The sequence below is a fragment of the Hypomesus nipponensis genome, chromosome 14 (assembly GCF_054491055.1).
Source record: "Hypomesus nipponensis isolate SF chromosome 14, ASM5449105v1, whole genome shotgun sequence".
Lineage (NCBI taxonomy): Eukaryota > Metazoa > Chordata > Actinopteri > Osmeriformes > Osmeridae > Hypomesus > Hypomesus nipponensis.
The window spans coordinates 14,429,511-14,671,544 of record NC_140374.1 but is presented as its reverse complement, the minus strand read 5'-3'; the positions used below and the strand labels follow the sequence as shown (position 1 = coordinate 14,671,544).

General features: G+C 43.7%; 13 protein-coding genes across 16 annotated transcripts; 7 read left to right on the top strand and 6 right to left on the bottom strand.

Annotated features, from left to right (window-relative positions):
- Positions 1 to 596: 596 nt before the first annotated feature.
- Positions 597 to 94,542, bottom strand: cadps2 (Ca++-dependent secretion activator 2). Its single transcript, XM_084672306.1, is given in 30 exon segments — positions 597 to 1,725; positions 2,497 to 2,601; positions 6,267 to 6,374; positions 10,877 to 10,909; positions 11,060 to 11,143; positions 11,574 to 11,648; positions 13,507 to 13,521; positions 14,773 to 14,920; positions 15,246 to 15,401; positions 18,268 to 18,387; positions 18,754 to 18,895; positions 22,031 to 22,187; positions 26,858 to 26,958; positions 27,207 to 27,330; positions 27,682 to 27,745; positions 28,643 to 28,744; positions 32,828 to 33,015; positions 37,501 to 37,637; positions 42,677 to 42,886; positions 43,154 to 43,262; positions 43,536 to 43,602; positions 50,666 to 50,805; positions 51,981 to 52,092; positions 55,025 to 55,068; positions 55,070 to 55,144; positions 55,602 to 55,832; positions 56,279 to 56,359; positions 63,484 to 63,816; positions 75,007 to 75,120; positions 94,099 to 94,542. Coding segments are annotated over 30 exon segments (3,852 nt in total). The 5' UTR covers positions 94,405 to 94,542; the 3' UTR covers positions 597 to 1,554.
- A 1,202-nt stretch (positions 94,543 to 95,744) lies between these two features.
- slc13a1 (solute carrier family 13 member 1) lies at positions 95,745 to 105,380 on the bottom strand. 2 transcript variants are annotated; one of them, XM_084672241.1, is made up of 15 exons: positions 103,830 to 105,380; positions 103,107 to 103,235; positions 102,770 to 102,906; positions 101,756 to 101,943; positions 101,572 to 101,608; positions 101,398 to 101,461; positions 100,933 to 101,078; positions 100,587 to 100,706; positions 100,052 to 100,150; positions 99,629 to 99,730; positions 99,093 to 99,187; positions 98,591 to 98,685; positions 97,727 to 97,888; positions 96,830 to 96,967; positions 95,745 to 96,652 (listed from the first exon to the last, which is right to left on the bottom strand). In XM_084672241.1, exons 1-15 carry the CDS (start codon positions 103,938 to 103,940, stop codon positions 96,509 to 96,511), a joined length of 1,767 nt encoding a protein of 588 aa, XP_084528367.1. In that variant the 5' UTR covers positions 103,941 to 105,380; the 3' UTR covers positions 95,745 to 96,508. The 2 variants fall into 2 exon arrangements, with proteins under 2 accessions (XP_084528367.1, XP_084528368.1); XM_084672242.1 differs by having other exon boundaries at positions 101,398 to 101,458.
- A 188-nt stretch (positions 105,381 to 105,568) lies between these two features.
- iqub (IQ motif and ubiquitin domain containing) lies at positions 105,569 to 114,349 on the bottom strand. The gene is made up of 12 exons (XM_084672240.1): positions 113,942 to 114,349; positions 113,709 to 113,843; positions 113,320 to 113,487; positions 112,758 to 112,933; positions 111,734 to 111,889; positions 111,110 to 111,320; positions 110,561 to 110,736; positions 110,053 to 110,223; positions 109,221 to 109,397; positions 108,753 to 109,004; positions 108,382 to 108,567; positions 105,569 to 107,088 (listed from the first exon to the last, which is right to left on the bottom strand). Exons 1-12 carry the CDS (start codon positions 114,333 to 114,335, stop codon positions 106,894 to 106,896), a joined length of 2,397 nt encoding a protein of 798 aa, XP_084528366.1. The 5' UTR covers positions 114,336 to 114,349; the 3' UTR covers positions 105,569 to 106,893.
- Positions 114,350 to 115,661: 1,312 nt separating this feature from the next.
- On the top strand, positions 115,662 to 120,462 carry LOC146258748 (ankyrin repeat and SOCS box protein 15-like). The gene is made up of 10 exons (XM_084672354.1): positions 115,662 to 115,686; positions 115,818 to 115,923; positions 116,058 to 116,110; positions 116,470 to 116,601; positions 116,915 to 117,079; positions 117,493 to 117,738; positions 118,438 to 118,609; positions 118,762 to 119,287; positions 119,508 to 119,661; positions 119,745 to 120,462. The coding sequence occupies exons 2-10, from the start codon at positions 115,823 to 115,825 to the stop codon at positions 119,918 to 119,920; spliced, it is 1,725 nt and encodes a 574-aa protein (XP_084528480.1). The 5' UTR covers positions 115,662 to 115,686; positions 115,818 to 115,822; the 3' UTR covers positions 119,921 to 120,462.
- A 184-nt stretch (positions 120,463 to 120,646) lies between these two features.
- Positions 120,647 to 125,961, top strand: asb15a (ankyrin repeat and SOCS box containing 15a). The gene is made up of 10 exons (XM_084672560.1): positions 120,647 to 120,785; positions 120,926 to 121,031; positions 121,148 to 121,185; positions 121,664 to 121,795; positions 122,107 to 122,265; positions 123,748 to 123,993; positions 124,133 to 124,304; positions 124,691 to 125,225; positions 125,511 to 125,664; positions 125,762 to 125,961. Exons 2-10 carry the CDS (start codon positions 120,928 to 120,930, stop codon positions 125,935 to 125,937), a joined length of 1,716 nt encoding a protein of 571 aa, XP_084528686.1. The 5' UTR covers positions 120,647 to 120,785; positions 120,926 to 120,927; the 3' UTR covers positions 125,938 to 125,961.
- Positions 125,962 to 127,986: 2,025 nt separating this feature from the next.
- On the top strand, positions 127,987 to 131,272 carry lmod2a (leiomodin 2 (cardiac) a). The gene is made up of 3 exons (XM_084672561.1): positions 127,987 to 128,337; positions 128,641 to 129,945; positions 130,892 to 131,272. The coding sequence occupies exons 1-3, from the start codon at positions 128,065 to 128,067 to the stop codon at positions 130,907 to 130,909; spliced, it is 1,596 nt and encodes a 531-aa protein (XP_084528687.1). The 5' UTR covers positions 127,987 to 128,064; the 3' UTR covers positions 130,910 to 131,272.
- A 1,572-nt stretch (positions 131,273 to 132,844) lies between these two features.
- Positions 132,845 to 146,515, bottom strand: wasla (WASP like actin nucleation promoting factor a). The gene is given in 14 exon segments (XM_084672786.1): positions 132,845 to 134,483; positions 134,693 to 134,801; positions 135,261 to 135,677; positions 135,679 to 135,720; positions 135,722 to 135,787; positions 135,790 to 135,833; positions 137,617 to 137,770; positions 138,827 to 138,869; positions 139,469 to 139,742; positions 142,257 to 142,280; positions 143,486 to 143,582; positions 143,812 to 143,898; positions 144,049 to 144,183; positions 145,866 to 146,515. Coding segments are annotated over 14 exon segments (1,656 nt in total). The 5' UTR covers positions 145,968 to 146,515; the 3' UTR covers positions 132,845 to 134,421.
- Positions 146,516 to 153,616: 7,101 nt separating this feature from the next.
- hyal6 (hyaluronoglucosaminidase 6) lies at positions 153,617 to 156,542 on the top strand. The gene is made up of 3 exons (XM_084672416.1): positions 153,617 to 154,549; positions 155,300 to 155,389; positions 156,069 to 156,542. Exons 1-3 carry the CDS (start codon positions 153,617 to 153,619, stop codon positions 156,540 to 156,542), a joined length of 1,497 nt encoding a protein of 498 aa, XP_084528542.1.
- A 7,503-nt stretch (positions 156,543 to 164,045) lies between these two features.
- hyal4 (hyaluronidase 4) lies at positions 164,046 to 174,723 on the top strand. The gene is made up of 4 exons (XM_084673027.1): positions 164,046 to 164,240; positions 168,704 to 169,702; positions 170,508 to 170,597; positions 171,612 to 174,723. The coding sequence occupies exons 2-4, from the start codon at positions 168,743 to 168,745 to the stop codon at positions 172,143 to 172,145; spliced, it is 1,584 nt and encodes a 527-aa protein (XP_084529153.1). The 5' UTR covers positions 164,046 to 164,240; positions 168,704 to 168,742; the 3' UTR covers positions 172,146 to 174,723.
- Positions 174,724 to 176,608: 1,885 nt separating this feature from the next.
- Positions 176,609 to 178,906, top strand: LOC146258742 (hyaluronidase PH-20-like). Its single transcript, XM_084671832.1, has 3 exons — positions 176,609 to 177,550; positions 177,837 to 177,926; positions 178,429 to 178,906. The coding sequence occupies exons 1-3, from the start codon at positions 176,609 to 176,611 to the stop codon at positions 178,756 to 178,758; spliced, it is 1,362 nt and encodes a 453-aa protein (XP_084527958.1). The 3' UTR covers positions 178,759 to 178,906.
- Positions 178,907 to 179,740: 834 nt separating this feature from the next.
- On the top strand, positions 179,741 to 182,981 carry LOC146258741 (hyaluronidase-5-like). The gene is made up of 3 exons (XM_084672261.1): positions 179,741 to 180,897; positions 181,046 to 181,135; positions 181,268 to 182,981. The coding sequence occupies exons 1-3, from the start codon at positions 179,956 to 179,958 to the stop codon at positions 181,682 to 181,684; spliced, it is 1,449 nt and encodes a 482-aa protein (XP_084528387.1). The 5' UTR covers positions 179,741 to 179,955; the 3' UTR covers positions 181,685 to 182,981.
- A 13,229-nt stretch (positions 182,982 to 196,210) lies between these two features.
- On the bottom strand, positions 196,211 to 202,943 carry gpr37a (G protein-coupled receptor 37a). The gene is made up of 2 exons (XM_084672062.1): positions 201,561 to 202,943; positions 196,211 to 197,599 (listed from the first exon to the last, which is right to left on the bottom strand). Exons 1-2 carry the CDS (start codon positions 202,584 to 202,586, stop codon positions 196,763 to 196,765), a joined length of 1,863 nt encoding a protein of 620 aa, XP_084528188.1. The 5' UTR covers positions 202,587 to 202,943; the 3' UTR covers positions 196,211 to 196,762.
- A 3,175-nt stretch (positions 202,944 to 206,118) lies between these two features.
- pot1 (protection of telomeres 1 homolog) lies at positions 206,119 to 234,691 on the bottom strand. 3 transcript variants are annotated; one of them, XM_084672061.1, is made up of 21 exons: positions 234,533 to 234,650; positions 230,593 to 230,672; positions 228,983 to 229,116; positions 228,508 to 228,580; positions 227,785 to 227,885; positions 225,931 to 226,038; positions 225,568 to 225,639; positions 224,725 to 224,851; positions 221,373 to 221,503; positions 220,678 to 220,971; positions 219,421 to 219,576; positions 211,728 to 211,912; positions 211,024 to 211,115; positions 210,854 to 210,880; positions 210,512 to 210,668; positions 210,044 to 210,252; positions 209,468 to 209,603; positions 209,268 to 209,350; positions 207,811 to 207,905; positions 207,381 to 207,486; positions 206,119 to 206,510 (listed from the first exon to the last, which is right to left on the bottom strand). In XM_084672061.1, the coding sequence occupies exons 3-21, from the start codon at positions 229,100 to 229,102 to the stop codon at positions 206,398 to 206,400; spliced, it is 2,385 nt and encodes a 794-aa protein (XP_084528187.1). In that variant the 5' UTR covers positions 229,103 to 229,116; positions 230,593 to 230,672; positions 234,533 to 234,650; the 3' UTR covers positions 206,119 to 206,397. The 3 variants fall into 3 exon arrangements, with proteins under 3 accessions (XP_084528187.1, XP_084528186.1, XP_084528185.1); XM_084672060.1 differs by having other exon boundaries at positions 230,505 to 230,672; positions 234,533 to 234,649; XM_084672059.1 differs by lacking the exon at positions 230,593 to 230,672 and having other exon boundaries at positions 234,533 to 234,691.
- Positions 234,692 to 242,034: the final 7,343 nt, after the last annotated feature.

The following is a 242,034-nucleotide window of genomic DNA, read 5'->3' as shown; positions in this document are numbered from 1 at the left end:
GGCCTACTACAAGGCTCAATTTTGGTTCAAGGGCTTTAAATCTGATTCTTGTTACGGTCAGACATTTTCCGGTGTGCTCAATCGAAGATAATCTGGGTGGATAATTAAACAGGAAAACAAAAGCCTACGTGACACAGATTCACAGGACTAAGGAGATGCCTGATGTTCAATTCTTAGAGTTTTATGTATTTCTTTTAGAAGACACTGCTTAGTCCTCTACTTTGAGTCTCAATAAATCCTTAATTATTTTAGCATGTGAATGCGCCATTAAGGCTTGGCCTACCTCACGACTCACACAGACCACGGCCACGCTGCCTCAGTATTGGAATGTGTGACCTACAATAATATATTTCCATTCCAGTGAAAAAACATTTAAATGATATACAATTTCACGGACTATTTAATGTATCAAACGCTATAAGATTACTACACTGAAAAATAATTGAAAAGAAAACAATTGACCAACCAAATGCAACAAGGCTACTATAAAAAGTCGAACGTGAGGCTATAATGACATACATGTTTTAAGGGACACCATGGAATAGGGTTTTTAAACAAGAAACAACTTGAATCAAAATGCTTTAAAAACACTTTAATTTTCACAATTAAGACACACCTGAACAAAAACAGGTGCACGGAAAGACAATATAAATATATCTCATATGTTATATTTTAACCAATTCGTTTTTGCCTTTAAACTTCACTGACACAAATTAATTTAAGTATACCATATTTAAAACGCCAACTCAGATTATAAATATGATGCACAAGGGCTTAGTAGCCTATTGAACACAACTTTGAATTACTGGGAATTCTTGTGAACACTAACAAACTCAAGCATACATACACTACAATTAAATTACAATATAGAACTTTGAGCCTATATGCATCCTCACAAGGACATCATTGTTTGTTCTCGGTACATCAAGCCAGGATTTGTGAATTGAAACAATCTTTCAGAGATTATGAAGGACAATCCTATTACATTTTCACCTGTAATAAATTGATTTCTCTCTTATGACTCCCAAATTTATGAATGTACCCATATGAAGATGTCATATTTATTTTCTTGGTCTACATCACCATTGAAATAAAATACAATCTAATAAACAATATTGATGACCCATGGATACAGCAGAAGGCGATTATAGGCGACCACTGAGCTACACTGTACAAAGTGATATTATGTCAGCAAGGCTAGGAAGGTGTACCCACAGGGGTGGCTGATGACTCAGAGGAAAGCATGACAATAATTTGAATGTTCCTCATCGTTAGTGTGTGTGTGCATTTTCTCTACTTCCTCCTGCCCACATTTTCTATCCGCCTGTTACGCACACAAACATCTACACAAATGCAGCTGTAAACACAAATGTTAGTGCGTGTGAACACAAGTGTGTGTATCTGTGTGGACACACACACACACACGTTCTCCATCCCTTCCAACACACACAAGCATTTCCCATCCCTTCCAACTCAAAGAACACAAAAAGAGCCCAGGCCTGCCATCCTTTCTATCTCGAGGTGTGAGAGTGGGTGCGGTATGATGAAGAGCCCTCAGCCCTCTTCCTCGTCGCTGTCCCTCATGGTGATGCCCTGGAGGCCGTCTCCAGCCTTCACCACCACCGTGGCCTCCTCCACCGTCAGGCGGCTGTACACGTTCTCGTAGCTCTTGTTGTTGAGCGTGCCGTCCAGAACCCCTTGGAGACGGAAGTCCCGGTATGTCTTCTGTCGGGACAAAGCAGGAGACAAAAGCAGTGGATTAACACACGGGGAATAGGACCGTGCGTGAACGGAGGGGTGACGGGAGAAGAGCCGTCCCCTTTCATGGTCCACACAAAGGCGAGGGACGGGGGCTCAAGGCCATCAAGCTGCGCTGCGATTGGGCAGCTAAAACTGCGGTGCAAGCTGCAGTTCGTCAGCTCTGTGTGACTGAGCAGATCTTGGAATTTCTGAGGTTTGGGCATTTTTTGTTGTTGCCGTTTTTATTAAAAACTGAAAACAGTCCACAACCATTTTTTTCTGACCAAAATTTTTTGTGACGTACGCTACATTTATATATATGGAATCTACTTATTATTTACAGTCTGCTATTGTTTTTTATGAAACACCTATCTTCACTAGAGGCTTCTGACCTGCATTAGAGCCACTGCCAGTTTGTGAAAGACATGGCTGCCATTTCAAATGATAGTATTCTCTGTTCACTGGAATTAATTCATGATTTGTAATAATAATCTCTAGAAAGAAGCGTTCCATATTTGTTTTTAAATCAAGAGTATTTGACACGCCAAGTATCATACATTAAGAGCAGCTGACCTAAAAAACACAATTTTCATATCAGTCACTACAAATAGGTAGTAAAGCTTGTTGACCAGAGTCCTTGTCTACAATAAATTTTCAGACGAGACCACTTAACTTCTAAGCTCAATTTCCAGACCATGTGGTCCACCCTGGCTGCACATTCACACTTCTCGAACCACCTGTCAAAGCCTGTGTTACCTTGACGATCTTGATGAGTGTTTTCAACTGGTACATGTGGAGCTGCAGGTCTAGTCTGTCTGTAAGCCACACACAGACAGCCTTCATGGAGCTTGTGTACCATTGCTGTGAACACACATTGACAACAGACAGAATGACCAGTCAAACAGCAGGTATCCATCACACTGAAACTCGAGTTACAGTTAAAATAACACATTTGTGTCTATACTTGAATTAAAGGACTGGTTTGCATTTGTATACAACACAGTACCAAGATTGCCTGTTTGAGCACACAGCTACCTCACAAAAACAGGAAGGGTTTAATGTTAACAGACTTATACAATCTATGCGTACACATTTGTTGGGGTGATAGTGACCACATTTTAACACCTACAATGCTTATAAAAAAATTGAATGACAATGGCCACATTCAACGAAAACTGCCCTGCCATGACCCCCCCACACACACAAATGAACATGTTTCAATCAGCGATGTGTCAGATTCAAAAACATTTTCAATGCCCTGAAACTTTGAATGAAGTAATTCAAGTATATGGTAAGTATATAAATATAATTGACATAACACTCAAAGGTTTTGTTCCAAGACTTGACTATCAGAATCGGACACTTCGGTGGGAAAATGCTTCAATAAAAAGTGTCTTTTATTAGTTTCTTTCATAAATACTTTTATGACTTTCTTTAATTTTCAGGGACAGTTACCTTTGTGTAGAAAAGAAGGAACTTTTCCAATTGCTAGGTTCTACAACACCCTCTCAAAACACAACACAAGGTTAAAATATGTGGTTTTAACCTTGCAGGATTCATGTAAAGCCATTAGAAACTAAAATAAGCTAATTACAATCAACTGAAAGCTGGAAAGCTTTTTTACTTTCAATTCATTGTGTGTGAAATATCTTTTCCACTTTATAAAAGCTTTCTAGAATCAGTCATAGCACCAGCAAGTAAGAAGGATTTGTTGTTTGTCTTCAATATATATTATTATTATATATTATCTTAAAAAACTATATTATAAATGATTGACGGCAGAGATGGCTAATTTGTAATGAATAAACCATGATTATTGACAATTAACAAGGCTTTTATGACTGACATGTGGAGTGGAATATATAGTCTTAACCTTTAATGAACTGATGTTATTTTAACAGAGGAGCATTTTGCAGCATCAAATGGTATGGTGATATGGGAATATGGCAGGTGTGGTGTACAAACTTCAGTTTGATGTGTTTGTATGATTTGTTGTTGAATTGTTGAAAGGGACATGGAAGTGTTACTGAATGTTTGGAAAAAATCCACTAAATATAAAATCAAAACCAAATACCATTTGATATCTCTTCATAAAATTGGAAAATGTACAAGTTGAAATTAACCCATGGATGGACTCAGAGCACACTAAGTATTGACTGAAAAAAAATAGTGTTTGCATGTCTGATTCAAGTTTAACTTGTGAATTTGTATAATTACATTAAGTACTGTGCTTCACACAACATCCTTTACTGTTCAGCCAACACTGAAGGACGGATATTGAAGAACTGCAATGTTCCTGTTTCCATCAATCTCCTCTCAAGTGAGTACACCTGTCACTCTACTCAAGTGACAAACCATGACCAGTCCTAAGTGAGTGGTACTGCATCAGACAACCTGTCTGGGAGGATAATTTCAGCTCCCTGTTCAAGAGATTCCAACTCATTTCACTTAGTATATATCTGGCTTCTGGTTCCACAAAAATAAACATTAATACCGGACTACAGGAGCATATTTTTGTGATAATAAGCTCAACGGCAAACTTAACGAAGCGAGCGTGGAAATTGAAAATGGAGAAGCTCTCTAATTGAGCCAATTAGAGAACGAGGAGGGAAAACAGATGGAAGGAAAAGGGAAAGTGTGTGTAGGTGTGGGTCTGTGTGTGTGTGTGTGTGTACGCCGGGAAAGTGGGGGGCGTTAAATAGACAAGTGAAGACGGGGAGTCGCCGGGTGGGGGCGGGAGGTTGAAGTGTTTGTTGTCATTAGTCATCCAGGAATATTGTTTACGTGGCGACCGAGTGGAGCCGCATATTTATGGCTGTTTTTTTGACGACGTGGTGGTAATGACACCCTTAAGTGTCATAGGGCTGACTTGGTTAGCTCGGTTATCCTGGTCTATAAGGCCCCCACCCACGTAAAGGGTCCATCACTGGTCTTAATTAGGGCAATTTGGCCTCTAATGTGAGGAAGGTGGGACCGGAGGAGTTCAGGCTAACCCTCTCGATTAGTGTGTCTTGTCTACCAGGTTGTTGTCCCCGTAGCGCACACATGCACATCCATCTACACATGTGCATGAAAGCATGTATCTGCTAACTAGAACACATTTATGTTTATGTTTTAAGTTTATGTTTATAACCACAGAGAGAGAAAGATGCATACTGTACATTTGTATTGACTTCAATTGACAAGCATGCACATACAAACACACACACACACAACACAACACTATCACGTGGTAAGCTGTGTCAACAGATCAATATATATAGATGCTATAATAATAATCAAACATACACCCCCCACCTCTCCTAGTTAGTGCAGAGGAGTTAATGCACATGCACTGAGAATCTCAGTCAATAATACACACGACTGTGTGTGTTAATGTGTGTGTGGTGACATGAAGAGACCTCATGGCTATCTCTCCCTCTTGGCGCATGACTGTTTGTGTGTGAGGACCATTAGGACGAAGCCTTACCACAACTCATCCCCCCCCCCACCCGCTCCCGCCCCCCCCCCTGCACCAACCTGGACTGATGGCTGACAACACAGCATCACTCCAATCTACTCTTTCACCTCCTGTTTAGCAACCTGATACCGCGAGGAACAAACAATGGGCTGGGTGGGATGATGGGAGTCAATTTATGTGCATCGTGTTCGTGTGTGTGTGTATGGACTGACTCAGGCGGCGGTGTTATTTTGTTTAAAATGTCTCTCGCTGGGACTTTGCATCTCTCCCGTAATGCCTTTGCAAGCTTGCGTACGGGGGGGAGGGGGGCTCAGGATGGAGGGGTCGGGCGCTGGGGGAGGGAGCGGAGGAGCGCGGACCTCATGGAGAGTCACGTCACAAGTCTGCGTGGTAAACTGGTAAACTGGTCCACTGACACTCTAGGGGGTGAAACTAATCACAATGGGTTCGAGAAGGGGTTCTTTGGCAGTGCGAGAGAGTTTGTCACTCCCTGGTTCATTCACCCAAGTTCCCCATCACAGTTTGCGGGGTGCAGTGTGGTGGGATTAAATAAGAAGGGACAGAGAGGAGAAACAGAAAGACAGATAGAGAGAATTGAGACGGAGCGAGCTTGTAATGTATTGAAGGGAAGATGAGATGGAACGAGGAAGGGGGTCATCTTTGACAGAAAGAGAGGCTGGGCGGAGGGAGGAAAGAGAGAGAGGGAGGAAGGAGAGAGAGAGATATATTAGATCAGAGGTAAAAGCACTCGAATACCCAGAGAGAAGAGCATGCGGGAGGAAAACAAGACAGAAAACACACATGGGGGTAAAATGAAAATAAACCAGTGGGAGAGTTGGAGCAGATAGTGAGATAAAAGAGAGAGGTGTGAGGAGAACTACTAGTAGTGCGTCAACATTTCTGCCCAAACTTTCAGGTTTGATCGAAAGAAACAAACAATGGACAACATTGTAGCCGAGAACGCCATTGAAGTCTACCCACAAAACACACAACGCCTATGCATGCACCTGTGTACGCCCCTTCAGCATACTTGTGCACACAGAGGTGTGGGTCAAAGGGAACTCACGTCAAACACTTTCTCTGTGTACATCTCCTCGTTTACACGGTCTCGAAGGATGTCCTGGTTCTGACGCACAAAGGTGATGTAGGTATCGGCCAGGTCCATCCCTGGCTTCTGCAGGGGCAGGATGGAAGAACATTGAGATGCTGTAAGACAACTCTGTAGAACGATAGCAGAAACCTTGGTTGTTGCTGTTCAGACAGTAAGAATAGTCATTTCCAACTTTATAATTGCATTTGGAAATGTCACAAGGTCATTATTGTGCCGACTCAGATTAGATGCAACAATAATGATTGGCTTGCTTTACATAATCCTGCTTAGTACATGGCTGCAAAAAAAACCCAAAACAATAATCTGATACAAAATATTGTTTGCGTCCGCCAAAATTATTGTCCATTAAATACAGGACTGCGTCCATAGCAACAGCTATTATTAAAGTATATCATTCATAGCAGCGAAATGCCATTCAGATAAAACAGACTGTAGACATTTTGTAACTAACCAATCAGAATCATGTATTAAAAAAGGTTTGTGTGCATTTATGTAGTAAACTGGCCTTAGATTAGGCAACGTATACAAAGTCAGTGCCAGTGAAATGGCAGTCTGGATAAGGACTATTTCTTGTCCGAGTGCAAGGCCACTAATCTATACTGTTCCTTTGGTTCTCCTAATTCAAACCTTCAACTCCTACCATCTATTCAAAACACCAGGCTCCAAGGAATTCAAAGGTACTTGAATAAGAGGTCCATTCAAACGGCAAATTCCAAAGCCAGTATGCTAACAAGCTCATTCTCTTGAATCTTCAGCTAGATAGAAAAAAAAAAGAAAATAAATCTTGTCCCTTTTTCTCCCCGTCGGAATAACAAGCTGTAGAGCTGCTACCAGTAGAACGTTTAGAGCATGTCAAAGCAATCACTTTTCTGGGGGGGGAAAGAGGCCAGGGGCAGAGAAGAGGGTTAGCTCCTCTCCCATTCACACCCCCCCATGTTAGGAGGAGATTACTACTGTAATGCTTATTGTAATTGCTTTGACATCTTTCACACCCGCGTCTCTGTGGCCCAGATCGCCTCCAGGGCTTGTTGTCGGTACAGCGCTGCGGAGCCCGCCACACACATTCCCTGTGGAGGAGAGACGCACGCATGGATGGGGGGGAAACCTGTGCCGAGGGACCCTCAGCCCTGTTTATCCAGGCACGGTGGAGATGACTGCGATTGCTAAATTGTCAGTGTGACAACCAAAGCGGCAGGTGGGAAGCTGACCTCCCCCACAGACCCCCCGCCCCCCAAAAGACCCCCCCCCCCTCCACTGGGCTGATGGGCCTGGTGTGGTCATGGTAAGGTGAGAGCATGTAAACAGGTCGCTCCTTCTTCCTGGTTGGTGCCATTGTGAAGCTGCCTCAGGTGTGGAGAGGGTGAACTGGTCCTGGTGGGAGGTGAACTGGGGAGGTGAGAGGCATCTTAATCTAACAGCTTCTATGTGTGTACAGAACAATGTCTGTCAAAAGGTCAAAAATTCACTTGAAGGATGCATGCTGATGTTGGATTTTACCAACTGGAAACTTTTGTGAAGGTTAAAAAAATTGACCTTGAAGGGACTTTTTTTTCATTGTCAAGATTAACTGCAAATACACAAAGATTTCAACAATAAGGTTGAAAAGTTTAAGTAATTTGCTTAAATCAAGGAATACTTTAATTTCATTCTGAATGAATGGAAATAAAAGGAAACAGTTTTTTGATGTACTGTTCTAAAGAATTACCTCAGTAATGTACTGATCATATTTTATACTAAATTTAGTTAACAGCTATTAGAATAGCTGACATCCTAAAAGTCCATATAAAGCTTTATATAATCTTTAAAATAATTTCTTAGTCCCAGATAAATATTGGTGGTATGTACACTTCAACAGAAGCTTAAACACAACCTCATCTCAATGCAATTCCTGTGCACACTCTGATTCCCTTCTGATAAGGTGTGAAAAATGTGAGTTCAAATTTAGCTTCAGTGACTTTAGATCGGGTTTAGATTCAAATGAGTGAAAAAGGTTGCAATCAAAGCAAATGGAATTGTATTTGGATCTACAGTAGAAACTGGTGATGGTGGTGGTGGGGGGCATGTTGTATGCATGTTTGTATCTCGGGAGAGTTAGGTGTAGGTTGTAGTCCGTACGGGGCCTAGTGTAGATGTGTGCTTGTATCTGAGGAGGTAGGGGTGACGTGGGGGGTTAAGGGGGTTAAGATGTGGTGTCAGAAGGGATAGGGTCTGATCATTGACAGCACTGTCAGGATGCCCCATTCCAATGGAAGCCGACGGGAAATCTAACACTTCCTGCGTCAGTGCTGATTGGCAGTTGTGGATCTGACGGGGAAGGGGCTTTGTGTGTGTGTGAGCGTGACAGTGAGTGAATGTCGGGATATCACTCTCCCCATTGTGTCCCGAGGCGTCCATTCCTCCCTTTAGCCCGAGAGACGGGGCTTTCACTCACCTCTCTCTCTACCTCCTCCCTCATCCCTCCCTTGTTACCACCCTCCTCCTCATGCCCCCTCCAGGGACGAGGTGACAAAGGCAGCGTGACAGACAAGCGCAGCGACATACTTGGGATGTCGTGGGCAGGGCTCCGGCGCAGCGTGCAGGATTGCTACTTCGCACGGTAAACACAGTCTGGTCACGCTCCTTTCTTTTCAAACGGTTGCAATGGTTCATTTCCCTCCCATTCCATTTCCCGACCCCCCACCCCCTGAACCCTGTGTGGGCTAACGTCGGACCGTCTGTCCACAGCACACAGTGCCGTGAGCGTGACAGATTAAAACTGTATTTACAAGTGGGAGTGTAGGGGCACGGCACAGACACAGGGTGTGGGAAGAGACCTAAGAGCGCGAGGGCCAAGGGGCTGGCTGAATGCGAGGCGTACAGTAGGGGGGGATGCCCAGTGTTAATGACTGCTTAACCTGAAGGGGATAAGTGCTGGGAGGAGGGGAAGCTCGAAAAAGGAAAACCAAGGGACAAATGCTTGATAATTACACAGCACTGCTGGCCCTCATTTCCTGCCCCGGATCCGTTTCCCCCAGGTGCAGTTTGGTAGGTGTTTGTGTGTGTGTGCGCGAGCATGTGTGTTGTTGGTGCATCTAGCACACTTTTCCTGTACACTGCGTGTGTAAATTGTTTACAGTATGCACATGTTCATGTGTACAGGTTGAACATGTTTTTGTGCGTGGATATTCACAGTAGGCATACGTGACTTTGCTATGCCTCCAGTGTTTTTAGTCAGTCTGCAGTCTGCCAGTCCGTCTCCGTTCGTGTGCATATGTCTGGCTGTGTGTGTCTCGGGCGTGTGAATGTGTGTGTGCTATCAGAGGTGTTTTTCTGATCTATGTGAGTATGTTTCGAGTGTGTCTGATCCTGGCGCGTGTGTGTATTTGTCTGGTGTGTGTTTCTGGTTTCTGTGTGCGTGTTTCTAGCAAGTGTGCGTGTGTGTCTGGGATGCGTGTGTGTGTCGTGTTGCTTCGAGTGTGTGAGAACCACAAGGGCACCCTGCCAACACCCAGGCTCTTGAACGGCAGCCCTCACAAAGAAGGGAGGGAGAGATCCTCAACTTTCGTGACAAGGTCTTTGAAGCGCTTCCTGCTAAAGGCCACAGCTTCACCGACCAGCTCACTCCCCCCACGTCTTTATCCCACCTGTAAGAGGGGCTTAGACGATTTCGGTTCCCGTCGCACAAAAGCACAAGGTGGAGGTTACATTATAATTTCAGGTGAAGAAGAGGGGAGGGCGGGAAAGGGGGGGTGGAGGAGTGGGTGGGGGAGGGGAGGAGGAGCAGTACTCTGATATTCAGGCCACAGTCTGGTGAAGGAGGGACTGGAAGGATGGGAAGGTGAGACGAGGACAAACAAGGTTAGAGGTGTGAGGGGTTGTGTAGTTTCAGGGTGGAGCTGCTATGTCCAACACTCTTATCTTAAAATGAAGTACATATCCCATTCCCCTAAATAACAAGTAATCCTGTATATCTGTATCTGGCCTCCATGCCTAGGTTAGGGCCAGTAGGCAGAAGGATAAAAAAAAGTGCTTGTATGTGATTGTTACCCTGGGCTACTGCTCCTCCTCGTCAACAATACACGACTACTTCAGTCATGCCAGAGAGTCTGACCGCTCCACTATATAAGGTCTATATACTGAGATGGAAAAGCACTATGTTGCCGATCATCTTGAGCAATTAACTTAACTTCTTTCCGATGATTTTATTATCTTTTTATAGTCAAAGTAGAGTCTCTGGCCACTGTCATGTGCATTTCTCTCATGAGGCTCTCTGTGAGCTGATGAACAGCAGCCTACTGCCTACCCACACCTCTGGGAATCTGAAAAAAAGTTCAAGTAATTGGCCTCTGCGTTCTTGAGACACTGCACTTGATAACGGGGAAGCTTTGGATCCAAATGTGATATTTCTTCCATTTTTACCCACATTTAACATTGACATCTGATAACGAGCCACACAAATGCGACCTAGATTGAGAGCAACTCTACTGCAAATGAATAGGTTACTTGAATATAAACAAACTCAGAATTTATTTGTATTTATATATTTATGCTTTTTTCAGAACTGGAAAAAACACACTCATACTCACAGGGACATCCACATACTTGGCAGCTGCTTTCACCTTCGAGTGCGGGGAAAAAACCCAGAAGAAGCAAGCAACAGTTCAACTATGCAGATCTGGTTTCAACAAAATGCCACATTGCTTTTATCATCTGTGAATGGACTGTCTCAGCCTTCTCCTGTCAGCAACAAAAAAAGTAAGGCTACTTACCGTGAAAGAGAGGATTGAAGAAAAGAATGTCCCTTCGTCGTATCTCGAGAGCTTGGCGAGAACGCTATCCAAAACCGCGGCAAACTGCCAAAGGAACAGAAAGTCAGAATAGTTAGTATTCCATTTGTAAAAGAGGATGGGCTTCATGTCTTAGGAGCCTTTGTGTAGCCTTTTTCAATGTTTTGGTCATGTTCTATATTTGTATTTTATTTTATTGTTACAATCAAAAAACATTAAAAGGGCCATTGTCTGTGTGTGCTCCATGCTTGCTGCACCAAAACAAAAGCAAACCTACAAATAAAGACAGGTGTGACTGGGTAGGCTCGTCGATCAGAAATAAATAATATTATATGATAGCAACGTTGCAATCTAACAATAAAAATCTAATAAAACAACAACCACACAAACAGAGAAACAGCTGAATTGGCATCTCAGTTTGCTGTTCGAGGCGCCCATGTGAGAAACATTCCACCTGAATGTTTCACTGGCCTTGACTAGATTGAGTACGACTCACCTTTGATACGAGAGAGGAAATCATTTCTTTAAAAGCATCATCGATCAGAACATCTACTTTGGAGTGGTACTGTTGCTGAGGACAGGGATGAGGAGAAGAGAACAAGCATTTTAGAAACTGATGGGAAGGGGGGAAAGGGAGTTCACTGTAACATAAATTAAACTCACACACACACACTCCTCTTTGAGGCAAAGGCAAGGCCAAATCTACACACCCAGTCTGAACATCAAGTCCCAGCCCCCCCCCCCCCCCCCCGACACTAACCCTTCCCAACACACACACAGACAAACTCTCAATGGAGTTATCCTCCCCTTCCAAAAACGCTTAGGAGATTTAAAAAAAATCTTCCCATGTAAGGCTGAGTTAAGCAGCTAATAGGGCCATTATGTGGCTGAATTGCATTCCCGATCGCGTCGGACGGCGATGGAATTTGAAGGATACTTTTTGTGCTTGCCCACAATCAGAGCAGCCTTGTGCTTTCTGCAAAGCACCGGCCCAGCTGCGAGCACCAAAGGCTCACACTAGATTCAATTAATCCGCCATTTCATGTCTCACCCCTAATATTCATGGCACTTTTTTCCTTGAAAAAACACAGCACAGCCGAAAAGGAGAGAGGTGTATGAAAGGAGAGATAGAGAGAGTGTGAGTGAGAGAGAGAGGGAGAGACTGAGTGAGTGAGGAAGAGGTAGAGGGAGCTTCTATTCGCTGTGCTGAAAGGCAGTCTTTGACGCTTGCACAGCAGCAGGGGAGTTCATCTCTGGGTGACAATGCCCTTTCACGCCGTGTCTAAAGAACAGCCAAATTAAAAATTTCAATCAACAAAGCCTGCAGATCGGTGACAAATTAAGGGTCTAGGGAGGTCACCGTTGCCAGTCTTATTTTTTATTTTTTTTCACATTCCTCTCTCTCCTGTTCCCCAAAAATGGCAGTTCCACTAACTGAAATTTTAAACTAAATCTTAAGGGCTTTTTTTTCATTACTTCAATTAAAATGACCTTTTGCTGTTTTTTTTTGACAGAGGAACATTTTTGAAGTTTTATCCACACTTACAGGAGATTAAATTATGTGGTCTTTGCCAAAACTCAAAAGAACAATTCATCTCTTTAAAAATATTCATTTGGTTGGTAGCCATTAAAAGCCACTTTAGTACCGCCCCCCCCCCCCCACCACCCAGCCAAAGGCCCTCGCTCATGTTGTGAAATTCAACCCACACCCTCACTCCCCACCCTCATCTTTTATACTGCCACTGATGACATCAAAAAAACAACAAATTACCTTTTTTTATAATTCTCCTTAGAATTTCATTAAAACACATAGAAGACTCCAGGGCAAAACTAACAGCTAAATCACTGAACAGGCCACGACTGAACGACTCCCTACGTCTCATTGCTACAGCTTCTGAACCCCCAGGACTGAACCAAACCAGAAGGAATCTCAGATAGTTCATCCATCTATTCTATAGTGTGTGAGAATGGGGGATATTATGACATGTTAAGAAACAGTCTTCAGGACAAGAGGAAACTGCTAACCCAATGATTTAGTTTAGTCTATATCCACTGTCATGACTCCAACCCCCACAAAGTTGTGAATATAATATGTTGATTTTGTCTCCGATAAAATATCTGGGCACTTTTTATTTTCAGGCTTTTAATGTACATTTTAATTTACTATTAATATAGAGAAGATTCAAGGTGTGAATTCAATTTCTCGGTGAAACCATTACAATATCACTTTCAAGGTTAGAAAGCTGGTGATTTATAAATGATGATAAACTATATTTAATACTTTTCTCATATTTAATATAATTGACTTTGTGAACATATATGTACCTGATTTTGATAATGACGTGCTAGCAGGCAAAGACAAACGCATCATTATGAATAAAAGAGCAAGGATATACAAATGTTGTGGGAGAGGAGATAGAGGCACTTACCCATTGTTTATCACTCTTGGATTCAAACAATGAAGGAGTAAACATGGAAATGAGGCAAAAAGAATGAGGTGAAAAAAACAGGCAAAATCAACATCTTACATTCAATTGCATTCAGGCAATAAGGGTACGTTTGAAACATATGCAACATCACTTACAGATTTATCTCAGCACTTCAACCTATTTGACACAAGATGCACACAGTAGACCATTCCTTAACATTTCTCATGCACTGGAAAATGGGGATATGATTTCAACTTGCAATGAATCCAAATCTTGCAAGTGGGAAAAACTTAGCATGATCATTGTGTTCCATAAGCTTACAATAAATATATACAAGAAAAACGACAAAATGTTAATGCTTAATGTGACCTCATTAATGGCAATGTGGCCATTTAGATAAATTATTTTCTTACTTCATTTCTGCAAATTTGTAGACTTACTAGAATATCCTATTTGTTATTGTTGATTTGCTAAAGAGTTTAATTAATATTGTTTATATTCAAATATGATTTAAAATACATAATCTGTTGGATGACGATATTGCATTCAAGCAAGAATATTTCGAAGAGGTAAAACCCAGTCACAAGAAACAATGATACATAATGGGGCCCCTCCCTAAGTTTATGTCCAGCATGTGTTTAAGTATGTTTGCATTTATTTAGGTATGTGTGTGTGTGTGTGTGTGTATGTAGGTACTATTTAGGTACTATTTGTGTGTGTGTGTGTGGTCTGTGTGTGTGTTCCTTGTGTGAAATTATGAGTCACCACTCCTTGGAGACGGATGGAGAGTTGAGCTGAAGGTCAAGAAGACAGTGAGCTTAGCACTCTGTATGACATTCTGTATAAAAAGATGTTGGGTGGTGAAGGGCTTGCTTTTGGTACATTGGAGAAAGGCATTCTACGGCCGCCTATTCATGCCACTGCAGCCTCCTTTTCCACCACTGCTTTTTGTTTAATTAATAAGAGATATGGAACAACTCATATAGATTGTAAGGTAGCTTGTGGCACAATAAGTGGTAAATTGCATGGAGAATAGAATGGAGATAGAATTCGTATAAAGGAGAAGGGCATGGAGAGGAGACAATGTTTTGTTGCCAGCAGTCCAGACATTCCGATATTTACTGAGGAAAATTATTGTTTAGGTTTTATGAAAAGTGACTGAGTTTGTATCCAACCCTGAGGTGACCGGAGGATTTCCCCCAAACCTCGCCCGAATTTTTAGTTCTCCTCACACAACATGAAGAGGTGGTTGACCACGGGTCCTACCTCTTGACTTGAGTCCAGCACACAGAGCTTAGAGCACTGCTTCTTGGCGTCCATGAGCACATTGAACATGGTGCACACAGAGAGGGAGACCCGGAAGTCAGTCGATTTACTGGCCTTCTGCATCCTGGAGTCAAACGCAGCTTTTGTTCTAAGGATAATGCAAAATAAAAATTAGCAACATTCACATTTTTGACCTTCATGTCTTCACTTGCTGTGAGCCGCTCCAGACTGCAGCTCACACATGAAACAACAAAGACCTACACAAGGTCAAGAGTGCGCTCTAAAGACGAGCAGCAAACAACGTAATCTGTAATGGAGCGGTGTGTAAAGGCACACAGTCGTCAGAAAATCAAAAAATCGAATCAAGAAACAAACGTGTAGTGAAAAAAGAACACTAACACAAGGTTCAAAGCCTGTTGAGTGGAGAGCCCTGGAGTGAAGCAGCATGCACCCTGGGTCGCGACCTTACTCACCTTTTGACGCATGCCTCCATCATGTCGCTGGCCATGAGCTTCAGTCTCTGCTCCAGGTGTTTGGCAAACTCAAGCTCGGGCCAGTGCAGGTCCACGACAAACATCTGAAGGGCGTCCAGCTTCCAGAACAAGTCTTCTGAAGTGGCCGAGCCATTGCTAAAGAGGTGAAAACACTCCATGAATAAAAGCACACGATGAATGTCCACGTCATGTGTTTTTGTGAGGAAATGCTGAGAGAGAAAATAAAAAAGACAAGTCATTTTATTTGAAGAAAACAGGGATATCTTGATCAGATACTGAGCCAAACACGTTCATGTCTCGGATGCATGGCTTTCATTTCTTCTGACACCAACATCTAGTGTGGCATTCAATGAAAAGGATTGAGCACACTGTGGATATGCATCACTAAGGTTCTTCAGAATGACATTTTTTTATAGATTTTCTTGACTTCTGTCATGGTCACCCTGTGTACAGTATACCGCTTCTGATATTGAGGTTCTTCATGCGTTTGTATCCCAAGCTTCGTGACTTTGCAATCACATATCTACACTAGTGTACACAAACTCTCACATTTTCATATGCATGGCTGACAGGCACCTGACACACACACACACAGCCTTTCCTCTGCTCAAACTCATTCACAGCTTCCTGAAAGAGACTGCTGTTGCACACTTTACACGGATGTAAAACAAACCCGTAACACTCGTGGTATAGTGGGGTCTCAGTGTGGCATTACCGAGACACGAGTGGGCCAGCTGCAGCGACACGCTGCTCAGTGCCAGACAGTGTCACGTTCTACAGTTCCAGACAGTACACCCCATCAGTCTGGGCAGAGAGAATACAGTCCAGTTCCTTTCCCAGCAGTCGCAGCAGACTCAGAGCATCCAGTCCAGACAGATGGAACTTCATGGTCGCCGTCTCCCCGACGTCTCACCCAGGTTACATAGCAACACATGGCAACCAGCGCTATCACTAGCATCAAGTGTACAGCAACCAGAGTGAGAAGAGAGGAGGCGGGAGGTGGAGGTAAAAAAAGCACACTCGCTCCCTCCCTTTGCCTTTAAAAGACTGTTACCTTCACAAGTGGAGCATGTGAGTAAATCATTTGGGCAGAGTCTGTGGTGCAATTAAGCGCCTGGCAGAGAACCCCCCCCCCCCTCTTCCCTCCCCCCCTCCCCCCTCATGTCTAATTAGGAGCGCTCCTCTATGAGCCTGCCTCCCCCGGGGGAATGGGACGATCCCACACGCCCGTCTGTGCTCGTTAACAATGTGCCAATTTCTTTCTCTTTTTTTCTTCACAAGCAAGTGAGCGAGCGAGACAACCTAAGGAATATGCATCCTAAGGGAGGGGGGAAGGAGCGGAGGGGTGTGGGTGTTGAGCGGTGAGAGGCTTTCTCAGAACAGAATCAGCTACCCACACCAACGCCCCCCTCTCTCCCCCTTGCCTCCCCACCCAACAGGCCCCTGAGAACAGTCTCCACGACTGCTACAGTTTCGCCCGTGACCTCACCTCAGAGGCACACATGGTGACATTTTCAAGTCTTATTTCCCAAAAGTATTAGTTGGGGGATGACTAATAAATTGGTTGTGCTTTGAAAATGTGCAACGATCGTGTGACGGTTTAGTTTTCCCTATCAACATTTACATCTTGACAACACTCACACATATCTACAAACAAAAATAAAGGAACTTGACTTGACAATCAATTGTTATGTTAGCAGGCGGGTGAATGTGTTGCTCAATTTGTTTGAGTTGAAGAGAGTAACTGATTGTTGAAAGCAACTTCAGTAGATTAATAAAGACAAACACACTACTGAGTCTGTTTACAAGCAATAGTAAAACACTTTTGCCTACTCACAAAAAATTGGGTAAATTAATTCCTTGCACGCTGAAATCAAATAAAGAAAGATACTGTACAATTCTAACATTTAGTTCTAAATCCATTCTCATCAATAGATAAATAAATTAAACATGTCATGCATTCTATCACGTGGCATAACTGGAATGTATCTCATATTGTGTGTAGAGTCTCTATCACTTGATAAATGTATATTGATGTGTACATTATACAACAGCAGATACTCCACAGTTTGATTACAACATTCACAACCATGCCAAATAAACAACACACATGCTGTACTGTAGCATGAAAAGCTGGTAAAGCAAACTGTAATTTGTCATGTTGCTTATTTAAAGTCCAATAAACCACACTTGGCTCTGAAACAACTTAGGTGCATTGTCTGTGCATTGTACCGCCAGGATCTTTCCTAAATTGGCTTTGATTCAGGAGTTCTGTCAGGTGTGAAAACACATAGCATAGCATGTTGAGTAAAAGCATGTGACTTAGCGATGCATGCAAGTAGATGTTATTACCAGCATATAGCTCCTGCTTAAGACAAACAGTCATGAATAGGAAGCAGCAGGAGAAATGTACAGTTAAAACATGACCACAAGCACGTATTAATAGCCTCCCCTCACTTCTCCAACACACACACCTATACATCCATGTCTGTCTTCCCTGAGCAGTCTAACTGAGGAGATATCAAAGAAAAAGAAGAATCTTTTTACAGGACAGGTTTTGAATACTTAAAATGTTCAAAAGATGGTCAAAAGCATTCACAGTGACTAGACATGTATACATCGATACATGTATTTTGTACATGTAAAACACTAATATAATGTGATAATGATATCACACAATGATTTGGAAACTCTGAAGTACAGTGACCATTTAGAATTTGACAACAGTGGCAGGAAACCAAATTTGACGTTTAAGATCCACTTCAGGAAAAACCTCAACGCTTCCTTGAAATGATATTGTGCTTGAGGAACATTGAATAGAAACTAGTCAGCTGTCTAAGGTCTTTGCACCCCTATACCTAAAACTCTCCCTATAGAGCATTATGTACCACACTGGCAGCGCTAGGCGATGAGGAACCACACGTGCAAACACCACACACACACAAGTACGAGACGTTTCATGCCACAGTCAGACCCCGAGCGTGCGCCCACCCATACACACGTGCTGTCGCACAGCGGACCCATCCAGGCTGGCGCAGAGAAGCTGGGCATTGGCGGCAGGTTGAGGGGAAGGTTGGGGACTTTGGGCAGAGGCACGCTTGGTAGGTTGTTGGTAATTGTCCTGTCAGGGAGAAGTTTAGACCAAAATGTCCATGTGTTGGGGGGGAGGAGGGGGGGAGAAAAACGATTCTGTTGTCCTATTCTCACTTTTGGATTTATCACATTTCATGACTTTCAGTGAAAGTGAACAATAATTAAATGCATCTACAAGACAGAACCTCCAGTATGCATACCGGAGACTATGCATATCCACGACTGGTCATGATGTTGGTATTTTGTAAACAATCATACAATGTCAGTCTTTATTTTTCACACTTGTGGTGAGAGAAAAAAGAGAGAAAGAAACAGTGGGAAAGAAATGAGAAAGAGAGAGAAAGAAAGAAGAAAAATAAGAGCGTGAAAGAGACAAAAGAGAGGGCAGCCTTACTTGACAGACTGCCAGGTTTCCTGCTCGAAGCCTCGGTGGATGGACTGGGCGATGGAGGACTCCATCAGGTCGATGTAGCGCACCACCAGGGGCGTGAACAGTTCCTGCAGGTGCTTGTGGAACGCCCCGTCACACAGGTAAGCTAGGAACAGCAATGGAGGGAGGCACCAAGACATCGGTGTTCAAGGATTAAACATTTGAGGTTTGCACGCTTCCTCGTCATGGTCGTTCAGTAAGTCGTACTGTATACGTTTTAGTTGGTGGCAAGCATGCGGCACTCAGAGAAATACACCATTGACAGGGACACGTCACAAACTGCAAAATGTTTATGAAACGGGAGTCATATTTGGTTCCAGTTGTTTTTCCGATCAACTTTAGTTAGCTGAAACAGAACCTAGATTGATAAGGTGCGTCAACCACATACCATATGTTACAATCATTTAGCCACAAACCTTCTGCCAAGAACAGAAGAGACTTAAGTCATCAAAATGACAAGTGTCTCCACAAGTCACTTGTCATCCGCAGCAGTAACATATGCGCTCTCCCTTCTGCATGTACCGTATTCATATTCTACAAATCAATGAGATCGATGCCCAACCTGCTGTGTTTAAAGAAGGAAAAAAAAGGGGATGGACGGCCACAGGTGTGAGGGAGTCGTGTTGAACAGGTGAGCAGGTGGAGGGATCAGAGTATCAGAGGGATTCACCAGATGGGGTATGGAAGACTAAAAAAAGACTCTTTTGAGAATGAGCTACCGTTGTGATTCTCTTGTCTGTGTGGACCCTATTGATTCCTGAAAAGGAAGCTGATGTGAGGGCATTTCAGTTTGGTTGAAGACATCTAGGAACGAGGACAGAGAGGGAGGCGGAGAGAACAGGGAGAAAACACACACCCGATGGGCAAATGATGGATGGAATGACATTTGCAGATACCGTACAGCAGTGATGTAGACATACTGAGGGAGTAGGAGAGCGAGGGAGACAGAAGAAAGAGAAAGAAAGACAATGCCCTGGTGGGTCTCTCAGGGCTTCATTAGCTGCAATTCTCCTTCGCTCCTTCATGATTAACACTAGCCTTTTCATCCTCTCAAGAGACCTTCCCTCAAAACCAACTCCGTTCACACAACGTATGCAGGCGTTGAAGTGAGCATTTAAATAATCCTGACTACACCAGGCTAATAAAACCTGGTGTGATTTAAATAAAATACGTTAGAAAACAAACATGGAATTACAAAAAAAGAAATCCAGGCTTAATGATTGAGAGTTTAAACAGAAACTTCAATACCATATTTTGTAATTACGTTTTATTTTATATTGATATGCTTGAATTGTGTTTACTTCAGTAGTGTTGTTTCCTGAGTATAATATGAGTTACTCATCAATTTAAGTTTAACTATAATGTAAATGTTTTTTCCAACTTAATTACATAATTGGGGTTTCAATTATAAAAAAATAAATAATTTCTGTGTCTGACATTTTCATAATATTCTCATTAGATTTCCTCCTTAGACTAATTTGACAGTTGGAATAATTACATAATTATGAAAAAAGAGTGAGGACAGAAAAATATATTTGCCAATGGTAATCACACACATAATAACTTAAATTTTTTCGTGTTTGACAATTATACCTTTTTGACTGTGTGTCTTGAGATCTGTTTGTATGGTCGATGGATGACTCATTTGCACAGTGTGATGGAAACTTCTGATTTAGCCCCCTCACAGCTGTTAGAGGACAAAGCCCCACAATTAAGAGGTTAGAATAAATACAATTTGGGGTAGAGAGATAAAAAAAAATGAGTTTAGTTTGATGGACATTAAAAAGACAAACGTTGCAAATGTGACCATTAGAGCCTGTTGCATGCTAAATTAAGCAAGATATTCAGTTGTGGTTTACACTGAATATCTTTTGGTCATTACAGTTCCAGATTATAGCCACATTTCCTGTTTTCCTTGTATGCGGGCTTACTGACTTCACATTTCCCATCTCAAAACAATATTTTAGGAAAACATTTAAAAAGAAAAAAAAGAAAAAAAATGGAAAAAAGTAAGACAGCTGTGCGAAATTAATTCCAGTTTGAACAAAATGAGAGAAAACTCATCGAGTCAGGCATCTTAAACCATGCTTATGTCCTCCCATCTGGATGAGATGGCTTCTCACATTAGCCAGGATGACAGGTGGACGAGTTAGCTGGATGAAGGTGCCTTGCAATGATCCCTCTGACAGGTAAACATGCCGCGGTCACCCACCCCTCGGCTTCCCTCTCCTGGCACATGTTAGTTAAGGTGTGGCTGTCGCCTAAACGAGCCATCATTAACCTCCTCTCGTTTCTATGACATCGTTGGTGTTATTTAGTGCTCTAAATGGCGTGAACATTTGCTGGGAAATGTGAGAGGTGTTTTTCTGCAGATAGATTGGGGCTGTGAAGTGGTGTGCCCTGTGCTTTAAATAGGGACGGACAAACCGAAGGGTCAAGGATGGACAAATGGGGGATTTAACAAAGCAGGCAGTGGGAGGTAGATCTGGGTATAACAGCAAGGGTTAGTCACATCACGCTTACTTTCCTTAACTGAGTTTTAGAGGAAGCTGACAACCCATACATTGACATATGACTAGGGGGCAATTATGTAGTAGTTTTATCAGATTAAAGACACCAGAAATGCATGGCGTGAAAGCATGTTTTTATGATTGTTGACACCATAGATCAAATGTTAATTTTAACATTTTGAGTTTCATATTATATCCATGCAGTGGTATCTTCCTCTAGTTCCAGAAAGTCTGAATCTCAGTATTGAAGTGGCCAACTGAGTCCAAACCTTGTAGAACTCTAGAGCAGGGGTCTCCAACCCTGTTCCTGGAGAGCTATCTGCCTGTTGGTATCAGCTCCAAATACACTTATTTGGCCTGATTCAACATGAGCTTCCTGATCAACCAGCTCATTATTAGTATCAGGTGTGCTAGATTATTGTTGGAGGGAAAGCCTACAGGCAGGTAGGTCTCCAGGAACAGGGCTGGAGACCCCTCTGCTCTACAGTACATACAAGCCTAGAGGTTTGCTTGGACTGAAACTAGATCGCGTGTGAGACACATGGAAGTTACACTGATTCGGTAGACGGCCAGGATTAGGAAAGGAATTCAGAGTTAAGTGCTTTTATCGCTGCTATCAGGTGTACTCTATTGTGTTACCATCATTTTTACTTCTTCAAAAACTGTGCACACATAGTTTAACTGAACACTGAATAACCTTTGGTATGAACATTGTGAATTGAAACACTTACGGTCAGTTCGCAGGAAGTTGTTAAGTAGCTGAAACAGGGGGAAGCTATCCCATGAGTCAACGGGCTGCACCTGCAGGGCGCCGTCCATGTCCACGGTGTAGAGAGACAAGAAGGTCTCCGCATGCTCCGCCATCATCTCCGGCCACCACGAGAACGCCTGACAACAGATTGATAAAAGGTTACAAAAAGAATGGCATTAAGGAGAGGAAAAATGAGGACTATAAAAGAAAGAAAATAGTAAAGAAAAATATTTTTATAAACCATGAATGGCACAAAAGAAAAAGGCACACACGCACAAAAAAAGAATCTTAGCCATATCCATCATTTCATGTTTTCATAATCTCATAACATAATGCAGCATGCGAAAAGCCAGAGGAGGATGTGATAAATGACAGAGAGGAGGGCGAGAGTGGTGAGATCGAATGAAGAGGATCGTGAAAAGGCAAAGAGCATCGCCTGTGTAAGTCAAAGCAATAATAAAAAAATGCAATCAACAGACATCACACCAAATGTGCGATGACGAAGATGAAAAGGAAGACCTTGAGAGCACAAAAGGGTAAGATGCTAACAGCGGGGGATGTGGGGAGCATCAAAGCTACCTCACAAATGTGTCGACCAAGACCTATTTGTATGCTTATTCACTATGCACATTCTTTAGCAATTACGTTTCCAAGGTGATGTTATACAAAGCTGTCAACGCCATAATAAGCTATTATAGTTTGTTGTGTGATGAAGATTAATTTGAGACCATCATTTCGATTTTAATAAATTCAAAAGAAGTTCAAGCAATTGCCCAATACAAACCATGTGTAGGCTATTATGTTTACACATAGGCCTATGTAGTTTCAGGTGTATATGAATCAGTATTGTGAAAATGTCGATATCTTCTTGACACTGACAGTATGACTGTTTGGACGTCTGCCTGTCATGTTTCAGCTTTGATATAGTATCATCAACCGACTTGATTTCAAACTTCATAAAATGAGCAAATAGGCAAATAGCGCATTCGATGAAAACCCTTTCAGTGAATGTTTTGCCGATTGCTAAATATGCTGATGGTTTGGACCAGAACCATTAAAGAAGAACTTTGTTCACCTTTCCTTTGTTCTGCCAGAATCTTCAGACTCAAAGGTGAACGCCCCATGAAGAACGGGGACAACAAGGAATATGACAAATAAAGTATGGCCGAGAATACAGTTGTGTGTCGTGTGTGTTATAGTTAAATGTGTGTAGAAAAGAATATTAAATGCATTCATGCTGTAACGCAGAACTTTAAAAGTAATATTTATGTACCACAGTTCTGCCTGTCCTTGAGGGCCTCTCTCATCAGCCTTTTCAACCACTTCTTTTCAAAACGCGATTCCCATAAACACCATTAAAAGGGCCTCCGTACCACATGCCTCACAACCCACCTCTATCTCTCCGTCTCACACACAAAGGCACAGAGGCACACACACATACCTTGGTTCAGACCGTCAGGCATCCGCACATTGTTGGAATTTACTTCACAAAAGAATGTTTCAAATACGAGCAGTTGCAACACGGTGAGAAAGAGAAGCAGAATGCATGTAAATGGAAAGGGACAATATGGAGGAGGAGAAGCTGTGCGGTGGCAAGGCTGAACGGCCACTTTTGCTTGTTTTCGTGCAATGACAAAAGTTGACATTGGACTTTACCTTGATCTCTTGTTACTTCTGCTACACTGAACAAGGAAATGCAATGTAACAACAGATGATGCACAAGGCATCATTGTACAAAAAACATGAAGGTTGCTGTGCTTCTTGTCGAGGTGTTGTTACATTGATTAAAAAGAAATATTGCTAACTGGAGCAGTTAGTTATTTATTACGGTTGAACTCCTCCATATGAGTTTATGACCAATCAAAACCATTAAAGGGGTGAGTGACTGGGTTTTTGGGGTTTCACACTGTTCCTTATAGGTCTCCGAATAGGATATGTAACATTGGTTGGGCTGAAAATGGCCCGGGTGCTGTTCTATGCCTGTTAATGCTTCCGGTGAATTGTCCCGGGAAAAAAGGTTTTCTCTCCTTTTATGGTATGCTCATGAATATATAGATGAGCTGCGTGCTGATTTGTTGGTTTACAACGAGTGAAGCTGCGGAGCAAAGACTTTACACGGCCAACAGCACTGAAACAATAAGATGGAGACTTAAAACTTACAAATAACAACAATAAGATGGAGAGATAAAAACTTACAAATAAATCTGTTGTGTCCACACAACACTGTTTTCAACAGATTGACTAGATAACATTCAAAATTATTACGTTAGTTGTTTCCACTTCTGTTGTTGAAGCAAACAGGATCGATTTAGGTGGATAACGTTAGCACTAGCTTAGAAACTATCGTGATTCAACTCTGCTTCAGTTAGCTCTAGCTATCTTGCTAAAAAATAGATCTGGACAAACATGCGTCTTGAATTGTGGATTTACATGACAACATGACTTATTTATTTGAATTAAACAGTCAGGAACATGAAATAACGTTAGCCCCATTGCCAATAAACTAAATCATCACACCTTCTACCAATGCTAGATACAGGCAGGATACGTTAGCATTGCTAATAACTGTTAGCGACAACATCATACTACAGCTTGCGGTTGTGATGAACATAAGGTCGGAACAACACCTCTTTTCATCAATAGCGTCATAGCAAATCCTGCTTTTCATTGTCCCTAGTTTTCAAAATTGTCCTCGGTGAAATGGTTTAAGCAAATGTGAAATTGAGGGTCAAACTGCACAGGGATCTTCTCATAGACAAAAATCACAGCCCGTCAAGTGTTTGGTTCCTTAGGAAGACTCTTAAGTGTCAGCATTCCCTGCACAGCCTGGAACACTGCATTTACCACAATAGTTCATCCAATTTCAATATGCTAGAAAAAAGTTCTTCTTTGTAATTCTGTGAAGTACACAGAGCAGCGCGCAGCTAATTTTGGGGCGTGACCAAGGTACAGACCAGAGCCAAAAAAGGTGGAGCCACCGAACCGACAGTCAGTTTGGTGGCTTTTTCAAAATCTACCGTTTTACAGCTACATTTTTTAATTGTGAGATTTGCATAGGAACAGGTGTCAATGGACTTTGAGGTTCACTGTATGTCCATTTTACCCACTGAACTGTCGTTTTTCAACTGTGACAAGGTACATATGGTTCTGCAATCAATAACCCCTTTAAGATGAGACAACAACAAAACCTAAACCTTTCTACCTATTTTTTTATGTTTTGGTTCTCCTGATGATTGGTGGTCCTGCATGAGCATGGCCAGTTTATAGATAATGTTCCGAGAATAAAAATTGCTAGAGGAATGAGTCTCTCGGTGGTAGATGTTGGGAGTTCATAATACATTCAACTTGATTTGTCAACTTAGTCTAGGACTTGATCCCAGAAGTTTGTTCTACCACGTGTCTTTAATACGTATGGGCCAGAACATGTACAAAATGTACAAACACAGAACACAAACCCACAACTCACACATTACAAACACAATAACACAATGACAGCTTGAAACAAGTTAGCAAAGTGCATTTAAAAAGATGATAAAACAAAAGCATGAGAAACACAGCTGGAGTTATGAAAAAAAAAATATATATATATCTTTCATGAGACATACCTCTCTTCCCTTTCCATGTTTGGCAAGAAAAAGAGAAAGTGAAAGAAAGAGGGGGAAATGCAAAGTAAGAGCATCTTTAAACACATATTCTTTAAATGAGTAATCACATTTATGCACAGAATAGAAACACGGCCAGTAATCACGAAATGTGAGGCAATTTGTCAAAGCTCTGCTTTTGACAGTGCGTGGGACCAAGTCTATCCTTCAACTGAACACCTCAAGGCCAAGTTTCATCTACAAAAGTAGGAGCTCATCTCATTTGCCATCTTGACAGCCACATTTGATAGCCGGGTATAAAAAGCTCCTGGTCGCTGAGAAACAGATGTCTGAAGCCAGGCTGCCACTTAAGTATTTCAAATTGGGATTGGCGGCCATCACAACACCTATGATTGATCAGTTTACACTCCAGCATGAGAGCGTATGGACTGTGGGCGTTGTTTTCAGCCATGCTCACCAGAGTTACCACCACGTTATGACAGCCTTGGCACTTGACGTGTTATTAGCAACTATAGCACACAGCTGCCAGGAGACATAGATAGAAATGGACAGCGTCGCAATAAGTGATCACAAGCCTTAATGAAATGATCAAGTGATGCCTTCTGGAATGTCTCGTGGGATTATGTTTGAAGGTCTGACATCCCACTGGTTTTGGATCCCCTTTTTATAAGTAAACAGATAAAGAGAGAACTCTGCATGACCTGCTGCGAAACGGTCGTTTAAAGTTAGGACCTGTGATAGCATCAAACAATAGTGTTGGATGCTCAAACTGATCGGATCACTTGTAAAACCTGAGGTGAGAAAACTACTGTAAGTGTCGTATTTGTAGTTTTAGATTAAACAACATTTCATTTTTAAAAGCACAGATTATTTTATCCTCTCAATCTTGAGGTCTGAGCTTTTTTCAACTGCTTATACAGATTTAGAGGTTAATGAGCTCCAATCTTTACGTAAACATTGTTTCTCAACTTGAGGCCCAAGTCCTCAGAAGGGGCGTCAAGTGATTTGCAGGGGTGGGGGGCAAAAACATTTAAGAGAAATTCAGATTATAATGGAGGTGTGTGGGTGTAAAATTCTTCACAATTGTTCAAAGATGGCCTGATGGATTGAGGTAGTCTTCAACTTTCAGTTCCACACATTGTACGCTGGAAAATATTAGATCTCAGCATAATGGAGTTTAAAGAGTTATATTTGACGATCACTACCTCTGAGTGGTGCTCATCATTCTGCTGGAGGACCTCTATACACAGCTCTCCCAGGCGAATCATGTCCTCCAATCTCTTCTGTGGTGTGGTCTGATTGTCAGCTGTGACATCACGAAAGGAAACCGTTGCATAAAAAAAAAAAAAAATGCATTTAGCAGACGCTAATTCAAAGCAATGTCTAAAATCTTTTATACAGAAAGTAGTGCTGCAGAGTCACACAGGAACCATGAAAAATTCATGTTTGGCAGATCACAGCTTTTTTTTACACACCTGTTAACGACTAAAACACAGCAGAGGCTTCTACAGTTCTACAGTGTTGTTGATAATATTTTGTACTTTTTGTACAAACCCTCAATCTGTGCGTATTCGGTGAGCTGAGAGTAGTTGATCAGCGCTGCCTTCTCCAGACATTTTTGAACCATTTTCCTAATCTCTTCTGGAGGGACAGGTGTGGTGATATCCTTCATCAAAACCTGAAATGAATTGAACTATGAGTGAAGTACTGTGTTTCATGACATTGTATTTATTTACAAGACACTTTCATCCAAAACATCAAATTCACAAACTTGATACTTAAACAATAAACTTTCTTCTCCCAATTTTCCACATATCCTGTATCTTTTAAGAAACCAACAAGGACTCTGTACTTTCAAACAGACAACTGTTTATTATTAAAATATATTTTAAAAATTGCTTTCTGTTTTCATAATGTCATGTCTGTACTTTTGAACACATGTCAGATGGAGGGGTGCACACGACTTGAGTTAACAGAGGCTGAATGGTTGGAGTCTTGCGTGGAGGGAACTCTTTCCCACAACACATACCCTTTCTAGCAGGGAGAGTGTGGCTTTGAGTGCTCCATCTGGTCGCCCAAACGGAAAACAGTACCTGCACACACAAAAGAAAGCGAACAAGGCATCGGCAACAATTATTTCCATGAAAGGGAATGGAAACCATGCATACACGCTAACCAGTGACAATACTATAGCCAGTAATTTTCGGTCTTTACCGCATACAGTAATGTCACAACTACATTAAAGCCAATTACTTTTTCTAAAATACTGTAACTGCCATAACCGAATTGGACATAACTCCATTCACAGCTATAAAGACTTAATGTGTTAGCCCAGTGGACAGCTGAGCTATAGAGCAATCTTGACTACCAGATAAAGAGCATATCACCCCCCCCCCCCTAACCCCCCTCGCCAGGACTTCACAAACAACTTCTGCATCCTAAAGCAGACTTGAGGTAGTCATTATTAATCCTAAACAAACTTTGCACTCCCCTTTCCCTGTCTGATGTACATTAGCATAATCTGAACATTGTCTAGGGTATTGTTTACTACCATTAGCATCGTGTTGAGGGGTGTTGCTATTGCTAATGACTCCTGCTGGTTTCAACAGTCCCCCACCCACCTTCCCAACCACCCACTCTTATCAACTCTTGGGCCCAGATGGAGGGCCCTTCACAGGCATGGAGTGCTTTGAAGTGCCACAGCTCAACAAATTCAATGGCACAGGTCTATTGACTGAACCGTCATTCAAGGTCTAGGTCTGGGTCTTCGGCCCTGACAATACAATACAAGGTAGTCACACATGGCAGTGTTAGTGAATGCTAACTAGCAGATGCAAGCAGAACTGATTCCAGACTTCAGATTCCTGAATTTTCACTTCAGGTGACATTTGTTCCATGAGGCTTTGCAAATGACCAAGTAATTTGACCCGTAAAACAAATCCCTCACACCATAATTTCACACTGTGATTTTAAGAGAAAGTAGTTGGCACCTAAAATGAACGATCTGGTCCTCCAAAAGACTCAGGAGTCGGTCTCTGATATTGTCAAACTGCTCTTTCTCCTCTTCGGTGACAGTGCCCATCCCATCCGGCCTAGGAGACAAAACATAAATGTTTAGTCGTTGCAAAGCTTTCATTTCGTTCTAGACACCTTTTGAATGGGCAACAGCAAAGAGAAAACGCAATCACTACACAGCCTTGACTCCGGGTTTTCTCCCCCCTTTTTTTGCAGCTGAAAGAGAGCGCTCTCAAAACGGCACTCGCATTTGCCGGGAGGAGTAAGCGTGGAGGTTGCCTGTGTTAATGAGTTGTTCTTATAAAAGCCTACACTCTGAGCCTTTGACCGGGATGCCTCTGGAAAGAGTGAACCGACTGGAATTGGAAAACTCATGACTTGTCATTTCAAAAGAACCAATAGAGGCAATAAGGGAACTTCAGTTCAGGTGCAAAGTGTTTACTTGACTGTGGCACGTAAAGTGTAGGTCTTTCTCTTGAGTTGGCGTGACTACCTGTGAATACGATTTGCTGATTTATTTAAGTTATTAAGAGTAATCTCAGCCAAATTAAATCAAAACATTTTTTTGCCTGAACATGAATGTAGAATACCTACAAAACAATTAGTTGACGTGGAGGACTCCATAAAAAGATTCTTAAGAAACTGGGTGAGAATAGAATCTTATAGTGCACTGTGTCTGAACATCAGGGCTTCCCATCAACTTCTATTCATCCAGTTACTAAAAGGGCCTTTTTTTGTGATGAAAAGCAGCCTTTTCTTTACAACAGAACTTGTAAGCACAACTTGTAAACCCCGTTGTTCCTCCAATCTGTCAATTCATTATCCCTCTTCTCCCTCCAGCCCCACTCCTTTGACGAGCACCAGTTAATTCCAAAGGAACACAAAAAGCATAGTGCTGGCGAGGGTTGGGGCGGGGGTGTGCTCACTCAAGTGAGGGGAGGAATAGCCTTCTTTCATGTTATGATAAAGAGAAGGGGAGTGGATTTCTTATTTTGTTCCACCCTTGTGCTAAAGCCCTCAAACGTCCAGATGAAGACCTGAGTGTCGGAGGGCGAGCTATGTCCTGGTTGAAGGCCCCTGCTGAAGCTATTCAAATATCCCTCAGTGTTGTCCTGCGAGTTTACAATATCCCCATAAATGACTGGTTAGCTGTCCTCTCACAACACATTTGAAAACCCTAAAGAAACATACATATGCATTCTTCTGAGAATGAAACGTGTCAGAAGACGGTTGCAACCCTTCTTGGTCCATGACTGACAAAAACGGCAAGGGAAACACGTGTGAATATGGTCCAATCCAAACAGGTTGGTGGCTTGGCTGCAGTGGCCCCTTCTTCCACTGCTATCTAATCTAATAAGACTTTCAGTCACGCTTCGGCGAATACGTCGGAGTCGGTAGCGACACGACAGAAGCATTACTGCAGCTAAATGAAGCGGGAGTGTGTGTCTCTGTGTGTGTGTGTGTGTGTAAGAGAGTGTGTGGGGTGAGGAGGAGGGGGGAGGGTATACATTGAGTTGCGAGGAGGGGTTAACTGGCTCCGGAAGGGCCTGCAGGTTTACTGTACCCCCCCCCCCCCCCCCCCCCCCCCCCCCCCCCCCCCTGCATGCACAGGTCGCGTTCCAGGTCATGACTAGATACATGAAGAACCTCTTCTGGGTAAACAGCTTTTGACAAGCGCCTCACATGGGAGGTGAGACTGGAGAGTTACGTGGAGCAGGGCAATGGGTGTGTGTCAAGTCCCTTTATCAGCAAGGGGACGAGACCCACGGATGACTGAAATGTGACAGAAGCTGGGATGGGTAGCATCTCTCGTTTTATGGAGGAGTTGAGGAGGGGGGTCATTCAGTTGGGTGGAGTGACAGGGTGTGAGAAGTAAATGTTTCTGTCACATCTTGTGCCAGTGTTCGTCGGACAGCGGAGAGATGGGCCGGGATAGGGAGTGACAGGTGATAGGGAGGAAAAGGGGGGGGGGGGGGATTGATGCGTCCCTCGTCGCTCTCCAACCAGCTGGTAGCTGCTGGTAGAGCTGGAGGCTGCCCTAACCTCGCTCCAGCAGCAAACACACCTGTCCCTACGCAGACAGGACACTCGCCTGCATGGACGGCCGAGGGGAGGGAAGCTCACTGACTCAAGAGTTTCTTTATCTGTCAATCAAAGTCAATCCGCGACTGACTTGCCTGACTGCGTTGCATGTCGCAAACAATTCCTCTCACCGTACACAAGCATGTTTGTGTAAAAAACAGTTGACAATATTTTGTGCTGATGCTGGATTATCTAACTGATAAGTTTAACATTTTTATGAAATTTATGTTATACAAAAAGATAACTCCCTGTTTAGTGAGAGCAGTAAAAAAAAAAATCCAGTTCTCTTTGCACCAAGATGCTTCTGAATAACAAAGTACAACTACAAACCACTTTGATGCTGTATTTGCTTATTTAAAGTATTGAATTTTCCTGTGCTATTAATTTAAACTGTATAATTGAACCTCAAATGCAGCTATTTGAATCAACTTGATTCAATTCTTAAATCATCAATGCCCATGTTCCTGCAAAGCTCCATCCTGTTCAGCTTAGCCACATCTTAATACTACTAGTCCCACTGTCCCTCCTAAGTAAGCGCTATCCGAAACCACTCCTCCCACCGACAATTTCTTGGGCTGCACTGAATAGGCATCAATTATTCAAATGAGAGCTCCAACTGACAAAAAGCTAGTTCCCACAATATCCACCGCTTAAATGTGGTGATTAGTTAGAGAGGCTAATCATTACTGCCTCTAATTGACTAAATGACTCAACAAAGGGAGAAAGCACAGATATTAGCATTTATCTCAAGGGAAGTCAAGCAAGGGGGTGATTTAAAATAAGTGGAAAACTAATAGATGTAATAAAACAGTTTGGGAAAAATGCTGTTCAGTCAAGACGACATATTACCATGGTATATATAGCGGATGTAAAAAAAAAACATTTTAACCGTGAAAATTGTGCTTTTGAGAAGAGTAACCAGCACTAGGTGTGAACACTTGTATAATCCACCAATCATAATGAAGGATTTGTTTATTACTTTCTATTTTAACATTTCATTCAAAGCATGTTACTGCACTCAACATGTACTGTAATTTACAACTTCGAATGGCAAATGTTTGAAGGAGTTCATTTTGTTTAAATAATAGCATGAATAGGACTAGCCAGACTGCTCTCCCTGCTTACCATACATAATTATAAGGTAAGACTTATAATTGGACATACATTGGACATAAAACTGTTTGAAATATGAAACACCAGAAGAGACTCAAAAAATGGTGTGAGGGGACAATTAGAAGATAACATTCTTATCAAATTGCAATGCAATGCAAAAAAACAAATAGATGAATACAAAAAATGCAACGGAGTATGCAATTATTTTCTAATCATATTACACTTCATAAGTTAATCGCTGACTGCTAATTTGTCTATTGAGCTGTGGCACACGTTTTCCTTCTGTCGCGGCTACAGAGGCTGAGCATGGTCATCGCAAGGAGGATCTGGGACAGAGTTACAAACCACAAGCTCTGCATTCTGATTGAGTTCCTTCAGCTTGATCAGTCATTTCCCCACTTTCATAGTACTTCATAGCCTTTTTCTTTTTTTCTTCAAGTCAGGTAAAATGAAATCCTTGCCCTTTAAAGGAAAGTTCTGATGATTTGAGTGGAAATAGTTTCTAAGGGTGCACAATGTTACAGCAAAATACAGTGTAAACAACAACTTATTGGATGGCTTCTGCATTCACATAAACATATTCACACAGTATCTAATTAACTCAAAACGGCTCTCAAGGGCATCTCAACCATCGTAACAAAAGTGATTAGAAAGGTTAATTTAATGAATAGAAGAATGGATGAGTGGTTCTGCTTGTTAGCTGTAAAACAAAACAACAAAAAAAAGAAACAAAACGAAAAAAACAACAACTGTCGGCTGTCATTTCGCCACATACTAAAAGATAAGTTCCTCAATTGGAAGGGATCAGAAGGAATTTCAAGGATAGCCTGAAAATAAAACAACACTTTACTACAACTTATTTTGAGTTAGGTTTAGTAAAAGTGTAAGCCTGAAATCCGGTCAGCGTGGGAAATGAATTGACTGAGCATTCTCATTTCTTTTTGAGCGTTCATATCTTTATTTACCTGTTTCCATGGACGTGGGAGGCACAGAAGGCGTAGCTGTAGTGAAGAAGGGTGGGGTCGACCAGAGAGTTGTTCTCTGAGTACTCCATCAGGTCCCTCAGGTAGCTGAGGTGACGATGGCACCCTCTCACCCCGTAACGAGAGCAGTACTCGTCCAGGACAAACACCTGTCCTGGGCTGAACCAGCCCTGCATACACAGGAGGGAGATGAAAAAATATAAAAAACTTTTTAAAAATTGGGGGGTCATTTTCAGTTTTATTGGGAAAGACAGTTAGAAGTCAACAGGAAGTGTAGGGGAGAGAGGGAATAACATGCAGAAATGTCCAGAGCTGGAATGGAACCTGGGGTCTCATTTATAAAACTGTGCGTAGGATTCTTACTAAAAGTGTACGTATGCCCAAAAGCCTAAAATGGCGTACGCACACAAAAATTCAGATTTATCAAACCGTGCGTACGCACACCTGTACGCAACGTTCCCTTTATAAATCACAGATTACCCACAAGTGTGCGTACGTGAATCAGCATTGTACCCCGCCCTGAACACGCCCATTTTTAACCATAAATAGTCAATGCAAAGCACCTCATGAGTGCTAATCTAGTATCTCATCATGACCCTGGCATACGATTGTTCTTTACAGTAATCATAGCGCATGACAATTTCTCAGACACTGTTAGCCTATTGGTGGAGCCCAAAAATGTGGAGGCCGGTAGATGGTACCGGGTAAAAAAAGGTTGAAAAACTGTGCGAGTGGCGTCAACTGTGGCAGTGATACTGCGAGTCAAGATACAATTTGAAAACAAAAGCGTTTTGTTATGAACAGTAATCTATTAAAGTCTGGACTGATAACGAGGACGTAGAGTGTAGCGATTGCACGGTAGCTTAACGACTGTATTTCCAGTTTTTGACATATGAGGATATTTGCACAGTAGGCCTATTAAATAAATGTATTTAGTTAGGCTATACACTGTGTTCTGCAGTTATCTAAAGGTAGGCTATGTGATGTCATTCTGTATTCCATGCAGTCGGGGAATCTCCCCCTCCTGAACTCTCGTAGTGGACAATCTGATGGTGAGGAAGCGCTGAATTTTTATTTAAAATTTGAGTTGGATTGTACGAGGTGTTTATGGAACAAGAATCACTCAGTACAAGCGCAACACTGCTGTATGTAATCTTCATGATAATCATGAAATTGAATGAAAAAAACGTGTGTGAGGAAAACAAAATGAATGAAGGACCTCCCTCAGAGGACTCATCCAGCCTCCAATACACGCAAGAAAACTACCACTCAGTCAAACTTCCAGGTCATTTCACTGCTTGTTCTGTCTTCAGAAGGTGATTAGAAACACCAGGTCAGTTAGTTTGTGGAGAAGAAAAATGTAAGCACTGTTAGATTTTCAATGCAGAGGCCAGTGAAGACTCTAAATAAATCAAGAATTTTATCAAATGGATTGCAAGTTAAACTGCACAATGCTAAATAACTGACAACCTAAATGCAGAACCACAACTCAACACAGCGGAAGCCACTGCCTTGACTCCAATAGTACTGTAAATATAGCATTCTTCACAGCTTGGGCAGTGGCCTCAGCAATAAACTGTGAAAAAGAAAATCAAGCCAAACTACTTCCAACAATTAAACAAAGCAGTCCAAGGTTAACCACCGACAATTAATTCCCTGGAAAGAGTCACCCGTGAAGGAAAAGGTGCAGAGTGATCTGAAGTCGGGGGAACACTCATTAGTTCAGTCATCCTGCACATAATAACTAAATTAGCCATGAATCTTACAAACCTAATTAAGACGCCTCTTAGAAGGAATATTAACAAATTAGCACCTCCACTGAGTCGTCGTCCATGACTACGCCGCAGTACCCTTTGGCTCGGTAACCTCACTGGGTAGCAGCAGCTGACCTGTGAGCCACCGTGACCAAAAAACTAGTTTAACCGCCAAAATTGGTCTTATGTCCTTTTGCCCCCGTATTGTACTTAAATATTTTTTTAATTTATTTTCGAGACAGAGAATGATGGAAACAGTGGCAACAGTGTATATTTAAGAGCTCACCAGCATGTTTTTTTTCTTCTGTTAGTGCTATAAAACCCAATTGAGTTCCCTCCATAAGAAAGTAGTCTGAGATTTCAAACCTCACAACAGCTGCCCACCCTCAGGCTCCTTGGGCTTTCAATACAAAGGACTCTACAAGGTAAGCGAGCTGGATATGACCTGATCGACAGGGCTAAAATGACCTTCCAGCTTTCTTTCTCACTCTCCTCCCCCCTCCTTATAAGGTTTTCCCTCTCAGTCACCCTCTCCTCATCAATTCAGAGTCCTCTGCCTCTCCATTTTGGATCTATTAATATCACACTACAAAAGAATATACCATAGCGCCCTGCCGACTGCCTTGATGTGACAAGATGTTCCTCAGTGACAAACAGATGGCCGACTCACATCTTGGCGCTGACCGCTAAATTAGCAATTAACGAGCAGACTGCCGTGTTAGAAACGAGGGTGGGGTGTGTGTGTGTGTGTGTGGGGGGTTCTTCTGGGCCAGCCTGGGTTAAATCTATGTCACAGCTCTTCTAAACGTGGCCCCTGTGACTCCCTCACGGAACGAGACAGTCAATGATTAACGGCATGTCACATTTTGGAGACAAATAAAGTGGAGAAAGAGAAGGGATGTTGGCTTGGTATTTTGCAGACGTTGAATTAAAACTCTTCTTTTTGGTAATGTTACCTGTCAGAATGCCCTACAACACAAAATAGCTCTTTGTGGTGAATTCACACCAACAAATGCAGCACATGTAACCCACCCAGTAACTGAAAACTGTATTTTTATTTTTTATTTTATTCTCATTAAAATGAAGTCCTAAGCAATACCCTTGACCAATATGACCAGATTTACAATCTGTTGGCAACAGGGGACTCAGAAAAGTTGGAAGCTTTTCACACCCAGTAAAACATTTCTGACCATTTATCTTAAGATCTTCATTACATTTATTGTATGTATATGTATTCATTTACAATCAACTGTTTCATGTTGACTGGCGGAGAAGCAGAGAAGTGGTGCTGCTAATTCATAGGACTTTACGTGCACAGTGAAGGCAAAGCGAGGAGTTCTGTTGAGTTGTGTGGGGGAGGTGTGTGTGTGTATAAGTTCATGTGCGTCTCAGCAGCAATTACATTAGTGCATGATGGGTTATTAGAGACACTCATTTGATGATACTTTCATTCACGTTAGGTGTTAGAATGTGGACAACATTATGCACACAAAGAGGTGGTTGTGTGAATGCACTGAGCAAAGGAGGGGGCACAGCAGGTAAAAACTAGCCTACCCACTCCCCCTGTTCACACACACATTATGTGGCATACAGTGACACAAGCGTAAATGATTCCAACATTCTCCTTTTTTTCTCTCAAATTATTTCTTCACTTCTGTAAATAGGAGGCTGTGTATGATGTGCACGCACATATACAGCCAAACTGGGTCACAAAGTCAGTCTTCTGTAGCAAAAAAAATCAAGAAAGTGCTAAATATTGGTCTTCAGATAATGTCCAGTTCAGTGGTCAGTCTTAAGAATCCCACAACCCTTCACTTTCTGGTTCACCAATTCTTTTGGGGAGTGTGGCGTGTGTGTGTGAGTGAGTAAGTGTGTGTGTGTGTGGGGGGGGGTAATCCTAACACACCCTTCCAGACTTTTTAGTAGTCCGCGTGGTCGAAGCCCCCTCAGTTGTCGCTTGATTCTACTCAAGTCGAGAAACACACTGTAACTGTAAGGTTGCATGCTGCCAAACACACTTGCATGACCAAAAGTCCCAACCAACCCATGTGTCAAACGAGCAGAATCCGTGTGGCCCACACCTCAACATATGTCCATGTTCCAAGGCATTGTCATTCTGAAAGGATATGAAGCGGGGCATCTCTACAGTGGAAGACAAAGGCCTTCGATATTTACAAAGACCCAGAACCAGAGGAGCCTGGGAAGGGAGTGACTGCTGGGGCTGCTTGCTGTGACTGAGTGACGGAAGGCTGAACAACTTGGTGGAAGGAAGGAAGCCCAGGTGTCACGGCGGCTGCTCCTAGCTTTGTTAGTTTGTTTTGAATGAGAACACCACCGGTGGGCCATATGCTGCCTGTTTCTCATCAGGTAGGGTTGTAGCAATCTGCTCTCAGGCATTTTTCAGGAATTCTTTCTCAGGGAGTTCAATCTGCATCACGTTTACCCCACTGTATAATGCTTTAAAGCCTTTGTTTGTATTACAACTTCAGTTCAATGACAACTTCTGTATTTCCCTGGTCTTTGAGAGTTCAACCCCCCCCCCCCCCCCCCCACACACACACAAACACATGCCCCCGTCCTCCCCTCAACAGCCACAGCAGTCATTTGTGAGGGTTGAGCTCCTGTTTGGACAGTATTGATTAGGACCGTTTATCCCTCCTCGTGGAGGGTGAGATCCCCTGAGGGCAGGGGCCCCGTGTGAGGGAGACCACGGCTCTCTGAGCCTATAGGTGGGCATGGAGGCTCTAACCCAGCCATGGGAGAGCAGGGGCTGTTATTTGCCCTCTGTCAAGCTTCTGGGTGTCAGAGTCTTCTGCTTTGTTGTACGTATATCAAGCAAAATATATAGTGTTCGTTTGTCTGTCTGTCTGCCTGTCTCTTTGTCTGCCTCTCCGTTCTTACCAGGCAGGAGAAGGAGTCGTTCATGCGGTGCTGTAGGGTGTGTTTCTGCAGCATGGTGAACAGGGCAGCATGGTCGAACCGACAAGGCACAGCCGAAATTAACTCCTCCACTCCCTGTCTCTGGGTACGATCAAGACCTGGGGAGAGAGAGAGAGAGAAGGAAGGAGAGAGAGAGAAAGAATGAGATAGAGGGAAAGAAAGAGAGATTTAGAAGGAAAGAGAGGGATAAGAAAGGAGAGGGAGAAGGAAGGAGAGATACAGAAGGAAAGAGAGGGAAGGATGGAGTGAGGTAGGAGGAGAAAGAAGGAAAGAGAGACAGAGAAAGGGAGGGAAAGAAAAAGAGAGGTTAGTCTCTCAAAGTAAACTATTTAGAATCAAAAAGCAAATGACGCACTCATCAAGGACTGAAGAGCAAAAACAATTGATAGATCAAACGTTTGACTTGAAATACGTTTCACACTAGTTGCTGAAGGCAAGATTGGAGAGTGAGGAAAAACCGTCAGAACAAGTAAGTGATTCTCTCTCTTTGTTATTCACTGAAACACAGACATAACTTCTGTTAAAGTTGGGCTCACTAAATGATGGCACATCTCCGCAGAGACAATCCACTCCTGAGCACAACTGTTACCGTGAAACAGGCTTGCGATGGATGAGAGGAACATTTCCATTGACTCGCATTGGCACAGTGGGTTTTCTATGCTTTGGCTAATAGTTCCCACCTCTGTTGGCTTGAGATACTCTGTGAAATCCAGTTTCCCCATTTCAGCTCTAAATACAAGAAACTGACAGCAACACTATCAACGCGCGAGAGCATGCGAGGACAAACACTGACATAATAATCCATCGGATTGGAACTCATTGACACTAGCCTTACTATTGGCAGAGGAAATAGACGTTTTACTTGGACTACGATGAGTCGTGACAAATTGCAGAGCGCGGGTCTTGGCCTTTGGATGAAAACAGCATTAGGGGAGCCTTTTAACGGCTTTGAGTGTGTGCTGCTACATTGACATGGCCACCGCGTGTGTCCTAGATATTTGTCGGTTAAATATTTTTCTATGTCTCAGAGGGCCAGCGAATGTGAAAAGAACACCGGAGCGCACACACCGACACACACGTTCTACAGTATGTTCACACATACACTCCCCTACAACACAAACCCACACACAGAACACATCGTCCAGAAACGGCAAACTGTAATGAGGCCAGAGGGCCAGGTCAGACAGCTAAAAGAGGGAAAAAAAAGACGTCAAAGAGAAGAGAAAGAGTGAAAGAGATGGCAGACTTGCCAACAATCGCCTTGTAGGTTTGTTCCCAAGTTCATTTACAGTCCTTTCAAAGAGGACTGTTAATGGCTGGCGTTGAGCCCCCCAACCCCCTCCCCAGCCACCAAACACACACACAAAAAAAGCCTAACACTGCTCTCCTTTTCCCCGTATTGTAGAAATACATTTAGGGATGGGATGTTTCTTAGCCTGACATGTGGACACACAAAAGACCAAGGACCTGAGCGAAAGGCCGGCGTTCCCCCCGCGCCTCCGACGCCCGCAGCGACCCTCCCAAGACACGCATTAGTGATTGCTTTTTATTAACGCCGCCATTTTGGTCTCGCCACTACCACTTTTTGTGGCGCGCGCCCACTCTATACGGACAGAGAAAAGCACGCTGGCATCGCCCCGGCGGCACTTCCAGAGACATCCGTGTTCCCTCCTCCTCTCCCCCCCCCCCGCCCTCCTTCCCTCCATCGCTTTTGTCATCAAAAAGGCAGCAGAAGTGCAATCCCCACAATCAACTCGGAATCGACGCTCACTCCGTTCTTTCATTCGTTCCATCGCCTTTTCTGTCTCTCTTGCCCTTTGGCACCCCTGGCCCCGTTTGCTTAAAAAAGATATACAAAAAAAAATCCCGAAGTAGGTCATTTTGCATTCGTTAGGCCAAACACAGGGCCGTTCCTAATGTAATTTGCAGACGTTGGCACACGAAGAAAAGGGGTGAAGGAGCTGACTGCAAAGAAAACGAGACAAAGGGATATAGATTAAAGCAGATAATAAGAGAGGGATGGGTGTGAGTATTGATTGAGGGGCAGCAGGAGGAGGCGAGACGTTAACTTATCCAGTCATTCTGAGAAATCGTATTGATCCACGTCATCTTTAACTTCCAGCTATTATCTGTATGAGACGGCGGGGAGGGGAGGGGGGTGGGGTGTTGAAAGGAAGTGTGTGAGCGTGTACATGTGTGTTTGTTTGAGTTACTGAATGTGGAGTTTTGGTGATGGGTGTGTGCGTGTCTGTGTGTGTGTGCAGCTACAGGGGTTTAATCAGGCAAAGAAGTATGTCTGTGCGAGAGAGAGTGGATGGTGACTGTTGTTGTCTGTAACTGTGTGTGTGTGTGTGTGTGTGTGTATTTGTATGGGTGTGGATGAGTTGGGGAGGTTAGTTCATAGTTACTACATAAATCCTATTGAGATTCTTCCCATGCGTTATAGAATCGAGCACATCTATGGTGTGTGTTTGTGCTAGTGTTTGTGTGGACAGGAACACATGTTTTGGAGCTTTTTACCGTCAGCACTTGCTGCTGGCCTACTCTATCAAACCTTATTGAATGTTTAAAAATAGTTTACATTCCAACTTTGTAAGGCAGGGAGGAAAGCTATGTAGGCTGGGTGTGTGCTTGGGGGTGGTGTGTGTGTATGGAGGGGGGGGGGGGGGGTAGGTGAATTGGAGGGAAGGGTGGCACTCAATCTCTCCGGCTTCCATGACCGGTGTCACAGCTGCAGTCACATCCATGAGACAGGCCCCCCCGGTGAGGTGGCGGGTAGATTATGACAGGTTATTGACGCGGGCGGAGAGACACGGTGCTCCGCTGTCTCAGGTAGCCGGTGCCGAGCGATTTGATTTGCTCCTTTCGAGCGGGCGCAGACGTGGCGAGGTGAGACGAAATGAGGGCGGACAAGGGATATCCGTGTCCCGACTCGACAACGATTCCTGTTAAAAGATACAGACGCGCGAGCGTGTCCAGCGCATGAACAGCTGAAACTAGACTGAAGAAACTTCCCGAGTTTAAAACGGAAAGACAGGCATGGTCGGAAAAAAAAACGCGTGTACACACAAACCACGAGCAGGCACACCAACAGAGACAATCACCCCCACCCCCCATACACACACAAAGGATCAAGACTCTCAGAGTGCTAGGGTTGATCTGAGTAAACATGAATCTAAGGTGATGAGACAGATTGGACGTCTCCTCTGGAGTTTGAACCCCAACGTCAGACTGGCCCCACCTGCTTCTTCACAAACAAGACCAACAAAGACTTTGACAGAAATCCAACCGGCAAGTCATTTTGATACGTCAAACCAAACGGAGAAGGGGAAAGTGCCCTGACAGAAAGACCTTTCCTGTGATTTAAAATTGGGAACCAGAAGTATCCTTAAGCCATCCCCAGGTCTAAACCGAATCTTAAATTCAAGAAGTCGTCTGAGATGAGGGAATATCAGTTGATGACAAGAGAATATGCCATCGGAGGACACAACGCGGCAAACGGCCTCCTGTTTGCTTTATGTAGACTGACATGAGATGTTGATGAGTGTGAAGGTGAGGCTCTAACTGCAACGTGTGGGTTTGTAACAGAGCAAATCACCAATAGTAACAGTCATATGACCTATAGCATTTGTCCTAAGCTCTGTGCATTTTTATGACAGTTATCCAATTATCTAACGTATCCTTTTGAAAAATGATTGTCTATATCAATTGAAACAACAATTAGAGAAAAACAATCAGAAGCTCAACGTAATTAATACTGTCCTTAATGTGCATTAAGAAGATCTATCTTTTCTTCCGGTTCATATTTAATCAATAGGAGGCTGAGATGATGTCCTGTCCTCTTTGTGTTTTGAAGGCACGTCCTAACACGGGTGAAAAGGTGTCGCATCACACATGCCAGTGAGTGAGTGATTGCTGTGAATGGCCCGAACCATGTTTGTCAAAGTCAACGTTTTAGACCGTTCAACTACAGAACCCAAAGAGCAGATTTTGAATGCAGCAGTGTTGCTAGTATAGCGGGTCTGGCATTTCTCAATGGACTTAACGCCTTGAAGCTAAACTGGCCTTCACCAAACACCCACTTGGCAAAGGGTCTATGTGGTGTGTGGGTTGTGTGCGATTCAGAGAGGGAAAGAGAGACAAGAAGAGAGACAAAAAATATATATAAAAGACTTGAGCACATTGCCGTGTAAGGTAATTGGGTACATAAGAGTAAATTATGAACCTTGCTTCGCCCTGCGATTTTCCCTTCAGATTTAAGTGCTAGACTTGAGCCACCTGACAATATTAGAAGAGAAGCACACGCAAGAAAAATGAATATTAACAGCTATTTAAATCCATTCAGTCCATTTATTCCTCCCATTTCCATCAAATTCAAATAGTTCCCCCGTTCTAATAAACCGCTCTTTCAGTTCCATCACAATAAGTAGCCATTACAAGGGACTCATATAGTCCAACAATACTGTCCCCTTCATCAAATCCCTATTCACAGTATATATAACAAAAAAACATTAATGGGGTATAGTGGCTTTCAAATCACTCAGTACAATACAATCTATGCCAAATGGGAATGCACGTATTGCATGTTGACACATATGTACAAACAGACACAGCCGTGTGCACACATGCATACTTTTCTATTTGGACTGATGGGGTAAAAGTGTGTGTTTCCACACACACACACAGCAAGCCAACAAGCACACACTAACCTGTCTCATTAGTCCCCCACTGTCCAGAGAGCTGCGTACAGCAGCGGAATTACAGCAAATCAATGGTGTTCTCTTTCCACTGCTTTCAACAGAAATGCACTTCCCCATGTGTATATGTATTGTGTGAAAATATATACAGTATGCCTTCTCACTTCTATTTTTCCTAAACCCATTGTGCTTTTTGTTGTCAAGCTGGGACAAGCATGATTTTGTACAATAACACTGCAACACTATGACTCATATCCTTATTTGTTAGTGAAATACTACAAATCGCCTTTACGTGTCCCACAGCATTAATACATATGCTTCACACAGTACCGACTCAACTCACAACAAACACAATTTCCACGTGTCATACTTGCAATCTATGGAGCACTTTTATAAAAAACAAACAAACAAGTGAGCAAAACCAATCTGAAGAGACCTACTGAGCAGTGAGACAGGGGCGTCTGCCTGTGGGTTTCCTCCTCTGCAGTTCTGTCTCTGGTTCTGAGTGGGAGGCACGGGCTTGTATGATTGGCCCGTGGCCCGGTACATGGCTTGCACCCACAGCACCCGGTCTTGCTCGTCATCGCTGGCGAACGACACTAGATCGCCCTCCTTGACGGCGCTGAAGAACAGCCGACCTCCTTGCAGACCTGGGGGTCGGGTGGATGGATAGACGGCATGTTTACATGGTGTGGTACAGCATGAAGCAGTGTATGTTGCTAAAGTAACATAAAATAATGCAATTCATATGTTTTGGAGTTACTGATGTGTGTATGCGTGTGTTTAACTGTTTGTGGTACATACATTTAGTTGGGTATTTGCTAGATGGGAACATGTATGTGTGTGTGTGTCACATTAGCCTGCTTCTTATATTGTAGTGTTTCTCATTATGTGTGTTCAACTGTAAGTAGGCCTACCTGGCTGGGGGTCAGAGTAGTCCACAGTGTAACCCTCCAACTGCATCAGTTCATGAGGCTCGGACTTCTTCTCTCTGTAGCTGCACATGGCAAAGGTGTACTGGCTCACCTGCAGGGGTTTACAAAGGTACATGCAGTTTGTTAGGTACTGGCAAAAAGATCATTAGTTCATCTTTTTGTACATGCAATCCCCCAAGTAAGAAACATACTTTTCAAAAAATATTCATGATCTTAAGAAAGTTAGGCCTACATGCTCTGAATGCAGTCAACCACCTAAATGTCCTGCAACCTTTGTGTATTCCAAAAAACCTCATTTGAACTTTTGGTCATAACTATATACACACACGAACTTGGCACCCCGTAGTTTACTGCAACATTTTACCTGGACAAGAACAAAATATCTTCTTTTCCAACGTTTCCACACCCGCTGGCCCAACACGTACAGATACCTGAAATTGAGAAAGATTATTAATCTTAAATTATAGTACCCTTATTCACAGATGTGTGGCTTGACTATACATTGAAAAATATAGCTTAACTGTACTGTAGATTAATTCCCCTAAAATATCGATAAAATATCTTTCAAGTAGTGCTACAACACTGATGAGTTGGGGGATTTTTGTCAATGTGTTGGCCAATAATTAGGAGGACCATATGACTATAGTCAAGTTACATTGAAGTTGCTTGAATTCGGCAATTAAAGGCCGACTATATTTTAGTAGGCATGTCACTGTAGTTATTTGGGCCAACTTGCTTGAATTAAAAATATATGAACACAGGAATGATAACAAATCCAATTGTGTAAAATATGTTGCATTGGCCACACGTTTTATGTTGCTAACTCTCCTTAGCCTATAGGCCCACGCAACTAAAGATACTTCACTTCATTTTTGAGTCGAAACGAAACGAAATTGTTCTCGACGCAAAAATTTAAACGATGTAACCAATTGTCCATGACCTTCACACAGAGTCCAACGAAGTCAATAGACTCTGAAGAACGTGAAAGCCCGTCGCGTGAGCGTCTTCGACTGCACATCTGGGCCTTTCTCAGGAGTTGTGTTAACACGCGGGACAATAAATTATTTTCCAAACCTTTCAAGACACGTATCCCTTAGCTGACCACTCAAAGTAATTTCGTTTGCCACCACTATTACAAAAAAGCTGTTTACACAAACCAAAAAAACTTTTTAAACGACATTAACCTTAATCATCTATAAAGTAAAATAAGTAACCCAGTTGCATTACAGAACCTTTTAACAAGACAGGGCTACGAATATTTTGAGTATTAGCTCATCCAAAGAGGTAATTACAGATAAAAATGTGATGATTGTAAATTATCCTACACTAATATGTCTTATTGTCAAATGGTAGTCATTAATCTGCGGAAGACACGCAACTCCAGTTATGAAATAGCCATTGAATACACTTTAGAGTTTTTGGATTTGGCGAAGGATTAAATCAGGTCAGCTAAAATACATTTGAACAAATACAACCTCCTCGTGGAACTTACTCAATATCTCAAACTACGAAAAGCACTACATTAAATACGTTAAATATATCGGCATTTAAATTGGATGGAAAGGGAAGGAAAAATTATAATGGAAAAATAAACAGTGACCCTGTGTGGTAATATTTGTTAACTACACTATTTATTTACACTCGATGGTCTTGTTCGTCCTCGTTTTGTAAATTTTTGGACGGTCAAGAATTCAGCCAGACAGGGCTACTAAATGCAAAAAAAAGAGAAGATATTCCGACATGAGACGCACTTGTGAAATTGTAGCGCAATAGTCACACAAACTGGATTCCGGACACCCGGATTCCAAATTCGAATCCCTACACAATCTCTAACACTTTCACACCCAACCCCCGCCACACCCCACCCCACCCCACCCCTCCCCACCCCCACCCCCACCCCCACAAACACACACACACAATTATCTTCAGTCCATTATTGTTACTCAGGGCCATGGCTGGCCTTCAGCCCCCTTAAGAGGGCTCTTAACACCAGGAGTTGGATAGAGAGACATGGACAAAACCACCATAGAGAGAGCTGGGTAAAAGTAGTACATTGAGCTGACATAAGGATCCCCCCAGAGAGAATGGGAGAGAGAGAGATACAGATGGACAGAGCTAGAGTGTATGTGTGGGGGGGGATATGTGACACAGAGAGAGAGGATCCAGGATATTCAGAAGCGAAGATTCATATTTCTCGCCAAAGAGAACACGAGTACTAGACTGAGGAGAGAAAGGATTGTTTAGAATAAGAAAAAAGAGAAGGTGAAAACAATTGAAAAACGTAGACAAATGTTTTCAAATGTGTCAAATAGATGGGAGTCAGATGGCTGAGCGGTGAGGGAGTCGGGCTAGTAAAAACAGAAGGTTGTTGGATCGATTCCCCGCCGTGCCAAATGACGTTGTGTCCTTGGGCAAGGCACTTCACCCTACTTGCCTCAGGGGGAATGTCCCTGTACTTACTGTAAGTCGCTCTGGATAAGAGCGTCTGCTAAATGACTTAATGTAAATGTAATGTAATGTCCCCAAAATAACAATCATAGTCAAGTGTTACAAGTTGTTGGTATGCCACAACTGACCCAGTTGCATAAAGCCCAATGTTTGGCCCAATGATTCTAAATGAGCACCTTGCATGTTTATTGTTCTAAAATCCCTCAAAAAGGCACTTGAGTGAAGTCTGAACTAGGGCTTAAAGCACAGTCCTCAAGCAAGAACGCCAAAATGGCAGGACTTTGCTTAACCTTGATAAATCCTAACACATGCTTCAACAGTATCTTGGAATCCATTAGCTTTACAACCGCTCCCACCATCTACTGACTAAAGAACACAACTCGCTATGAAGCATTATTATGAGTACATGCCGTGGCAACAGGTGAAACACGCCCACCTATTTCAGAGCGTTTTGTAAAGAAATGGCTGTTGATGCCGTATAGTGGCACCCTCTTGTAGAGAGTAGGGATACCGAAAGGGTAGACAGGAGATGTGGAGGGATATAGACGCAAGGGGGGGGGGGTGATGATGAGCCAGAAAAAACAACCGGGTCGTTGTTTCCCTGACAAATCTCTTGTTGACTGAGTGGAAGATGGAGTGATAGATGGAGTGATAGATGGAGTGAGTGATGGAGTTAGAGGACTGTCTACTCAAGCTGCTTTCCTGTGTGGTCCATCTCTCAGTGGTGTTTCTCTCTCTCTCACACACACACACACACACACACACACACACACACACACACACATACACAAATCTCGTTCCCGCCCCCATTACCCCCTCCCTTCCCTGGTTGACTCCTTCACCTTCTTCCTACTTGGCAGACTCTTCCTTCCAATCTTCCTCTTCTCTCTAAACCCTCTTCCCTGGACCCCTGCGTCCCCGTCCCCCCCCCAACGTCCCCCCAACCCAGTCATGTCTGCCCCCTTCTCTGTCTCCATCTCTGCCCATCTTTTTTTTCCCCTGTTTTCTCTCACACACATACACAAAGAAGACATGCTCCCTCTCTCTCCCTCCCTCTCCTCTCTCCTCTCTTGGGGGTTGGCAGATTGCAGTCTCCCAGTCTTGGGGAAGGCTGAGAGTGAGCTCAGAGAGACTCGGGTGTCTCCTCTCCGGCATCCAGGCTCCCCATCAACAGATGGCTGCTTTTAATGGGGAGCGCTCAACCTGAAAATCTAACCTCCCCAGTCTCAGTCTCTGTCTCTCGGTCTCCCTCGCCTTCTTGACACAAAAGGGTTGGGAGAACTCAGGTGTGCTTGCCTTTCTGGTGTGTGCATGCGTGTGTATTTGTGTGGGCATTTTGTGTGTTGTTAGCTACGTGTGAGAACATCTGTCTGCGGTCCTCGACAGTGTATGCCATGTACTGCAAAATATGTGGAATCAAAGCAGGGAGTGCATGTTCATGAGTATAGGTGTCATTCTGTGTGCGTGTCTGTGTGCGTGCATGTGTGTGAGAGAGAGAGTTGCAGGCTGTGTTCTCCATCTATGTGCGGTGTGTTTGTGGGCCGTGTGTGTGTGTGTGTGTGTGTGCCCCTAAGTTGGACCCTGGCACTCAAGGGGGGTCAGCTGAGACTGTAATTACCATCTGAAGAGGCACTAGCCAATTAGGAGGAGCCACTTTGCACCCACACACACACACACACACCAAAGACACAGTGCACATACACACACAAACAGCAAAGACATAGTGCTCACACACACACCCACACCAAAGACAGTACACACACACTAACACTTCAGCCAGGACTCGGGGGTGGGGGAGGTGGGCTCTTCACCAATTAGCAGAACGGGAAACTGTGATCCCAACCCTCCTCCTCTCCAGGCCTCCCCCTCAGGAGTGTGGTCAACGTCCCTGCTGACATTTCCCATGCTGACCCGTCTCAGACGACTGGACACGTCCTGCTTCGTTAACATTTTGCCCGTGTGGCATTTCTGGCTGTAGTGTGAACACCTATTACAGTGGGCCCTGCATACCGTAACGTGGGGACTGAGAGCAACAATCTCGCACTGTCCCTGCAACACTTGATAAGCACCGACCATATGGGCGGGGGAGGGTGAGGTTGGAACACATCCAAGTGACTGGGAGCTCATCCAGCTATGTCAGCTCATGCCTCTACGGGTTGATTCTATAAACCACTGCACGACTGATGTAGCATTATTGCTAATTGTTCCCAAGGCATGGAACAGGTGTTCATAGCGTTACAGCAGACAAAAGTGAAGGTCAAACTGGAGGACATTGACAGCAGGCAGAAATGCTGAAAGGTACTCCACTATAGTAGGTATATTGGCGTCAAGGTCCCACTCGGCATCTGGCAACCTGAGGCCCCCCTGGTCGCGAGGCCCAGGGCTGCCTCTAAAGCCCATTGCCTTAATCCGGCCCTGACTCAAGGATATTCTATAATATATAGAAATGGCGTAGAACGGAGTATTACAAGTATAACAAGTGTATGGAAGTTGGAACTTAAAGCTCTTCCTGTTGTTAGTAAAATACTCGTATCAAACAGAAGATACTAGATATCAAACAAGATGTCATCACATCCCACGAATGCATTCAACTTCACCGTTTATCTCTTCTAATAACCAATTATTTGTTTGTAAACATTCGGGATGCGCGCGCAATGTGGCTGCAGAAAACCGGGAAAGGATAGCATTTTAAATGGCAAAAGGACCACACGGATAATACAAATAGTTAGATTTAAAAAGACCAAAAAGTCGAGGACGACAGCCTTTAAGAGAGAAAGCAATTACCCATTGATCTGTCGCATCAGAATTTTGATTTGGGTCACGAAAGTCTTGCAATTTGAGTGAGAATGTCGCCCGCTAGACCGCATAGTCGAGCGGCAATCACGTCATGTCACAAAGTTAATAATTTTACAGTTTTACAGTCAATTCTACATCTAAAAAGTTGAGCAGGGCAGCTTTCAAAAGATATGGGAATGATGCTTTTAGCCAGCTGGTCCGATTATTTTTCTGATTTGTTTAACCTGGCAATCTTGAGTGAGACTGCATCCCCGTTACACTGTTTTGATGTAAGCCTAAAGTCAGACTCGCTCACTGGCAGTGTGCACAATGTTGTATTTCACTCAATATACACCAGAAACCTCAGGGAGGACTGCCTAATGTCGATACGAGCCTGATGAAGATAGCCAGCTTCTCGGATTTCTTTAACCGAGCCTGTTTCATTCGTCATTTGCCTGAGAAAGCGACCTCCGTTAGCCAGGCTAGTTTTGCCCGATCACTTGGTCAGGCTATTTAAGGGTATCGGGGTCAAGTAACTTTTGTGCATAGACAAGTGAAACGTAAATGTATTTGTCCAAAAAGTTAATATCAATCCCTGCAATCCAGTGGCCAGAGATATATGATGACCTGGTCGACACTCCAAGTGAAATAGACCGGGGAGAAGTTCTTCTTTTGCAACCGACATGCGCAGTTGAGCCTGCTTGACAGTTGTGACGTAGGGTGATAATTGGTCTATCCTCTCCGTTTGAATACAACGTCTGTTTTCTACTGGTGTGAAGATCCGCGTAGCGCTAAAGCTAACACTCTGCTGCCCCCTTCTGGCACAAAGACAGACTCTCAAAATGTGATCGCAACAAGGACCTAAAACTGCAGGATGTACGTACAAACAGCACATACAACAGGTGCTGAATATTACACAGGCTCTAAACCATTTCATCTAAACAGACACTAGATTGATGCGACATGACTACACATGTTTCATGACAGTCGGTTTCTATCCTCCTACTCCTCTGTTCCTACGGTCTCCTCCTCATCTTCTCTGCTCTCATTCCCAACGGCCAGTAGAGGGCACTGCGCGCCTTTAGATTGGCCTCCCTTTCATGGGCTCCGTGTGTAAGGGTAGTCAGTATGTGCTTACTTCTCCAGATCACTAACTACTTAGTAGAGAGAAGAGTAACGTGTAGAGCAGAGTTGCACTTCATCTGTCCCCTGGAGGAGATCCTTAGGCAGCAGTGGTAGATAAGAACACATTTTGTAATGACATCTTCAACATAAATCCACAACATGCATTATACGGTACCTCACGCTAGACCTTTCACCTGATAAATCATTGATAAATCAATGTGATTGACCTGAATGAATTGAATGTTATGTCAACCTTTCTCTGTTTCATTTCCTGCTCATCTCTCCTTCCTGTGGGACTCTTGGTTACGGCACACACACACCTCTGTGGCTGCATGTGATACTGCCTGTGGCCCTGACCTGAACTGGGCGCAGGTCATCTCACAATCATGGCTAACCGCCCCAGTCTCCGTCACGTCACCCCTACAGGGGCCACCTCGCGATGGTTGTGTCAAAGGTCGCCACGGGCAGCCATAAAACGGGAGCTACTGTGACAGTGTGCCATCATTATGCAGCGTCATCACACTGTGGAGACTCTGCAGGAGATGGATAACCCTCCATGTTATCTCATTTCGGAAGTGTTCCTCTTAAACCCCAGGGATTGTTCCTGGTTGATGTTATTCCGTCCCACCGTCCCCCACACATACGCCTTGTATGGACTCTTAAGGTGATCGATAACCTGTAGTTGCTAAGCAGGGGGTGTTTCTGGGTAGTGTCGTTTGTCCTGTCGAAGCTAAACGGTGAGTGTTTCTGGGTAGTGCCGTTTGTCCTGTAGAAGCTAAACGGTGAGTGTTTCTGGGTAATGCTGTTTGTCCTGTCGAAGCTAAACGGTGAGTGTTTCTGCGTAGTGTCGTTTGTCCTGTAGAAGCTAAACGGTGAGTGTTTCTGGGTAGTGTTTTGGCTGCTTGCAATGTTTGGGACTATCTCGTTGTTATGTTCAGTGACCTATGCTCTTTTGTAAAGCTCTCTCTTGGAAGTCGCTTTGGATAAAAGCGTCTGCTAAATGAATAAATGTAATGTAAATGTAAATGTAATGTAGTGCCGTTTGTCCTGTCGAAGCTAAACGGTGAGTGTTTCTGGGTAGTGTCGTTTGTCCTGTCGAAGCTAAACGGTGAGTGTTTCTGGGTAGTGTAGTTCTGTGGTTCTCACCCGCTGTGCTTCATATTGGGGGGCTTGTCCATGCGGACGGCCAGCTTGATCTTCAGCTCAGCGTCCTGGCTGTTCTTGGGCACCACCATCCGGTGGAGCTCTGCCTGCTTGGGCCCGTTGGTGGTGGGGTTCAGGATCACCTGGGGGACACAGGAAAAGATGGAGAGGGAGGGGGGACCGATGAAGCGGGGAGAGACCGACGTGGAGGGGGGAGAGATGGAAAGGAACAGGCAAGAAGAGAGATGGAGAGGAGAAGAGATATTAAGCTGGGAACAGTGGGCAAGGATTGCATGTAAACACATATCGACACAGAGTCACACACTAACGTACTCCACACACACAGTGGAGTCAGTCAGTTAGTGCAGCTTGCCATTGGCAGACAGTCATTGTGTCATATTTCCTGCATGACTGTGATGAGACCAGACAGATGAAGGACACCAGAGACAATAGGTGTCTGGAAGATGACAGGACAAGACATGTCATCTTCTGATTCCACGTCAGTCTGTCTGCAGGACTCAATGCGATGGAAGGTAGATCAACTGAACGCACAACAAAACAGAGCTGAGGGTTCTTTCAAATGTAGATGAACAACAATGAACATTTTGAGGGGAAAATGTGACATGGGGAAAAAAGGGTGAGTGGAAAGGGATTGTGTTGGTATCGGTAGTGTGCGTGCGTGTATATATTTATGTGTGACGGTGTAAGTGTAATGTCTGTATTTATATAGGGCGTGTGTGTATGGTATGTGTGTGGTTGTGTCTGAGCAAGAGGCGATGACTAAAACAGATCCAGATTCATCTGTACTGCATCGCACTAACAAGCAAGAGTGATCTGGAGCAGCTCATTGTTTTGTCCATCTCAAAGGGGAGTCCCCATCTGTTGCTTAGTGAGAGGGAGAGAGATAACGAAGGAGAGGACAGGAGGGAGAATGGGAGGGGGGGGAGAGTGAGAGAGATAAAGACAGACACACGGAGAGAGAGAGAAGGAAAGAAAAAGAGAGCAGAGAGAACGCGAGATGAAAGATAGTAGGCTATAATGATGTGGGGAATGATGGAGAGAGAGAGTGCAATAGAGAGCTGTGAGGTAGCCGCCTCATCTATGGTTTCTGTCCATAGCTGTTGATAGCAGGCCCCTCTGGGCATGTCAGAGCTTGTATACATCAACCTGGTTCCGTATCAGAGGCTGGCAGATCCCAGCGAACGTACCATGCAAACATCCATCGCTGCTGTTAGTATCACGGCTATTAGCGGTGAGTGTGATGTGTCGATGTTTGACAATGGTACTTCGATCCATGACGGACCCTAATGGCTCTCACCCTTCCCAGCTCCTTGTCCTCCAGGGCCAGGACGCCCGTGCTCTCTGTGAAAAGCTTCACCTTGACCACAGGAAGCGGGTGCGTCGTTGTAAAGTCCCCCTGCGTTCCCCACCTGCAAGACACGAGGTTCCCCTGTGACACAGTTCCATTCCATAATGTGCTGACGAGCAACACTACCCTGCTAGCAATGTGCCGCTCTTAAAGCAGCGTGTGTGTGTGGGTGTAACATCCAGCCTTCTCTAAGAACCCAGACTCTCCCCCCCTGAAGAAGCACTGTGTCGTGCCAGTACAACATGGCTGTTCTGATTACTACTCCCACCTCTACTATAGTTCATTACCAGTACTAGACTGACACTATATGGACTGTAGCTATTTGGTGCTCAACGCTGAAAGTAAGAGAAGAAGGTGTCATGTCATTAATGAGGACGTCCTCACTAAAAGCCTTAGTCTCTGTCCTGCTATTTCAATGAGGTGTGGGTAGCTTGCAATGCTAATTTATGTGTGTATGGCCTGCAATGCTAACGAGTCTGTGTTTGTGTGGCCTACAATGCTCAGGATGCTTCATCTGCTCTGAGAGGTGAGGAGGCAGATTTGACTCTTTTGATTCCTGTTTCAGGGGTGGGTTATAACAGACAGTTGTAATAATTGTACATTCCTCGTTTTGTGATGACACCCACTCTTACCCAGGTCAATCGGAACGTACCCAATGACATTTTCTCTGTTTCCAAGGCTACCTCTGAAGCAATTTCTTTGCTACTTCTCAGACACAGAACCGAAACATATTTTACTGAAGGAGAGACAAATGTATTCATTGTTTCAGTTTATCGTCTGTTGTCCAAGTAATAAGATGTCATCAGACACTTATGCTGTCTGCCAAGAATAATTACAGAAATAAGTTTTTTTAAGACAAGTTCATCAATGAGCACATCAATGTCCCTGACTAATATTTGTTTTTCTTGCTGAAAGGTCTTTACTACAGAAAAATTGAGAAGAATTGAACAGTCTTTTGCTATCCAAAGGTACTGATGTCCAATTTGATGAGATCTGAGAGCAACAGTATCATTGAAACTGACATTGGCTGGCCATTCACGTTAATTTGACTAATTATGCCATTTAGCAGAAGCCAATATGATAACGTGATATCATACTGTATGGGTGCAGGGATGCCCTGTCAAACGCAGTAGAGGGCTAGTGGTTTTGTTTTATGACCAGTACTGAACCTTTAAAGACACCATATCCTGGTCCCTGATCTCATTTGTAGCATTGTAGAACGCAATGAGAGGTAATAAAGAACACAGTGTGTGGGTGTGTGTGCATGCGTGTGTGTATGAGAAAGGGCAGTCTTATTACTGTTCAAGCCCCTGTCAACACTACAGTCACAGAAGTCTGGCTGTGAAACCAGCCAGACAAGCAGTCTACACTTACAAGGGCTGTAATCCAACCCAGCAAATTGTACACGGAAGCCATTTTAATATTCTACGAGTCAATGGGAGAATCTCAGCCTTGGCTGGCAGACAGCTAAACAAAGACTAAAGTCAGATGTCTCTCTTAAGTGGTTCTCTTGCAGAAGAGAATTGGACTCGCCGGAAGTCTCAAGTCTTTTCCGCTCAGGTCTGGGAGGAAAGGATGAGAAATGTACTTCTGAATGAGGTCAGAAATCTAAACTGTCCCTCGAGCCAGACACCCCAGCTAAAGAGCAGCACATCTGAGTTCATTCTCTGATGACAGTGCTCTTTGGGGAGGATTGGACTCAACTCTGATTACTGGAATACAGCACATCAACAAAACTTGAGCTAAAAGAACTCATTATATCCATGATTTGTGGACAACTTCAACGAGGTCGGATGCATGAATGTGAATACATGCTAACAAGCATCGGCTTATAATATCTCTCATCCATATATTTTCTTTAGTTTGACATGGCTTCGGCAACAATGATCATTCATTCATGCCAAGAAAGCATCTCCGAAATTGATTGAATGAACAATCCTCTGTTGCCTGGTCATACTAAGTGTGATGTTGCTACTTGCGAACGGCCGGTAACAGATTCAACACAACTTTGTCGTCACCCGTGCAAAGTACGAGCACAGAGCCAATGAAACACATGGTGAAATTGCTGCTTTCTCAGACTGGGAGACTCCTTGTCCATAAAGCCAGTCTAGAATGTAATACAGTAAAACTAAATGACATACTTTTTGAGTATGTATGCCTGTGAGTTTACGGTTTTATTATTGGGGATACACATGATGGAAGTCTTGCTGTGTTCCTCAAAGATGCCCAAGAATCCTCATTCATATTATACAACATTACACTGTGCTGTCATAGCTTACGTTCACAACATTACTTAACGCTAAAGAAAGGGTGGGGTGGAGGTTATTGTGGGTAAGAGAATTATAAGTGCTATCCTTAGCCAGCTCTACTGTAAAATGTGTCCTATACTATAGGCCAACATTTGTTTCAGCCCTATGTCTTCAAGTAAAGCATAGCTGGCATTTCAAAGCTACATGTGGGTAGTGTGTTTTGGCATCGATAGGTGTGGTAGTGTGGGCTATCGTAGGCACTTATTCGTACTTGAAAGAGCTGCCATGACGAGACGGAAAATAATCCAATTGGGGCTGAAGGTGGGTGTGCTTTCACTGCTACACACACATTAACTTGTCTTTATTAAGTGCAAAATAGCTGTGGGTATAGCTCTGTCTGTCACTTTGATTAGAGTTTGATGCTGTGCATCTCCTGCCCCATCCCCCCGACATGTCCTACACTAGCTTGAAGGTCTGGTCATAAAGTGTTTATATTTTTCTTGTAATAAGCTCATGAGAATTAATTTTCTCCAGTTCAGGCAAATTATGTTCTTTCCTCAGCTTGCCTTGTAAGAGCGTTCTTCAGAGTATCTGTCTAATGTCTAACCCTAACCCTTCTTGTCACCGTTCCCCAAATGTTCAAAATCGATAAAAGTCTAGAGAAACAATCGCAAAAGTGATCCATAGCTACAGCATGGCAAAGGCCCGGACGCAGCAGTGTGATGGTTGAGAGGCTGTGCTCACTGTGGTCTGGAGGCTTCGGCCTGGTCGGTCTGCAGCTTCTCCCCCCTCCACCTCCATGGTGCAGTACACGATCCTGTTGGGGGCTACGGACTTCAGTCCCTGTACCTCCACAATCACAACCTGTTTCCAGCAACGGGAGAAGTACAAGGTTAGATATACACACACATGCATGATCTCTGCTTTCCTATAAGAGAGGACAGGACCAGGTGCTGAGGAGTCACAGTGTGGCACTGAGAGGCAGGCGTCATCATGGAACCTAAACCCGGAGCAGCATGATGAAATGAGACTGACAGAGTATGGCAGATCCGCTCAGATATGCTCAGCCCCAGAACCTTCTTCGGTAGAAAAAACATATTGCTTTATTTACAGTTCAGATAAGTGAGAGATGTTACCGTCTGGCCTAAAGGCATTCACACAAACAAACACACACGCCCTCTCAACACACATGTACACAACTCCCTCCCAACATATGCATACACACACAGACCCTCCCTCCCCAATATGCCCACACACACACCCTCTTTCAACAAGCAAACACAAACAGACAAACAAACCCCCTCCCAACAGACACACACACCTCGAGGGTAAAGGAGAGGACCACGTCTGACTTGGACAGTATGTCTCCCTCGTCCATGTCCAGGAAGGAGCTGTTCAAGGAGGAGCGTTTGAGCTTCTGCTTAAAGTCGGGGCCTCCCTTTGACACGGGCAGGCTCTCCAGGTTGGCCATGAGGAGGTTGACGGACGAGCGCAGCTCCTCGATGTACATGGCCTCCATGTCTTTGGACACAAACTTGGGGTATCGACGCTCCTGGAGGGCAAGAGTTGAAACAAACTGTAATGGTGCAATGGAATGTGTGTGTATGTATATATATATCTAACAAGTCACGTTATCGATGTTTCCAAATTATGGAATGTCAAATATATATATATATATATATATATATGTTTGACATTATGTGCACAGATACATTTGCATTTAGTCATATAGCAGACACTTATCCAGAGCGACTTACAGTAAGTACAGGGACATTTCCCCGAGGCAGGGTGAAGTGCCTTGCCCAAGGGGGCAACTCACTTCAATTCCCCCTAAAGGGGCAACATCATTTTGAACGACCAGGAATCAAACCGGCAACCTTATGATTAATTGCCCGATTCCCTAACCGCTCAGCCATATGATTCCCTATATTTGACATGTGATGTGTAGATTTCTAATCAGGACGCTGTGAAGGTAAAGGGTGAGTGAGCAGCCGTTACCCGGGCGACCTTCTCGGCCAGCTGCAGCCTCCCGTCCAGCTCCCTGCGGATCTGCGCCGCCTGCTCGTCCACGTTGTCCAGCTGAAACGACAAACAGGAAGTAGAGCGCTCATCAGTCCCGCCCCAGAGGGCCTGGGAGAGAGAGTGCAGAGTGGAGAGTCCCCGGAGCAAGATTTTAAAAGACGAGGACGCGCACAGCTCCAATCATGCAATCAGAGTCGAGAATGGGCAGCATAATTCAACCAATCAAGAGGCAACTACAGAAACATACAGATATAGGAGGCCGTCTGCCGACCTATGGAAAGACAAAAAGAGCCTTTAATCTTTGTTCAAGACCAGCTGGTAGAAATGAAGCAGCCAATCAAGATCGAATAAAATGAATACACAATGAGAAAGAGCCCTGTAGAACTGGCCTTCAATCCAAAGACAATCTGCTGGCAAAATATTTGTATGTAAATTGCATTTGCTCTATATTTTAGCAAATAGTAAAAAATACTTATTATTATACTTGATTATTTTGGTGATTAGTTTACTATGTGTCTGTGATGAAGCCGTGGCTATTCTGTAGCTGTTGACTCAACAGCGCTAGGCAATCTCTCAAGACATTAACTTGTCCTCCTTAGCCTGGAGTTTTTTTTTTTTTTTCTCCATCGCAACTACAACCAAAAAGGTTTCCAAATTCAGTTGCACAATAGATCAAAATGTCAACATGTTCACCCAATTAAAATCCCCGTCTGAAGACACAACACTTGGTATGACTTGTGGGTGGGACCAGACTAAAGGACTCCCAAGCAAGACTGTGTGAGGTCTGAATGCCAGGCCATGCTTGAACAACATGTGGACGCAAGGAGTAAGTCTGTTCATCACAGTTAAGGACATTACTGTGCCTATGTGATTTAAAGGCTATGTAAATACTTAGCATCTGAAAGCAGGCTAGCTGATGATCCCTTGTTCTCCCCCCAAAGGTGCTATTAAAGCACTGCAGAAACACTCCTTTAATCATGCATCTGATATTGTCTTGGATAGTGAGCAGAAGGGAAAAATGCTAAATAAAATATATATTGATATTGGATGATGGCAGGTGAAATAAACTACTTACAGTAGGCTAATAATCCTTTCTCGATAAAAAAGTTTTTGAAAACAACATCTTGATGTGCAAATGCTGCAATCATTAGAAAATATCTAAATAAGTATCAATTTTTTTGGTCATTCGGATTTATTCAGGCGTCATAAGACAGACAATTCATCATACTAATTGGTTAATTTAACAGCGTTTATTAGCATAACATTTTGGAAACAGGAGCTAAACAACAACTGGGCTTGTGTATCAACACAACATAAATAATGATTCATTAGGAAATGCAAAATGTGTGGTTTTGTTTGCCACTAGTGACATGCAATTTGGGATTGGAAAAGGATTCTCTGTTTGTATGAGATGATGAACAAACACCGGCTGAATAATGTGTTTACATGGATGTTTATCCTAGCCCTGTAAACCCTGTACCACAAACACACACACACACACATACACACACATGAATGAGTGCACACAGCCACACAAACACAAAGCCATAAAATCACTCAAATAGTTCCTCATTATTTATACAAGAATAGCGTCTATAAACTATGACCACTGTCAGAAACCCTTATCTTGAAATACATTAACATAAAAGATAGAAAATACATTTTTATGGAACTGATTGCATTATTTAACTGTGCACATAAGCCTCTAGTGGCAGTGATGTGGAGTGTATATTTTTTACAATATGAATTCATCATAAGAGATGTGTAAACTTTGTGTGTGTGGTGTGGGCGCGCGGGTGCAACCCCATAGTTCTGTCTTATAAATGTAAAATTGTTTGCATGATTAATATATTAAACCACAACTAATATTTGCCGCAATGATTCAATGCTGTCATAAGACAAATAGTGTTGTGTTCATAGGGAAAATAGAATAAATGATGTCCATTGGTAATGCAGGAAAAACAAAAATAAACATGAGCAAAAGTGAATTACAACCGTAATACAACCACGCCCAGAGCTGTAAAGGATTAAATAACAGCTCACTGCATAGCTCTGGGCTTTGCTCAAAGCCAGTTTTAGAGTTCACAACCAGCAAGTTGATGACTAACAGACGCCATATAGAACACAGAATTGAGTTTAACACTGAGGTGAGACAACAGTAAAATGGTTTCTTAATGGGCTTGTCTTCCAATGAAATACAGAAAGTGTAACATCGTATTGTGGGTCTGTTTTGTTGAGAGGGAACAGAACCCTGTTCCTCATGGAATCAGCTTTATATTATCATATGGTACAACACACTTCTTCATCGTATTTATCATCAGTGCGATCGCTTCATCAATAGTTTGTTGTTGTTGCTAGTTTGCTGTATGCAATTTCTTTCATTTTTAAATGAACTTTTTATGCTACAGAGCTCAACAACAAAACAAGACTAGCAGCATTGACAACCATCAGCACAGAGAAGGGAGGTTTGGGTCTAATGGTGTTTGGTGTTTAATTGGTGTTTTGACAGTTGTAAGTAATTGTTGGTCAAGTTCAAGAACAGAAGTTGTTCCTATAGCAACAAAGTATTCCCACTGACAAAGCATTCTTACAACTTGGATGGAGTTTAGACTTGATTAATCCCAAGAAACCATATACTGTTGCTCGTACAAAATGTCTTTAATGCAGAACCATCTAAACGAGTATAAATATGGAATCAAAATGTGACAGGGCTAACTTTAGTATCTTATCTCTTTTTTCAGAGTCTGTCATTTTGTTATCTGCGTAAAGAGGGTTCCACTTGTCTCTTTGGTTTTGGTCGGCTCCCATCAGAGCTCTCTCGTCACTGACGCTTGTCTTAAAACTTTGTTCCATCTAACTCTGAACAGAAACGCAGACATTTTCTGCACTGCAAGCAAACGAGTACATCATACTGTGTACAGACACCTTCATTGCACGGCATCGTATCCATCACAGAAGCATCACTAAACAAGACTTGTTGTGGGGCAATGTGTGATAACGATAGAGTGTAAACAGAGAAAAAGACACCACAGGGACTGTAGGAACTGCTTTTCACAGGCTATAGCTGAGCTATATTGCATTATGTTCAATTGAAGGAGCCCTGATTCAAATGAATGGGTTTGTTACCAACCTCTGTGGATGCCTGATAACAACCATTGATTTAAATCAGGTGTGCTGGAGCAGAAAAACATCTAAAACATACGGGAGAGTGCACCCTGAGGACCAGGATTGAACACCCCTGGTTTAGACGCTCATAATTTGGACTTTAAAGGGTCCTTGAAAAGTTTTCTTTTCAAGTTTAGAGAACACAAACTGTAAGTTATGGTAATATCTTCAGTGAGTTACTTGCAACGCTTGTGGAGTGTGTGCAGTACAACACTCTCACACACAGGAACATCAACACAACAGTAGCCTATTTGCTGGGTCTATATGACTTTTTAAATGTATGTTTTCTCTCCTTAACATGGTCTAGGCAACCATTTCTTTGAAGACAAGGCATATGACAGTTCTAGATCAAAGCTACCAGAGAAGAGTTAGGAGAGAAGAGCTCAAGATGCTGACACAGTAGTCTACAACAATGTTGGCAACATAACCAAGCACAGCCACATACTGTACAACCCTCAACATAAAAGCCCTGACTGATTTTACTCTAGTCTGACTTACAGTACATATTATTTGCAACTACCATGTCCCCTAATTGACAAAACATGTGTTAGGTTGTTGTTCATGGACCGTTTAAAAATCTGCAAAAATAATGACGAGTTTTGATCAATTAAGGAGTTATATTCGTCTAAGAAAATAGATATTCCCATGTGGACGGTCACTGCTGACATTCTGTTTGATGGTGGACCCAGGCACACATCCTGAACACACGTAGCTGCACCAATCCTGTTCCTGGAGATGGAATCATGATTCATGCTAATCCAATCCTTGGTAGGGTCTGTCAATTCCATCTCAAACAGTGCTTTGTGAACTCTGAACTGAAATCTCAAGGCGGATAAGTCTGTGTTACTTGGTTGAGGGGGTGGGGGCGCTTTGATGAGGGTAAGGCGCTGGGAGATTACTCTGGGTTTGATTACTTCTGCTTGCTGTGTCTGTCTGGGCAGATTCCCCGTATCTGGGTGAGGGAGGGATGTAGATAGGGTGAGGTGGGGATGAGGTACCAAAGGTATACTCTGTATAGAAAAACCACAGATATAGAGAAAGACTGAAAAAACACAGAAAAGGAAAACTGGACAAAAAAAAGTGTTTCAAAAGAAAGACATGAAAAATGTACACAGAGAGAAAAAGCTAGAGAGAGCGAGAGCGAGAGAGAATAAGAAAGAGAGAGAATGAGATGGAGAGAGAGAGAGGGATATTTTGAGAGCTCAATATAAAAGGAGAGCCGACTGCTCAGGGCTAACTGAGGTGATGCATGGAATTGTGGGGGTTGCTGCTAATTTATTAGCCTCTCTTGTCGGCACACCTGTTCACCAGCCTCCGTTCACCACTGAGTAGCGGCGCTAACGAGAGACGACAGGGGCAGACGCGCCACTCGCGCAACAGGATGTGATCATTAGAGGAGAGGAGGGGGTCGAGTTGAGGAGGGGGAGTTCATGGGGCGGGGCTGGAGAAAAGGGTGTGGGGTTGTGTGTGTGTGTGTGGGGGGGTGGTTGTGTGTGTGTGGGGGGGGGGGGCTGACAAGCCGTCTATGCATCATCACACACAAACCACTCGTCTGCCATCTCTCTGTCTGGGGGTTGACACCTTTAGAGAGCAGCTGCACTTCTCCACCTGCTCACCGGGGTCACCTCATCCCTCCCTTCTCTGCCCTTCTACCCTTCCCACGCCCTCTCTTCTGCCACTTTCTCTTTCAACGTTATCGTTTCTCACACCATCTTCATCTTATCCCTCACTTATCTGTTCAGCAATATTCCCCCCCATTTTCAATGTTTCATTTCAAAGGGTATTATCTTTCCCCTTGCTCCATCTCTCTGCACACCGACTTTATACCCCTCATCGATTGATGGATGGAAGGTTAGATGGACAGACGGATCCTAAATGTGTGAATTAATGAGTGGCTGCTATTCTGATTTAATTGTCATTTATTTTTCCAGAAACTTTACAAATTGTATTAATCCCCAACATGCCAACCCAGATCACATTGTTGTCTGTAATAAATGTATAACAGCTCACATCGCTCACTATCGACTTCCACACATTGATGTAGGGTCGCCCAATAAATAGCTAAAATACCTAATCAATACATCTCTACGCAGAGCATGGAGTGAGAATAAAGCTTCCTTCCCTTAACCCCTGACCCGAAGTCATTAGCAATTCCCCTTCACACACACACACACACACACACACGGGGCTTCAGCTACAGATCCCTTTAACTCACACCTACAGAATAAGGGACACACACATCTTTCCAAGTGACACAACCTTTATGAAACCCTTTAAACATGAGGAATAAATCACGTCTGATTTTGTCTTACCCTTTATTTTGCTCTCTTTCCCTCTCTCCATATCTACCTCTGTTAGATATAGCTCTCTCTCCCTCTCTTCCTCTTTCTCTGACACTGGGTGACAGATACGGTAGATGGACCAATCTCCAAATATTTAAAGTACAAAACGTAATCCATTAAAGAAAGGACCATAAAAGTTCAGTAGTATTGAACTTTTTGGAACCTTTCGACTCTGATGACACATTAAGATCTAAGTCCTGACCATGAAACCAGCACATCTAAAAGTTGCTTCGACGATGGACGTCTACTTCCACACCTCAACATCACCTGACCAATTGATCACTGATCTGCTCTTGGCGGAGAATATGTGTCATCTGGCCACACAACGAATACATAAATAAAGATTGTTGGTGAACAACCTCCACCAAGGCCAAAAAGGTTGCTATGGAGACAAGCTTTGGCTGACAGCCGCGTAAATTGGGTTGTCTCCTGCAATTAAACTATTCTTAATATTTGGGAAATCATTGATGTGATATTTGTTTCCAGGCTATGCAAATACCAATGAGGGAAAGAAAAGGCTGGAAATGAGAGATTATATTTTAGATTTGCAGTATACTTGATAGATGTCTTCAAAGTGCATAATTTTCAGTAGTGGAGAGTAGTGTAATGACACCAGTGTATGCCTCATAATTTGCATGAAAATAAACTCAAATTGCCATTTGATTATACAGTGGAGGGTAAGAATAAATATCTCCATCTCCATAAAACAGAGAAGCCATTTCTTTGATTTAGGAGACGACCAAAGTACCGGATCTGACATTTCTACCCTATTTGAGAAATATCACATGAATGTCAATTTTCGTAGTGTGAATAGGATACTGTAGGTATGCCTGTATATGTATTTGACATGCATATTTCAAAGCAGTTAAGAAGCTGACATTTCTAGATGTTGAAGATACTATGTCAGCGGAACACTAAAAATGGAACAGTTTAGTTCAAGACTGAAGAAATACTCATTAAAAACATCTGAGATTGTCAGCGTGTAAATGAGAAACGCAGGGCTTACACAAAAGGAAGGCAGGCAATCTTAAGAAAGGTTTTGGCCACGGCTGACTGGGTCACGGTAAGGGAAAGAATGCTGATTAGACATTTCCCATTAGCACCTGACCTTTAAAATCACACCTTCAACGAGGCCTGTGGTTGGCTTAGGGGCCACCTGAGCACAGATCATTTGAAAGAAAAGGGCAGAGGACTCAAAGAGAAACACAAAGCAGACAGGAAACCACTCCAAACAGGACATTCAATCAAATTGTCAACAACGACAAAAATTTAAATCGAGACTTATCGCCATGTCACCTTTTCAGTCCTCCAGCTGGTAACCCATCAGTGAGAATGAGGACCTGTTAAGCTGATCTGTGCCACTGTGTGGGTGTCTCTGTACATATGTGCCAAGGAGAGTGCATATAGTGTGTTTAATTTGTATATATGCATATTAAATGCATGTGCATGTGTGTGTGTCATTTGTATATGTGTGTAGAGCTTTTGTGCGTGTTTGTTGTGCCTGTACGCGCATGTATGTATTTGTTGTGGGGTGTGTGTTTGTGTTTGTCGTGTCTGCGGGTGTGTCTATATGTGTATTTGTTGCTCTTGTGTGTGTGTATGTATGTTGGTGTACACGTGCCCATACTTTATATGGTGTGTTGTTTTGTTGTGCGTGTGCGAGACACGGCTCACCTGGCAGGCGTTGTAGAGCAGCTGGTGCTCGAACTTCTTGATCCCCAGGATCTGCTGAAACATCTCAAACAGCTGCTCCTTGCTCAGGATCAACTCGGACACGGCGCTGAGGTGCATGCGCTGGGGCTGGCGCCGCAGGTCCTCGTCGCCCCGGGAGATGGCGTCGTACTTGGCGATCCAGGAGCTCAGCACCGTCTCCTTGCTCAGGCCGTCGATCTCGGGCAGGCTGCGCACCCGGCGCTCGATGTTCTTCTTGAAGACTTCGCGGAAGTCGCTGGCCGAGCCGCCGCCGCTCTGCACCATCCGGGACACGCGCTCGCTCTTCAGGAAACCCTGAGGGGGAACCACAAGGTAGAACGGGAAGCCGGTTTAGACCGGTGGTCTTCGATGCCGTTTCTCAGGGCCCACTGTCCTGCGTGTTTTAGTCGCAGGACAGGATCTTGCTCCATCACACCTGATTCAAATGAATGGTCGTCATCAGGCTTGATGACCGTTTATTTGAATCGGCTGTGTTGGAGCGGGGAAACATCTCAGACGTACGGGACATTGGGCCCTGAGGACACAGGATTGAAGACCGGAAGACCACTGAACAAGAAAGTTTGAGCTTAAAGTTGCACATCAGTAGAAGTCCCAGTGTCCTCTGTGGAGTTCTAATGAAATTACTTTTTTTGTGCATTTCTATGCAATTATCTTTTGTAGCTCACTGTAGCCCAATAAAGGAATACATTGCCATAATAAAACTGTAAAGCATATAATAAAAGCCCACAAACTTAAAAGAAAAGATATAAAAAGAATAATATTATTAAAACGACTTGCAAGTAGATTTACAAATATCATAATTAGCATAGATGTGCCTCAGTGGTGCTAAATGCAAACGATGTCTAGTTCAGTTCAACCAGGAGGGAAATTTCCTTTTGTGATCATTTAAAATGGGTTCCTTGTTCCAGAGGAACATGACCTGCTGACTCACTGGGAGTCTGTCTACCCACAAAAGTTACCTTGTGGGCGGAAAAATACAAAACAAATGGCTCCTTGGTTGGTCGTGCCTGCGGCTGGGTCATTGTCCATTTGGAGAAATTTTAAAAGCATCTATGTGATTGGCCAGCCACACATCTGTCTCTGAGGGAGTAAGAGATTGTGTAGCCTACAGATGTTGTATGACTAGTCTGATAGCCGAGCACTTGAAGGACTGGCAGGAAGCACAAATCTCCCAGAGACATTAACACCACCACTTGCGCACTGAAATAATGGAAGGTGCGCCTTCAGCTCACTGTATTTGTACATGGTCTTTGGCGTGGGAGATCAGCCTAAGGAAATTCAACCTGGCTTCCTTCTATCAAGGGCCTTGGTTCCTGACAATACACAGACATTTATCAAAGTACTGCCCCCCCTCTCCCCCGGCCTTTGTTTGAAACCAGAAGCCTTCCGTTTTGTTTATCATGTTAGTATATATTGAGTTTAACTGGACCTTCTGTTTGTTCTGCGTCTGAGACCCAATAATAGAGGGGCACATGTTTACAAGATCTTTAGTTTGTGCAATAAGTTAGAAGTTTATATCATATTCAAATTGAATTGCTAACTTTGTGGTGGCACATCTGTTTACAGCAGTGAGTTCAAGGGTTCACCGGACTAGAGAGTTAGTTATTACTTTTGGTGACCCAAGATCATGAGGAAACTGGTAACACAGACGAACACTGTAAGCATCATATAATGGAATTAAGCTGCATAACTGTAGCCAACTATTATTTGAAAAATATAACTTAATGGTCCATTAACCCAACCGTATTGCTGTCCACACAACATAGATTATTATTTTAGACATCCCACTTCTCCGCTAGATGCTCACTGCCGTTTGAGCTGAAAGGGTCAGCGATCTCATTAGGCCTACTCGGTGAAAAAAACACAGCTGAGGGAAGGAGGCAGGAGCTGGCGGCTGACTGACTGAAGGGCCGGTAGACACACCAACACAAGCAACAGTATCGACTAATGCTTATCAGCGACTTTGATTCCGTTGCAGAGGGACTGGACTGGCGTCTCCAAGTAAAGTGACTCGGCGGAGTGTAAACGTCGCAACAGCTGGAGTGGAAGCACGGAGCCTCGTGGGGAGTAATGGTGCGGAACAAAAGCACTTCAAGTCTGAAAGTCTCTGGAAACGGGGGGAAAAAAGTCAAAACCGACAAAATAAATGTGCTCGAGTTTCCAAAGATGAGTGAGCTCTCGACACTGCAGGGAATAACCCGAGAAGTTCCTCTGATCGGCTGTAAGGAGGACAGATTTTTCCACATGGAAATGAATGATTGAGGCCCAGGATAAACAAGATAAAGGGAGGTGACAGATGTAGGTGTCACAGGCATTGACTAGTAACACAGTGGGGGTGGTCTAGCTTTAACAGCAGTCGGGGGAAAGGTTCTTTGAAACCGAAGGTTAAGGCGGGAGAGAAGCCAAACGGTCCTCTTTGAGAAGATAAATGGAGCAATTAAAACTGGCGGAAGTCATTTGTCGGGTGAAAAAGCCAATAACACACTGTTTTTACAGGAATAAGGAGTTGTTTTTCGAGGGCAAATGCAGAAGCCTTCTGTTCAACTCTCAATTGGCTCAAGGTCAAGATCATTTATTGAGGCAGGTGGGATGTTTGGAATCACTTTGCGACCATTAGCCATTAACCAGCTTGGCTAACTGCTTAGGGATTTGCAATGGGCCACTCCTGTCAACGCAGGATTCTTTCATTGTATTTTCTTTTTAAACTGATAATGGAGCTGTTTGTCTGAGGCGTCTACTATATCTATGTGTGGATAATGTTGAAGTGAACATGTAGCCACCTGTGCCATCTGACTACACATCATACCACATAGCCTACGTATTGCATCTGGAAACCATAAAAATGTCCTCTGTGACCCAAGGATGAGTCAAAAGAACACAAAAAACGACTTGTTACTGTATACTGATGAGACATGGTCATCACAAGTCATTACTTCCATTACCTTGAAAATCAAGTCTACTACAGATAAGTAAAGGATGCACACTGCATGGAAATAACACACACTGACAACTTTAGAATTGACCTTGTTTAGGGTTTCAGTCAACTTGGGCTTATGGAGTTCTGGGTGTGTGAGACTGTGTGTGTGAGACTGTGTGTGAGACTGTGTGTGTGTTTGCATCTTTACGTCAATGAAGCCCATCCCTGTCTTCTAATGAGCCCTGCCCTATAGAACACTCCTTCATCACAGCAGCAGTCTGGTGACCCGAGGAACAGCAGGACATGGCTGGGGAGGAGGGGAGCAGAAGGGAGATGGATCTGGGCCCATTCCAAAAGGTCAGCCCTGACATGGCCCCCCCTGCACAGATAGTCACTCAGTGGGGCACGGGCAACCCCCCCGACCCCCCCCCCCCCAACCGATCAATAAGATGGTTAATGGCTAGCCACTAGCCCCTCTGCTCATGAAGTCTCTTATTAGCTTTCTTTTAGGAGAAATGGGGGGAGGACATCTCACAGGGATACATGAACAGGAGCCATCTTTGATTTCTCTCAACATTGAAATCAGGCACGTCGTCTGTTTTGGAATGAAGGGTCATGTGGCTGCAGTGTAACAATGTCCCGACTTCCATCTCACTGTCAAAAATGTTTGAAAACCTAGTGATCAAACCCTGTAAGACATCTTTGGTGCTTCCAGAAAGTCACATTATAACCCTTCTTCGAAAATTAGAATGCAACACCCATACAGTATAGAGTATTTCCCCCTTCTTTATGCCAGCATTTTGTCTGCTGCTACAAATGTCACCCATTATTACTAATGAATCAGCTCACCTCAGAGGAAGCTTCCCAAGGAAGCTTCCCCCTGCTGTTCTCCTTAATTGGGGGGTTTAAAATCCTGATTCAATTATTTATAATCAACGGTGCCCCCACTCCTACTCCACACTGAAGAGATTCATGCGATGGGAGCATCTCTCACTCTTTGGTCTGATCATTGCTGCCAATATCAGATCAACTGAGAAAGATGAGAGTTGATCTGGCGGGTAGAAATGATGCTTTGGCGACGTCAGAATTTTCCCATCCCGTGTTTTAAAACCGACTATTCATGTGAGTCCTTGGAATATTAGGTTTCTATGACTGCAGATTCTTGCACTAGGATTTTCTACAGTAATACATGTGTACACGTATACATAACGCTGTTAAAACATATTCGCGAAGGATGCGTTTCTTAACCCCTGGGCTGGCCTGAACTGTGTATCATTTTGAAACAGAACATCTCAGAGATTGATTCGTTCCTCTTTGATATTCAGAGAATATATGATTCCACAGTGTGTCTATGGTCTAATATATACCTTCAATATAGACGCTCATGCATAAAACATCCCCGATATTGAAGTTTGCGCTCAAGTCATATTAAAACATTTCCATCTTGCTGCCCTTCTCTCTCCAGCTCAAATGGATCCTCTTTGTCTTTACGATGTCAGTGGAAACCGAAATACAGTTAGAGGCCCAAGCAGACTCGCACCCATAGTTTGTCCATCCACACCCGCACACGCACACTCAATGGTCTCCTTGTGCGTCACCTGCGTTAAACTGTTTTGTACGTTTTTTTTGTATTGCGTTTTAGTATTTGTAACTTGTTTTTATATTATACATCTCCCATTTCCTCTTCTTGCCTAATGCATTGCTGCAATTTCCCCTTGGGAACCAATAAAACATGTACTTCTACCCTACAACCAAGAGAAAGAGATAAAGAAGAGGAGGAGAGGGGGTTATCAAATAGAAGCCCATATCAGAGAGGCCTGAGCTGAACAAGTCGTTTTACTTACAGCTCTCCCCGCTTTCAAAGCCATAGCCCAAAGCTTTGCTGCTCAAGTGGGCAGACTAACATTAATCCCGCTGTTGACCTCTGGGCAATAAACCACCCCCTAAAAGACCAGAACAGAAGTGAGGATGCAAGAAAAATATGACAAGTGGGGCAGTGATTTGGGTCTATGAGACATTAATTACGAATAGTACTTGCCAGTACTTGCTGGCTGAACAGTTAAAATCTACAAAAACAAAATTGTGAACAAGGAGTCGAAGAAAGAAAAAAAACATGATGGGATGATGTTTTACTGATGCAATCCCATACTAGTAATCTATAGCCAGCATCCCTTTGATTGCTCGCCGTGAGACAGAAGCAATGACATTGCTCCATGACGCAAGACTGGGGAGAGAGGAGGGGGAAATGAGTCAGGTTTGTCATCTCTTCATCTCGGAATGTGTCTGTAGGATGTTTGCTGCGTGTGGTTCCATGCGCCATAATACTGCCACTCCAGCGTTCTGGAACATTAATGACTCCAGTGTTTCTGCTGTCTGCTTCCTTCTGGGGCCCTGCCTAGACAGATACAGTAGATTCCTAGGAGAGGATTTCCTCTGGAACGCCCCAGGCCAGATTAACGGAAATCCATTGAAGCTCAGATCACACACACACACAGAGCGAGAGCGAGAGCGAGAGAGAGAGAGAGTGTGTTCTGGAAGGAAGCGTTTGTTGAACTAAGCCAATAAGCAAAATTAACATTTAATAGCGATCAATTGGATGTGGGTGTGTGCATTTGAAACCGTGCTCTCTTCTGTGTTTCCCAGAAGGCAGCCAAAAGTTCGATCTGCAACTGGATTAATTTATACAGCAGTCATCCGTCTCCCCTCTCACTATCTTTACTTCAAACGGTTCCAAGAAAAAAATAATAATGATTTACAGAAAATAGGTGTGCAACAAAGGAGATGTTTACTGTGGCACACACTGTCACCATGCTCACCTGACCTCACATTAATGGTTAAGCGGTCTTGGGAAAACATCAAGGACTGAGGGAATCAAATTAAATAAATAAATGAAAAAGGTCAGGTGTGGAACGAGTGCTCCTCGGGAACACAATGAAACAGTCGTAGGCCGAGTCCAAACCTGCGGGACACTGACTCTAATGGTTCCCTAATTAACGTTGCTGCTCTGTGGAGACTGAAGGCACGGAGTCCGATTGGGTCTGACAGACACAGGTCTTTGTGACGAGACAGCCCACCACCTTTTCTCCAGTAAATTCTAAATAAAGAAATGTGAATGCCTGGAGGTGACTAACAATGTTCCTGTGGCGGAAATAGCTTCTGACGTTTCTGTTTTCTTTTGAGCAGCACATTATGTTTTTTGTTTTTTCAATCCCTAATCAAATGCTTTAAAAAATGTGTTTGTATGCGCTTATTTGCTGGATTTTCTTTGACTACAGGTTGAAACTTGGAGCTCAATACTCTAAAGACAGTGGAGATGGTTGTGGACTTCCCCACTCACGCCCATCACCCTGTGCAACTCCCCAGTCAACACTGTGGCTTCCTGGGCACTATACTCTGAGGACCTCAAGTGGGAACTGAACATCAGCTCCTTCAACAAGAAAGCACAACAGAAGATGTACTTCCTGTGGCAGCTGAAGAGGTTCAACCTGCCAAAGACAATGATGGTGAACTTCTACAAAGCCAAATGAGTTAGTTCTCACATTTTTATATATTTAAGGACCACTTTTTAAAGATTTTTACGATTCTTATATGTTTACTGTGTGCACCTGCCCACCACAGTATATTCCTTGTTGTGTAAACTACTTAGCGATAAAACTTTATTCTGATTTAAAGTTATAGTGTGTTGACCAATTGTGCAGGAAGTTTGCCCAATACCAGAGTACATTCTGGAGACTTATGTACTCCGTTCTATTTCAGTATTTAGACAATTTTGGGTGAAACGCAGAAGTGAAAATAGCGATTGCCTTCAACAAAACTATTGTCCAAAGCCTCTGGGCTTTTCCTGTACATCTCTTCATCAGGTGTCACTGAGACCTTTGACATGATTTAGCCCGGATACATGTCAAAAGATGCACAGCAAGACCCCATGAGTTCTCAAAAACGTCCTCAATAGGGTGCATGGCGGTTACAAAAGATGGAAAATGTCAACTCTGTCATCTTCACATAATGGTGTCATTATCTGACAGGGTGACTTGACATATTCCAGCCCAATAATTGAGGAGAGAGGCTCGAGTCATTGTCCTCAGCCACTCTGACGACGGCCGGGTTGCAAGGTTTGTCTTTCCAGCTATAGGCACAGAAACACACGCAGGCACACACAATATATATATACACACAGGATATATACACACACACACACAGACAGTATTTATACACACAAACCTTTAGAAATAATCTACAATACAGTTTTAAACCTGCAAAAACACTCATTCTGAGCTTGAACAGTACCCTCTGTGCTGCACACTCCCCCTCAGTAAGAGTAAATCCACTTTCATGGCATGTTAGAAGCCTTCGCTCTGAAACCCATATCACAGCAAGCAGCCGCTGAGGAGCTGCAGTACAGCAACATCTCTTCAACTCAGGGACACAGAAAGGCAGGCGAAGAACGAAAGGGAGAGCCCGAGGATGGAAGAGAGAAAGTGAAGGAAGAGAGAAAGAAGAGAGAGAGGGCCTAAGGAAGTACGAGAGAGAGAAAAGGAGAGGGAAAGGTTTTGAGGAAGTGATAGAGAGACAGGATGAGAGAGAGAGAGAGAGAGAGAGAGAGAGAGAGAGAGAGAGAGAGAGAGAGAGAGAGAGAGAGAGAGAGAGAGAGGAAAAGAGAGGGAGGCGAGAGAGAGGAGAGGAGAGGGAGAGAGCCTGAGGACACTGTGAGCAGGGTTCATAATATTTTAGCAGAATTTCACTGGTCAGAACCTGGGTGATGTTATTTGCAAGTTTTAAGCTGGGCTTGTAATTTTGTTCACCCAAACAATAGGTGCTTCTGCCTGAGTGACTGAATGATTAATTTAAAATAATGCTATTTTTTATCTTTCCAAATTGCCATTTCTAATTCATCAAGCTGTATTTGCGGCAGCTGCATGAAGCTTTTCTAATGGCACACGCATGTTTCCTGCTTGGAGCGGGTGGTGTATGAGGAGAGGTGACCAGCTGAAGAGGCCTTGGAGACACTGCAGAGACCTCCACGCAGTTTGGAGTCATGTTGGTATTTTAATCTACACATGTTCTCCTCAGGACCCGTCTTCTATTGTTTCACCTGGCAGTTACACATCTTTAGGTGTTGAAGGTAAGATGTCTGTTACCCACTGGTACAGTACAGTATATGTGCGAATGCGACACACAAGGATATTGTGCGTTGGTTTCTGTCAGGGTAGGGGGTGAGGACACTGAGAAGAGGCTGTGTAGCGAGGGGATCATGCAGAGGCTGCTGGCTACACACCCAGGTACACACACAAGATCCAGAAACACACACATCCAGACACACACACAGATCCAGACACACACACACACAGTGCCTCATTCTCTGACGGAGAGAGCAGAGTGATATGAATCCCCAGCATACTCCAAGCAGTCAGAGTTAGGTCTTAATCAACAACACAAAGCCCGGACGTGCCTGACCCTTCATCAAGTAGACAGTTAACTGCTAAGCGATTAGGCCAGGGGAGAATCACATTTGGCGGCGGCCATATTGTTCAAGAGGATGACATCTCTAGAATGTTGTGGCACAAATGGTGAGGCCGATGAAATGAAGTCAGTGGTAATAACAGGCAAGCCGTAATTGAGTAATTATGAGAAGGGATTTGTAATTTAATCACGATTCCTTCATACAGTGCTAGGAAGCAGTGCTACAAACAGGAGAAGGAGAGAAACATGACTGTGGCTAATTCATATGCGTGTGGTCCTCTAGCATTTAAAAGCAAACCGAAAGACCTAGTTGAAGTCTTCAAACACTGAAACAATGGACCACTGAACATCTAGTTGATAGTATGTACAAGGATCATGCATAACACATTTTTTTTTTAATGCACTGCTTTTTGAGGAACTCTGGAATTACAGTCACAGATGGTCCAGGAACATCATTTCCACGTTCTGAAACACATTTGAGCTTAGAGACATGTTTAATGCTCCTGCAAAATCCTGTTTCGCTGCCTGTCTTTCAAGACCCACTGCTAAACCCAAGTGCTAAATTATAGCCAGGATGCTAATTAGCCACATGGCAGACTGTGGCGGTGATGCAAACCAACTGAATAGCTTAACGACATCAATTACTAAACAGGTTTACACTGGAATTGTAACGGAAATGTACAATGTCAATGACTATCATGGGAAGTTAACAGAACACTACTACCGGGATTGGAGTGTTTGCTTCCGTGATGAGCCGTCTTGTCTTATACAGTACATCATCTATTTCTGGGTTTGCTTCAAAGTTTAGTTGCATGAAAGTTGGGTACATTCTGCACGTTTGTAAGGAATACTGTTGGACCATCCCTGGAACGCCGTGATGTCACCCATCCACGGCTCCCATCTCTACCCTCCCCCTCCCTCCACTTCTCTTTCCCTCCATTTCACTCAGCCCCTACCCATCATCTTTCTCGCCAATTACACACACCTTTCCCTCCTAACATATGATTCCCTCACCTTATCTTGCACTCAATTGTTCCCGTCATTGATTCATACCTAAACCCTACGTTATTCCTACACCGCACAAATGACTGTGAACCATCATTAGCCACCGCAAAAAAAGTCTGAAAGAGCTCTTGAATATGTTTGGTCCAAAAAGTAGGGAAAGTCTAACTGCTTCACATGGGAAGACAATTGTACATGTAGGATGGGCTGGAATCAATGTGTGTGTGGGCAGTGACAAGGATGCGAGTCCGTCTCTCTTGAACAACCTCAAAGACCTTGTATCATCTATTGACTAGCTGACTCTATTGATCAGGCGCAATGACTTGGCCTGACATCCACTATCTATGTTCTGTATGTTCAAGCATGTGCCGGGATTAAGCACAAGCTTAGCACACCGACAACCACACACACACACACACACACACACACACACACACACAGCTCCTTCAACAAATATGGTGCGAGTTAGAGGAGCCCAAGATACACTAAAGAATCCTTGTGCTACTTGGCATATTTGCATATCCCCAAGCCCCACGGGCAAACTAGCAGCCTAACATATTGGTTGGCCACAATTACACCTCCTCCAGCTGCTCTCGTCTCCCACTAGGGTTGCCGTGACTGCCACTGATGCTTTCTAAAGACACTTTGGAGGATTGTACATCGAGAACTTGACGAGCTGTCTTCATACACTTTGGGGACGATGTCCGCTGAATAGTAATCTGATGGTCTTTGATCATCGCTACCCTGCCACTCTTCATGCACTGCACCATGCACAAGACTAGGAGGCATTTGACTTCAATGGGATCCTCTCCTATCTATCTGGTGCAATTAAGAGGGCTGAGATGCTGGCCTCCTCTGATAACATCTTCATTGCATAAGGCATGATAGACAGCCCGGCCCTTCAGAGGAGGAGGGGGAGAGAGGCAGGGAGAGAGGTGGAGAGAGACAGAGGGGGAGGAGGAGGGGATGGTGAGACAGCGAAACAAGGGAAAGGATCATGAAAGAGGGGGGGAAAGATGGAGGGATAACAAAAGGGGTAAAATTGAGAGAGACAGCCAGAGACAGACAGACAGACAGACAGACAGACAGACAGACAGACAGATAGACAGACAGAGAGGACCTTAAGAAGCGAGAGCCGAGTAAACGAGTGAGAACAGATTCCTCCGAGAGCTCCACTCTTACTAGGAATAGGCCTTCCACACGCCATTAGCCACAAACTTGCCAATCAACCATGGGGCCCACTCAGATTGTGGAGGAGACAGACCGCAGAGGGGAAGACAGTAGAGTGGGTACATCACCATGAGGCAACAGATAATATTGGGAAAACCTACCACCATGGATTTGCGCTCAAGCCTCAAAGCCCAAGCCATGTGGAACAGTAAAACACAACAAGGGATCAACTCACTCCTCCTCTGGACTACCATTCGCATGCCTAGATAAACACTTTACTTAACAAAAAGATGTTTACCTCCTTCTGCGTACCTTCTTTGCCAATTACAGTCAGTCCTTGCTAAACTCCAGCTGTTCACGTCAATGAGTAGGGATACTCAAGAGGAACGCTCGCAAAGCTGGTGTAGCAACAACATCTGGACGCACACCTCCACCAGAGACAAAAGCTACACCCCCCCCCCCCCCCCCAACCCCCAGACTGGTTTTAGCACTTTGCCACGTGAACCGATAGCTATCGTACAGAGCATCCACAGAGCGCGCTATGAATCAATCACTTTAGCTTGCCTCTGTCATCTGTTGTTAATTAGCAGGACGACGGTTCATGTTTCGATGGAAGCCAGGCAGCTGGAGGCAGGTTGCAGTATGGCCATGGTAGGGGATATTATAATGAGGGACAGTTGCATTACTGTCTATCCTGCTGAAAGCTGGTTGGTTTTTTGGGGGGGGAGTGTCTGTTGTAAGCCCAGATGTTTTAGGAGGAGATAACTCAGGACTGTCGGTGGACAGGGAAGGTTGCAATGTTATTTTAAGGATGGAGGAGGATTGTTGTCTGTGGGGGGGGATTCAGCTGTGTTTTTATTTTATTTTAATTTTTAATTTTTTATGGGGGGATTGAATGAGTACAGGAAGGATAAGGGTGAAAGACAGGGTTTTACCTCGTGGTAGCTTCGCACTGCGTTGCAGAAAGCCTCGTCCGCCACGATCTGTGTGTCGCCATTGAGGAAGGACTGGAAACGCTCCTTCACCGCCTGCAGCTGCTGCTTATTTAACTGGGGGGGAAGAGAAGGAGAGAAAGGAGTGAACAATGAGTAGGGAGAAAGGAGAAAAGAGAAAGTAGAAAAAGAAGGTGAAAACGGGTGAAGTGGAGGGGGATGACAAGGATGAGGACAGTTTGGAGAGAGAGAGAGAGAGAGAGAGAGAGGTAGTTGAGACAATGGAGAGGATAAGAGATTGTGATGCCAGGAGAGATATGGGGAAGTTATGGACGAGGTGAGGGAGAGGAGACGGGACGATGGTGTGAGAGAGAGAAAAAAAGGGGTGAAATACAATTATGGAGAAGAGCGAAAGGGTATGAATGGCAGATTGAAAAGAAAGTGATGTGGAAGGACGTCAGAAGAGAAAAGACAAGATGGGAGAGAGAGGGATGTACTGTGAGATTCAAATGAACCACAAACATAAAACCTGTGGACCGTCACACCTGTGATTACAGTGTAGGCAGGTGATACTATTTTCATCACGATCACAACACTTCTCATTCGATTTAAACATGGATGAACAGCAGGTGCTGGCACAATTAGTGAATAGATTGGGCTTCACTGTACACAATAGATAGCTTCACTGTACGGTTCAAAACACTTCAAAGTCAAAGGCAAGGTGAACAACAAAGTATTGAAAACGAACAGGCAAAAGTACTGTAAGAAGTTGGTGTCTTTTTGACAAGTTAAATTATGTCGAAGTATGGGTGTCGTATTAACATTTAAAATCACTGTTTAAGATATTTGAGAGATGTTAAAGACAATTGAAAATGATATTACTTATAACTATATTGAACTCACTGGTTATGTACATACAATGTCATAGGCCAGCATGAAATGGTATGTTAAAAACTCTATAAAGCTTATAAATAAAACCAAATGTGCAGTACAGTGCTGAGGAAATTAAACTTGTGATAGTAAATGAATCTACTGGAAGCATGTGGTTGTGCCAACCTTTCCTGTATTACAAATGGATACAGTGAAGAGAACCCATTTTGGAAAAATAACTTCCATTAACTTTGGAGCATATTTTTTGTTGTCCCATCTATACAGTCATCCTTGACTTTCCTCAGGGCTCATTACAGAACTGTAGTGAATACCCTGTGCTAAAATACTTCACAAAGGCCTTAAGTGCTGTAAGTGCAGCTGAATAGAATACAATAATTGGGTTCAGTCCATCAGAATGTTATTCAGGCAACATGGGGTTGCCTGACAACCAATTCAACAAGATTAAATTACAAAACATATACTTAAAAAACAGCACTGTGCTAAGAGAACCATATTCGTCCAAAAAAAGCACATTCTGAACAGATTCTTCATTCAATTTTCCTAAATGTCACCAAAGCTTGTCATTTCAGTCCATTGACTATTAAATTATTTGCATTTCTCGAGCTGGAGGTACCGCTGAAAACATAGGGCGCTGCTTCCCCCCTGCTAACAGTTTGAGTTTTTGAAAGACGGAAAGCCCAAAAGCCTTCTCATCTTGTTTGCGTATGTATGAAGGTAGGAGTCCCTACTGGACAAATGACAAATATTTTCTCCGCCATTGAATGTAACACTGTCAGGTACACTTTGCATACTTTTACTGCAGTCTACAGACATAACACGGACATTACTTATCTTCAGGGCTGAATTGTATGTTGAGTGCAGTAAAACAACAGTGAACAAAGCCAGGCTCTTCTAATCTCAACACTGTCTCTCAATTGTTTGGATTCTCAACTGTCAATGTGGCGTAGGCTTTTTCTATGCATCCAATGGACATCATTCCTTAAGTCTTATCGTGTGACTTTTTCATTGAATGAACGGTTTGTTCATTTTTTTTTAATGGAATACCCGGTTAAAAGTGGAAATGTTTACAATCATAATAGCAAGCAATTGTGAACAATCGTGAAACTTCAAAAAGCTTTTTTTTTTTTTCTTTTTTTTTTACGTTTCAAAAACTCAGACTTTCTTACTTGATACATACTAGTATTATAGCTTGGAACCTTTTCATCACATGTGCAAGAGTACGTGTCCTTAATCACAATAAGGGCACAGGTAGACCACCTGTTTGTTTACCGTGATGTTGTAGGGCTCTACACAACATCCACAAGTGCCACCGTGTAATTATTATCCCCTTGAAGATGCCATTATCTGCATTCTAAACAGTCGTCTCATCGATCAAGAGCATTGATTGGCTAAGGCCATCAGCCATGTAGGCTCATTGGTATTCACTCACTGGTTCTCATGAAAATGTATCAGGACCCAAACATCAGAGTCGCATAAATAGAGCTGAAAGTGAGAGTGCGAGCTTCCACACCAGGCCTCCATTTTTTGCCAAAGTCAGCTCACGTCAGGGTGGAGCAGACTGGTCGTCGGGGACTTGTGATGATGGATCACCCGGGAAGGCCTCAAGCGACGAGGACCAGCAAAACTAGCTGGAGGGTCTGTATGTGGGAGAGATGGAGGAACTAGGTGAAGGGTTTCACATGAATTAAGGAATGGTTGAGTGAGTGAGTGAGTGAGTGAGTGAGTGAGTGTTCCGCATGCTGTGTGTGTGTGTTGACTCTCTGGCTCTGATTCCAGTTATGTCCTCAGTGGCAGTGACGGGTTCTTCAGGACAATTAAGAGCCAGTTTGGACACCAGCATTCCCTTCAATCCATGATGATACGGTGGATCAATAGAGTCAGATGGGTGCATGTGTGTGTTCCTGTATTGTGTTTCACACTAGAGCAATTTCACTCTCCATGCTCAAAGGCCAGAAATGACAGGCATGTGTGCGAGAGACAAAAAGACACACCCAGACACACACCCACCCAGACACACACCAAGGGTCATCTTCCCAGTGCCTACCTGGGAAATAAGACACATGGGTAATACTTGTCGTGCATCGAGATGCTAATCCATGCTTGTCAGACCTGTCAGAACCATGTCTGGCCACCCAGCCAGCTCCATCGATTCTCCTCTTGTTATCCCTGACTTGGGATTATTTATAGGCGTGTCTGCAGATGGCCAGTGTCACAGCACTTGTGCTGTAGCCAACAGCTGGAAGGTACAGAGACATCACAGTGTGACACCTTAATGTCAGTCATTAACTCACACCACTGACGACTGCAGTCGCTGGGAACGCTCAGGATCACAACTGACTCTCAGGAACACGTTAGATCCAAACGTAAGTTGTAGAAAAGGGCAACGTTTCGAGTAAATCGAGGGAGCAAATTGCCTGTTGACGCATTTACATTTGTCATTTAGGGAGACGCCTTCATCCAAAGAGACTTCTGACAGGTACAACAGCAAGCAAGCCCATTCTACATGCCACAAATCCTCTTCACAAAGCCTTCTATACTACCAAGTTACATTTACATTGTATTCATTAACCAGGCCATTTCATACAACAAAGACATTTGGTAGCAGATGACCCGCGTGGGGCTGGTTTGGGATGTAGACTAAAACTATGTGTCCATTTGTGCACAGAACTGCATAGTTTTAGCATAAATACATATAGGCAACACACGGTATAGTGTGTGTGTGTGTGTGTGTGTGTGTGTGTGTGTGTGTGTGTGTGTGTGTGTGTGTGTGTGTGTATGTATGTGTGTAATATTAACTACTTACTAACCGAGAGTGAGGTCATGCCGGGAAATATCAAACTGAGGCTGGAACGTAAAGCCGAGGTTTGATATTTCCCGGCATGACCGAACGGTCAAGGATAGTAAGTAGTTTATTATATGGCATTTTTAGCTTCTTTTCATTTTGTAAACGAAAATAAATAGTACCTCTAGGCTAATTGTAGCTAGCTCTCAAGTCTTCTCACGCTGTGTTTCATGTGTTGCCTAGCAACTCATTACTTTTGATAGAAAGCGGACAACATGGTTTTGCTAAAATGGCTTTAATTTCAACACAAAATAACGACACAAGTGATTAAAAGAGTGACCAGGGGGCAGCGTCTGGCATGACTACCCATTAGCCAATCAGAAAGCTCGTACCGTCGTTGCCATATAATAAATATATTGGATGTTTGATTCAGGTGGGTTGTGAGGTGGTTGAGGAGATTTGCTCCATCCTCCAAAATGAACTCTTCACAAGAGTGACTTATGCTAACTGAAGCCAACGCAGATTATCCGTTATGCCTGAGTTAGTCAGAAACTTCTACTCTCAACTGCACTCACAGTACAACAGTACAACACAGACTGTTAAAAATCATATCTAGTGCAGACGGACAGGAAGCCAAGGTTCCTGGCCTGGTACAACATGACCTTTCCCGCAATCACTGATGACAAACGCCAAGTGCACACATGTTAAACATATTCTGTTGACGGGCAGACACTTTTTTTTTTCTCACACACACGTCCATTTTACGGCGTCCATAAAATGTGTCGATGCCCATTTGGAAGTGTGTGCGTTTGTGCATGCTTGTTTGTGTGTGTAAAAAAGTGTCAACCAGTCTACAGAACAAGTTTAACGTGTGTGCTTGCTTGTGAGTCTGTGTGTGTGGGTGAAGGCGAGCACCCCTGCGCGCATGTGCATGTGTGCATCCTGCTGCATGACTGGATCATCAGCACATCTGAGAATGTGATAAGTAGGCGGGGTGTTGGCCTGCCAGCTGCTGCGTCGCACTGTGGCCTTCATCCTTCTGGTCCCCCTCACCCCTCCCCCCTCCTCTCTTCCCCTTCATTAAGCGTCTCTCCCACTGCACAGCATGGCCGCGCCAGCTCCGGGTGGGAGGACCTGCCGGGGCGCCATGACTTTCTAATTGAGTAATTGTGTGTGTGTGTGTGTGTGTGTGTGTGTCGTCTGGTAGAGTTCCTGTAACTAGTTGATGGAGAAGAGAACTTCCAGGGGGGGGCTAGCAAGGACACAGACCTGTGAGCCGGGAGGGGGGGGGGGGGGGGGGCTGGCCGGCTGTGCAGAAACACCTGTAGGAGTGTGTGTGTGTGAGGGACTCGATTTCGAGGACAGGGTACTGTAGGGTTCGGCAGTTGCATCGCTCAGGACCCGTGCGTAGTCGGTGTGAAGTTGTTTGGATGAGCGGTTCGAGAGGCATAAACAGGTTCGCTGCAATGTTCAGCTGCACTAAACGTCAGCCGTGGATCTTACAGCAAACAAGGTTGGTTTGCCAACAACAAGCACTATACTAGTCCACAGAAAACGCGCTTAAACGATTTCAGGGGGGAGGCACACGCACATCCCCCCCCCCCCCCCCCCCGTCTGCCAAGGTGTGTTCACTGCGCCACAACTGAGAGTATGACATCTCCCTGGATCGTCATGGCAACATCCGTTCCACCGCATGGCGTGTGTCAGCTTCTTTGGATTGGAGCGCCGTCTCTCAGGAGTGACGCATCTTTCCTCAATATGGGAGCCATCACACTCACTCAGACACACATGCCGGCAAGCACGCTCACTCACGTACACATCACTTGCACGCATACACACATGCATAAACATAAGTACACACAAGGGCACGCACACTCACTCACTCATGTATACACACACACACACAGCGTAGCCTCCATAGAGAATACATCAGCTGTAGTCACTAGTTTGGGTGAGAGTTAAAGCAGGGCTAGCTAGCACTATTTACACACACACACACACAAACTGCAAATCTAAAATAAAGCTACACATCCACACACTTATAAACATCATGCAAACACCCCACAGCATTTGCTCTGGAGCCACTCTGATCAGACAATAAAGAAAAATTCTGTGACGTCAACAACAGCGAAATGTCCCTTTAACTGCAACCATACACAACCAGTCACTCTTGGAAGTCAACCTTACCGGAACATGAACTGCCATGACCACGATATGTGATGACATCACAACGCTGAGACACGAGTTTACAACAACACACCCTTTAGTCAAATATGCCTTTCTGCCTACTTTACAAACAGACCATGCCACTCAGTGGAGAGGACTTTAGGCAAACTGAAGGGAAGAGAACACTGTATGATACTTCAATACGATACTTCATGTAGAATGGATGGGAGTTAAGGTATTTAGAAGTGAAAACCATGGAATCCATGATTGAAACATCTTTGTCCACTTAGAATTGAAAGAGCAAGAACATAAGATTCCTGTAAATATTGATCCTGTTCACAGTGTCTACCAATGACAGGTGTTATGAGAGAAGAATGTGTACTTTGCTCTAAGTAGTTATGGTTGTTATGGTCTCCATGTGTATGGTTACTAGCAGGGCAGCCTATACCCCACTATGTTTACTAGCAGGGCAGCCTATACCCCACTATGTTTACTAGCAGGGCAGCCTATAACCCACTATGTTTACTAGCAGGGCAGCCTATAACCCACTATGTTTACTAGCAGGGCAGCCTATAACCCACTATGTTTACTAGCAGGGCAGCCTATACCCCACTATGTTTACTAGCAGGGCAGCCTATAACCCACTATGTTTACTAGCAGGGCAGCCTATAACCCACTAGGTTTACTAGCAGGGCAGCGTACCCCTATAGCAGTGCACCTAGTGGCTACCGTTGCAGAACAGGATATACCACATAGCCTGCAGTCTAGTCCCACAGCGTGCACAACCAAGCTATGATGGCTTGGGATTTTCCATTTAAATGTACATAGAATGCTTACTATTATGTTAACTGAACACCAGAGACCTGTGTCTGTATGCGTGTGCGTGTGTCTAGACACGTGCATGTATGACAGTGTGTGTGTGTCTAGACACGTGCATGTATGCTAGTGGTGTGAAGGCCTAGTGTCTGCCTGCCATTCACATGTGGAGGAGCTTTGTCAAAAAGCCTCAAGGGCAGAATGACTCCAGTGTGATACGCTCGATACGTCCGCCACGGCTTTCTGACTTGGTTAAGCGTGCTTCCTTTGTTGCCGTTTTCCTTCTGACTTCACCAACTTTGTTAACTGCTATTTGTGGGCAAAATATGATTTAGTGATGAAAAGATTTTGGATTTTACTGTCTAGGGTTGAGGCCAACAAAGAAGGGTTATTTATATTTTAAATCTATGGTACAGTTCCCTTTCAGCGAGTACTTTATTTTAATTTTATTGAACTTTGTGTACTTTATCATTGTATTTTCCTCAACTACATGCTTGACAAGCATGACAGGTAATGTGATTAAATTTATGATTTATTTGACTGAATGGAATACATCTTCAGCTTTTGTTTTCTGAGATCATCCTATGTTGTGCCTAACTACAGCACGGCCTTTAAAGAAGCTCAATTTTACATCACAAAAACTTCCAATCACAAAAGAGACAAAACTGCAACGCTAGCATCGTAGAGAAATATTGAAAAAGGACCTACATTGAAAACGACTCGTTTAATACAGAGAGCGAATACGTGAGTGAAGGGGTATGAACGTTCAGTATGATGCAGACCACACTTCCCCAGCTCTTTCCTGCCATTGTTTGACTCTGCCCTCCCTCTCACACTCAATTCCTCAGGGTCCAAAACACCTAAGCTTCTTGTATTTCAGCATTGTGTAACGTATGCAGGAATGATATCTAAGCAGCCCTAGGTAATAAGATTTAAGTTTAGTGACATAACCTGCCAAATGCCAAACAGTTTCTCCCACTTGCTGTTCATCACTCTCACTATGACATGTCCATGCACATGGTCCTCCTGAGTCAGACCTGACAGTTTCATTTGCTAACAGCCCTGAGTAAACGTGACGTGACGTGTGTGTGTACACAATATATATATATATATATATATATATATATATATATATATATATATATATAAATAAATAAGAGTGAGACATGGAAACTGAAGGGAAGCGAGGAGAGGAGAAAAACATTGATTGGGGAAAAAGGTGTCAAAAGGAGAGTGAAACAAATGGCAAAATCTGAAATCCTGAGGAAAAAACACTAGGCTATAGGAGGATATTACATTTGTATATTCAATGTCAAGTAAGATGTAGGGGCATGGAGATGAAGGGGAATGAGGACAGTAAAAGAGATGCAGGGGGAAGTCGTGTCTGAGGGAAGATTGAAAGGCAGGTGAAAAGATCTTTGGGAGGTGGGGAGGGCTTCTCCTTTTCAGGACCGTTGAAGGATGAGGGGAAATGAAGCAGAAGAACATGGCCTCTGAGCCACAGCAGGCGATGGAGGGAGGGAGGAGGGGAGAGGAGGGAGGAAGGAGAGAAGAGGCAGAGAAAGAAGAGGAGTAGAGACACTTGAGGCAGACAGAGACGAGAGGCGAAACTGCAACACCATTAAGCCTCTCACAAAGTCCAATTCATCAAACTGGGTCACATGTGCACAATAGCAGTTGGAAATTGGTGTAGAAAGTGTGTGAAAAATAGGTTTAAAATGATTCTTGTTCTTTTCTCACGCAAAGGGTTTAAGAGGATGGCCTTATGCCAGAATTATTTTGGTAAATAGTTTGAAGATGCACACCGACTAGAAACCTTATTGAAGAACCAGGCCTCCCTTCTGCCAGGCATGCTGTCTATTCCACTGGTATAACAGTTTATGAATTCATGTACACTATTATTATTCGTAACAACACTGGATTTGTAAAACAATAATAGTTAGACTGACTAGTCAGACTGAAGCATCCTAAATCCTGGTGAGTGAATTAGGATAGCCCCCTGCTATACCAGAAAAATGATCTGCATTACCCACACCAAGCCCACACCAGAACAACATTTCATGGCTAATTTTGACTACTTAAACTTGAAATAGTTCAGGTACCTTTTGTATAAAAAACTTTTGATGGGCATTTACGCAAATCAAAACAATGTTCTGGAGCGTCAAAAAAATTCAGCAAGAGAAGCAGGGAATGAAGACTGAAAAACGAAATAAAAAATTAGCAGGAGAGGAGAGATGGGTAGGAAGGGAGATCAGACTCGAGATTGGAAAGAGAGGACTGGAGATTGAAAAGAGAGGATACACAGAGAAGGAGAGTGTGTGAAGGCAAAAGAGAGAGAGAGAGGGGGAGACAGAGATTGCGTCTGTGATACAAGTAGCTAGGGGTAAAAATAGCACCCAGGGCGCACTGGGTGGGCCAGTCTGTAGAGGCCATTTGAATCAATTGATCGCCAGCACGGCGGCAGAGTAAAGTCCCTTATTACATTACAGAATCAGTAGGGGCTCCTGGGCACAATGATTTAATTTAGACCTATTCACAATCTTTCATCATCAAAACGCACCTTTCATTACTGGTGCTACATTCCGGCAAACGACCAGCTCTATTCTGACAGAACTTTCATGGATTGTCTGTCACAACAGTCAGCCATTTGTCAAAACTACTTAGTAACTTGTTAAAAAACGTGAGCACGTGTTTTTAGAGTGAGCAAAGGGAGATGAAAAGCTATCATCTGTTTCACTGCATCATTCCTAAGTGACACATTCTGTAACTTAGGAATGATGCAACGGAATGATGTTTAACATCATTCCACTAGAAGTTTCAGGTTTATTTATATACATTGGATTTCTTGGTCTGGTTCCTCTCGACAACTTCCTAACGGAAAATTCAAAATCCTATAATGAATTGATCCGAATCCTATGTGAGCTGAACATTTTCTTCAGCAATATAATAAATAAAAATTAACCCCCACCATCCATTTCAGCCTGTATGAAATTGTATACGAGTTATATGTTCAAGAGTCCCCACCCATCATGTATCCTCAAAAAGAAGTGGGCCGTATCCATTTTGCTCGAGTAGTGTGGGTTGTAAGTGAGGAGGGTTAGTGAGGGGCAGGTAGGCGTGTGTTTGAGATCTCGCCCCTTTCTGAAGCACTTCACCCCTGGACTGCAATTACCTTGAGTGGCGGAAGATAACAGCACCCTGGAGAGTTTGGTGTTGGCAACAGGGGCGAGGGGGTGGGGCTGGGTGGGATATGAAGATCAAACAACATATTACCACACCTGTAGAAACCAATCTCTCGCTTTCTCGGGCGAGAGAAACAAGGGACTGGGAAATGAGAGAGTCGAAAGACAGAAAGGGAGGAAAAGAATGCAAACAAAGAGTTAGAGGGATAGAAAGTAGAAAATAAGGATGGGAAGAAAAAGCTGTTGGAGACACTACCTAACAAGCCTCATTCCAGCACAGGCTGAGAAGTGCATCACTTTCTGTAGAACTGACAGATGTCGATGAATCAGGTAGCTTTACACACCCTTTTTGGTAACTGCTTAATTTTTCCAAACCGCGAAACAACAGCTTCAGCCTGATTTGAGCCTCATTTCTGCAGCGAAAACAGGCCATACTGAAAGTAGGAACAGTCAGAAGTCAGAGATGCTTGCAAGAAAAGAAAATACAAGATAGGATATACTTTAGAAAAGAAAAAAAAATTATATTGTTCTTTGGCTTGAGCTCCATGGAGCTGATATACATATGCAACCATGTTAAATCACATGACATGATTCAGCAACTTCTGCCGACAATTAAAGCGAAGAAGACTGGGAACAATACCATTTGAATGTCACATAACGCTAAATTAATTAATGTAATGTCAAATGTAACCATCATTTACAGTGAGAGAGCATAAAGGAGAAGATACAGGCAAACAAGGTCAATTGAAAGTAACTGCTTTTCAAAACACAGATGAAAACATACAAGGACAAGAGCTTGGCCCTAAATTGCTTGTCAAACGCTGCCTCACAGTAGGCAAGCAATCCTGCCAGTTCACCCAGAAAGGACATCCATGTACAGACAGACGAGTAGTTGGTCGTTCCCTCAGCAAGGGCAGGAAAGCCCAGGGATGTCGTCTCTCAGAATAACACACCAGCCAATCAAGCTCTTGAGCCTCAATGGTGTACATGCAAACACACCACGTCTGGGTGCACACGAGACTCAACAAAGAATTCATCTAGAAAAACAGGCCATCGCGGTTGATGGTGCTTTCGCGGCATTGTCCTGTGCTTGTCACAGTGTCGGAAGCTGGAAGACACAGAGATCGGAAGTGATTCAAGAGAATTGAACACCTACAGTCTGACCGCTCTGCATCAAAGCAGCTGTCCAGACCTACTAGAACATGGCCATCTCGCATGCTTGGGACCGAGCCCAAGCATGTCCTTCGTCAAAGGGAATATTCAGTCCAGATGTGCTAACTGCTGATCTGCCGGGGGGGGATCAAAGGGATTCTGGAGTGAGGCTGTCTGAGCTGGCTGCAGCGGGAAGCCTGATGAGTAAGTCTTGGCAGACCAACCGTCTTAACCTCCTAATAGCTGACGGAAGACGAGATATGCCTCAGAGTTCCTGGACGTGCCACAGCGACGTGCGATCCTCCTTGGAGGGTGTCAAACAATCATGTCTGCTTCGCTCGGTCCTGCTCTCACACAGGAGGGTCTGGATGTTCACGGTTAGGTTGCCAAACCAAGCGAGAGCAAGAGCCAAAAGACTCGCTGAAAAGCCAATGGGAAGAAGGTACATCTAGTCAATGGCATTAACAAAGTCTGGTCAAAAAGCTGACCGTGGAAGTGTAGAAGCCCGTCAAACTTTGGACTGTGATACTTCTCACCACGACTCCCCCCCCTCAGCGCTCCCCGTACCAGTAAATCTAGAGGCTGCTGCGTGATCAGCCAATCGGCGGATGACACATTTCTTCAAGTTTCCTACTTTGTTATAATAATACAGATATAACTACGATTTTCAAACGGATATCATTTGCATCACTTTTTTTGTTACAAATTTCCTTATTCTGGGTATATACATGCCAGATCAAATGGTGAAATAACTCATTAACTAAGATACAGCAGCAGTAGTCACCAGACTGGTAGATATAAATATCAACAGAAGCCTCATCTGGAGCTGGCCTTTGGGTCGTATGAAATGTAACCATCAGTGGTAGCTGGGATTCATGGGGGGGGGGGGATCCAAACATGTCTTTTCTTTGGGTGCATGTCTAATTAAAAATCCCAACGCAAACAGGCTCTGCTTTCCCCCGCAGTGACAGAGAGTGCCTCTTGCTGCAGAGGCATGCTGCGGACGGCACTGGGTCGGTGTGGAGCCACCGCCCTCGCAGTCTCATTGTACACACGTAGAGAACACACACAGCTGCGGGACAATGGAGCCGCGACATTCCAGAACATCCCCGAGCATCAGCCTTAATGAGGAAGGGGACGGGTGGCGTCTGCCCCCTCGACACCTCCGATAAAGAAGTGTGTGTGTGTGTGAGCGTGCGACTCTTTATCAGCGTTAGGCAGAAGATGCTGAGGGGAGGGGAGGGAAACCGAGGGGATGATTTTCTGCTCGAGTCCCCCGCTAGCCTCAGCGTACCCAGCTCTCCTTCTCTCAAGCTCCTGCTGTCATCGTGACAGTCCACCAACCATGTCTCTCTTTGGTAGGACAGACACAGTGGAAGGAATCGGATCTGAAAATAAGTCTGCCCTGAAGCTACATCTACTGTTGTAGCAAAGGGAAGACATCCTAAGTAATATATATATATATATATTTTTTTTTTTTTAAACAGGGTGGATATTTCCCTTACTTAACATTTTTCTTAGTTTGACCAAGTCACACTAAAATAAAGAGGAACATCCTTCGTACTTGAACACCTCCCAAAATAGTTTGAGTAACATATATTATTCTGGGTTTATACAAAAGGTTTGAGACTGTGGACAACTAAGCTAAAGGGCATTCAATACAAATGCAAGGCCAGCAAAAAAAATACATAAAGGCAAGATTTGGTCTTCCAGCCCCTGAGCATCAACTATCATGAGCTGAGCTGGGAGAGGAAAAGGCCACAGCAGCAGTGTACACAGATCATATCTACATGTAACAGAACAATGCAGGATATAGACCTGATCAATAGACAGAGTCCCAATTAAAAACCTGCCGTAGATGGTTGGCAGGTGCCAGTCTGTCTCTGCGGCAGAGAAAATACAATCACAACTGACTTCAGCTTGAAGGACGAGGCATGAAAGACAAACTGATTGCTTATACAAAGTGTCATTTTCAATTTCACAGATGGAGATCTCCAGAAGTTGTGTGCATTGTATTTGCTCAATCAATAACCCACGAGGAAATGATCCCAATGATCCCACATGTGCGTGCATGACGTGAGTGTGCGCACAGCTTTTTTTTCTTCCGAATCTTTTTGTCAGCCACAGTTTTATGCATAAAACATGAGTGCTACTTATACTTATTTCACGGCAATATTCCATGGTTCTACATCTAGTACTACATCTGATAATCATTTAGCAACAAGTCCTTTTTCAGTCGGTAACAGCGTCATGTGACCCCACCAGTGAGATTTCTATAGATGTCTACTTTTAAATAAAAGGGATTTTCTCATTCATTCATCTTATTACTGAAAAGATTCACTGCACAGTCCGAGTCTATAGCACGCTTTGCTGAAGGTCAGTAGAATAAATCATCAGCTTTTCTTTCTCCGAAGCATTACCGTCTAACTTCACATGAAAGTAAGGGGAAATGTTTTCTTAGAAATTCGAAATAAGCTGTAATAAAATAAACACACAACGCATACTCATGGCCTCTGTGGATGCAGAACACAAGCGCCTTCCTGATGCTGTGCATGAAGGAGCCCTGGAGACACAGCCCCAAGAGACTTCATTAGCCACCGCACCCACCGACTGGAACTGTCGACTGTTACAGAAACTAGATGAGGACAGGATGCTCAATATTCAATCTGTCAATAGACATTTCAGATAATTATCAGTATCAATCCTCCACGTTCTTGAGGGTGGCAGCAAATTAGCCCTGACCCTTGAGGGCTTGAGGTCATTGTTCACCCCCACCCTCTATACTCTGGAGACCAACCTGTGTGGAAATGCAGAATCCTTTAAATAATCGTGCTTCAGAAGGGAGAGACGGGGCTTTGCATATTTTAAAAAGGTCATAATGTCAGGCCGAGATACAAGAAGCTTTCAAGCAAAAATTGACCTTTCTCACATACACACAGTTTATACAATCATACTGCTGTGCAGTTTCATAGTGTTTAGATGTGTGTAGGAACTGGGTATTAAATACAATTTGGAATTGACATGAAAGTCAATGAACAATGAAGTCGGCCCGTCCTGTATGCCATCGCCTAATATTAACCCATGTAGATGTTTGAACTGAAATGAGAACACTTGTAAATTAATAATACATACGTTTGGTATAGCAATTTGCCAGACACAAAGAACCTTCAGACAGTATAATCCTTAAGAAGGACATAAATAAAAGACAAGGAATATGGAAGGGGAGAGAAGGGGGTTTACTGTGGACAGCAAGCCTGAAAAAGGTGGGTTGTAAGGGCCCGTTTGAAAAATGGCAAGCTGTTTGCTTGTCGGTTGTGGTTAGGGAGGGTGTTCCAGAGGGAGGGTGAGGCAACAGAAAAGGCCCAGGTTTGGAGCTTGGTCCTGGTGTTTTTTTTAGTGCAGTTAGAGCCGCAGGCGTCTGGTAGGGGTGTTCTGGAGGAGGTCGGAGAGGTGAGGATGAAAAATCTGACTGACAACCCTATGTAGTCTGGTTCCTCATTCCAAATTAAACTACGCCCTCAACTTGACTTCTCGTTTCTTCATGTTTGCTAGCCGGGGAGGAAAGGAGGAGGAGGAGGTGGTCACACTGGGCTTTCGGTGCCCTCAGGGCTCTGCTGATGTCCTGTCGCTGGTTTCTCCACACTGCATCTCCTCTTAGCTGTCAAGATAGCCCAGTGGAATCGTCTCTTCACTCCACGACGAGAGAGAGGGCAAGGGGAGGAGTGAGTTACATAACTGCCTGGGAAGACGCACGTCTCAGGGAGAGGGAAATTGACAGGGGAAGGCGAGACGACAAAGAGGACGGAAGACAGCCTCTGGCAACGTTATAAGCTGCCAACTGCACCCACCACCAGTCCACAGGAGATGCGCAGGGAAACTTCTCTTTATGGCAGAAATAGCTTCTTGCATAAGTTTAGAGAGAGGGAAAAAGATGGTTATTTGTTTGAGTAATGACAAAGGGCCAAGGGATTAGACACGTGTATTGAAGAATGCGTGGGTCTTCTGAGAGGCTTTTCCGGGGCGACGGTTTCCCTCCTCTGCTGTCGTGTACAGTAGACTAGTAGATCGTCTCTAAGAAGGGTATGGGGGAGGGATTGCACCTCATTGGTGGAACACGATGGAGGAAGTATACTGATTTACTTATGTACATTTGACTCATTTTAAAAATCCAATTAAAATCTATTGATCATGTCTATTATAAAATGTGTTCGCTGAAATGACAGGACTCGGTCCAGTAAATTTCAACAAGCAGGAAGACCGTTTTGAGTTGGCCTTGTTTCTATCCAACACTGTTATTCAAATTTGTATTTGAAAACTGGCAAACAGAAGCTGAAGTGAAACAGACCAGAGTTCAGAGGTTGTAAACACTATGAATTAGCAGACACTTTGCAGTAAAGGTGACCTTTAATGAAGGTCTCTTTTCATTGATCTGATGCTGTTCCTTGTAGAGTCACCTCCGTTTTCCAGTGCTTTACTGTGAGGCCTGCTTGCCCTTGTGCTCTTGACACGAGCACAGAACAGGCTGCTCCACAGTGTGACAAAACAAGAAGTCTCAACATACTGTGTTATTGGACCAGGTCTCCTTTTGTGAGTCCCATGTAAATGTTCTCCACCGATGTTCAGACTTTGGAAAATGTTTAGGCAGTCGTAGCAGACATCGTTTTATCTGCTGCTTCGGTGAGTCGCATTAATATGAAGTAATTGACGGGTTTGTGTTTTACACATATAAAAGAGACATTGAAAACACTTGACAGTGATGTACTGCAGGGCTCTCGTAGGCACTCGTGTCTTGACCCAACATTGTCATGTGACCTCTTCATGCTCCTCAGCGCTGTACTCCACTTATCAGGAAAGACAACTCTCACAGAACCCTAAGTTGCTTCTTGCATTGGCGTCTCCTAAGAATATCCTCTGTGTAGAACCAGCAACCCTGCATCCTGATCCACTCACATTTCTGAGTGTATTCAGCCGGTGTAGTCTGACTGCACTAGTTGGAGAAATACCCAATTCAGTTGTCCAGCCGGCATCGTAGCCAGCCTGCTATTGAGAGAGAAAAGCTATAGTTGTTTTAGACCGCAACCTCTAGAAGTCTTTTGGCACAAATGGAGTATTTTCACTGCTGAATATAAGAGCAGATGTCCAACTGTACCACTGTGCGATCTGGCTGGTAAATCCAGAATGTTCCTGGACTCTGACCACCAAAATACTGTAGATCTTGGAGGGAGTAAGGCAGGTCTTCAAATGATAGCGGAATATACGAGTGTCTTTACAATGATATAAGTTACTGACTGACTATTTTACAAAAAAATTGTTTTAATAAGACTTAATAGGGGATTGATTACATATCAATAATGGATTGATTGTACTTTTCATATCACATTTACCTAGCACAGACCAAACATAACTTTAGTTAAACCTCTTCAAACATTAACATTCTATTCTAATCTATGTGCACTATTTGTATGCTAAATGAATGAAACGTCAATGTACCAGACTTGGACAGATAATATTTTTTATAACGATAAACTCGAGGGTTGAACTTCAAAGACCATCCAGCTTCAAAGTTCCATCAGCATGGCAACAAGGAAGCTTCATAGTGTAGTACAGTACATACAGCACACGACTTTTGGTTAATAAAGCATACGCTTTTACCAGCTACTTAGTTTAGGAGTTAGCCTTTGATTAAAGGCTTACATCAAACGTCATTATGAGTAAGCACCATGCCCTGGCTGTCCCATTAGGTTGATCAAGGAAGGACAGAAAAGCAGAGGGAATGGATGTGAAGGACTTTGCTTGCTTGGTTGTGGATGTGCTGGCTTCAGTTTCACAAATCATTAAAGTATGTCAACAAGGAAGTCAGGGATGTTGTAAAACAAGTTTTTCGACAATACAGCATGTACTGTGTATTCAACCAGCTGGGATGAAATAAATGACTAAATGTAAATGTGTAAATCCCAACCTGTCATCCTCCAAACCACCTCGCTAACTCCCTCAGCCAAATGTTTAAAGTCAAGTGCCTTTGTGTCTTTAAATTCACAGTCTGTATTTGATCGAGTAACATCAATAACTCAGTAGTTCGCTAGCTAGTGCATCAAAAGCAAGTTGTGTGGAATATGCTTTCATAAACAAACAGTTCAGCAGATGGACGTATAGGTTTTAGAATGCCCTCAGAAGGTGCTGTGCGGCAATCCAAATCCAACAACAAACCTTGGCAAGCCAATAGCATTTAAACGAGTTACAACAAACAGAATCTTCCACCTTTAATCTCCTATCCCATGAACAGTTCAAAAACAAAATCCATGGATTCATTTTCACTTTCTAAGACTTAATTACAGTTCAGGAAGTAATGAGAGATGCTTTGGGGCAGCGGTTCTTAACCCTGTCCTCAGGGAACCCTTGTCCTGCATGTTTGAGATGTTTCTTGGCTCCAACACACCTGATTCAAATGCATGCTTGTTACCAGACTTCTACAGAGCTAATGACCCATTTATTTGAATCAGGTGTTTTGGAGCAGGGAAACATCTAAAACATGCAGGACAAGGTTAAGAAACACTGCTTTAGGAGCCATGGCTGCTTAACAAAGTTGGCAAATGTGTCCTTTAAAAGTTGTATGGTTGACAGATGAACAGTCATTACAGCCTATTGAAGTTTGACTACTGCCACTATGACAGCTGAGCACTCAAAAATAATTATCTTTGGTCGAGTTGGAAAACGGCCCACTGGGTATTACCAACATAATAACCCATACTAACTGAAGTCTGGAGGGAATTTCACTTATCATTAAAAAAAAAATACATTTAAGCATTGAATTTAGTGTGCCTATAAAATAGGCTGCATACACTCTTCGTCACATTTATTTATCAAATAATTTTGTGTTCAGTATCACATTGAAGTAAATGCATCACTAAATACATTGACAATAGTAAGAGGCCAATCAGAATATCAAGACAGCCATTGGCTTTTTTCAATAAACCTTAAGAAGTAATTGCATCACACTAGGCTGTTATGCATGGGTGATTCTATTTTCCTTGTACTTTGAATGCATGCACAGGGCCACAGGCAGGGAAGACTCTGAAGGTTTGCAATCTGAGAACAGTTGCAAAGGGTATGAGGTTGGATGTTTGCATGCTATAAGGAATATACTGTAGGTCTAAAAGTCAATGGTGATGTTGCATACTGTATCACCATGGCAGGAGTTCAAGAACAAGGGAAGGTGCCGTACACAACTGCAAGTCTTGTCAACTAATAGCCTCTGCCAAATTCACTACACATCACAGAATCTACAGCAGAATCTAGCCATAGATATGCTAGTATTTTCATAGAAGCTAACACTTTTGGTTTTGATGATAACACTTTTTCTGATTATTCCAACCCTGAAGGTTCATGCATGCGAGCAGGTGGGGCACTGAGGCTTTCGATTTCCACTAGATTGCAAATCAGCTGGTGTTGGTCAATAAGGGGAGGCTGTTCCTGCCAATGCCTCAGGCTAATTTTGAATTTTGGCTCAGGGTTAACAGACTAAAAAGTCAATCTTGGAAAGACAAAATGTTTTTAGTCTCAGTCTACTTTGATGATGTGAAGAGTCCAAATAAAGGGGTTTGGTGACTTATCATACTAATTCATTCATATTGTCTTTTACATTCCACACACACATACTCCTTTTCCTTTATCTGTTGCCAAGGATTTAGCTCTATTGCTGTAGTAATTTGCCTGTTCACCTAGGGTTATACAGACCATTGTTCAGCACCGAGCAACAGCTGTGCAGTCCAACCTACTCTGATCCTGCTTTGATCTCGAAGCTTGCCGACATACAGGAGATAGAGATGCAGAGGTTTACTAATTGCTCTCTCATCCTGTGGCTTAACCTGGTGAATCCTGATTGGAGTTTGTTTGTATGCTAAACAAACCAGCCATGAAAAAGTAAGCAATTATGTAATTCGATATAGCCTATTGTGATTGGGTTTACACTTGTGGTTGTCACTTATCATGGTTATGTCATATCAAATTAGTTTTAAGTAGCAGGAAGTCACTTTTTTTAAATCAGTAACTAGCTACTTTTATTCCAAACTGTATTTAAAAGGTTAGCCTGCGTTTGCCCTCACTTACCTTCTGTTGTCTGCGTGCCATATCAGTGGGTTGTTTAGCATTGAAAGGGTATGCGATACATCGCAACACAAACACGTAAACCTGCAGCTTAATCTTCCTCTCCGCTTCTTCCTTCTGAAGTCTCTCCCTTTCTTTCTCCAGTTCATCTTGTTCGGGATGACTTTCAGGCTTGGGTTGATCAGTTTGTTGTCGTTTCTTTTGTTTACCTCCTTGCCCAGAGGAAGCACCAGGTGTTTTAGGAAATTCTTTTGGAACTTCAGGGTCCTCATCTCCCCCCGAATCTTCGCTTGAGGACGGATCCAACATCGCTTAGACACAGGTGCAGGTGAACTACTGTTTGTCTAAAATGAAAAGCTCGTGAGAAGACAGCTTGTGTTTGTCGCCACAGCCCTTTAAGTGGCGGTATTCTTCTCTCTTTCCGAGCGGTGACGACGACTTTACAGTGAAATCTCTAGACAGAAATGCGAGGTGAAGGGCGGAGTTTAGAAACGTCGCCTCTCAAAGGCTTTCCGCCTGTGCCTTTTCTGTATCGGAACGGCAGTGCGCGCATTGAGTTCCCATACAGGTGGGCAACCTGTAGTGTAGAATGAACAACAGCAACACGTGGGAGGTGCCCATTTTAACAAGTCGATCTACCATAAGAAAAGAACAAACATTGGAGTAGCAACCCTTCGTTTACGGTTATTGTTTGGAGACTGTCGATCCCGTTGGAAACATATGGTCTACTGAAGTTGATACCAATATCTACAAATGGGAGTAAAACTATAGGCACATTTTAAATATTACAATGCTTAATTCGAAGTTGTATTTAAATATGAAACACTGCATTCTAGTAGGACAAGGGCATATTAAGGGTAGACTGACATGTGTCTTACTTTGTAATGAAGTAAAAAAAAAAATGAATATTACCTTTTGTTAAATGTCTTGACATGAAGATGATTAAAGCTAATTACTCCTGCCTGGTGCCTGTCTGTACCATGGCCAGGCGTTTGTGTCTTGTCAACCTTCATATAAAATTAACAACACTAATTACATTAGTGTTGTCATGGCATAAGTGCTATTGATGACTTAATTATCTTAATGCCATAGCTTTCTGTGTGTGTGTTTCTATGATGTGTGGGTGTATGCTTGTGAATGCTTGCATACGTTTGTGTATTTTTATGGCCACGGCGTTTGTGTGTTTGGGGGGGGGGGGGGGGGATCAAACATTACTTGCACTAAGTATTTGTAATGTGACACCATTAGACTAATTGTACTTCACCTTTGGATGCTGCACAGGTAAACACTTACAGTATTCAGACAATGTAATTAAGTAGTGTGTCATCTTATTGGTATTGTAGATCTAAACAAGATGTGTCCAACTCTGTCCCTAGAGAGCTTCTAAGTGACCAAACAGATTGAATGCATCAACCATCAAATTATTTGAATCAAGTGTGCTGATTGGATTGTGAACCTACAGGAGCTCTCCTGGAGCAGGGTCATTTCTGTAGGGCAAGACCTAATGCTATACTCAAGTAGAACCAGGGACACAGTGACTACAAGATGGAATCTTACATCTCAATGTGCCTCATAAGTCAAAGCTTCTCACAGGGAAGGTCTTTGATTGCTCTTTACCACCAACACATAAAGATCCTCATTCAACAATGTCCCAAAAATATATACATTTAATAATAAATTGTTCACTCAGTTCTTCAGAGTAACATCCAACTTCAACTCCAAAATGTCACTACCTAATATACTTTCAGTCACTTCACTTTTACAATGTACCAACATTTCACTGAAAACCACATCAAAGTACAGTACTTAGAAAATCTTTCCTATATAAATGTGGGTTTACCTGTAGGTAAACAAGCTACCACTGATTTGTAGCATTGTATTTACATTATATAATGATGACTGCTGAGATACAGCAGTCAACCTGAAAGTTTTTCTTTCTTTTTTTCTTCATGTTTTCTCACATTCACTGTAACTGCCACTCTTCAGCTCCTATTGGATGGGGAAAACTGATTGTTTACAAATAAACTGTGACAAAATCAATCCTCTGCACAAGAACAATGTGCTGTATTTGTGGTACAAAACATGATGTTCCAATACAAATACAATGGTGCACGTGTCAATAAACTGCATCATGGTGCAGTGCAATATTGGTTAAACAGTGTCCTCTGGAGTTGATCGATTTGTCCTCAAACGGCATTTTAAAATCTGTGGACCATGATATTGTGCACTTCAGGAGAACAATATTCCCTTGCCTCGACCTGTGCACCATCACCACTATCCGTTAGCCTAGATAGCTAACTAACCAGAACCACGTTGTGTACAGTGTCCCATCTTTGTCCACGCTATTGGTCCTTACTTGACCACTTTTTTTTCCTTCCTGAGGTAATTTCAGCTGTGCTTTTATCCCAAAGAATCACAGGCCAGTGCTGTTGGACGGAGGGAAGACGGGCGCCCAGTCAGGGTAGGTATTGAGTCCAAATAGGGGTACTCCCAAAGTCGTCACAGCCAGTATCACCACAAGGACACCAATTACGTTTGTGCCAAGCCCCGCCTTCACCTAGAATCATCGAATGGAGGGAAAACATGAAGAATACCCTTTAAATGTGTATGATGTATTTACATTAGATTGTTGCTACAAGATGCTTTTAAACCAATGTGATGGGGTGACAGTAGTTATACTAATCAATGTGAAATGACACGTTCCTAAAATGTGCACTGCTCACTTAATACTCACCATGTCAATGGTGCGAACATGGCCATAGCCAAACACGATGGCATTGGATGGGTTAGACACAGGAAGCAGGAAGGAGAAAGACGTGCAGAGGGTTGTGGGTATCAGCATGTAGAGTGGGTTCACTTGGATTGCCTCAGCCTGCAGAACACACACACACACATATTGTGAAAAGAACAACCTGTTTACTGCAAAGTACAGCTCTTTATCTTAATTGCCTCTGGTGGCATATGATAAAATACACAGCATATTTGTTGATGTGGTGATGTATGTTTTTGTTTGTGCAACAACAAAACCCATCCTTTAAGTATACTCCATTTACAATCTACAACCCTTGTTTATGTGCCCATTGCAGTACTGAGTCATTTTCATTGTCAACAATTTATTCACTATGAACACCATGTTCATTTCATATGGCTAATGATGTCTAATAGCCCCCGGTGGCAATGTAAGAACTCCCCTTCAATTGCATGAACAATTGAAATAATAGCATTTTACATATTTTGCCATTTAGCATACCCCAATGTTCTCGTGGAATAATAATAGTTAAAGCAAGGGGCTATGGGGAACAGCAGCATGGAAGCAAATGGTATAGAATCTCAGTTTCACAGAAGGAACCTCAGTCATTGAAAAAATCTCAGCTCTATGTCTATGAAGCTGTAAATCTCTTAACTGTAGCATGTACTGTAGGATATTATTAGGCAAGGTCACCCCTATAGATGCCTTTAATCCATTGAACCCAATTTAGAATTTCAACCAATTATATATTACCAATACAGATTGTGTCCATTAATGATGACTATTATCCACAATAATTACTATTATCATTATTATACATCTTTGTTTTTTGATTTCATTAGTTGATGAGTGAAGCAGAGGGACTGAGGACAGTGAACCCACCAGTGGGCCGAGGATGGGCAGGAAGATGGTGATGGTGGCTGCATTACTGGCCACCTCTGTAATGGAGGTGACGATGACACAGGCGATGGTGACCGTCGCTATGACGGGGAGGTCACCCAGAGGGGTGAGCAGGGTTGCCACCCAGGACGATAGACCGGACACCTTCAGATGGGGCAGAGAAAACACGCGCGCGCTCAGTTGGTTGACGCATAATTAAGTGTGAAATCAATACATTCTTATACTAGCAAACAGCATCTTGAGCTGTACTGCATTCGACGATTCAGATATATGTTTTTCCTGTCTTTCACAGTTTTGAATGGATCCACATAGAGACTGTTCTGCATTCAAACTAATACTGTACTAATCACAGAGAACACAACATGTGCCATGTTACTTAGCAACTCACCAGCAGGATACTAATGACTTAGCCTTAATGAGTAATGAAAAGTGTGGCAGTGTCGGAAAAAGTTTTGTACATTGGCGCATTGAAGTTTCTTTGGCTAATGTACGTCAACAACATGTACATCAGGCTTTTAATAGAATCTGGGGCCCTAACATCTCAGCTACAGTTGGACCTGTAAATCCATTGCCTGCTTTGAAATAGATTTCCACAGAGGTTTGTCAGGGTGTAGGAGAGGTGTCACGTCTAGGGAAGGTGTAGGTATAGTGTAGGGTATAGGGGAAGTTTAAGGTGATGGTGGAGACATTCAATCATTTACCAGACGCTTTTATCCAGAGCGATTAGACAAGGTGTAAAGGTATAATGTGAGGTTTTGGGAAAGGTGTATAATGTAGGGAGTAGGCTCTAAAAGCTTACTAGGGAAAACAACATGATAAAGATGATGAAGGTCTGGTAAACTGTACCTGGGTACCCTCAGCCAAGGCAAAACCTCCACCAACAAGCAGGGCCACCTCCCAAGGCATAACAGCCTGGAACTCCTTCCATGTGATCATGGCCTCTGGATGGAGACAGATACGATTCTGTATTGTGTTGTGTTGCCACAGTCTGTACAGCAACTGTTGTACATACATTCCATGTTGTAAATACATTCCATGTTGTAAATACATTCTAAGACAATATTTAATTACTATGGAGGCCATGGAGCCATCGGAAGCTCTATTAAATGTTCTATATAGTAGTGGCGTGTTCAAGTTTGCTCCTGTACTAGGTATACCTGACATCCTACTAGGATATATTTGTCAAGAAATACAGTTATTTGTCAATTCCCAAAAGAGGGAAGGTATAGCTCTGTGCTCTTGACTGCAGTTCAAGAAATTGCTGGTTCAAATCCCCCCAGACTGTATACTTGAAATCACCTGCTAAATGCATGCATTCATATTATTAGGTTTTTGAAAAGATGGCTACCAAAATTATTGGCGGATGGACCATGTGCTGGGATGACAAACAGGAGAAGGCCGAGCAGCAAGGCAGCGGTTGCATCTGTAGCGTAGCCAGCATGTCTGTGTGAACGCAGAGAAGAAGTCAGTCAGTGGGGGGTCAGATGGCTAAGCAGTTAGGGAATCGGGCTATTAATCAGAGGGTTGCTGGTTTGATTCCCGGCCATGCAAAATTACGTTGTGCCCTTGGGCAAGGCACTTCACCCTACTTGCCTTGGGGAAATGTCCCTGTACTTACTGTAAGTTGCTCTGGATAAGAGCGTCCACTAAATGACTAAATGTAAATGTAATATAAGTTAGAGCAAATGTACAACCTGCTTGATTTTCTTGATTTCCTACCAAACATAGGTAATGCTCCAGGTATTATGATACTAATACTAAAAATAAAACCCTTTTAATGAGGAATCCTGATAACATGTTGTTTTCGTCCAATATCGACTTTAATGTTGTTAATGGGTGTAGATTGCAAAACAATCAGGTGTACCAGTGATGGCAAAAACTCACTCAGGGAAGAGGTCGGCCCAGCCAGGCATGAAGCCAGGCTTCCTGGTGAACCACAGGAGAGCCATCAGCACGAAGATGATCAGGGTCACCACCTCCTGGGGACTGGATGGAGCAGGAGAAGGAGGCACTCAACCATAGACTCAAACATGGGTGTGGGTTTAGGTGCGGACAGTAGGAACCGCAAGAGACCACAGAGTATAAATAATTAGCAGCAGGGCATTTGTAGTGCTGGCATTGGGGGTTATACAATGTTTTCCCCCCACTAATCTTGAAATCAGTCAATCAGTCATGTCTGATTAGGAACGGGGGGGAGAGAGAACACACGTGTAGTGTGTTTGTTTGAATTGTTTGTCTAAATGAATCCATGTATAATTAACACAATCTCAAAAGTCACCAACACTCAAGAAAGAGCGGATGTCTCACCAAACAGGCCCCAGAGAATCATACTCCTCCTGAATGACGCGGGCTGTCTCCTTCTCTCTCTCGGACCGTTGTCCTCCACAGCGCAGCAAAGACCTAAAACTGTGTGTGTGGGTGTGGGTGAGAAAGGAAGAGAGACAGAGATAGACCGAGGTAGAGTGAGAGAGTGAGAAAGAGAGAGTTGACAAACAATAAAGATAGCATTTTGGACATTTGCCTCACTGATTGTGATCAGACAAACAATGTTCAATTTCCGAGCATCCAACACTAATAATTAACTAATCTTCTTCAAAGCACAATGGATAGACATGATGCCTAAACAAGGAGAACGCTGTGGATAATGAATCGCGATGGTGGTAATTACGGTGTAGTAAAACTATAATATATTGTTGTCTGTTAATATTATATTGTTCACTCAAGGAAGTAAAGGCATTGACCTGTAAATAGCTCAATGTTTTTGCTGTACCCTAAGCTATAAATATTGGCTTTAAATATTTCAGATAATTCTCATAAGTGACTTGAGGCAGTGTGCACTCACTCAGAGCCAATGAACAGCCAGTACAGCCATATCCATGACAACAGCAGCATCAGGATACTGATGGGGACACAGAGAAGGAGCCAGTTTCCAAAGTTGATCTGGTCGCAGTCTGGATAAAACCTGAAACAGAACTCCCATTAATAAAAATCCAAGTGCACAATATGGATGATGAATCAATTTAGTGTATCATTTTATTTTAAGTGCATTTTACTTTACAAACTAAATATATCTCTGGTCTTATCCTATATCAATCTTCAGGGCAACAGCGTCTGCACACACACAAACACAAACACACAATTTCGAGCACACATCTGGTTTTGAAGGTACAGTTCAGTTAAAAACTTACTGAGTCATGTACTCTGAGAAGATGAGATTGGGGGAAGTCCCGGGTAAAGTGGCGATCCCGCCCATGCTGGATGAATAGGCAATGCTGATGCACAGAGCCTTGCAGATCATATTATCTTGTTTACTTCCGGGTACCTGAAGGATGACCTTAGGTCATGAAATGAAAGTGTCATAAAACAGTCCTTGAAGTCCCTGTCGGGAACTCTAGAATTCCAAAGCAGAAATTGTTGTATGTAGAATAATATTGTTTATAAAGCATGACAATTGAATACAGGTTTTTTCTAATATTTTTTCTAATATTCTAATAATAAAATCTCCCAACATCATAAATCTCATTATAACAACGGATAATTCCTCACCAATAAATTGTATTTTAATGACAACCAATGCATGGTGATATTGTCCAGTTGGTGCTATGTTGCTTTTAGGTTGTAGTTACTGTTCTGTGGTTGTATTTTCTACTTACAGTTCTGTGTGGGGGGACTTCAGGAATAGTGTACACTTGAGCTTCTGGATCTTGTACTTGGCTACTGTGGACAGACAACATGACAGTGGCATAACATTGCCTTATCACTTAGACTAAGAAGTAACTTAGAACCATCTTTCATCTTAAAGAAGGAAACTGCATTTTTTCCTGTACCTCATAATATCCTCTTTCTCTTTCGGCCCAATCATTTCTAAAAAACAAAATGAATGTATAACATTTAAAGGTACAAAGTACAACCAACACACAGTCACACAATGTCATTATTCCCAAACAAGTATCAAGCACTGCGACACCATGACCCAAAGCCAAGAGACGTCTGTGAGCATGTCAGACCCACCGTCCAGCTGCAGGGCCAGGTTGCTGACGCCCGTAGCAGCTCTGGAGCGCCGTCCATCGGCCTCCTCCTCCGACCTCAGGATCTGTTGGATGACGGCTTCCACAATGGGCATCACCATGGCGACGGCGGAGGTGTTGCTGACCCACATCGAGAGGAAGGCACAGCCGGACATGAAGCCCAGCATAAGCCTGGGAAGGGGAAATGGAAAGGGCAGGATGAGGTCAGTAAGCTGAACACGTTCAAGAAACAACAGTGAGTGGTGAATGGGTAGGGTGGCTTCTTAAATGCCTGAAGTTTGATTTATAAAATTGAATCTGCTTTCCTGTGGTAAAACCATTGTAGAAAATAAAATAATTTCACAGAAAAATGTAGCTGTAAATGTCATTTGCTTCAGCGTAATTAATTTAGGAGAAATTGTATACAGACTTTGCATCACAGTGGTTTATGAAAATCAACATGTGGAACTTTTAGTTGGAAATATTTGGTTGAACTATTGTTTATGTAACAAAGTGTCACAGGTGTCATTGCTTCGCTTATCAGTATATCTTCCTCCATTTCTTGCCTGTACTAGGATTCAAACTGAGGTTCTTTTTCTGAGGAGTGAGTTCAGTCAAGTCAGCTTGTTATATTAGGCTTATCTTCTCTCATAATATTGATCCTTCATTCCATTCTTTGTCTTAAAGATATGGCTAGACATGGCCTTGTCCCTTGCTTATCAGTTTTAGTGACACCTACGAACCAGAGCAGTCAAGTTAACTTTGTCTGTATTGGTTATCACAAAACAAACTGTTGTTTCTACTGCAATAACATAGGAACTAAGAGAATACTTCAAAGTTCACCTGGATTACATCATGTAACCCCCCACACATACTGTACACAAACACAAAAATACACACACAGACAAACACAAACAGACACACACACTGTCTCACATGCTGCACTGACTCGTGCCAATATTTTGTGTATGAGTGATGATTTCAGAAAGGTCACAAAAAGTTTCCAAGGAGACCTTACCATCCAGGGTTGACCCCCACCAGGGTGACCAGCCTGAGAGCTATCCTTCGATGAAGGCCCCATTTCTCTATGGACGTGGCCAGGCAGATTACCCCTATCAACAGGAGGTGGAAGTCTTTGAAGTACACTTTAGCCACCTAACATGGGATAGGGGGGACAAAACAGAAGCATGAGAAAAACTATTAATTGCTCAGTTTGGATATTGCATCAAAAATTACATCCTGAAATGGTGTGTATTTGGAGCGAGAGAGAAAGTGAAAAAAGTGCCTTTTGTGCCAATTGTTTGCAAAAAACGATAATGGGATGTTGTGAGGAGGGGTTCTCGTAAACCATTCACCTCGTTAGACTTCAAGATGCCGAACAGTGGGAAGAGAAGGGCAGGCAGCATGGCTGTGGCCGACAGGGGCAAGGCCTCCGTCAGCCAGTAAATGGCCATCAGCATGAGGACAAACGCACAATCTGCCACCTATAGCAGGGTAGGACAAATAATGATGGATAGATTATACCAAACATCCCAGTGGCTTCAGCTGATAATGTTATCTATGGGTCGTTCACTCCATAGTGATAATGTACAGTAGGTGAAAAACCCAATAATAGAACTAGCGTTGCAAAGAAGTACATTGAAAAGTTGATCACACTGCTACACAATTTATGTACCGTTAAGTCGAAATAGACATTTGATTACGGTGTGTCAGTGTAGGCTTTTGAGGAATGAGGGAAAATTTGTTTAAATCCATAGATTACTTTTTTTCTGCCGGGTCATTTCAGTTAATAATATACTTTCATACACATATATTTTTTTTTTTGACAAACACAGAATACATACACTTTTTTAAAATCTTGAATAGCATATGACAGCGGCAAAATGTTGGATTTGTTTATAAAATAGGGCAAAAATTTGAACCACGTCTGGGTACCAAGCCACAATATTCATACTACACTTTATTAAGCACATTCCAGCATGTGTATTAAAAGGATTGTGACGGTATACCAAACTACTGTTTTGACCGTGTGTGTGTGTGAGGTGTTTGTCTGGTTGTGTGGCGGGGGCTTCTCTCACCTTGGTCCCGATGACTAGAGGGAGAGGGAGTAGGAGCGAGGGCGTCATGAGGATGATGAGGAGACTCCGGTACCTCCACGTCACCTTCAGAACCATCTTTACAGTCTCCATGGTTGATGCTGCTCTCTCTTCGACGACTCCTGGATGGCACTGACAGCTTTTATGGGAAACCTCACCTTTTTGTTATCCAGCCCCCAGCAGCCGGTCGTAAAGTTTATCACGAAGCTTATCGCTTTTATAGTTGATGGTCAGCCCATTGAACATGCACTGAAATGTGCAATATTTAACCAATTTGTGTTTGTGCCGTATCCCAATGTATTTGATTTGTCCAGGCATGTAACCCTTGAGCCTTAGACAGGAGGCACCCTGTATTCAGAGGGAGTGCATGCGTCTGCATAATGGGTTGTTACACAACCTTCTTTATTGATGGAGCATCATTACTTGGATTTCACCTGTGCATTCTTGTGTGGCAACGTCTCATTGACAGACTTCTCTGAACATGTGCTGCATCTCCCCTCCCCTTAATGTTCTATTCAAGTATCAAAGGCCCAGTCAACAACATTTCCAGAACAAGAAGGTTTTCCCTGAATTTTTACATTGTGACATCATGCATTATAATGCTGTTAATCTTGTTGATGACAAATCTGCACAGGTGCTTTAGGTTAGGCCTGTTCCACGAGGCAGTAACGTCTACCAATATGCTTCACTCATCTGGGTTAGGCTTGCTTTAGAATAGGGACGCTGGGTCCATTAATTATGCCTTTACTTCATTTTACCTTGCGTTGCCCTACTGATGTTCTTAGGGTTTTCGATCCGGTGACCATACAGATTAGGCCGTGTTGTAATGTATTACAAAAATATATGAATATTGTCCATGTTCCAGCCAGACACATAGTTTTTCTATACTGTCATTTTGATTAATTGATTTGATTGTAAAGAAATCATAAGAGCAGCATGTTTGGTTTCACATATCTACCTGAGGTAGTAAATAAAAGGTAAACAAATCATTCTCTGTTTCTTCTTCTTGGTATGCATGTCACTCAGACTCCTTCCCATGCACCTAGGACATGGCGAGTGTTCATGTGTCTGCATAATGCAATGTTATTTAACATCTTATTTTATCAAGCAAAATCAACCATTGTAATTCAAATTCAGTCTGGATTTTCTCAGACCCCTTTGAACCTGTTCACACCTATGTCTCATTGACAGACTTCCCTGAACATGGTTGCTTTCTCGGAATGTTGTCCAGACCACATGGCAAAATTGCCTTTGAAATGGATGCCATCAAATTTCCTTATTTCTGGTGCAACTGCAAACAGTATGTGTGACCAATTAACTATGAAAATGTAACCTTTTCACCATTGTTTCCATTTGACGTTGACCCCATTTTTTTGTTATGTATAGATGACTTTCTCGCCTCTATTGTCTCTCAACTCCCATATAGGAGCCTGTGAATAGAGGTCAAGTACATGGACTACAAATCTATAGAACTACAAGAGAAAAGCACTCATCATGGCCATTGATTCTGCATACAAGACTAGAATTAATTCTAAAGTGATAACGAATAGAAAAAAACTAAACACAAATCTAATCAATAAACAACTTTACTGATATCACATTAAGGGTCTTAATCAAAAATATGTGCTCTCCATGTTGTTGTACAATATCTGCAAAATGTTCTAGTTGTATGTGAGAACAAGGCTTTAGCTGAAATTTCAAAGAAGAAACTAAGAAAAGAATAAAAGTGGAAGCAATTAACCTTTTCTGTTACAGCTTTTTGAGAACTCAATTTCTTTGAAACTTGGGTCCCCACAATCCCTCAGCATGCTATGAGGACAGGGAACAACCTTTTGCCCTTTTGCTTAATTGCAACATTTCAGACTTATTCATCGTCCAAATACCGTTATTTATCTTATTTCAGCCACAGTAATTAGAATCCTTTGATCTTTTACATTTCAGCCAAAAAATATTCCTAAAATGATTATTAAGTATAGAGTATTATCTCTGATAATTGAGCAGAGGTGGGTCTTTCAACTGGAACTTTTACATAATGCAGGAGTTTTTACCTCTATTTGTACCTCAATGAACAAAGAAGGTACTTTTTAAGATAAAAGAAAACCAACTTATTATTTCATTCATTCATACTTTAAATGATACTTCTTTTGAGGGATCTTGTAAAATACAAAACATTTACTATGAAATGTTGCTTAGTTAACATTCATGTTTAGAACTAGGACATTACCGACAACTAAACATTCTAAGAAAACCCACAGAGGCAGCAGAATTGCCTGGAAATCTTGTGTTTTTATGTTTTGCATGTTAGAGGCCAGCAGGCTCTTCTCTTCGATGATTAGGCCCATCTGAAGCCTGTCCTTTTAAAGTAGATAGGACAGATGAATCCTCCTAATACATTGTTACCGCTGGCAACAAAGTGTTAAGAGGCCCTTTGACAGACTTTCTTTCAAAAGACACCGTCTGTGAACTTAGAACTCTGTGACACCAGTGGTATTAATAGCAAAGTTCACGCAATAAATATCGCACAATAGTTATTTCTCCATGAAGGTACAGAGGTGGCTAATTATATCATAAATGCAATTGTATTATTCCCTTTATTGGTCTATTGATCGCAAATTGTGTGAGTTTTATTAGAGCTTAAATTGAGCGACATCAAACCTGCTCCGTTGAAAGAAAAGTCTGCATGGTTTTAATGATCCACTACTTAATAACACACTGTTTTGAACAAGTCAAACCCATGGTACAATATAGACGAGTCTCAAGCACACACCTACCAACACACAAACGCAATCTTTCAAATTGTTTAGGGTTTGCAATTTGACTGTTTAACTACTTGTTGCCCGTCATCATAAATTATTATTATTGCAGTTGATCGGCACAACAGTACATTCATGAAGCGACACTACTGTGTTGAAATAATAATAAAATCCCTTACATAACAGTCAAATATGTTATTTAATAGAGGGTGGTCCTGAAAGAAGAGGAGAAGAGAATAAGAGAAGTGAAGGATAGTGGTGAGGGAGATCCCTATAGTTTTAACGCTGCCACCTCAGGTCTGCGAGGTGTTTATCTGAGTCCGAGCCATCACCGTGGCGATGGGCCTGGCCACCAGCAGGTTGCAGTGGGCGGCGGATTGTGAGTCGACATCCTGGAGGTACCGGGCCATGATGGGGATCTGGGAGAAATACTTCTTGGCCAGAGTGTGTTTGTGTTTAACACTGCGAATGAAAACCACTCCGTAGGCCTATGAAGAAGGATCCGCAAGATTAGGACACAAAGAGTTTAGGTTAGCTAAGGGTTAGGGTTAAGGTTAGGTGTGGGACCCCGACAGGACCACAGCTAAGCTGAGACCCCGTGAAGGGTTAAGGTTGGGGTGAGCTGGTAAACAATGCAGAGGTCTGGTCGACTGTATGATCTAGCCGGAAGTACCCATTTTTCCACAATGGTTAGAAGCATCTTTACAGTTACTGGCAAAAGGCCCGGACCTTGAATTTGGACAGGCTTTAGCCCTTATCTTATCATCACTTATATTATTGCGCTTTCTTATAACAATCATAGTACAGTGCATTAATTTAAATGACCTGAAAAAGACACTAAACGGTAGCCTTATCAACTTTTTTCTGATAAGGAAGTTGAACTCCAAGTTATAAGTAAGTTCATATTAACTTAGTTTTTTTTAATTGTGTCTTTTCAAGAGTCCTTGTCCAAGATCCTCAGTTATATCTCTCCATTTGTATTCCTGCCTTCTTTGTATTTACTGTTTTTAATAAAATAATTAACACCCTGTGCAGTTCAGGGTTTATTCCAACTGGAGAAAGCATTCCTTACTCATTCAGTGAAAACATATAATGATTGTAAGATCATTCTTCAAATATTCTATAAATAGTAATGTTAAGCTTAAATAAACTATAAGAGGAATGTATCATGGTTGGACAATTTGCAAAAAAGCTTGTAAACCAATCAATGGCAAAGTATTGATTCAATCTGGTTCAAATAATCAAAAGTTGAACAATGACATATCAGACACATTTAACTTTCTTCTGACATTTTGATTGTTAATCAGTGTGTATTAGTTTGTAGGTTTGTATTTTTCAAACAAGACATTTTAGGATGACACATCTATTAACCATGGGGGCAAACATAGGGGCTAGAGTTTCATGTTACACATTTAACAAAAATAAGCGTACATTCTTTGCAGAACATTAATTAAAAGGTTCTCTGGTATTTACAATGTCATGATCCTGTTCTACATGCTATGGATGAGAATCCAATTGGGCAAAAAAGCCATCTGCTGGAGAGACATAGTATTCCTCAAACATCCACCACCTGGTTTATAACTCTGGAAGCTACGGCAACAACATGCTGCTGGATTGTCCTTGATAAGCACAAAAGCTGTGAGTGTGTGTGTGTTTGTGTGAGAGAGAGTGTAGTCACGTGTGCATTTAATAACTCCTGGTTTTGATCAGTCCCAGGCACAATCATAATAAATCTACAAAAGCAAATGATTTCATGTCCAGAATGGACATGTGTGCAGTACCTGGTCAAGGTTCTCCACTTTCAGGTGCGCTGACGCCTCGTCCTTGGCAAGCAGGACACAGTTCCAGGGACTCCACTCCCACACACGGTCCCACCTCACCATCACCAGGTCGTGGAGGTCACTGCACGCGCTCAGTGCCGACTTGGCGCCCCAGACCACATCCACCAAGTACTGTAGGTCCTGCTCCTGAATCACACAAGGAAATACATTCAAACCACCCCCAGTACCACACACACACACACAAGCGTCATCGTGTGCACATGCAGGCTCGTAAACATGACAAGGGAAGGATAAAAAGCGTTCGATGGATTACTATCTCACACACACACCAGCCCGCCGACACACACACCCACACCCACAGTCCCTCCCACCTGCAGCAGATAGGTGATCTTGGCCGTGTCCCCGCTGGCGAGCGCCTCGGCCTTGCGGAGCCTGTGGAGGATGGTCCTGTAGTGGGAGAAGTCCTCCCGGCGGCGGGCCTCGTTATCCAGCTCCATGCAGCGCCGGCACTGGCCCACGGAGCGGGCGTTGGCCGTCAGGGAGAAGTCGGTGGACAGCAGGTAGCGGCTGCAGCCACCACAGAAGTAGATGTTCTTCTGGAGCTGGGTGGGGTCCTGAGGTACCTGGGGGAAGGAGGGAGGGGAGGGGGGGCAGAAATGGGGCATGGGGGGGTGAGGGTTGGGTACTGACATGTGCAAAACTGTCTCTTTAAAACAGCACTGGATGGCATAGCCGGGATAGTTTCACATTTTCAGTGCCATTTTTGTTTGTGGAAGCCACGTCAGGTACACCACAGGATGCAGCAGGCCAAGGTCAGCCCAGTGCCAGCAGTCGCGTACCTTCAGTATCTTCGCCACCTCAGGGTTAAAGGTTGGGGTTTTGATGTACTGAAGGACGAGGGTGGATATTCTCTTCCTCAAGCCCTCCAAGTTGGTCTCCTTCACCCCCCTCATCAATAGGTCTGCCTCCCTGTCAATCAACTCCACTATGTCCTTGGTCAGCTTACACTCGTGCTCCTGATAATCAAAATGGGGAGGCGGAGCTAAATCAACTATCACAGTAATGTGACTCAGTAATAATAATGATTGTAATTACTATAACGGAATTATATGATAACGTGTTTTAGCAACTGCACAAGATATTTCAAAATATGTGGAAAAGAACATGTTAAAGCACAACACCATGGACTGATTGTGGAAACAAAGTGTCAACAATTTGAGTGGCAGGCCTAGAACTTGAAGCCTTTTGCCCTGCTGTGAGTGAAATGATGTGGTACAGTAAACTACCACTGTGATTTGGTGGCTGATGTAAAAGACTAATAATTGATGTAGTCTCTCTCCCCCTCTCCCTCTCCTCTCCCTCTCCCTCTCCCTCTCTCTCTCTCTCTCTCTCTCTCTCTCTCTCTCTCTCTCTCTCTCTCTCTCTCTCTCTCCTCTCTCTCTCTCTCTCTCCCTCTCCCTCTCCCTCTCCCTCTCTCCCTCTCTCTCTCTCCCTCTCTCTCCCTCTCTCTCCCTCTCTCTCCCTCTCTCTCCCTCTCTCTCCCTCTCTCTCTCTCTCTCTCCCTCTCTCTTTCTCTCAGACATCTCCGTCTCTGAGTCTGTCTCTCCGTATCTCTGACTGACGCTCTTGGTCTCCCAATCAGTCGTTCTCTCTCTGCCCCCTCTGGAGCACCTTGACGGTGTGCTTGAGAGTGAGCAGCACGTCCAGTCTCTCCTCCTGGTTCAGGTAGGTCAGGTTGATGCTGGTGTACAGGTCCCTCAGCTCCTTGGCTCGGATGGTAAACTGGGTGTCCATCTGGGTCATCCTCCCGTCGAACGCCCGCCATCTTTTAGGGGCAGCACACTGACCGGACGGTCAACAGACAATTAACAGACGTCAGTTAACATGGACCTAACACCGTGACATATGGACAGTATGAAGAACTCTTCAGGAGTCTCTTCGGAACATCTTGTTATCTCTGGGTTATCTGGCTCACTGACTCCTGTCGATGACTACTGTAGTCCCTGCTACCTCAACTGTAGAAGGTAGACTATATATTTTATTTATTGCAGGCATTGAAGTAGGTATTACCCATCTTACTGGAAAAACCGCTGTTCATCTCAAAGCAGACTTTGATAAAAACACATAGGCGGACGACCGCCTGACCCCCCCGGAACTACCTAGCAGGATGACCTCTGACCTTGTCCAGGAAGGCCTGAACGGCCTTGTCGTGGTTCTTCTCGCTGGCGGCGATGCGGTGGCGTCCGATGGATGCGATGAGTTGCGTCTCCTTGTCCAGCAGGGCGCACAGCGCGGCCTTCCGCTCTGCTCCCGTCAGCGTGGCATCAATTTCTTCCACCTCCTCACGTCGCCATTCTGGAGGGGGGAGAACATTATTCTGGATGATATCATGGTTGTCTGGTTATAATAGCCTTCAGACCGATGGCACCACCCAATGAAATGCTGTTTGAGCTGTGCTCTTTGGAAATGTGATTATTTGTTGGTCTTACATGTATAGCTTTGGATATTTTAGTGTCTGTTAAATAAATTAAATGCAATGTAAAAGGTCATGTGAAAACCTACAGTACTGTACTGTGCTGAGTGAGTCACCTGTGCACACATGCAAATACTGAGAGTAAACATCACAAACATTCATTCAGTTAGTTGATTAAACCTGATACGGTAACTTGTATATCCACACGCCTACCTTCCTCCTCCACACACACACACACACACACAGTTTCCTCACTTTCCAGCGCGTTGTAGAGCAGTGCGAAGTCCGCCTTGTTCTGGGGGTTCATCCTGCGCCTGTGCTCCCCCCGGACCTGCTCCTCCTTCTCCTCCGTCTTCCTGCGCTCCTCGCGCTCCACCCAGGCCAGCCGCAGCTCCCGGTCCTGACGCAGCATGTCGGTCAGGCGCCAGGCCTGCCAACGCCGCGCGTACGTCTGCAAGGTGATCACCTGACGGGGAGAGGGGGAGGGGCAGAGAGAGAGAGAGAGAGGGAGAGAGAAGTGGGAGACAGACAGAGGTTAGCTTTGTAGTTTTCCCCCCAAAAAGGCAGTAAATCAAACTTCAACAAGACTTACAGAACCTCACACCAAGCAGCACAGATTCATTACATGCTAACTCACGCACACACTCCAAATTTGAAACGGAATCATTCCGAAAAAGAACCACCCCAAAATAGCACGGCACATTCAAAAAAATTGATTCATTCATACAATTACGAACGAAATCAGATGAATGAAGATATACAGTACCAGTCAAAAGTTTTTGAAAAAACTTGAAGGGGAAATTGTGTCCAAACTTTTGACTGGTACAGTATAGTAAACATCTCTATTTCATGCAGACTGAGAAGAGCACACGAACGCACGGCTTGGAGCCTCCTGGCGTGGTACTGGGCTGCCGTGACGTAGGGGCCCGGGGCCACGAGCTTGTCCTCGGCGTTGGAGATGTAGCAGCCGATCTTCGTCATCTGGGTGGAGGTGCTGTTGGAGCACTGCTGTCCCTGGCTCCTCATGGACACAGTCTGATGGGGGAGGGGGCGGGGGGGGGCACACAGTATGACAGCAGCCAAAACGCACCAAAGCTTGGTTTATAGAGTGCTATACAGTACCAGCAACACAAAAGTCATTATAGTCACTCAAACACACACGTACACAAACACGCACACACACAAACGCTAAAGGATGTCAGGCACCCCAAAGCATTCTTAAACATGCAATATACTGCAAGGACTTCATAAGCGCTGCTCAACAAATCATCTCTCAGGAAAATCCACACTTTCGGATTGATCAAACATGTCATTACCATACGCTGCGACCATCTTCCAGTTCAATGTGAGCACAGAAGCCCAATTAGGCAATTCTCGCAATAGTCCAATCAGAAACCGTCACAACACAGACACAATACAAATTGTGTATACCGGTAATTGCAAGGCAAACAACAGGTCACTGGCTTTGTGGCGTAAATATAGACTTGATCTGGAAAGATAACGTCTGCTGACGGTTTAATAAGGTGCTTTTATCCATATGAGTGAGAGGTCAACTCATTACTCCAGGGAAACGATCTCATCACATGAATGCACAGCCACAGAGACAGGGGATCTCATTACACTGCTGCAAAACCGCAGGGTTTGAGTGTGATGGTGTGAGCGTGTGAGCATACATAGGCGGGCCCACGTTTGTTCCACCGTGTGCATAGTCAATTGTAATGTATGTAAGTCCCATACTGGTGTGTGTGTGCGTGTCCATAATGAGCATCCTATGAGTGCGAGTCTTATTGAGTTTCGGCAGCGGTGTGTGTGCGCGAGTCTTCAGAGAAGGCGAGCAAGTGTGTGCGCGTGTTTGTTAGACGTGTGTTGGAGTTGGATTTTTAAGTGGGTGCGTGGGGGCTACCTGTGTGTCCCGACTGAAGGTCTCCACTCCCGTGTCAGGTTTCCTCCTGGCCATGGTCTGCACGGCGGCATGGTGGTACTCAGTACCTGCAGCCTTGTGCCTGTAGCCCCCCAGGAAGGCTGTCCTACGGGTGGCTCTCTCAATTTCCACCACCACATCCTGGTACTCCGTTGTGTCTGGGAGGGGGAGGAGGTGGGGAGGGAGGGAGCAGATGAAAGATCAAAAGAAGACAGGCAGTTGGCCAAGAGGGAAGGGCAGAGAGAAGCTGATAATCGAATTCAGCTGTACATGGATTTATAATATACCGTTTAGATTTGTGGTCTCGTAGGAAATATAATGTCACGCTCATTATAAACACATACAGCACATTTAAGTTATTAATGATTATTAGTTTCTATCTAAGTGCGATTTATTTACGCTATACACAGTACATCATGTATTTTTAATCTGTGTTTACACTGGTGATTCTGAGATTTTAACAAAAATAAGAACATTTAAGACAGACCTGTTCAACCACATCAGGGTATACACACACACCCTACACTGCACTGTATATGCCCACCTGTCTGCACTCTGACAGTGATGACATCAGGCATGTTGTACTCCTGCTGGGGCTTGACTGGGCGGATAGGGTGGTACTCTGGGTCTGTGGAGAACATCTCCAGCTGGATGGTTCCATGAGGCTGGACTCCCAGGTCCATCAGGCTCCTGTGCTCCTTTACTACTCTGCCTAAAAGAGAGGGGGGAGGGACATGTTGATAAATGCCTAGCCACAGTTTGTTTGGCTGTAACATGGTGTGACCATCAAAAATATATCTGGATGGTCAAAACGTGAAATGTGTTGGCATTCTGCTGTTAGTCGTAAATGATGTGCTATTCTTGAAAATGCATGCTCGAAGCGGGCAGGTTTTACAACTAATAGCTGAATGTAGGCTACAACAGACAACTTACCTTCCAGTGAGATCTGAATGACTTCTGAAGGGACTTTCAACTGGTTTGCAAAGTGACGCTTCAGGTCTTTGATGCTGAGTCCAATGGCAAAGGCCATGGTCATCATATTGCCTTCTGGCATCAGCATAACCTTTACTACAATGAATTAGAATCTCAGAATAGTAGTGTAAATGTTTCAAGATACGTTTTTGTTTTATTGTTGCTGTTGACTTGAAACAATACTGAAGTCTTACCCGTAGCTGTATAGTTTCTAACATCAGTGAAAGCATTAGCTTTCTTGTCAATGGCTTCATCTTCGCCACTCTCTTCGGGAACTTGCTCTTGAACTGTGACTTCGGCTGCACTCTCACCAGAGGTTAAAAAAGTGGACGTGCACACCTCTACGACAGGGTGGCTCTGCTCTTTCTCAGTGGCATCGCTGATTTCTCGAGAACCTGCACTCGTATTTGGTTCATTCACTGAGTCTACAGAACCGTTCACTTTTTCTTCCTTTTGAGCGTTTTCCTCTTCGGTTTTGAGACCGGAAGTTTCATTTAATGCCCCTTCGTTATCAATTATTTTGTCATTTTCTTGAGCATGTTGCTCTTCAATTTCAAGTCCTGGCGTTTCATGTTCATGCTCAGACATGATTAACAACCAGTCTAGCTGGTAGTATTCTACAGTAGTTACCTTGACTAGCCTTCCTCGACTGCTTACTTATAATTACTGCTAATTTTGAGCCAACAGGTTGCAGTTGGCTCCTGCAACAATGCAAGAAACAGATCCGGAAGATCAACTATTGAAATGCGTTGGACAAACATGGATAGCAGTTTGGCATCGTTTTGTATTTGTTCATAGCAAGCTAGCTAGCAAACTTTCGCTGTTAACCTTTTTAGCAGCAGCGAAGCAAGTGTTTGGCGCTACCATGGTAACTGATGTAACCTCCCACCTGAATATAAGCCAATAAATGCAGGTGGATGGATCGCATGGTAAATATAAGAAGTTGCTTGATATTTTACCGGAACAGAATCTACAAAAAATAAACATTTCCTTTGGTGTTTATAAGATTGTTTATAAAATTGTAATCAAACTACTTAGACTGCAAAGACACAACTCTGTAGGCTGATGTGAAACAGGGATCCTCATTACACGGTACTTTTAAATCACAAAATAACTAATCCTCCTGACTCGTTCATGACTAGTGCATGACTACATCAGGTAGGATTTGTTACTTTGGAATAATATTGCAAAGCTGTGTGCTTACACGGGTCACGCTGTATAATCAGTGTCAACAGTAGGAGACAGAGGCCCCCTCATGGAGCCATGAAAATGCTGATAGTTATGCATCCTCTGACAGCATTGCAGACATAATCCACAGTGCAGACCTACTGGCAACTGCTAAGCTTTTATTGACTACACTGATTCAAAGAAGTAAAGTAAGCACATGGCAATATATATTATAACGCCTACACACTGTTGTATACACTTTCACTGGCACAAAAGAACAAGCAGATAAATGTGTGTTGGGGGTAGGGGGTCTGATCATTAACAACCCTTGCACAGCACCAGCTTGTAAAAAAAGAGGACACGCCAAACTTTGTATTCCATACTATCATATTTCTCGTAAGAAAAATAGATTTCGATGAGCTATCCATGTCACAATGGGGCTTAATCCATTGCTTGAAACAAAAGCTCAAGGTCTCATGGTGGACTAAGCCAACAAAGAGATGGCTTACAAACACACAATGGCAAAGAAGAATCTCTGGTATTTTTGTAAAAAAAAAAAAAAACAACCATGTGTTTCAAGTCCTCAATTTCAACAATGCTTCTTCATTTTTTGGGAGTAGCAACATTCACAATAGACAGCTATATGTCATTGTTATGCCACAGCTGACATTCCTATAATTTGGCAGTCATGCAGGCAGGTCGAGCCTAAATATAAAAGGCTGTGCCCTGTCTGCCAGTGTGTGAATAGTGTGACTGGACACATACCTCTAAGGTGAGAAGTCAGACAGAATTTATGTGTGATTTTGATTTCGGAGAGAGAAACAACCTCTTGGTTAAGAGGTGTTGTTTTACAGTAATATGGCATTTGTTAACCCTGGGATTTGTTTGTTTTTTTTACTCTAGGAGCTATGGAGTCCTATGAGGATATGAGTGAAGATGAACTGACTAGCTACACTATTCAAATGAGTATACAAGAATCTTGTCAGGATGCCTTAAAATCTGATGTCAGGTAAGGAAAGTAGTAATTGTATGCAACAGATGATGAATAGATGATAGTTCTCACTGTATTTGATGTGTGCCTAAAATCCAGATAAGTTGGAGTATAACTAACCATGTTACGGTGGCTCTATTTACTCCTACAAGCTTAAAGAAAGCAACTGATGAAAATGGGAGAGTTCTCACTGCAATAGAGAAAGGTAAGTTGTGCAGAAAGCCCCTTGTTGTCTACTTCTGGGCTCCCCCAATAGTCACAAGGCAAACAGTTGAGCTGAGGGATTGCCAAGCATCAGTACAATGGCAAAACAGATAGCTAAATTGACACAGAGAGATGAGAGGAATGGAACGTGTGTCTGTGTGTGTGTGTGTGTGTGTGGGGGGGGGTGTTCGTGTGTGAGGCTGGGAGGTTGAGGAGAGAGGAAAAAGTTATGAATCATGACAGATGGTCATCAAAGCTCAATGCCCGTAGAACACTTCAAAGTTACCCTAACTAACAGAGCTGGAAAATAGAGCTGCACCTAAACTTCTGTTTCTGTCTCCTTCCTCCTCATCTCTGCAGGGGACGTTTGTATACTCAAAGAGATGCTGCGCCACTCCTTTGCTTTCAGAGAGCTGGACAGCAGGGGTTGGCTGCCTCTCCACAGGGCTGCGTCACAACCTATACTTGCTGTTCTGGAGACGGTACTGAGAGGTAAGTTTGAAAAATGCTTTCAAAGATTCTAAATATGTGACTTAGTTTCACAACTCCATAAATGCTCTGTATGCTATTTGTTCACGTAATATTACATGGTAGAACGTTCTTGTTGTTGCTAATGGTGTACAACACTGTTCTGCGGAGAATTGGTGACTGATGCCACTTTTGGAAACATTTTAACAACAGTGCCTGGAATTCACCCAAATCTTTTAGTATCAGATTTATAGCTTAGTGCAACAAATGCCACCCATGACGGTAGATCATAAATGAACTTCCAGAATTCTCCCTCTGACCTTCAGATGTTTTTCAGTGGCTTCACATGGGCTGACGCTGGAAGAGAGGACAACATTAGAGGGGGAGACAGCCCTGACTCTGGCAGCCAAAGCCGGCCTGGTGGAGAATGTTAAGACTCTGTTGGAGCATGGAGCTTCTCCACACAACACCAACAGCAAGAATGAGTCACCTCTATTGTTAGGTAATGCCGTTTAACGAGAACTAACAGTCAACTTCTGAACTCTATAAACCATGGTTGTATTCCAGTGGCACAGGTACTAAGTCACACAAAACAACAAATAAAGACAGGTGAAATTAGTTTCCTAAATCTGAATTTAGAAAAACACGTTATTTGCCTCTACAGAACCAAAACCCCAATGTTTGAATACCAACTTTAACTTATCTTTCTTCCACTTTCTGAAGTACAACTCCCCACACTGTGTGAACTTTAAGTCGCAGCCTCAGTGAATTCTTTGCAAATTTTACACAACTGAGAATCTCAAACAAAATCCACCATCAATGAATGACATAAAGGAGAGCACTACTAATGATGATGACTAATGATGACAAATCAAATGTAAATTAATGAAAGGCTTCTTTTTTCATCTGATTAAGCTGTTCGTGCCGGGTCCTACGAAATGGCGTACACGATGATTGCCCGGGGAGCATGGGTAGAGGAGGTGTGTCGGAAGGAGTGGACGGCCATGCACGAGGCAGCGAAGTTGGGCAGCTCTGAGATGATCCTGCTGCTCATTCGACATGGAGGCCGCGCCAACCAGAAGGACTTCCACGGAGTCACGCCGTTATCTGTGGCGGCCGATTGCGGCCACCTTCACATTATAGAGATCCTGCTGCACCATGGTATGTGACAACAGCTTCACGGTCAAATATAATTGCTTAACCCTTGTGTTCTCTTCGGGTCATTCTAAACCAATCAGTCATTGTGACCCACCATCGTGTTGCGACAACTTTACAGCATACAAAACAAAGTGAAGTATTTTCTTTTAACCGTTGGGATGTCTCAGAACCTCCACATTGCGAAGGTTAAAAGAAAATAATTTGTTTTTGTATTGGGTAAAATTGTGTAAACACAACGATGGTTCATTATGAACCTTTGGGTCATGTGACCCGAAGGCAGCACAAGGGTTACGAATTCAGTATCATACCAAATGTGTTTAGTTTACTGAAGTTAAGCTTCTGCAGCGGGGGAATGACTTTAGGAATGCAGGTGCAAGTCCTTAGGTCTTGGGCGAGATACTTTGGCTGAATGAACGTGTTCACTGAATCACATCCCTCCCTGACATATAGCACCACCCGGCTAAAGACATTTTAATGGGATAAATTTTGATGAAAAGTTGAAGTGCAGGGACCCTTGAATAACCTTTCTGATTGAATTACCTATGACCAAGACTGTTATTTCTAACGAGAGATTAATGCAATGTTTAACAGGAGGGATACTCCCTTGACAGCTCATCCAACTGTTGTTATTCTGGTCAAATGAAACGGGTCTGAACTGAAAATAAACTGAACAGGAGCGTGTTTGAATTTGTCTCCCAACAGGAAGTGAAGTCAACTCCCAGGCCATGAACGGGGAAAGTATTCTTACAGATGCAGCTGGATCAGGAAACCCAGACTGTGTTCAACTTCTCTTACAAAACGGTGCTGACCCGAATCTCGCCAGTGGATCCGGACATCTGCCTATTCACAAGGCAGCCTTTCAGGGCCACTATGAGTGGGTGTTGCATGTAGACAACTGCAATCCAATAAACTTGAACCCAGACCTTAGTCCCTCACAATTCTGCTTCATTACATCCAAAGTACCTGACACATCATCACATCATCTGTAGAACTGTTCAACAAGTCTCCTGATTCTCTCGTCCACAGTGTCTTGAACATATTGATACCACTCACCACCAAAAAGGCGTTGAAACAGTCCGGCCAGAGTCCTGTTCACTCTGCGGCCGATGGAGGTCACAGCAAATGTCTGGAGCTCCTCATCGCCCACGACTATGACATCAATGCCAGCATGAACACGCGCAACTCTGAGAACTACACAGATCTGAGAAAAAGCGCGCTGTATTTCGCTGTCTCCAACGGGGACGTGACTAGCACTGAGGTGCTGCTGAACGCCGGTGCCAAGCCTAACCTGGACCCTCTGAACTGCCTTCTGGTGGCAGTGAGAGCAGGGTGGTACCAGATTGTCCAAATGTTGCTTGACAAACGGGCAGACGTCAACTGTTACTTCACGGTGGTCAGTGACACCGTGTTTCCCACTGCCCTGCAGTACTGCCTGAGGGACGAGATGATGATGCGTCTCCTGCTCAACAACGGCTACGACGCAGAGACATGTTTCAGATGTAACCATGACAACCTCTCTGGTACTGTTGGGCCTGACATGGAAAGAATTCCTGTGAGTTGTTCTGATACTTTGTGATGAAAAGATAAGTAACTAATGTCAGAGTTTTCTTAGCAGACATGAGACTAGCTATTCCTTAGTTACTGTAGATGGAATTTCCTTTGGGATCAATAAACGGATTTAAAGGAATGAAACTTGATAAACGATACAGCTAAACCATGTTGCTGCCAGCGAAAATAGAACCCGCTTTGAATGTTACTTTTCCTTTCTACAGTTTTGTGAATTTATGAGCCTTTGTTGCCTGGTGCACCTGGCTGGACGTGTGGTGAGGATTCTATTGGATTATGTCAGTCACGTACCCATCTGTTTAAAGCTCAGACTTATTCTGGAGAAGCAGCAGGAGTGGCCGGAAATATGTGACATTCATGGTGAGTTGTGCAATTATGTGAGAACTTGCATACAATCTCTCTGTACTTGGCTGAGGTAAAATGTTTTTTGGCCTTTCACCCAGGGAACCCTCGACCACTCAAGCACCTGTGCCGACTGCAGATCAGGAGGCTGATGACCCTCAAAAGACTTAATGACCCAGGAATCATGAACTCTGACCTTTTCCCTCCCGGCCTCAGGAACTTTCTTTTGTACAAAGAGCTTGATTTGTATGGCCAAACGGCTGAATTTATGATGTAAAGGGAAAGAGATGACTATTACCTGTCCATAATGCCAGCATGTATGCCATTTGTATTTGCTTGAATTACTGATGTTATATGAATGCATCATAATATCATAATTTTTTATAAGTATGTTCTTTTCATGTGTTTTAGAGTATGGATACATTTGTCCTGTCCCTTTACGTAAATGTTTGGTTTTTAATAAATACATATTTCTGCATGTTTTTTAAAAGCACAAATGGACAGTTCAGATTTTCAATTTGATTTACATATTTGTCAGCCTGTAGCTCTGCCACTTTCATAGATATCAAAGACCATGTGTTTTGTATACGCACCCAAGTCTGGGTAATGAATTATCTTGTGTCATATGACACTATCATCACCTATACAAAACTATACTAAAGTAGTATTGAAAACTGTTTCAAATTTTTACCTCACAAATTATGTGTTTCATTGAGTCTGCCAACACATATATACTCTTACTGAAAACAATTTCCAGCAAACGTTACAAATGCTTGTTAGAAAATAAACATCATAGCTCTCATTTACCACACTAATGGAATAAATACTCTCTGTAAAAATGTCTCTGTAATTACCTTTGTCATTAGAAGATAGATATAGCATACACGATTACACGCTGCTTGAATGTTATGGTATGGTCTGCATGCTAAATACACAGTTATAACCACAGCAGGTGAGAGCTAAAAAAAGCATGTGTATGTGAAGTGTCAGTAGCAGAGGGGTTGTTCAGTTCAGACATGATAATATCCCTACAGTCTGACTGTTCGGTGTAGCTGAGTACAACGTGTGACTTTAACTGACCAATATTACAGAGATTCAAAGCAACAAGTTGGCATCCCTGACATTTTCTGCAAACCAAACAAGTAAGACATGAATGGATTTTTATGTTGAATGCCAAAGCTATTTACATTGTATTGCAAAGTCTACAGTACAATATTTGAAGCGAAGATTTAAGTGGGCCATGCACATCCTCATCATGCTCATACTCTATATTTACTCTAAGAAATGAATCCTACTGATGACATGGATGAAGACCAGCTTCTACACTATTCCATCCAGTTGAGCATTCATGAGTCTTGTCAGAAAGAATATCTTTCAACATTAGAGAGGTAAAGTGGGTGGGACAAAAAAGGTTGCATTGACTCTGGGCACAGCGTCATTTGGCTTACATGATAATGATAATTTACTCTGCACAATGTCATTTGTTTTGATACTTGAATTCAAGCAATGACCATCTGAAGATCTTGAAGGCCATTGAGCAAGGTAAATCCATCATTATAGATCTCATATTACAAGTTGTTTACATACATTGGCCAATGGGTGCCTACATGTAAAGGAAGCACCATCACAGTATGGACTAATTGCCCTATGGGAAAAGCTCTAAACTTAAAAATGTAGTGTATCATACCATATTCTTATTCTTGCATCTTTAAACGTGTTTTAATTTCAAGAATTATATATAATGTCATTTTTTGTCTTAATTGGATGCATTGAAATACACTCATTTTAGAGATTTCACCAAAAATGAAAACATAAAAATGATTACCATTGTGCTCTGTGATAAAAACAATTTCCAAATGGTTCAATTTTGTACCATACATTTTTTACCTATATCAGCCTGATGGCATATCTCAAGAAAGTGAAAAAAGATTATATGTATTATATCATAAGTGACATCTGTGGACCACCCATTCCCCAGTTGGAAAATGTAATCTTATTATTTGGCCCATTTCCATCCCAGGTGATATATTCGCTCTACAGAAGCTATCACAATTCCCAGCTGGCTTTGGAGAAACAGATGACCGAGGCTGGTTCCCTCTCCATAAGGCAGCTGCCCAACCACTGGTCCAGGTGCTGAAGATCGCTTTGTTTGGTGAGAGCACCGAAAACATATGAGATCCATTTCACATGAGGGTTACACATACCTCAAAAACCTACAAACACAGCGCTGAGATGGATGCTAAACTAAACTAGACTTGTATCAAGTGAAGGTTGGGCCTCTGACTGCCAAATGAAACATGACCTATTTGAATTGACCAATGCAAGCCCAAACTAAAAAATTGCATTGTCCCATTTTGGGTGTTAGTATCGTTAGTATATGTTTTGATGTAGGAGAGATACGGGGATATTTCAATTACAAATCTTTTAAAATGTTATCAATCAGTGTAACTTTGCATCTGCCAGCTTCTTGCAGGCTAACCCTGGAGGAGAGGACGATGGAAGGGGAGACGTTGCTAACGCTAGCTGCTAAAGCTGGTCTAGTTGAGAATGTGAAAATGCTTGTAGAACATGGAGCGTGTCCAAACAACACCAACGCCAAGAATGAGACTCCATTAGTACTAGGTGTGTATCAACATAGATATATCTATGTGTATCACAGGTATTTGACCGCTCCATGCGAAGTGAAGACACTATGAAATAATAGCCTATTAGGCCCAGGGTTGGGTAGGTTACTTTTTAAATGTAATCTGTTACAGTTACTAGTTACCCATCCACAATTGCAAGGGCGTAACCACGCATTCTTTGGGGGGGTCGTGTCCCCCACAATATTGAGAAAATATCAATCTGCCCCCCCCAATATGCAGCAGAAAATGTGTAAAATATATGTTCTCCTCTAATGAAGCCTGTCAATGGATCGGTCTCTTGTTATTTCTTATGTATTTCCGTTTGTTAAGAAAAACACAAGTGTGTGAATCCCCCCTCCTAATTGTACACTTGTGATTTAGTTTGAATCCACCTTGCATCGTTCTGCGTTGTCGTGGTTACCTAACACATTTTGGTCAGTCAGTTGAGCGCAAAGAAAGTAATGTTAGTTAACTTGTCGGAGAGGAGGTAAAGTAAAGGAGGATTTGAAGTTACCTAAAAAGCGGAGAAAACTGGACCATCAGCCAAGCATACGCGTATTTTTCAGACAGTAAGCAACTTGATACCGAGCTAAATGTGTAAGCAGATAAAACGAGTAGACTCGTGAATTATGTGGTCACAATGCAGGCAGTCACTGTCTCGGAGGAATTACACTATTCCTTTAGATGTGAATTCAAATGGTCAATGTAGTCCTCGAAACTATGTTCTAAATTTGCGAATTTTTCTATTTAAATATAGAATTGTATAGGCAATGCAAAAATTATGGGGAAGGGTATTCATTTGGACCCCCCTAATGTCTAAACCATGGTTACGCCCTTGCACAATTGTAACGTAACTTTTGGATTACCCAGACTCAGTAATGTAATCTGATTACTTTCCATTACTTTTGGATTACTTTCAAAACCTAGTTTATAACCAGTTGACATTTGTTTACATAACCTGGAACTTCTTTGAACAGAAATTGATGGTTTAAACACCAGGAGAAAAATGCAGTGTGTCGATGCAACATAATGTTTGCGATTGCGTTTGACTTTGTTAGGTGGCCATGATCAAAGTTTTAACAAGCTAGTGTGTCAGTTAAGCAAATGTGAAACGTCAAAGAGAAAATTGCCAATAATAAAACAGCCAATTTAGCAATTTACAAGATACATTTTTCAAAAGAAAATCGACTACTCCCAAATGTAAAAGTATCTAGTAAGTCATTCTATATATTTTTCAAAAGTATCTGTAGTCCGATAAATTTTTTTTGCCAGTAAAGTAATGGGTTAGTTACAATTATTTTTTTATCAGATTACAGTAATCTGATTACTTGTAATCCGTGTAAGTAATTGTGTGGCCTGATGCATAAAAAAGGCTACACTATTTTTGTTAGAAATTAAATATATCAGTCCAAGTATACAGCTTTTTTGGTGAGAATATCCAAATTAGCTGTTCATATTTCATCTAATTTCAACAATGCAGCTGTTAGATCAGGATCATACGAAATGGCTTCTGCGCTAATTACAAGAGGGGCGCGGGTGGAGCAGGTGTGTCAGAAGAAGTGGACGGCCACACATGAGGCTGCCATGGTGGGTTGCACTGAAATTATGGAGCTGCTATTAGACCATGGAGGCCAGGTCACCGAGACAGACCAACACGGAGTTACTCCACTTGGGATCGCAGCAGAGTACGCCCATGCGGAGGTTCTTGGACTCCTCATTAAACATGGTGAGAGACCATTAGCATTTAACAAAAGTCTTACATTTACACGTTTCCGCAAGTAAGCCTACCATTCAGGACATGGGATGCAAATATTATTTTTTGGTCCGAGTATATTGAAAGTTGCATTTTCCCCCCACACATGAAGGGGGCGATGTGAACGCACAGGCCCCCAATGGAGACAGTGTTCTGTACGATGCTGCTGGCTCTGGGAATCCAGACTGTATAGACCTGCTGCTAGAGCATGGAGCCAATCCCAACATCCCCAGTCTATGCTCACAGTTACCTATTCACCGAGCAGCCTATGAAGGGCATTACCTGTGAGTACATACCTAATCATTATTGTCATTAATTAAAGGGACGGTTCAACATTTTAAACATTTAGCATGTTTTCTTTTCCAATTAGCTTCACTGCAGACTGCGTTTTCAAATCCGCCATATGGCTTGAGATCATCTAAACTCAGCAAAAGCAACTCGATAGAAGTCAAGGAGGCCCAATGTGGTAAATGTCAGGGAGATGTTTATTTATATTTTTATGATTTTCCTAAAATGTTGAACTTTGTACTTGTAGGTTCCAGTGTGTAAATAAAGGTATACATTTTTGGGGGCCTTTTAGAGTCTTGGCTGAACATTTGGAAAGGGGGTTTAAAATTGTATTGGATCTAAATAAGATATTTTGTTGAAAACTACACATGTTCTCCATCAGGGCACTCAGAATCCTAATCCCTAAAACTACACGAAGAGCCATTAGGTTGTCAGGACAAAGTCCTGTTCACTCTGCATCAGACGGAGGCCATGTTCAGTGTCTGGAGCTACTGGTTGAAAAGGGTTTTGATGTCAACGCCGTCCTCGAATCTCACATCTCTGAAAACTACGGAGACATGAGAAGAACCGCGTTGTACTTTGCGGTCTCCAATGGAGACGTGACTTGCACCAAAATGCTGCTGAACAAAGGAGCCAGATCCAACCTGGATCCCCTACGCTGTCTCTTGGTGGCTGTCCGAGCCGGGCGGTATGAGATAGCGAAGCTTCTACTGGCCAAAGGGGCAGACGTCAACTGTTACTTCACGGTGGTCAGTGACACCGTGTTTCCCACTGCCCTGCAGTACTGCTTGAGGGACGAGAAGATGATGCGTCTCCTGCTCAACAACGGCTACGACGCAGAGACATGTTTCAGATGTAACCATGAAGACGACCTGGACTACGTAGAGGAGTCTGGGCACAGAGACGAAAAAGTTCCTGTAAGTTCCTGGTAGCCATGGGAGTGTGAGATAATGACGCGATATGCTGTTGATTGACCTTTGGTCTGAAGGCTTCAACAACACTTTTGTTGGCTTGCAGGTGTAATGACACATTGTAATTACTAAAAATAAGATATGATACATTGCAATTACTATAAATAAGAGTCAAACTCCAAAATGGAACAAAAGGTTATCCATCACTTGACCTCATGTCTAACTGCCACTGTTTGACTGACATTTATGACTTTGGTCTCACGTGTCTCTGTTGTCATCTCTGTCATCCAGTTCTGTGATTTCATCAGTGTTTCCTGGCTGGTGCATCTAGCTGGCAGGGCGGTGTGGATCCTTCTAGACTATGTCAGTCTTGTGGCTCTCTGTAGCAGAATGAAACAGATCCTGGCCATGCAAAAAGAGTGGCCTCAGATATGCAACATATTGGGTGAGAAATAAAATGATATATCATGTTTGTTAGCTTTGTTTATAATTTGTTTTAACTTGCTCTAATCTTTTTCTTGGAAAACACCTCTGACCAATAGGGAACCCCCGTTCTTTATCACACCTGTGCCGACTAATCATCAGGAAGCAGATTACCCCAAAGAGACTGGCTGACCCAAACATCATGGCCTCGTCCCCCTTCCCACCGAGACTGAGAGACTACCTCCAGTACAAGGAGCAAGATTTATATGGCAAGATTATCTGTATGGAAAACTGAAAATACAAAACACTGCTGACTAAACAGGCTACTTCATGTTCTTGAGTGCATATTACCTGTCACTTTCCACTAAAATGCAGATCCACCATTGTAAAGAATCACAGAGGTAGAAAGGGGATTTGATAAAATAATGTATGTCATGCTTGACAGGTTGTGATTAGTAACATCTTGTCCTGCTTTTCAAATGATTGTCAATTGTCATGGTCCATATCCATGTTTTAGATGTTAAGGGATATTGAAAGGTCTGTCTAATATATAAACCCTGTTTCAGTCTGGTTAAAGTTCAGGTCAAATGTTGAGGGTGGGGACAACCTTGCATTGAGCTTTTATAAAGTTTATTTTACCACTGAAAGGGACATAACTAGCTACTGTAGATTTGCTCCTAAGACATATAAAACAAAATTGAATCTAAATGAATGTTTTATAATTTAACATTTACATTTAGAAGACGTTCATATCCAGAGCGACAGAGTAAGTACAGGAACATTCCCCCGGGGCAAGTAGGGTGAAGTGTCTTTCCCAAGGACACAACGTCATTTCGCACGGCCGGGAATCAAACCGCCGGCAACCCTCTGATTAATAGCCCGATACCCTAACCGCTTAGCCATCTGACGCCACATGTATTTATTCTGTGTATTGACATTGACACCTAAGCCCTTTTTTCAGATGAGCCCTGTAATAAAACATTTTAAAGCATTTAAAGAAAGTTGTTTTACTGTAATTAAGTCTAAAACATAAGGTTTCTACACACACAAAAAAAGTTTTTTACTGTTAACTGTCCCTTTAACAACTGTTATTCCCATGCTCCTCAATGAAACATGCTGTTAGCCACAAATGGAGTTTAACACTGACTACTACCATGTGAGTGCTTTAAACCTCCACAGCACTTTACTTTAGTGGCTTGACCTGCATTCCTAAAGACAGATAACGAAAGTGGGTCATCTTTATAAAAATAACCTTATGGCCTGCATCAACAACAAACATGCCCTCAGCTGTCAATGGAAGACACCTGACTTCCATCAACAGACTTCCCAAATAAGTTGTGACACTGAATATCAATTATTTGAAAGAAACTGCCTTGAGTCTGATGCACACAAACACATTTTTGTAAAAAACTGTGTCTTAAAATCAAATATTTTATTGAATATGAAACATAAAACTTGTAAAAACCAAAATTTGTTTTCAGATACACAGAATACATGCCAAGACAGTCCACCTGACTTCCACTAGAGAGCAATGTTATCACCGAACAAGACAAAGTTAGTCGAAACCTTTTGGACAACAAAACTTAAATATTGTTAACTTGTCCTGAATCAGCTTTAAAAAAAGCAAAAATATCTTCCCTTATGGTACAACCAATAGAAGGTACCTAGATTCTTAACATGTCCCGTCTCTCAGAGTTGGCATTGCTTGTGTTTGAAGCTTGCTTCAGATCAAACTGGTCAACATGTTTAAAAGAACAACATGGCATGATAAAGCAAAACTGTGATGCTGTTCCTTCTTGCCTTGTCAACACAGCAACAACCACCATAGCGCCATTAGATAATGCTTCAACAACCTTCAAAACATTCACTTATTCTCCTGTTTCTCATTTAGTTTTTATCAATATTGTTTTACTTGTGTAGCACACAAGACACTAAAGTAAGCTGACAATTCTGTACTGGACACATACTAAAGCATCTCTTTCCCACTTGGAAAATAAGTGTTTACAGTACAAAGCAGCATGATAAACCTATGCAGTATGTCCTGACATTATGTAACACTATCAAGCTCCATCTTTGATGTGTCCCTTAGGCTTTGTTGGGCTTATTTCTTGGTGGGCACAAGCTTGCCACAGGTCTCCCAACTGACACTAAGTGGGCTCACATTCCTCCTGTAAACCTCTAATTGACCCCCCCACCCTAAAAAAAGACAAGAACGTCACTGGAAGGCACTTGGTTGCCCCCCAACCTTCACCCCCCCCCCCTCCCTTAAAGGCTTCTCTGGAAGCTAAAGAAGATTAGATGCACAAGAGCGCTTGCTGTCTATTTCCAAACCCCTCAAACTGTATCAGCTCCCTGGTCTCACACTTAAACGACTCCCTTTCAGGCTTCATTAAAGCAGGTGGAAGACTCCAAAAGTCCGACCATGAGTACCTTTGGGTACCACAAGGAGTTGGGAAAATACGAGGAGGTGGATGAAGAAGAGCTGCTGGCCACCTTGACTTCTGAGGAACTCCAGGAACTGGAGAGCGAATTGGCCGACATCGACCCTGACGACAACGTCCCCATTGGGCTGAGGCAGAAAGACCAGACGGCTAAGACTCCAATAGGCACCTTCAGTAGGGTGGCACTACTGAAATACTTTGAGGATGAGACTCTGAAGCTGTTGGATGGGAATTCAGAATCGAGTGCTCAACAGGTGAGTAAGGGTAGACGAGGATGATGTGATAAGGAATTAACAAGAATACATTTGTATACATTTTGTATTATTATAGTTCTTAAATACAAGTTAAGTATATATATATATATATATAGGTGAACAGTACTAACCACATTGGGTAAATAGGGTAAATAGGGCAAAAAGTATTAACAAAATATTGTTAGAGAAACACCAACTCTAAGGATTTTGTGTGGGCACAGAGTTGTTGAGGTATTCCTCATTAGGAGGATCAGTGTCTGTAAAAGTAAGGACACAAGCACATGTTTCACCCTGTGAATGCAGGAAAGCAAGGACGAGGACGAACCATCAGATAAGAGTGAAAGGGAATGTAGAACAGAGAGTGACAGCTACATCACTGGGTCCAAGGACAATGAAGAGAAAAACAAATGCCTAACTGATGGAGGGGGTGGCAAAGACGAGGCAAATGATGAAGAGAAGAAAGACAAGTGCAAAAAGGAGCCTTTTCTAACATTGGACAGATGTGGTACAAATGCCGACGTCCCATCTGGGAATCCAGAGAAAGGACTTTGCAAGAAAGACTTGGGGACCGAAACCACAGACCTCAACCTTAACGCAACCTCAGACAGACTGAGTGGGAACCCCATTGTGATTGACGAAGCCCTGGAACGGATCCTTCACGATGATCCCACCATGACGGAGCTCAACCTCAACAACATCGAAGACATCTCCCAAGAGACCCTGCTGCGCTTTGCGGAAGCCCTGAGCGCCAACACACACGTTCAGATCTTCAGCCTCGCAAACACCCACGCCGACGACCGCGTGGCCTTCGCCATCTCGAAGATGTTGCAAGAAAACCGCTCCATCACCAACCTCAACGTCGAGTCAAACTTTGTATCAGGCCGGGGAATCTTGGCCCTGGTGGCGTCTCTCCAACACAACAGGACCATCGTTGAACTGCGCTTCCACAACCAAAGGCATATCTGCGGGGGCCAGGTGGAGATGGAGATGGTGCAGTTCTTGAGAGACAACACCACTTTGCTGAAGTTGGGTTACCAGTTCGACCTACCCGGCCCAAGGATGACGGCCACCAGCATCCTGACCCGCAACCAGGACAGACAAAGGCAGAGGAGACTGCGACAGCAAAGGGAACAAGGCCTTCCAGAATTACCAGTCACAAAAGAGGGAGTTGCCAAGCCTACAGGCCAAGTGTCCGGTTCCAAACCTAAAAACAGGTCGAACCAGACATTAGATGAGTGCTCTCAAAAACTGACACGTAACCACCAAACCTCAAACAAGGTCCCTCTTCCGCCTCCCCCTCCCCCATCCCCCTCAACTTCTTCAGAGAAGAATAAACCAACCAGGAAGATTGCGGATATGATAAAACAGCACGAAGGTTCGAATGGGGTGAAGGGTCAGCTGGGTTCGAAGAAATCCAAATCCAAAAAGGGCAAAAACGGCTCCAACGAAAAGGAGGGCACCGACATCCTAAAGGAGCTGAGGAATTCCCTAAAGCCTTCCCTGCGGAAGAGGAAAGATGACCCTTGCTGTCCCCTGGCACCCCAGAGGTCTGGCAGGGACGACCTCATGGAGGCCATTCGTGGGAGCAGCATACGATCTCTCAAAAGAGTAAGCATACCATGTGTACGGCTAATTGTGACTGACAAATACATTGAAGGGGCATAACAGGTTTTGTCAACACTTTTTTTGGGAGAACTACAAATAGGCAAACAAAGGCTTAGAGGACAGACAATTAAACTATGTCAGTCTGCACTGTATAAAAAATAAAAATAAAGATTGGTTCTCTTTTAAATTCTTCTCAAACTAATTAAACCTCCTACGTGGAAACATTGCTATCATTGGATCACAGCCCTCACAACCCTGCGAATTCTTCCCACTTAGAGAAGTTATTTATAGATGGACATTTTCACCCCTGGCCGATATGACAAATGGCTTGGAGCATGGATGTGCACGAGAAGGATATCACGGCAACCTAACAAACAAACTGGAGGGTAGATACCCCTGTAGGCAGTCAGCAGTGCAGTTGAAGGGGAGTTACGAAACAAATAGGGCCTCACTAACCTCTATCAGCTCACATAAACATTTCATTTTAAATTACGAAACTTTCATTAGTTACATATATACCACATTAATGTGTGTATATGAGTGTGTGTGTGTGTATAAATCCTTACCCTTTAAAATGTTTTACAAACATCATAAACAAAGATACTATCAGCACAACTGTGAATGAGATGACAGAGGCTAGCAGCAAGAGCTAGCTCTGTACGATGGAAAAACATATGAATAATTGGTCAAGAATGTACTGGTTGGTCTCCCAGCAGATTATATGTGCACTTAAACTGACCTCCATCACAATTATCACTGCTTAAGAACAACTGCTGGTATGCCAGGCTATAGCTCTCACCATGCCAAATGTCTTGCTCTTTCACGTGTTCTCTCTTGAGGTTTCTTAGGCCCAAAATATCCACCTACTCATCCACAGACGATAAGATGGTATCTGTTCTTGTTTAGTTCTCGATCAGTGAATTGAACAATAACATCTTTCTCCCAATAGGTGAATGTCCAAAAGTGACCATCTCTCAAATTGACGGGATCGATGGTACTCTCGGACAAAGCAAAGGATGTTTATCTCAAGACAAGAATCTTCTGCACAATTGTTCACCAACATTAAACTGTATTTATTTTTGTGATATGAGACCTTTGTTACACTTTTTGGCTAAGTATTTGTATTAATCCAACTTACATGATGACTTCTTACTATTCATAACTAAATAATGTAATTTAAAACTAAATATTTAAATGTTATTGACACAATAATATACAAGTAGGATTGTATCTACTGTGCAATTTGTAAATCAACTATGTGGTGTGCAGAGGACCATAAGATATTGGATTGCATATGACTTCTGTATTAAATTGTTTGCTACTTTGATAACCAGACTGCAGTAGGACTGTATGGGAGAGTGGGGTCAAAGCCATGGGGACAGAGCCAGAGAAATGGTCCTTTAACAGACAGTTATCAACACAAAATCACATCTTGAAATGACTGAATTAAAATAAACAATAGTTTAGAATATTGTTGTAACAACAGTTATGTAATGCTTATGACAGCACATGGCTGGGTTAACCCCTTTAATAATCTGTGTTATTATTATCTGCCAGCTTTAAGCAACACCTGGTCCTTGGTGTCAATCGTTATAAAAACAACGGCAAGTACCCTCTTACATTGCAGTATTTGCAACTACAAACTGGCGTAATTGCAGCTCATCGAGGATCCTAAAGATAAACCTCAATTCATACATAGTCAGAGCAGTAATGGCTGGGAACAAAATTACAAAGTGTTAGTACTATCTGTAACCAAATCGCTTCTAATCCAGCATTGTCGCCTTGTGTCTGTCTTGGATAGGATCCTAATTCCTAACTTTGTTTTGCAGCTGTTCAGAGCAACACGCTTCCCACTGGAGAAACTTCCATTAAGTGTCTCTCTAGTGTGAGAGAGTGCCCTTTCAGAGAAATGTCATCCATTATTATTTGTGGAAAATGACGTTTTTATTTTTGCTGAGACTACGATGTAACAGAAAAATACAAGACATATTGTGACAGTAAACGTCATTTATAACACCCTACTGGAGAAGTTATGAAAGAATGGATTGCTATTAGGGTGTCACTCAAAGTAGCACTGCACGGTGTAGTGTAATTATCTATAGATGTGAAAATTATCACCACCCTCTCAAATCTAACTTAACAAAGAACAATTAAGATTTCAATTTGTCCCAGGCATTTTCTTTTCATTTAAAAGAGAGCGTCCTGAATTAAACATTCCGGAACATGAACTGCATTAAAAAAGTTGTGTAGGAGTAAAGCAAACAAATCATGTATTAATAATGATTCAGGCAGCAAGACTTAGTGGGGCCTAGAATAAGAAACGTTTTACACTCATATTGGTCATGGCGGAGATGGTTTTACACGCACCGGCTCTCCGGCAGTAACCAACTGAGAGACTGCCTCGACATCGAGGCAGAGCTCAATACACATTCCCCTATAGGTCGAGGGTACACAGCACCAAAGGTGGAGGCAGGGGTGGTAGAGGGAACAGGAGAAACGCGTTGAACATTCTGTTTCATGTTGTCGGAGTGTGGGTGAGTACCTGCTCTGGCCCTTGCTGTAGGAGTGTCAGGCTGCGTAATGTGACGGTGCTGCTGAATATCGCCTGAGTCTCCAGCACGAACCTGCTTCGCCCCATTATAAGGCCCCTTCAAATAGTTACTCGAGGGAACATCTTCGTGGTTTCATAGGTACCTAGAAGACAGTTCAGCAGCAGCAATTACAATCAACCTTAGCTATGCCCTCAAATAAAATCCCAATAAAAATTCTCTTTACACAAGTAGCATTGGAATAATGTCCAGTAACTTAAACCTAAGTTTTAAACTTAGAAGGGCGGCACACATTATGAAATGTGTATTTTTATAAGAGTGATTGACGGTCTATGTATTTAACACACGACAGGTTCTCTGTAAATATTAACATTTATTTAAGTGTACAATTTAGTATTTTCATTGCTTTTTTTCCAACCCATTTTACAGGTTTGATGTCAGTATCATGGTTCTTTAATGCAGCAATAGCTTCGATGAAGGATGGTAAAAATTCAGACAGACAATTACAGTTAAAATAGCATCCCATTACTCCTGTATATACTGTGTAATGGAAGGCATCTTTGTCCATATTTTGTAGGAGTCAAACCAAAACAGTTCAAGACGATTCTTGCAAATGCCAATTTTGGTTCATTATTTGCCATTTTTTTCAACAGGTGGCATTCACAGACTCATTGCATAAAAGTAATGGTTTGTAATTAAACAGAATAGGGCATTTGTAAATTAGCATCTTAGTAGGAACACTGACTGGAGAGCTGATACCAGGGGTACTCTCACCACTTCTACAGAAGGGGAAGGGGAAAATGTTGGGGGAATTGCAACCAGATATACAAAAGGGAAGAAAAAAAAAAACATGAAACAAAGACAAACCGCACAAAACCCAATTAAGTCCCCATAAGTACTTGTGTGCAAGAATGTGTGTGTGTGTGGGAGTGTGTGTGTTTTGATGAATTACTCTTGATAGTGTTTATTGGGCATCGAGGAAGAGGAGACTCCTGGATCGCTCAAATGGAGTGCCCCCCCTCATTACTCTGACCACTTCAAAGTACTGGATGCAACTGTCCAAGACAGTTGCAAATTAGCATCAATTGCTCAAGTAGCCCAAGATGAGATATGAAGGCCTTCATTTTCCAAGCTTATGGTCAGAACAAAAACAACACAACGCCTAACTATTGTAGTGAATTCAATACTCAATTTGTGCAAAAAAGTAACAGCCTTGAATGCACAACCTTTGAGTACACATAGGGCTTCATCACCTGGAGGGTGGACTACTCATGAAAAAATAACTGCTAGGCTATGATCTCAATAAGAAAATCGAAGGTACACAAAAAAGTAGGGTAAGAAAATAGTGTTATCTTGCATCAACCAACAATTACAACACAATAGGATCCCGTCCACCTGTTAACGTACATTTCCCTTACTTCGCGGACGAGGGAAAAGAGCATTCAAAGTAACACACTAATAAAAATATATCCCATCGAGAATTGCACACAGTTTATCCGGGAATATCACACTACTGGAGGTCACTGTCACAGAGTTGTCTTTGTTGACTGTCTCCTGCATGGCTTGTCAATCAGCCTGCCCCTGCAGTGTCAGGAGAAGAGTTAGTCTGGCTAAGTAGTAATATAATGAACGGTTGTCTAACTTAAGCAGTTATGACCGCTTATAACACCGCCATGTCATGCTTTTAACGGTGTTGAGTGCATTCTATAACAGGAATGGAAGGTGGAGACACTTTACAGGGCATGTGCGACAACTTTCTACCGATTAAATGAATGAGGTATTGCACAGATTAATAAAATGAAAGCAAATAAAGGCAACAATAAATACACAGAGAATTCATACACCATTTACATTACAATTTTAGTCGGGTTTTGGAAGATTTGTTTGAGGGACAGTCTTTGTGACAAACTGTGACAAGGGGCAGGGGCAGCTAGTCATCCCATTCATCATCGTCCTCGAAATCCTCCTCCTCATCATCATCCTCATCTTCATCTAGAGAACGAGAGACATGTTTGAGGTTTAAAAAAAACACAACAAAAAAACATTTGAGGTTAATATTGTATCATCTGGAACACGCAAAACTGAAAACACATCTGCACAGAACGCTACCTCAGCGCTCTTCTTGTTGATGTGTGTCTTTAAGTGAAGGTACGGCAAGATGAACTGTGCAGGTGAGTTGGTGTGGCAGGCGCTAAGCTTACCTGAAGAGTGGATGGCTTTGCTCCTCTTCTGCATCACCTCCATGAGAGCCCCGACAATGCCTGCCGAGGGAGCTGGCGTGCCGGGGCCAGACTCTGGGCTGTCCGGAACCTACGAGACACACCCAAATGCTCAATGAAAGAGTCAAGTGACACAAAGTTCAATGTAACACTGGTTGTGTGACAATGCCATCATTGTATTGTAGGTTTAAACTCTTATGCCAAGAGGTGTAAACAGCAACAACCCCCCCCCCAAAAAAAAAATTACATATATATATAGTTTGGTTCTTCACATCAACTCGAGGGCATCTAGGTGGATCTGTGGTGTTCAGTGATTACATTTACATTTAGCAGATGCTTTTATCCAGAGCAACTTACAGTAACTACAGGGACATTCCCCCTAGGAAAGTAGGGTGAAGTGCCTTGCCCAAGGACACAACGTCATTTTTTCATGGACAGGAATCGAACCGGCAACCTTCTGATTACAAGCCCGATTCCCTAACTGCTCAGCCATCTGACTCATAAATGTGACTCAGTGGGACGACCGTGTGTCCCTGCAGGGTTCACTCACATTCTTGAGCTGGATGCCCTGCCTGATCTGGTCGAGCAGCGCGTTGCGGCCCACGCCCGTGGACGGCGGCTTGTTGTTCTGCTCCACCTTCTTCAGCTGGGCGCCGCCCCGGATCTGGTCCAGCAGGGCCGACTTACCCACCGAGCCCGGCGAGTCCCCGCCTCCCAGGCCGTCCAGCTCTGGAGGGGGCGGGGGGCCCGGAGGGGGGGGCGGGGGTGGTGGGGGAGGAGGGGCTCCGCCGGCAGACGGGGGCGGCTGGGCCGGGGGCGGGGGCGGCGGGGCGTTGGAGGCGTGCGAGGGGGGAGGCGGGGGCGGGGCTTGGTGGTGGTGGTGGCCTCCGTGACCGCCGGCGGCCCGGGACGGGGGAGGGGGCGGAGGAGGTGCGCCCAGGGCGCCTGGTCTGGATGGGGGTGGGGGGAGGGGCGGAGCTCGGGGCGCGGGAAGGAGGAGGGGGTGGGGGGAGCGCCCCGCCCTCCCCGAGACGGGGGTGGAGGTGGTGGGGGTGTGTGGGCTGAGCTGTGAGGGGGGGAGGAGGAGGAGGGGGGCCCCCGCGAGAGGGAGGTGGGGGTGGGGCTAAGGAGACAAAGAGAGTGAGGTCACATTCAAAGTAAAACAATAAAAAATAAATACATGTTTCAAGGTTTCATTTTACTGGCTTGCTGGGAGATTGGCATTCTAATCACCATTAAAACGCTCACTTTGGCACTTTTCACACAAATGAACAATTTCTCTATTTTTAAGGCTCTGAAAAAACGAACAGTTTGGAAAAGGCACACTGATGAGCATCCAAATCACTCCAGCACAGACAGCACACACCCCAGACACGAGTCAGTCAAACTAAAAACAGCACTGTGCAAGCCTTCAATCCATGCAAGAACACTGACTGCTGTTATTCGAGGAGTTGACAGAGCCCAGTGGGGGGCGGGAGGGGGCCATGTGTGTGTGTGGGAGAGGAAGAGACTATCAAACTTACCACGCGGCCGCAATGTGTGCAAAGCGACCACCGAGTTTAAAGCTACTTCACCCAAGTGACGATAAGATTACTGTAGAACACTGCGGCGATTGGTCATGCATAGGTTTCAACCGTGTTAACAGTCAACACCTGGCAGAGACTCAGACCAGACAGTCCAGGGGCCCTGTCTGTCTGGATGAGTGACAGGCACAGGTGAGAGCCACCGCATGACTACGTGCACGCAGTGGGTAGGTGCATGACAATGAGATTGGAGGATGGAGGGGTGGGTGGAGGAGAGGGAGAGGACAGAGAAGGGTAGCAGAGAAAAGGAGAGAAGGGTGGGAGCAGATAGAGAGAGAGAGAGAGACAGACAGAGAGACAGAGAGAGAGACAGAGAGAGAGAGAGAGAGAGAGAGAGAGAGAGAGAGAGAGAGAGAGAGAGAGAGAGAGAGAGAGAGAGAGAGAGAGAGAGAGAGAGAGAGAGAGAGAGAGAGAGAGAGACAGAGAGACAGAGAGACAGAGAGAGAGAGAGAGAGAGAGAGAGAGAGAGAGAGAGAGAGAGAGAGACAGAGACAGAGACAGAGACAGAGAGACAGAGAGACAGAGAGACAGAGAGAGAGAGAGAGAGAGAGAGAGAGAGAGAGAGAGAGGAGACACAGCGATGGAACTGACACACACACGCAGACTGACAGCCTCACAGTCAGATAGTTACCCACCACACCACCTGGGCGGCCCTGGGAAAAACATCACATCATCTCAACACTGGGGCACCACACGTCTAACTGCATAAGGCCTGATGTTTGCTCAGAGTATTTGAAAAGTATTGGAAAGTAAATGAGGTGATCCAACATGATTAATTGTCCTGAAATCAAGTATATCCAAGTATTAGACAGTCTTTACAAATGTCCCTGGTCCACTTTCAATACGTACTGTCAAATTGTGGCCCCTTTGCTACGGAGCTTGTCTCAGTGTAATGTATGTTGCCAACCCTAACTCATGGAAGGGGGGTTAACCCTCTTGTACACTACTTAGCCTTCACACATCTCCAACCCAAATGTTGGGTCTAAGCAGCTACTTGCAAATATGTGGCAAAGCCTTTTCTTTGTACCCCAAAAGAATATTGCTGGAATATTTATATGAAAATGTTTCAGCAGTGTTCATTCCAAAGTGTACGTGTGTACATGTAGCGTGTACAAGTATATACGCGAGTGTTTGTGAATTAAGGTGTGTGTGTGTGTGTGTGTGTGTGTGTGTGTGTGTGTGTGTGTGTGTGTATATATATATATATATATATATGTATATATGTATATATGTATATATGTATATATGTATGTATGTATGTATGTATGTGTGTGTGTGTGTGTGTGTGTGTGTGTGTGTGGCAGTGGTCCCAGGAGAGCTTACCTTGTCTCCTCAGCTCGTTCTTCACAGCCTCCACTCCTCCCTTCTTCTCGATGAAGTCGTAGATGACCTTGGAGGTCTCCTTGTCCTTCAGCTGGGCTTCTGAGATGCCACACATGTCAAACAGGTTCTTCAGCTCTGGGTCCAGGTTGTTCAGCTGGGGGGGGGGGGGGACATTGACGAGAGACACAGTCAGGAAACTCACACAAATCTTTTGGGATTTTAGCTCAAGCAGAGAATAGTTGTGGTTGGAAACCATTGATATCTCAGAAACCAATAGCAGCTGACTATGACAGTATACATTCCAGTGAAATGTACATGCATGTACTCAAATACAATGGTCAATTGAAGTATTGATTGGGGTGCACAACATATTTATTCTTAACCTTTGTAAAATAGGCTGTGCATTCAAAACTTAGTTTTGTCAACGGTAAGAGTTTTAACTCATGTTTGAGACGTAACAGTGCTCTGTTGTAGTGGTGACAGTTTGTCAGCAGAGGCGCCAGTCTGACATCTAGTGGAGGAGGAGCAGGATCACATCTGTGGTTGCATGGACTGGATTACAATCACACTTGCAATGTTACAATAATGACTCATTACTGTTCACTGGCCTTTAAAATATGCAAAGTCATCTTCCGTGTGCAGCTCTGTGTTATAAACTTGGGTGCTCTTTAATCTATTGTCCCCTATCTGCAAACTATTTTGATCCAAAATTTCCCAGTTTCATTTCTAGACTGTTCTGACATGAAGGGTGGAAGAAATAGTGATTGAGATTCATGAACCGTCAAGTAAATATACAATTATGGCCAGGAGAATGGTGCTCAATCAGTCACATTCATTACAGCTGGTGAATTGACCATTTTGTTTTTGTTTTCAAGTGACCGACCAGCATTATTGCTTCAAATTCAGTTTGATGCTCCTAATTTCTGGCCAACATACAGCCTTAAATATATAAAAACAATACCTCCAGTCATTTAAACATGAAAAATAAATAAGTCAAGCTTCTGGAATAATCGTGGGTTGCAGAAGGCCTACATGAAAGCATGGATGCCTGCTAAGTATGCGTTGTGTGTAACAAGAGGCCATTGTGTGGGTCAACCATGCATCAACCACACAAGTCACCATTGTGCAGCAAAAAAGGGCCCCGGTTTGCAGCAGTGTGTGTGTGTGTGTGTGTGTGTGTGTATGTATGTGTCATTGTTGCGGTACTCACATCGAAGCCTGTGTTCGGATCCCATCCCACATGGCCAATGTGTCTGAGGAAGGAGATACACGACAGTGATGAGCGCATCACACGCACACGCCGGCATGTTCCATGTACGTTCACGTGCACACACATGGGCTAGCATGTGCAAGAACTGACCCTCATGAAGACCCACTTGGCATGCATGAGTTCACACACCCATACAATACATGTTCAAACACACACACACACAAACACACACAATTGAAGGATTGAAAGGGTCTGAAGGCATTCTGAAGCACGCCCTCAAACCTGATTATCCAACTCAATGTGTTGTGTAACTGAACAAAAGCGTTCTTTTTTTTCCTCCCTAAACATGATGATGCCAAACCTAAAACTGTTACTACAATTTCAGTCTGAATTTGACAACCTATGAAGGTTGTGTGTGACCTTTTATAAAGCGTCTAACAACCTAACGGACACAAACATTTCCATTTGTTATATATAAATGTTAAACAGTTCCTGGAGAGGCAGAGAAGCACAGAGGTGCTCAACTACTCCCTTTTTTAGAAGAAACGCATGCCGGCGTATAATCTAGTCAAAAAAACACGGCGATCTCAGGCAGTCGTGCTTCTTTGATGCAGACTCCACACTAAAAGCCCTCACACTCACTGGAAGTTGCTGGGCGTGCCGATGTCAGCCTTGGTGAGCCTCTTGCCCTTCTTGCTCTTGGCCTTCTTGTCCCTCTTGTTGAGGCTGCTGTTGCTGAGCATGTTGTTGAGGTGGTAGGACTGCTGCTGGGGCTGCTGCTGGGGCTGGTGCTGGGGGGGTGGCTGGTGGTGGTGCTGCTGCTGCTGCTGCTGCTGGTGGTGGTGGGAGTTGTGGAAGCGCACATTGTTGATCTCTGGGTTCTTGATGTCCACCGTGGCCATGGGGAGAGCCGGGCCTGGAGGAGGGAGGCAGAGGGGGAGGGAGGGAGGCGAGACGAGAGGACAAGGCAGAGGGGGAGAGAGGGAGGCGAGGAGGAGGGAGTGGAGAGAGGGATGGAAAGACGAGGGAGAAGGATGGAGGGAGAGAGAGAGAGAGAGAGAGAGAGAGAGAGAGAGGGGGGAAACCTGTTAGAACTATAGCAGCTTAGGGAAACGTATATGTTTGACTTCATGAGAGTTAGTAAATCAGTTTGGAGTTACTTTGTTCATAGTCTCACGTCACACTATGTATATAGTGTATAATATATAATAGACTGTATTTTCTATTATCCAAATACATTTTCTTTTTGTCTGGTACTTAAAGGCAGGGTTGGTAATGTTGTTGAGACACGTTTTGCTACAAGTGAGTAGGCTATCGGGAAATACCCCACACATACGCTAACTTAGTCAATATCAGGTAGTTTCAGTAAGGCTTATCTCAAGATTGCAGTGAGGTCAACAGGTTCTCTAAGAAACTCTCAGACACAATCTCACACACATACTTGGTCACAGAGTTCACGGTCCTCAAAACATGAGTTCAATAGGTTTAAGTTACCGGGGTCTTAACTAGGCTACATCTCCAATCATATTTGGTGAAGTACTAAACTGTGCAGACTGAATTGTGTTCTCCATCTCCTCTCCTTCCTACACTTTCTCCTAGGTGGGAGAGCGAGGAGAACGCCTTAAAACCCAAACACTGAACCCACTGACCCAGACGGATCAGAAAGGGCTTGGGAAGAGAATGACTGGGGTAAAAAAAGAAAAAAAAAGAAAGATCATTCACTTCAATCAATGAACGCATAGGCTAGATTAAAACCAAGCTTTCTTAGAGTTAGCCTACAGATTAGAGGAATAGATGGGAACATCCAAGAGAGACTCTGGCTACAAGCCAGCGTTGTCCTCTCTGAGATTTTCAGACCATGTTTGACCAAGTTTTTATTGCCGTTTCCTCTGGGGAAGGTGTCCAACCATTCATGGGGAGTCGAATTCTGTGTGTCCAGTCGATATACTGAAATTCATAGGCATTTTCAGATGACTAATATTACGGTGTTCATATTTTCCTGGGGCCAGCTATTGGTGTAATGGAACATTTGGTCCCACATCCTTTTTGAGCCAACCAACACAGTGATCAAAAACTCTGAAAACACTAACTAAAACTGTCCTGTTGGGAGCAGTTCAGTCCTCGAGATTGAGATAATCTGTACAAAACACAGCAGTCTGACATAATCAGTAATCCACAGATAATCCCACTCCAATCCCTCAACTCCCTACAAATGTTAGAAGTCTCAGCTATTGACTGGACGAGAAATTGGTGACTTTGAAAGAGTTGTGTAGAGACACACTCCCCATTCCTTTATGTCATGGAGCACTTATGCGAAACGATACATATCTATTCCACAAACAAGTGCAGACATAACCTTCTCGACATCTCTGGTAGTTTCAGAATGACACCAATCTGACACTTACTGCAGCTAGGCAAGACAGTCACCATTCTTCACCAGCCATAGAGGACAGGTTTTTTTCCGGAAACTCAGACAGTATCTAATCGATGCAGCTTCTCACACATGGTGCACATCTGAAAATGTGCAAGTACATGTTCTCACGTCGTCATGGTACCCATTCGCGGCGGACGATGAGAAGACAGAAGGTGTGGGGGCCGGAGGGGGAAAGCAGGGACAGGGACACGAAATAGGAACTGACTCTCGAAGGCAAAGAAGCAAATCTAGGGCAAATATGTCCCAATTATGTCTGCTCATTTAAACTGAAATGGTGATTAAGCCCACACTGTGAAAGCCCTTTGAAGGATCTTTCACATCATGATGAGGAATACACTCAAATTCCTTGAGAAAAAACAGATTCTATGCCTCAGGGGCCTTTTGAGTAACACTGTATGTGGACCACAAACGTCTTGAGGTAAACAACATTGTCTTACTGTAAATGATAAGTATATCGATTAAATAGTACAGTCAATTGTGAGTATTCCAAGTGAAGGAGTACAGTGAATGTTAAGTATACTAGGTTACATCAGCCATGTCATGTACCATAGAAGAGGGGGGAGGTCTGGAAGTTGGAATCCCACATTAAGAGGGCTCATATGGCTCACATATGGCTGCAAACCCTGGAGGACCTCAGGGAACGCAGAACTTCCCTGCGTCATCAGAGTCGACAAATGACTGTGTGTGTGTGTGCGTACGTGCGCATTTGCTCACACATAAACTGACAGGCTCACGACTGCATATAGCTAACGCGTGCATGTGCTCACTAACAAATGTTATGTCGGTACTCGGTAGCATAACTGTATCTAAACTGACGGCACACACGCCTCCAACATCCCGAGCGTGTATGTATGTCGACATGACGCACATCCTATGGCGCGTCCGCCCATGTAGAGAAACCAACGAGAACGTCTTTCGGGGGAGAAAGCTGTTTCAGGTCAAACTCTTGATATTTGAAAGCAGTAGTGAAAATGGAGGAGTCGACCGTTAACATACCATTTGGAGGATCGCGTCTCTTTTCTGCAAGACAAAATGAACACGGTTACATTTCCAATCGAGCCGACTCAACAAAAGCTTGCGTCGACTCAAATAAACGACGGAAACGAGTTGGGGAAACAAGAGCCCGGAAAGGGTGAGGCCAGCAATTTAGGAAAGCTGATGGTTAGTTAACGGAATTGGAACAGACAACAAGAATTAGGATGTCAGTCCCCAGACTCCCCCACCCCCCTTTTTGGGGGGTGTTTGCAGAGTGAAGGCAGCCATGACGGTGTAGAGAGCATGCGAGAGAGAAGTAGAGGTGGTCAAGAGACCATTTCCCTATAGCCTTTCCCAGTGGCCCCTGAACTCCTGATTCCAATCTTGACAGTTGTCAATAGTTCTAAACTCTTCCTCTCATAACACATGCAGTTCACTCAGGTTGCGCTTGAACAAAGTTCAAGAAGCAGACGGTGCAAGAAGAAAAAGAAAAGAAGACGTGGAAAAACCACTGAATAAAGAGCTGGCTGTCTCCAGTACCCCACCACCAGACACACACGCACTTTTACCCTGGCCCCGCTTTGTCTTTGAACCCTCACAGAGAGAGCTGCTCGCTTCAAAGCCTAGCATGCAGAGAGAAACAGGAGGAGCTGGAGGGAAGCCAGAGAGAGAACCACACTTTGGGCCCTCTGAACCACAGTGACACGGCGCTGGGTTTACTACGGCCATAGAGACACGGACCGCTGAGTTTACAACACCGAACGACCAGAGGGGGAAACAGACCGGGCACCTCGTCCCCAATGGGCACCCAGACCCACGTGGCACGAGAATTACCTACCCCTTAAGTATCTACTTGGCAGTTCTTTTTTGGGGTCAAGAAAAGGACTTTCGTACTTTATTTATTGAGACAGTTGGAGAGACAGAGAGGAAAGCAGGAACAGAAAAGGAATGTCATGCAGGAAATAGCCCGGTCCGGAATCAAACCCTGCGTTAAGGTCTTAGCGTTACGCGCTCTTACCCAGTGAGACGCCCCATACTGGGCAGTTAGGAACAAACTAGAAAGGGAATAGGTGCCAAAAGTAATAGGTTTGGGACTGGTCCCTTAGTTTTGTTAGTAGAGAGAGCAAAGAAAGTATAGAAAGCTGAGGTTTACATCTTGAAAAGAGTTTTGCCCTTGTCCCCTGGCAGAGTTCAGGGGTAAAGGCTGCAAGAGGACGTTTCGTCAGCACTGCCAAGGTGTTTGTAGTTACCGGTTTTGCGTAGTCGTCGGCCGAGCAGGTCGTTGAGGGCTGCTCGGAAACGCTTGGCCTCCTCCTCGCTAGCAAAATTTAGGCCTATCTGGCAGGACTGGAAACAACATGAGAAAAAGAACATTCCTTTAAGGTCATGATTATTTTGATGTCCTACGTTTTGACGTTGAACTTCTAATTGATATTCAAAATCAGATATATATTTCATGACTGTCATTAACAAAGCAGAATAGTCCTTTTTTTCCGGAGAACTCCAAGAAGCGGAGAATCTATTAGCTTGATGACACTACCAGATTACTACTCTGGAATAGTGCTTACGGACTTACATCTCCAGCAAACGAAATAAAGTACGGTCTGGTGCTGTTGACGGAGAAGTTACTGTACAGCTCCTGCTCAAACATGGTTTTCCCTTCCTGAAAAATGAGAAGAGAGGGTGGGAACAGAGTGGTCAATAGCTCAACTCTCATGGTGGACAATTTCACTGCCTAAGAAACACTCATGGGGCAGGGGAGGCAGTCTACCGCTGGTTATGCTAGATAGGTTGCTACACTAAATCCCCTCACCTTGATGTCAAAGACCCTTATGTAGTAGGACCTCTGGGGGTTGTCCTTGATCAGGCAGGCCACTCCGCAGCACTTCTTCACCCATGACAAGCTCTTGTCCGCCCCATACACCTGCACCACCGCTGAACACAGAGTCTGGATGGGACATTTATAAGGAAAAGAAACAAAGAATTTTCATATTTAGCGTTTTGTCAGTTGTGTGACGCTTCCTGTTCTCCATGTCCAATTTGTTATCTCAACCTCCATGGCTATCTATTTAAATGCTTTTGTTGGCCGATAAGCAAACATGTCAAATAAGGAAGAGGTGAGGGACAACGTGCAGCATCTAAAGTTGGCAAACAAAGGACAAAGCTAGCTGCAGGGGCATTGTGTGCACATTGTTTTAAACAGCAACAGTTAGATGCTTCAACAGAACTAGGCTAAACATGGATTTGGTAGTGGTTTGAAACACCTGGCATTAATTGGTTCAATAATAGGCCATTCCTAAACCAAATATGGCCATGTTGGCAGTCGGGCTCCAATTGTATGCCGTTTTTTGTTGCACTCCATTCTGGGGTCTAAATTGAAGTAGGCTACGCATAACCTGAACGTTTGTCTCAGGTGTCCCAGCGTGTTGGCGCTGTTCCGAGAAATGGCATGTACTGTGTTGCACCATTGTCAAAGGCTCTTGTGCTTATGTTGCTTTAGACACCATTATTGAGCAGGTCAGGTGAGATTCACGACAGCGGGCAAAGACAACACAATGAAAGAGTGTTTGTTTTCCTTCTGAAAGGTCCAACCCCCCCAACCCTCCCCCCTCTGGATCGACTTGGCAACCTGTGTACCCGGTCACCACAGAAACTTAGAGGAAATATCAAGGTTTCTGGCTTCCTCATCAGTGATTTAACATTGTGAGTGAGAGAACATGAGGAAGCACTTCTGGCCAAAAACTCCTCATCATAACACAGGAAAGGTCACAGTTCAGATCATTAATTCATTTGGCCATATTTGTTTCCAGGATAATAAAACAACGTTTTGTTTAAAAATAATTAATGATTGGTGAAAGCAACAGTTCCTTATCATGCCTGTCACCTGAGTTTGATTCTATTCTGGTTTTGTGGATTTACAAAAAAATGTTTTTTAAAGGACATTACATTTTCAACAACCAGATGGTTGACTACTGCAATGTTGGACCGCTTTAACACACTCACTGAGGTAATACCAAGAGTTTCAGAGACGTACATGTATCCATGACTCAGGACACAGACGAGAAAATACTTGCATATTATGCTGTTAATTATGAGCGAATTCACAAGATAAGCTGTGGGGCTGAGCTCTTGTACAGGCACGTTTACCTGCCTCTCATAGTAAAACAGGAACTGTTGAGCACACACTGGCTGCATTGCGACAGTGCTAAGGGTCCAATCTTCGTTATAACACCAAGTTGACACATTTTGACAATAACGTCACAACGTCGTAGCAAGATCTCAATCTTTGACGTGTAATCAATTTGGAAGCATTCCACATACATGCGTCTTCCTCTCAATCAATAAAAACAGAGCCCAATAAGTACAATTTGAACCGTTCAAGAAACCCAGAGTAATCTAGTTTATTTGCCAACAAAATACCTCGGACAAGCAATATAGTCCAGCTCTGTAAGCAAACCCTGCACAGTAACCTACTGAGCCATCCGACGTAATGTCGCATTAGGTTGTGTTGGGTTTAACATACACATATAGGCCTATATTTATTAGAAAATGTTGGACCATGTCAGAAAATGTAAGATTAATTGGACTTGAACTTGTGAACGATGCATGGTCGTAAACAAGTGAACTTACGATGCATTTCCTGCTAAGGTAGTTGAAGAGGCATTCGTTTTCTTGCGGGGTTAGGAGAATGGAGCCCACATTTCCAATCCGCCGTTGAGACGGATGATTCATTCTCGGGAATAATCGTCTTAGTTCACAAAACAAAAATATCTATCCACAGTAAAGAATATTACATAAAATCCATGCAGGCTTTGGACGCCATGGCCTGCAACCGGATCAGCTCATTTGGTTATCTCCTGGGTGAAGGACAGAAAAAAAACCGAAACGTTCCTGGACCCCGGTTGTATGAAAATAACCTTAATGTGTCCCTTGTCCTCGAAGACACCGTGGGAATACCAATCTTTACTGAGAAAAAAATTCTAAACTTTCATTCGCAACTCCAGCTGCAACATCGATACATACATCCAACATGGCAGTAAGAGGGGAGCGTCCACCTCAAAAGGGTTAATAGGGGTGTTGGGAAAATCGAAACAATTTCGCTATAAAAAAAACGTCCACAGAATCTAAATGACTTTCAAACGTATTTTTTCTTTTCCCAAAATGCTATGTATATATTTTCCGTTACAATATGGACGCCAGAATCTACTGAAACCAATATGTATTTAAACCAGGAATGGTCTGACCCTTTTTCCCCATGGAGTTTACGACAGGAATGCAGTCCGCGTATGCGGAGGGGGTGCGCGTGGAGCTGGGCGGAGACTATTGACGGGTACGACGAGGGAGGGGCTACTTCGCTGTCACACTCCAAAAACAGTCACAGTGTTGCATGTGGTCATCGTATCAAATAGGCTACAATTGAGTAAAATTTGACACATCAGCCAACATCCTGTTTTTTAAGGTCTTTCGGTAAAAGAGGGTTCGTGTATATCGGGTTAGAGTGTAGTATGAGGAACTGTAATCCAATTGATTTATTTCTTGGACAAGATTAAATCAAGTTTAGGACTAAAGATTTGTGTTTTCAGGCCTAAATGTAGGACTACTAGGTATCCAAAACACAGGCCAACACCACGCAATGGTCCACTTACACCTACCCCCACAAGGGTACAGAGTGAAGATTTCCCATGGATTTATTTACATCCTAGATAAGAGGAGACACGGACAGATGGATAGACGTTCTCCGGTGTCCTACCAGGTGGCACATGCGACTTCCCTAAACCCCGTAGAGAAGTATTAGCAAAACCGCTAATCTATAGACTGGTGGCTGCTATCATGTTTGTCTTTCTACCCTTTTACGTTATGCTACCCTGCGGACCTAGCCTCTTATGCGTGCGGCTGGAGAGTGACTTGGTGCCGTGTGTCACACTCCAAGTCCAATCACGGGATTGACACACACACACACACACACACACACACACACACACACACACACACACACACACACACACACACACACACACACACACACACACACACACACACACACACACACACACACACACACACACACACACACACACACAGGTGGCAGAAATACCTTAAATGATTATTCTGGTCTCAACAGATGGGCAGTAAGCACCCACAGCAGGGACATACAATGCTTCACAGTTGTTGTTGTATTTTGGCTGTAACCCGCAGAGAGCATCCAGGGGATTACGTAACAATGATAGACAGAGAGAACATACTGAGGACAGGGTTTAACAGGGAAATTACAGAAGGAAGATCAGTCGTTTTGGAAGTGCCCAAGTATGATGAACTGATGAGCTCAAGCGCATGTAAAGTACATGCAGGCACATGCACACACCCTCAAACACATTCTCTCATACTCTCCCTTCTTTTCTCTCTTTCACAGAGGCGCACACACACACACAGACACACACAGACACACACACACACACACACACGGACCGGTCAAGATGGCTACTCCATTGTAAGCTTCCATCAGTTCACGTCATCCCAGGTGGTAGCGGCAGATATGCTGGCCTGTGAATATTCATTCATTCTCATCACAAGTCGACTGTGCGCTGCATTCATAAACCAAACCTCAGAACACAGTGGTGGGCACAAAGAGGCCTATTCTCTCGTGTGGCCACATCATAGACCAGTGTGCCTTCCACAAGGACATGCTGGACCAACTTCAAGAGGCCCTTGCCAACTTGTGACAAGTAGGGGACAGGCATTTGTCATTGTTCCCTCTGGGCATGCATAGTATATGGTAGATATGTTGTATGGCATTGTGAAATAATGAATGAACAAAGCCTTTTGTATGCATGCCATGATACAGGATGTGGCGTGAAGTACACAAATGTGGATGCGCACATAGTAATGGTATGTGTTTAAATATTTCTTGAGAGTTTTTTTGTTGACCTGGATGTCTCTTTTCTTCCCACCCATGTGAGGAATGCTGATGTAGAGAGGTATGGGAGTAACCTAGATCTCTGTTGAGGGGGAGGGAGGCCAGAGACGACTTGTTTTAGGGCATGACCAATCTGCAAATCACTACCTAACTGGTAAATCAAGTTACAGGGCCAGCAAACACAAACAGGTTTGACTTAATCCAATCTATTCAGGCGTGTAAAGAGATGTTGTAATTGGCATGGATTGATACTCCAGGAAAATATACTTAGAGGATTTTTTAATCATATTTTGTTGAAATGGAATAAGATGCATCACTTGGGTGTTGCCATTAAACCTTTATCACGTTGGGATGGGCCTACATAGTATTCCCCACTAGGTGGTGGTAGACAAGCACCATCCAATAACGTTTCACAACTTCATTCTCAATGAAAATTAATTGAGCTTTTATTCATGTAAACCCAACTGACTACAATTTCCGTTGGATGAAGTTCGAGTCTGCATATTTCCTGAATTTAAATTAGCTTTGGTTAGTTCAGGAGGAAATTAGAAACGACCTAACTCTAATTTAGTCTGGCGAAACAGCATCTTAATTAAATTCAGTACCTCGTCTGTGATGTTTGTTTCCTCCAAGAAATTGTGTCGACATTGACTGACAAAAGCCAGTGCCAAAGGTCTGACCTTCAAAGTCTCACTCGATGGTTCCAGTGCTGATTATCTGTTGATTTTAAAAATCAGTGGTAGTATTACAATGGTAGAGTAGGCTATATAAATAGAGGACTATGTAAAGAGACGCTGCAGACCCATCATATTAACATTATTATTTCCCAGACACAAATCCAAAGCGACTGAAAACCAGCTTTAAAGGGAATTGAGACCCTAAACATTATGGCATTGCCAAAATTAATAACTACAGTACCAGAATTATTTTAAAGCCTCATTGGCTTCAGAGGGACATGGGGACAGAGGGGAACTGCTGGTACCCCATTTAATGTCCCAAGGGAGCAAAGGCTGGATATGCACAAACCCCAGTTCTGGAAACGAACACCTCGCAAATCCGTTCTCAAAGCCTGTGCGTGACCACACAAAGTCAAAAACAGCTAAGCAACCTTTTGGTAAGCAGCTCCAGTATTTCTACAGCTGAAATGAGAGACCTCCACCACCTCTCCATCTCACTGTTGGTGTGGAAAACACAATGTGAAAGATGACAAGGCCAAGGAATGCTTAGTCAGTCATTTCAGTAACTGAGACCTGGCGTTTAATAAGGTTAATGAAAAAAAAAACTTTACGCACACCCTGTTAAGCTGTGTTTTTTTTACAGGAAATACTTAGGGCTTAGGGAATGTGCTTTGATGGCACATACTCAATGTGTTCAAAACAACTGAGTTAGTTTTAGGTGTTAAGTACAGTATGCAGACGTAGGATGTCCCTTTGCCTCTGCACGCAGTCCACATGTTTGGCTTGCAGTCATCCAGCTCCATAGGTGATGACTATGGGTATTTCTGTGGTGCTGAAATAAACATCCCATACCAAGATCTGTGTATGCATTTGGGCTGTTTTCACAGATGTAGAACAAAGATTAGTATGGGAATATTTTAACACTGTTCTGCAGAGTCAAGCACATTTACCTTTACAGCAGGCAAAAATGTACAGGCTAAAACTTGAATATTTCAGACTGACTATCATACAAGCACATCTAAATACTCAACTACTCTAATAAAGAGATGTACTTACAATTGATCTAACATGGTACCTGTTGTCTATGGTTTCTTTGAATGGGATTTTCTTGAATATAGCTCATAATTGCTATGTCTAGATGTTCAAACAAAGTTTTTTACAACATCAGGACTGACATCCATTGTTGGCCAAGTATATCAATACCCGGCAATTGTGTTGTTGTGTATCTTCATGTCCTCGGGCAGACAGGCCCAGGAGGAGGAGCCGAGAACACAATAGAGGGGCATCGCTGGCCCCCATGATTACCAAGGGACATGGGGACAGAGGGGAACTGCTTGTACCCCATTTCATGTCCCAAGAGCAGCGAAGGTTTGCACAAACCCCAGGAGAAGAGCCCTGGGAAGGGGACCATCGTTTGCCCCTTTAGGAGGACCAGAGTGGAACTAGATTGGCTCGTGCAAGCATTCAAGCGGCCGTTATCATCAATTTGATAAGAGGTATGTCTATGGGCTTTTATAGCTTTTGTTTAAAGGATGATTGGAATATCCATTTCCAAGCACATCTAACTTTGCATACACATTTCTCATATAGTTGCTCTTATACAGGGAATTTTGTGTGGAACTCATTAGTGGAACTTAGTGCCCTGAACTTCCCAGCACATGAAAGTGTACTGTAGCTTGATCTTGCCCGATGCGCCTGATGGGTGTGTATTTACTGATTTTTCAAAGGACCAGGATCACTGGTACTTCAGCTCTGAAATGAGTTATTGAACCTGAAGTGCATTGCTGCACCACAGTTAATCCACTGGCAGTGGATGATATAATAAAACCACCATCACATATGGAAATGGTATCCACCAAACTGCGGGAGGGATAGAAAGAAAGAAAGACCACAAGATCTGAAAAATACGAACGCAATCAAAGGCTGAAGAACCCTGAGAATGAACTGAGGGGGTGTGTGAGGGTTTCAATAAGAAATGGGTGACTGTGTGTCTGTCTGTATCCTGTGTGCGTCTTTGTGTATGTATGTTATTGTGGCACCATTTGCTCCACTGATAATGATAACTGGACAAGTTGAGTTGCATCAAAGGGGAAACCTGTTTCATAACACCAATCACTCATGCCCTCTCCCCCTCACTCTCTCCCCCTCCCCCTCCCCCTCCCCCTCCCCCTCCCCCTCTCCCTCTCCCTCTCCCTCTCCCTCTCCCTCTCCCTCTCCGCCTTCCATATGATATGCTGATCACAGACAAAGCCTAAATAATTACATCCCTCCACATGCCGACTAAACGGCTCATTGATCCAAACCGAGCAGAGAAAGAGACTGGCTGACATGTCCAGCCCAGCGCTGCGGTGAGGATTACAGTCTCACTCTGTTTACTTCCATTTTCCTACACTCTCTTCTCAACACTTAACCTCACGCCATCACAGCTCCCCAGGAGCACGTTCACACATTAGTACACAGAAAACACAAACTTTCACGCACGCACGCACCCACACTCAGCATCGTTTGTCAGTCTTCGCCTCACAGAAGCACTCACACTGTGCATTTTCTGTTCATCTCTCCCTTTACCTTTCTCACAGACGACTTGTTAAACGGCATCAAGTAACATTCAACACTATCCTTACTGGAGTTGCCTGGAATAGTTGTGAGATTTATACAGCTTTTATACTCCAAGGCTAGGGCATTTACTTCCAAGTCAAGGTTGGTCTCATACTTTCCATATAAATGAAGAGGCCATGGATTGTATTTCATTTTAACCTTACTTTGACCATTATTGCTCTGATTTAACCCATAGAATCAAACAACTGTAATTACATTGGTAGGGGGAATTAGTTTTGGTTGTTTGGTCAATATCTAACCCCCTACAAACACATCAACAGCCTGTCCTTAGGTATGTAAACCCATGGTGATGGATATATTTCGTCCCGACCAGCATATTTATTCAAATTGCAGACACATGGCAATGGTACACCAAATATCTTTTTTTTCTGTTGCCACAAAACATTGGCAAGAGCCTAATTTCATTCAATTGGCTTGCAGTTTCTTTACGAGAGGCTGGAAATGCTGCATGATATTAAAACACATGCAATGCAAAATTACACTTCATATTTAAATAATTATTTATGAAGAGGAAGTGCCTAAACCTTTTTGGGCAACATGAGGGTATTTTAATGTATTTACAATGTAGTACTTGAGCATTGCCCGTAATCCATTCAATTGCTTAGGATGGGAATGATGCATTGCCAGCTCATGAAATTGAAAAACCCAATAGTTAGTTTAGCAACCATGCTAAAAGTTCATCCCAATCCCATCATCTGGATTCAATCAGTTAGTATACTTGGCTGCTTTTGCAGTTCAACTCTGTCTATTTGAAGGAAAAAACAGCATCAAATACAGCATCCTTCGACAGTTTGGGTCAGACATTGTATTTTTGGGGGGTCTTTTTTGTGGCTAGTTGTTCCCAGAGGCACCGGGGCTAAATGTGGTCAGGAGTCTGCATAAGAGACTCCACAGCTCAGTGCTTGTGTTGGGCTGTGTTTGCTGTTACACCGGGTGGACATAGAAAAGCACAGGATTCACAGCATTAAGCAGAGTTTTCCACAGTTGGGCTGATGTTGGGTGTCCATCCTTGTGAGTGTGGTTAATGTGATGAAGCAGTTTTGCTATGGTTATTTCATGGTTTGAAATATATATATAAGCAGCCCACAATCTGACTCATATGAACTTTTATGTAGATTTAACCAACGGAAACCTTGAATATAGGATTGTTTTCAAGCGTTAACTTACAGAAACAAGCGGGTTTCTTTGATAGCCCTGTAAAAGAGCCTTCTGTAAAAAAAAACTCCAGATACTTTTCAATTGAGAAGTGTTTTGCTGAGAACCAACTTGCCAGGTTCAATCAGAAATCCCAGGGTCTTCCTCCAAGAACAGCAGAATCACTCCCTCATCCCCCTCTGCATAATGTTAAGTGGGGCAGTACATTCCCTAAATGTGACCACTCCTCCAACAGTGATGCAGTCATAAATGAATGGAGAATTCCCAGTTCTTTTTAGCGGTCTCCCGCTCTTCTGCTATGGATTAGCGGTGAGTGAGGATGACGGACAGTTTTCCACGTCTCCTTTGGAGGTAACCTCAGATACCATCCCAAGAGCTGGGTCAAACTGTCCCTAGCTCTGTTTGGAAAAGAGAATATCATCCCCATTACTAGCATGCCAGTGGATGCCAACTGCAATTAGACCTTGGGGTCTCAAATGGGCTTACATAAGAAGCTGGAAAGAGCAGTCCAGAAAAAAGGTTGACGAGGGAACCAAGTGTGAGAGAGACGGAAAGAGTGAGTGACGCCACAGTAGACAGGAATGCCCACACTGGCTAGAAAAACAAGTCCAAGTCTAATTAAGGCCGACTTTGATATGTAAATATCTTCACTGCGCATCACATTGTGACAAAAAACCCCACTCAATGCATCTTTGTTCTTAAAACCCAGGCATGCATCGACAGGCCTGGCCAGGCCCGTCAGATCTTGACAAGAGCCTATGCAGTCAAATGGCATTTTGAAAAGTATTTTGATTTTACCAGAATAGAGGCGCATTGTGCTGTGCGTGGAATCTGGAGCAGTTACGTGATTGACCCCCACTTGCATGTCCTTTCAGCAGCCTTAGCGATTATCTCTGCCCACTCGACCCAATGATGCGTTTACTCTTTCTGCATAGATGACACTTCACTCCTCTTCTTTTTCTTTCATGTTGTGCCTGGAACAGGATGGCTATTTGATCAATCCGGACCTCCGGGGGATGGCGCTGATTGGGCCCGGTATTCTGGTGGTGTTGGCCTTGTGGGTCGGGCTGAAGGTCGAGGTCCAGGCCGAGCACACCAAGCAGGCCCGTGTTCCTCTGATCCCCCATCGGCCGTTTGTGGTTGTTTGGAATGCCCCCACCGAATCCTGTCGGCTTCGCTTCAAGGTGGACTTGGACCTTAGCGTCTTCGACATTGTGGCGAACCTCAACGAAACCCTCAGTGGACCAAATGTCACCATCTTCTACCATAGCCACTTGGGGTACTATCCTTACTACTCCAGTACGGGGATCCCCATCAATGGAGGTCTGCCGCAGAACCAGAGTCTCTCCAAACATCTGAGCAAATCCAGGGCCGACATCGACAAGCTCATCCCACACAAGGACTTCCGGGGCCTGGGCGTCATTGACTGGGAGAACTGGAGGCCCCAATGGGTCCGTAACTGGGGTTCCAAAGACATCTACCGGAACAAATCCAAGGAGCAGATCCGGAAGTTGCACCCGAGCTGGCCGGAGAGCAAGGTGGAGATGGAGGCCAAAGAAGCCTTTGAAAGTGCGGGACAAGCCTTCATGAACGCCACCTTGCTTCTGGCCGAAGGCCGTCGGCCTGACGGTCTCTGGGGTTTCTACTTGTTCCCCGACTGCTACAACTACGGGTACAAGCAGCACCCACAGCGATACACCGGAGAGTGTCCCAACGTGGAGCACGTCCGCAACGACCACCTGATGTGGATGTGGAGGGAGAGCACGGCTCTGTACCCTTCCATCTACCTGGACCACGAGCTCAAGTCTTCGGCCAACACTGTCAAATTCGTCCACTACCGTGTTAAGGAGGCCATGAGGATCGCGTCCATTGCTCGGGCCGACTTCACACTACCTGTGTTTGTGTACTCCAGACCGTTCTACGCCTACACCTTTGTGGTCCTCTCTGAGGTGATTCATTGAGCCCCGTTTGAAAACCAGAACATTGCTTCTTTCCTCTTTTGCTTTCCCTGAGACTTGTCAAGAGCTTTGTAGCAGAGTACATAGTCTCATTATTTCTATTATTACGATTACCGTTTCACCCATCATGCTATCTTTATAAATCAGAGAATACTGTAAGGAGGTGGTGGAGGAAGGAGGAAGTAGTAAAGATGCACTTTGACTGTTGAAAAATTATGTTTTAATCTGCAGTTTTCTTCACTGAAAATGACTGATGCCTAAATAATATGAAATTGTTAATTTGACAGCCATATTCTTAAAAAAGTTATGAACTGATGCAAAATGCTAAAACACATCATGTCATGATAATCACGTCTGGTCACTAGTTTCCAGCAGGCCTCAGTCCTTATTGTGTGTGTGTGTGTGTGTGTGTGGGGGGGGGGGGGTAACTTCTGGAACTGTCAGAATGCTATGAGTGGAATGCCTCTTTGAGAGACCTTCCATGACCTGTGAAGGATTTACAACACATCCTTTTTATTCTAACATTGAAGGGTGAGGAGGTAAACCATCAGCGTCAAAGCCAGTCTAAATTAAGGATTAGAAAAGAAAAAAAAAAAACTGAGGAAATATTCACAAATTTAAAGCCCATGTGTCGAGATATTTTATGGAATCATTTAAATTTTACATGAATGTATTGGTATATCTATTGTATTGACATTTCATTAATTTGTATGCTTGTTTTTGATGTGTTTGTGCCCTCAGAGTGACCTGGTCCACACTATTGGGGAGAGTGCAGCTTTAGGAGCAGCAGGAGTGGTGCTTTGGGGCTCCTCAGAATATGCCAGAACTCAGGTAACAGTGTCCATAAAAAGAGCAAAATGTCTTACACTGCTTTCTTAGCACCCTTATTGAGCAAGCCATGTAGCATTTCATATACATACTGTACAAGGGGAAATGTCACTGGTAACAAACACAAACAACGCCGTCACCTAAGTTTTTAACAAATGGTGATGAACGATCCATGTCAAGGAAAGTCAGAATTCTCTTGCAATTTCCCTCCATCTTCAGTTCTCAGTGTCTCCAAGAATAGAATGTTTCCATTTGGATGTTGTAGCCAATGAGCGCACAATGTCTGTTACAAACTGATTTATATCAGACAGTGGTTGGGTGCTCTGTTGAAATGGAGAACATGGTGATTTGGTGGCTTTTGCATCAGTTGTAAATTGCATGCAAAATGTAATTTATTGGCTGAATTTGGCTTCAAGGGTGAGATTGGTTAAAAATATGGGAATTTTCCGTTGGGCAAAAAGCTTTGCTTCCCAGGGTGGTATTCCTGTGTGGCACTGCCTAATTTGTCATTTGTATTGAAATAAAGATATATTTAACAGCCGACAAAAGTATTTGGATCAGGAGTACTTGCTGTTGCAGTTGCTTTGAGGGTTTCTTTGTCAAATCATCATTACAGTTTGTACATTATTTTCCAAAACAAGTTCTCTCACTGCTTCGTGTTTATGTTCCTCGCTCCCTCCAGAGAAACTGCCTAGCGGTAAAGAAGTACATAGATGGTCCTCTCGGCCACTACATCATCAACGTCACCTCCGCCGCCAAGCTGTGCAGCAAGGCTTTGTGCAAGAAGAACGGCAGGTGCGTCCGCAAGAGTCTGGAGTCGAGCGCCTACCTCCATCTCAACCCCCGGTTCTTCCGCATCCGCCGCAACCCGGGCCTGAGAGGCCCGCGCTTCCACGTCAGTGGCCATCTGAACAACCACGACATCCTGGACATGAAACACAAATTCACCTGCCAGTGCTACCAAGGCTGGACGGGGGTTTACTGTGAGATGCCCCAGTCTCCGCCTCCTCCTCCTCCTCCTATGCAGCCCATGCCCCACCCCAGGGACAACGGTTTGCTTGGAGACATCCTGATTATCCTGTCCCTGCACTTCTCCTGTCTGTGTGTCATCATGTTCCTGGGACTGTGTCTTATTATCAAGTGTTTGATTTTGTAGAGAGTGGAACGGCTCAGAGTCCTTGGACAAGGACTCCTGATGTACATGTTGCAGTTCCAGCCCAGCCAAACCTGACAAAACCGGATTACCTTTCCAATAGGACAGAACCGTGGGCACACTCCAATTTTTAACATTTTCTCCAAGGATTTTGATGAGAATAGCAGGAGACATGATGGCAACGATTGTGAGAAAGGGTCTGCACCAAAATAACTGGTGTTTAAGGGTCAGTTAGTGGAATTTAAACTTCTGAAGCTATGAAATGGTCATACTGTTCTTTTTAGGTATGGCAATAAAGTGTGTAAAACACATGTTGAATCAATTCATAAATATATTTTCAATAAACTCTGAAGATGGTTAAAACATTTCTATCTGCAATTTAAAAAAATCCATTATCAAATTTAAAAAGCCAACCATCAGAAATTATCTCTGTGTGTGTATGTGTTTGTAAAGATGATAAAGAAAGTGTGTGTGTTTGTGAATGTTTACACGAGGGGGAGTCTGATTTATGGAAAAGTGGTTAGCAGTGTGGCAATGTGGTCAAAGAAAATGACCAGAATTACATTTACTCATACTCCCCAGCTCACAAAACTACCAACAATTTAACTTGCGTCAAGTTTTTGCACTTGGTTTTTAACACCCTTCATTAAACTTGATTTTAACTTGAGTCAAACGACTCCTCATCAAGAAACGTGTGCAGCTGCAATATTTCCACATTTACTCAGATAAGAAATCCACGTTATTTAAATCAATGTTTTAATTAAACATATCCTAAATGTTTAAATTCACAGCAGCACCGTTCAGTCTAAATATTTCCATGAGACATTCATTTCCTTGGTGTTAAAAAAAGAGCTTTGCTGTAGAATAATGTTTAGACTGAGTGAGTGATAAGATCAGGCACACCTATGTTGCGTTAAGATCAAATCCTTACTCCCAGACTCGACAATTCCCCTTCCAGGCCAGTAAAATAAACACTAAATCGGTAATGTTGTTAAAAAAACTCCACAGACTTCCAACACCGGTACAAAAGACAGAAACAATCTCCATTTAGTATCAACACTGCAAAACCTTTGCTAAACTCTGAACTTCTATGAATTTGTTTGAATCCAGAGCTTCATTGATCTTGAAACTATTACAAAAACAGAGCTCAATGTACCGTGTACACTGTGGCTCAGAAGTGGAAGAACACACCTAAAATGTTCTGGTCCCAGACAGATCCGGTGACAGGAATGTACTGTTGGATCTGTCGATTTAAGAAATCCTCCTCTGGTTTTTAGGTGGGTTGTGATGGCTGTGTCCAACACAAGCAAAGCTGGCCCCACTGGGAGGCAGACAGGAAAGTAATGCCCAACACGAAGGGCATGAGCACTGCTTGACCTCAGAGCAGAACGCTACAAACACTTCAAAGTGATTATGTGTGTGTATGTGTGCATGTAAAAAAGAGAGATGTGATTGACAGGGAGACAGAGAGTGAGCGACTTATCTTATCTATGAATAGAAGTGAACAGGAAACGTCCTACCCAGAGCGTGACTCACTTCCTTTCTGGACGCAAATTGTGAATCATCCCACCATTCAAAGCTACAATGGGAATTTTTAACCAAGTATGTTCACTGCTGATTCAAAGGCTGTTTGCGTAAAAAGGTAAGTTCAAAATGAAAAGACACAAATGTACTCTCTTCAAACTAAACGTAAAGCAAGTATGCTACTTGACAACAGAAAATGACAAGTTGGTAACTAGGCCTGAATACACACCTCATAAATACTTGAGATAAGGTGAAGGTCGAGTAACAGCAGCACCAAACAGCAGTCACAACAAATAGTAAGCCTGGGGGAGTTGTGTTGAGAAGCGGAGTGGGTCAGCTTTTTGAGAGCTATTGGCTTGTTTTAACTGTCAACAAGATAAAGTGTGTTCCACATTCTTAGACAGACATAATCATAACACACAGAGGAATTACAAACACACCACCAAGATGTTGACTAGTTATATGAAAGGTACCTCTGAATTGGTTTGAAAATAATAACACACAAAGTCTTACGTTTTTATTTGACAGCGTCTGCTAAATAACTTTAACAAGAAAATTCAAAGGTCTGCTGGTTATTGCCCTGGGTTAAAAATACAATAGATTTCCCCCATGTGTTCTTAAGTGCCTTTGAATGACTTTGACATGTTTTGGTGTCAGAGACACGTTGTATTACAGTAGGATTACTGCTGTATGATTGACGGCTTAGAATGCTGTCAAAACCAAGTTCATAGTGCCCAAGTTGTACATTGTCACTCATCTAAACATGGACAAACTCGCAGTTAATCTGAGTTGAGACAAATTAAGCATGCTAAGGCAAATATGTACTGTATCATTTCTTCACTAGTTTCATGAGGGAATGAGATCGCCGTAGTGCCATATCATCATGGGCTCCTTCCCTCAGTTGACACTAAAAAGAGTCTTTTCTTTTTACAAGACCGCTTTTACAGCCAGAACAAAGCCTACAGTTCTGGCCTCAGTGTCTAGTGTGTGTCCTCCACTTACTGTCTACTGAGGAAAGAAGAACAACACAATGACGTTTTGGTGTTTGTCGGGTCTGAATCCGGAGTACATTGACTTACTTCAGCACTCCAACCTTCAAACATTTAATTGGCACCATTAAACTAAATCATGAGTGGCTAAGAATATGTTGTATGCTCCCGAATGTGAAGGTATAGTTTGAAAGTAAAGAAGATGACCACCAATAAGGTAGGCCCTCCATAACACTGACTGTCCTGTCCTGGCCTCTAAGTGACCTGTTTATCTTAAAGTTGTACATTTTTGTAGTCCAGCTATCAAGCTCATCTCCTGGAGCTGATTTAAGACTGGGAGGTTACCGTGGTAAACATCCCAGGCCCCCTTCGTGCACAAATACCTAACAAGGCTGACGAGAGCTCTCCCTTTGGAGTTTCATCTTCCCACTTCCACTGTCTATACTTCCCCCCAGAGGGGAAAGACACTCCAATTACCATGGTAACATTTCCTGTGCCTGGCACGGTGGAATGGAACGAGGACTTCTACACAACACGTATTTTTCTTTTATGTTTCCAAGAACACAAGAAAACGTCATTTATGTTTGAACCAGAGAGACCTATTTGATCAATCTCATGAACTAATTTGTTGTTAAGCTGATGAAGCCTGCCATGGTTGCCATTTTGATCAGTTAAAGTTAAAATAGTCAGGCACAAGCAATTGAGTTACAATATTCAGTAAAATGCTTTATTGATGAAAAAGTGCAACTTTGAAAGGGACCATTCTTTCATTATGGATCACGTTCAAACCGAACAGAAAAACATACTTCCTGCCACATTTGAATCCTGAATACATTTCTAGCAAGCACACAAGGGTGTGGACGCCTGAAACGTCAGGAGTTGTTTGCCAGTCAAGCATGGGCCAAGATATCAAGGACATGTATTGTAAAACTCACAGGACCCTACATTTTTACCCTACAAGTCACTGTGGAAATAACCAAATATACCTTCAATGTGGATGAGCAGTGAGACATATCAAAGTAGATCAGACTACTTCACTGAGTCCTCAACGTTTTTTTATAAACTGTTTTAATCTATCAAGTACCAGTTTAAAACATGAAACCCTTTGGAATCACAACATTTAATCCCGACTGTTCAAGGACTACATGGACACAAAATGACTGAAATATCCTTTCACCAACACAACTAATAAGCTATTTTTACTCTCAAGCAATCTTTGAACCCACTCGAAAAGCTGACACATACGTCACACACACACACACACACACACACACACACACACACACACTAATTGTCACCTTCCAAATCTATAGTTGCCTCAGCTGGCAGGAACTCTGTCATTTACTCTGTGCCTTGAGGAGCAACATTTAGTGCTGAGACCAACACAACGCCATCGTCAATAATCCACAGCTCCTTCCGCTAACAGCGAGCATGTGGAAGCACTTGGCTATCTTTCAAATTAAATGTTAAGATATCCTGACCAGCAAACTGACTGGTGACTACAGAGCCCACGCTCTGCCAAAGATCTACAAACGCCAAAGACACAGACAATTTTTCAAATTTAAGTTGATAGGGATTGTCAACCATTTAGATGCAACAGGGTGTTTATTGCCTGTCAATTCAAGATTGCTCACATCCATGTTTAACCATGTTGAATTAGTTACACTCCCTTCTAAGTTGAAACACCCGCCAACTGTGCTATTCACTTTTTAGCTGTTCTGTGATGCAGTTGACTAAAGAGGTGTTTCAGCAGACAAAATGTTGAACCTGTACTTGAGAATGTGGATCTCCATTACACACAAACCAATCAGTATTCTCTATTTAGTGTTTATTTCAGTGTAGACCATAGGAGATATTGCCACAAAAATGCATTAGAAGCATAACCTTGTAAGCAATAGACTTTTCATTTTCATGTGCTGAAAACTTTAGCGGTATGTGTTGCTTCAGCATAATAAGCAGCTTGGAATACCCTCAAACCAAACTTGGATCTTTCTTGGGTCCAGTGGTTTCTGGTCTTGACCAAATCTCAGAGGGTCTTGCTAAAACGCTAATGACAAATGTCTCCATAACACAGTTCAGTCCTGGCCTGTTCTCCAAAACCCACTTAATACTGTTCAAAACAAAAAAATTCTCACAGTCTTTACTTGTCAGAGCAAGAGCAGAGTGGCAATCGAAAAGCATTGCACTGCTGAAAGGTGAAAAGGTGTGTACAAGAACATCTGCTACTGTGATTTGTATTTGTAGAGACCTGTTTGGAAAATACAGTCAACATCCCCAGTCTGGACAAGCCAGCGAGTATAAGAGAGAGTGAGATTTCTTCATGTGTTTATGATTTAGACACCTCACCCAGGTCAGAGTTTAACCCTTAGAAGTCAGAGTTTCAATCAAACTCTTGTCTCTTCCAATGTTCTCCTGCAACACGGGGATCAGTTCCAATGCAAACACACACACACCTACACATAACTCCACGAAAGAAACAGGAAATCGAGGTAGGGCTAGAAACGAAATCATAACACATGCCATATGTCAGTTGTATACACATGGCAAGTACATTCAAACCACCCCTCCGTGAAAGAACATTTTTCCATCCAGTTTCGAGAAAAAGAGAAAGAGAGTTGGAGGAGGCTTCGATGTCAGCCAAAGTCTTTCATCCAGGGGGGTGGTACAGCGAAGCTGCAGCCTGGAGCGAACATCCCGGTCCCCGGGCCAAGAGAACCATCCCACCCCCTCTGTCTGTGGGAATGTGGTTTCTCCCCACTGCTCATGCCCCCTCCCCCCCATGGGCAGGAGACGCTTGTCTCCACTCTGACTGCACGCAGAGCAGGGGGCGTCTGTGGGTTGGGTTGTGTGTGTGTATATATATATGTGTGTGTGTGTGTACAGTATACTGTCTATAAATGTGTATATGTGTATGTATGACAGGGATGTGCTCTGTAAATGTGTCTATGTACAGTATACCATACTGTAAAGAATAATTTAATGTGTACGCGTGATAGGGATGTGCCTTGTGTGTTTGTGTACTGTATATAAATATAGATGTGTGATAGGGTGCTCTTTTTGTATGTGTTTGGGTGGGGACTATAGTTTCCCCTAATGTCTAAAGGAGTACCATCAGCCAAAAGTTGATGAAAATGAATACTGCAGAGGCTAGCAGTTTGACCTGAACGAAGTATATCAATCATTAACACATGAAGAAATATTTTGCACACACATCAAAATGCAGCGTTTTTGTGCTTCTGGAATTTCTCATGCCACTAAGAAGATGACTGTTGCACCACATGTTTCGCATTAGACATTGTCCCATGTGTGAGTTTTAAGAAAGAGATTATGAAAGTGCCATGTTCAGATTTTCAGGGGAGTTTAGCTTGACTACCACAGGCAGATGGATGGTGTTTTGCTTGTTTGCTGACAGAAACTAGGAGGAGGTTCCCTAAACCTCTCCCTCCCTTCAGTCTTTTATAAACAAACAATATCCTCAAATATGACTCAAAGTCGGGGTGCATATCACATTGCTTAAATATCTGTGTTTTTTGCACCAGGATGGATAAACTTGACAGGAGAGTATGTCAAGAAACCCTACTCATAAATCAATGTCAGTTTGTTATCAAACTGTTAAACATGTCATTTTCTCCAATATGGATATGACCTTATGAACTATTTTAAACTACTGTATAATTTGAACAAGCACGTTGACTCATACAGAACGATGCATCGCTGAACGGAACAAAGACGACGTTGTGTGAAACTTGGGCTTTGTTCACTTCGTTGACAAAACACTTGCATGTGTATTCCAGTCCCACACGCAAAATGTAAAGCATCCAATTACCTCCCACACGCCAGGCAAGGCTGATACAGCCCTCACATTGGCTGTGAACATGTTTCGGCCACAACACCTCATTCATCTTCAGTGGGATTGTCATTGGCCGTCTCAGGCTTCAAGATGTTGCTATTTTCTGTCAATGGAGAGTTTGTTTGATGATGAACGGGGTCAATAATATTTCCAGGAAAGGCTGTACACTGTGTCTTTAATTACAGTATGTGTTCTGTAATGTATCGAAAAGTCTATTGGCTGTGTCAAACGGGGAGGTATTCACCTGCCTCAAATGTTCAGTTTTGCCTCAAACATACAGTACATGACAACTTTCCTTGATACGGATCTGAAAGGAACACAATTTATTGGGAATTACTTTTAGGAAAAGGCAGGTCAGTTAACATATAATTATTTTGAAATCTGAAGAAAAAAATTCTATGTTGTCTATAACATAGGAACATCAACATTAAACTGACATGGGCCAGGTTTCCCAGATTCATTAAGAAGCTCTTAACGCCAAGATCTTCTTAACGTTCTAAGAGCGTTGTGGAGCGCTCTTAGAACATTCTTAAGACGCTCTAAGTGTTCAGAGCTTCTTAACAAATCTGGGAAACTCGGCCAAGGCTGGTAGGAGGTTTACAGGGAAACTTGAGCGTAGTTCTTGAGCGGACTGATACTTTCCTGCTGGTACATAAGTGTGGTTTGCCTTTGGAATCTCAACTGAAGCCAAGTGAATGTAAAAAGAAGTCGAAATCCACACTGGAAGAATCTAGCTTGCAAGTAAAAGCAGTTGTCTGCCTGTAACTGGCAAGAGAAAATGACGCAGAAAAACAGCCCTTGACAGACTGTGCTTTAGACGGCTGACAACAAACATGCTCACGTGAGGAACAGGACACACACAAACACACACACACACACACACGCATGCAATCCCCACAGTGGGTAATGCTGATTGATGTGGATGAGTGTCAGACGTCCACGACTAGGAGCCCAGCCCAGAGAGGATCAGACCTCTACTCTTGACGCTCAGCATAGTCAATGGGATTTAGAGCAGCTCTCCGTCCCTTGCCTCCCTCCTTTCCCCCTCTCCTCCCCTCTCCCTCCTCCCCTCCCTCTCTCCAGTAATCGCTCTGTTGTGGTGTTAACTCCAGCTTGCTGCTGGTGCCTCCTCCCTCGCAGGAAACTCTCCCTCTCTCCCTTTCTTTCCCTCTCCGTCTCTCTCACTCTCTCGGCTGTATATAAGTGTGGATGGAAGGATTGTGTTTCAGACAGAGTGAAGGAATGCTGAGGTGCAGGACAGATGGAGAGGGATGCGCCCCCTCTGAGCCCTCCTGCCTGGTATTGGCTGGTGTGACGGTCCCCGTGCGAGATCAACAGGTGAGCGACCAGCCTGATTCGCCCGCCACCGAAATAGCTTTTCACTAACCTCTCAACCCACACATGGTGTCTCACACTTGAGAAGTTAGGCTACAAGTTTTTTTTCTTCCCTACAACTCTTATGAACTCTCAAATTCTTACTGGAGGTGGAAGGTTGTCTTCAACCATCAATATCAAAGACATTGTCTATTGGGAGGTGGAGCTGCACGATGGTGTCACAACAGTCTTCGATAACACAGGGTATTTTGAAGTGTGGAGTTGGGTTCAGGGATGCCGTAGCACACTGGGGTCAGCCACTGTTCTGTTTTTGGATCAGCGAAGGGGGTGTGTCAGCAGAGGAATGTTACACTCTTACCGTTACTACAATAGCCGGCACTGCGCAGCATGCGAGCAGCCTTGCCAGTTCCATTGCATGGGTTTGTTCTCTGATGAAAACGTGACAGAATTACAAGAGGACTGTTTAAGTGTCATTCATGTTTTATACATCTGTGTGTAAATGCGTCTTCAGAGAAAGAATACATTTTATTTTACATTACATTTAGGCGTTTAATCAGATGCCTTATAGGAAGTAATTACAAAGCTCAAAGGGGGAGGTTGAGGGTGGGAGCAAAGTTGGCGAGAGCAGCAAGTTTAACAGCTGAATTAAACAGAATTACAACCTGCTATTAAAGGATGTATATTCTATGTTGGGTGCACGGTGTTTCAATTTACCCACCGTGTTGACTAAACCCAACTGAGAGGTAGGGGGGTTAAAAATCATAGAGAATCAACAACAGCTTTTCACAAGAGAGAGAGACAGTTCTTGAAATACCTGAAAAGGATTTTGGGATTGCGATTAAAGCTGTACTGTGGGTTAACAGGGACGGAATGCACCCACGCACATACAGTACACAGACATGAGGCCAGAATCACAGCGAGGCCGACAGATTGTGTTGACGATGTTTGGGCCAGATCCCTGGAGGGAACGCTACACTGCAGGGTGAAAGATGCAGGCGAAGGCACAGGATGGGGGGTGATCTGGATGTCCCTGTCTTTTTAACCCCGTCTCCTTGCCTTCATCTATCTGATTCTCAAACTATTATTTTCTTTGTCTGGCACAGACAACAAGTTTCTCTTTTTTTTCTCTCTATCCCTCCATATTTCTCCATCCACCCCTCTCCCCCAGTCACTCTTTCTCTGTCACACAAAGGGGTCTTTAAAATCCGAAATGTATTGGATTTCAGCAGGCTGCATTGGCACGAATATCTAAAGCAAAACACTCAGCGAAACTTTCCTACCCTTCTCATTCACCTCTACCCTCATCTCCTTGCACTCATCTTCTCCCCCTTCCTCTGCTTTCTTTCACTCATAAGGGAACCGTCTGTTGGCTGGTTGGTTTTGGCTGCTGCCAAAACAGACCAAACTCCTCAGTTCTTCTACGGTCATCATTTTGGGGTTGTGATCTAATCTATTCTGGAGACAATAGTTCTCAAGATTGTAGGGTTGCGTCAGTGGAAAGTACAGGCTGTGCTAAGCTACTGTGTTGTCAGCAGTGGAGCAGACCACGTATTCCGATGATACCTGAACTTCTATTGCTGACTTTCAGTGTTCAAGTACCGCTACTTAGATGCACTGTTTAGGATCTGAACAGTATTTAGGATTGAGAAAAGAGGACTCTCCCAATCCGCTTGTGAACACAGTGTAGAATACAACATATGTTTACATGTATGTATGCACAAAGTTGGTTATCACTCGGAACCATTGAGACTTCCGTATTCAACAGATATCCCATTATAAGTATAGCTTATTCAAGCAAATTTGGTCAGATGATGTTACGGAATCTGACATGGGAGGTAATTTAGATACATATGTATATACATACACACACACACAATCGAATACTTTTGTCAAATGTTTTCTACATACTTGATGTTGGGCAGGAGGGCTCCGCAAATACCACAGTCATCAACAAACTGTTATCCAAATTGCTACCAGATAGGGTTAGTGGGTCCCTGACAGCACAGATAAATTCTTCCATTCGCCCCCAAACTACCGCTTCCAATGTACACAATCTACGGTTGCCTCATCTTGGCTGAATGCTTTTTAGTGCTGCACTTAAGAGGGGCATCCGCTACATCACATTATATTTAACAATATCAATTTCCTCCAGTCAATACATTTCTGGGTGCTTGGACTGTCTGTTGGCCTGGTAGCCGTGGGACACAAGCCTTGTTGTTTGCCCTCTCCACGATGCTTACTAATCCTTTATTAATATGTAATGTTGGCCGAACACAATGTTCAGCACTGTATTCTACCTCTTTGTAAGGCAGCCTACAGAAGGCTGAGTCCGTGCGGCCCACTGAGAAGTAATGGACTGATTGCTCAGGATGTGGTTCTTCTAACCCCCCCCCCCCTCCACACCCCCCCCCCCCCCTTCTTGGTTGAACGCAAGATGCCGAACCCTCAAAAAATAAATCATGTCTCAGCTTGTAGCGAAAGATTTTCCATTCAATGGCACAACCACAGAGGGTTTCCTCTGTTGTCCATCAATCCCTCCACCTCCTATTAATCGACCATGCACATCACTCGCACACTCACACACACACACACGCTCAAGCGCATAAACAGGAAATAATGATGAACAAAGTCGATGTTGCTATTATCACCAAGGTTACCCGTGATGAGTTCCATAAGTGCAGTAAAAGGTCCCCAGTTGTGGTTTACAGTTCGAGAGCCGGCGAGTCTGTGCCCAGTCCCCCCCCTCTCCCTCTCCCTCTCCCTCTCCCTCTCCCTCTCCCTCTCCCTCTCCCTCTCCCTCTCCCTCTCCCTCTCCCTCTCCCTCTCCCTCTCCCTCTCCTCACCCCCAGATCCCAGGGTTTGAGTCAGGATTCTGCTCTGGTCCCTCTACATGTCTCCAGACATCATTTCTGAGAATGCGAAGGTGTGAAATAGTGTTAAGTAAAGTACTCGGCTTAGGTGCAGTTGTGGCTAAAGCAGTTAATGCACTAAATTGCTGTAAATGACATAAAAAAACTGCAAGGTATTCGGGTCAAGAAAACTGACATGCAGCATAAGCAAGATGAACATTTTTCGAAACAAGCAACCAAGTTACACAAACTGTCCTGTGTAGCCGAAATGCTAGCATTATAATATTTAGGTGATAATTCTTTGCATTTCTACTATGATCAAAATAAAAGCATGAAAAGCATTTGTTACAGAATGTAAATTTCATATTACGAAACTAATGTTTTTAGGCTTGATTATGGAACACCTAAACCCCAGTCTTTAATTCCACGTGTTGTAATTGCAAAGGGAAAGCATTTACATTTACTTTTAGTCATTTAGCAGACGCTTTTATCCAAAGTGACTTTCAAGAAAGAGCTTTACAAATCTGGATCTTTAGATAATACTGCATGTCGGCTTGTTTTCGTCATTCTGGTTCAGCACTGCCTTTGAAATTCATGATGTATACACATAGTTGAGATGGCTTTCTAAGGGAAGGGTCTTGTACAGAGAATACTGCCCCCCCTAGATCTTTAGGTGGTGTCACTTCAAATGAATGAGTTACATTTCAGTTTTATAAAGAGGGGAAGGGTCAAAGTTAGAGGTGGGAAAACACTCTAACTGCCCTTTAAAAGTTCACATCGTCTGTGCTCCTGCCTCAGGCTGACAGCCTTTGGCAAGGAAGGCTGTCATTATGGGAATGTCTCATCTTACGGGTTAGACTGGAGCAACGTGTGGACAGGATCAAAACGGCCGTCTGACAGACTCCCCTAGGTGTCAACTGAGGCAGGAGGATTCCTCAGGTGAACTCATTCCTCATGGAAACAACGCGCTGTCAGTGGTGCTATTACAATCCTATTATACTTGTTGTTGGATCATGTGGAATATCCCTGGTAATCCTATTAACTTGTGATATGCTGCACACAACTGATGCACTATGTATATTTACTGAGGTTTAACATCCTCCCCTGTGTTTCTCCTGCTTGCTCAGGCTCCCTCCCCCTCTCCCCCCTCTCTCCCCCTCCTCTCTCCCCCTCTCTCCCCCCCCCCTCTCTCCCCCCTCCTCTCTCCCCCTCTCCCCCCCCACCCCCTCTCCCCCCCCCCCCTCTCCCCCCCCCCTCTCCCCTCCCCCTCCCCCTCTCCCCCCCCTCCCCCTCCCCCCCCTCCCCCTCCCCCCCCCTCCCCCTCCCCTCCCCTCCCCCTCCCCCTCCCCTCCCCAAAATGGATCAATCAAATCTCTCTTTTTACCATTCCTAAAACGACCCTCTCACCCTATTCCTCCTTTGACCTCTTCTCTCACTCCTCTCATTCTCTTCCACTCTTCATTTGACACTTTTCTCCATCTCCATCTCCATCTCGCCCTTCCATCACTCCCCCTCATCTCTCTTCCTCCCTTCATCTCACTTCTCTCCCTCCCCTCTCATTCTCTTCTTCTCCCCACCTCTCTCTCTTCTAACCGCCTCTCTCCTCCATCCCACCAGGATGATTGACGGACGCCCTTGTTGACCCGTGTGCCCAGGATGCCCGCGGTGCCCGCGGGCAGTGCCCCCAACCCCCACGCCCTCCCCGTGACCTGCGCCCTCACCTGCTCCTGGCTCCTTCTTCTCTTCCACGCCGCCTTCGGCCAGAAGCCCGCCAAGCTCCCATTGGTGGGCCGCAAGCCCTTCGTCGCCGCTTGGAACGCCCCGTTAGACATGTGCACGACCAAGTACAACGTCACCGCCAACCTCGACCACCTTTTCCAGATCACTGGGAGCCCGCGGGCCGTCCGCACCGGCCAGAACGTCACCATCTTCTACGCCAACCGGCTCGGCCACTACCCGTACTACACCGACCACGGTCAGGCCATCAACGGCGGGCTGCCTCAGAACTGCAGCCTGGACGCCCACCTCATCAAGGCCTACCAGGACATCGGCCACTTCATCCCCTCCCAAAGCTTCCGGGGCCTGGCCGTCATCGACTGGGAGCACTGGCGGCCGCAGTGGGACCGCAACTGGCACAAGAAGGCCGTCTACCGGCGGAAGTCTCGGGAGATGACCTCCAGGGCGTACGTCAACGTGACGGCCTCGCAGGTCGAGGGGCTGGCGCGCGCGCGCTTCGAGAAGAGCGCCCGGGAGTTCATGCTGCGCACCGTCCAGCTGGGGACGCGCCTCCGCCCCGACGGCCTCTGGGGCTTCTACCTCTACCCCGACTGCCACAACTACAATCTGCACGAACACAACTACACGGGCTCCTGCCCCCTGCAGGAGAGCCGGCGCAACGACGAGCTGCTGTGGCTGTGGAACAGCAGCACGGCGCTGTTCCCCTCGGTGGCCATCAGGAAGAGCCACACGGACAGTGTCAGCAACCTGCACTTCTCCCAGTACCGGGTGCTGGAGGCGATCAGGATAGCATCGCTCACCTCGCTGGACTACGACCTGCCCACGTATGTCTACCTGAGACTGGGCTACAGGGACGAGGCCATGGCCTTCCTCACCACGGTGAGATCACCACACCGAGCACCAAGCTTTGGAGATCCTCGAGAGCAGGGGTGTCCAAATCCGGTCCTCGAGGGCCGCTGTCCAGCATGTTTTAGATGTTTCCCTGCTCCAACACACCTGATTCAATTAAATGGGTTGTTATAACGACCATTCATTAGAATCAGGTGAGGTGGATCAGCACACTGTCACTGTCCAAGACCAGGTTGTTATGTCTATGCTAAACGAAGCTCTGAATAAAACGTTTACTTAATACATGCTCGAGCATCAGTGTTAGTGGAGTCCACTAAACCCAGGATCAATCTCTCTTCCCTTTGCTCATGATGATACCGTGAAAGAAAATGAGTTGACCGTCAAATAATCTATGCATCTGATTAGCACCCTCTAGTGGTAAAAAAAAGTAAATAGCTGACGTAAAGCTGCTGTGTGACAGTGAGCATCATGCTTCATTAAGTTGTTGCATGGTACTACATCAGACAGCATGGAGTGCTTAATTGCTAAATAATGAAAGTAAAAGTGGGATTTATATCTATATTAGATATCATTGTATTATTTAATTAATTTATACAAATTCGGTAATGTGACCACGGTAAATATGGCTTGTTATATATATATATATATATATATATATATATATATATATATATATATATATATATATATATATATATATATATATATATATATATATATATATATATATATATATATATATATGTGTGTGTGTGTGTGTGTGTGTGTGTGTGTGTGTGTGTGTGTGTGTGTGTGTGTGTGTGTGTGTGTGTGTGTGTGTGTGTGCTATTCACAGAAAGACTTGATCCACACCATTGGAGAGAGTGCTGCTTTAGGTGCTGCTGGATTTGTGATCTGGGGAGACCTCAACCTCACCTCATCCAGAGTATGTTTCAAACCTCCACACAGCATCACTCCAAACCCCCCCCATCTCTGTTTCCCAACTCCAGGTGTACTTTAGGCACACACCATACAGAGAAGGTTGCCTACCTCCATACAGTATTCATGTTCATGTACACATCTAGCGGGGCACCTGGCTCACCAGACCACTGTGTGCGCCATGTAGGCTCAGGCCTTACTGCGGAGACATGAGTTTGAATCCAGCCAAGGCCGTTCACCGCATGTCCTCCCCCTTCTCTTTCTCCCCACCCCGCCCCCCGCCCCCTCCAAACACCAGAAATAAATAATAACAAGGTTCAAACCTGAAACCTCTAGATCTCCAATCAAATTCTCTACCACCGAGTTTTACCCTTCACCACTTTACAGTATCATAGTGCTTTTCTGTTTCCTGATTCGTGACAATAACACTGTCATTTTGTGTTATTTAGGATTGAACAATTCAACATTTGCACAGTAGGTCTAAAGTATGAGACTGTAATGCTTGGGTTGTCAAATGAAGTGTCCCCTTGAGATCGTGTGGCTGAACATCTGCAACACAGCCATTTGTTTTGACACACTCACAATGTCAACACAGCTGTCAGCACCGTAATACGAACAGAGCACATCTGTCAGTAAACGGGATGAAGATGGGATTCCTCAGATTCCGACACGCATTCCAAACATAGGAATGGATATCCGTCTTGTCTAATTGGGACAAGACAAACCCCATCTATTGATAGAACCAGTCAGACAACAGAGCACATCATGTGGTCAGAACGCTGAATATGCCCCCCTGAGATTTGACCTTCTCTGAACCCTTAACTGATGTCTGGGCTTTAGCTCTGCGAGTCTTGTGCTCTACAACCCCATTCACTCAAATCTGAACCAACTTTTAACTTTTCACAGATAGTTCATAAGGTGCCTTGTCCATGCCTCAATACCAGCCATCAACACTTTAACGGAAAGATAACAATTTGTATTTTCATCGATGCCACTGTCTTCTGCCCCCCCCCCCCTCTAGCACAACTGCACCAAGGTGAAATCCTTCCTGAGCCATCGTCTGGGCCAGTACATCACCAACGTGACGCGAGCCGCAGAGCTCTGCAGCAACTTCCTGTGCCAGAGCAACGGGCGCTGCGTCAGGAGGGACCCCCGTGCCCCCCACTACCTCCACCTGAGTGCCGACAGCTACCGCATCCAGCCCTCCGGAGACGGAAACTTCCTGGTTACGGGCTGGCACTCGCAGCGCGAGCTGCAGCTATTGGCCGAGAGGTTCCGCTGCCATTGCTACGAGGGCCACTCCGGGGAGAGGTGTGACAGTCTGAACGAAGTAGTGGTGGAGGAAGGGGGGGCAGACCAGGAGGAGGAGGACGAGAAATGGAGAAAGGAGGAGGAGGAGAACAAATGGACAGAAGAGGAGGAAGGAAATGAGATCGGGGTAGAAGAGAAAGTGAGAACAATGGAGAGCTCAGCTCCACAAACTGAGAATGCATACGGACTGATGATGTTAATACTCATGTTGAACTTCTCTATTCTGGGATTCGTGGTATTATGATGATGATGATGGCACTTTCGGTAGCATGCGGGGGGGGGTTGGTTTTGGATGAGGAAGGAGAGAAGTCCCTTTCCTTGTTATTACTGTCCCATGAGGGCCCTACATTGAACTACGAAGCTTGATAACGGTGTTTGGCTCACATATGACATTCACGCCAAGTGGTTGTGTCATCACCAACGTTGTATACTGTACTATGAATGCATTCCGCATTTCTGATGAATGTGGCGAGTAGTTCCTTTCGGGGTTCTCATGCTTGAGAAACACTTGAATACCTGTCTTGTAGCTTACTTTATACATCCACTAGTCTGACATAACTGACACTATAACTGATGATGTACGACCATATAGAAACTGTTAACACATTGACGAACAGGATGACATTTTGGCCTTTAGGTGAGAATCGACCCCTTAAACCAGAACCAGCATCTGCAACATAGCCAATATACCATAATCAACCAGACTTCTGTCTCTAGACTACTGGATTAAGGGGATGCATCAGACTCCAACAGGCACAGCCTACTCCAAGGTCTATGCAAGCCACTCGTGTAAGACAAAGTACTTGCCCAGCCAGTATGACACTGTACTCTCCATTTAACAACCACATAGACGAGCAATGAACAATAAGATGAAAGATGTATTTAAATCGTCCGGTCGGCGAGACACTTCCTCTGGGTGTGACCTTTAGGAACGCTGTCACAGCTTAGTTGTTTGTTTTTCAAGGAGCTTGCATAGAGGAGGACAAGTAGGGGCGACGAGTCACTCTGTCACAGACAGGAGTTTGTTCATCAGGCCTTGAGTCAGAAGGGCCTGATTTGACTTAGGGCGTTTCCTTCACACTAACTTTATTTATCAATTGTGAAAGTACTATCACTTTGATAACACTTTAAGCACTGACAAAGAAGTGGTGTACCACCCTCCAGTCTACCCTTAATTCTATGCAGTAAACAATTTTAGCAATATGTCTGTTTTTATATGATGTTTACAAAACGGTGTACACTTATGCTATGTATAAACTGTAACCTTAAAACATATGACTAGTTTATGGACCAATGGACCAATGTGAACATTGTATAACACGAAGCCATGTGCTCCTTCCTCACAGCCTTCAGCATAGGCTATTCCAACCCACCTGATTCAAACGAATGGTGTCATCAGGCATCTGCTCAGCTTGATAACGAGCCATTCATTTGAACCAGGTGCATTGAAAAAGGAAACATCTCAAACATGCGGGGTAGGAGGGTCCCAAGCACCAGGGTTGAGAAAGGCCGTTTAAAAAAGTTGTGATTGGTCGATGAAAAAACAATTGAGAGCCAGCAAGGTGTGGACATTCAGTGGAAATGAAATGAGCTGCATCACTATATGAGACTGACAGCGCTGTGATCGTTTGTGTGATCACCCTGCTGATGGAAGGCTGCAACAGACCCTGTCAATTCTGCACATTCTGTTGCATTTTTCAGGTGCCAAATATATCTTAGTGCTGTGATCTCTTTCATTTCTGCCATCATATTGTAATTGTGTTGGATGGGAGACGTGAGCGTATCTCTAATGAGATTGACGCACAATCTAATGTGTAGCATTTAATTAACTGACTTGCCATTCACCGCTTGGAGAATATTTCCCCTACCTCTGTCGTTCGGCCATTTTCTCCTCTGCTTCAGACACTCTCTACAAGCTCTCTTAAAGGCGAAGATGCTTTGTGAAGAACTTTAATCTTTACAAGCATCAAGTCTTAACTTTAAGGGGAAATTATTAGGAAACTAAATTCTTCATAGAATATTGAAAACTGAATTTGTGAGTAATTTGATTAATTCTTAGAAGGTTTCGATTAACGGGTAACATTGTTCAAGGAAGCTTAAATATAACCACATATGATCTCATGCTGATTTCACTGTGCCTAACTCAATTCCCAGAAGTTGTTCAATACAATATATATATATATATATATATATCAATGTTGACGTGGCAATTTTGTACCAGAACCTTCTATCAAAGCCAAAGTGTCTACAGTATCTTCAAGCCAGGTAACCTTTCAAAATATATATTTTAAGAGTTTAAGACCATTAGGTTTCAGGGAGAGTATGTGGGCATAATTTAGGGCAATTTTAAGTTGGCAAATGACAATTTTGCATCATTGCAAGATAAGAAAATAAATATCTACTGTACACCAAAGACATGTTAGATAACATATCGAAAAACTTATTGGACATAGTGTATTGAGTTTAATCTTATATTTTATTTTTTCCTACACATCTGTACCATTATCTATACTGACTGTGGAGATTGTAATAAGAACGGTTTTGAACTTATGCAAGTGTGGAGCTGACATTCATAACCAATATACAAATATTACACTTGAACGCTGTCTACCAAGCTCTTATTCTGGTTCATATGTCTTCAATAATGTGTTCCATTTCATCTCACCTGTGATTAGGCAGGTACTGGAATGTTTCAGATTGCAAAAGTTCAGTAAAGACGGGACACTTATGTTTAAGTGTATCAAAATTGTAAACCAAATACACAATTCCAATTCAGCATGTGAAAAGTGTTGCCTGGATGTAGTATGCACTGCTAATAAAGGTTGCAATCATTTTCAGCGCAGCAGGGTTACATTCATTTTTACATTTCTCAAAGCAATTAAGATCAAATGTGTATTCAAAGTAGCTTTAGGTTTTAAGTGTTGCCTATATTTGTACTACACACACACACACACACACACACAAGCACAAAATACTGATAGAGCCTCAGGTGTTAAGAAGGGCATTTGTTTTTCAGGGTACAGAAAATAGATAAGTAGACAAGCTGTCACCCGAGTGCAGTACCTGCTGTACTGTTGCACATACAGTGACAGCCAGATGAAAGACCTAACTGTTCTCTCACAAAACCTTGTCTTACAGTTTCTCAGTCGTTTTGGTACATTTCTGGAATCATCCTTAACATTTGCAAAACAGTAAGTGCATTTTTTCAAAACAATTTAAGTCTGTAATTGTAGCTCAAAATCCTTTGTCTCTCAGTAAAAAGGAAATCTCTGAGTAAATATGTCAGTGAACATATCAGTGCCATCAGAATGACAAGTCCTTAATTGATCACAAACAAGGTAGGCAAAATGCTTTGCCATGTTGTCACTATTCTGTAAGTTGTTTCTGATAAACCATGGCCAAGGTTTGGATAATGATGACTGAAAATGCCCAAGGCTGCACTTTTCTATGCGGCATATATCAATTTAAACAGAACACAGTTACACATTATTGTATGTGGGAGCTTGATTGCAAAAGATTAGACATGATTCACGCTTTGGGTATGCTTTACTGTTTGTGCTGTAGTTTGTTCACAGACCATGTTACAGTTTTACAGCACTGCATAGCACAAAGGAAATGTTAGGAAGCACCCATGCAGCATTGTACATAATCATTTGCATGAATGTACCAAAGCAATTGCAATTTCTTCAAAATAATCAGAAATTGCTTTTATGACATGCACAAGTGATTAGATGTGGAGGGTGAAGAAGTCGTTTTGAGAATTTCAATGGCAATCTGAGAAAGTGAATTAAATAAACTGTAAATGCTAGGTGTCTAGAAGTACTTTTTGCATAAGGCTCTGTCAATAATGCTTGTTCATGCACATTTTTTAACTTAAAAAATGTTCTACCTTTCACCTGCATGTCAAACATTAAATCACATCTCAGACAATAAGATACCTAGCGTAGCGTTAAACGAAAAGTATTTCAGTGTTCTCCTTTCTTCCCGGACATGTATGCACATAATAACAGGTTTAGCTCCAAGGTCCCATAACACATGTCAAAAATTCAAACAGACCAGACTTTGTTAAATAGCTCTACAATTACAGGTATGATCTATCGCTATACCTGCAATTTTCAGGTACCACAGACCACTACACGGAAGGACTTTATGTTGGCAGCCTGACAAAACAGAACCAAATGAGCCTTAATCGTCCTTGTTCTGCCCTTACTCTCTATCTAACAAGGGTATTTAAACTGCCCAGTACCAGACATTTATGATACCACAAGGGCAAAAACACTTGAGTGATATCACAGTGCATGACAAACATTTCCACGTTCAAGAAGTTCTTGAAGCAACATTACATAAAAGTATTACTTTTATGTAAAGACTGCTGTAGCCAGGTCCTTATAAAGCCATACAAATAGCATGGAAATGAACTCCTACGACATTTTGCACAGGTAAGAACCAACCAGTCAGTCTTTCAGTGGTGTTTCTTTGTAAAGTGTGAAGTTTCCATCAACAGCTTTGGGAACATATTTATTCCGCAGCATTTTTTTCCAATGTGAAGACGGAGAGGTCTATCATTACGACACTCAAAGAATTTCCTTCCGTTTCTCTGTGCAATTGAGAGAATCCTTCGAACGATGAACTCTGCAATGAATGGTGCCCTAGCTTTCCTCTCTCTTATGTAATCCATACATGTATTTGATCCATAGAAAAGTCAACATGGACCAGAACATCAAGGTGAGGAGATGTTCCAGGCAGCTGATCCCCACTCTCACCCTTTATCTTCTGGGCTGCCTTATTCCTGCCTTAACCTTGCCTACAACAGAACCTCCACTAATGGATGGCCACCCGTTTGTGGTCATATGGAATGCTCCTACCAATGTGTGCAAGCAGCTGGAGATCCATCTGGACACCTCGGTCTTCCATGCAGTGACCACTCCGGCTGCCGTTCCTGGTCAGTTCCTCACCCTCTTCTATAAAGACCGGTTGGGACTCTATCCCCACGTTGACCCAGTCACCAAACAAGAGTACAATGGTGGAATTCCTCAAAAGGGCGACTTGACAGCCAACCTGATGAAGGCCAGTGATGACATCACCCACTTCATGCCCTCAGACTCCATCCCTGGCCTGGCCGTTATCGACTGGGAAGACTGGCGCCCGAAATGGGAAAGAAACTGGGGATCCAAGGATATCTACCGGCAGCTCTCCATCTCTTACGCTAAAGAGAAAGACCCCACTTTGCCTCAAATCCAAGTCATCCCAACTGCCAAGAAGCAGTTCCAAACCGCTGCTAGGAACTACATGCAGGAAACCATGATGCTTGGGAAAAATAACCGGCCTAGCCAGCTGTGGGGCTTTTACCTGTTCCCCGACTGCTACAACTACGGCTGGGAGAAGCCGGGTTACACGGGAACATGTCCGGTAAACACCCAGAAACTCAACGATCAACTGCTGTGGTTGTGGGAATCCAGCACAGCCCTCTACCCTTCCATCTACCTGCCCTTGTCGCTGAGCGACAGCCCCAACGCGGCATACTTTGTGCGGAATCGCATTCAGGAGGCGGTGAGGGTGGCGGCCCTGCCCCAGCGCCCGTACACTGTGCCCATCTATGTGTACTCACGCCCGCTCTACCGCGACCAGAACAAACAGTTCCTCAGTCAGGTGAAGGCTCACTTCAGATCAATTCAATTCGACGGTTACAGAACTAGCCACTGTGTGATTCATAAGCGGGAATTATATTTGCAACTGAATAAAATGTTTGTTGGTGGTAATTAGAGGGTATATTTAATACTGATACACGACTGCTTCGAAACACTGTTCAGAATCATCATGCAGTACTACGATTGTCTCAGTAGATTCAATCATTCCGTTTGCTCTCATTCAGCACATTGAACCTCTGCATGACGTTAACTCTATAAGCAAAACCACTCCCATTTCTATCTCTCAGGAGGACTTGGTCAGAAGTGTAGGAGAAAGTGCAGCCCTTGGAGCCTCAGGAATAGTGATGTGGGGTGCCAGTGCAGACTACAATGGCAAGGTAATCTCTAACATAAAATACACTCAATTAACCTTTCATCAGAGTTTTTCAATCTGTCTCTCTTTTGCTTCCATATAGAACACAATTCTCATGTTGAGGTCCTCAAGTTATATTTAGCACATTCTCTGGAATTACGTTCACGTTACAGTAGACAGGGTTCCAGTAAAGACTGCAACACCCACAGATGCATGAGGATACAGTGTCACAATGATTATTTTTATGCTGGTCATTTCACCGTTGACGCATGCTGCATCTATTTGTGGCTACTGTGTGTACACCCATCATAGCAATTTCCCTCCACTGTTCCACTGTAAAGGATACACTTAGTGTTAGGTATACACTAATCCTTATACAGGGATTCTTACTTTTCTAATACATAACATCACTGCCAAGTCGAGCAAATAAGTATGTGGAAAGATGGCCCTAACTATTCCATTGTTTCCCTGTCGACTTCCCCCCCTTCTGCCCCACTGACGGTTTGTCTTATCTGTTCTCATTCCAGGCAGAATGTGAAGCTCTTTCTACATACTTGACAAGCACCCTGAACCCCTACATCGCTAACGTGACTGCCGCCGCCAAGCTCTGCAGTGATGTCCTGTGCCAGGGCAATGGCCGCTGTGTCAGAAAGAACTACGATTCCACAGACTACCTTCACTTAAACCCTGACAACTTCCATATCCTGAAGTTGGAAGAGAAGTACATGGTTGTTGGCTTGCCCTCCTCTGCAGACCTCAATCTCTTGGCCGATAAATTCACCTGTCAATGCTACACTGGTCACACCTGCTCAGACAGACTATCTTATCCAAGCAAGCCTATAGCCATTCAGGTTTAGCATACTGTACAGTATGCACACGACATTACCACAGCAATTGATTTGTAGAGTCAAGACATGTCCATGTGGTGTGAGAATGTATGTATAGCTAAAATCTGAGTATAATTCCATGTGATTCACAATACGATTATGCATGATTTTTCTGGAATCCAGGACTTGAATATTTGAAATGATTATTTATACGTATATCATGAATCAAATCAGTTTGATTAACAAGCAAACATTATTTTTGTGCAAAATAAAAATCCACATCAGTGTTATTTAATGGGTACTACTAAGAATTTATACAGATACACCTCACTCTCAGCATATTTGTACATAATCACATTGGTCAGAAGGAAAACATTTGAAGAAATGTATACAGGCAAAGCTGATTGAGGTGAGAGAACATTCCTTGTATGTAATAGTCACCCAAGTTCTTAATAATAGGCACCACCTAAAGTACATTGTCATGAGTGTCCTCTTTCCTCACCTCCCCCGTACATTTAAAACCTGTTGAAATCCCAATGAAAGTACGCAGGGTGATTTATGCCGATCAAGACAAGTTTCCACAGGTGTTTGTGATCCAGAACTTGAGCTTGGCTCCGAGCTATTGCAGATCTTATTTAAGGGACATGCTATTTCAACTGTCAGACAGGAGGAAGTCCAGAGGGAGGGTTATGGTGAAGAGTTAACGATCTCGAAGGACAGGATTAACAGAACTTGTCGTGTGGACAGAGGAATTTGGGAGGAAATCTGCAAATCCAGTTGGTGCAACAATTCTATCCTTTTTTTAATGATAACGTGGTTATGTCTAGATTGTACATGATGTGTTGTGATTGCTGCTATATTTCCATGCACCCGTTTTGGCTGCAAACAAAAAAGCTAAGTACTCTATAACTGTATTAGTCTTATTTTATCAATCTTGGTGGTGATTGATAATATGAGATGGTGTTGTTGGCTGATGATGATGTCACAATGCATGCAGTATTTACATTTGTCAAAATCATATCAAAACAAAAACAAAGAATGCTTTTTCAAAAAGAGACCAAAATGCTATCAGTCTGGCTAATTAAGTCAGATCTCCCTAGCTTGTGTTGCCGTTAAGTTATTATCACCATCTAGACTTGATGGGGGATTATCTTAAAATATTCAATCAATACTATTATTGATTAAACTTTTCTTTGCTTTCCTCAAGGAACAAAGCACCGTGCTAAAATGAATCTGACCGGTGTTACAGTAGGTGGACTTAGCTTCCTAAACGTACTCCTCCTAACAACTGTACTGCACACCACCAAGGCCCTTCCTAAAACAGACACACCTGTGGTTTCCGACTATCCCTTTCTATTCATGTGGAACGCCCCAACAGAACTTTGCGAGACCAGATTTAGCATGGGTCTCGACTTGTCCTACTTCCAGTTAGTGAGTAGCACTTTGAAGACTGCAACCAACCAAAGTATCTCCATATTCTACACTGACCGTTTTGGCATCTTCCCCTACGTGGACGAAGACACCGGAGAAATGTATGACGAAGGACTTCCCCAACTCATCGATTTCCAGGAACACCGCGAGCTAGCTGAAGATGACATTGAATATTACATCCCTAAAGAACAACCGGGCCTTGCCATTCTGGACTTTGAGGAATGGCGGCCTCAATGGATCCGCAACTGGGGGAGCAAGGACATCTATCGGCAAATGTCAATCGAGGTCGTCAAAAAAAAGAATCCAATGTTTTCTGATGATGAAGCGGAAGACAGAGCCAAAATAGTGTTTGAGAAAGCAGCGAAGAGTTACTTCATCCGATCTCTCCGTCTGGGGATCAGACTCAGGCCTAACAGGCTTTGGGGGTACTATCTGTACCCGGACTGCTACAACTATGACTACAACCAAGATATGGAACATTATTCCGGAAGTTGTCCCGATATTGAGAAGGAAAGGAACGACAAACTGATGTGGCTTTGGAAAGAGTCCACCGCTCTCTTTCCCTCCATCTATCTTGAGCTGATCCTCAGAGATTCCTACCAAGCACGTCTGTATGTTCGCCACCGCATCCAGGAAGCAATGAGGGTGTCCATGCTGCCCAACCAAAACTACTCCATCCCAGTCTATGCCTACATCCGTCCAGTCTACAAGGACAGTATCCATGACTACATGTCTGAGGTTGGTTAATACACATTTCCAGTTCTCAACTGGCCTGACATACGTTTTCGCCATCAATGAAAACAAAAGACAGGCAGAGAGGCGTCGCGCCGTGTAATCTTACCTTCAGGTGTGGTAGCACTTTGTCCAGTAACATTTTGGTTTCCAGTACGACCTGGTGAACACGGTTGGGGAGGCGGCAGCCCTCGGAGCTGCCGGGGTCGTCTCCTGGGGAGACATGAACGTCACAGACTCAGAGGTAGCTCTTACTTGCCTGCAGTGTGACACGTACACACACACACACAATCTCTGGATGGATAAAAAAAGATGATTCAATAGAAGATAAAATGACATCATTAATAAATGAATCTGTGATCCTATTTTCCCAAAGGACTCCTGCCTAAACGCCAGGCAACACCTGGATACGACCATGAACCCCTACATCCTCAACATCTCCATGGCAACCCGACTGTGCAGTGAGGCTTTATGCCAGGCCAAGGGCCGTTGTGTGAGGAAGATTTGGGACAGAGATGATTACCTCCATCTTGACCCGCAGCGCTACCAGATCAAGAGGTACAAGAACGGTGAACTGGCTGTGAAGGGTGAAATGTCCCAGGTGGACGTTGACTGGTTTGCTGAGAAATTTGACTGTTTGTGCTACTCTGAGGAACCTTGCCAGTTCCCAGTTACCTTGAATACAATCCCGATGTTTAAGAACACACAGCCGAACCACAGTAACAACTCCCACCTCTCAAATATTCTCTTACTAGCCATGATTGGGTTATCCATGTGTTTTGCAGCAATATAAAAATATATTTCCGACAAACAAATTTTACATTTGATTTGCAGCGCACTGTACTATATTGTCAATTGTGTTTGGGAAGCTTGTCATTTCTAGTTTTGTTGTAGGCTCATATGACCAAAATGCGGTACACAGAGATGTCATGCTGGGAGACAACAAACATTTATTCTCAAATTGAATATTATAAAACACAGTCAATATCCTCAGAATATATTTATCTGGCTTGTATGGGTATTGCAAATCTACAACACAAAAGGTACTGCTGGCATTTACTGTATCACATAAATGACAGTGTGGTAATATTCAGTCTGTCTGAGATAACAGCCTCTCAACATGGCGAACAAATATAATATATAAGTGCACCCATAGGTAGAGGGAGACAAAAAATGTGTCGACTTTAAAAAGGTGGAATTGCAATGCAGTACACACATTTCACCTGTAGATGGGACCAGCACTCCATCGCTCTGAACCATTTTACTCAATGGAGAATCACTCGTGCCTCACTTGAATAGCAATGCAGTGCACATATAAACCTTTAATATGCCACACTTTAAATAAGTAATATTTTAGCTCTTAGTGATATTTCAATACACAACTGCAACAGCAAACATGTATTTTGGGCCATATTTACTGTAGTCACCAAATGACATATTCAGACAGATTTTCACTGTGGTGTGTAGAGTTAATCAGTGTTGTCAAACCAATGCGGATGTAACTTTAGAGTGAATTCATATCAAACCCACAAATATTTTTGTTTCTCAGAATCTTTGATGTTCTGGTAATTTATCTGACAATTCATAAAAAATGCAAATACTCTGCTAAATAAACATAAACGACACACTGAGAAGTGAACTGTGGGAAACTGGAAGACTGACATGATGGGGGCTGACTGCCTGTGATTTGAGTGGGGTTACAGTACACTCCTCTCAAGGGGAGGTTGTCTTTTCAACCACAGAGTGACGCAAGGGACCCTGACTCTGGAGAGGAATACAAAAGACATCTGTAGCCAGATAGATAGTCTGCACAAACCATCCAACAATGACTCAGTGAAAACACATTCAAACATGCAGACAGCACTCGGTGTCCCTAGTAAGGCTGATGTTAGCATTCTTCATGCATGCATCTGCATGAAGCATTGAATGACATTGAACTTCTTGTAGACTAAACAATTGTATTATTATATTGATCAGGGTTAGGGTTAACCCTACCAGGACACTTGAACATGTACTGCTATTAAACTGGGACTTACATTTCTAATTACTTATTGTTCTAACCCCTTTGATCTTTGCACTGTAATATTGACTTCAGATACAACTATATTTTAATAAAAGAGATTATGTACATGTTGTGTAATTTAGGTATTGTTGAACGCACCATATTTCAAATTACGGTCGTTAATTTGTCAAGTTCTAGGTTTGTTCAGAAATGTTATTTCCATCAACACGTCACTCTTTAAATGTTAAACTTTTCTTGTCTGGACACCCATTCTGTTTTAGAGATAATTTTTAAGACCTCATTTAGAATAGGTCTTGTGTGAAATGGCACTGGAATGTCAGGCTAACACCAGTAACTGGAGTGACACCCACCTCTCCAGAGTGGCCTGGCATATTAAAGAGAGACACTCAAACAAGCTGAAGAACCACACTGTCAAGCCACTGTACTGCAGAAACACCCTTGCGCTTGTATATACGGCATACAGATCGAAATACACTATATTATGTCAAAAGTATTCCCTCATCTGCCTTCACACGCATATGAACGTGAGTGACATCCCATTCTTAAACCATAGGATTTAATATGATGTCAGCTCACCCTTTGCAGCTGTAACAGCTTCAACTCTTCTAGGAAGGCTTTCCACAAGGTTTAGGACTGTGTTTATGGGAATTGTTGACCATTCTTCCAGAAGTGCATTTGTGAGGTCAGACAGATGTTGGACGAAAAGGCCTGGCTTGCAGTGTCCGCTCTAATTCATCCCAAAGGTGTTCTATCAGGTTGAGGTCAGGACTCTGCAGGCCAGTGAAGTTATTCTACACCAAACTCTCTTCATGACTTTTTGGCCCTTGTTTTGTGCATCTGAAATCAATGATGTTGATAGCTGAGTGAATACAGTAATATAGTGTATCTTGAAGTCTAAAAGCTAAATAATTCAACTGATTGATCCATTTTGTCTCTGAAGAGTTGGACAAAAGCAAAATGTATTCGATCGCTTCAAATGTTGGTGATTTGTTGATGTTGTGAAGTAACTGTAGCGTGGATCTGTAGGGACAGATGTGCCTCAAGTATGCGTTTGTGTGTGTATGTGAGAGAGAGAGAGAGAGAGAGAGAGAGAGAGAGAGAGAGAGAGAGAGAGAGAGAGAGAGAGAGAGAGAGAGAGAGAGAGAGAGAGAGAGAGAGAGAGAGAGAGAGAGAGAGAGAGAGAGAGAGAGAGAGAGAGAGAGAGAGAGAGAGAGAGAGAGAGAGAGAGAGAGAGAGAGAGAGAGAGAGAGAGAGAGAGAGAGAGAGTATCCCTGAATTCTCCTTCTCCAGTGGTTGAATATGGAGGCACGCTTCATACTTTAGTGTGAGTATCTTCAAGGCTGCGCCATCCTTGATGTGAAAGATCTTAAGAGGACAGAATGTTTTTTTTTTTCCTCCCTGCAGCACAAAGCTTCACTTTGATTTAGTCTTCTCCTTGGTCACAGACAGTCTGAGGCACTGACTCAACCCTGAGCACTGAGACCACGGATCTCAAATAAAGGCAGGATATATTTTAAACAGTGATATATAAAAGGACGATGAAAGGAATGATGCATTGTGAGAATCTTGGAGCAGGTCCTAAAGATCGAACAAGTAGACAAAAAAATCAGAACGGGATCCCTAGAGCAGGAAGAAAGAAATCACAAATGATCTTCATTCCAAGCAGAGAACCCTCTCTTCTCTTTAAACTTCCGTGCTTAAAAACATCAGAGCTAATCTTAATATTGAGTACCTTAACGGAATAATGGCAACTATAATCCATTCCAAGTCATCTGAAGAAAGCTAGCTTTAAAAGAGGACCAAGGATTTACAAAAGGATCTAATTATCTGTTGCGGACAGAATTCTTGATTTACAAAATAAAAATGGCCATTTTGGCATCACACAATTCAAGGCAAAACTAGATGTTTCATTAAAATTGATACTACGATAAAGCATAGTCAAACTGAAATGGAGAAAATACATGCAACACTGGAGTGGGAAAAAATCTACATGTGTGTACATCTGCGTCATAAGGAAGAATTTGGAGGGAAGGGGTTTGGGCGAGGGGGAGGTGGGGGTTAGGGAGGTTTGTCAGCCTCTGGAATCAGATCCCCAGGGATATGATGGGAGTGGTGGGCAGAAGGGAGGTTAGCTGACCTAATAACATACTTCCTGAACCCCTCACTTTCCTCTCCACCCATCTGTTGGGGAGTCTCGGAGGCCGTATAGCGCCTGCATACAATGCATACTGTGACTGACTCGCACACTTGAAAGTATCAGATGGGCCCTTGTCATTTCCTATTCCTCACAACCTCAATTTCAACAGCCGGTTCACTCTAAGGAAGTATCATATCAAATAAGGATATCTGAGACTACAATAACACGCAGCATATACATCAAGTTGGGACCATTTTGTATCTGGTATAGAGAGCTTGACACAAAAGAATCCATAAGTGTATGGTTCTTGTTCCATGGTTTGTTAAACTTCTAATAGCAAAGATAAGGGTAAGCAGAGATAAGAGATTTACTTGCTTAATACCAGCTCCAGGTTACTGCTTACTTGAGCCATTTGTGTTGAATCAAGATGTCTCCCTTCAGCGCTTCCAACTGTTCCTATATAACACACAGTCAAAGCAGCACACAACTGAACATAAACATGGCCTATTATTGACTCAACTTCCAAACTGAGCAGGTGTATTTGTGTAAGGTCTAACAAACTGAGTTGAGCTGGTCTGATCGTGACTGAAAAAAAAAGAGTTAAGTTATACTGAACTGCATGAAAATATTTGTCATTGAAACATTGACTATTGACCTACTTTCAGTGTGAGTCACTCTCAGCCAGTAATCCTCTCATAGGTCTCCAATGGAACTGATGTTCCATGTCTTTGTGAAGAGCACAACAGTTTCATAAAGGAACGGGAACTCAAACGGCAAAAAATCGAAGTCACCTACAGGAACACAGAGGAGACCCATCATGTCACATAAAGACACTGTTGTTGGGGTCCGGCCTGTGGGCCTTACTGATTCTTCATTCATTCCAGCTGCAAGGGAACATGGGTAATTTTATTTTCACAAGGTCACCCCATGTTTCAGGTGCTCAAGAGAACACTGTCCAGCTAATATAATCAAGGGGCCATATGGAAGGAGATGACACTTCCATCAACAACACTCAGTGCAGTGCTGTCCATGCAGCCCAACATGGGTGACTTAAAGCCGGTTGTTGTTTGAGTGTGTGAGGGTTTGATTGTGAGGTGTGTAATCACACAGTGTGAAGTCCAACCAATGAACGTCCTCAAATTTCGCCAAAGGGCTTTGCTGTTTTCCCCCCAAAATAGAATTTATTTGATTTTAATTGTCATTTCCTTAGGGTCGCTAGTTTCCACCCTGGGTTATATTCGTCATGATGGTACTCCACTTCCACCTGACTTAATGGTCTGGATGTATTTACACAAAAATACATAACTTTGAGTGTGAGGATCTTTGCTAGCTTTTTCTTGACCCTTGTGCTGCCTTCGGGTCACATGACCCAAAGGTTCATAACGATTTTACCCAATACAAAAACAAATGAAAATAATTATTTTAACCTTCGCAATTTGGGGGGTCTGAGACAGCCCGACGGTCAAAAGAAAATGCTTCACTTTGTTTTTGTATGCGGTAAAATTGTCGCAATATGACGGTGGGTCACAATGACTGATGGGTCAGAATGATCCGAAGATAACAAGGGTTTAAAGTGAATCACGGCCTCAGTTGGACGATGAAGCCAATGGAGCAGGTCAGTTTCAGAGACAGCTCCGGTTCCCTGGTGTCTCACCAGATGTTTAAGAGCATCCTCCTTGACTGTGGCCCCCTCACGGTGAGGAGGGTGTAGGGGATGGGGGCAGTGAAGCATTGTGCTCATGTGCACCTTCTCCCCCGAGAATTCTTCCCTTCAATTTTCGATTGAAGTGGAGGCACCAGCTGGACTAGTGAAGCAGATAAAACATCAGGTGGAGCAGGCTCCTGGAGGCCCTGAACATGCTGAACCACTGAGGGAGACCCTTCAGATGCTGGTTTTAAACATGGTCATATTTCAAATGTGCAGATCTTTGTTCATTGGTGGCAAGGATCAGATTATTGAATCAATGCAGTGTTTGCTGAGGTTTGAACTAAAAAGCAAGATGAAGGAATGTTACAGGGCTATTTATTTATTTTCAAGAAAATTATTCCTCAAAATTGACAAAGTGTAAAGAAAGCTTTGACAACAAAGATATTTTGGAATTTATGAGCAGAAATGCCTTTCACTGTGGTCCGGACACCAATGCCTTAAACTATAGAACAATTAATGGCAGGTTGCCATGGAAATGGATGAGATTTCATATCTGCTCATCAGCTTTTATACGACCAGACTAGCTTTGGGAATTGTTTACGCTGAAAGCCAGCTACTTCACAACGCTTCACCTTCTCTTAGAGTAAAGGTCTCCATTAGTGACCATACAGACACATCAGTAACAGATGACCTGGGATCCCCCGGGTTGGGGATAAGCTGTTAAAACCAACATGGCAAAATGCCAAGTGGCTGTCTGTCTGCCGCTACATGGCTTTCTAATTAACTTACATGAGGATATATTAGAATGACTGTTGCATTTCTTTCCCAAAGAGCATAATACTGTAGGGAGAAGCCTTTGGGCAGTGTGAGTGTGTGCGTTTGAGACAGAGTTTGTATATTGTCATAGAGCAGAAAATCCTATCAGGGGTCTTATACTGTAGCCTACATGGGATTATTACTTAATGATAAATTATATGAATACCAACGCCTACAGTACAAAGACTATTTGTACCATTAACCACAACAGCATGACAATTATGACAATTACCACAACGTGAATTCTCACATGAGAATGAATGGTAATTGGGTTGAATGTTTCCTCCCTTTTCAGTCAACAATAAGCCTTGTCGACGAACTCGAATAATTTGAATCTGTCATGCATAGAACAAAGTTAGCTCAGGATTAGGAGGTTGGGGGTGGGTGGTTATGAAGCAAGTGATGTGGGTTCACATTATGACTTCATTAATCATCTGACGCCACATTGGCTATAACACAGTGCCAAGTTCTCTGTCTCTTCAATAAACGATTCCAGAAACTGCATATTGTGTCCTCATCCTTCTTATCACTTCTTGTTCTCTGAAAACAAACTCCACTCTCATCACTCGGTTCTCTACTCAGCCTCTTTCTGGACATTGAAGGTGCATATCCATCATAGTTATATTTGAAGCCAGAAATCATTACAACTACCATCCAAATTATATTTTCCATGTTGCTTTGGTAGTGTTAAATCACTAAATCAGCAAGTCAGAAGACTGGACACAATCTCTCAAATGGACCATCACCTGACAAAACTGAACTGTTTGTGATATTATTCTACATTAAATACTTCAATATACCAACCCAGAAACCAAATATGCCAAAGCAACTATGCTATCAGGTAGACAGACACCAAGACACACACAATTGATACATTCCCGATCTCAACAATACAAAACATTGGTATCAAAACATGGCTTCCTAAAAGTAACTGGGAGCTGTATCAAAGAACTGTCAGGTGCCTTTAATCACAGCAACTGGAAAAAAAATACTTTGAAATGTAGAGAGGACTATGATTGGTTGCATTAAACATCAAACAATGAAGAACTGTCTCATTCAGTTTCATTCACATTATGACAGGAATGACTTTCAGATAAAAGAAAGAGGAGCCTTACTTGAGATGGTGTATACATATGTTCTTGAAACTGGTAACATGTGAATCAATTCTGATACAATCCTTCTCACATTCTCCCAAATATCAACAACAAACTCCATGTTTTAGTGAGCATTTCCTGGTCTTGATTGCTACTTGATTGTGATTGGATGAGATTTACCTCAGACTCAACACAAGTGAGGCTTATTAATCTAATTAAACCATGGCCTATGAGGTTTGTTATCTTTTTAAAAGGAGATACCATTTAGATGTGCAGATCAGCAAGTAATTGTATCATTCAAAGCATTGTATACACTGTATATGACACATGCCCATGCACTCGTCAAGTTTGAATGAGTATAAAATGGACAGTTTTGTTTTTTTTTACCCCTTGACAGATCACAAACCACTGAGCTGTGTGTCCACTCTCAATGGATCTGCGACGCCCATGGCTGCCCCTCTTTGTGGCGCTGAGTTACTGACCAGCGGTGACCGCCCTCGCCTTGGCCAAACACAGGCCCATGATTGTTCGACCACTAACTTGCACAGTGATGCAGGCGCCCTCATTGTTGTTTCTGTAAATTCAGCACAAAGTTGTCCTACTCCCTTGAATTAGTCTAAGTCAGTACAAGGGGTGTTTTAATTCCAAATCGTTGAGTTTTCAAATGTCCCTAAGGTGGCCCTGGGTTTTAAAAGAGATGCATGCCTGTCTGCTTGCCAGCTGTGTCAAAGACAGAAGGTCTGAATCTGCTAACGCAACGAGATTGGACGAAACACACCGATACATGATACAATTCTTGCTCTATACACAACCGAGGTCTAGTTAAGTATGACCACTGTGATGGTTTTTACATGTACAACATGACAATAATGGAATGATTAAATAAGGATCAGGCCGGTTCTGCGTTGGTATCCTGTCAGGCTGTGGTGACAGCTGTCTTTGCATTAATTTAGCATCCCAAAAAATGGAAATCTCCCCCTCACATTATCTTTCCTTCTTTCCCTGCAATCTAACAATTTCCCTCTTCCCTCCAATTTAGCTCTTATGCTGGTGCCAGCACTTATACCGAATGACACAAGGTAAAGCTTATAACCACCGTTCTGTGTCGTCTCACCCTTCCTCAGCCCTTAAGAACTGAGTCCGACTGGAGGGGGTGGGCAGAACAGCAACGGCGAGATGGTTCAAGAGTTTTGCTTCAACATGCCCTTTCTTTCAAAATCTGAAGGTTTTTCATGAGAATAGTACTCATCTGGAAAACATTTGATAAGTTTATAGAACTGAGTCTTCCATTGATTTCAGTCTCCTGTCCCCTCATCTGTAAACCCCAGAGGGGCGGGGGTTAGGTAGGATGGAAAGGAAGTCATGAAGCCTGGCCCACATACGAGTTAATGATTGTTATCTTTGAGGCAAGTGTTGGGCAAAGTGGCTCTCGCTCTCCATGACTCACATCCTTTATTGTGGCCTTGGGGGAAGCTGCTTATAATAGACCTTAGCACCAATGTGAACTGATGAGCTTTGAAGGTGTGCGGTCAGAAGAACTCCATTTTCTCCCCAGTCTTTTCCCTTTGGATTTTCGTCTCAACCTGTGAGCAACATACCACAGGGGATTGTAGGAAGAGAAGTCCTTGGGTGCGCAGTAGTGGCCAACTTAGTGTGGCCTCCCATCATGCTTGGTTGAGTATATTAAAGTCAGACAATGCAACAATATTACTTTCTACTGTAATATTACTATTAGTACTTAATTAGTACACATTCTGGACCTTAAGTAAAGTAAGGGAAGGGAAAAAAAAACATGTTGGTTGACACTGTAACAGCCTTTCCTTTGGTGCAGTAACAGGTGTGTAATAGGTGTGACTGATTGATTGTCCAGTAAGTGCTGTGTGCTCGCAGAGGGAATTGAGGGCTTTACTGACTCCTTTTCCCACTGCTCTTTGGAAAGAAACCAACCAGCTAGTGAACTCAAAACCGCTGGTATCAGTGCCTAATCAACAACAAGACTTATTATTTCTCCTCAATTAATTTCACTTTCTAACTAATCAAAACATTATTCACCACGATAACTTTAACAGCAATGACATGTATAATGAGGGCACTGCCAATAATGAATTAAGACGAAGTATTATTAATAACTATGAGTAAGTGACCAAGCCTACCATAAAGATAAAATACTGGAAGTATTTTGTCTAGTTTGTGCCTTTAAAAGTTTGTATTGTCAATATAAACAGTGATGTTTGAGAACAAAAATAGGAAACATTATTCAAGAGCATCTGACAATTTTACCGCATACCAGAGTATCCAATGGGGATATCTGAAAAAGTCCCCAAAAACAGAGAGAAAACATTTACGCTAGAGAAGACATTCATGCTGTTAGTGCCTAGACTGAAGCTACGTGGACTAAGGTACTGGATTGGTTTAACAGTGCAAGTTTCTTTACTGTAGTATGGATTGCTGTCATTTGAAGGCATTTGTCACAGATTACTGTTGAACCATTGTTTTTAATCCGGAGTAGAGCCTCCGTTCCTGCCATGTAAAATAATGCTTTATTTTCACAAAGGCAGCTATTAGCTTCAGGGATGGTTAAGAAACCAGCCATAGACTGTTAAACCATGTCACTAATATGTGCTTAACCCCACTACCACAGGATATCAAGGTCAAAGGACAGAGATAATGATGTTGAGAGTGGTTTTGGAAGCAAATAAGGAGAAGAGAAAAGGGATTTGAAGAGAGGAGGTGAAGGAGAGAAGAGGCTGTAAGAGAGTAGAAGTGAATGGAAGAGAAGAAGAAGGTGGAGGAGAGGGCGATGAGAGAACCAAAGACCCGACCGTTCCATGAATGAGCCTTTGAGAGAAAAAACGTCGAGCAAACATCAACAAGGCTTTTTTGTTATTTTTTTGATTGCGCTGAGAGAAAGAATGAAAAAAGGGGGAAAGTGAAAGCAATCATTTGGCAGCCCTATAGCCATGTCATTTGTGTTCCCATTCCAGTTTGAAGGAGAGGTGAGGGGGTGAGTTGAGGGGGTTGCTTATTGTAATGTCTACTGGCACCCAGGCAGCCCCCTCTGCTAGCTTACCACGTTCACTTAGGGGTAAAAGGGGGGAGAGGGGGTCTAGGGGAAACATTCTCAGCGTCTAAACCTCCCCCCCTCTCATTTAAGCATCCAAGCGTTCAATCACAGGCGGTGACCTAGAAATGAAGAAACAATCCTTAACAAAGGGAGGAGGGGGGGGGGGTGGACAACGACGAGACAATAAAGCCCTTATCCTCCCTGGATGGCATCCGTTCTCACCAGATTATACGACCCAACACCAGGGCCTGGGAGAGTGGACCCGCTGGCCCCATCTGTGCCCGAGGGTCCAGAGTTGCCGTGGCCGCGGGGTGCGGTGCAACCTGGCATGTACCGTACCAGACTGTGGCACTGCACTGCCCAGAGGACGGCCACGGTGGCGTGAGAGGAAGAGGAGGGGAGTGCGGCTAAATGCGTAGCGTTCTCTTTGCTGTAGCGGTGTACAGTGTGTGTCCAATGAGTTGAGTGTGATTTGACACTGTGAGAATTGTGGGAGGCCATTTTGCTTCACCATATCAGTGAGTAGGTGAAAGTGCAAACTGAGGCATCAGACTCTCTTGAGTTCGTTTTGGTTAACGACAAGTCCAACATACACGTGAAAAGGTGTGTCATTGGCCGGTCATCTGGGATTAAGCTGGTGAAGAGTATGGCACTGTCAATTCTGAGGTCACCGTCTTGGTCACTGTAGAAAGTCCCCGTCCAAAAACGTATCTTCCAGAGACACAAATGCATCGGAGGGGCTATCGAGACTACAGACAATTTAGAACATGCAACCCAATCTAAAGTGCATGGTTATTTTGGCTACCGTTTAAAGAGCTCTCCATATACAGAGCTTATACCAGACTTATTGTTGAGTCCCATCAACATTGCTGTAAGGTGTCAGGTCGTATCAGAAACAATGCGAGTTCAAGAGCATGAAATATTCATGAGGCACATGCCTTCCTAACGCTTGTTCATTGGAGAGGCTGCATTGTTACTTCACAGATATGTGGGTTTGAACATGTGAACATCTTTGACTTGGTAGTCTCATTACAATTCATAAGTGGCCTCAAACAATGCCAAACATGTATTACAATGATGAAATTACGTTGGAGCTGTGGAATCCTGTAAATAGCACACCCAAATAGCTAACCCAAACATGACAACGTTAGAATTAGAATGTGCTTTTCCACCAATGACTGCCTGACACAACAGAAAATGTGAAAATGAAACATTGACAACTGAAGAAGTCACACAAGAACACTTGCTTTGGGTTTACCCTCAGAATCACTCCCAATCTGTTGCTACCTCATAATGTAGGCCTACGTGTTGTCGACCTATTCTAACTGAGGGTTTGGTCGTCATGGCACCCTGGCACCATGCCAGGGATGAGAGGTTCACCTCTTCAGAGCCTGTGCAGAATGTCCTGCCTCTCTTGTAAACCTTAATGGAGTTAGCCTAAGGTCACTGAGCAACTTGTTTAGCAGCAATGCATCACTGTACCCATCTTCTTCATTGTTGTCAAATGAATAGAGGTACATCTAATTGCTGGAGGAACATGGATGCCGAGCCCAGCTTCTTGCAGATTGTCTATGGGGAAAATGAGAGGCGTTATTCATAGTTTTGGGCCAATGGGAAATCTTTGGGATTTAATGATCATAATGAGAATGGAGCTGTATGTGGCAGAGCTGCAAGACCACACACACACACATAGAGATAGAGAGGGGGGGGGGTTAGAGGGAGAGACAAAGAACGCAGAGCCCAACAGCCAATAAACACATCCATTTAGCTTTTAGACAACACACAGCTGCCATCCTCAGCTACAGTAAAACGCCTGAGGTATCACGTAGAATCGACCAAATGTTGAGCTTTTGGAGGGGTATGAATACATTGTAGCCTTGCACAGTGAAGATGATTTTTTCCAAATTCAAAACACTTCCCTTTCTTACCCTTTATAAATTCATATATTGATTTCCTCAACCATCCTTCTATAAAAAAAAAGGATAACCTCCATTTTCTACACTGTAGTGTAGCTGCTTGACCCAATACAAACAGAGTCCATGGTGAGCACGGTGGTATGGATGAAGTGAGCAGAGTGCAGAGCTAGAAGAAAAGCAATCTTTGTTTGTCTACAGCAGGACAGAATGGCAGCCTCTGTACCACAACACTCATTTCATACACCAGGGAGCCTGAACACATGGGTCTCACAGTGGGCTGAAAACATATGAATATACATATATGTTCATATAGGCCATATTGTAGTGCTGCCAGTATTAAAACATCACAATGGGGAGTGCCTCCATTGCTCATTGTTACAGAAATGACTGTAAGCTGCTGTACATATAGACACCAGTTAGTAATACAGCACAGTTAGTTATATATTTTTCAGTTTGATGATAAATTAGTTTCCTGTATATGATACTGGTTTTATCATTGCAAATGGAAGTAGGGGGGCCAAGCTCTGTCGTTTTGGATCAAGGGGTCACAGGTTCAAATCCCTTCCGTACCGGGTGTCGCTTTGGATAAAAGCATCAGCTAAATGAATACATTACAGTCCGCCACATATTCAGTTCAACGAGTTGAGCTTGGGAAAGCAGAGTATTCATGGGAAGATACTTTTAAGGCTTTTGTTGGAATTCTGATGCTGCTGGACGGGCCCCACGCTGCTCCTTTGAAACCCAGCAGCTTCATCTCAAACCTACCTTCAGCAGCTACAGCCACATAATACCCGCCAGAATGCTTTCCCATTCCTGCTGAGCTTCAAATGGGAGATTTCTTTTCTCCTCTACTCCTTTCAACTCCTCAACCATAGACGGAGCTGTGTCTTATATTCAAATACAAATTGGGTGAATAAAACACAATAACAAAATTTGATGTATGTACGGTACCCATCGCCACACCTGTGCATAACGTTTTCATGTATCTTCATGAAGTCTCCCTTCTTGTGAGGAGAGAAAGACAAGAAGACGGCAGGTGACTGAAAATGTAAGACAGGCTCAGAATAAGTGGGATGACAGCATTATACAGAGAATGACATGCCAAACCTTAATCCCATCCCCAACATAACGACAAAAATAAAGCGAATCTGACAGCTGAATGGTAGGTTATATTTGGAAGGAAATCTGTTTCTTATCCCTTCTTCACAGACGCAAAAATGGCAGCAGAGTGTATTTGATGTCATCATCCAATGGCCAAAGACTTGATGTACTTGAAAGAATATACAGAAACCCTGCTTTAGTGCTGTCAATACTTGGATTGTGGGGAAATGCTTTTTAAAGCTGTCGTTTTTGAGGAGGGCATACAGAAGCTTGAGATAAGGATTTTCATTTGATCGAGCCACAGAAATAATGAATCTTGTCTCGGAAAGACAAACTGACTGTAGTTAAAATCACCGCGTCCATAGTACACTACACATTCTCAAATTTTCAACAAACATGATGCTTACATGATAAGTCCTAACCTTCTCAATCTCACTTCAATCCCATAGAAGCGATGAACCACACAATATTGTAGGAGTTACTGTGCATCCAACTTCCCCTCCCTCCAGCCATGAGCCGCTTCCAATCTGGCCCTCCACCCCGCCCTGGCCCTGGCCCTGGCCCTGGCCCTCGCCAGACCATCGACGTCAGGAACACAGCTGAGAAGCAGATTCCTGCTGTTGCCTTGGTGACCAGTAGAGAAAACAATGGCGGCTATGTCCTGTTGGGGAGTGAGAGGTGATGATGTCACAGTGGCCAGATGACTGGCTTGTTCTGGCTGGGAGAGTGTGCTCTGCTATCAGGAAACAACTCGGCTGGTTGTCATCTGGAGAAAAAAAACTAGACGTCACACACCAGCTCATTATATAGCTGAGGTGCTGAGAGCTTTCGTACCATATTAACATAGCAGTGCCAGTATTACCATGGCATTTCAGTGTGACGAGCATTAAAAAATAATAGAGTACAGTTTAGGTAAAGGGGAGAGTAGAGGTAGTAGGGGGTGATGGTTTCAAAGCGTGTGTCTGGCTAAAATTACACCTTCATGCTATGAACGTCCAATCACGTTCAGCAATGCCAACAGAAGTGTCTGTTTCAAAGAAGGAGAAAGTCACCGCCCATCTGACAACCTCATCTGTCATTGCTGAAGAGTGACGAGCGTCTCACTATTAGCTAGTCTTTCCTCTGTTACGGGCTCCACCTCTCCAGCCTTCACTTTCACTCTGTCTTTGCTCAACTCTGTCAGGTCTTTAATGTCAGGTCAGCTTGCAGCCTGAAGCTGATGTGTCTTCAACAATGGCTTTCTCAGGCAGAGAGCTGTTACAAATTAGAACCACACTATCTCCAAAGATGAAGCGTCCATGTCAAGTAAACCATATGGTTTCAAAGGGTTTCTAATACCCGAGTCTTCATGACTGACATATCTAATTGACAAAGGAACAGATGCAGACGGTACAGATTTCACAATTTACCGGGGCTGTATCATGAAGCAAGATTCACATTTGGACCCCTTCAGCACACAGCCTACACACAGAAGTGATCGGATCAAAGAATCAACCTCTAAAAAGCCGGTGAAACCTCTTTATATCTTGTTTTTTTATTAAAGTGGCAATTCCTGGCTACAAAAACATCACACCAGTGACTGTACAGACCAACTGGAGTGTATCATACAATTTTCTGCTATCAAATACAGTGGATAATAAAGTACTTACATAGCAAGGGAGCTAAGCATACCTTGGAACCGATTCACAAGAATCACCATCATCAGCAAAACACAACACACTACCAGCAGCCATTTGCAATATATTACTTTCCTTCTGACTCTGACATACTGTACTCTGGGTAGAAAAGAAAATGAAAAAATACAACACAAACGCAATATTACGGCAAGACTTGAGTGCAAAATTGTAAAAAAAAAAAAAAAGTGATACGTGAGTTAATAGAAAATTGCTATCATTTCTAGATTTCAAGTTGTACTATACAGTATACAATGTGACAATGTGTGTATTTGTGTGTGTGTTTATGTAAACAGATAGAGGATTGAGCATGGCAACAGCTCCGCTCTTTAGTGAACCCAAACTTGCAAAAGGTACTTCCACCTCCAAGTACATTTGAGAATTCAATTTGACGTGTGCTTAAAAACAGTGTGTCCCCACAGCTGTGTAAGGAGATGTCTCCCTCCGAATGGTGCTGAAGGGAGACAGCTCCAGGTCAGTGGTGGTGCACTCATGCTCGTTCTCGTTGTCGCTGGTCGTCGCGGTCGTCGAAGTCCTGGGCGGCCCACATTCATCACAGCAGCAGCAGCAGCAGTCCAGGAAGGCCCGGCTGAACGGCTGACACAGGAAGAACAGCAGAACCGGCGTGACGGCCGACTTGCAGAACAGCAACAGCTGGCTGACCAGGTGGAGAATATCCAGGGTTCTCCTGGGAACCCCGGTCGCCATGTAGACGCTGATGATGTTGCAGATGTTCTCGGGGATGATGCAGAAGCCGTAGAGAATGGCCAGCGCCACCACCGTGCAGTTCATCTGGCTCTCCAGCTGGATCTGCTTCTTGTTGCCGCGCACGCACGCACGCTCGGCCTGGCGGATCTTGCGAGCCGTCGCCAGGGAGCTCCCGATGGTGAACAGCGTGGGCAGGCAGAAGTAGCAGCCAAAGTACCACCAGAGGCGCGCGCCGTCGTAGGTCAGGCCCAGCACGTAGAGCGTGTCGGGGAGCTGGGTGGAGATGCGCACCACGCAGCGCTCGCAGGGCTGCACGTTGGGAGGGTCGCCGTCCTCGGTGACAAGCTGGCGGATCAGCAGTTCGGGCAGCGCCAGGAGGAGAGCGCCGATCCAGATGACGGCCAGCTTGGCGCCGGTGGAGGCGCAGTTCTCGATCATCTCGTAGTACATCTGGACGTTGGACGCGGCGCGGAATCGGTCGATGCACAGGGCGCACAGGGTGAAGGTCGTGACCCCTAGGGAAGCCACCTGGAAGGGTGCAAGCAGGAGGAGGGGAGATAAACACGTGAATACAGTATGTATGCACAAGACGTTCAGCACTTGCTATGGTAACGCCTGACGTAGATGGACTACTATCTATGATCAAGTGATGGAGACAGAGCTTTGACTATGCCTGAAAGGGTTTAACGCATGTACAAATACTTGAGTTTGTCCAGTCACTGAACTCAACATACACTGGCAAACCCTGACAGTTTTATGGAACACTCCATGGGCAAGTCTGGATAGTGGAATCCCAGCGTCCATGGATCCTCCTGTACAGACCAAAATAATGTGTTGTTGACTGTAAACTATCTCAATCCCAGCTGGGAACAATTCTCATGTCACAGTACTGTTTGTGACAATTCAACAAAATTAGGTCACTAAGGGTCTGTTCAGTTGAGAAAATGACCAACAGATGTTACAGCACACCATTCACTACTAAAATGGGATTTACTGTGGTGCTCGTTAAAAAAAGCCATGAGTTGAACCAACAGTTAAACATCATCCTGAAAAAAATATATATATATTATCGACACTGTCTAGAAGCTTACATAATTACCCTAATTTCAACTGGATGAAATATTGATCCAGTTCTAAATTTCTTGCTGGAATAAAAGAGAACCGATATTGGTTGTGTGCCACTGCATTCAGATCCATCAACTTTCACCAAAATTCTGTATTTGTTCGAATCTACAGTCAAGGTCGAAGCCTCTGCTGTCCAGTCATTGATCAACTTAGAAAAAACTGAAAAAAGCCACGAGTCACCTCACATGCTTCCACTGGATGGGATCTACCTCGTTCATCAGATGACAGGGACATAACCAGAGCTTGTGAGGTCAGTATCAGTGCAGGAACTGCTGTGAGGCCCTCTACTTTGATCTGACTATTTCTGTTCCTCTTCACAACAGAGCACACTATATACTGTGACCAGATGCTTCCTTTTACTTTGAACTGTTTAACGTGGCAAAGAAATTGTTACAAATATACACATCGTTAAAATCACAGAGCTTTCATTGCGTTTTCAAGGAGGTTTGAAGTTATGCCATGTCTTCCACAATCATCAATGCTATAAAATGTCCCCTCATTGTCAGAACAGACAGACAGACCCACCAACGTTACTCAGACAGCCAGCGCATGTTCACAAAAGCAGCAAAACTCAATTCAGCGTGAGGGCGACAAAGTATTTTCCACATGGTATGGCTCCAAGCCTGCTCTTCCAACATGCATAAAGAGTAGCTCCATCTCTCAGAGGGCTGGCAGAAGAAGGTGTAAACATTTCACGTTTCCCCGGCGGACCACTGGCCAGAGCAGCCCTGAGTACTACCAGATGTCCTGGCCCTGGCTTTCTTCACGCTAACATCTATAGCTTCCATTTAGAAAAGAGAGAGGGACAGTTAACGAGAAGGGAAGGGAGGAGGACAGAGAAAGAGGGGGGACTAGAGGTGAAATCTGTGAAATTATACATGTGTGGAGTACAGAGATAGAAGACAGTGGTTCCTCTGTCAGTTTATTTTTCAGTGGAGTCTAGGTCCATATAGTGGTTCTTTACTGTAGTTCATTTTACTTTATCGTCTCCCCCTCTCTCTCTACACGCACAGTCATGTCCATCATTGTCAAAATGACAGCTAGCTCCCCAACAGGAGGCTGAGTATAACACTGGAGGGCAGGTTTTGTGTATGTAACCTCTGTCACATCATGGCCATCCATGACAGACTGTCATGGACTGCACTTGGGTTGCCAGGGCAGCCATTAGAACTAATGTTCCCAGTGTTTGTGTAATTACGCTCCATTAATCTCTTGATTACCGAGCCGATTAGCATAATGAGGATGTGCTTCGCTGTCTTTTCACAGCATTACTGTATGACAGAAGGCAGAGGGAACTGTATCAACATCTAAGTCAAACATCTACAGGTTTAAATTTGAAGACACAAATAGGCCTTTTAGCCCAGTCTTGTTGAATTAATCAAACTGGCCATGAGAACAAACCGTTGCAAAATAGAAACTCTGGTATTTAATGAAGCTTCGTTCTTATGGTTTTTGCTCTGGGCTGGATTATGCAGTCCTGTGTTAAGTCTGCTTTATGAAATATTTAATTGCATTGTTTTCTGACAGCACATACATCAAAGGAGTTCTATATTTGATTTTAGGACACTTAATGGATTGAAAGTACGGAAATATGACAGATAAGTGGCAAACCTGAATACCTCGTGTTGATGATAACCACATTTTGTTGTGGGGTAAATCACATTTCCTTGTTGAGAAGCTACACTAATAACAGCCTACTGCTGCAAGAAAGAAAACTAATTTCAAAGAGCTCTACTCTAAAATTAGCCCATGCACTCAAGGGAGGGTTTCACAGATAAAACGTAGTTGTGGACGAAAAAAAAAAAAAAGGTAAAGCTCTGTTGGATAAGCTCAGAAGGGATTCGATTCAACATGACTGGAACCCACCGTTCTAAGCATTTGCTAAGTAGAGCATAATGTGATCCATGATGTTGAGGAGCATCATGTCATCCTGTCTGGGTGCAAACCCTGCCTGCCTCATGCCCTGCCAGCTTCATACCCAGCCTTCTGACCCTCTATCCCCTCCCCTGCCCAGCCCTGCCCTCCCCTGCCCTCTCCTGCCCTCCACGCCTCCTGGCCTGCCTGCTTGGGTCACATTAAGTGATGTGGATCGGCTCAGCGCTGTGTCGGTAAACTAGGATTTCCTGTGAGAGAAGCGGCTCAGGTCTATCACTGCAGCTTTGAGAATATGGGATTAGGACCATCCTCCCAGACAGCTGCACCATCACCATTTGCAGCACTGACACATCGTGTCGCAGTGAATACTAACCGCATTAACCCCTATGTGTCTGACTAGGGAGGGCCTCGGTTTCTGTTAAAAAATAAAGGTCTTGAATTCATGTTCGAATCGATGTTGTTGTTTCCATGCCTTCAGAACATGATCGTCAATGGTCTTTTTCTTTATCATTGCAATTGGCAAATAGTCCCATTGACTTCTGGAAGCTTCCCGGGCTAGGCTATAATCTTCAAAAACACAACCTCCAAGATCATCACGTTAGCCTTTGTTATGGATCTTATGTAAGAGCTGAACGCCCACAGATGACAACATAACAGATATCTCTCGTTACACAGTGCCGTGACAATCACCTGGCGCCTTCTGAGTGACCTTATCACTTACTGTACCATTGTAATGTTGCAAATAGTTTGTTGACAGAGTAGACTCACTGCCTTGCATCTGGGCAGATGACGCAGCGGTGGGCGTGAACCTACTTGCTATCATGACTCGGATCTATCCCACATGCTTTCTATTGAGCTGTGGTCTGGGGATATGTCAACTACAACCACATGTGTTTTCTGTCAAACATCCCATTTTGGGCTGACACTGTACGAGCCGTTTCCTGTCTTCTTCCCTTTAAGAGCACTGAGGGGAGGCTTGCAAACTAACACCGCAGGTACTGGTTGAGAACTAGACACCAGAGAAAGACAGAGGGTGGGACTGTATCAGCATCTCTGACATCAGAGCAGGCTGCCCTGGGCCTGTTTCCTGCTCCTGCCAGTTCCCTGAGCTTGAATGCCAGGTTGAGGTGACACCGGAGAACCAAGGATTTAGACCCTGTATACCGTACCATTGTCTGATGTACTGCAGACACTAGCCAGAGCAAAAAGCACCATGGCAGGGTGTGGCCGTGTGGTATATGCATCTTTTGTGTTTATGCCACAAGTGGTGCAGGGTAGCAAGTCAAGTCATCAGATTACATGTATATAATCATTTACAATAAAAACAAACAAACAGACCCACTATGTAAGAAACCAATGAGCGAGCCAAGTCCACGTATTCCTACTTAACACAACAATGATAGAATACACCCCTAGAGTTAAAGGAGGCCCTTGGCTGCAACTCTCTTAAAATGACACAAAACAATTTCCTACAGATAGCAGCTATTACCTCAATGTAGGGGATGATTTTACAGGAGAACTCCCCCAAGAGCCAGTCCTTGGTCAATTCATGGAATATCACCAGGGGCAAGCAGAAGAAGATGACGACAAAATCCCACAGGGCTAGATTGGCCAGAAGGGAATTCGAGATACTTCTCATGTAATAGTTGTGACACACTATACACATGATTGCAATATTCCCGATGATTCCCACTGTGAAAATGATGGCTGATATTATCATAATGGCATATGCGCCGCATGCTTCGGCTGTTACAGGGTAGAACGGGTTTTGGACAACTTTCCGTCTTATTTTAGTATTCATCGGAACAAAAGGTGTGCTGTCTCCAACGTCTGGTAATGTAAACTGCTCATAATCATCGATTGGGAAGTCTATTGACTGATTTTGCGCCATTGGTTTGGGTAGTGTTTCCCACGTGGTTGGTGGTGCGTCCACAGAGGTGTTGGACGGCTGACTTATATTCTTCTCCTTTATCTTGTCATCCTTCTCGTTTCGTTTAAAACGGTCAATGGCCCATCTTTTGTTTCTGCAAATGCGTTTCTCGTTCCGGTGACCTCCCCCTCTCTTATGCCTCGCTAAAAACTTAAATTCACCGTGCCCACCGCCGTGCGTTTTCATGACAGTCAGCTTGTTGGTGTTCAACTTTTTCTCCGTGCGCCACCGGGCTTTGCCATCCTTGGGCAAGCGGACGAGTGCCATTTCATTGGACGTCTTTTGTTCGTCCACTACTGTTTTAAAACCATAAGATGCATTCATGTAATTCATCCATGTCCGCATTGAATTCCAAGATGATGCACTTGTAGCATGCGCCCGTCTATTGTTCTTTTCGTTGATACGCTCGTAAGCTTCATACCATCTCCGGCCACCACTGGTAGTGTTGTGCAAATTCCTGTTTTTGCCAGCTGTATCATAATTTCGAGGAGTTATCGTTGTCTTTGTGTTCGCTCCGTAAATGTGAGCTATCACATCCTCGCTCCAAAGCGAGAAGCAGAGTAACCTAAATAATGGTACCAGCATTGTTTATCCTAAAGCCTTCGACACAAGTGAATTGTATTCCAAAATGATTTATCCATTGAGTCTGTCTTTGGAGCCACAATTGAAAAACGATTCATAGCTCAAGAAATGTTTTCTTTGTAGAAACAACTTATCATGTTGGGATACCGAGTTGCACGTTAAAATTCAGGTGCAGTGAAGACTGGCACCAAACAAGATCTACAACGACTTTGTAACCACGAAAAGTATCCTATAGTCCTTAGTACGCTGTGTTTCAACGACGGAACAGTCTTTCCGAAAAAAATCAATTCAAATAGTACGCTAGTCTAAACTTTGCAGCTTTGTTGCATTAAAAAAGGTTTTTAAGAGCGGCCGGGAACGGTGTGGTTCCCTAGGTCCGGGCCGCTCACTCTACTTCAGAATATTGTCGGGGGGTGCCAAGCTCCGTCTGGAGTTGCGCATCGCCTGCTAGTAGAGTGGTTCACCGGAGAAGGGACATGGGCTCCCCTTGCGGTTAACAATGATCTGTCACACCACATCCCTCCAAAACCTCAAGACAACCCTTGCTGACTTCTGTTGTCATATGGATAACTAAAATAACTGATAGTTTTGTTTCATTTTCTGTTTCATTGTTCCTAGTCTACTTGTATCCACGGACAAATACATTATTTTTTGTTGACTATTTTCAATAGTCTGTTGAATACCACTTCAGTTTGCCATCTATATAGTTTTCAATGTGCATTTATTAACTACATAAAGTTCAACCATGTTTCTATGACTGCACAGTTAACAGCTGATTACGCAGAGAACCACTTGAGTGTTTTTCAAAACAAAGTAAAGCTTGGGCGCCTCCTATAGGATAAACTAAGGAGACAAAGCCTTCGTCAAACACTTGAGTTGGCCAATTCATCATTATAATACATTGTCTGTACACGAGTATAACACTAGTAGGCCCAAACCGTTTAGCCTTGTGATCCAGAACGTTTTACAATGGAAGAAATATCTAAGTCAAGGTACACAAGGAGAGGCCAAAACAACTCGAAATTAGATATGGAAGAAACAGTTTCAAGGATGAGCAACAAAGTCAACTGCTGATGAATGTATGCACAACCATACACATAACCACACCGTATAGCTACGTAGCCTCTCAGAGCTGTCGGCCTACCTGCTGTTGTAGCTATTGTTTAATAGCACAGGTGAGTTCCTACCTCTACTAAGGGACATTTCTCCTGATTCCGCAGATACAGTTGGAGAGAAATACCTGCTTCTCACAAACAGGTCATTTTGGCCTTACAATGGGACGGATACAATCTGAGTAGGTCGATTTGACCCTGGGTCTTGGTGTCAGGCCATGTGGATGATTAACGGATTGTTGAATCTGCACCAAGCTTAACTGTGCCGATGTATGTCTGAGGGAATTCTACTCTCTCCCTGTAGCAACCCAGCTCTCCCTCTCTCCAAGCTCAGAGGATCCTGTCTCCACACACAGCACCACTGATGCATCACTCTGCAAGCTCTCCAAATGTTATTATTTTTTAAATTATTTTCATACAAGTGTAGAGTTTTCAACATGACAAGCCTTCAGACCATGTTTTCCACAGGCCGCGAGTTACCCAGCCGACAGCAGCTCGACTTGGCTCATGGCGAAGGCCAACATAACCCCGGGACCAAACTTCCAGGCATTGTCCTCATTAAACAGGGCGTGATCGACTTGGACGGTTTTGGTTCTCTCGTATTATGGAATGCCACATTAGCTGGATATCACATAATCATCCGCTCATAGTTCTTGCACTGGTTGTCCCAAAGAGAAGAAGGTTGGCGTGACCACACATCAGGGCTGTGCATGGTGAAGTTACTCAAACATAGTGGTTTTATAACACTGTCATACACCCTTATTCTAAACCAAATCATATATATTATTCCCTAAAAGTACCATGTTATTAAACCATATATTCCAACAATGCTCAATTTGCCCATCACGTTTACTTGCATTTCACATTGGTTAAGGCATTGGTTAAGGTTGTGGGTTATTGGCTTCGGTTTCTATCACAATACAATGTCAACAAAATACAGTGTACTTGCAAAGTCAAAATAATTTGAAGGGACCAACCACGTGTGGAAATTCTGATATCCACACAATTTCTATAGTGATTGGTTTGAAGAGTGACATTTTTACCAGCTAGCCAGAAGACCAATAAACGCTCCAGTAGAGTTTTCACCATAGGCCTACTATACATTACCTTCCTTCTCTGCCAGCCTGCGATGTCACGTCCTGAAAATATTCGACAACACCAAGAACCCTTCACAGTTGTTGAAAAGGCTTATTTTGAAGTCTGCCAAGGCAGAAAAACAAACCTTGAGGGGTTTTGTAAAATGGCGCTCCACTACCACACAAGTCATTGAAGTTAGAGAATAGGTGCTTGAAAGATTATCAGAGAGAAAATGCAAGTGGCCTAACATCAAGTATGACAGGCACCAAAATAAAGAACAATACTCAGCTCAAAACATCAAACTTGGACTGCAACATCAAACGCCCTCAGCTGAATTTTCACCAAGTCCCGAAATACAGTCACGATCTGCATAGCACTAGAACCACATTGTGTAGAGTATTGACACTTGTTTACAAATACAACAGCCAAAACCATTATGTGAATCCCAGAATCCTCTTCTCCAACATGATGAGTTTAATCAATAAGGTGTAATCAATATGTTGATTCAACAGTCTTCATAGTAAAAACAATTAAATGCCAACGGCTATAACAAATTGACCAACATTGATTTGAATATGTAATAACAGACTAAATCTGTTAAATAATAGATCAATTCAAATAAAGTAGAGTAATCATGGGGTTGGTTGTAATGAAATCCTTCATACATCACAGGAAGCAATCAAAAAAAAAAAAGCAGGAACATTGTATTGATGCACCACCAGATGGCACAACCACAACAGAGCTTATCGCTAGGTTTGTTTTCCAACAGAATCAATCTAGGGAATATAATCAATTTCAGGAATATTTTCGGGGGCTATAAAACCATCATAAAAACCTCTATTACACACCGCTGAACTCTCAATGCAGGATTCTGTTCAAGGAATTTAGTGCAGTGAGATAAGTCGGAAGGGGCTTACTTTCCTTATCACCTTTACCTACCAAGCAATCTTTAGGCACCAGACAAGTGAAAGTAGATCTGTTGGTAGGCTTTGGCCATCTTGGATGCAACTGGCCTTGTGGGCTATGCATCTTCTTTTCATTTGTCCCACCTGAGTATGAAAGACAGTAGATGAGGGAAAGAAGAGGATCTCAGAGTATTGAGATGTAACCTACATCAAGGAACAGTCAGTAGTTGTCTGGACATCCCACTGTTTCATCACAGGGTTGCCAGGCTTGGTAAAGGCTGCTCTGGAACAAAATGTACGTATACTGTATAGTTAAAAGACACAAATTAAGTAACATTGTAAAAAAGAAAAATGGGTTTGACCTCACAGCAAGCAGAGCTAATTTCATCTAACGTGTAGGCAGCTGTAATTTGGAGGGAAAAAATGATCACGACTCAGTCACCATTTATCACCTTTCATCTATCCGCTTTGATATTTATTTCCAAGAAGGCATTAGGAGTTTAAACACACTGTGCATTGAGCACATTCATTAAAAAAATAAACACATTCACCATTTCACATCAACGAGAATTGGACAAAATAAAAACAACATTTGAACAGCAGTGATAATAGGTTAAACAATAACGTATTTACACATGTCATAATATATTATAATCATTTCACCCAGTCTGTTTAGCTCTCAGACGTGCCACCTATCTATACATGGTATGTGTGTGCGGATCAAGATTCAGGATTTGAGGAGTGTGTATGGCAGATCTGGTAGCAGGTTCTTGTCTGACCGTTCTCCTCCACTGCATACGCACTGAGACATAGATCCAACCAGGGATGTTCAGCTGGGAAGAGGAGGAAAGATGCAGCAGTTGTAAGGGGGGGGGGGGTGATCTGGTTAACCTTTCATAAGTAGTCTTGCCTGAAATGTTGGGGCTAAAAGACATGGGTAAAAACTAGGATTAAACTCAGTGGGGTATGGTTTACAGTGTCACTTTGTAAAAGGACAACCCAAGTGTTAGTCTGACTTACTATATATGACGGAAGAACACCATTTGAAACACAGGTCAAACTTGGGTTGAATTTAAGCAGTTTCTAGATATCCTTTGTCAGAGTCAGGTTATGAATGCATATGATGCAATCAGCTTGGCATATCCATAGGCTATCATTTGTTATGAAACGAGTCTCGAACGGCTTCCTTCCAGCCTGGGACTACAGTGTATGGAGCAGTCTGAAAGTACATGATTTTATCGAGGCCTCATGGGTCTCCACGACAACCTTTCTTCTGGCAAGTTAATTGTGCTCTTCCATCACTTTTTCCTTTCGCTGCCTTGGCTTCATGCTCCGAAAGGCTCATCAAGGCCCGTTTCTGTCTAATGGGAGCTCTCTGGCTGTTGTTTCTCAATGCTTCATTAGTGACACCGTTTATGTGAAGTTAAATGCTCTGCCCTTAAAAACTGACTGAAGGTTTGCCTGACTTTCCTGATGTCTACCAAGGTGATGTTATGACAGGGATTTGTACCAGAGGTAACCTCCAGCAAGGCCATTCCAAAGCATTTAAAGAACTATAAGTCTTCAAGGTTCAAGCTCATGTAAACTATGATTAGACATTTTGATTTGGTTATCATTTCACTGCAGCATATCTGACGAGACTGAAAGATTGAGGTTATGTTTGAAGGTCCAGCTGCCAATGTTGAAAGACTTCATACACGTACCCATACTCCTCCCTGATGGACATAGCTTGTCCATGGTTTCCTGGACCCTGCCCTGGGCCTCCGTATTGGCTGCCAAGCCATCAGGTGACACATGGAAGAATTGTTCCTGCCACAGGATACTCTGATTAGCAAACAAAGGTTTCGCGAGCAGGAATAGGCCAAAATGAAAACTGATCGACTGCTCTTGCTAGATACACAAGGGAGAACCCTGGCGAAATGTACAGATATTACTACAGGCAATGTTCAAGTGAAATGAAGTGCAGATAGAAACTGGAATGGCTTTGAATCACATTCACACACACACACAAACAACCCTACAGCACACACAACTCCCATTACCACCCCATAACCAAAAGACAGATCTGCTGCTGCAGCTCTACATACAACCACACAGTATTTTTCCAGTATGTTTTCTGGCGTGTGGACCTACAGCGTCTCTCCAGAGCAGGGCCTCCAGAGAGCCAGTCCCATCCTGCAGCTCCAGCAGCATCAGCAGGCCGTACGACAGCAGCTGAACCCCGAGACCTGGGTAGGGGAAACAGCCCGGAGGCCCCATCACACTGGCATCTGGATTCACTTAGCATACTTTGCTTTCACCCAAAACAACATAAAGGTGGACATAGAAAGTACTGCTGAGGATGAATGTAATGCGTTTGTTATAGCGGAAACTTTTATCCGAAAGCGACGTACGGGGGGGGGGGTTGAACCTTCGATCTCTTGATCTGCAAGCAAATATTCTACCACTGAGCTACACCCCTCGCACTAGTCATGGATCAGAAGCACTGTTCTAAAGGGGTTTTGGTGGTTCGAGCCAAAGAGCCACAATGAACCCCCCAACGGTGTTGACAAGGGAGACATATTCTGCCACAACTCGGAACCAGGGACAACAGAGATGGCATGAGAGAATGAGACACACACAGAGAGAAGCAGTAGGAAAGGGCACGACACATCAAACCTACAAGGGTTCGGTGAACGGGTAAGATGTTCGAAGTGCAACAACAAAAACACAGAGCATAACTTATCCTTTTCCTTTATCCTTCTCGGTTCTGATTGGTCCCAGACTGGTCCCAGTTGTCATAGAGCCTCAAAAGTTAAGCGTTTCTCAGTTCAAACGCACCCGTGCATAGGGATTGCATTGAAAGGCATCGCACAGTTCACAATAGTGACAATCCAGCGTTACTCCTGTTGAGGAACGAGGGCTTGAAAGGAAGCAAAGCCGAGTATCCGTGATGTAGTCTTGGGACAGAGAGAAGGAGGGACAGACAGCATAGCATGTGGATTTCAAAGGAGACAATGTAATGATGAGACTATGTGTCAGTAAGTGCTTCGTCTGGTAGATCGAAGCAGCAGGACCTAAAAATGACTGTGATGGTAACCCGACTCAGATGAGAGCGAGATGGACGACACTGTAGCCTAAGGGTGAGCATGAGAAGGGCTTCAGGGAGAGTGAGAGCGAACGAGAGACGACGATTGAGAGATTGCGCGCGAGGGGGGGGGGGGGGGCGAGAGATCGAGAGAGATTGAAAGATTGAGAGAGAGATTGAAAGAGATTGAAAGATTGAGAGAGAGATTGAAAGATAGATTGCGAGGAACGACGCAAACGTCAACAATGAACCCCAAACTAGGTCACAGAGGGAAGAAAAAGGATCAATAAATAGTTACTTTACAAGTGCAAGTGTCTGTAATAACAAAACCTTCAAAAGGGCTACTTTCCGACCAATGAACAGACATTGAGCTCACCTGATACGATACTGACCTAATTCCATCCAGGAAGGCTCATGCAAAGGTGAGGGGCCTCTCAAAAAGACACGTGAAATTGTATTTATAATCGTCTAAAACCATCAATCACAGTCAAGCTAGTGAAGGGGTTCGTTCTCAAAATGGTACCTTCTGCCACAGCTTTCTCATTCAGCACATCTGTGTTCTGACCAAAAGGCTGCGTCAGGTCGACGTGGGAACACTGCTTGCATCTGCAACACAGAAGTCAAACCAAAGTGGTGTTCAGTTCGGCGAATCCAGCGGTGAGCTCAGAGCTATGCCAGAGAGGGGCGATGGGCTGAGTGCTTGTGAAAGGGCTGGGGTCTGACCCGTAGTATCGCTGCTTTCCACGGAACAGGAAGGGGGCGGAGAGATCGAGCAAGGACATGCTTCCTTGCGATGACCTCACAGGGATCACGTTCTTAAACCCAGGAGTGATGCAACAGGTCTCCTCAAAGGTCGCTCCTGAAGGTGAGACGAAGACATGCTGACCAACGTTCTGCTTTGCTGGTTAAGTTGAGCAGGGGAGAGACTAAAAGATACCTATAGTGCTTTTCAGAACGTTACAAAATGCTTAAAAGTATTTCTCAAAGTACAAGGCAACACAAAGCAGTAACTGGATAAAAGGTAGCCATAGATGAATTATTTTATAGGACTTTTGTATGATCAACTTTTAACCTACGAAGTTGAACCCGTACATTGTTGGGTGAGCACAAACAGACACATTCACACTTCTGTGATTTACCAGGCTTTTGCATCGGTGGAGAAGGCTGGTATCATTTGAGTGCAGCAAATGCATTTGACTTGGGACCTGATGCAAGTCCTGCGGTCTTGAAAAGGCATTCACCACCACTGCAACGCAACCTCACCACCTCTGGCACCCAACAAAGCAGTCATCGTTTTACCCTTAATAAAGACAAGTTCGTTGATCTCGGCACCGCGTTGCTCGCTGTGCGTGGGCAGGTGAAGGGTCAGCGTCCTGTGGGGAAAGGCTGGACAGTCTCCAGGGCGATCCACATCGGTTGCGACAGTCCAGTCTTCTCTACAAGGTCCAGCCTCCCTTTGGGCTTCCAGGAACAAACTCCCTATTGTGATGTCATCTGGGACTTCCCGTCTGAGTGAAACAGCAGGATAGAGGAATGATGGGACATGGTGTTTTTTCTTCCATGTGTGGTTAGGGATTTATTTAAAAAAAGGAATTAGAGAACATTTTGAAATCAGAGCAGTTGATTTAAAATGCTATGCATTATACCTGTTTATGTTAAACAGGCCACAATCCACCTTTATGGAAACAGACTTTTTGTTCTATAGCAGAATCCATCTCATAATAACTGGTCTGCAATTGTCAGACTGTAGATACTGTGGTAACTTACATGGTTTTACACTTGTGGCAGTAAAGTTTGAGTGACTGGAAAAGTCTCTGAGGTTGGTAGGACTTGAGTTGGGCCTTCACATGGAACACACCAGGTGGACCTTTTCCCTTGGCCTCAGCCAGAGTCACACACGCCAGACTGTGACTGCAGCTTCTCTCTACAAACACCAGCAAACACCATCTTTATGAATATAAAGATTACAAGCAGGTATGGTGTAATACAAAAAAAAAAAAAAATCTTGGTTCTTTGAGTCAACTGAACATCAAACATGAGTGTTTATTTAGCAGTAAACAGCACGTTTACTATTCAAGGGTTCAAGCACAGTCTTCTTTCATACAATACCTGTTGCACTTCTTTCTCCAGTTGAATCTATAGTGACAACATAGAATGAGACACCTGTTTAGAAAGAGGTTTTCAGAATAAAAACACCCCCTCCTCTTCTCCCAAACAAACCTTTCCCACAGACACCCCCTCTCCCCTTTGTAATAAATAGTGATAAGTCGGTCCCTTACCAAAGGACTCTGGTGGTGTGCTCCAGACATCCAGGAAATCTTCAAAGTCAGACATATCATTGCAGTCTGGCTCGGGGGAAGACCCTATGACCCTGGGATGGACGACAATGTTGGAAAACCCTCAAAGAGTGTTTTGTCCTTACCAATGTATTCCTATTCTACAGGAGGAGAGATTGCTAATATGTAACCTATCCCCTGAACGGTGTTGCTCATGATGAGCTTCGAAATCCTTAATCCCATAAAAATCGCAAAAATCACTCATTAGTCGGGGGGTCATTAGTCAGGGGGTCATTACTCAGGGGGTCATTGGTCGGGGAGTCATTAGTCGGGGGGGTCATTAGTCGGAGGTCAGGCCATGCAAAATGACGTTGCGTCCTTGGGCTAAGAGCGTCTGCTAAATGACTAAATGTAACTGTAAATGTAGTCGGAAGTGTAGAGCAAGCTACAGGCAGTGTGAGTGCATTCTCACACCTGCCAGGGTGAAAGTATACTATATGAATTCCCTTGAATCAATCACGTTTTAAAGTACACGCCACAGTCTCGATATCTCATGAAAGGTATGCAACATCATTATTATACAGCGCAAAACAAACTAAAGATGGTGTGCGTGGATGAACACTCGGCAGGATGAAGCTGCAGTGAACTGCCTTGGACATGCCTTGAGGTGAATTGTTGACCCAAAAAGGCCGCCAGGCCCGCCTCACCTCTTCAGCTCCTGGATCTCCACGCTGTCGTTGGGAAGAACTTGTATACCCCTGCCGTACGAGTTGCCTCCGTGCAGGTGGAACGCCAGGTGGTCCGTCTGACCTGATTGGCCGGCATGGTTGCCAGGCACCTTGCTGGCCCCGGGAACTGGGTGTATGTTGTATATCCGAAGATAAGCCCCTGGCTGCAAGGACAATTATTCATTTTAGCAGACGCTTTTATCCAAAGCAACTTCCAGAGACAGAGAACAGAGAAGGACAGAGAATAATGGACGACAGATAAACGTCAGGGAACTTTGTTGCCTGATGGCGGGAATACAGCTTACATTCACAAGCAGGTTTTTCTTCCCGTGTACCAGGGCTTCAACACTGTTTCTCCTCCACCTCTATCAATCACTACATTTTACAGTTTCCAAAAAGCACAGCCAAAAATGACAGATTGGAAGCTAACAAGTGCATCTGAACTATCGAATGTAAGCATTTTTATCACCCATGGATCAATTACCACACATTTCCAATTACAGCTATCTCCCACAAAGCATGCAGCCAATAGATAGCCGACCCAATCTTGGATGAGTCAGACCTGCACACATTTACAACCAGTAGATGGTGGTGTGGTCCCAAAGCTCTCACCAAAACCCTCAGTGCGACTGCATGCTAGCATTCTTCATTACGGGAAAGCAGAAAACGCCCCCCCAAAAACTATTAAGACAACTGCCTCAGTCGTTTCGTCACGGCCAGCTTAGGGCTGACAACGTCCCAAACTCCCTCTCTCTCTACCCCCCCCCAGCAGTGTTGGGGCCCGGTGTGACAGTGGTGGGGGACGGCTCACAGAGTTTCACCGTTCGTCCACACATCGTCAGGGGAAGGTTGTTCCTATCAAGTTTCAGCTCGTTTGGAGACGCAACGGCCTATTTAGTACAGTGGAATTCATACGTCACAGCACACAGTATTCCATAGATGCACACATTACAAGCTATTTACTGGCTAAGTTATGTACATGGGTAGTCATTCCAAACACATTTCCAATCAATACATTTTAAAGGAGTAGGGAAGTCTACTGCAAAGCTTGAAAATAATCAGAACAAAATAGCCAGAATCCACTGGTGGATGTATCCCTAACTGGGAAGTCCAGAGCCCCATATATTTCCCCCATCTAATCCAGATGAGCTCCCTGGCTCTCTCCTCCAGAGTGTGCTGCTCGAGGTACAAAAGTACAAAAGAAGGATGAGCTCTAAAAAGGATTGGACCCCCAGCTAGGCTAACGGGGACCACTTAGGCAGGGGATTCCATCCTCTCAGACCTTTGGAGATTTTCCTTCTCTTCCAGTAGCTCAGATCATGCTTTCAGGTCACATAGGAGATCCATCACCCCACCGCCCCCAACTAATTATTATTAATTATGAATCCAAAGAAAGATCCAATGACAAGTTCTCTTGGGACGTTTGGGACATCCTTCCTGTTCAGCTGCAGCTGACCAAGTTCTCGGGCACTTTTGTTTTGTTAGAAACAGGTTTTGGAATGTGCAGGGTAAATGATTAATGCCCAGTGACTTTGGGAGGAACTTGGGAGGAACAGTCGAGGACAGCGAGACTGCACTGAAGCAAGGTGATGCGGCAGGCCTCTGGTTCAAAGCCAGCCAAGCTGCGACGCTAACCTCAAAAGCTGTTCCTGGCTTGCCACGGCTATTGAGTTTGCCGTATTCATTGCCCAGTGACCAGGTGTGTTTGTAATGAGAATGCATTCCGAGCCAAGATCCTATGCTGACTTTTGGCCAATGTCAACCCCTATTTGGGATGTGAGTTTATGGACGTCGCCTTGCTGTTACTGGGTTGACTTTTGAAACTAACTTTGATAAGATGAGTTTTGACATTTACAGTAATTGAGCACACAACTGAAAAGTTCTATCCACAAAGGATTCTTTTGAATATATTAGCAGGGTTTATTTGGAAAGGCATTTGATTGTTGATGTAGTCTTAGCACCAAATTAATTAAAAACAGGCTTTAGATTTATGATAATTAAGTGAACCGACTTTATAAATTGGCTTGTTTCGGTATATTTTATGCACACTCGTAATAGATTTCAAGACACCTGCCCATGTACAGAAGGCTTCATCCTTCACAATGTGCCAAATCTCTTTCCTTCTCGACAGACTGAATTGTTCTGTGGTTGTGTGTGTAAATACTTGATCTGGATGTTGTTTAAAAACTACTCACCCACAAACAGACAAACATGACATTTGAGATGTTTAACAGTCCCCTGCTAGGAAAGCAGCCAGATTCCCCAGTAAAAGGATTCTCCGAATTCAGACGATTGCTTAAGGCTTTACAGTTTCTCATTGAGTCAGGCTCAATAAAGGTTGCCCCCTCATCCCTTGGGTAAAGGAAAAAAAAAAAACACCTCATTTCACACCAGCCATTTTTTCCTATTATATCAGGAAATAGGTTTGTGAGAAAGATACAGTTTTGGCATTGCCCAGGCTGTGGGTCTTTGGGCAGAGAAAAACAAATTCAAAGAGGAAGGGCAAATAGGAGACACAATAAGTGTGGCTCATTGAGATTAAGGACCTCGATTACAGTTCAATGTTTAGGGCGCTTAGTGGTAATTTGTTAACAATTTTCTCAATGGAGACACTAAGTCACACCAATTCTCCGCTGAACTACAATATGTTTACGCGTGTAATATATGGACGTGCGGAGAACAATACCAAATGGCCTGCCGAGTGCTGAAATCATTCAGTTCGCTAACAGAACAGTAGGACAATACAAGAATTAAAGTATGTCCATAAATACACACGTACGCACACTCAGCCTCTAGTTGCTACGAGGACAGTCATTTGAGGAGCAGTATGTTCAGTCAGAGCAGGTGCAGTGCAACACTCTCCTTCTCCCATCCCTCGCTCTGCCTCTCACATGTTTGTAACTTCTCCTCATGAATAATTGATGGGAGAATGTGGTGCTGGCCAAGAGGCCAGAGTGGTGCCGCACAGATGAGGGTCCCTGGCCATCCCTGGATACTGATCTCACCGACCAACTTGCACACAAACAACTAAACACAAACACAGTTATGAATTCAGTTGCTAACTCAAAAAAGCAACAGAGCATTTGGGAATTTGCAACAAGGTACACCGTGTTCAAAATAACAAGCTGGCCAAGTGTTGTCTATGTCTATTGTTTTTACACTTACATTTCACGGAAAGGCTTCTCGGTTGGAATTTTCTTAGACGCAGGAAAAACACCTTTGACTCAGTCAGTCTAAAAATATCTGGGTTGAAAGTGGCACTTTGAGCAATCTTGGAAAACAGACGAAGAGAAGATCATGGCATTTTCACAAGCGATAGAGAGAGGCGTTGAAGCCTAGGTGTGAACGTCTGTCTAGGAGCATTTCGCACCATGCGTAATGAGAAACGGCATCTAACGCAATTGTTTCAAAATAAGTCTATTCCCTCTCTCTGTGTGTGGATTGAATTTTAATTGTCAGAATTTTTTACTATCAATAAACAAGAGCAGCATGGGAATTTAAAGTAGTATTGGAATACCCGGCAGAGTATTGGAGTATTTCAGGAGCAGATCTACACTGAATTCAGTGTACAGGTTTTTGTGGCCAGACATGGATGTATGTCTGAAAACAAGGATGCATCTAGGATCAGAGCTTTACAGTATCTAGGTTTGGTCTGTGGCAGGTGGAGGAATTGGACCAGGACAAAAGCAGCGTCAGCAAAAGGGAAGTTGTGTGTGGGGGGGGGGGGGATGTGGAGCGGGGAAACAGGGATTCAGGTAAACATCTGTGTTATAGTTAGCGCTGATGTAGAGAGCAGAGGACAGGGTGGAACAGAGAGATGAAAGAGACAAAAGCTAGTGAGAGAGAAGAGGAGAGGGAGGACAGAAGAGAGAGAAAGAGGGGGAGAAGAGAGAGAAAGAGGGGGAGAAAAAGAGAAAGAAGAGGGGGAGAAGAGAGAATGTGAGAAGAAGTGAAGAGGGGAGGATAAATTCTAACAAAGCGATGGAGAGGGAAAAGTGGATGAGACGAGAGGGAGGCCTCAGAAGTTAATGTATAGTGAAGGGCCAAGGGGCTCTTTAAAGAAGACGGATAGAGAGAGGCAGCGACCGAGGTAGGGATAAAGACACGCAAACAGTCAAATAAAAACAGACAAGCAGCAAGAGAGGTAGAATCCTTTCTTAGGTACAGTAGTATATCTACGCTACGGAATTACAAAACATAATTATGCCTTTGAATCCAAGGATCAACATTGATTACAAGGGTGTGAAAACAAAGCGATTCTTTTTCGTTTGAAGTCAAGCGACGCATTTCTGATTGGAAATCATCCCAGTTTTCCACAGCTACTTCAACCATACAAATCCCATGCTCATCCATATCCTTAACAAGATGCTATGACCACAGTTCTCCACATTAAGTGTTCTTTTGGTCATGATTTGTATTGGCGACAAACGGTTTGTTTCACAGCAAAATAGGGCTAAAGACGACACACTTACCTTGCCCAAACAGTACGGTCTCCCTCACACAGCTGATCACTATGGGAGGGGCTGATATACATCTTACATTTACATTTAGTCATTCAGCAGACGCTCTTATCCGGAGCGACTTACAGTAAGTACAGGGACATTCTCCCCGAGGCAAGTGGGGTAAAGTGCCTTCACCAAGGACACAACGTCATTTGGGAATCGTGGCTGGGAATCGAACCAGCAACCTTCTGATTATAAGTCTGGTTCCCTAACCGCTTAGCCATCTGACCCCCACCATCTTGTGTGGCAGACCAGTTTGTCAGTGTCTCAGGGGCTTGCGGGGAGGCGTGAGGATTGGGTTGGAGTGGGTTTGAACGCTCCGAGGCCCCCTGGTGAGTCCGAGGTGGTGTGTTTGCTGGGGTGTGGGAGATAGCATGTGGTCAGCAGACTGCAACGGAGAAGATGGGGACACCCTGCTGCTGCGGACGTGGTGCTACCGTGTGTGTTGGTGAGAGTGTATCAGTGTGTGTGTGTGTGAGAGAGTTTATCAGTGTGTGTGTGTGTGTGTGTGTGTGTGTGTGTGTGTGTGTGAGAGAGAGTGTATCAGTGTGTGTGTGAGAGAGAGTGTATCAGTGTGTGTGTGTGTGTGAGAGTGTATCGGTGTGTGTGCCTTGTGTGCATGATGTCTCGCAGAGTGCAGCAGAGCCAACACGGAGCTGATAATAATCCTCGTGGAATGTTGGGCTCGCTCGTCACATGTCTGCACGCTCGTATGTTCGGGTGTGTAAACTACGTGGACGAGCCCCACAGCTCTGAGAAGGGCTATGAGGATCTATGACAGAAGCGGATCGATGAGGCACTTTTCTTTCCATTTCTTCTCTTTCTCCACTCCCTTTCAACTAATCAGCTCTTTTCTTCTCTAACTAGCCCCTTTCACAATAGCCTCGCTCAGTCAATTTCACACTATTATGGCTTATTCGCCAGAGGATATTGATAATAGAGGATATATTTCTATTCATACTAGTCTGCCTGGCCAAAGAACATTTATGAGGTTGAATCAATTGATGGGGGTTAAATGACTCCTGTCAAATAAATGCCTCTTAGAATGTAAGTGCTACACTTAATTTCATCACATTAACTGGAAAATTGCTGTGACAATTTGTATTGAAATAGGTGTTACATTGTTATTGAAGAAACAATAAATAATACCTAAAATCCTAGGAACGAGGATCCCGTAATCGTGAATTGGCTGAACTATCTCACGATTCTATTGTGCGTGTTCTCTCTGCCACACACAGTACGTTCTCTGATGGCCACCGAAAGGGCAAGTCACCTCTGTCATGTCACTGCCACAAAGACTAATTAGGTCACGCACGCACGCACACACACAAGCACACACACTTCTAGCATCGTGGCCATGAAATATAAGGCCAGTCACTTAAGTGTTTCTTTTTCTTTCTGCCTTTATTGTGATCTCTAACAGAGACAGTTCAGGACCGTTTTTGAAGAGGACAGGAATTGTGGGGAGAGAAAGAGAGGGGATGACGTGTGGCAAAGGACCTGGGCCAAATTCAAATCTCAGCCTACATGGTGTGAGCATTAGTCCGGTGAGCCACCAGGGCACCCCAATTAGTCGTGTTTTAAGAAGTCACTAAGACTAACCATATCAACATAACACCCACACATTTAGTCATTTTATAACCAGCCAAGAGCATTGGAACTTTCCCACTTGCATGTGGGTAGCCTATTCATGGCAAAAGCTTTGCGAACAGACGTAACAAAGCTTTTCATGACATCCATTCAAGATGTCAGAGGGTAAAAGTATCTTTTCATCACACGACCAATGTGACAACCTGACATTAAGACTGAATCCAGGGCCAAGGAATAGAACTGAAGAAAGTATGACAGATTACAAGGGGTTGTGTGGAGGCTTTAGCCTGGCAAGATGGCAATTACTGTTAAGTAGTTACAGAAGTGTGACAGAGACTTACTTCCATGGTCTTCTATAAATTGTTTAACAAAGGCAAGCAATGAAACGTCTGCTTCAGTAGAACATCCCGGGCGAACATTCTCACTACAAGGAACAAGCAACCGTTTGGATAAAAGACCAAAAAAGACTTTGCTCCTGTGGACGAAGATGGCTGAATTTGCAGAACAAAAGGAACTTGATGTCACCAGATCTAGCTCAAACAGAGCACCGGTGACGATTAACAGGGCCAGTCTAGAACATACATGTCATACGACAGATCGCACCCGGAATTGATTTAGGCAGGGATACGGGGGATGACGTTGCGGGTGAACGTTGATGAGGTCGACCTCAATGTGTCTCGCGGATGGTGAGTGGGAACCAAGATAGCACGTAGGCTGTGTTGAAAAGACGTCGCTCGTCAGAGAAGGGTTAACAAATCACATAATTACGCAACCACTATGCTAATGTCGCATATCTCCGCAGATAAGGATGATGGGGCTGGAAGCGAGGAGGATCAAAGCTTTGGGCCGCTTCTGTCGAGCAGAAAGACAGAATTATACATTGAAAAGGGGGGGCGGCGGGGGGGTGGGGGTAGAGCGAGGGCGTAAAGGAAAGGATGGCAACGAGCAAAGAAAGATGACTGGAGAATGCCGCGGCTTTAAAAATGCACGGTTATTATTGTCATGCGGGTGAAATGAGAAGAGATTTGCCTGAGGCACTGCAGAGAAGCAAAAGCACTCAACTGTTTGTGCGTTGAACGCAGGGGGGGTAACGGTAAACTATTAACTACTGAACTATGGGAAACAGAACCACAAACTAACAGGTGAACGCTGCTCGATTCATTTGGGGAACGACGCGACAAACACATCCAAGGGGGGCGAAAAGCATGAAGGTGCCAGAACAAGCAGCCCATTATCTCCCCCCCCTTTGTACCGTCCTCTTGACTCATGTCTCTTTGTCGTGGGAAATGATTGTGGTCATGGTTACCTGGTTTGGTCGAAAAACGAGAGATGACTGTCTAAAGAGGTTTCTCTCCTTAGGTCTGACTCAGCCAGTATTTCGGCTCACCGTGAAGAGGACTGGGAAAAGCAATAGAGAGGTGTTCCTCTCCAGACGGTCAGAGGAAGTATTGCCAAATCCGCTTAGATCTCCCAAAAGTGTAGTGTTACTATTGAACCTGCTGGTCTGTGTGATCGTGTGTATATCTGTGAGTGTGTGTGTGTGTGTGTGTATATCTGTGTGTGTGTGTGTGAACTCCAACCTTGAGCTGCCGTGCTGCCTCTACGTGGTTGTCGTAGACCAGGACGTTTGCCGTGAGGTTCTCCATGTCCTTGGACAACGTGGAACGGCCCTCCAGGAGGTGAGGTTCCACAAACACATTGAGCAGAGGGTGGGAGCACTGGGTCCCGTCCCAAACCTGGAGACACAGAACAGGGGAGGACAGGAGAACATGGGGTCAACGACACGCCGACCTGCTGTCCAGAGTCGGACAACCTCTGAGGGCGGACCATCTCAATCGTTTCATTTTGGGATGCATTCTCTGAGCAAGCCACCCTGAAGAATGGAGAACGTGTCAGGGCGGTGATGGAAAGTAAATAGGGAACAGCAGAAGACAGCAAGACTATTAGTAACTTCAAACTGTCGATACGGGTCGATCCGGCAGTATCACAGCAGGGAAAAAAAGCTGACAGAAAAAGACGACAAAGAAGGTGATTGCACGGGAGCAATGGCCACCGCAGAAATGGCCCTGCCGGCACTTGAAATCTTTTACTGTGAATGTCACATTGCCATTATATAATGATGGATGGGGAGGGTAAGGCCCTTCCCCCCACCCCTCCGGTGATGTTTGTTTATGGACACGCATCATTACCCAGAGTACAACACTTTTGTAAACATACATGACCAAGACACGTGACAACCAAGGGCAGGGAGATTCGGACCAGGACACTCATCCCTGAGGCTGGAGAGACGACTTGGTTAATGAGACGTGTTATGCCAGGATAAGGGTCTGGAGCAACGACAATGTTCTAGAACTTGAATGAACTTCTTCTTTGTCTTGTCCTCAGGCATCTTATTAACTGTGCGAGAAGCCAGACATGTGATTCTGCTCATAAAAAGCAAGGTTTCCACAAGTTCAGCTCGCTCTAAAAAGAATACCTTAAGCTATGTTTGAATATTTGGTGATTTATTTAATTTATGCACGGTAAAGTATATGCAACATATGTCAAATGCACAACACAAATAGTCCAGCCAGTGAATTTCCGTGACTTGACCTGTTCCTGAACTGAACCTGTTACTAGACCTATAACTGAACAAATTACTACATATGTAACGGACCTGTTACTTGACCAGTTCCTGAACAAAATAATCCTTCTGTGCATCATGACACAGCGCACACGTATCCCGTTACTTTCATGGACTTTAACAGACCAAAACATCTGTGTGGTCCATTTAAGTATAACTATTTACTGAAGCAATTCAACAAATGACTCCACAAAGCAACCCCACTTCCCCCCACCTTCAGCAAGGTGCAACTGCTGTCCATCGGGGCTTTGGCGAGCAGCTGGCAGGTCAGGTCGAAGAACACCTTGGGCTGCACGGCTGCCAGGGTGACGCCGGCCTGGGCGGGGAGCGCCAGCTGAGCGGCGGCCCAGGCACGCAGCGACTCCACGGCGCGCCGGTCGTCCTCGTCAAAGTGGAAGGAGAGGCTGGACGTGCGGGGCGTCACGGCGCTGCCCACCGCCCCGTCGAAGGTGACCACGGAGAACCCGTGGCTGGTCACCAGGGTTTTGGAGCCGTTGAAAAGCTGCGTCTGTAGGACGGAGGAGGAGGGGGGGACGGACGGACAGCACGGAGGGAGGAAGAGAGAGGAAGAGAGACAGACGAGTGACAGAGACAGACGAGTTCCAGACAGACAGCAGGGAGCGAGGAAGAGAAACAGAGGCAGGGGGGAGAGAGAGGAAGACAGGGCAGAGCCACAAAGAGAAAGAAAGGGAGAGACATTTGTAAGGGCAGACCTTTAACTCAGCTTAAAAAAACAAAAGGATAAACCTATCTTTGCGATTACACATCTGTCACTTCACACACCAGAGTCAAACCAGGAAGTCCTATAGTAAGTCTAATAGTTTTGTTAGTTGTTAATAGTTTGATAGTCCTATAGTAAGTCTAATAGTTTTGTTTATAATACAGGATGACCGGACACACTTTGCGTACCTTGACTCTGTGGAGGCGTACAATGTCTCCCGTTTTGAAGACTTTGGGGTGACTGTCCAGTTTGCTGCTGAAGATGCTACAACACACCTTCTCATTTGATTGGTCGATAATCTTCAACGTAGAGCAGTAATCTACCACATATGGAGAGAGGGTTAACAACGACTGAACAAGGCCTGTGTGTGTGATATTGCCATTACATTACATTTACATTTAGTCATTTAGCAGACGCTCTTATCCAGAGCGACTTACAGTAAGTACAGGGACATCCCCCCCGAGGCAAGTAGGGTGAAGTGCCTTGCCCCAGGACACAACGTCATTTGGCAAGGCCGTGAATCGATCTGGCAACCTTCAGATTACTAGCCCGATTCCCTCACCGTTCAGCCACCTGACTCCCTGCCGTAATCGTTAGCATTAAGAAGGCCTCTTTTGCGGCCCTTCGATACTGTATGCATTAACTTTGTGTTTTTATCTATTTAGTGCATGACTTACACTCCTACACTCAGCCCCACACCTCAAGAAATATGTATCTTTGGCAAAAGCCGGTTTTAAAACCAAGTTGGTCTGCGTAGGAACACTGGCTATTTAAGAGAAAGCTTCTGCCCAGCCATGAGGACGGTTAATTCAGTGTGTTGTTATTTTGGGGAAATGTTAACTCAAGCAAAATAATGCAGCACATGATGTCCAGACGATCGGGGATGGGGGGTTCCTCGGCCGGACACTGATGTGTGTGTGTGTGTGTGTGTGTGTTTGTGTCCAAGTGTGTGGATGAGTGCATGCGAGTGTGTCGACTGCATCTCATCTGATAGATTTCCTTCATGGCTACATTACAGCTGCCGCATCTTTGAACCTGTCACGGCCACAATTTACTGGCCCGATGAGCGGTCCAGTTAACGCCGTGACACAAATAAAACCAGCGTTTCCACGGCAATCTCCATGGCTCAGTCTCTCCCGCTTCCAGTACGCATCTTTCCATGAGTCAGGATCCTGCACATTGGCTACAGGCAGAAAGAGAATGAATGGGACTGCCACAGGCTTATAACAACAACTCCCATTAAGAGTTATTTGGTCCCATCGCTTTGCCTGCATGAGCCCCTGACGATCTCTCAGGGCATCTGGGTAGGGTGGCGTTGGCCATTTGATGCACCTTTGAGGAGATGACGTCACAGCCCAGCTAGAGTACAAAGAGGGGAAAGATGTGTGTGTGCGGAGAGGGGGGGGGGGGATTCTGAGTCCCCCAAAGTCAAGCAATTTAATGAGAGAATCTGCTTTGACAAGTGTGGACAGACACGGAGAAATGTGCAAAAATCACACCCCCCTCCCCCTGGAGCAGTTCAGCTCTTTTACAGACACGGAGCCCCATATAATATGCCGTTTTGTCATTTGTGTCGCAGTCACTTCCTGCATTGCAGAGATTGATCTCTCATGCAGACTGGTGCCTCCCGGACACAAGAAAAGAGGAAACCTCATTTCTGGCCCACTGACCATGTTTGAGGAGACACTCTGCTGAGCAGTACCATCCACTCAAAACATCAGCGTCATACAGCAACCTTTTTTCGGTTTGTTTTTTGGACCACTTGTGTCAGCTTGCATGACAAGAGCTAATGCCTGATCAATGTTTGGGGTGCATTGAAGCACAAGAGACTGTATAGGGTCGAGTGATTTGGTAGTTCTGCGGTGGTTCTCTAGAAACAAAATGTGTAGGAGGAGTTCATTCCATTCGGTAGTGAGCTTTTCTAGGGCGTCGTGGTTTAAAGTGGCACAACGTGCCGTTATGCTCAGCTATATCTGAGATGGAGGTCTATATCACAGGGGATATTTTTGTTAGAGCCATTGAGATGAGGACTGAGCCGCGGGATCACTTCTATGTCTTTTAGAATATTCCTGAACCTCTTTTATGGCTCCACAGAAAGCAAAGAGGAGGCAGAAGTGAACACAGCCTGACTGAAAATCACAAATGTTTGTTTTTTTTATGTTGATCGTGGCTACGCGCCTTAGCGTCCCGAGGGAATAATCCAGCGCAGCGTCACAGCGACAGAAAGGATCATCGGCCGAGCGAGCCACCACCCTGTCCGCTCTCTCACAGCCAGAGGAGGGCTTCTCTTCAGCGGACTCCACCGACACACCTCGAAAGCTTCTACGCAAAAGGCCAGAAAAGGCCAGACGGGAGAGGCTTCTGGACGTAGAAGGCTGTTTAAGGGAGCTGAAGGAGGCGGGTGGTTGGGGGCACAGACACACCACCTGACCCCGCGGCAGGGCGGCCCCGTTAAAGAGGCAGTTGCGCCACGACTCCCGTCACGGGCTGGCGCAGCCAAACACGGCGTTTCCGTGGGAACATCTTTTCCCCCTGGTGACGGGGGAGATGGGGGGGGGGGGGCTCGGCAGAGAGCCGTCCTCAAACCCTCAGTGCTGCTTGTGGCAGCTTCATTTAATGAGAGCGCGGTGCAGTGACCACACACACTCACTCGCTTTTACTGACACACAAATATGCAAGGCGTACAGAATACAAAATATCATCCAAAGTTACTCCCTTTCTCTCTCACACACACAAATACAAACATACACCACAACCCCAGACCCACCAACACCCTTATTATCTCAGAGATCTCAGCTCAAGTCACCTGGGTCTGGTTCCCCTAGCAACCACACAGCGACCTAAATATGGACTTAAAAGTGTGCTTCCGGGTTCTAGAGATGGGCCTGCCAGTCTGGCGGGGGGGGGGGGGGGTGACTAACCTGTCCTCTGGTAGAGGGGGAGTGGGGGGAGAGACTGACCTGTCCCCCTGGTAGAGGGGGGGTGGAGGGAGAGAGACTGACCTGTCCTCTGGTAGAGGGGGGAGAGAGACTGACCTGTCCCCTGGTAGAGGGGGGGTGGGGGGAGAGAGACTGACCTGTCCCCTGGTAGAGGGGGGGTGGGGGGGAGGTGACTGACCTGTCCTCTGGTAGAGGGGATGTGGGGGGAGAGACTGACCTGTCCCCCTGGTAGAGGGGGGGTGGGTGGAGAGAGACTGACCTGTCCCCCTGGTAGAGGGGGGGTGGGGGGAGAGAGACTGACCTGTCCCCTGGTAGAGGGGGGGTGGGGGGAGAGACTGACCTGTCCCCCTGGTAGAGGGGATGTGGGGGGAGAGACTGACCTGTCCCCCTGGTAGAGGGGGGGTGGGGGGAGAGACTGACCTGTCCCCCTGGTAGAGGGGGGGTGGGTGGAGAGAGACTGACCTGTCCTCTGGTAGAGGGGGGAGAAAGACTGCCCTGTCCTCTGGTAGAGGGGGGAGAAAGACTGCCCTGTCCTCTGGTAGAGGGGGGAGAAAGACTGCCCTGTCCTCTGGTAGAGGGGGGGTGGGGGAGAGAGACTGACCTGTCCCCCTGGTGCGGAACGGCTGCTTGAAGAAGGTCACCACAGCGTACACGTTCACCACCACGCCCGGCTGCAGCTGGCCCAGGCGGACGTAGCTGTACTTGGGGAGCTTGGCAGACTTGGAGACCTGAGCACAACACACACACACACACACACACACACAACAGCATAAATAACACAATCTATGAGACATCTAAGCCAAATGCACCGATGACAATATATATTTTTCTAGATAAGAAATTGTAGTAAGAATAACGTATCTCTGAAAGTCTAGGTTAGATAGTGGTGTCAGTGAGATCAAATGAGATTTGACCTGATGTAGTGAGTATGTATCTATTATTAGGGAGTCAGGTGGCTGAGCGGTTAGGGAATCGGGCTAGTAATCTGAAGGTTGCCAGTTCGATTTGTGTCAAATGACGTTGTGTCCTTGGGCAAGGCACTTCACCTTACTTGCCTCAGGGAAAATGTCCCTGTCTTTACTGTAAGTCGCTCTCAATAAGAGCGTCTGCTAAATGACAATGTAAATGTAATGTACTTATTATTAGTGATTCCACTCCACATTGTTAGTTTCAGTCTCCTGGTCGATACTTGAACCTCATTAACATGGCTGGCACGTCTACCGCTCCCCAAACAAATTCCCAGACCACCCTTCTCGGTCTCTCCTCATATCAAACAGTGAGCTTGTCAGGAGTCACAGAGGGCCAGCGTAGCATGACACTCCGGGGTGAGGTCACTTCGGGAAAATTATTTGATGACATGAAGGCTTGTGACAGGAGCAAGACGGCCTCTGACTGGCTCTGAAAAGCCAGCAGCCTCCTAGCTAATGAGGTTGCAGACTCTGACCTCGGCGCCGGAGAGAGGCGCCCTCTTGTTGGCTACGGAGGCCCGGGGGTCCAGGGCAGATGACGGGAACACCTGGGAGAGACAAACGGAGGAGGAACAGAAAGAAGAAAAAAAAAGGAAATTACGGAAATAACCCAACAGCCAGTTCATTTTCAGGAGCACAGTTGTGACACGTCATTAGCTCATGCCTAGGAGATCTGCGCGCGTGAAAGATTAAAAATAAACATCCAGAGAAGAACCCCTTTCTCTAAATACGGCTCCGTCTTTACAGTAACTGACTTGAGAAGTTGGGGAGACAGGCCTGTATGGTAATGTGTCCCTTCCGTAAGCACTTCCCAAGCCTGCAGCTCCTCAAACACTCACATAAACCCTGGCTTCATCTCCAGCCAGGTGCAGGTTACAGGGATGCAGCTTATCTTTGAGAGCCGTAGGAGACTTGCCCACTCTGAAACCAGACACCGCCATCACGTCCTGGGGGCGTGGCAGAGAAGTGACATCACAGAGTCAGAGACATCAACAAAATGGGGGTTTTGGGGAGGAGGGGATACAAAAAAACGTTTCCTTGAGGGGGCGAGCGATTTGAATACTAGATCTAGCTGTGTCGTATAAGTGAAAGGTTGTAATTGTGTAGAGCAGTACTGAGCGTGTTAGAGGCTTGGAGATGTGGCATTTTATTTGGGTGGCAGTTGTGTGATCGAGCCCTGAAACGGCTTCTAAACAAGGTGCTGTGACACGGCTCCAGTCGCAGACAAATGGGACTGCAGATAGTCATGGTAATCATGTTCCAGCGGCTTACACAAAACGCCGTTTGATGGAGTGTTAAAGTGTATCACCGTGATAGCAAAACGACCCCCCCCCACCCCTCTCTTCCTTTATCTCCCCAGACTGAGACGTTGCTTTTTCCTCTCTTCTCCATTCTCTGCTCATCACACACTCAATTCCACAGGGACGGAACAGTTTGGCGGAAATAAGTGAGGCGTGTCTGACAGTGGCTTACAGGAGACTTTGTTTTGGTTTGTTGTGCTGCTTGGATCTCCGTCCGGGAAAAGAGGTGTTTCTCCGAGATCGTGGTTGTTCCACTGTCGGGCTCCGTGCGAGTCATCAAAAGATTTGTTTGCACGGCAGAGACGTGCTGATATCGTTTCTGAATTAACATGTGAGCCGACGCTGTTACCCTGTGAAGACATGCTTACCCCCTTGGATCAGGTGCCAGACATGTAGCATGTTGGCATGCAGGACATATTGGTGACCATACTGGTGTTAAGATGAAACAATATGGTGGGAAAGTCTCATCAATATTGGCATGTAACTGCACTTTTAGAGAGTGAAATCACAAACATCTCTACCAGAACGTGACACATAAGGCCCATTGTCAAACGGCTTGTCGCTGCGCATTACGTGCACTTGAGAGCAGGTCTGATCGACCGATTCTGTCAGTTTGATGGGTCTCGAATGCTGGATGTGCCATATGCACCTCGGCCATTTCATGTTCTTGTTCATTTCTCCGGGACTTGCAACTTTCCCCCCCACCAGAGTGATTGTATGCTTTCATAGGGAGCGTTGGGAGCTAACAATGACTGGCGCTGTGATCCGCCTTCTGCAGAAGCTGCAGACGCCCAAAGCATCTCTTTGAGGATTAGCCCCCTCCCTCCACCCCCACCCTTCTAAAAAAGCAAAGAAATACCATCTAGAGACTTGCTTTATGCTTATGGAAATGCGCTGCAGCTTTTTTGACGAATGGTGCCATGGTGATGAGCTAGAGCAGAAAACCAGAGATGAAAGCTGGTTTTTGGGTTAAAAGGAGCAGAATGCTGTTGTTTTTTTCCTCTGACACAAAGATAGTTGGAAATCTGTGGAGGAAAATCAGCCAAACTGACAAATTTGGTTTGGTTCTTTCTTCGAGCAATCTTAGTCGTACCCAAAGAGGACAAAATACATGTTCAGTCACACGTTTTCATCATCCTTTTGGATGCTTGTTAGACATAAAAACATGTTATCAGATACAGGTACATAACATTATTCACACTTGCATATAAAGTGATCTCAGTTCAAACAGTGATAACCATATCAAGAATCAATCTAAGTTCCGTTTCATAGGAGTTACCTATAGAGCACCACACATCTAAAGTAAGCAGTATTGATTGCACATACTGTAGCTGTAAATGGATGCAAACTAGGTTTTGACACAGATCACTGTGGAAATGATTGGAGGCCTACCCCTTGATTGACAGAGTCAGAGAATTCCTTAGCCAGCGCTCCAACCAGGATGACATTGATGGATGTGTTCTCTGATGACAAGCTGGGCCGGGAGTCCTCTTCTGAAGGAGACACAGAGAGTGGTTTCTTTAAGTGGGCTCTTACCTTGGCTTGCACAGGATGCAGATGAGGCACATGGTAGGTGGCTCATGCAAAGCTGTTTTTCTGAAATAGGCTTTTAAGAACAGAGCCGAGAGCCTCGCAGTGTTGAGGACCAAATCACTTCACTAAAACGCTGGAACGGACAGAAGACACGCTGTCACCATTTTAAGAGTTAACTGACAATTGTTGGCGAAATACAATTATTGGACACGACAAGGAAAACAAGGCATATTTCCCACTGAGACGTCCGGAACAAGGGTTGTATTATAGTGGAATTTAAGTCTTAACAACTTAGATAACCCACTGAGAATAGGCTGCAGCTCTGTATACATGTTAATCGTAAGGCAAAGAGATAAGTGTAGCATGGACGAGATCACAAAGAGGGAGCTGGCCTTACTCGACAATCCGATTTTGAGTCTGCCTCCCAGCTGAATGGATCACAGTTGGAGAGAATAGAAATCCAAGCCGACAAAGACACAAAGGGGCCAGCAACACGTTATAAAACTCCTCGGTAACTTCGCAATAGTCTTCTATGGGCCCTTTTCACTAAGAAGGGTACATGTTCGCATTTCACAACGTTACCTTGAATGACGCTCTTCAGGACAAAGTCTTCTGTTCCCACAGTTACCAAAGGTCCCTTGTGAACCACTTTAGCCTGGAAGAATCATAAGATTGTATGATTTACTGGAAGGACAAACTTTTCAGACGCGCACCTACACACCTAGGCTATTCATCAGACCTAACGTCATAACTTCTAAACACCGCAATAAGCACATGACCTCAAAGACAGTCAAAGAAGTTGGAGAGAGATTTGGCATTTTAAGTACTTTGGCAGCACAACTCCTTGCCCAGTCATATGCCCGTCGTGGAAGAAAACATGAAAATGAACTGGGAAGCTTTGGATCAAACGTAAATGTGGGGGACTTGGGGATAGATAAACTAGAAGACGGGGGAGATGAGGGAGGATGGGAGAGAGCTGAGCTCAGGCTACCACCGTGTATTCAAGCCAACTTTTTAATGCGTTTCCTGTCGTCAAGAAACTGCCATAAAAACGCACCTTCACAATCTTGTCGGTGCAGTCCAGAGAGGTGCAGAGGAGTGGGACAGGTATCTTCTGCAGACGGCCTGGCACCTGGGACTCAGGATTCACCCCATCCTTGACCACATGGACAGGCATGGCTTAAGCCTCGGCTGAAGAAAGCAAAGTTGAAAGGCAGAAACAAAATGTTGTCGGGATGTTAACATGGGAAAAATTGTTTTGCTTAAAAAGACAGTTGATACAAAAGCCTTCAAGATCTGTGAAAAGTTGATGGCTGGGCTCCGAACAGCTACCATGTTGCTTCCTGTCAGTACGGGTTAGTTTGTTATTTAAGGGGGCTTTAACTGGCAGGTCCCTCTGTGCTACCTTGTACAGCAGGGGACGGCAGAGCCTAAACAGGCTCGGAGACAGCTCGTCAATTCCTCAGCCAGCTGCTTTGTAAGACAGAGGCCGATTGAAGGGATTTCCCCCACAATTTCGATTGGGAGGGGTTGAGCCAAAGGGTTTTTTGGCAAATTGGAATGGGCTATTTTTATGCGATGATGCAGATAAAGGTTCTATAACAACCATCCCATGAGGATGAGTCCCGTCTCACTCAAGAACACGTGTGTTGTTAGCTAAACTACATCAAAGCTTGTATGCCATGGTTTAACTCAGCGGGACGCAAGGCATTTTCTAGTTAAATTTAAGGGCAGTGAAGGGAATCAAGAATAGCCACCACACACAATCTTTGTTTGATGTCTCCCCCCTCAACACAATTTTTGCGAGACCTTCTCCTTCACTGCCCCAAAACCAAGTATTACACCATCGGCGGGGAGGATGTGGGAGGGTTGGGGAAGGGGGGCTGTGGCCTACCAGCTGAAAATACCATGCTGAACCCTAGAGGGCCCACGCCAGATTGTACCCAGTGAAATGTCAGACATACCCGACAAGGCCCTGCAGAGTCCAAACAGCTGGCTGGCTCTAGCACTCCCCAGGGCAACCCAGGCCCCCAGCCTGCCTCAGTCCCGTCAAAACACCAAGCACTAATTAATTAAGAGGCTAAGTGAAGTTCATCCACACAAATAATTCAGGGAGGTAGTCTGAATTATTGGGAAATGTTCTGAAGGGTGGATGGAAAATTGTCTGCTGAATGAATAAAATGGAAAACGTAGAGAATAGGTCTCTCGGTATGCCAGAGGGGTGTGTTCAAGAAGACCATTTGCCTATATCTTCAGTCCAACAAACACAAGATTACCATGTTGGTTACCCTTACACTGGCATATTGGGTTTAACTGGGACAATACTAAACAATAGGGGTGGGAATATTTTGGTACCTCACGATTAGATTCTAATCGATTTTTGGGGTCATGACGCTGGTGACGTTTACCATGTCTGTGTGTGTGTGTGTGCACTGTGTGTGTGCACTGTGTGTGTGCACTGTGTGTGTGCACTGTGTGCGTGTGTGCACATGTATTAATCTGTGTTTGTTTGTGTGTGTGTGTGTGTGTATTTGTGTGTGCAGAAGCCTAGTTATGCACCAACAGGTCCCAGACTGCACCTCTCAAAGAGCCCAATTTATAAAGTCCATCTCCCTCTCTCCTCTTGGTAAGACTCAACAGCAGAGTGGAGAGGACGGGATGACTAACTGCCTGCCTGACAGACCACAGCCTCAGACACTCGTCCTTGGTCTCGTCGTCTCTCCTCTCTGCTCGCTGGCCCGCAAGTCCTTGAGGGAGTAGAGATGGGGGGGGGGATAAAAGGAGGACGGGAGACATGAGCATGAGGGTGCCATGTCGCTCCAACCGTATTAGCCCTACTTTTTGCGCGAGTAGACGGAGGCAGGGACGTGGCTGCTGTCCTCGGGGACAGGACGGAGAGCATCGAAGGGGATGTCACGTCACGTGTCAAGCCTTGACTAGGAAAGCTGCGCTTTACTAATGCGTTGTGGGAGAGCTAGGGAACTTGACACTTCCTTAATAGTGCCTAAGCCATTACTCTAGTGTATTTGAGGTGCATTTCCAAAAGTCCTGAGCGATGACTTGGGAACAGGCAGAGCTGGGGGCAGAACCATTTTTAATGGCCTGGCATGCACAGCAGCTTTTCTTTTGGATAATGGCAGAAAACGTGCTTCTGCTCACCAGGTAAGGCGTAACACCCATACTAATTAAACACTAAGAAGTCTGGGCTGAGTCAGGGTTCCTTCAAGGTGTTTAGATTTGTGTTGAAGCGTTGAAGTCTGTCTATCACAGAGGGACCCTTTTTCTGCCTCTGGTCATAATTATTTTAAAGTTTGAGGAATATTGCTATTGGGATAACATCGGACAACTGCATATGTATGCAACTATGACAACAAATCAGGATTGACTGTTAAATCCCACAAAATGCCCTTTTAAGCAAAAGAGGTGATTGGCCACACATAACCCGATCCCAATAGGAGGATGTTTCAAATTTACTAGGCAGACATGATGAACTATAGTTTCTATGCTATTGAATTTCAAAGTACAGTGCCAGGGTAATATCTAGCCTGTATAGTGCAATTTCGACAAGATGGCACAACATAAAATATTTAATCATCAAGTGTGAAAAATGTAATTTGCTGGCACAGGCAAAGAGTGATATGTTCCCAGGACATAAAAACAGCCCTGAAGGCTAGGCCTGATTCTTATTATTCAGCCGTCCAAATTCCTCAACATTTGCGAGCGTGCCCAGTATGGTTTCTCTGGTTCCATTCTCTCACCCACTGAGGGCTTTGCAAATCAGCTTGATGTCCGGAATCATGCCAGCGAGGGGGTTTAGTGTGATCACAACAAGATGAACATGTAAATAATATGCTGTACCAAATCGCTCCACAACGATGCAGAGCGCAAACGTGGGAATGGGGACGAAGCAGAGACAACATTTATACGTTGGATAAAGAGCGACGCCTGCGTTTCACAGTTTCTTGCGGCGGGCCACACTGACAAAGACTTTGCATGCCAAGCACAAAGACTAGCCTAAACTGTCTCCTGTTCTGTTCAACCTCTCACAAGAACCCCTCGTTTTATCCAAATTTCCATAATCTATTTTTTTTTATGTTCTGGGAAGAGTGAACCAAGTTGCACAAAGGGTCTCCTGAAATAGGTTTGGTTCAAATGTAGCCACTGCCAGGGGGAGCTTTGCGTTTATATCTCCACAGTGCATGCAGAATTATGGCACTGACAGAAAAGCTGGCGCTGTTATAGCCTACTTATGAAAAAGCTGAACAGATCCAGTGTTGTTCCAGGAAGTCTTTTTTCCATCTCTCTGTTTGAGTGACTTATTCTCTTGATGCCATTTTTTGTCATTTCAACAGGTTGTATGGACATTTAGCCTATGTCTACATGTGTGAATTCTACTGGTAACTATCAAGACATACTCATAGTCTTTTGGATCATACCTATCGGGTGGGGGGCTATGTCACACTACGCGTTGTGCACTTGAAATGAGGGAAGCTCTGCATGCTGAACAAAACAGCCGGAAGCAGAAGAGTCCCCTCAGCAGCGGCTCCCACACTTATAAATATTCCTATACCCTTTTTAACGGGCACTCCACCTTGAAAATCACATTGAGAGCACACTGGAGAGAGAGTAGGCCAACATGTGGTGAATACATTTTTCGGTGACATGGGGAGGGAAAACAAAAGAGATGGAAAAATAGAAGCTTCCAATTAATCTCTATGGCACCTGTTAATACATTACATCATTATGTTTCCCTGGACCTCGACAATTTCTCTCCGAGATACATGCTGTGATTCCAGCAGACACACCCATGATACAAATCCATTTTTGGAATCAGGACTATTTGCTCATAAAATTGATTTAGCTCAAAACAAATCTGGTCAGTGACAATAGGCATATTAAAGTTAACAAGAGCTTCAGAGAACAGTTGTTAAGATGAGTCAATTAGGCTAGGCTATAGGCCATTGTATGAGCATAAAAAGATGAATAGCTCATTTTACTTTGACACAAGGCATCACTACAGCATAAGAAAACAAACAAATGTTTTTAATACATAATGGCCGGTGGAAATATGAATTTCTGCCTGAGATTTACAGTATGTGCATGAGAGCACAGCATTTCCAAGACAATTATGCCTTTAATATTGTGGGTAATGTGGGTTGACCTCCATTTTGGTCTGTAGTCTCAATCTTCCCATCCTCTTATGTATATGAAGGACTATGTGCCAAGCATACTGATCTGACCCAAGTGCCTATTGACTGTGGATAAACAAACATTGTGTACTATTTTTCGCACACAAGTCCATTTGAACGACAGGTGTCCTGTATTATATTGTCGTTCTGATTTGGGGGGATCAATCAAAAACAATATATTGCTTACCTTCACTGTTTGGCAATATGAACAAGGGGATCTTGGGCTACTTAGATTCACTAAACTAAAATCATGGTCTTTGGTCTTATGCACAGTCCAGGCACTGACTATTCTTTGGGGCGGCTTTTGTTCTAAGGCTAGGCTATGGCTAAGGCTAATAACCTGACCTTATTGTGGAAGAAATGTAATGAGGAAAACTCAAGCAAGATGTACAACTGTATGGTTGGAGTTAGAAATTCAGACCGCAAACCATAATTACATTAATTTTGATTATTAAGACTCAAGCAAAATTTCAAAGTAGATTAAATTATTCTGATAGAGTTGTCCTCTCGCCTCTCTAAATATTCTCAACATTTTACTAATTTCTTCTGTCGCCACAGTTCTATATTAGCCACACATTGGGGCTAATTGCACGGTGGAATTAGACTGCCCTTCTAATCACCCTGGTCGTAATAGGGCTCCAAACCCTGGTCCTACATAGTAATTTTGTGACTTTGTAAGTTCATTGGGAAGTCACTTCATTACTTTCATGGCAACTCATCTAGTGAACTGGCATAAAATGACTGAATATATGGAGGGGTGACGCTTGGCAAGGTGTTTTGAGGGAATACAGTTCAGTATTAATATCAGCTGAAGACGATGTCATCACACTAGTAGCAACTAAGTTACAGCACTCGCTCAAACTTCTACACATTTCCGAGCTTGAGTAGCATTTAATTATACACATGAATCCAGCACAACACATCTTGAAAACGAGCTAGCGAAGTGGCTATTGTATTGTAACTATCTAGTCTACCTTAAGTTGAATTCACTTCAGTGCAAACAACATAATTGGAACTGGTAGACGAGCACTGGCAATACGCTGCTAGCAACGCTGCATTAGCAACCTGACCCTTGCCCGTGATGCTTGGCTAGCTAGCTGGCTCGAAGCAATTCATGATTAATGTGGAATCTACATTGTTGTTAGATATAGTTAGTTAAACCCTGTCAGTGCAATTGGATATAACGTTAACTGCTACTCTTTATTATCTTCTTAGCATTGAGGCTACTAGTTAGACAACAACAAAACAGCTTGCTATTTGTTGTTCAACATATCAGATATTATAAGCTAGCTACGAAACACAGTCACGTGTGTCAAATAGTAAGTTGGGCTTTTTAGACAATTGGCTGATTCGGTGAGCCAAGTGTTTAAAGATCAGGATTTACATACCCATTGTATAGCAATAACGAAGAAACTTACTTTTTAGATGTCAAGCTTTCCCTCGCTTGGTTTTGAACATGGAGCTTTTTCCGGTTTGTCCTAGGAGCAGGCGCATTGCAAGCTGCTGTGCTGTCCTGAACTTGACGCGCCCGTTTTCGTGGAACCACACTCACTACATCGGTGGAGTAGGAGAAAGTGGCTGACATCAGTGACTCAGTCACAAGTTGTCACAAGTTTGTCAGTCACAATCAGATCCCCACTGTGGTTCAAAGCCACATTATGTGGAGGTTTAATTAACCTTACAGACGACGGAATCATTTAAAAGCATTTTGCCAATCCTGTAGCAAAGTTTTATTAAGGTAGCTTTACAATGCGGTCATACGATGTTTTCCAATTCTTAATCAAATGTATTGTGATGACTGCCTACTCGACTGGGCACGGGTAAGGATTAGACTAGGAATTGGAATAGCCTAACTGTCTGCTGGTAGGATACAAAATAAATCTCAACGCAGCATTAAACGAGCTATCTGGGTGGACAGTTTCAGTGAAAGACAGTAGGCTACAGAACTGAGTTACCATTTGAGCTGCAGTGCAGAAGTCATGACTACACAGCATGCATGCTGTGTAACCTGCCAGCCTGTCAAGTCGCCCACGATCACAAGTGACAGGGAAGAAGTGGGGACGTTGCAGTCGATGCCTTAACAGACTCCACAGTTGCTGCCTGCAAGTGTGTTCTCATTGCTGAAGTAGAAATGTTCCTCGTTGAACACTGGTTGCCCCTCAGCATCTAAAGCAAAACTGAACAACAAAATACATTAAAACAGCAATCGCAATTGAGTAGGCTATAATGCATTTTCCTTAATGAAAAGCATCTGAATCTTGAAAAGTCCAGCTGTTTCTTTAATTGAAAAAAAAAGACACATAGGAAAACACAATCTTTTTGTCAGCGAAACACTATTAACCACACTGATTGACACCTGGCTATGTTTTTTCTTCTTCTTATGTCTGCCATGGATATTAGGCTATATTAGATATCTTTGGAGCTTAACAGCCAGATTAGTGACTTGAATTAAATGTAACAAATGTCAAACAATCATATATGTGTATAAAAATATAATGTGTATAACTGTAATTCTCGTACTCTCTTCCCCGCCATCTCTTTATTAGTGAGGCATTCATTACTCGGTAGTAATGAGGGTTTCAGGCGTCTTGGGGCCATGGTAATTTGCAGGAATACTAGCTACTGCCGGGAAAGACATGAGGCCAGCTATGTTTTCTATGTCCAGTTTGTTTATGTTTTGTTGACTACGTTATGCTACAATCAGAGATGGACACAGTATAAAAGAATAGGCTATAGGCCATACTCTTGCATGGCTTATTGTCCTGTGGTCAAGCTTTCATTGTGTGCAGTGGAAAAAAAGACAATACATATGGTGGAGAATATAGAGCAATAATGCAAAGTCCTTACCTTCAGACAACAGCAAAATACACCTTTTTTTTCCTTTCCAAAAACGTTGAGAAGGAACATTTTGAGTGAGGAACAGAAGGGTTAAATTGAAGAGGCCACTGCAAGTTGAACCTTTCTGTTCCTTACTCAAAATGTTCTTTCTCAAAGTTATTAGAAAGGAAAGAAAAAGGTACAGTGTTCAAACTTTTTCCAGAGCTGTATATCTGGACAAAAGGTCAACCTTATGGACACGGCCATTCATTTGATACTATATCTGGACAAAATGTCAGCCTTCTGGATACAGCCATTCATTTGATACTATATTTGGACAAAATGTCATCCTTCTGGACACAACCATTCATTGAATACTATATCTGGACAAAATGACAGCCTTTTGGACATGACCATTCATTTAATACTATATCTGGACAAAATGAGAGCCTTCTGGACAATGCCCATTCATTTGATTCTATACCTGGACAAGAAATGTCACCCTTCTTGACAGTTTTTCTGGTAAGATGTTGAGCTGGTAAATGTAAAGTCAGAGGTTCAAATACACCCCCATTCATCCTTTTGTTGTTTTTTGGATTTTGACAGAAATGCCGGTTTATGGTCTTTTGGTCAATCCTCCGTTTGTCAAACATAACAATTTTTATATTCATGAGATTATGTTTTGACACTCTGATTTTCTATTTAGCGACACTCTAAGCCACTGCAAAGCAAGACAGGTACACTTTGCTACCTGTAGCTGAATAGCTCTAGTCATAACTGTAGCTAATGTTTTACTCTGAGGTAAATACGACACGGAAAGTGCCACACTTGTGTTTTGTAAATAAGATAATCTTACATCTTGCCAGCATATTTGATTTATTGCAAAAGTTTGAAAGTTGTATTTTGTTCAATATTGTAAGACTGCATTAGCAGTGTATTCCCATTCATGTTAGTCACTGAGTGCACTCACACAAACTTTTCAAAAATGCCTGTGGCTCATTTTGCTAGAGCGTAGCATCTGGAATCTAAAGGATAGTGGATGGAAATCCGGATGCATGTAGAGATTTAGAATTTGGATGGGTGTAACTGCTTTTATGGATCCTTTGTTGGCAGTTAAGTTTAGCCTTTTAATATGTACATTTTACAATATTTTGCAATTTTGAGGCGGAATCCTTCATTTCTACTTGTATTTACATTTGTATTTACTTTTGTTTTAGTGCTTAGTAGTGAGCACATTATTCCACAACACCCTCTGTGGAAAATGTATTAAATGTTTTACTTGTGTATCGTTGAGTGGATGCTGTTTTTCTGTTTTATTTGCATTCTTGACACATTGTTTAAAACCATGGTGCATAATATACACACATTGTTAGCAAAGGCTGAAGAGGCGTGTGATCTGAAAATATTTTAAATTGAGATTGATCCTGATTACCATAAGCCTTTAGAGCCGGATAAGAAATAAGAAAAAACTCAACATCAGTGCAGGTAGCCACAGGACATCCATTAACAACAACATGACAGGGTAACCAGGTAGCCATCAAACCACACAAGACAGTGGAAAAATCAGAAGAGGACACAGAGGGGGTTGGTTGTAATGCAAAACCAGGAAACCCTCCATCAATAAACAGTAAACAACCTCAAGCCAAAGAAGAAGAGGGCAGGGTGACAGAGTGTGAGTCTCCTCCCGACCAAAATGAAACAAAGGCAATCGTAAATCCTGTAACGGGTGGTGGGGTGGGAAGGGTTGGCACTGGAGGGGCGCCAGCGTTGATTTACTCCCCCTTGCCCACCCCTTGGACCATCTTCCATCATCATCGGCATGAGAAATGACCCAGCGCTGGGGAAGGAAGCAAAGGCAAAGACAAGGATGGGGTCCCCCCCCCATGCACCTTTCCCTTCCTTTGACTGATGCCGTGTTTTCTCTCTGAGCATCCGGGCTGTCTATGATGGAGACTGGAAATTACACCAGTAATATTATCGCCTATTTTCTAAGAGGCTGTGTGTTATTCTGACAAGTGGTTGGCTGGTTGGTTGGCAGCTGCTGGAACTCACCCGGTTGCATGGACTTCTTTTGGAATGTCCACAGAGAGTGGGAACGAGATCAAAATGGTGGAACAGCTACAAAAGATGACCTCTGAATGAACTCAGACAGATGAGCTATGTTTATATGCACGCAAGTCAACTGAAGGAAGCTATGTGATTGTAACTGTCAGAGAGGAGGCGCCATCATCCCTCTTTGAAACAAAGTCCAGAATGTTCTGTTTCAAAGTATTTATGCTGCTTCTGAATTGTAATTTATAATAGCACTTTACAGTAATGTTCTTGATAAATGACAAAGTGAATAAGGGTGGTATAAATATGATAATAGGTTATAGAGGTTTTGGTATGAACGTGAGGGTAATTGGAAGCAATTTCATTTCTGTCGTAAAAAAAAAAAAAAAACTTAATCCAATTAAGATGACAGCGATTATAGACACAACCACATTGATTCTGAAAGATTTTCTCCCATAAAATTTAATTGGGGGCAACAACATGAAAAGCCAACAAAATTGATAGCTCCTCTTTTCACTACTTAAGGATCCTGACAAATTATTATTAATACATGAATTTTCAAATAAACCTACTATTGAATAGTCCTATACAAGATCCACAGAATGAAATGAATCAGATTATGAGTACATGTTTTCCTTTTAGTAAAGATCTCTTTACAGCAAATGGTGTCACAACTAGGGTCATTAAATGTGAAGACTTGTTCCACACAGGACCCCAACACCCAAACTGTATGCCTGAAAACTTCAGTACACAGTCAATAATTGCTACATTTTTGCTTGAGTGAATAAAGGTTGAATAAAATGTAATATAAATTTCACTTGTCAGAAATGAAGGCAATCAGATACTATCGAAAAAGACATCCACAATCAAAAAAGCATGATCAGAAAAAATAAAAGAATTCCTAAAGACAGAAAACCACTCTCTTTCTGCTACCGGTGAAATGCGATTTGTTTGTGGTGACTACAAGCAAATTGATGGCAAGGAGACACAGGAGGAGAATTCAGGATGACAAATCCTCAGGTTGTATACCACTGTGAAAAGGCACAAGGTTGCACTGCAGCTGGAAGTCCACACTCATTCCCAAAACCATTCGTCACTTCACCCTCACACTCAGAGTCCCCCGCCCTCACCAACAAATCCCACCACACTTCCACTCCACCTGCAATGGTGCTAAGTGCACCTGTTAGCCAGCCATCTGTGTAAGTGCATTGTGTGTGTGTGTGTGAGTGGAGGTTGAGTAAGTTGTGACACTGATGGTAAGTGGCAATGTGGCAAGAATTTGTTACCATGACCCCTGTTTGACTCCACCCTTTGCAAGAAAAACACAGTGAGGGAAAAGTCTTGGCTTCCTGTCTCACAGGACTTAATAGGTTGTGATCCATTTCCGCTCCACGTTCACTGCTTTGGAACACTACGATTTACATTTAGTCATTTGGCAGACGCTCTTATCCAGAGCGACTTACAGTAAGTACAGGGGCATTCCCCCCGAGGCAAGTAGGGTGAAGTGCCTTGCCCAAGGACACAACGTCATTTGGCATGGCAGGGAATCAATCCGGCAACCTTCTGATTACTAGCCCGACTCCCTCACCGCTCAGCCATCTGACTCTCACGATACTTGAAGAAATCTATTAATTTTTCAAGGGGGGCTTGCCCCAAGGGAGGAGAATGAGTTTGAACATTCTAAATCAATACTCAGGTTGAAGACATGGCTGTAGACATCTACATTTGACTTCATTTTCCCTCAAACACAAATGTAACACTTTGGTTTCTAAATTTTCAACCTCAATTTCATTATTTGCATTATACAGCAGTATCATAAAATTAAGGATGCAACATATTGTATCACATGCGATAAGAACACTCAATAGTGTTAAAGTTTATGTACATGAAGCTACATGGTCAGGGATTGACCTATCTGTCCAGTTTTGAAAACTCTATTGTGCTTTTAAATTAGTCGGACAAAGGCAACTTGGCAGTGGCTTTTATTTTCATTCCGATCCACATTACTGGTTCTGTAATGAGGTGTAAAATCAGGGCAGGGTCCAACTGTAACCCTTTGCTTTACATATCCTCTGTAAGCTGATGCTGCAGCCTTATTTCTATAAAACTCTGTAAAGGAATTACACAACCAACTCTGAACATCGTCATCACTGACGAAATTGGTGCAGGTGTGGTCAGTTTCAGGCTGCTAGTGTCTCCGAAGGGGTTATCATCATGTTCATCTGTTAGGGTTTTCAAATTTCTACAACAGAGTGTTGAGAGCACACATACTTATATCATTGACACCTCTCTGTTGCTGACACCTGACTTCTTATTTAAGTAAAAATGTCAAGAAATTGCAAGAAAATAATAAGTTCTGGCAGTTTGCAACAAAACTTGACGTTGATTTATTCATTCTTGTTGCAGACTGTTTTCTCCTGAGCTGAGATAAGATTGTTTTACTTCTCCAAAACAAAAATGGATCCTTTCACCCAAACAAACATGCAGGTCGAGGACTGTGGCCAGGAAAGACTATGAATAATGGATAGAGTTGATATGGTGTGTCGGATCAGGCTGAAAGAGTAGTTTTGGCTATTTCAAACAGTTGTGTAATATCACAAACAAAAATACAAAGCAAAAGAGAACTACAGCTCCACAAGGAGTAGAACTGTTGCAGCAAATAAATCATACCCTGAGACAATCTCACCTGGGGTTCTGACTAACATTTGACCCGTCTAACATCACAATTGCATCAAGCAGCATTGAAAGGATTAAAAGGATCCGATACAGACACTTCAGATTTGTTGTTGTTGTTGTTGCTCACTGGGGTCTCGTCATCACATTCCTCAGAGGCTCATTAGGATTCGAAGCCCAAAGCCACCGCAAATCCTCCTGCTGCTTCCAGATGCATTGACCCTAACTCATCTGAGGCTGTACAGAGTACTATGCTGTTATGGCCCCAAGATGATACTGGACACTGCCTCAGTATATAAATAAACACACATTAGGGCCATTATGGGACTATTCAACTTCTTCCTCTAATTGTTCAAGCTAAATAAAGAGACACACATTTTTTTCACGTTCTTACTTGCTTTGTCAGTCGTCTCAATTCCAGTTTGATTAGTTTACAGAGAAGCAGAACCTTTTTTTACGTAAAAAATTGCAATCTATGCAAAAAATCTAGAAACGGTTTGATGGGCTTTTTTTCTGCAGTTCAGAAGAGGGTTTTTTCTGTTGTTGAATTACAGTCATTGTATTTACTGTATTACAAAAAGTAGTTTCAATACAACTTTCCATTTACCGTGCCTGCCTTCCTTAATTAATTACACATCTTACTACAGCAAAAGAAACCTGTTTACACAGGAATAAGTATTTGTTTGGGTTAGTGCAGCTATATACCAGTTTCGGTGAAAAAGATAGTTGTTTACTTATTTTCTTTGAGTGTGAATTAACTCAAGTTAATGATATAATAATGCAATCTATGACTCCCACTAGTTTCATTCATCATTGGTTCAGTTAAGACATAAATCTCTCAACCAGATAGTAATATATTTATGACATCTTTAATGCTCCAAAGCAGAGTACCTTTCCAATAAGTGACTTTTCAGGAGCTCAATATTGTATGCAAAATCTGTATGGATATAGCAATGTTAATATTTGATGGTGAATAAAACTTGTAATGGAAGTGGTATATGTCAGTCTTTAATTGCCAGAGTTTGAATAATTCATCCTATTTGAGACTGAAAAGCTGCATCACTGAACATCCAAGGTTACCACCTGTTTCTGTGGAGGAATGTATTCAGTCTTCTGTTTCTCCAAACGATCCAACTGTACCCACAAACTCCCCCAGCCAACCACACCATTTATTATTAAACATTACTATTCATTTATTTCTGAGGTTGGCATTTGCAACGATAATTATCTCAGGGGAATGGATATCTCCCAACTCTGGTATTACAGATATAATTCATCCCTACACTCTGTGCTCTATGATCTCATCAACAGTGTAATTAGTGGAGGACTGTCTGTTCTTTTAACAAATCCATGTACCTGAACACTGAATTGTGACCAA

Bases quoted from the DNA above. Each gene is read 5' to 3' on its own strand.
- slc13a1 (XM_084672241.1), bottom strand. From the start codon at position 103,940: ATGGAGACTGTAAAGATGGTTCTGAAGGTGACGTGGAGGTACCGGAGT. The intron at 97,889-98,590 runs GTACAGTTTACC...CCCCATCTGAAG, and splicing joins CCTTGGCTGAGGGTACCCAG to GTGTCCGGTCTATCGTCCTG. The intron at 96,653-96,829 runs GTGAGTATTAAG...CGATGATTCTAG, and splicing joins ATGTTCGCACCATTGACATG to GTGAAGGCGGGGCTTGGCAC.
- iqub (XM_084672240.1), bottom strand. From the start codon at position 114,335: ATGTCTGAGCATGAACATGAAACGCCAGGACTTGAAATTGAAGAGCAA. The intron at 113,844-113,941 runs GTAAGACTTCAG...AATTCATTGTAG, and splicing joins TAGAAACTATACAGCTACGG to TAAAGGTTATGCTGATGCCA. The intron at 109,398-110,052 runs GTGCTCCAGAGG...TTTGATTATCAG, and splicing joins CTCTCAAGCACACCGTCAAG to GAGCACGAGTGTAAGCTGAC.
- LOC146258748 (XM_084672354.1), top strand. From the start codon at position 115,823: ATGGAGTCCTATGAGGATATGAGTGAAGATGAACTGACTAGCTACACT. The intron at 116,602-116,914 runs GTAAGTTTGAAA...GATGTTTTTCAG, and splicing joins TCTGGAGACGGTACTGAGAG to TGGCTTCACATGGGCTGACG. The intron at 119,288-119,507 runs GTGAGTTGTTCT...TCCTTTCTACAG, and splicing joins CTGACATGGAAAGAATTCCT to TTTTGTGAATTTATGAGCCT.
- asb15a (XM_084672560.1), top strand. From the start codon at position 120,928: ATGAATCCTACTGATGACATGGATGAAGACCAGCTTCTACACTATTCC. The intron at 121,032-121,147 runs GTAAAGTGGGTG...CTTGAATTCAAG, and splicing joins TATCTTTCAACATTAGAGAG to CAATGACCATCTGAAGATCT. The intron at 125,226-125,510 runs GTAAGTTCCTGG...TCTGTCATCCAG, and splicing joins ACAGAGACGAAAAAGTTCCT to TTCTGTGATTTCATCAGTGT.
- lmod2a (XM_084672561.1), top strand. From the start codon at position 128,065: ATGAGTACCTTTGGGTACCACAAGGAGTTGGGAAAATACGAGGAGGTG. The intron at 128,338-128,640 runs GTGAGTAAGGGT...CTGTGAATGCAG, and splicing joins CAGAATCGAGTGCTCAACAG to GAAAGCAAGGACGAGGACGA.
- hyal6 (XM_084672416.1), top strand. From the start codon at position 153,617: ATGGCGCTGATTGGGCCCGGTATTCTGGTGGTGTTGGCCTTGTGGGTC. The intron at 154,550-155,299 runs GTGATTCATTGA...TTGTGCCCTCAG, and splicing joins CCTTTGTGGTCCTCTCTGAG to AGTGACCTGGTCCACACTAT. The intron at 155,390-156,068 runs GTAACAGTGTCC...CGCTCCCTCCAG, and splicing joins CAGAATATGCCAGAACTCAG to AGAAACTGCCTAGCGGTAAA.
- hyal4 (XM_084673027.1), top strand. From the start codon at position 168,743: ATGCCCGCGGTGCCCGCGGGCAGTGCCCCCAACCCCCACGCCCTCCCC. The intron at 169,703-170,507 runs GTGAGATCACCA...TGCTATTCACAG, and splicing joins CCATGGCCTTCCTCACCACG to AAAGACTTGATCCACACCAT. The intron at 170,598-171,611 runs GTATGTTTCAAA...CCCCCCCTCTAG, and splicing joins TCAACCTCACCTCATCCAGA to CACAACTGCACCAAGGTGAA.
- LOC146258742 (XM_084671832.1), top strand. From the start codon at position 176,609: ATGGACCAGAACATCAAGGTGAGGAGATGTTCCAGGCAGCTGATCCCC. The intron at 177,551-177,836 runs GTGAAGGCTCAC...TCTATCTCTCAG, and splicing joins ACAAACAGTTCCTCAGTCAG to GAGGACTTGGTCAGAAGTGT. The intron at 177,927-178,428 runs GTAATCTCTAAC...TTCTCATTCCAG, and splicing joins GTGCAGACTACAATGGCAAG to GCAGAATGTGAAGCTCTTTC.
- LOC146258741 (XM_084672261.1), top strand. From the start codon at position 179,956: ATGAATCTGACCGGTGTTACAGTAGGTGGACTTAGCTTCCTAAACGTA. The intron at 180,898-181,045 runs GTTGGTTAATAC...TTTGGTTTCCAG, and splicing joins TCCATGACTACATGTCTGAG to TACGACCTGGTGAACACGGT. The intron at 181,136-181,267 runs GTAGCTCTTACT...ATTTTCCCAAAG, and splicing joins TGAACGTCACAGACTCAGAG to GACTCCTGCCTAAACGCCAG.
- gpr37a (XM_084672062.1), bottom strand. From the start codon at position 202,586: ATGCTGGTACCATTATTTAGGTTACTCTGCTTCTCGCTTTGGAGCGAG. The intron at 197,600-201,560 runs GTAATAGCTGCT...GCACCCTTCCAG, and splicing joins AAATCATCCCCTACATTGAG to GTGGCTTCCCTAGGGGTCAC.
- pot1 (XM_084672059.1), bottom strand. From the start codon at position 229,102: ATGCCTGTCCATGTGGTCAAGGATGGGGTGAATCCTGAGTCCCAGGTG. The intron at 219,577-220,677 runs GTGGGGGGAAGT...CTGTGTCTCCAG, and splicing joins GCAGTTGCACCTTGCTGAAG to GTTTGGGACGGGACCCAGTG. The intron at 206,511-207,380 runs GTACGTGTATGA...TCCTCTTCCCAG, and splicing joins TCCATCAGGGAGGAGTATGG to CTGAACATCCCTGGTTGGAT.